The 276,681-nt window shown below is 45.4% G+C and overlaps 4 protein-coding genes across 4 annotated transcripts; all 4 read left to right on the forward strand.

Annotated features, from left to right (window-relative positions):
* The first annotated feature begins 59,421 nt into the window (after positions 1 to 59,421).
* LOC129330437 (hemicentin-1-like) lies at positions 59,422 to 157,724 on the forward strand. The gene is made up of 14 exons (XM_054980467.1): positions 59,422 to 59,742; positions 61,575 to 61,916; positions 63,768 to 64,103; positions 66,023 to 66,358; positions 68,564 to 68,881; positions 70,878 to 71,219; positions 92,626 to 92,988; positions 96,751 to 97,068; positions 98,890 to 99,225; positions 144,022 to 144,112; positions 144,436 to 144,725; positions 147,496 to 147,810; positions 151,787 to 152,125; positions 157,566 to 157,724. Exons 1-14 carry the CDS (start codon positions 59,445 to 59,447, stop codon positions 157,712 to 157,714), a joined length of 4,173 nt encoding a protein of 1,390 aa, XP_054836442.1. The 5' UTR covers positions 59,422 to 59,444; the 3' UTR covers positions 157,715 to 157,724.
* A 9,545-nt stretch (positions 157,725 to 167,269) lies between these two features.
* Positions 167,270 to 183,045, forward strand: LOC129330438 (tyrosine-protein phosphatase non-receptor type substrate 1-like). Its single transcript, XM_054980468.1, has 5 exons — positions 167,270 to 167,308; positions 169,558 to 169,669; positions 172,869 to 173,183; positions 178,853 to 179,197; positions 182,909 to 183,045. Exons 1-5 carry the CDS (start codon positions 167,270 to 167,272, stop codon positions 183,043 to 183,045), a joined length of 948 nt encoding a protein of 315 aa, XP_054836443.1.
* A 26,557-nt stretch (positions 183,046 to 209,602) lies between these two features.
* LOC129330157 (signal-regulatory protein beta-1-like) lies at positions 209,603 to 217,830 on the forward strand. Its single transcript, XM_054980111.1, has 4 exons — positions 209,603 to 209,686; positions 211,291 to 211,599; positions 213,309 to 213,647; positions 217,447 to 217,830. The coding sequence occupies exons 1-4, from the start codon at positions 209,629 to 209,631 to the stop codon at positions 217,620 to 217,622; spliced, it is 882 nt and encodes a 293-aa protein (XP_054836086.1). The 5' UTR covers positions 209,603 to 209,628; the 3' UTR covers positions 217,623 to 217,830.
* A 38,069-nt stretch (positions 217,831 to 255,899) lies between these two features.
* On the forward strand, positions 255,900 to 265,246 carry LOC129330158 (signal-regulatory protein beta-1-like). The gene is made up of 4 exons (XM_054980113.1): positions 255,900 to 255,981; positions 257,122 to 257,436; positions 260,987 to 261,331; positions 264,614 to 265,246. The coding sequence occupies exons 1-4, from the start codon at positions 255,909 to 255,911 to the stop codon at positions 264,757 to 264,759; spliced, it is 879 nt and encodes a 292-aa protein (XP_054836088.1). The 5' UTR covers positions 255,900 to 255,908; the 3' UTR covers positions 264,760 to 265,246.
* The last annotated feature ends 11,435 nt before the right edge of the window (positions 265,247 to 276,681 follow it).

Here is a 276,681-nt window from a genome sequence, read left to right on the forward strand (position 1 = left end):
AGTGCTTGCACAGGGGACTACCTTTAGTTTACCTTTATTTATTTGGTTTGATTTCTATTCCACTCTGCCTGCAAGTGGGCTCAGAGCGGATCACATTTTAAAATATACAATAAATAAAATAAAATTTTGCAGCAATATAAACATTAAGAACACATCGATTATAACACATCCATGCACATTTTGCTCTACTCCCTCAAACTAAATAACCTGTGGGGTGGGTGGTCAGTCATAGATGTTTACAGAACCTGAAGGGGGACATATACTTCCCTCCATGGCACGAGGCTGATACTATACTTTAGGTAGCCCACCCACCTCAACCACCAAGTGCCTGGTGGAACATTTCTGTCTTGTAGGCCCAATAGAAGGATAACAAGTCCAACTGGGCCCATATTGACACAGACAGAGAGTTCCACCAGGTTGGGGCCAGGGCTGAGAAAGCCCTGGCCCTGGTTGAGGCAAGGAGAAATGCGTTGGGGCTGGGGACCACCACTAAGTGTTTATTATATATTTATTGATTTGATTTGATTTATACCCCGCCCTCCTCACAAATGGGCTCAGGGCGGCTAACAACATTCATAAAACACAGTGAATTAATCACAAAACCATAAAATCAATAGCAATCTTTAAAAAGTCATTAAAATAGTTCAGGTGCAGGCTATTTAAATAAATATTTGGGAGTCCGTATATGGGCATAGTAGATGGCCGAGGGCAGCCCCAGAAAAAGTGGTGGTCTTAGGTGGAAGAAGGGGGACACCCGCTGGCACTCAGCCAAAGGCCCGAAGGAACATCTCCATTTTACAGGCCCTGCGGAACTGTAACAGGTCCTGCAGGGCCCGGATCTCCAACGGGAGAGCATTCCATCAGGCCAGGGCCAGGGTAGAAAAAGCCCTGGCCCTGGTTGAGGCCAGACGGATGTCCTTTGGGCCGGGGACCACCAGGAGTTGCTTGTCTGCAGAACGCAATGCCCTGCACGGGACGTAATGGAAGAGGCAGTCCCACAGGTATGCAGGTCCCAGTCCGTGAAGGGCTTTATCTGCAGAACGAAGCAGCCTCTGGGGAACATGTGGTTCCCTTTGTGGTCTTGTATGTTATATATGCTGGACTCTCTCTTCTCCTATTCCCCACCATGACAAATTTGCTCATCTGAGCATCGCCTTCTGCAGATGCCACCCAGCCAACAGGCAAAGTCAACACCTGACAATACATGTGCGTTCTTTGTTGTGCCCCACCCTCAAACTTGGGCAATAGCCTAAGGAGGTCAGGAATGCTCCCACATTTTTGTCGTTCTGCAAAGAATGTAAAACAAGATAGTTCAAGGGGAGGGGGTGTTATGGAGTGATAGAATCATAGGGTTGGAAGGGACCTTTTATGGTCATCTAGTCCAACCCTCTGCACAATGCAGGGAATTCACAACTACTTCCCCTCCCCCACACCTCCTGTGACCCCCTGCCCCATGCCCAGAAGATGGGGATCATCATTTTTATAAAGATTTATATTATAACCAAAAAGTCCAGGATGGTGCTTTTATAAAAGAAACAGGACTGTAAACTATATCACAGTGTCTGTTTGCTTTATCTGTTATTGTACTCTCACTATTCCATTTTTATACCGAAGTAACAACATTTTCCACAATAGCATATCATGTTTAAGCTTTGTTTCAGAATGCTTTAATCCTAGTCCTATTACGCTGCTTGTCTGGATTTAGATAGCTCAATTTTCATAGAATCATAGGGTTGGAAGGTGCCTCTAGGGTCATCTAGTCCAACCCCCTTCACAATGCAAAAAATTTTGTGAGAACTCAAAAGCTAAACAGGGTCGGCCTTGGTTAGTAATTAACGGGAGAACTTCAACAAAGACCAGTGTTGCAGAGACAGGCAAACTACCTCTGTTAGTCTCTTGCCTTGAAAACCCCACCAGGGGTTGCCATAAGTTGGCTATGACTTGAAGGCACTTTCCACCAACACCTTTGCACTGCTTATTAGATGTCTCACTGTATTGATTGTGGGTTTCTCTACATGAGACATCTGACACATGAAGAACATGTGTTGGGGGATGCAATGTTAGCTGGGAAGGGTAGTTTAAAAAGACAGAGCTGGCGGCAGGGCAAAGACTTTGTTATACACTGGAGCAGTGTGAAGGGGCTATGAAATACCAAAAGCAAAACGTCAGCCCATTATAACGTCTTCTGGTCCAAGCCCGGCTCTGGAAAGCAGCTCCAGCCCATTTCCATTCCTCACTGACCTTTGGTTGTGATCCCACACAGTTTTAGACTGGAGAAGTGAAATTGACAGAGTCTTTGGGGAGGTGAAGATGAAATTAACAAACCCTCTGAGGAGCGATCTCTGCTGGTTCTGTCTTTTTAAACTACCCTTCCCTGCTAACATGGCATCTCCTTACACTTGACGAACATGCCCCGAGGCGTCTCATGTATAGATACTGTGAAATCCACCTTCAGTCTCAGTAAGAAAGGTGGACTAAAATGTATTAAAATAAAATAAACAAATAAATAGGAGGTGGTGAAGTGGTTTCTGGGAGCACAACTGCAGCACTATGCAGGCATGCAGCTCTCGAGTGGATAGGGGAGCCCGGCACAAATATGGGATGAGGATGTCACCTGCTGGCACTGGGTTCCTCCAGTGGCTCAGCTGTGGTTCTGGCAGCACCATGCAATTACTCCCAGAAAGATTCTTTTCACTTCCTGGAACTCCTGTACATGTCTGCCTAAGGATGTAGAGAAGGATTTTACATGACATAATTGGACTTCATTTTATCCAGAGGTCATCTTGGAGCCTTTGTTTGGGCATTCCCCCCCCTTTATCATCACTAAATATGTAGGTTGAACAGATAACTTGAGGATTCTCTGATAGAAACTGAGCGGCCAGAATTGTGGGTAGCCGCTCGGCAGAGCCCAGGACAGGGTGAAAGGCTAATACGTCTGAAGCCAAAAGGATGCCATCATGAGCAAAAAGCCAGAGGTCAGACAGGAGGCATTGTCAAACTGTAAAGCAGGAGCCGACGGGAGATTCAAGGGGTCAAGAGATGCAAAGAGTCAGTGAACAGTAGCAGGAACTACAGAATAAGAGAAGGAGCCGTGAGGAGTATTGGCTAGGAAAAGCTCTCCCAATTTTCCCTGGGCCTTAGAGATAGCTCCTACTTCAGGAAGCCAGGAGGAAGGTGAAGAAGGAGCCTCCAGTAAAACTGCCAATTCTTGATACTGGGAGCCTCGCTACAAGTGACATCTTACACACAAATGGCACTTGATCATTTTCGCAAGTCTTTCTGGGAATTGAAGTCCCTCTCCCCCACCCCTTTTCCTTCTGTTCCTTCCCCTCTCTGTTAGAATGGCTGCCTGAAGAGATGGAGAAAGCCTGCTTTTGCAAATCGCTCCTCCAGTCACAAGCCTGCTCTCAATGATCTTTGGGGGTGGGCAGCTGCGACTTTCTCAGCTTTCTCCAGAGCATCTCCCCCCCCCCCCCCAGCAAGACGATTTGCAAAAGCTGCTCTCGTAGGCTTTCTCCGTCTCTTCAGGCAGCCGTTCTAACAGAGAGGGGAAGAAACAGAAGGAAAAGGGGTGAGGGAGAGGGACTTCAATTCCCAGAAAGACTTGCGAAGATAAGAACATAAGAACATAAGCAAAGCCATGTTGGATCAGGCCAGTGGCCCATCCAGTCCAACATTCTGTCACACACAGTGGCTAGAAATCCAGTGCCATCTAAAGGACTGTCAGTGAGGCCAGGACACCAGAAGCCCTCCCACTGCCTTCCTTCCAGCACCAAGACAACAGAGCACCACCTCCCCACAAAGAGAATACCATCTATCTCCTGTGGCTAATAGCCACTGATGGACCTCTGCTCCATATATTTGTCCAGTCCCCTCTTGAAGCTGGCAATGCTTGTAGCTGCCACCACCTCCTGTGGCAACGAATTCCATGTGTTTATCACCCTTTGTGTAAAGTAGTATTTTCTTCTATCTGTTCTAACCCGACTGCTCAATAATTTCATAGAGTGCCCACGAGTTCTTGTATTGTAAGAAAGGGAGAAAAACACATCTTTCTCTACCTTCTCTAACCCGTGCATTATCTTGTAAACCTCTATCATGTCTCCCCTCAGTCGTCTTTTCTCCAGGCTAAAGAGCCCCAAGCGCCTCAATCTTTCCTCATAGGGAAAGTGTTCCAACCCTTTAATCATTTTAGTTGCCCTTCTCTGTACTTTTTCCAGTGCTATGATATCTTTTTTAAGGTGTGGCGACCAGAACTGTACACTTTACTCCAAATGAGGCCTCACCATCGATTTATAGGCATTATGATACCGGCTGATTTGTTTTCAATCCCTTTCCTAATAACCCCTAGCATAGCATTAGCTTTTTTTATGGCAGTCGCACACTGTGCTGACGTTTTTAGTGAGTTATCTATCATGACTCCAAGATCTCTCTCTTGGTCAGTCTCCGCCAGTTCAGACCCCATCAACTTGTATTTATATTTTGGATTTTTGGTTCCAATGTGCATTACTTTGCACTTGGCTACATTGAACCTCATTTGCCACATGGATGCCCACTCTTCTAGCCTCGACAGATCCCTTTGGAGTGCCTCACAATCCTCTCTGGCTTTCACCACCCTGAACAATTTCGTGTCATCTGCAAATTTAGCCACTTCACTGCTTAATCCCAATTCCAAATCATTAATAAACAAGTTAAAAAGCATTGGACCCAATACCGACCCCTGTGGCACCCCACTGCTCACCACCCTCCACTGTGAGAAGTGCCCGTTTATACTCACTCTCTGTTTCCTATTAATTAGCCAGTTTTCGATCCACAAGAGGACTTGGCCCTTTATCCCATAGCTACTGAGCTTACTTAGGAGCCTTTGATGAGGAACTTTGTCAAAAGCTTTCTGGAAGTCAAGATAAACAATATCTATCGGGTCTCCCTTGTCCACTTGTTTGTTCACTCCCTCAAAGAACTCTAACAGATTGGTGAGACAAGATCTTCCCTTACAGAACCCATGCTGAGTTTTCCTCATCAGCTTTTGGTCATCAATGTGCCCACTAATTTTATTTTTGATAATAGTTTCCACCAACTTACCCGGTATTGACGTCAGGCTGACTGGCCTGTAATTTCCCGGATCTCCCCTGGAACCTTTTTTAAAGATGGGGACAACATTAGCTACCTTCCAGTCCTCAGGAACAGATGCAGAGTTTAATGACAGATTACATATTTTTGTGAGGAGATCTACAAGTTCACACTTGAGTTCTTTCAGAACTCTTGGATGTATGCCATCTGGGCCCGGTGATTTATCAGTTTTTAAATTATCTAGCAGTCGCATAACCTCCTCTCTCGTCACCTCAATGTGACTCAGGTCTTTCAAAACCCCTCCCAAAGTCAGTGCTTCCGGAGTGGGCATGCACTTCTTATCTTCCACAGTGAAGACAGAAGCAAAGAACGCATTCAGCTTCTCGGCCATTTCCCTATCACCCTTTAGTAATCCTTTTACGCCTTGGTCATCCAAGGGCCCCACGGCCTCCCTAGCTGGTTTCCTACTTCTAATATATTTAAAGAATTGTTTATTGTTTTTCTTTATGTTCTTTGCAATATGCTCCTCATATTCCCTTTTTGCCTGTCTGATCACAGACTTGCACTTTTTTTGCCACAGCTTATGCTCCTTTTTATCAACCTCACTCCGACTAGTTTTCCACTGCCTAAAAGAATCCTTTTTACCTTTTACAGCTTCTATTACATTGCTTGTTAACCATGCTGGCCTTTTCCTAAACCTATTTGTGCCTTTCCTAACCAGCGGTATATATTTAATTTGAGCTTCCAGGATTGTAGTTTTAAATAGTCTCCAAGATTCCCCAAGTGTTTTGACCTTTTTTACTTTCCCTTTCAGTTTCTTCTTCACGTACCCCCTCATCTCAGAAAAGTTACCCCTTTTGAAGTTAAACATGGCTGTGTTGGTCTTATTTGGCAATTTCCTATTTATACATATGTTGTACTCAATAACATTATGGTCACTGTTCCCAAGTGGTGCAATCACATTTACATCTCTCACCAGGTCTTCAGCATTACTGAGGACCAAATCCAGGATCACCTCTCCCCTAGTAGGTTCTGTAACCATCTGTTCCATAGCACAGTCATTGAGACAGTCTAGAAACTCACTTTCTCTCCCCCGATTCGAACACCCATTGGCCCAGTCAATGTGTGGGTAGTTAAAATCACCCATTACAACACAGTTTTTTTGTTTAGCAGTCATCTTTAATCCTGTCATCATTTTATAATCCTCCTCTATTTTCTGATCTGGAGGGCGATAACAAACTCCCACAGTTAAGTTTCCATTTGGGCCCGTAATTTCAACCCATAGCATTTCCAGAAGCGAATCTAATTCAGTTACCTTCTCAATCTTACTGGAATGTATACCTTCTCTGACATATAGAGCCACCCCACCACCAACCCTTCCCTCCCTATCCTTCCGATATAATTTATATCCAGGAATCACCGTGTCCCACTGATTTTCCTCATCCCACCAAGTTTCTGATATGCCCACAATGTCTATGGATTCGCCCAACACTAAACATTCCAGCTCCCCAATTTTACCTCGGACACTTCTAGCATTTGTATATAAACACCTGTAACTTCCCCGGCACACTTTGCCTCGAGACGTAGTTAGGTCATCTGCACTGTTTGTCTCCATCTCAGTTGACAACTCTAATCTATCTCCCTGTAGAAGTGTTATACCTAGCCCTTCATCTCTCTGAGATGAACCATCCTGAACCAGAGACACTTTATCTCTTGTCGGCTTTCCCCTAGCATTTAGTTTAAAAACTGCTCTGCCACCTTTTTGATTTTAAGTGCCAGCAGCCGGGTTCCTTCTCGGGACAAGTGGAGACCGTCTCTCTTGTACAGCTCCCGCTTGTCCCAAAAAGAATCCCAGTGCCTAACAAACTTGAACCCTTCCTCCCTACACCATCGTCTCATCCACGCATTGAGACTCCTGATCTGCGTTTGTCTCTCTGGCCCTGCGCGTGGAACAGGTAGCACTTCTGAGAATGCTACCTTGGAGGTCCTGGCCTTGAGTCTCCTGCCTAACAGCCTAAATTTTTGTTCCAAGACCTCACGACTGCATTTCCCAACATCGTTGGTTCCAACATGGACCACGACCGCTGACTCTTCCCCAGCACTATCTACCAGCCTATCTATAACACGCGTAATGTCCGCTACCTTCGCACCAGGCAGGCAAGTCACCATACGGTCAGAACGCGGTTGTGCCACCCAGCTATCTACTTGTCTAAGGATCGAATCACCAACTACCAAGAGCCTCCCTCCCGCCCCACCCAGGGATGGTTCCTTGATGCGAAAGGAAACCTGCTCACCAACTGAAGAAGAGGTCCCTTCTGAGGGCATGTTCCCCTTATCCACAGTACGGTGCCCTGATTCCACAAGATCCTCATTCTCCTTGACAACAAGAACGCTGCCATTTTTAGAGTGGGACACATCTATCCTGTCCCTGAGAATCTTGTCCTCGTGCCTATCTAACTGTCTCCGCTTCTCCAGGTCAGCCACCTTGGCCTCAAGGGTACATACTCGTTCCCTGAGAACCAGGAGCTCCTTGCAGCGAGCACACATCCAGGACTTCTGACCAGAAGGCAGATAGTCATACATGTGACACTCAGTGCAATACACTGGAAAGCCCCCAACCCCCTGCTGGCATTCTGACTTCATTATTCTGTTTTAGGAATAACACAGAAAGAGGAAAGAAAACGGCTATAATCCCCCGGCTAAGAGCCACAGGCCAAGAGCCCTTTAGCTCTCGCCCTTCGGCTCGCGCCAAAGGCTCGCGCCCCTGCCCAGCAGTTGCCTTTTCAATGCAAAAGGTCACTTCGTGCTAAGCACAGGAGGTGAGCACAAAGGGGGGTGTGTGTGTGGCTTGTACTCCAGCAACCCCCAGCAGCCTTACAAACACACTCACCCTCAAACACAATCAAGCCCAAACACACTCAGCCTCAAAACTACTCTCAAATCAAGTGCCGTTCGCGTGTAAGATGTCACTTGTAGCGAGGCTCTGGGTCTATCTCCATAGGCCTTTGACTGCCGTCTGTTTTATGGGAATAAAGCTTGCTCTGCTTATCTGGTGAATCAGAGACTGCAGGTGAAGAAGGACTCACCTGCCCAGAAAAAAAAAACTTTCTCTTGCCCCACCTTTCTATGCAGCCAAATGTTCTGGCTCTGCTTGTATGATGGGTATAGAAGAATGATTCATCCACTGTGCTCATAGATCCAGTAGCCGTGTTAGTCTGTAGTTGCAAAATAGTAAAGAGTCCAGTATCTGACAAAGAGAACTGTGGTTCTCAAAGGCTAATGCGACAATAAAGTTGGTTAGTCTTAAAGGTGCTACTGGACACTTTAGTATTCATCACCTGTGGGCTGCAGTGCAGTGGAACGGGACCGAAAACACAAAAGAGTGTGCCATTTTTATCTGTTTACAGGATGCAGGTTGGACTTAACGGCACATAACACACAGACAACACCCCCATTGAATACAGAGAAAAGTGAGGTGTCTAGAATGAAATTTTTACTTGCTGAGCATTCAAAATGAACAACATAAAAATAAAAAAAAAATAGTTCTTCATGTTCTATCATGGTAGGTCTAGAAGACCAGAGTCAACAGATGTGGAGATTCTAGTAACCGAAGTTGCTTTAGGCCAGCCCTGGCTCCCCGTAATAGCAATGTTTGAAGCAGCAGCATTTCCAGTCATAAAATCATAGAATCACTGGGTTGGAAGGTACCTCTAAGGTCATCTAGTCTAACCCTCTGCAAAATGCAGGAAATTCCAAAATACGCCCCCCCCCACACACACACAATGACCCTTACTCCATCCCCAGAAGATGGAAAAACTCATCAGGATCCCTAGCCAAACTGGCCTGGGGAAATTTGCTACCTGACCCCAAGATTGTGATAACGTGAATATATGCATACACTTCCTACATGTGTAGGCTCCATACTCCTAAGCTGACAATCGTACATCACTAGCGGGTGGTACCAGCATGCTTGAACCCACTCTTTTGATTTCAGTGCACGGAATGTTGCACATAAAAGCCATTTTTTTCCTAATTTGGGGAGGGGGGGAGGGAGGCTGAATTCTGACAAGATCCACTACGGACCACTCAAGTGGCTGAAGCAAAAGTCCAGAAATGAATTCCGTTCTTTGGCTGAAAGAAACTAGTTTGCAGTAACCTCTTGTGGGAAATAAGGAAACCAAGGTAAAATTGCTTTGTGAGGTCGCTGCGAGCACCAGCTGCAAACACTGAGTTGCGAGCGGTCGTTGAAATTCTATTCCACTTTCATGGCAAAGCCAGCTGAGTGGTGACCCAGAGGAAAAGTCACCACTCAGAAAGGACGGAGAAGGGAAGCGATCCCGTTAGGCTTCGTACATTCTTTTTTTTTTTTTTGAAAAATTTTTATTGGGTTAGAATCCATTATTTCCACATTTACATTCAATTTTCCCCAATTTTTTCATCTCTAACCCCCTCCCTTTCCCCCCCCCTTTTTGTTGACTTCCAACAGCTTTCCAACCCTTTGTCCCCTTTCCCTTACTTTTATTAGCTTCCTCTATCTAAAACAAATATATATTCTCCATTATTCTAAGCAGTACATCCTTAACTATTTTTAACATTATATGCCCAAACTGTAAGCCTTTGTTTCTATCTTAGATAAACAATTTATCCCAATTTTTCAATTTCAAGTATTTCTATATATCATAAACCATATAGATCATACATTCGTTTATATCAAACAATTTGACTTATTCTCTATATATATTACTCATTCTATCTTTTTATAATAGTTCTATATATCTCTCCTCACGTAGTCAATCAATTTGACCCATCTATATCTTCAGACATTCAGTTTGGTACAAAACTTGTCAGAAAAAAAAGAAAATATTGTTAGTTAATCGCTCCTTATATTTAGTCCTTATAATTAATTATTTTCTCTATGTTCTGTTTGTTAACCTATATATATCTATATATATGTCAATCTATTAATCTGACTGCTTATTAATTCACATTCGTACATTCTAGTGCAGATGTGACAATGAGACCAGTGGAACCTGTGAGCAGAGGCACTCGTGGCACTTGGATGGAGATGAAGAAGAGTGCAGCGTCCATTAGAAGTGGTTGAAAGGAAGGAAGGAACTCTGATTTCTTTCTTAAAATATTTGTACCTGGCCTCTCCAAGCATGCAAGGTGGATTCCAGCCAAATAGTAGCTTTAAGAGGGGGTTAGATGCAGGGCTTTTTTCCAGCTGGAACGCGGTGGAGCGGAGTTCCGGAACCTCTTGAAAATGGTCACATGACTGGTGGCCCCGCCCCTGACCTCCAGGCACTGGGGAGTTTAGATCAGAGCGGAACGGAACGCAATCTCAACTCCCCTCCGTCTGGAGATCAGGGGGCGGGGCCACCAGCTATGTGACCATTTTCTCCGCGGGCAACCCACTGAGTTCCACCACCTCTTTCCCCAGAAAAAAAGCCCTGGTTAGATGGATTCGTGCAGGAGAGGTTGATCCTTGGATACTAGCTATGGTGAATGATGGGAGTCTTCATCTACAGAGACAGCAAATCTCTGAATATGAGTGATAGGAGACAGCATTGGGGCTGGCCTCAGCTTCTATGCCCTGTTCGTTTGGCCTTCCAGGCAATGGGTGGGCCGCTGTGTGAGACAGGATGGTGGACTAAATGGATTACTCTGATCTAGCAGGGCTCTTCTTTGTGTTCTTAATATACAGTAAAAAAAAAAGCCAACCACATTTTAAACAACCCAAGCATCACAGTCTACCATTTCCTCCTAACGCACATCCCACCCCAAATGTATTGCCTGGCAACCAGCGGGAGGGCTCTGGGCGGGGATATGAGTGGGGCACAAAGCTGGCTGCAACATCAGTCCCAGTTTTAAAAAAAAACAGAAATGACATAGATAGCCCTAGGAACCATAGAGTTTCTGGCAATTCCTTGAACTATCTTATTCCACTGCTGAGGTTTTTTTACTGGAAGTGATGCAATATTGCATACAATGCTGTGGGGGTTAATTTTTTTTCTTCCATCGTCACTCAGAGTGGTCACAGGCAATGGGAACAGGGGCAGGGGACCTCTACCCAAATGTGAACAACGTGACCAAAAATCAACATTATCCATGTAGGTAAAAACTTTGAACACCCAAGGAAGAGGTTCAGTGTTTCTATTCTGAGCAAACTGGTGCACGAGTTCCAGCTCTATGTTTCTATGACTTCCTTCCATTAATTCTCTCTGTTGGGAAGGGCTGCTTATTCACAGTCCCAGAGGGATGGCACGTTTTGCCGTCATTCATTTATAGGGAGAAAAATAGCACAAGGTTGCACTAGGAATCACCCCTTGGGCAGGGACTAAATCTGTATCTGGACACCCTGGTGTCTGGTGTGAAGGTTTTGCCTCTCCCAGCAATGTCCCAAACTGCAGCTCCTTTACTGTGCAGAATAGAAGCCAGAGAAAACCTAGCCAAATCTTACCGGCATAGCCTCAGCCCTCCACCTGCGGCAGTTGTAAATATCATATATTGAAGTTGTAAATATCATATATTGCCGGAGGGAAAGGGCTGTGGCTTAGTCACAGAGCACTTGCTTTGCATACAGAAAGCCCCAAATCCAAACCCAAGCACGTCCCGTTAAAGATCCCACATAGAAGGCGCCTGAAATCATGGATTCGGAATAGGTGACATATTCTGCCCATATTGTAATTGCTAGCCAGCTTGGTGGCCCTGAATGGCAGAAAGGCAGAATATAAATTCTGTGCATAAAGCTAGCTGGACCCATGAACTGACTCCACAAGAGGCCGCTTCAAACAGGCTGGCTGCTTCTCCGAGTGCTGGGATGTTCCAGGCACGGGTGATGTGAGTTGCTTCCTTTTGGAGGAGAGCGCACTGATCTTGTGGCCGTTTGGCAATATTTGCTTTATTTACAAATGCACAACTAGGCACACAGGTGGAGAGAAGGAGGCATTCCCGCAAGGAAGCAGATTCTCTACTCCCACATCGGATCCCCAGAGATGGAGATCCTGCAGCCCCAGAGGGCTCCAGCCTACTCACAGCTGTCTGTCTCTGTCCAAATGCGACATTTTGCAGCCGCTAACTGATGTACACACAACGTTTCCTGCCCCTCCCTTCACCAGGGAATGGAGGATCTTCTTTTTGGAGCCCTGAAGCTGTGAGCCCCTGCCTTAACATAGGAGGAAGACTCCTCAGAAGAAGGCTTCTCAAAGGGGAAAGAAGCCCCTCATAGTTTCCACTAGGGCGCCATGTCCCTTAGGCTCTTCAGGGGAAGACTAGGGTGGCCAGTTCTGGGTTGGGAAATGCCTGGAGATTTTGGGGGTGGAGCTTGGGGAGGGCGGGGTTTGGGGAGGGGAGGAGCCTCAGCAGGATATAACGCCATATAGAGTCTACCCTCCAAGATAGCCATTTTCTCCAGGGGAATTCATCTCTGTGGCCTGGAGATCAGTTGTAACTCTGGGAGACTTCCAGCCACCTCCTAGAGGCTGGTAACCCTAGGGAAGACCCACAGCCTCCTCTACAACAGCCCCCCTCCCCATTTAAGATTCAGTGGAACAGGCAGATCAGGGACCACCTAAGAGGATCCCTCCATTTCTAGCCCGCTCACCATCTTCTCCAGATGCTGGGAACAAAGAAGCTGGAGGGTCTGGACCAGGCAGAGGACTGCATTCGGGGCAGCTCGGTGCCTCCCCCACTCCAGTCTTAGGGTCAGAACACACGAGACAAACTTCACGTGAAGAGCACTTGATTGGTCCTGCAATCTCTGCTGGGAATGGTGACCTAACACACACACACACCCAAACAAAGTAGATTTTCTTGCAAAGAACAGCCGCTCAACTGAAGAGATTGTCTTTCAAGGAGATTCTCTCAAAGGCAGACTGATTCTCTTTCATAAGTCCAATCAACTTGTTTTGCTTCAGCTCAGAGATGGGGGTGGGGTGGGGGGAATCCAAGCTGCAATTCCTTGCCAGGAAAAGAAGAATGGGAGGGACAAATTTCTTTCTCGCTCGCAAAACACCTCGGCTTTTTTCCTGTCTCTTGTTACGTCATTTTCTGCCCACCCCCATCCCAAGTTCTCAGAGGACTTTTGAAAGCTAGAAAGAGTGTGTGTGTGTGTGTGTGTGTGTATGAAACTCCCCCCTCCCTCCCCAGCTGAGAATCACGTTGAGTGGATGTTTTTTTAAACTACAATTCCCAGGGATCATTGCAGGATCAAACGCTTGCTCATGAGTATTGTGTGCTCTGACCCTTACTCACACTTCTGCACTTAGTAGGATCCATGACTCTGTTCTTACTACAGGGAAGTGTGATGCTATACATTCTCTATACATTTCCTCTGTAGGGCTCTAAGTTGTGTGTGGTTGCGTTGGTTCCACATTGGTTCCACGGGTTCTCCATGGATCCAACGTGAACTTGGGTAGACACACAGCAGCCTGGCTTGCATAATAAAGGAGAGCCCAAATGGGCTTGGAAAGTTCGTGCATCAGTGTTTGGTTTTCATGGCCCTTCTTACATGCCCAGGGCAGTGCTGATCACCCCCTTGGGGTTGGGTGGTGGTTTTCCACAGGCTGGTTTGGCTAGGGATCCTGGAGCTGTTTTTTCATCTTCTGGGCAAGGAGCAGAGGTCACTGGTGCAGATGGGGGGGTTAGTTGTGAATTCCCTGCATTGTGCAGGGGGTTGGACTAGATGACCCCGGAGGTCCCTTCCAACCCTATTATTATTATTGTTGTTGTTGTTGTTGTTGTTGTTGTTGTTGTTGTTGTTGGTGGTGGTGGTGGTGGTGGTGGTGGTGGTGTTGGTGTTGGTGTTATTGTTATTGTTATTGTTATTGTTATTGTTATTGTTATTGTTATTGTTATTGTTATTGTTATTGTTATTGTTATTGTTATTGTTATTGTTATTGTTATTGTTATTGTTATTGTTATTGTTATTGTTATTGTTATTGTTATTGTTATTGTTGATTTCAAAAAGAATACATACATATACACATAGACATCACATCACATCAGGGGATATCAAGCACAACTTCGTAAGAAATCAACGGCGATAATAACAACAGACTATGTATTATACTAATTTTCCATCTCTACAGTTCCTTCTTCTTTATATTTTGTTTTCCTTATCCAAAACCTAATTTTCCTGTAAGTCTACCCTGCTTATTTCCTGTAAGTATTCTCTCCTATCTTCATATCCTAAACTTAATTTCTTGTTCCATAATTTGATTTCACCCATCTATGAAAGGTTGACCATCTTTTCTGCAGATCGCCCCTACTTTGTTCTTTTATCAAGTCTGTTAAGACATCCATCTCTGCTGTTTCTAAGATTTTTCCTATCACTTCTCCTTTCAATGGTATCTCTAGCATCTTCCAATGCCTCGCATATATTACAGTGACCCTGATCTCTCTCTGTCTGGCCAGGCTTGGAACCAAAGATGAGGGTACTCGAACAGAGCCACCGGCTAACCGTTGCATCCACAGTTGTGAAGGAACATTTGTGACTGTCTTAGGACCTGGCTCTAGTCCCTTTCGAAAAAAGACGGGGGTATGCTCTTCCCACTAGACCAAGGTAAGAAAAGGGGGAGGGAAGGCAGCGAAAACCATACTAAACAATTATGGAAAACTTTTTAAATATGCTGGTAATAGTGTAATGAAAATACAAAATAAATTGCTTGTACAAAAATTAATTCCTCCAATTATTAGTCAAATGAACATATGTTGCAAGATAAATACAAGGTCAGAGACCAAAAGAATGCAATAAATACAATGAAAAGGATGCAATAAATACAACAAATGTCAATTAATAATAAGGATACAATAAATACAATGCATGTCAATTAGTAACGTGCAAGGTACCAGGACCAATAGCCAATAAACTCAAAAGTAAGTTGGTTTAGAACACAATGTATACAGAAGAACCATGATGATCAAAATAAATGTCCATATGTGGGTGGAACACTGGAAGGCTGAAGGTTCTGATGCAAACGCCAACGGGATTATGCCTGCATATTATTCCATTTCCCCCGTTTCACAATTCATTGCTTCCTCAGGGCGTTAATCAGGTTCCACGCACAAAATAAAAACTAGTCACACTCCAGTACCAAACCAACATGTCAAATCACAGCCACAATGGGAAGGGTCCGGCAGCACAATGACTCTAGTCCCTTTCGGCCAAAGCGTTTACAGTGATTAGAGCCCAAACCCACGACAATATGTTCCTTTGTCTTCCAAATCACAGCCTGTTTATCCCAGGGAAGAATGCACCAGAAAACGACTCAGAAAAAACGAGCCAGGCCTTATCTACAAGACACCAGCCTGGGTTCTGCTTCTTGGACCGGACTTATGTGCGATAACTTAAAGGGCTTTTCTGCTCTCCTTTCCCTGTTGCTATGCGGAAAACAGAAAGGTTGGTCTAAACGTGCTTGCACCAAGTTTCAGAACTTACCTGTGGCCATCCAGGGTGGAAGGGTGATTCACAAGCACATAACCAGTGCTTTACGATGCACATCCCATATCGGCCTTGGTCATGCCGCGGCAGGGCAGAGACCAAGAATAATTATCATGTACCTGGAAAGACAAGGCTACATTTTCAGTATTATTTGTAGCTCCTATGTGTATGAATCATTATATGGGAATAAGCTAGGCATTTCTTTAGGAGGTGTTTTCCTTTCAGACAATCTTTCACTGACTTTGGCTTTCGTAGGGCCAAACCTGGTTTAATATCCTCCCCCTCTTGTATTCTTCTTGGCAAACATGGTGGACAAGGATTGGTTTTCTGTAGGAAACTTAGAATCATAGAGTTGGAAGGGACCTCTAGGGTCATCTAGTCCACCCCCCGGCACAATGCAGGAAATTAACAACTACCTCCCCCCCCACACACACACCCAATGACCCCTGCTCCATGCCCAGAAGATGGCAAAACACCATCAGGATCCCTGGCCAAACTGATCCAGTGAAAATGGCTTCCTGACCCCAAACCGCCGATCAGCATTACCCTGGGCATGTAAGAAACCTAATTTGTGTCATGTTCATGTGGGAAAGAAAGTTGAGGTTTAGCTCTTCATCCTCCACTCGGTTTTGCAATTTGAAACAGAGCTCTCTGCTTTACTATTAGCATTCTAAAGTGGGGAAAGACATTTTTCTGAAGGATGAGTCTTTTCTCCTCCAAATTGCTAATAGCAGAGAAGAGGACCTGGTTTTAAATACTGAAACTCTGAGTCTCTCTACACAAGAAATCTTACACAGGGATGCTCAAGTGAAAGATCTTACACTTGTCTCCCATTGTGGGTACACATGCACTGCCAGGGAGACAGAGTACACTCGAATATAAGACCACACTCGAGCATCTGTGTAAGATGTCTTGTGTAGAGAGACTCCAAGTGGAAGGGTAAATCACCTCCTTTCCCTGCATGGCCCCAAGGCAAACCGAGGCTTGCACGAGGCTGCAATTTTCCATTTTACGGACAGAATAAGATCTGTGGTCTTTGTCTCATCTCTCTGAGCCCACACATTCCAAGTGAGCATCAAACTACAAGTGATATTGGAATTCCATGACTGAATATCCCAGTGTGAGGTTTTTGGCCCTAAAAGGCCTCCGTAGGATAACCATATATGGATTGGAGCTACAGCGCTGGGGAAGGGGAGGTTTAATTATTTCCTTTCAACTCACATGCTGGCTTACCAACTGAAATGCCTCCCCTGGGGAGCTTTTAGCTCAGGTACCAAAAAAAAGTACGCAGGTAGAATATAGACCCCTGTCTGTTTACTTTATCGGGGCTAAAAGCAGTCCAAGGGTGGTGGTTCAGCATGAAACAACATTATGTCCAAACCTTTTCCAGCACCATAGCTCTTCCTGCTTTGCTTGATGACGCCAAGTTGGCGCAAGGGCTGCCCTCAATGGAGCGCAGCAGTGAGGAACCAGGGTAGTGAAGCCATTAGAGGATTGGGGCCAGTCACTCTCTCAGATTCCCCTTCCTTGCTCGGTTACTTTGAGGTCAGAATGGGGCAGGCAGAAGCAGGCATGGAGCTGCCCTGAACACCTGTAGAAAAGGCAAGATTAAAATGCTCTGGAGAGGCAGGGAAGGGGCCTTTGTTTCAGAGCCCTGGTAAGGCCCGTAGCAACAGGCGAACTCTAGTCTTTCCGGTGCACATTTCCCCAATCTAAACCACTCTGTCAGCTGAGTTGCTGGTTATTCAATGGAAGCAAAATATACATGGTGTATCACACTTGAGGGTTGACAGGTCCAGGTTGCGAAATTCTTGGAGATTTTGGGGGTGTGGCCTGGAGAGGGCAGGGTTTGCGGAGGGGCCTCAGTGGGGTATAATGTCATAGAGTCCACCCTCCAAAGCAGCCATTGTATCCAGAGGAACAGATCTTTGTTGCCTGGAGATCAGCTGTAATTCCGGGAGATCTCCAGCTACCACCAGGAGGCTGGCAACTGAACTTGGAGGAGAGTTCTAGAGTCGTGAGGGGAAAGGTTAGAATCAACCCACTCTCTATACCGCTTGCCTCATCAACTGGCAGCGCCCCCCCCCCCGGCTGCTTCTAATAAACAAAACTAGGAGTACGCACTTTTTAAAAAATTCTCTTTTTAATTTCATGTTGAGGTTTCAAGAAAGGCATGATCTTCATTATCTGGAAATTTAGGAAGTGTTGATTTCGTTCCAGAAATCTGTTTCAGGGAAATCTTTGGCACCTGAAAATCATGCCCTTGGGGGAAAAAAATTAAAATGAAATTTTCAGTACATGCACTGCTCATTTGACTCATCACACCCTTCTCAAGGCAGCAAGATTGAATTTGGACACCATTGATTCCACTCCAGTCTAAAACTGTGTGAAATCACTCACAACCAGAGGACAGCAAGGAATGGAAATGGGCTGGAGCTGCCTTCCAGAGCCAGGCTTGGACCTGGAGAGGTTCTAATGGGTTGAAGTTTCCCTTCTGGCATTTCGCAGCCCCTTTCCACAGCCCCAGTGTATAGCAAAGCCTTTGCCCTGCTATCGGCTCTGTCTTTTTAAACTACCCTTCCCGGCTAATATTGCATCTCTCAACATGTGTTCTTCACGTGTCAGATGTCTCATATAGAGAGTCTCTCCATCACTTGAGCATTCCCATGTAAGATGCCTTGTGTAGAGAAGCTCAGAGCTTCAGGCTTGTCCCAGAGATTGTCGTTCTTTGAAGAGCCATAGGGGACTTTCGATTTCCCTACTCACTGTGAGCACCTCAAGTTAAGGCCTTGTACCTTTGTGGCTAATGTTAGTCTGTTAAGTTCCAAAATAAATGAAGCCTTAAAGGCAAACGCCATTTTGTTCTAGCATATACTTTTGTCAACTAGAGCAAGAAGTGGATCCTCATCCAGTTAGCTGGGTGACCTTGGGTCAGTCACAGCTCTCTCAGAGCTCTCTCAGCCCCACCCACTTCGCAGGGTGATTGTCGTGAGGATAATAATAACACACTTTGTAAACTGTTCTGAGTGGGCATTAAGTTGTCCTGAAGGGTGGTACATAAATCAAATGTTGTTATTACTATGCGGGCATTTTATGTAGGGAAATGTGTGTGTGTATCTATATTTAAAAAGCATAATGAATGGCTCATAAAATGCAGGAAATGCACAGTGAAATAGAAAATTACAGAATCTATTCACTAGTTAGTTCACACTTGTAATGGGGGGCGGGTCAGGTTTTTATGATAATGTTTATAATGAGAAGAAAACCCAAGTCCCAGTTCAAGCCTGCAGGAGGGGGGAGATAGTATGAAACCTTTTCTCTGTGTGTGTGTGTTGTTAAGTCACAGCTGACTTACAGCATCCCCACCAAGGGGCTTGCAAGGCAATCGGGTAGCAGAGGTGGTTTGCCATCACCTTCCTCTGCAGCGTCTTCCTTGGTGGTCTCCCATCCAAGTACTGACCCTGCTTAGCTTCTGAGATCTGATGCGATTCGGCTTTACCATGCTGCCTTCCCTCCTGTGAAACCTCTTAATGAATCCCCATTCAGCTGTTTTACCTGTCTTCTTCTGGAACTTTAATGTTGAAAAATGGTGACTTTTAGGTCAGTAACAGAGGGTCCTGGCAGAGGGAAAATTTCTCCTCCTGTTTTCTGAACTATTTATTTTTATTTTTAATTATTTATTTATTAGACTTATAGTCCACTCTCCCTGCAGTGCAGGCTCAAAGAGGAACACAACTAGAGATGGGCACAAACCGCATTACGAACCGTAAAAACCCACGAAAATGGCGATTGCGTGGTCGTGACCCGGCGGATCATGATCAGCCCCAGCCAACAATCCAGCAGTCGGGAGAGGCTTGGTTCGGGGCGTTCGGGTGCGGTTCGGGAAGCCAGACACTCAGGCGCCAGCAATCTATTCCCCTGGCAACGAAGCCAGGGGAAGGCCTGAGCTCTGTCTGCCCTCCTTCTGTCGCCCTGGAAACCCAAATGGAAGCCCAGCTTTCCTTGATCAGCAGGGCTTCCTTCCAACCACGGAGCTGCAAAGCTGGGAGAAGACACCCAGGGGAGGGAGGGGGAAGGGGGTGTTCTGTAGCCATGGGCACTCCAATCTCATCCCTGCAAACCCTGATAGGCAGCTCTGATGGCCAAACACAGACCTCCTGTGTTGCTGAATGGGACCCTTGCTTATAAATAGCCGTGATCTCCCAGGCTGTGTTTCACTTTCTGCGAGCAGTGGAGTGGGACAGAGCTCTTCCTTGCCACTTGCTAGCCTTTGGGGAGAGAGACTGAGAATACAATTGAGCTTGGCTTTGGGGGATAGGGATCTATCTCCTCTGCTTCCAGGGCTGCTGCCTGGCTCTGGGGCCAAGCTCAGTGGGTACCTTGGCTGAGGGCTCACATTGATTATTAATCAGTGCCTGATCTGTTCAGGTCTGTGGGAGTGGTGGGCTAGGGCTCCAGTCCCTCCCTCCCTCTTGTATCGCTGGGAACAGTGGCGGGCCCCGCTGTGGCCTCCACAATCCACGATCCGGTTCGGGAATGGGAGATATTCGTTGCCGTTCGGGAATTCAGGATCGTGCTCCGCACCGAACCACAATCCGCTGGTTCGATATTTTTTTTTGGTTCGTGCCCATGTCTAATCACAACCCAAGTAAAACACATTACAGTATACAATAAATAACAATACAACTAAACAATTAAAACTGGCACCGAGATTCAAAGACAGACAGCGGATTACACAGTCCCGCATGATCACTGGGTCCACGGAGGCTACATGGGGGATGATGCCTAGATTTTCCATCACCCAGCATCAGTCATTGCAGAGGATTTAAGCCACAGGCCCTGTTTATAATATACCTGCTACTTTATTCTGGTATTAGATCCAAAGGAATTAGCCGTGTTAGTCTGTAGTTGCAAAATAGTAAAGAGTCCAATAGCACCTTAAGACTAACCAACTTTCTTGTAGCATAAGCTTTCAAGAACCACAGCTCTCTTCATTAGATCTGACGAAGAGAACTGTTGTTCTCGAAAGCTTATGCTACAAGAAAGTTGGTTAGTCTTAAAGGTGCTACTGGACTCTTTAATATTGTGGTATGTCACATTGAGTCTAGCCTGCATAAATTGAGCTACATCTTTCTGTGAGACTATATACGAAACATGCTCTGCTTTCTGTGCCTTTTTGGCCGTGATGAGGGTTTGGAGGACTAGATGGCCTTTGGGGTTCCTTCCAAGCGTATGTCCACGAAAAGCACAGCATGCATGAGCAACAGCATTCCCTTCCCATCTGCTGCCGTGAACGTGAAATGGTTTGCAAGCGGATTGCTCCAGACGGCTTTGAGTGTGATTAAAGGCTCCGGGCGAGAATGGCAGCTTGAGAGGCCATGTTGTATGAGGACACTTTAAATGCAATTAAGAAGCCACAGGGTCCACCCGCCCTGCAGGACTGCCAAGATACCTCAAAAGGTATCCCTTTCGGGCATGGGAGGGCATGGTCAAGCTAAGGGTGTCTCCTACTGTAGCTCAATGTTTTGGTCTCACAATGAATTTGATTGAAAGGTTTTTGCCAGTCTGTGAAAGGTTATTAGCCATCTCGGAGCGACTGCAGCACAACTGCGCCTCCAGCTCAATCAGATAAACGCCGGCTGGCTCCATGCTTCACTCGCATCCAGCAAGCTTGTTAGCCAACCCGCCGGGGATGCTGTGCCGCTGATTCGTTTGAAAGAGAATCTAAGTAGAAATATCTGAAACATTTACGAGTATATTAAAAGGGAGGCGGAAGGGGGAGAGGAAGGGAAGGTCACAGAACAGCTGTGTGTTCCCCCACCTTACTACAAACAAGAAAAACTCAAAATCATCTTCATTTGATTCCGGCTGGATCGGAGTCATCTCCCCAACAATGTGTCATCTCTGTTCGCATTGGCGGCTTCTGAAAATATGTAACCTCATCAGCCTCCTAGAGAAACCTCCCGAGCGGGCTTTGCTTGCTTGGTAATCAAATTAATTAGCTCCGGAGGAAGTTGAGCTTGGCTTAGCCTGGCACATCTTCTCTGTGCTTGAGTATGCAAGGGCCAGACTGGTTGGGGATGGCTGCAGGGCTAAAAACACAAAGAGAGAGTCAGGATCCAGCCCTTTCCCCAGCAGTGGTTTGCCCCGCCACTTCCCCGTCTCAAACGTCTTGCAAAAATACCCACATCCAAGAGCAAGAGTCAGCCACGTCTGTAGCCAGAATCCTGTGTGTTTAAACACCGTTTTGAAATCCACATTGAATCTGTTTGCGGCTTGTAGCACTGCCTTCCCAGTGGGAGTAAAAGAAAGGATTGGTGCAGAAGTGAGTTAAAGCCCAGGGAGTTCCCTCTCTCTTTGCTGGGCAAGGAGGTATGTTGCAGGATGGGTAGGCATCTCTTCCTCTGCACTGTCTCCAAACAGTGCCATGCATTCGCTCCCGGGAGCAAAGCGGGTAAGTAACGCTACTCTCTTTATCCGTTGACAAGCTGCGTTACTTGGATGGTTGCATATTCAGAGTGCGGCTCTGGATTTCTTGGCTTGGGCCTCTGTTGACTTCTAGAATGCTCCACTTCAGCATAGACAATTTCTTGAGTGTTCCGATCCTAAAAGAGATGAAATGGTGAGACCTTCAGGCACCCTAGGGCCAGCGCAAAATGCATGCCGAAACCCAGAGAACCTCCAGAATGCGACACTGGGTGCAGAATACAGCTGCCAAGAGCCTCAGATTTCACTTTAAAACAGCAGGTTCCTAGACCTTATGGCCACTAAAATATGCTTGAATGTCGATAGATGCTGGCTACTGAAATCTCTGAAGCCAGACTAAGGTCTGTACAAGATATCTAGCCCCTGGACAGTGGGTTTTCAACAAAGGTCATTGCTAGGGTTGATAGACAGTGCCTAGCAACTGGTGGGAGCATTGTGTGTGTAGATATGAAGAAGGGGATGCTGACTGCTGGGTCATGTCATTTTTGGTTAAAAAAAGGAAGGGACAAAGGCAGCTCTAGGAATCACCAGAAACTCTATGGTAAAACCATAGAGTTTCCAGCTATTTATAGAGCTACTCTCATTCCTTCTGGTTTTTTACTGAGAGTGACATGACATCACTCATAATGCTGCTTTAAATAATTTTTTCTCCCATTGCCCAAGCGAGCAGTGGCAGGCAATGGGAGCAGTGAGTGTGGAATTCCCTGCCCCCAGCAGGGAAATGAGTCCCCTGCTCCTTGCACTTCCTTACTAGACTATATTTTCCAGAATTGTAAAAACAAACTGGAGACCAAAAGAAATCAGAAGAAGGGAACAATTTGGATTTTCCCTTGCCTCCCCCAAATCCTCTTTCTTCAGGATTCTTATAATCTCTCAGAGTTAATTTCCTCTTTTGTTCCCTCTCAAAATTTGATGCCTTTGGAACACTCCCAACACTCATTTTTGGACTTCCCTCCTTTTTGTTTAATCTATAAAGTCATATTCTTTGGCATACGTGGGGAGTTCTTCTAATATTTAGAAACCCCAATCTCAACTGGGGTTCACCTGGCTTTGCAGCTTTCACAAATGGCAGGAATCAACCACTTTACCATCAGATGTAATGACGGCAGAATAAGGTATGTAAAAGAAGGAAAAGATCGTATAATTTATAGAGGTTCCAAAACCCTTCTTGGTGCATTATGATTTTGTTTTTAATGCAAAGTTTACTCAGCAGTGTTTAGACTAAGAGGGAAAGTGCACGAGACTCCCGAGCGTGTGTTGGGTCACACAAGATTCCCTGGGTAGTGTAGTCTTAATAAGAACAGCCATTCAATGTGATTTTCCACCAAGGGAAGAACAATGGGAGGGATTCTCTCTCTTTCAAAATGCCCCAGCTCAGGTTTTCCTCCAGGAGCTCAGGGGCAGGGGGTGGGAGACAGCACATAACAGGAGGCAGAAAATCCAGGGCGGCTTTTTGCAAGAGAGAGAGAATCTGTGATGTGATTCTCTGCCATGGAGAAGAGCAGGAGGGGATTCTCTTGCTGATGCAAAAAGCTGCCCTGGATTTCCTGCCTCCTGTTACATCCCCTCCCTCCCCCCACCCCAAGCTCCCAGAGGGAAACCTGAGCCAAGGCTTTTTGCAAGAGAGAGAGACAGAATCCCTCCCATCGCTCATCCCCCGGTAGAGAATCAGATTGAACGGCTGTTCTTTGTAAGACTACACTACCCGGGGAACCTTGTGGAACCCAATACATGAAGAACATGTGTCTGGCATCTCATAGTTTGGCTCTAAGGTCCCCATTCAAGTGAACCCCAAACAGTTTCCCTGTGTTGAGCTTCCAGGTCTGAGTGCATGAAGCTTTTGTGAATGAAGTAGTAGTAAAGTTAGCCCTCACTGTCTATTACCCAGTTGAGAAGCAGCAGGAATTGCTAGTCTTTGAAATGGCAGCCAGCAGCACATCAGCGAAGCTTTTCAAGACTCCTTTGAAATACATGATTGGCCTTTGTGCAGGGACAGAGTGGTCAATAAACCTGCCAGAAAAAGCCCTGATGGGCCGATTATCTGGGGCCCGCAACCCTCACCTTGTCTCCCAGCCTTTTATACTTTGTCTTTACACTGTATTTATTGTTGTTGTCGTTTAATCATGTTGTTACCTGCCCTGAGCCCGTTTGCAGAGAGGACAGGTTAGAAATTAAATTAAATTAAGCAAGGGGCAGCCCCCACCTGTTCCAAGCAGGTGCAATCTACTGCCTCTGTGAGCCTACAGTGACACCGGGAAGGCAGTGCCCAGCCAAGCCCCATGTGCTACAGGCAGAAATGCATGATGTGCAGGAAGGAGGAGCGCAACCTGCCTGAGCCCCATGAGGGGAGAGGTACCCAGGCAAGTTGGCACCGAGGCAGGCAATCTGGCTTCCCCCCCTCCCTTCCTGCTTTGCAGGAGCAGGGCCCTTTCCCAGGTGGGGTTGTAGATTCCTGGTTGAACATTTGGGCCTGAGAGTGGGAAGGAACCTCAACAGGATATAATGCGAAAGAGTCCACCCGGTAAAGCAGTCATTTTCCTCCAGGGGAACAGATCCCAGCAGTCTGGAGATCAGTTGTACTTCCAGGAGATATCCAGGATTCACCTGGAGTTTGGCAACCCTATGCCCAGCCCCTCCTCTCCACCGCTGCCCTTGTGCAGCTTGATGGCTCATGAATTTTGATGGTTAGTGGCCACTTAAAGCCACCAGAATGTATGTCATCTGATCCTATTTGGAGAGAGTGGGGGTCGAAGAAAAGAATTGCAGTTCAAATTTAAACATAGAAAGAGAAACAAGTTTTAATGTTTGCTGCTGGTTGACACAAAATTGTGTGTGTGTGTGTGTGTGTGTGTGTGTGTGTGTGTGTGTGTGTGTGTGTGTGGCTACAATTCCATTCACAATAGGGAGGGGCTCCCCCTGAAGACAGAGGCACTTCCCTCCAAGTAAGCATGCAGTCTTTGAGCAAAAACAGACGAGACGCCTGATGCATGGAGGACACGTGTCTGTTTCCTGCAAGGTTCCACGGGAAATGCAGTGAGCAAGAGCCTCTGCCAGGGAGATGAGAGAGAGAATCCCTCTTCTCCCTGGCACAGGTTCTTTCTCTAGGCACCTTGTCTAGTCCGCTTGGCTCCCTCTCACCACCGCCAGCTCCCCTTGCTCCCCTAAATGCACTCCGCAACCGGAGCGAGCTGAGCACGCTGGCAGCAGTGAGAGGGAGATGGCAGCAGCTGTTTCTTGTCCCTCTCGCCGCTGCCAGCACGCTCAGCTCCCTCTGGTTGCAAAGTACTTTTAGGGGAGCAAGGGGGACCAGCGGCAGTGAGAGGGAGCTGAGCGGACTAGTTGAGATGCCTAGAGAAAGAACCTCTGCCAGGGAGAAGAGGGGTTCTCTCATCTCCCTGGCAGAGGTTCTTTCTCACTACACTTCCTGTGGAACCTTGCAGGAAACTGACATGTGCCCTCCACGCATCAGGCGTCTCATCTGCTTTGGCTCTTTGTCTTCATCATTACCTCTCCACAAGGAAACCCTGTGAAAAGAATCCTCCTGGCAATTCCTACCACTCAAGGAAATGGGAAATTGAAGCAAACTTGTGCCCAGCCAGGCCAGTGGTCTGTGTATTTCACTATTGTCTACACTGGCAATGGTTCCAGAGCAGGGGCACCGAAACTTTTTGATCCTGTGGGCACCTTTGGAATTGTGACAGAGGGTGGTGGGTGCAACCCCAAAATAACTGCTGCAGGAGGCAGAGCCAAACATAGAGGAAGCCCAAGTTCAGGGGAGAAGAGGGGTATTTTTAAAAAAAAAAAAAACCAATAAAGAGGGTGAGACAGAATAAGACAAACACCTTGGTGGCAGTGCCACTGAAACAATGTAATTTTAATCTGCATAGCCAACCAGCTCTTCAATGGCCAATCAGAAGCCCTGTTGGGTAAGACCCCACCCCCACCTGGCCCCACCCTCCTAAAAATACCTTGTAGATGCCAACAAAGGAGCTGGCAGGCACAGTGGCGCCCATGGGCACCGTGTTGGGGACCTTTGTTCTAGAGTAGAGTAAGGGGTCTAGCCCATGTTACATGAGCACATTTAATTGCAGATTTTCCACACGGACACAATGTGGTATAGTGGTTAGAGCCTCAGCCTAGGAGAGCAAGTTTCAAATCCTCACTCTGCCACAGAAGCTTGCTGGGTAACCTTGGGTCAGCCACATGCTCTCAGCCTAACCTACCTCGCAGGGTTGTTGTGAAGATAAATGGAGCAGAGGAGAATGATTTAGGATGTTTTCAGTCCCCGTTGAAGAGAAAGGCAGGATGTAAACGAAAAGAATGATTATGAAATAGTAATGTAGCCCAGCCCAATGGAGGCACCTGCATCATCTTTGGGCACATGCCATTGCCACATACACTTGGCTTAGGATGTCAGGCAGGGATCTCAGGCACCCGAGTCCCTTTAATTGGATATGTTGGGGACCAAATCTCTAATCGACTGTGTCCTGTCTGCAGCCCCTACATCCATGTCATTATTCTAGAGGATGCTAATTGCTAATACTGTGTTGCTTTGTTTTGATTTCATATTGCAAATGCTACGAGCATCGCTTTCGTTTCTCCCTCTCCCAGCCTGAGAACACAGCTGGGTAATCTATTGCTTTGAAGCTCACCGAAATGACCTTGGGGGGTCTGAAAATGTTACCGTTTCTCTCTGCCTTGTCTAGCTGATATATAAACTCCAGCAAAAGTTTCCCAGACTTCTTCCTGCTCAAAACTGGTGGGTTAGGGAGGGGGAAAATGTTTGAGTATTTAGACCTGTACTTTCCTCAAGCCTCTATTCCTCTCAAGGAAGCTGTACTGCCTAGAAGCTTTCTTGTTTCTATGTAAGCTGTGGACCTGTATACAGAAATGATCTGATTTCTGAATAAAAAGTCATTTAACCAGGAACCTGTGTCTTGATGTAATGGCCCAGTTAGCTGTCTGCTGTATCCTGTCATCCATAGCCTGACAGACTGCAGGCAAAGCAGGTGCTGTGCCCTCCAGCCACAGCCAAGGGGTATAATGCAAGCTTACCTTACTAGGCATCCTTTCATCTTCAGGCAAGGGGAATTCAGGGCTGTGGGAAAGAAAGACAGGAAATGCAAATTATACTCTTATGAAATTAAGGTTTTCACCTTTTAACCAGTCCTTTAACACTACCTTGATAAGCAGCAATTAGCATGTGACAGTGTTTAACTTTGTGTCATGAAAAGCTTTGCCTGATTTATGCACATCAAACCTCTATTAAAGGCTTTGGAGCAGAGGAGGGGAAGGGGTTTTTTTCCCCCTGGCTGGTTGGCAGTTCTACATGTGAGGTGCCTGTGTTTAAGATTCAGAAGTCATCGGCGCTCTTTGCAGTTATGCTGGAGAACATTTTATACTGTCTTTCCTCGGTATATATGGCTTCTGCTTCCGTATTTTATCCTCAAAGCAGGTAGGTGAGACATAGAGGGTAATAGGCCCTGGATCACCTATGGCAGGGGGTGGGTGGAATTTGAACCCAGGTCACCAGATTATTGTAGTATTATATACTGCCAGGGCTTTTTTTTCTGGGAAAAGAGATGGCAGAACTCTCAAGAGGGAGATGAGGTAGCAACACATGGGATTCTTTGAAAGAATATTATTTTCACGCACTATTGCCAAGTATTTTCAAGAGGTGACGGAACTCCATTCCACCGTGTTCCCGCTGAAAAAAGCCCTGTATGCTGCTCTTCTAGACAGATTAGTGTCCCACTTAGAGCGGTGAACAAAGTCCGTGTTGCTATTATCCGCATAATACAGCAGGGGAGCTGGGGCTGAGGGGGTGATTTACTCAAGGCCGCCTGCTGAGCTCAGGGCAGGAGTGAGATTCAAACTGGCGGAGTGCTGATTCGCATCCCAACCACTTCACTGCTATGATACAGCTGCACTTCTAGACAGATTAGTGCCCTAGCCAGAGCAGTGAACAAGGTCAATGTTATCATTATCCCAATGAGAGGCAGTTTTGTGTAGTGGTTAAGAGCGTGGGACTCTAATCTGGTGAGCCGGGTTTGATTCCCCGCTCCTCCACTTGAAGCCATCTGAGCGACCTTGGGCTTGCCACAGTTCTCTGGAGCTCTCTCAGCCCCACCCACCTCACAGGGTGTTTTGTTGTGTGGATAATAATGGCATATGGTTGTTGGGGGTTTTCCGGGCTGTATTGCCGTGGTCTTGGCATTGTAGTTCCTGACGTTTCGCCAGCAGCTGTGGCTGGCATCTTCAGAGGTGTAGCACCAAAAGACAGAGATCTCTCAGTCTTTTGGTGCTACACCTCTGAAGATGCCAGATCTCTGAGAGATCTCTGTCTTTTGGTGCTACACCTCTGAAGATGCCAGCCACAGCTGCTGGCGAAACGTCAGGAACTACAATGCCAAGACCACGGCAATACAGCCCGGAAAACCCCCAACAACCATCGTTCTCCGGCCGTGAAAGCCTTCGACAATACATCAATAATGGCATACTTTGTAAACCACTCTGAATGGGCATTAAGTTGTCCTGAAGGGCAGTATAGAAATTGAATGTTTTATGATTATGGATATGGATATGGATATGGATATGGAGCTGGGGAGCTGGACTGAGAGAAGTAGCTTACCCAAGGCCACCTACTGAGCTCACAGCAGGAGTGGGATTTGAACCAGCAGAGTGCTGATTTGCAGCCCGAATACTTAGCCACTATGCTACAGCAGCTCTGTGTTAAATATGTAACATGAGAATTACTCAATGCCTGTATAAAGTAAGGTCAAGTGTACACTACACTCCGATTGTACATGCATTCAATGTAATTTATAAACAGGGCTAGCCTGACCCCCGAAGAACCAAACCAATCTAGTTTTTCCCACCTCTCCCCTTGATTCTAGGGAAATTCGAGGTTCTGGTCTTAGACCAACCCCATTTGTGTTCAAGCATTATCAGTAAAACCTATTTAACTTCTTTGCATTCTTCACAGTGAATGGGAAATCTGAGGTTTCACTGGAGAGTTGTAGGGAGAATTCATGCAAAGAACATCAGGGTAATGCTATAAAATATGGGTAGGTGCACACAATAGGACAATATGAATCAATACTAGAAAAGTGAGAGGTAATGATGTATGCACCAGTGCTGCATCTTCTGAGTTAAGTCCTGTGATCTAAGGGCAGAAGATGCTGATGGTTGCAGATCTTTCGCAGTCCTTTACTATCCAAGGAAAATATACTCCTGGGGTCAGCTGTGTGAATGCACATGAAACTGTGCATATGCTGAACTGGACCACTGGTCCATCAAGGTCAGTACTGTCTAGGGGTGTGTGCTTCGGGTTTCCGATGTGGGCTTTTAACCCAAATCGGACCCGGTTTGGAATGATTTCGTGTTTCCAAATCAGCCCCAGAATTGCTGAGCTGATTTGGAAATACAAAAGCAAAGCTTTCCGAAAGCTTTGGAGGGCTTCAGAAAGCTTCGGGTAGAGCGGCAGCAGCCGCAGCACTTATCTTGCTGTTTGCAAACAGCAAAAAAAGTGCTGCTTTCAAGCTTCCCTCTGTCTTTTTTTATCTGATGGGAGGGGGAAGAAGGGGTTGTAGTGAGTGACTCAGATGTTTCACTAATAGGAACCATAGATTTCACCATTATGGTGCATTACATATTATCTGTTGCTTTACATATGTACTCCTATATATAGATGGGCACAAACCGAAATACGAACCAAAATTAAGCACGAACCAGGCTGGTTCGTGGTTCGTGAACTGCGGTTCATCAGATCCCATTTCTGATGAACCGCCACAAATATTAGGCTGGTTCATTTGGTTCGTTTTTTGGTTCGTGACTGCAGACAGCCTGTTGCCAATCAATCAGTTTCCTAGACAACAGGGGATGGACTTCCTGCAGACCTTCTGCTGACTTGGAAGTGACTTTCTGCTGGCCTGGAAGTGACCTTCTGCTGACCAGGACGTGATGATTTTCTGACCTGGATGTGACATTTTCACGAACCAAACGAACTGGTTCACGAACCAGGGGCAGGTTCGTGAAAGTTCGAGGTTCATGAAATTTGACGAACCACGAACTGCATGGTTCAGTTTTTTCCCAGTTCGTCCCCATCTCTACTCCTATATACTACCTGTGCTGCATTTTGTTTATTGTAAGTCCTAGAATTGATTATGTTCCGTTTCAGCAATTATTCAACTTCATATTGGATCTTGGCTCATACTATGTCTTTGTAAACTTGTATTAATTTACCCGATGGCATTGTTTATGGAAATGTTTTTGACACTGTATGGAAATGCCTGCCTTTATCCTTGACACAGATTGTACTAATCCCACACTATGTAATCTGCCTTGTGTCTCAGTGAGTAAGGTGGAATATAAATAAATAAATAAATAAAGCAAGCAAGCAGAGGCTTTAACACTAAGCCATAGCTCGTCCCCACTCTCCATGTGGGTGGAGAGGTCGCAGTGGGGAGAGAGAATGGGGCAACGTTCCCCTCTCTGTTTCTTCCATCATCGTAGCCCCATTGACAAAAAGAGCCACAAAAGACCATTTCGGTCCCTTTCCCCTCCTCATTGCAGCCACCTCATTTGCAAAGTTATCGATCTAAAAGGGTCCAATGAACCCTAGGATAAATATTCACTGCATCAGAAGGACTGCTGTGAGGAAGGGACCACAAAAAAGAGCTGGCATCCTTGAATCCAAGGACTTTTGCACCCACTGTTCTAAAGGCAGGAGAGTCTGCTAATGGCAGGGATGTAAAAGAAAGAAAGTCTCATGTCTGTTGATTTAACTTGCATTATCAGTATTTTGAATGGCCTCTTTTGTATCACAGTACAGAGAAAGCACAGCTGAATTGTCTGGCTGTCATTCAACTAGAAGTGTATTTTTACAATTTTCCTATCATTTGTATTTTCTATCATCTCCTTTTCTCTCTTTCATTGCTTTGTAACTTTCCATCACTGTTTTTCTTTTCTTTTGTGACTTGGAGTGTTATTACGACCCCCTGCTAGGCGCGTTCTTTGAAGAGAGGGGCTCAGACTAAGCGTCCCTCTGTGGTCTGCAATAGTACTGCTGCGAATATTGTCTGACCAGCTTTTTTGCTAGGTTAGTGGCTCAGACTGGTTGGCCAATGTTTTGTCAATAGGTGCTAATCAATTAAAGATGATTGCTAATGGATCTGTTAAGTATCCATGGGAGACAGGCAGTGCTGGCCCCTCCCATCTGAAGGTAAGTGTCTCTTTCTGTGAAGAATGACCATATTGATCAGTTTGGTGCCCAAGAGGATGATAATAACAATAACAACAACTACTACTACTACAGTAATAACATCTGATTTATATACTGCCCTTCAGGACAACTTAACACTCACTCAGAACGGTTTACAAAGTATGTTGTTATTATTCTCACAACAATCACCCTGTGAGGTGGGAAGGGCTGAGAGAGCTCTGGCAGAGCTGTGACTGACCCAAGGTCACCCAGCTGGCTTCAAGTGGAGGAGTGGGGAATCAAACCCGGCTCTCCAGATTAGAGTCCTGCTGCTCTTAACCACTACACAAAACTGGCTATACTGCCCTTCAGGACAACTTAACACCCACTCAGAATGGTTTACAAAATGTGTTATAATTATCCTCACAACTATCACCCTGTGAGGTGGGTGGGGCTGAGAGAGCTCTGGCAGAGCTGTGACTGACAAAGATCACCCAGATGGCTTCAAACGGAGGAGTGGAGAATCAAACCAGGTTCCCCAGGTTAGAGTCCGGCCGCTCTTAACCACTACACCAAACTGGCTATACTGCCCTTCAGGACAACTTAACACCCACTCAGAATGGTTTACAAAATGTGTTATAATTATCCTCACAACTATCACCCTGTGAGGTGGGTGGGGCTGAGAGAGCTCTGAGAGAGCTGTGACTGACCCAAAGTCACCCAGCTGGCTTCAAGTGGAGGAGTGGGGAATCAAACCAGGTTCCCCAGATTAGAGTCCGGACGCTCTTAACCACTACACCAAACTGGCTCAAATTGATTTCTGGGGGTGGAGTAGGGGGAGAGAGACAAAAGAAAAAAGGGAATGGTACAGAAATGTATATTTTGGGTGAGGAAGGGAGATTCAATTTACAGTAATTTTCACTAGCACACCCAGAGTACTAGAAAGAAAGTATCGTTTTAAACCTTGTTGATTTTCAAAGGACTTCTAATTTGGAGGGGATCAAAACAATAGAGGATAATTCCAGCCCAATTATACTGGCAGAAAGTAAAAAAAAGGATTTTCAAAAACACTTTTTAACACACTTTACACATTTTAATTAATTAAAAAGAACCAGACAAATCAGACAGCTAAAAAAAAAGTTGCTAAAAATGAGAATAAAGAAATTATCATAGTACCTTAAAAGAATCTCTCAAATTTGGATATTTGGAAAAAGGACTCTGGGAAAGGAAGCAGTGCTCCTTAAATTCCAGGGTTCCTTAGGGCTGCATGCCAATGCAAGAATGTATCGGCATTTATACTAAGATTTCTTTACATATGTCAAAGCCTTTTACATTTTTGGGGGTGGGCATGATCAATGTGTTTGTATGGTGTGTGGGGTGGGAGAGGCCTACACCTGGGTTCTAAGCACCAGTCAAGATCCAAAGCGCTCTCAGCAGAGAACAGACACCACAAAAAGACCCACGTCCAAGGAGCTAAGAAAAATAAAAAAGAGTCCAGTAGCACCTTTAAGACTAACCAATTTTATTGTAGCATAAGCTTTCGAGAATCACGTTCTCTATTCTCGAAAGCTTATGCTACAATAAAATTGGTTAGTCTTAAAGGTGCTACTGGACTCTTTTTGATTTTGCTACTACAGACTAACACGGCTAACTCCTCTGGATCAAGGAGCTAAGAGCGCAGCAACCGTACTGGAGACCATAGCAACATTACCCACACCCACCAATTACAGAGTGGCCCTGCGCCAACCATGTATGGAAGCAGCCAGCCAACACCCACCTATGCTGGCACACCTCTTGGAGGTTAGCATGTTCCAACTCCCACATATGAAATAATAAGAAAGAAAGAAAGAAAGAAAGAAAGAAAGAAAGAAAGAAAGAAAGAAAGAAAGAAAGAAAGAAAGCTCTGCACCTTCCACAAAAGTGGGTATGTAACACCTGGATGAATCACAGATTGGGGATGTTTCAGAGGGGGACAGTTCATTGGTCGGCATAGCCCCTTCCCCTTCCTCCAGGAACATACAAAACTGTCTGATACTGACCATTGGCCTACCTATCCTACTATATAATTCCCTTAGCGTCTTCCCGACGACGCACATTTATTCTGGTGTGCCTGTGCGGCGCACCAGGATAAAAGCGTGCCGGGGAACGCTGCCAATGGAGGGCGCGGGCTAGGTAGCCCAGCTGGAGGAAGAGGGCGGCGCAGGAAGAGTGACGCGCTCAAGACCCGGTGATGGGGTGGATGCGAAGCGCCCGTCACCCTTGGAGCCACGCTGTGCCGCTCCACACCGCTCTTGCTGGGGGCTGGGCGGAGGCAAAACGCCCTCCTCAGCCCCAGCTTTCTAGAGTCCATTGTATTTATTTGCACGGGCTCTGTTTCTAGTCACTTTATATTTTACGGTGACATAAAGCAGCTGTCCAGGATATCAGGCAGAGAAGGGGCCTTCCCAACATCTGCAACCCGAGGTCCTTCAGTTAGGAATGTCAGGGAATAGAACTGGGACTTCTGCACACAACATAAATGGTTTCCCGCTGGCCCGGAGCCCTTCCCCCTAATTAATACAACAAAAACCAATTTATGCAAAGAAGCAAATTAGTACAAACCTCCGTACACACCATTTTTGGCACAGCATTTGAATCCCCCCTGCCTACAGTTGCCAATTGCCTGGAGGGGAGGGGGAGGCCTGACCCTTTAATTGAGGTTTAATGGGATGTTGTTTCCCAGGGGATGGCATTTACAGCCCTGCCACGAAAAGCATCAGCTGCCCATTTCTACACAGTAAGTTTCTATTAAAGGGTCAGGACATTTTTCTTCAGGCGGTTGGCAACCCTTCCCCTGCCCAGAATGTTGACTTTCATTATGAGCACAATATTTGAGACACAAAGATCTACTTTAAGCACACCAGAGGGCTTGCACATATTCTCTGGGCTCCTTTGCTTTCCCCTCTTTGGAACTTCAGGCCCACGTGCTACATCACAACTGCTTTTAGAATTGCCAACTCCTGTGGCGGGGCGGGGGTGGAATGGACCTTTATGCAGAAATCTGTGTTTAAGTGAAGCTTTTTGTAGCACCTGCTCTTAAAGGGGAAGCTATCAGGGCTGCTTCAAAAGTTGGCAACTGTAAGTGCTGCGGACCCTCCCCTGTTTCAAAAGCAAGCTGGCATGTGCCAACAGGGGATGGCTGTTAGGTAAACGAGGTGGGCAGAGCTGCTGTAGCACGGTGGTTAAGTGGCTTGGCTGCAAATCAGCACTCCACTGGTTCAAATCCCTCTACTGCCATGAGCTCAGTAGGTGGCCTTGGGTAAGCAACTCTTCTCAGCCCCAGCTCCCCAGCTGTATTGTGGGGATAATAATAATACTAACTTCTTCACCGCTCTGAGGCACCAATCTGTATAGAAGAGTGGTATATAAGCACAGCTGTTGTTATTGTTATTATTATTATTACCACAGGTCTTTGGATTCAGACATACTTCTGTCTTTGTTGGCTTGTGAATTAAACATGCATGTACCTAAACCTCAGCAGTATGAAAGATCACTGAAGTGACAGCAACCGGATACAAACCTTGAGGCATGGTTGTTCCTTGAGCTGCCTAGAGAAACCAGAAAAGAAAGGACATAATTAAAAGAAAGGACATAATTAGTAAAAGTAGTAAACAAGATAATCTCACCCCATTGTAGGATTCCCTGTTGGAGACGGGGGAAGTGAGGACGTCCAGGGTTTTTTGGGTTGCAAACGGTGTCCACAGCACTTCCAGTACAACCCAGAAGTGATATCATCATAACAGGGGTGACATTCTAGCTTGATTAGCTCCTCAGTCAAGGACAGGAGATCTCACCACGGAAGGAGGGGAAGGAATGTGTTAAGTGGGGGACGACTCTGCGAGAACTTTGTTGCACTGGATTCCTTTGGGGCTGGAAGGATGGCAAATCCAATCGCCTCTCAATCACGCCGCATTCCTGTGCGGCATTCCATGCACGCCGGGTTCTCTGGTGGGGGGGGGGGAACTCAGCAACTGTTGAAGGTCCTCTGGTGGCAATACAGCAGCTATTTTAAATAAAGAGGCCTGGTGATATTTTTAATATCACAAACAACCATATTAAAATGGGTATTAAAATGGCGGAGGACGGGCCGACCACTTACAAATTACACTCTGTATTCGAAAGTAGCCATTTTCTTCAGGGGAACTGATCTCTATGCCCTGGAGATCAGTTGTAATTCCAGGAGATCTCCAGGCACTACCTGGAGACTGGCAACCTTACACTGGAGATGCCACATTAGAGATGCCAAGAGGCTCGGAGAATAATATCCTGTCCCTTCAATACAGGCTTAATGTGTGGAAAGGGGTGACCGAAGCTTTTAATGACATGGAGGCAAATAACATAATCTGGTAAATAATATCCCATTAATCCTCAATTAAAAGGGACAGGACACTTTTTTCCTCCAGGCAGTTGGCAACCCTACATTGCACAGCAGCACGACTGATAATGACACTGCACAGCAAGAGGAACTGCACCTCGCTGTGTTGTTGAATGTGCGCGGGCATGATCGTGTCATTTTGCAGGGATGGGCTGTATACTACACTTAAATGAATAACATGGGAATTAACTATGTACTAAACGTAAAATGCAACTGAGCAGTTAGTGCAGGATCACTGCTTCCCATCTGTTCCTGCTGGCACGTGAAATAGTGAATGCAAACAGGAATGCATTGAAGTTCTGGAAGAAGCCATTATACCCGCTGATGTGGCCGGCCCTGAGATTTCAACAGCTCTCTATGAGAAGGATCCCCCCAATATGTAATCTCAGAACGAGTGTGATGGATACCCGTTGCCTTTGGCTTTGATAGTCTCTTGCCGAGAAATGAGAAGAAGAAGAACATTTTATTGTTATTCAGAATTCCTGCCTCTTGTTTTGACATTCACACACACACACACACTTCCTTTCTCTGCAACAATTACTCCCACCCATCCTTTCCTGTGATTTTGGATATTAAATCTGTGTAAACTATCCATGTCACATGCATCAGATGAAGTGAAGTCTGACTCATAAAAGTTTATGCTGGAAGAAACTTGGCAAGACTTAAAAGTGTCATTTGATTTCTGCTTTCTTTTCGTACAACAGACTAACACAGCTACCCTTTCTAAAATTATTTTGCCTGGTGATTTTCTGCTGAGAAACAAGGCCAGAAATCCTTGGTTGTGATGGATGTCAAGGCAAGCCAACAGTTCTGGAGGAAAACCTGTTTGGGGAGGAAAAGATCTAAACGGAACAAGTGGCTCTGAGTTTGTTAACAGGGATTTTGCATAGCTCTTTAAGGTGTAGGTTTGCCAGTCTCTTGGTAGAGGTACTCCTGGAATTCCACCTGATCTCCAGTCTACATATATCAATTCCCTTGGAGGAAATGGGAGTTTCAGACCGTGGAATGCCATAAAGTTTAGGAGAAACAGAAGTCCTAGGGTGACACCATATCCCCTCTGCTATCTGCCCCCCCCCAATTCCACCCTTCCCAGGCACCACCTCTAAATCTCCAGGAATTCCTCAAGTCAGATTGGCAACCCTCTTATGGTTTGATGTAAGCATTTCTCTTGTCTATATGTACTCTGGATGTGAAAGTTGGATGGTGAAGAAAGCTGACAGGAAGAAAATGGATTCATTTGAAATGTGGTGCTGGAGGAGAGTTTTGCAGATACTGTGGACAGCCAGAAAGACAAATAGGAGTATACTAGATCAAATTAAGCCCAAATTTTCCCTACAAGTGAAAATGACAAAACTAAGGCCACATCATGAGACCAAAACTTTGGTCACATCATGAGAAGATAAAGTTCTCTGGAAAAGTTAATAATGTGAGGAAAAGTGGGAGGCAGTAGGAAAAGGGGAAGACCTAAAACGCGATGGCTGGACTCAATCAAAGAAGCCACGGCCTCCAGTTTGCAGGATCTGAGCAAGTCTGTTAATGAAAGGATGTTTTGGAGGTCTTTCATTTATAGGGTTGCCATAGATCAGAGGTGACTTGACGGCACATAACACACATATATGTACTCATATGATCTGCATAGTCCAGGAGAACCTGATCTCATCAAATCTCAGAAGTTTAGCAGGGTTGGTCTTGGTTAGTAATTGGATGGGAGACCTACACGGAAGACCAGGATTGCAGAGGCAGGCAATGGCACACCACCTCCGTTAGTCTCTTGCCATGAAAATCTCACCAGGTGTCGCCATAAACCAACCATATCTTGAGAGCAGGTTTTCATTTTTGTAATTAAATAATCTAAGCATACCCACCTACCACTTTTTATTTATTTCCAGACAATGTCCATAACTGAATGGTTCAACTGTTAGCTGTGCAGATTGGAAAATGTGCATAAAAGAAGTGGACCCCTTTGTCCTGGCCCCCACTTCAGGTGTTCTGTACCCCTCACGGACTTTGAACAGAGGACGAAATTTCTTCCAGAGATACAGTCCAAAACTCCAGTTCACTCACCTCTTCTTTTCTTTATACAGAAGTAAATAGCTCCAGAGACTAGAAGAACAAGGAGGATGCAGACTGTTGCAGCAGCCACCGGAATCTTGTAGTCCAACTCTGAAATATAAGATGGACATTTCTCTTAAAATTAGCAGTTGATTCCTTTGAAATGTGGTGCTGGAGGAGAGTTTTGTGGATACCATGGACAGCGAAAAAGACAAATAAGAGCCAAGCTACAAGTGACGCCCGACACAGGTTGGACACTTGTCAGCTTCCCTCAAGTTTTGATGGGAAATGTAGGCATCCTGGTCTTGCAGCTGTAATGGAGAGCCAAGCTGTAAAACCAGGACGCCTACATTTCCCATCAAAACTTGAGGGAAGCTGACAAGTGTCCAACCTGTGTAAGGTGTCACTTGTAGCTTGGCTCTAAGTGGGTATTAGATCAAATCAAACCTGAATTCTCCTTAGAAGCTAAAATGACAAGACTAAAGCTATCGTACTTTGGTCACATCACAAGAAGACAAGATTCTCTGGAAAAGTCAATAATGCTAGGAAAAGTGGAAGGCAGCAGGAAAAGAGGAAGACCTAAAAGGAGATGGCTGGACTCAATAAAAGAAGCCACGCCCTCCAGTTTGCAGGATCTGAGCAAGTCTGTTAATGATAGGACGTTTTGGAGGTCTTTCCTTCATAGGGTCACCATAGATTGGAGGGGATTTGACGGCACAACACACACACAAGGGGTATGATATCAGGCAAATTGTGTGAGGAGGGAAGGGGCAAAAAGCCCTCTCTTTCTCTCACAGGGTCTTGGTTCTAATTTGGGTTCCCTCGGTGGCTGCTTTTAAGAGAAATAAGCACCGTGATCAGGAATGGGAGGGGGAAAGGGCTCCTCCAGTATCTCAGCCATGCTTTCCCATAGAAGGGAGGGAGGGAGACAAACTCTGCCCCGCCAGCCCATACACATTTTTGCCAATTGCATCCTTTGCCATGTCGGGTGATGCTGGGGGCATCCGTTGTTGCAGGGGCCGTCAGCCCACCAGGACATTTCCCAGTGCTCCTACTGGCCAATCGGCCCTGGGCCCAATTTAGGGCCAAGCTACACATGACGAATGACACTTGAACGGCAAGTGGATTGAGTGGAGGGCAAGTGAACAGGGAGAAATACACTTGCCGTTCAAGTGTCATTCGTCACTTGTAGCTTGGCCCTTAGTCTAACGTGCAGCTCAACATACTTATTGATGAAAGAAGAGCATGTCCCAGGACCTAAGCTTGTGTGCAGCTAACTCAAGGTAAGTGCGGGGAGGGGAATAGTATTCACTGTCTATCCATCCAGCTCCTCCAAGGAGCTCAGACTACAACATGTTGTTCTCCTCTCCTTCATTTTACGCTCATCACAACAACCTGGTGGGGATGAAGGCAAGTGTGACTAGCCCAGTGTCACCCAGAGAGCTTCATGGTGGAGAATAGTTTAGGTGGGTAGCCACGTTGGTCTGTAGTAGAACAGCAGGATTTGAGTCCAGTGGCACCTTGGAGACCAACAAGATTTTCAGAGAGTAAGCTTTGAGAGTCAGAACTCCCAGCTTCAGATACTTTGATTCACCATAGCTTGTACTCTGAGAAGCTTGTTGGTTTCTAAGAGCCAAACTACAAGTGACGTCTTACACAGGTTGGACACTAGTCGGCTTCCCTCAAGTTTTGATGGGAAATGTAGGCATCCTGGTCTTGCAGCTGTAATGGAGAGCCAAGCTGTAAAACCAGGGCGCCTACATTTCCCATCAAAACTTGAGGGAAGCCAACTAGTGTCCAACCTGTGTAAGGCGTCACTTGTAGCTTGGCTCTAAGTTGCCACCAGACTCAAATTCTCTTGGCAGGGGCTGAAATCCAGAATGATCCAAATGGGATTTCTCAGTTGGTACTGACATGTCAAAAGGACTGATTCATTAAAGTGTTTTTCAACAAAAAGGGGGAGAGGGTGAACTCAACCAACCATGGTGTTTTTCAGCCAGACCAGAGCAGTTGAGAGACAGAGTGATTCTCCAGAGTTGAAAAAGTTGCCTCCGCTTCACCCTGCCTGACCAAACACCTCATAACGTCACAGCAGGTTGTCAGGGACCCAGCTAGTATACCAATAGGGACCTTTCCTGAATTATTTTGTAATGATGCAGCAGTTCTGGAAGCATGCAGTGTGATTTGGAGGAGGGGCAGGAGGTTGATATGTGACTGACACAGTGATCTGGGGAGTACCTGAGCCATGGGACCAAATAGCGGCGAGAATGAGATTAAATTCCACTCACTGTCCACGAATACCTCAGTTCCGTGTCCGCTTTGAAAGTCTTCTTCTTCTTCTCTAAACAATTTCTTCTGCTTTACACAATAATAAATCCCAGCATCCTCAGGAACAATGTTATGGAGGACGATGGTAAAATCTGTGTTGGAATAGCTGGCTCTTCTTTTTGCTTTGTGGGGTGATCTATCAACCGGAAAGATGAGCTTCCGACTTTCACCTTCCCCCTTGAACCACTTCACAGGTCCTGGTGGAGATTCTTCAGTCGCCGTACATTCCAGAGTCAGAACATCTCCAGTTCGCACGTAGATGGGGCCAGGCGGCTGCTGCACCAGGAATTCTGGAAGTAGAGACACCAAAGAGCTGTTTTAGCTCACTCAAGCATCTCTTTATCAAATACTCGTCTTAAACTGTGGCTGACAAACCGACATGGTTTATGGAGAATTTTCAGGAAAGTATTTGTTTAAGAAGACAAGGCAGGGCGGTTTACAGCATCAAAAATCAAAACCAATTTATTCAGCATATGAGTTAAACTGGTAGGGCAACATCAGAAAATCACAACTCGCTCGATTCCCCAATAAAAATCTCACTGGATCAATCTGCAATGGCTTTGCAAGATTTTATAAGCCTTCTAAAATACACCTTAAAAGGGAGCCCTTTCTTTTTCCTTCTAAAAATACACCTAAAAAGGGAGTCTATTTTTTTGCTTTGTTTGGTGTCCCCCCACTAACTGTTATTGGCCCCAACTCCCTGGTGGTAATGGTTGTTGTGGGTTTTCCGGGCTGTATTGCCGTGGTCTTGGCATTGTAGTTCCTGACGTTTCGCCAGCAGCTGTGGCTGGCATCTTCAGAGGTGTAGCACCAAAAGACAGAGATCTCTCAGTGTCACAGTGTGGAAAAGATGTAGGCAGGTCATTTGTATCTACTCAGGAGGGGTGGGGTTGAGCTGAGTCATCCTGTAAGAGTTTCCCAGGGTGTGGAATGCTAATGGCGGGATGCTTCACTGTATCCTGAGGGGGTTCTTTTGCATATGGATTGGTACTTGATGTGCTAATCTTCTCTGCAGGGCTATTGTCGGGTGTGGAGTGTTTTGTTAGCCTGGTGTTTTTTAGAACTGGCAACCATGCTCGGTTCATTCTTAAGGTTTCTTCTTTCCTGTTGAAGTTTTGCTTATGCTTGTGAATTTCAATGGCTTCCCTGTGCAATCTGACAAAGTAGTTGGAAGTGTTGTCCAGTATTTTGGTGTCCTGGAATAAGATACTGTGCCCTGTTTGAGTTAGGCTATGTTCAGCCACTGCTGATTTTTCCGGTTGTCCAAGTCTGCAGTGTCTTTCATGTTCTTTTATTCTTGTCTGGATGCTACACTTTGTGGTCCCGATGTAAACTTGTCCACAGCTGCAAGTATGTCTTGTGGATTGAGTTTCAGAGAACTGATTTTGTTGATGAAATCTGCTGAATCTTTGATGTAAGACGAGGTTTTCCCGATGTGGTCCTGCAGGAGATCTGCCAGATGTCTAGCTAATTCATATGTCGGTGAACCAATGGCACTCACAATGGGTCGGAGTGGGACTGAATCCTTATGTATTTTGGGGAGTCCATATAGTCTAGGTGGCTGTGCTTCAGTCTTGCATAGTTTTCTGTGCGTGTCGGGATGTAGTGAGGAATTCTTGATCAATCCACAAGACATACTTGTCAGTTTTGATGTTGTATCCCTGTTTACCAAGGTTCCAGTAAAAGACACTATTGCACTTATTAATCAGATTTTCCCAGAGGATGTAACAGCCTTATTCCACCATTGCCTGACAACCAGTTACTTCCAATGGGACAACGAATTCTATGAACAGATGGATGGGGTGGCCATGGGGAGCCCACTCAGCCCAGTTATAGCAAACTTCTACATGGAACATTTTGAAAAAACAGCTCTAGAATCAGCACCCCACAAACCTAGTGTATGGTTCCGGTTTGTGGATGATACATTTATCATTTGGAGCCATGGGGAGGAAGAATTGATGGGGTTTTTGAATCATCTCAACAACATCCACCTGAACATACAATTCACAATGGAGAAAGAAATAGAGGGAAAACTCCCATTCCTGGATACCTTGGTCATCCGCAAAGCAAACTTTCAGTTAGGTCACAGGGTCTACAGGAAACCAACTCACACTGATCGGTACTTACACAAAAACTCCAATCACCACCCCCGACAGAAAAGAGGCATAATGAAAACATTAGTGGATCGTGCAAGACGGATATGTGAGCCGCACTTTCTCAATGAGGAAATTAATCATCTAAACCACGCACTTCAGGCAAATGGCTACTCCAGAAATGAAATCCGAAGAGCAATCAAACCCAGGATGAATCAAACAACCAAGGAAAAACAGTCTCCCACAGGAAAAGTGTTTTTGCCATATATCAAAGGAATTACTGATCAGATGGGAAAGCTTATGAAAAAGCATAACCTTCAAGCAGTATTCAGACCCACCCGAAAAATACAACAGATGCTACGATCAGCAAAAGACAGTAGAGACCCCCTAACCTCTGCAGGAGTATACCGTATACCCTGCAGCTGTGGACAAGTTTACATCGGGACCACAAAGCGTAGCATCCAGACAAGAATAAAAGAACATGAAAGACACTGCAGACTTGGACAACCGGAAAAATCAGCAGTGGCTGAACATAGCCTAACTCAAACAGGGCACAGTATCTTATTCCAGGACACCAAAATACTGGACAACACTTCCAACTACTTTGTCAGATTGCACAGGGAAGCCATTGAAATTCACAAGCATAAGCAAAACTTCAACAGGAAAGAAGAAACCTTAAGAATGAACCGAGCATGGTTGCCAGTTCTAAAAAACACCAGGCTAACAAAACACTCCACACCTGACAATAGCCCTGCAGAGAAGATTAGCACATCAAGTACCAATCCATATGCAAAAGAACCCCCTCAGGACACAGTGAAGCCTCCCGCCATTAGCATTCCACACCCTGGGAAACTCTTACAGGATGACTCAGCTCAACCCCACCCCACCTGAGTAGTTACAAATGACTTACATCTTTTCCACACTGTGACACTGAGAGATCTCTGTCTTTTGGTGCTACACCTCTGAAGATGCCAGCCACAGCTGCTGGCGAAACGTCAGGAACTACAATGCCAAGACCACGGCAATACAGCCCGGAAAACCCACAACAACCATCGTTCTCCGGCCGTGAAAGCCTTCGACAATACATCCCTGGTGGTAAAGTTATGTGTATTTCTGTGCTGACATGTTTTATTGTATACTAATAATTACCAGCTCCAAGTGGGGACATTCCTGAAGATTTGGGGGGTGGAGCCTGGAGAGGGGGGTTGGAAAGGGAAGGGACCTCAAGTGGGTATAATGCCATTGAGCCCACCTTCCAAGGCAGCCATTTTCTCCAGGGGAACTGAGCTCTATCGCCTGGAGAGGTAATTGCAGGAGAGCTCCAGCCACCACTTGGAGACTGGCAACTCTAGGTTTTTTGGAGGGGCAAGGCAAATAAGTGAGGCTTGCCTGCTGCCATGCCCCCCCCCCCCCCGCCACCCATGACCATGGCTTTGGGGGGGAGGGCAGGTGAGCGAGGTTTGCCCACTGCTGTGTGCCCCCCCTGCTCCCCAGGATTGCAGCCTTGGAGGGGTGGAGCAAGTGGGCAAGGAACTTTGTACAAGCCCAGAGGGGCAGATTAGGAGCAATCAAGATGAATGCAGGAGAAAGTCCGCCAGCCTCAGAAGCAGAGATGGAGACCAGATTGTAGTACCGAAAGGAGAGGTCTTCTTGGGCAACATTTTGATTTCTTCTCCCCTCTTCATGAGCTTTGGCAGTTTTTACACTGGCAGCTGTCAAAAGTTGGAAAGGAGCCCTTGGGTAGCACCTCCTCCTCTTTCTGCTTCCCTGAAGAGACACTAAGCAGTAAACTCCATATAGGTTGAAAACGGTAGAACCTTCTCAGCCTGGCGCAGTGTACCTCTGATTGCCAGCAATAAAATTTTTATGCAAGGCAATCGACAACATCAGAAAGTGATAATTCCAGCATATACTACAGACATGTGTCACATATCTATGTGAATCTTAGCTGCTGTGGAAATCTTCCACCAATACTGCTGTATGGATACCCCTGGGGAAGCATACATGAAATGTGTATAGGCCGTCAAGTTTAATATGTGTTTTTCCCCACTGCAGGCGAGCGAGGCTTGCCTGCTGTCACTCACTCCCTTGCCCCCCCCCAGGATTGCGGCTTTGGTGGGGGGCAGGCAGGCGAGTGAGCCTTGCCTGCTGCCACTTGACCCCCCCCCTTGCACCCAGGATCATGGCTTGGGGGGCCGAGACAGGTGAGCAAGGATTTCTTGGCTTGCCTGTGCTGCCGGGGCTTCCTGGCCTCCGTGTTGCCAGTCGACTAAGAACTTATCCCGTGTACCGCACATGTGCGAGGATAAGTTGTGAATCATCTCGAACACGCTTTCTCTTTTATGTTTAAGGATGTTTTATTGTATTGCTTCAATATTTTATATACCCTTATATTTTAAAGGTTTTTTTTCATGTCTTGATATTTTAATGTTTTAATTGTTTTAATGTTTGCTGCATTGGAAACCCTATTTCAGTAGAAGACTGGCATAGAAACATTTTAATTAAGATAAAAATAAATTTATACTTTTTCAAGAAGACTAACATAACCAAGGAAAACACCGTTTCCAGATTAGCAATGAATGGCCATTAAATTACCTTTAAATGGCCCTGGAGACCCCTTCCAACTCTGTGATTTTGTGACCTCCTTCTGTAGTGTTGATTCACACACATCTCAGTGACTGTCTCTGGGAGAAGGCAGTTTTTTGCCTACCTTGCACTAGTTTGGTGTAGTGGTTAAGAGCGGCAGGACTCTAATCTGGAGAGGCAGGTTTGATTCCCCACTCCTCCGCTTGAAGCCAGCTGGGAGACCTTGGGCTAGTCATGGCTCTCTGGAGCTCTCTCAGCCCCACCCACCTCACAGGGTGTTTTGTTGTGGGGATAATAATGACATGCTTTGTAAACCGCTCTGAGTGGGCATTAAGTTGTCCTGAAGGGCGGTATATACATCCAATGTTGTTGTTGTTGTTATTTGCAGTGGTTTGAGTAATTGGCCATGGTGGTGCCTCTTAGTGTGTCTTTGGCAGGATAGAGTTTGGGGATAGGGAGCAGGCCGGTGAGCACCCTTGGCGCTTCTTCATTGGTGGGGAAATGGGGTCTGCCAGGAGCGGCTGGTACTGCTCGTGACGGCTGCCAGCTGCAAGGGCAGACTGCCTGGAGGAACCCCACGTGCAAGTTCTTCCCTCACTGCTGTACAGCTGAGGCTTTAGGAGCTTGAAAGGGGGGAACCAGATTGCCTGGCTGGCCGGGTCCCAACCATGTTCACAATGGCTCGCACCCGGGGCAGAGGGGCTTGCCTGGACAGGTCAAGGCGCAGGTCCAGGTGGGACCCCAGGCTTGATCTGTACCACTAGTCAGTGTTTGCTGCAGTTTGGTTGATGTTACATTCATAAAGTGGCCCTGGTGTTTGTCTCTTCATTCCAACAAGGGTGGCAAATGCCTTTTCCCTTATGTCTCTGCAATGAAATGTGTTAGAGACTGACCTCTTTAAAAAGGAAAGCTGGGAATTCAAAGAACCCATTACACATATTTTTATAGAGATACAACAATATTCAGTTGCTGATTTAAACAAAAACAGCTCTTCAGTGGAAGGGGAAGAAATGGCTGTTGTGTGGGGAAATCACTTCAGTGTGGGGAAATCAAAACTGCCCTGCCCACACAGCAGCCATCCAAGCTTTGTTGCGATCTTCCCCCAAACTTCAGCCCATAGCAGGTTTGAAAAAGATCAGGGAAAAGCCAAGGAATCGCTGGGAAGTGCACAAATACTCCATGATGCTATGGGGAAACGGGGGGAAACATACATCTTCCCTACAGCATCAAACCTGAGGCAAATAACCTGTGTGGAAATGGCCTCAGTCTTATCCAGTGTTTTTCTTAAATGTATTTTTAAAAGAATGTGTTACTTTCTAAGAGGGAGGGCATGGAACTCTCCCCCAAATGTGTGTGGCGCACAATGCCTTACATCTAATATTTCTGCTTGAAGAAAGTCGCTTCTGCAATTTGTGTGCGCATCTCTCTGTTTTTGCGGTGTGTGGGTGTTGGAACTTGTGGTGTGTGTGTGAAATGAGGAACTGCGCCTTTTTTCCCATGAAAGGGGCTTGTGATCTGCTGCCTGTCTTTCCTTTCCGAGGAAAGTGATTACCAGAACATGAGATGTGAAACGAAGAGCCAAGCTACAAGTGACGCCTGACACAGGTTGGACACTCGTCAGGTTCCCTCAAGTTTTGATGGGAAATGTAGGCGTCCTGGTTTTACAGCTTGGCTCTCCATTACAGCTGCAAGACCAGGATGCCTACATTTCCCATCAAAACTTGAGGGAAGCTGACAAGTTTCCAACCTGTGTCAGGCGTCACTTGTAGCTTGGCTCTAAGTAGGATGGGGAGAGAGCCAGGACAAAAATCAGGGTTTCAGAATCTCAAAGGCTGCTTCCGTGTGAGTATTTTCCCCCGTGAGGGCAGTGAGATGCTCCGCTTTTGGGGGAGTGTCCATTCAAGGTCATTTGGAGTCCAACTGATGGACCACTCGGGTTCCTTCAAAGTGCTTCTCTCGTGCTTTCTGTGCAGCTTCACGCCACACTCAGCTGAGAAGAGGAAGGGTAAAGTTGCCAGGCTGCGGGGGGACAGGGTGATCGTCTGTGCCCGAGACCCTGAAGAACTGCTGCCTACCAGAGGAGACAAAACTGTCTTGAGAGCCAATGGTTTGATGCAGGAGGAAGCAGCTTTATGGGCCACCTGATGAGTGCAGCTTCAAGAGATGACGTACTGAGAATGAGCCATCAAACCCACAAACAAATCCTCTGATTTCAGTGGTTTCTGACCAGCTGCCTGCCAGGAGGTGACGCAAATGTGTCTCAACCCACATTTTCAGGAGTGCCATGTCTTTTTATTGGTCCTGCACCCATGCCTTTAACAACCATCTGTAATTTAAAAAAAATGTAGCCCAGTTTCTTAATTTCATGCTTAGCTTCTGCCTGCCAGGGCTGATGTACGAGGCTCAGGATTGGAGCCAGCAAGAACCTGGCAATCATTGCCCTGGGCAAGACATTGATGGTAGGTGTCCTTTAGTCCAAACTCTCACAGACGTTTCTGAGAACCTTCTTGCTGGAGCTTCTTCCTTAAACTGCCGTTGAACCCACTCATTCACTCTTGCCCCAGACAAGGAAATGTGTGCCTAAGGAAGGGATTTTGTGATATCCCGATTGCTGGTGCGGCTGCAGATAAACCACAGCAGCAAAGAGGGCTTCCACATGGTATATTTCCTCAATTTCCCTGCCCCAGTCCCTTGCAAGTCGCCATGCCCTGTTCTTGGACCAACAGGGCTTTTGCAGCTTTTTAAATAACGGAATGAGAATATCATTATTTCGATATACCATTATTTCAGTATACTATTGTAGTGATAGAGTAAGCAGGCTCTTCAAATTCCCATCTTTCATTTTTCAAAAAGTACGTTTCTAGCCCCTTTCCTTGTGGAGATAAAAGGGGAAAGGTGTATCTCTGCAACGGAAAGGGCTAGAGTCTTTTAAAAAAATGAAAACTGGGGATTTAAAGAACTGGTTGTAACTGATTCTACGCAGGGCTTCCCTTGGGCTTAACCCAGAAATTATAGAGGGTCCAGAAAGCTGCTGCACTTGTCCTGATGGGCACACCATACAGGGCTCATATTACTCCCATCTTGCAGCAGCTGCATGGGCTCCCCATCAAATTCTGGATTAGGTTCAAGGTTTTGGTTTTAACCTTTAAAGCCCTAAACGGACTGGGACCAGCATACCCATGGGACCATCTCTCCCGATATGTACCCCGGAGAACATTAAGATCGGCAAATAAGAACTTGCTGGTGGACCCTGACCCCAGGGATGTCTGGCTGGCCTCGACCAGCAGAGATTGTTTTCAGTCCTGGCCCCAACCTGGTGGAACTCTCAGTTGGAGGACACCCGGGGCCACCAAGACCTTATGTCTTTTCAGCAGGCCTGTAAGACGGAGATGTTCCACTAAGCATATGGCTGAGGCCAGTCTTTGACTTTCTGATTGTTTAGGAGTCTTTGTACCAGTCTCCTGCCAGGGGGGCAACAAAGACATCTGTCCCCCTATAAACACAGTCACCAGAATATTATCAAACTATGGCCCCCACCCACTCCCCTTGGTTTGTTACGTTATGATTGGGAAAACTGGAGGGGGCCGCCATCTGATATGCTGTTTTAGGTATTTATGTTTTTATTGTACCTTGCCCTGAGCCTGTTCGCAGGGAGGACAGGCTAAAAATTGAATAAATAAATAAGTAAATTTCCAAAAAGCATCAAACTCAGGGAAAGATAACCCTTGTGGAAGACACTTCTGTATAATTCTACGTTGCGCTACTTTTTGCAGGCATTTTAGCAAGAGCCAGAGACATTTCCGAATTTTTCTTTGTGCAAACCCCAGCAAACTAGCCCAAATTATCTGTTCCTTGGATTATTTATTTATTTATTTTCACTTCAAGTCCACCTTTCTCACTGGGACTGAAGGTGGATTACAAGAGCAATAGAGCCATTCAGTCAGTTGGTAAACCGATTGCAAAATATGATAACATTTGAACGACGATAATATTTGCATCTAATGGCAAAGATCCCTGGTAAAACAAAGCTATTCAGTCAATCAGGAAGCGGATTACAAAATGTGAGCAACATTTGAGCCCAACAGTAGAAATTCTTGTTAAAATGGCATAATGCCGTGGGGCTGGAATTGAAGAAGCAAAAACACATTATCCCTAATGGGGGGTCACCTCCTGAACTGATCTATTACATCCCAGCTCACAGTTTCATTGTATGACAGCCCAATAGAGGCAGCCTAGAAATATCCTAAATAAATAAACAACCTAGAGAAAAAGTGTCCTGTCTTTTAAATTAAGGCTCAATGGCACATTATTTACCAGGCGATGCTATTTACCTCCAAGCCCTGAAAAGCTTCCATGGCCCATTTCAACCCATTAAGCCTCTGTTGAAAGGACAGGACACTTTGCCCCAGACTGGACAACACTACAGCTAAACTGGAGACAAAAATGCCCTGCCCCTTTAACAGAAGTTTAATGGGGTGCTATTTGCCAGCCGATGTGATTGACCTCCATGCCATGCAAAGCTTCAATGGCCCCTTTTTACGTCTTCGTTAAAGGGACAAGGGGAGAGAAGGCAATATGGTATAGCCTGATGTTGTCAGATCTTGGACGTTAAGGAGTTGGGTGTTGGTGCTTGGATGGGGGACACCAGCAGGGAAGACTTTGCAGAAGAAGGCAATGGCAAACCACCTCTGCATCTCCATACGTTGACTGTGACTTGAGGGCATGTACATTTGTAAAGAGGCAAGATACTTCTTTTTCTTTCGAGTTGTTGGGTATTCATGACCAAATGATAAAACCATCAGACAATGATGGTTGTTGTGGGTTTTCCGGGCTGTATTGCTGTGGCCTTGGCATTGTAGTTCCTGACGTTTCGCCAGCAGCTGTGGCTGGCATCTTCGGAGGTGTAGCACCAAAAGACAGAGATATCACAGGGCCAAGCTACACATGACGAATGACACTTGAACGGCAAGTGTATTTCTCCCTGTTCACTTGCCCTCCACTCAATCCACTGGCCGTTCAAGTGTCATTCGTCATGTGTAGCTTGGCCCCCAGTGTCACAGTACATCAGACAATGCATGGAGAACTCAGGGCATTTGGGGGGTAAGAATTGGCAGTCCCTGGGCCAAACCTTGTTAGTTTAAGCAACCTCCCCTTTAAGTGGAAACACACCTTACTGATACCTAGGAACACCCAAGTGCAGAGTTTTATGTGTAGTCTTCAATTCACATGCAAGCTGTTCTTGCTCAGCGCACGTGAATGACACTTTCCTGGGAGCTCCCTTTGTGCGATCGCATCGGCAATCGATTCCAGAGGGCCAAGTGCCAATTCAGCTCTGTTTTCATGCAGGAACAAGTATTGTTGGCTCCTTTGACTTGCCAGTTTGCATTTCTGTAAGGTGTGAGGAAGTGTCAAGATCTGCATTTCAATAAACGAATGTGGGGGGAACTGGGATACTTTTAGCAGTTGAGGAGGAATTGATATTGAACGGGTGAGTGTATTCAAGTGGAGCAAAATTGAAGTGCGACTGTGCGAGCGAGTGCATTGAAAGTCGGAGGGGGGGAAACGTGAAACGAGGTTCACTTGAGCATCTTTAGATACTTAGTAACATGTGTTTCCACCCTTAATCCAAGTACATGGTATTGCATTACCCGTAGGAGATATTTTGCTGTAGAATTATGGCTGATTCCACACGGCTTACCTGAAGCCGGGATGTTGCGCTACATTGCGGATCATGTCGGAAAAAACGTGAAATATCGCATTTTCTCGCGCGAGTTTTGCGTGACATTGCGCAAAACTTGCGCGAGAAAACATGATATTTCGCGTTTTTCCCGGCATGATCTGCAACGTAGTACAATGTCCCAGCTTCAGGTAAGCCGTGTGGAATCGGCCTATATCTTTGTGGGTTTTTAAGGTGTTATAGGTTTTGCCATAGGAGGTGGTTTGCTGTTTCCTGCTTCTCCATAGGGACCCTGGACTTCTTTGGTGCTCTCCCATCCTTGTGCTAACCAAAGCCCACCCTGCTTAGCTTCTAAGATATGGAGAGATCAGGCTAGCTTGGGCCTTCCAATTCATAGATTCACATAAGTTACCATTAACCACAGAGCAGTAGAATTCACAAGTTTTCTCCTTCCTGTGGGCTAGTATGGAGCTCTTTAGAAACTAGGGTCACCAGTCCCTGGTGGGGGAACAGGGGATCCCCTGCTTCCAGCCTCTGTTATTCCCAGTTCAACAAATAATGGAAGGCTCCGATAGGAGCTGATTTGATGAAAATCAGCCCCAGAGCTAAGTTCCCCCAGGCATGCCCCCTCCAACCCCCCCCCCCCTGTCCCCCGAGTTGGACTCCACAGGGCCTGATAACCCTATCAGAGAGTCAGTTTGGTGTAGTGGATAAGAGCAGCAGGTCTCTAATCTGGAGAGCTGAGTTTGATTCCCCACTCCTCTGCTTGAAGCCAGTTGGGTGACCTCGGGTCAGTCACAGCTCTCTCAGCCTCACCCACCTCACAAGGTGATTGTTGTGGAGATAATAATAACACAGTTTGTTAACCACTCTGAGTGGGCATTAAGTTGTCCTGAAGGGCGTAAATCAATCAAATGTTATTATTGTTGGGATTGCAGCAAGTGTTTCCGTTTCAGTCACAAAAGAGTTAAATTGTTTGTGTTACTTACTTAATTAGTAAACTTACTTTGCATGTAACCATTAGGGCTTCTAGGAAAGATTCCCACCGTAGAAAGGGGAGTCTCTCTGAATAATCAAGTAGAATTATTTCCTATTGGGCAACTTGTTAATTGGGGGGAGGCAATTAAGTGATGCTATATGCTGAAGTTTTATTGCTCTTTGTTCACTCTTTCTCTTTCACTCTCTCACTCTCTTGTGTACCATGTCTATCTAGTCTTATCTAGCAAGATGTAGTCCATTAGCAATTTATTATTTTCTTCCAAAGTAACCCTAATTTTTATCCTCTTAGTAAAGTATTTTTACAGAGCTACACTGGAGTCTGTGTCAACTCTCATTACTTCCAATGTGCAATTCTGCATAATCTCTGCTAATTTTCCTACACTTATAGCGGGTGTTGTTTCTTACAGGCTTAAGTACACAGAGCAGACCCAACATTGTTTGCTAATTCATCAATAGCTGAGCGTGGTGTATATCCCGCCCGAGTGGATTTTTTTTTTTTTATTGGACCTTGTTTCCACCTCGGCTCGGCAACATACTGTCACATACTTTGTGCTGGGAGGGAACTTCTGACCTCCCTCTATGGGTGTAAATCTCCCGGCCAACAAAATGTAACACTTTATGCATCTGACATAATGAGACTTGATTCATGAAAGCGCCTGCCAGAATATTGTTAGAATTTATAGTGCCGCAAGACACGTCCCTGGTTTGTCTTCAGCAGACGAACACGGCAACTCCTGTGGAGTTTGTCCACAATAAATAATAACCAACAATAAAATATACACAATTGTTCTGGTGCCGGGTGATCCAGTCGTCGTTATCCTAGGCAATCTCTGCTGTGCCAATAATCATGCACAGGCAGAAATACAGAATCCTGTTCATTTGTAACTGTTATTGCAAAATAAACTTTTAAAAAATGTTGTTTTTAAGGATGATTCTGTGATTCAATATGAATGTGCACAGATTGGGAGAGGGAGGGTAGGAAGCGATGAGCCGGTGCTGGGCTCTCGTGGCCCTTCCTTGGATGCCCAGGATAATGTCGATTGCCACTTTGGGGTCAGGAAAGAATTTTCCTCCAGGCCGAATTGGTCAGGGATCCTGGAGGTTTTCTGCCTTCCTCGGGGCATAGAGCAGGGGGTCATTGAAGGGGCTGCGGGTGGGAAGCAGCTGTGACTTTCTTGCATTGTGCAGGGGGTTGGATTAGACGATATTTGGGGAGCCTTCCCGTTCTATGTTTTTAATAATTTATGGGGCTCTAAAGAATGGGAGGTGGTCAGCACACCGAAATTTAGTTTCATTCATTTCTCCCCTCCCCCCCCCCCCCGCTGGCCAGGAGAGTGGTGGCAAGAGATGGAGGGAAGAGGTGGGGGATCACTCACCCCCACCAGGCAGGACTGCCAGGCCTGCTCAACCTCCCGGCAGGGGATTGGGGCCTGGCACTAAACAGCGAGGATGGGGGAGTGCACGTGTGCGAAGCACATGCATGCTCCCGCAAGTGCGATGGCGTCACTTGTGATGTCACCACGTGGCTGTTCCGCTCCATGGTGGCTCAAAACGGGCCCAATCCATGCCCAAATGAGCCTATTTGGGCGTGCATCAGGTCTGTTTTGAGGCGCTGCAGAGCGCAGGAGCGCGCCTGTGCTCCGCAGCTGCCCAAAACAGGTCTGATCCACAGCAGCAGCTGCTGCGCATGAGAGTATGCAGTGCCGCAGGGAAGCATGCACAGATGGTGCATGCCCCCCCCATTGGCCAGGTATGTGGGGGGTGGGGGGTGAGTGGCAGGGGTAGGGGATCCCCCACCCCCGCCAGGGGTCTTGCATCCATGCCTCCAGGGGAACAGCAACCCTAGCCCAGGGTAACTCAGTGAGCTTCCACGACAGAGTGGGGATTTGAAACCCATTTTCCAAAATCCCAGTCTGAAACTCTAACTACCACACCACACTGGCTTTTGTGGGGTGGCTGTGGTTGAACAGTGGCAAGCAGCCAGACCTGAGTGAGTCATGCAAGTCAGGTGGCAGGAAGTCCCTTGGTGGTTGCTGTGGAGTCTAGCTCTGAGCAGTCCTCCCTTAAGGGCCTAAACAGCCCTGGCTGGAAGGGGCCTTGTCCCTTGCCTTTCACTGATAGAAGCCAAGGCTTGAAGGCTGGCAATACTGTTCTGGTTGCCTACCAATGATTATGGAGGTATCCATTTCTTAAAGCTATGGGTGCTGTAGGGTTGCCAGCTCCAAGCTGGGAAATTCCTGGAGATTTGATGGGGTAGAGCCTGGAGAAGGGAATGGGTAGGGAGGAGAGGAACCGCAGCAGCTTATAATACCATAGAATCTACCTTTCAAAGCAGCCATTTTTGCCAGGTAGATCTGATCTCTACTGTCTAGACATAAGTAGTAATTCTAGGAGATCTCCTCCAGCCACCACCTGGAGGTTGGCACGACTAATTATTTGTGGAGTTAACCCCCCTTTTTTTAGATTTCAGATTTTTCTACAAATCTGGGGCATTTTTCAAGTTTATAGAAAGATCTGCCTTGTCTATAGTTGCCAGCCCTCCATTGGGGGTGAGAGATCCCCAAACACCCAGCTACTTCCTCCCCCCACCACTGCTCACCTGGCTGATGTGCCTGGGGGGGAAATAGAGGGGGAAATGGAGGGGAAATAGGTACAACTTACCTGCTTCGACAGGACCTTGCCTGAGATGTTGTCACTAGGGGTGTGCAGGGCCAGCCTGATTCGGTAAACCTGATTCGGGGTTACCTGAATCAGGAAACCGATTCGGTATAAAGGGAATACCAAATCGGCAAGCCAGGTCGTCACATCGTCAGTGGCATACTGGTGTAATTTCTTTTGCACCCAAAAGTGACAATATCATGACACAGTTCTAGCATGATAGCAATGTGATGTTATCACTTCTAAAAGTGACATTATGTCACTGGTAGTGTGGCAATGTTGCCAGTAAGGGCTAGTAGAAGCAAGTAAGTCCTGTCCCCTGTGCTCATCCCTCCCACCCACCCACCCCCCAGTTGCAGAGGTGACCTGGCAATATTGGATTTGTCTGTTCATGGAACAGTGGTTAAGTGGTTCGGCTGCAAATCAGCACTTTCCTGGTTTGAATCCCACTGAGCTCAGTAGGTGGCCTTGGGGAAGCCCCTGCTCTCAGCCCCAGCTGTATTGTGGGGATAATAATAACACTAACTTGTTCACTGCTCTAGGCACTAATCTGTCTAGAAGAGTGGTATATAAGCACAGTTATCATCATCATCATTGTTATTCTTAAATATCCCCAGATTCAATGACATTGAGAATTAGATATATTGATTAAACATGCCCCATTAAAAGAGAGAAGCAGAGCAGGTTTAGGGTTTTGGAACTATGGGAAGAAATTTGGTTTTAAAATAATTTGAAGGTGGATTTTAACAACTGAGCTACTAAAGAAGCGCAAAATGTTTAATTACAAGTAGATATAAACCAGCCAGGGAAAAAAAACCACTTTTGAATCTTGTTGATTTCATTGTGGATGAGTTAATTTTTAATATCTTTCCTCTGACGATCTCATGGTCTCCCCACCCCAACAACTTCTCACAACAACCCCCAAGGGAGGTTAGACAAAGAAACACAACCCACCCAAGGCCAACCAGTGAGTTCCTTGCTTGCCTTGAATGCCGGCCACGTTCAACAAATTATCAAGCACACCACACAGATCCTCATTTCCCATAAATGATTAGCACTAAATTATTCACTTGGGCTGGATCAGGCCCATAGATGTTTGTTTTGCTTTAAAGGCATTTTGTTTTTGTCATTGACAAGGTCGCAATTGCTTAAAGCCAAAAGCATACAATGCTATTAATAAGAAACACCGAAGGTAAAAATGACAGAGTCACATTTCTCTATTCCCCAGCCCATTTTTAAAAATGGAAACTGCAGCAACTTGGAGGGGAGGCAGGAGAGATACTTAACTCTTTTCTTGACACTTGTTCCCCCCCTAAATCCCCCCCTCCAGTTTCTTTTTCCCCTCCTTGGGAAAATACAATCAGAACCCTTAAGTAGATCTTTCCCCTGCTGCCCTTCCACACCACTTTCAGTCTCCCATGGCTGCTTTTCTCTTTAAAAACTGGGAAGACTTTTAATGGCAAAGGTGTGTAACAACTAGTTCTGCCCTAAGGTACCTGCTGAAGCTTGGACTCACCTGAGTTTTTTTCTGAAGAGCAACAGAGCAGCATGCCCCAAAGGAGACCACAAAAGGAGCAACCCAAAGCCATCTGCTATGCCAACCGGGGATTAACAACCAAGGCTGTTGGGCACCTTAAAGACCAACAAATATATTTTAGCAGAAGATGTCATAGGTTAAAGCTGATTTTATTTGGGCGTTCCGTTAAGCTCGTGGTCAGGAATCAGCTTCGAAAGGGGAAAAGAAGAAGTTGAGACAGGAAATTAAGTCAAGCATCCTAAAATCAACAAAGAGGGGAGGGGAGAACTTTCAAAACCTCTTGTTAGTATAGATTTAGCAGGAGCAAAACAAGAGGGGGAAAAACCCCCAACCTGATGAACAAATCGGGAATCAGAAAAGTTGTGTGACCAAGAAAAAATAAAATAAAGAAAAAATATAACTATGATTTATTATTTATTACACAGTGTAAAAGTGATTAAAACCTTGTGACAAAGCTAAAAACTAGAGACCTAGTAACAGCAGTTACACAGAGTCACACAGTTGTTTGCACATTAAAAAAGGAACCAAATCGCAGAATTGATTATACATACACTGAGACTAAACCCATTTCGGCCCGCTGAGCCTTCTTCAGCTGTCTAGTTTGTTAATACTCACGCATTAAAAAAAATGGCTCAGAACTCTCACAGCCCCAACCAGCTCACAGGGTGATTGTTGTGGGGATAATAATAGCACGACTTTTAAACCACTCTGAGTGGGTGTTAAATTGTCCTGAAGGGCGGTATATCAATCAAATGTTGTTGTTGTTGTTATTGGGCAAAATGCTTCCTGAGGCAAGCTATCTTCACCCCCCAAACAATGACTTAATGGGTTTTTCCGGAGGTGGACAAGAAGTTGGGAGAAGCTTAATGGGTTGTCCTGAGGTTCACTGTAGGTGTGAATGGTGCTTGATGACCCTTTTGAGTACTGGATGGGAAAAGCTGCCAGGTTTGCTGAATAGCTTGTTGTTGTGTGATTAGGGTAGATGGGTGAGGGGAACTAAGGATGGGTGAAGTCAAGGGCCACTCTGACTCCCTTTTCTTTTTGCCAGCTCCAAACTTGCAGCTGGGATCCAGTATAGACTGTTGTCCCAACTTTTGGAATATCAATGTGAATTCTAGGGTGGAGAGCATTTCTCTCCAATCTCCAAGACCTTTTCCTCCCAAAGTAACTGACCTCTTAAAGCTGTTTTGGAGCTTCCTCTTGCTAATGGCAGTGAAGGACTAGAGGAAATGTTAAAGCAAAGCACTTCTGTACAGATACAGGGGGGAGCTCTAATCTCACTTCCTCCTTTGTTAACCCAAAAAGACATGTTACAAGAAAGAGCACAGAAGGAACTCTTGCCAACCTCTCAGATGTCTGCTTCAAGCCTCTTCTCTGAGCTGCCTCATTCCTTCTTCCTCCTGCTCCTTCTCCTACCAATTTTCGGTGAGTGCTTATTTATTTGTTGACATTATTTATAGTCCTCCTTTCTCACTGAGACCCAAGACAGATTACACCACATGGGTCAGCACAGTCAATTTTCAAAGACATTTCAATACGCATGAAATAAGGCATATATCTTCGGCACTGCCTCCCTCCCTATGTTCCACCTCAGCAGCTCCTCTGCTAACATCCCCTTTTCCCAGTAGCTACCCTGAAAATTTGGTGTAATGGTTAAGAACAGCGGGACTCTAATCTAGAGAACCGGGTTTGATTCCCCACTCCTCCACTTGAAGCCAGCTGGGTGACATTAGGTCAGTCACAGCTCTCCAGAGCTCTCTCAGCCCCACCCACCTCACAGGGTGTTTTGTTGTGGGGGAAATAATAGCATACTTTGTAAACTGCTCTGAGTGCTAAGTCATCCTGAAGGGTGGTATATAAATAGAACGTTGTTTGTTGTTGTTGTTGTTGTTATCACCATTATCACCACTGGAACTATCCGTTTTCTCCTGTTGCTATGTCCCTTGGTTCTTGAAGGGGGTGAGTGCATCTTAGTTTGCTGTCTCAGCTTTGCTCCTTCCACCTTGAGTGGCTCTGCTTGGAGCGTAGACTCCTGATGGTATTGCTCTCGGCTTCTGTGACACACTCAACTCTGCTCACCGTGTTAAGGTGCGCATCCAAGAGAGAGGTTTAAAATGATCCCTTGGCAAATGCTCCGTTTTCCAAGCAGCTTTCATACAGAGGACTTTCCTCTTTCATCTACCCAACTCTTATTTGCTTTTTGTTTCTGTTTCTACATGACATCATCCTACATTGATGCCTCAACCATGGACAACCTGATTTTTTTTCTCTAAAAGAAACACTTCTTTAAAAATTTGAAGAATTCCCTGCATGGCATCTCTGGAATGTTCTTTTCACTGTGTCTAGAATAGAAGGTACGCCTTCAGTTTCAAAGAAAAGGAATGCCTCCACCTAGCTATTAGGGTTCTTTTACTTTTTTATCTCTCTGAGGGCCAAGCTACAAGTGACGAATGACACTTGAATGGCAAGTGGATCGAGTGGAGGGCAAATGAACAGAGAGAGATACACTTGCCATTCAAGTGTCATTCGTCACTTGTAGGTTGGCCCTCAGCTTCCCGGAGAAACCACAACTGGAGGGGGAAAGGGGAAGCCATATTTATGCTTTTCTAAATATATTATTTTCTTTTACCCTTTAAAAAAAGTAATGTGGAACATGCAATTGCCCTATGTCTGTTACATTGTGCAACTTCTGCATTAAGAATAAAAAAGGGTTGGGGACAGCAAAGGACAGAGTTTCAAACAGAAGGTATGCAAAAATAAATGAAGACATATTTTTAAATCTAGAATATGGTTGGCAGCATTTTTAGGCATATTGTCACACCTCGTTGCAGGCTGGCCCATCTTCTGTAGGTATTCCAGTGGAGAAAGACCGAAATGAGGCTCTTCTATCTAGCGTTATGTTAGGTGGCCAGTGGAACAGAGGAGCGGCCTATTCAGAAAATGGGGGCAAGGCATATGCAAATGTTCTCACAAGAGTCCCCAGATCAATGAAATGAGGTTCCCAGGATCAGAGGAGCACACATGTACTTGTGAAGCTGTCCTCTACTGAGTGAGGCCATCGGTCTATCGAGGTCACTCTTGTCCACACCAGCTGGCAGAGTCTCTCAGGCCAAGGTCCTTCACATCATCTGCTACCTGACCTTTTTCACTGGAGATGCTGAGGATTGGACCTGGGGCCTCTTGCATACGCAGCAGATGCTCTACCCAGTGAGCTACGGCTCTTGCAAAGCCAATGATGTTCAGTGGAGCCACAGGTGGATTTGGCACTCAGTTCTTGGGTGCAGAAGACAAAGGCAAATAATAACATACTTTGTAAACCACTCTGAGTGGCCATTAAGTTGCCATGAAGGGCGGTATACAAATCAAATATTATTATTATTATAACCATATCCAGGGAGGGATGTGTGCCCTGTTTGTCCCAGGACTGTGAGGGCAAATGATACATTCCATGCAAAGCCATGTAAGGAAGCCCACATTTTGCTACTGTAATTAACTCCAACCTTGGGAGGTGCTGGTTTTTGAGGGTAAACGCCAAAGAGGAATGATTTGGTGAATCTTTTGCTCTCTCAGAATTCTCCCAAGATATCATTAAGAGTTATCAGTCATTTCCAGTTCTTGAAAAGTTGCCAATCTTGGTTGGGAAATTCCTGGAGGTTTGGTGGTAGAGCTTGGGGAGGCATTAAGTTATGCCATACATCTTTATAAATTTTCTCCCAACTTTTCTTTGTGATGACTTTTGGGAGATCAAATGGCCATTTTGTGCTATAGGTGAGTTCTTTGTATTCTAACTCCATTAGAATCGCACTGAATTTAGCCCACAACCCTTTCTAGTGTTTTAGAATACAGTATTCCTTGTGTCGCAGGTGCCCAGGAGCTGGAGGTGATACAGTCCCAGGGACCCTTAATGCTGACCTCAGGAGAGACCCTCACTCTGAATTGCACATTGATTGGGTCCGGTCCACCAGGAGGTGTGAGATGGTACAAAGGCTCGGACAGAAACCAGCCTCCCGTTTACAACGATAAAGGATCATCTTTGCCCCAAGTAGCAAGGATAAATCCCGGATCAAGCACCGACTACAGCATTCGCATCAGCAGCATCCAGCCCAAGGATGCCGGGACCTACTACTGTGTGAAATACAAGGCAGCAGTATTCCAGGAAAGGGAATTTAAAGCGGGAAAGGGCACCGAGGTTTCTGTGATCGGTGAGTACCATCCATGTTCCATTTGTGACAAAATGGGGAGGAGAGGACAAGTGGGAAGCATGCAAGTTGGCTGTCTGAGACTGACACCGTCACCGGAAGAATCTTAACTCTTGATGAGCTGAAGGGTCTTTTCAAGGCAGCCATTAGAGCCATTGACTGGAGGAAAAAGAGACAGAGGGCTTATTCCCTTCTGAAGGGAGCCCCCCCCCCGGGGGATTTTTTCCTCACCTCTGCTGGGCAGCTGCTCCCTAACCCCACCCCATTCCTTCCCCTACTGATCAAAAGAGTGGCCAGCCATGTGGAAAGTTCACCACAGATGTCCCTTAGAGGCTCTGGCCCAGTTTTAAGAAACAGGTGGAGTTATAAAGATTCAGGAAAGGGGAGAAGGGACACGCAATGAAAAAATAAACAAACATACAGTTTTTAATCTAAAATAGTATTGGCAGCATTTTTAGGCATATTCTCGCACCCCATTGCAGGTAGATCCATCTTCTGCAGGGATTCCAATGGAGAAAGATTGAAATGAGGCTCTTCTATCCAGCTGTTGTTTTAGGTGGCTGGTGGAACAGAGGAGGGGCCTATTCAGAAAATGGAGGCAGGGCCTATGCAGATGTTCTCACCAGAGTCCCCAGGTCAATGGAATGAGAATTAGGGGAGCACAAACATACGTGTGAAGCTGCCCTCTAGTGAGTGAGGCCATTGGCCTATCGAGGCTGGCAGAGTCTCTCAGGCCACGGTCCTTCACATCACCTGCTACCTGACCCTTTTCACTGGAGATGCCGAGGATTGAACCTGGGACCTCTTGCATACGCAGCAGATGCTCTACCCAGTGAGCTACGGCTCTTGCAAAGCAAATGATGTTCAGTGGAGCCACAGGTGGATTTGGCACCCAGTTCTTGGGGGCAGAAGACAAAGGCTGACTTAATTGTAAGGTGCTGTGCAACAAAGGTGCGAGCAGGTGGCTTTTTTCTAGTGGTGGGCCATTAATTGTAGGTGTGTCTTTCTGGAGAGCCACCTCAAAAGTGCTGGAGAGTGGTCCTAAGTGTACCATCGTTGCTGCTTACATGACCTGCCTCAGTGATGGAAAGGGAGTCTTTGCCCAGTTGGCTCCCTGTAAAATGGTGCAACAGCCAGAAGCAACAAGAGCAACAAGACTCTAATCTGGAGAGCCAGGTTTGATTCCCCACTTCTCCGTTTGAAGCCAGCTCTCTCTCAGCTCTCTCAGAACTCTCTCAGCCCCACCCATCTCACAGGGTGATTGTTGTGGGGATAATAATAACATACTTTGTAAACCACTCTGAGTGGGCATTAAGTTGTCCTGAAGGGCGGTATACAAATCAAATATTATTATTATTATTATTACCATATCCAGGGACGGATGTGTGCCCTGTTTGTCCCAGGACTGTGAGGGCAAATGATACATTCCATGCAAAGCCATGTAAGGAAGCCCACATTTTGCTACCTTAATAAATTCCAGCCTTGGGTTTTTGAGGGTAAACGCCAAAGAGGAATGATTTAGTGAATCTTTTGCACTCTCAGAATTCTCCCAAGATATCATTAAAAGTTATCAGTCATTTCCAGTTCTTGAAAAGTTGCCAATCTTGGTTGGGAAATTCCTGGAGGTTTGGTGGTGGAGCTGGAAGAGGCATTAAGTTATGCCATACATCTTTATAAATTTTCTCCCAACTTTTCTTTGTGATGACTTTTGGGAGATCAAATGGCCATTTTGTGCTATAGGTGAGTTCTTTGTATTCTAACTCCATTACAATCTCACCAAATTTAGCCCACAACCCTTTCTAGTGTTTTAGAATACAGTATTCCTTCTGTCACAGGTGCCACAGCCCAGGAGCTGGAGGTGATGCAGTCCCAGGGACCCTTAATGCTGACCGCAGGAGAGACCCTCACTCTGAATTGCACATTGATTGGGCCCGGTCCACCAGGAGGTGTGAGATGGTACAAAGGCTCGGACAGAAACCAGCCTCCCGTTTACAATGATAAAGGAGCATCTTTGCCCCGAGTAGCAAGGATAAATCCAGGATCAGACACCGACTACAGCATTCGCATCAGCAGCATCCAGCCCAAGGATGCCGGGACCTACTACTGTGTGAAATACAAGGCAGCATTCCAGGAAACGGAATTTAAAGCGGGAAAGGGCACCGAGGTTTCTGTGATCGGTGAGTACCATCCATGTTCCATTTGTGACAAAACGGGGAGGAGAGGACAAGTGGGAAGCATGCAAGTTGGCTGTCTGAGACTGACACCGTGACCGGAAGAATCTTAACTCTTGATGAGCTGAAGGGTCTTTTCAAGGCAGCCCTTTGCTAGCAATTAGAGCCACTGACTGGAGGAAAAAGAGACAGAGGGCTTATTCCCTTCTGAAGGGAGCCCCCCTCCTGGGGGATTTTTTCCTCACCTCTGCTGGGCAGCTGCTCCCTAACCCCACCCCATTCCTCCATTCCTTCCCCTACTGATCAAAAGAGTGGCCAGCCATGTGGAAAGTTCACCACAGATGTCCCTTAGAGGCTCTGGCCCAGTTTTAAGAAACAGGTGGAGTTATAAAGATGCAAGAAAGGGGAGAAGGGACACGGAATGAAAAAATTAATGAACATACAGTTTTTAATCTAAAATAGTATTGGCAGCATTTTTAGGCATATTCTCGCACCCCATTGCAGGTAGATCCATCTTCTGCAGGGATTCCAATGGAGAAAGATTGAAATGAGGCTCTTCTATCCAGCTGTTATTTTAGGTGGCTGGTGGAACAGAGGAGGGGCCTATTCAGAAAATGGAGGCAGGGCCTATGCAGATGTTCTCACCAGAGTCCCCAGGTCAATGGAATGAGAATTAGGGGAGCACAAACACACATGTGAAGCTGCCCTCTAGTGAGTGAGGCCATTGGTCTATCGAGGCCGGCAGAGTCTCTCAGGCCAAGGTCCTTCACATCACCTGCTACCTGACCCTTTTCACTGGAGATGCCGAGGATTGAACATGGGACCTCTTGCATACGCAGCAGATGCTCTACCCAGTGAGCTACGGCTCTTGCAAAGCAAATGATGTTCAGTGGAGCCACAGGTGGATTTGGCACCCAGTTCTTGGGGGCAGAAGACAAAGGCTGACTTAATTGTAAGGTGCTGTGCAACAAAGGTGCGAGCAGGTGGCTTTTTTCTAGTGGTGGGCCATTAATTGTAGGTGTGTCTTTCTGGAGAGCCACCTCAAAAGTGCTGGAGAGTGGTCCTAAGTGTACCATCGTTGCTGCTTACATGACCTGCCTCAGTGACGGAAAGGGAGTCTTTGCCCAGTTGGCTCCCTGTAAAATGGTGCAACAGCCAGAAGCAACAAGAGCAACAAGACTCTAATCTGGAGAGCCAGGTTTGATTCCCCACTTCTCCGTTTGAAGCCAGCTCTCTCTCAGCTCTCTCAGAACTCTCTCAGCCCCACCCATCTCACAGGGTGATTGTTGTGGGGATAATAATAACATACTTTGTAAACCACTCTGAGTGGGCATTAAGTTGTCCTGAAGGGCGGTATACAAATCAAATATTATTATTATTATTATTACCATATCCAGGGAGGGATGTGTGCCCTGTTTGTCCCAGGACTGTGAGGGCAAATGATACATTCCATGCAAAGCCATGTAAGGAAGCCCACATTTTGCTACCTTAATAAATTCCAGCCTTGGGTTTTTGAGGGTAAACGCCAAAGAGGAATGATTTAGTGAATCTTTTGCACTCTCAGAATTCTCCCAAGATATCATTAAAAGTTATCAGTCATTTCCAGTTCTTGAAAAGTTGCCAATCTTGGTTGGGAAATTTCTGGAGGTTTGGTGGTGGAGCTGGAAGAGGCATTAAGTTATGCCATACATCTTTATAAATTTTCTCCCAACTTTTCTTTGAGATGACTTTTGGGAGATCAAATGGCCATTTTGTGCTATAGGTGAGTTCTTTGTATTCTAACGCCATTACAATCTCACCAAATTTAGCTCGCAACCCTTTCTAGTGTTTTAGAATACAGTATTCCTTGTGTCGCAGGTGCCAGAGCCCAGGAGGTGATACAGTCCCAGGGACCCTTGATGCTGACCGCAGGACAGACCCTCACTCTGAATTGCACATTGATTGGGCCCGGTCCACCAGGAGGTGTGAGATGGTACAAAGGCTCGGACAGAAACCAGCCTCCCGTTTACAACGATAAAGGATCATCTTTGCCCCAAGTAGCAAGGATAAATCCCGGATCAAGCACCGACTACAGCATTCGCATCAGCAGCATCCAGCCCAAGGATGCCGGGACCTACTACTGTGTGAAATACAAGGCAGCATTCCAGGAAACAGAATTTAAAGTGGGAAAGGGCACCGAGGTTTCTGTGATCGGTGAGTACCACCCATATTCCATTTGTGACAAAACAGGGAGGAGAGGACAAGTGGGAAGCATGCAAGTTGGCTGTCTGAGACTGACACCGTCACCGGAAGAATCTTAACTCTTGATGAGCTGAAGGGTCTTTTCAAGGCAGCCATTAGAGCCATTGACTGGAGGAAAAAGAGACAGAGGGCTTATTCCCTTCTGAAGGGAGCCCCCCCCCCCCTCCCGGGGGATTTTTTCCTCACCTCTGCTGGGCAGCTGCTCCCTAACCCCACCCCATTCCTCCATTCCTTCCCCTACTGATCAAAAGAGTGGCCAGCCATGTGGAAAGTTCACCACAGATGTCCCTTAGAGGCTCTGGCCCAGTTTTAAGAAACAGGTAGAGTTGTAAAGATGCAGGACAGGGGAGAAGGGACACGCAATGAAAAAATAAATGAACATACAGTTTTTAATCTAAAATAGTACTGGCAGCATTTTTAGGCATATTCTCGCACCCCATTGCAGGTAGATCCATCTTCTGCAGGCATTCCAATGGAGAAAGATTGAAATGAGGCTCTTCTATCCAGCTGTTATTTTAGGTGGCTGGTGGAACAGAGGAGGGGCCTATTCAGAAAATGGAGGCAGGGCCTATGCAGATGTTCTCACCAGAGTCCCCAGGTCAATGGAATGAGAATTAGGGGAGCACAAACATACGTGTGAAGCTGCCCTCTAGTGAGTGAGGCCATTGGTCTATCGAGGCTGGCAGAGTCTCTCAGGCCAAGGTCCTTCACATCACCTGCTACCTGACCTTTTTAACTGGAGATGCTGAAGATTGAACCTGGGACCTCTTGCATATGCAGCAGATGCTCTACCCAGTGAGCTACGGTTCTTGCAAAGCCAATGATGTTCAGTGGAGCCACAGGTGGATTTTGGACTCAGTTCTTGGGGCAGAAGACAAAGGTTGACTTAATTGTAAGGTGCTGTGCAACAAAGGTGCGAGCAGGTGGCTTTTTTCTAGTGGTGGGCCATTAATTGTAGGTGCGTCTTTCTGGAGAGCCACCTCAAAAGTGCTGGAGGGTGGTCCTAAGTGTACCATTGTTGCTGCTTACATGACCTGCCTCAGTGACGGAAAGGGAGTCTTTGCCCAGTTGGCTCCCTGTAAAATGGTGCAACAGCCAGAAGCAACAAGAGCAACAAGACTCTAATCTGGAGAGCCAGGTTTGATTCCCCACTTCTCCGTTTGAAGCCAGCTCTCTCTCAGCTCTCTGGAGCTCTCTCAGCCCCACCCATCTCACAGGGTGATTGTTGTGGGGATCATAATAACATACTTTGTAAACCACTCTGAGTGGGCATTAAGTTGTCCTGAAGGGCGGTATACAAATCAAATATTATTATTATTATTATTATTATTATTATTATTATTATTATTATTATTACTACTACTACTACTACTACTACTACTACTACTACTACTACTACTACCATATCCAGGGAGGGATGTGTGCTTTGTTTGTCCCAGGACTGTGAGGGCAAATGATACATTCCATGCAAAGCCATGTAAGGAAGCCCACATTTTGCTACCTTAATAAATTCCAGCCTTGGGTTTTTGAGGGTAAACGCCAAAGAGGAATGATTTAGTGAATCTTTTGCACTCTCAGAATTCTCCCAAGATATCATTAAAAGTTATCAGTCATTTCCAGTTCTTGAAAAGTTGCCAATCTTGGTTGGGAAATTTCTGGAGGTTTGGTGGTGGAGCTGGAAGAGGCATTAAGTTATGCCATACATCTTTATAAATTTTCTCCCAACTTTTCTTTGAGATGACTTTTGGGAGATCAAATGGCCATTTTGTGCTATAGGTGAGTTCTTTGTATTCTAACTCCATTACAATCTCACCAAATTTAGCTCGCAACCCTTTCTAGTGTTTTAGAATACAGTATTCCTTGTGTCGCAGGTGCCACAGCCCAGGAGGTGATACAGTCCCAGGGACCCTTGATGCTGACCGCAGGACAGACCCTCACTCTGAATTGCACATTGATTGGGCCCGGTCCACCAGGAGGTGTGAGATGGTACAAAGGCTCGGACAGAAACCAGCCTCCCGTTTACAACGATAAAGGATCATCTTTGCCCCAAGTAGCAAGGATAAATCCCGGATCAAGCACCGACTACAGCATTCGCATCAGCAGCATCCAGCCCAAGGATGCCGGGACCTACTACTGTGTGAAATACAAGGCAGCATTCCAGGAAACGGAATTTAAAGCGGGAAAGGGCACCGAGGTTTCTGTGATCGGTGAGTACCATCCATGTTCCATTTGTGACAAAATGGGGAGGAGAGGACAAGTGGGAAGCATGCAAGTTGGCTGTCTGAGACTGACACCCTCACCGGAAGAATCTTAACTCTTGATGAGCTGAAGGGTCTTTTCAAGGCAGCCATTAGAGCCATTGACTGGAGGAAAAAGAGACAGAGGGCTTATTCCCTTCTGAAGGGAGCCCCCCCCCCTCCCGGGGGATTTTTTCCTCACCTCTGCTGGGCAGCTGCTCCCTAACCCCACCCCATTCCTTCCCCTACTGATCAAAAGAGTGGCCAGCCATGTGGAAAGTTCACCACAGATGTCCCTTAGAGGCTCTGGCCCAGTTTTAAGAAACAGGTAGAGTTGTAAAGATGCAGGACAGGGGAGAAGGGACATGCAATGGAAAAAAAAATGAACATACAGTTTTTAATCTAAAATAGTACTGGCAGCATTTTTAGGCATTTTTAGGCATTCCAATGGAGAAAGATTGAAATGAGGCTCTTCTATCCAGCTGTTATTTTAGGTGGCTGGTGGAACAGAGGAGGGGCCTATTCAGAAAATGGAGGCAGTGCCTATGCAGATGTTCTCACCAGAGTCCCCAGGTCAATGGAATGAGGGGAGCACAAACATACGTGTGAAGCTGCCCTCTAGTGAGTGAGGCCATTGGTCTATCGAGGCTGGCAGAGTCTCTCAGGCCAAGGTCCTTCACATCACCTGCTACCTGACCCTTTTCACTGGAGATGCTGAGGATTGAACCTGGGGCCTCTTGCATATGCAGCAGATGCTCTACCCAGTGAGCTACGACTCTTGCAAAGCCAATGATGTTCAATGGAGCCACAGATGGATTTCGCACTCAGTTCTTGGGGGCAGAAGACAAAGGCTGACTTAATTGTAAGGTGCTGTGCAAAAAAGTGTACCATCTTTGCTGCTTTACATGACCTGCCTCAGTGAGGGAAAGGGAGTCTTTGCCCAGTTGGCTCCCTGTAAAATGGTGCAACAGCCAGAAGCAACAAGAGCAACAAGACTCTAATCTGGAGAGCCAGGTTTGATTCCCCACTTCTCCGTTTGAAGCCAGCTCTCTCTCAGCTCTCTCAGAACTCTCTCAGCCCCACCCATCTCACAGGGTGATTGTTGTGGGGATAATAATAACATACTTTGTAAACCACTCTGAGTGGGCATTAAGTTGTCCTGAAGGGCGGTATACAAATCAAATATTATTATTATTATAACCATATCCAGGGAGAGATGTGTGCCCTGTTCATCCCAGGACTGTGAGGGCAAATGATACATTCCATGCAAAGCCATGTAAGGAAGACCACATTTTGCTACTGTAATTAACTCCAACCTTGGGAGGTGCTGGTTTTTGAGGGTAAACACCAAAGAGGAATGATTTAGTGAGTCGTTCGTACTCTCAGAATTCTTCCTTGATGTTGTTAAAAGTTACCATTTCTTGAAAAGTTCGTTTTGTTGTTCTGTGGTGATTTAGCTAATTTGTTTTTGTAATGAGACTGGATATCCAACTTGTATCTCCCTTTAAATGCTTTAAAATTTCTTGACCAATTTGTGACCATAGTTGACCGGTCAATTGACCAAATCTCCACTGACCAATCGAATGGCTTAGCCAGCTTCCGGTTCCTTTTATCTCTGCATGTTGCAACGTAGAGATAAGTCTGCTTTGCCACTTGCTGCAAAGAAGGGCTCTGTGCTGCCTTTGCTAGCTTTGGGGCATGAAAATTGCCCTAACCATATCCACAAACCCTCTGCACTTTGTCTTGCCTTGCCATTGAATCTCTCTGTGTCTACAGCTGACCGGTGTTCATAATCAAGCATTTTGAGGTCAAGGATGCTACCAGATAACAAGTATTCTTTTATGCTGGATTATACTTGTAGCTGAGACATGTTCTCCACTCTCTCCCATCCCCTCTACGAAGCCCCTCCATTTTCTCCTGCATTCTCCTTGCCAGTCTCACCAAGGCCCGTTCTCCAACTAAGGAGGTCCTTCATGGTTTTCTTAAGGTTTTTAAAAAATCTTTGCCACATACCTAATCTTTTTCTGAAATCAAATCACAATGGTTACAGTACCCAACATCTGGATATACTTTGAATCCAGATGTTGGTTCCTCACTGAGGCTGTTTGATGATTTCCACTGTGATGCCCCTTGGTTGTGATCCAAGAAAACTCCTTCGTTCCTTTCTTCCTCCAGCCACACCTTCCCAGCCCTCCATCGCTGGCCCTCCAAGCAGGGTAGATTCAGGGACCTCGATGCCTTTCAACTGCTCCTCAGACGGATTCTTCCCCCGAGACATCGAACTCACCTGGCTTAAGGATGGGAGGCACATCCAGGCCTCCCAGACTGTTATCCTGCCACCGGGAGAGAGCATTTCCTACAACATCGTGAGCACTGTGCAGGTGTTCCTCACGGAGAAGGATGTGAAGTCGGAGCTCACCTGTCAAATCCAGCACAGCACCTTACGCAGCCGCTCCCTGAGGCAGAGCTTTAAACTTGGGGATGTCCTACGAGGTACGAGCATGGACAGGCTTCGGTGTTGATCACAGAGAAAGGGCAAAGTCATGTATCCCAGCGGGTCACAGAACAGAGGAGCGCTGTCTCCATTACACCTTCTGGGATCTTCCGGTCTTGATAGAGGGGGCTGGATCCAGCCAGACAATCATTACATTCTCAAGAGTTTTGCTTTTTTTGAGAGGCCTATTTTTTCCCCCTAACAGCAGGGTAATAAACTCATTACATGCCACCTTATAGTACGGGCATGTAAAAAACAAGCTAGACTTGAGTTTCTTCTATCCAATAGAGATGCTGAGATTACTTACCGAGTAGCCAGTTTCTGTATGGCAGTCCTCAGGCTCAAGAAATGTTATGGTATTTAGATTATAATTTAATTGCCAAACTGTTTTATATTCTTATTATCTTTTAAAAATGTTTTTATTTTTATTTATTTATTTATTTATATTAGATTTATATTCCACCCTCCCTACTCCAGCAGGCTCAGGGCGAATTACAACCAACAGACACATTAAAATACATTAAACAATGATTATAGTTTAAAAGCCATAAAAGGCCATAACACTTCCAAAAACTTCCAAAATTACGCAGTTAAAATACATATATATACATTTAATGTTTTAATTATGTTTTTAATTATGTGATTGTTAATTATGTATTTCTTATGTATGTCTGGTCTAAGGACTGTAATGATAAAATACATACATACGTTCTCAAGAGTAAGGCCTCACCTAGCATGACTTTTGGACAGGGTTGGTTTCAAAATGGTGTAGGGAGGAAGGGTAAGACTGAGATTCAACATCGCAGCTGGAATGCATGACTTGGTTTTCCTTCCTTCTCTGCTGGGCTGAGCAGTACGTTCAAGGGCAGCTCAGAGGATCTCTGTAGTAAACTGGATCACCTCGATTCCCAGAGTCTCTTTTTTAAGCTATTGCTTGTGGTGTAGAGATGGGCAAAGGGTTTGGTTGCCAAAGGACTTGCTCTGGGTTTACACTGTGCAGAAATTCTTCTGCTAAGGATCGATTGCTATTTATCGCCAAGCTACGTTGTGTAGCAAATGCATGTAATAAACTGATGAGTTCTTTCTTTTTCTGGAAAAACACTGCTTTGGGAAGGGATGATTGTGGACAAAGAAGTGGAGGGAGTATTGAGTGCCCCCTTCTTGCCCCTCCCAAAGCAAATTTTCTCACAAATAAATGGAGAACCTGTCATTTACATACATTTGCCTTTTAATGTTTGCAGGTAAATAAAATAGCCCATAACTAAGGGCCAAACTACAAGTGACGAATGACTCTTGAACGGCAAGCGTATTCTTCCCTGTTCACTTGCCCTCCACTTGCTCTCCACTCGATCCACTTGCCGTTCAAGTGTCATTTGTCACTTGTAGCTTGGCCCTAAGATGCTGAAGCACATATGCTCACGGGTTTTGGAGAAGGACAGATGTCCTTTCAGTGCAAATTCAGGGTCTTCCCCCTCCCCCAGCCTCCCCAATGTTTCTCTAAAGTATCAAATGAATGGGATTGGTATCTGCCAGCAGTTTGCCCACGACTTCTGCCTGAAGAGGCATCCCTCCTCGGCCTAACAGCTGTGGCACGAACCACCCCATGGGGCAGCTTGGCCAGGAAGGGTTCAGTCTCACAGGATGACATAATTGGCTGGTGTCCTTCACAGGCCAAAAAATGGATGGATGTTGTAGGGAGAGAGATGACCTCCAAACCCTGCCAGGTCCACTGCCAGGGCCTGCTTCTCAAAGCCGTGTTTCTCTCAGAAAGGGTTGAGTAGAACAAAAAACATACATGCGGAGCTTCTGAGGAAAGCGCCACAAGAGAAGGCCTAGAATTATCATGTGATGATTGGGGGGGGGGGGTGTTTGTTTGTTTCACAGACATTTTTATTCCATTCTTTCTCCAAGGAGCACAGTCCTCCCCTCCTGAATTTTGTCCTCGCAGTAATCCTAACTGTTGATGCTGTTTTTAACCCGTTTTCCTTTGTCCAGTTGCCCCCAAGGTGTCAGTGGAGTCTGGGCAGCAACTGGAAGTTACCGTGAACCAAGTGGTGACAATCTTGTGCAGCGCAAAAGGTTTTTATCCCAACGACACAAGGCTGGTCTGGAGGGAGAACGGCAGCGAGACGGATCTCGGAATGGCTGAGTCCGCGACCCAGGACTGGGATGGGACGTTCTCCGTGAAGAATTCCCTGAAAGTGAATGCAACGGAGGAGAGGAACCACTCTGTACTCACCTGCCATGCCATGCGCAATTCCCAGTCTTATGATCATGTCAATGTGACGCTGAGAATACTCCGAGAAGGAAAAAGCGAAACCCATGAAGCAAATCAAGGTGGGTTCACCCAATCGTTCTTCAGTCTTTGTGTCACTTTTCCTGTTTCTGATCAGAATCCTTAAACCCTATGGAGCAAGCCTCACGTGTCCGATAGGACTTCCTGAACTCTTGCATCTCGTGAGAATTTGGGAAGCCCTATTGGGCATCTGTGCCCTGACCTGGATAGCCCAGGTGAGCCTGATCTCATCAGATCTCAGAAGCTAAGCAGGGTCGACCTTGGTTAGTAATTGGATGGGAGACCTCCAATGAAGACCAGGGTTGCAGAGGCAGGCAATGGCAAACCATCTCTGTTAGTCTCTTGCCATGAAAACCCCAACAGGGGTTGCCATGAGTCAGTTATGACTTGATGGCACTCTCCACCGCCACATTGGGCATCTGCAGCTCGACACAGTTTCGAAAGAAAATGCAGTGATCACATATTAGCAGCTCCAGCGTAGGAGCTGGAGAAGAGGCGAGGCGAGGTGTCAGTAAGACCAGGGTGGAGGTGGAGGTGAGGGTTGTCTCCCCCACTCCTAAAATCTGCTTCCTTGCCTCACCCCATTATAGTGCTATCCCTGCTTCTACAATTCTTTAAAATGTGTATCATCCCATCATGCTGTTCTCCGCAGTGCAATGCAATGTTTTGTTTTTATTAAGAAAAAAATTTTATTGGATGGGTTCACATACATTTCAAAAACATTTTACAAAAAATATACCCCTTTTCTTAATATATGTTATCCCACCCACCCCCTCCCCTTTTCCCTTGTTGATTCCCAACAGCACTCTGACCCCTTATCCCCATAACTAACAAGTGCAATGCAATTTTTGAGTCTATGAATGTAATCCACCCTGAGCCTCCTGGTGCAGGGAGGGCGGACTAGAAATTGAAAATAAATAAATAAATAAATTCTCCTTGTGCGTTGCATCACAGTCATGGATTTCTAGCTCGGAGAATGATGCTGAGATAGGAAAAGAAAAGAAAAAGACCAGGGCAAAGTCTTCCATTCCCAATGCTTCCTGACAATACCTATGTCAACTGAAATTCCACATCGTTACAAGCAGTCGAAATATGCATGTTACAATTGTACATCACCAGATAACCTACATATATTAATTTAACTTATTCTTTTCAAAAAACTTGATAAACTCTTCACAAAACTCGTTAACATTACTCGATGACCCTGGGAGGTTTTATGGGTCCATCCTCAAACCCATTCGTTAGCATGTAGGATCCTATTTTAGGCCATTTGTTCCAAGTCATGCTATCAGTAGAGATGGGCACGAATCAAAATACGAACCAAAGTTTGTCACGAACCGGGCCAGTTCATGGTTCGCGAACTGGTGGTTCATCAGACCCCATTTCTGACGAACTGCCACAAACTTTAGGCCGGTTCGTTTGGTTCATTTTTCAGTTCATCACTGTAGACAGCCTGGCGCTGATCAATCAGTTTCCTAGGCAAAGGGGGTGGGATGGGCTTTCTGCAGACCTCCTGCTGCCCCAGAAGTGACATTTTCACAAATCAAATAAACCGGTTTGTGAACCGGAGCAAGTTATGGTTCGTGGTTCGTGAAATGCGACGAACCATGAACCAGATGGATCAGTATTTTCCCGGTTCATGCCCATCTCTAGCTATCAGTTTTAGAAATCAAATAGGAGAATTGGATGCAGGCAAAGATTCAGTGTTCTTAGATACTTTTAATGCCTGCTTCTTGGATGTTGTTATCTCAGAGAAAGGGATGTTGGAAATTATTTAGGGAACGTTAAATAAAAGACCTGATTATGTGCATTTCTTAATAGGGTTGGCTGATAGTGCTTGGTGCTGCAATAATTTTTCTTTTCATTACATGTTTTCTTGGCAAATTAGAGAGAGAACTATGGAATCATTCTCTCAGAGCGCTTGAAGTAGCAAATTTGTATGTAGGAGTCTTTGATGGGAATCCTTTTTCTTGCAAATAATCCTTATTCACAATGTACTGTCCGACTGTCATGAAATATTGATGGCATCTTTGTGACTTGGTATTCTTCTTTTTTTTTTACTCATGTACTGAAATCTTGCAATTAAATGAAACTTCCATGAATTATTTGGATAGATAAAGCTATTAAAAACAGAGTAGAGAGATTTCAAACCATACCCTATGGAAAGCCTACAGACTGTAACAGGTATTTGTATTTCCAAAGCTGATATCCCAGCCAGCTCCATGAAACAGAATATCCCTATGGGACATTTTTTGAGAACTTGTTGAGATCATACAGAAGTTGAAAGCTCACAAAAGAGAAGCCACAAAATTAGGACAAGATTTTTTTTACTCAGAAGATTTCTGATTGATGTTTTTTTCCTAAAGTGAATGTAAGAGTCCTAGCCGTTTTTTTTTTTAATAAAAATTTTTATTGGTGAGTACATAGTTATTACACACATTCCCCATCATACCTAATTTATTTCAACCCCCACCCTTTCCCTACCCCCTCCTTATAGACTTCCAACAGCTTTCCAACCCTTAACCTATCTTATTACTTAACTTACTTTCCACTAAATTCTTCTAAATCATATATGTATTATATCTCTTACTCTAAGCATATTCAAATTCTCTTATATATATTCTATCAAATCCACTAATATATCCATTCTCTACGTCAATATTTAAACTGTATATTTTTGGTAAAGTCTCTTAATAGTAATACTAGCTTAGGTTAATTAATAGCCATATTTTCCCATTAGTGGTAAAGTTACTTCTCTCTTCTATTTAAGAAATCACAAATTAATAGTTCTCAAACTGCCACATTCCTCCTTTCACATCCCATTTTTTTTCTAGATATTGTTTCAGTTTCCCCCAGTCTGCAATATATTCTCCTGGATCAAGGTCTTTGAGTTTTCTTGTCATTTTATCCATCTCAGCCATGTACAGCAATTTGTAAATCCAATCTTCTGTGGTTGGTATTTCTTGTACTTTCCATTTCTGCACATATAAAAGTCTTGCTGCTGTAGTCATGTAAAATAACAATGTTCTATACTGCATTGGAACATCTTCCATTCCCAAATTCAGTAGCAGCAATACTGGGTTCTTATTTATTTGGGTTTGCAAAACCTCATTAATTACTTCAATTATATCTCCCCAGTATTGCTTAGCTACCTCACAAGTCCACCACATATGGTATAATGATCCTTCATGCTTTTTACATTTCCAGCATCTGTCTGACATATTAGTCTTTCCTAGCGCAATTTTCTTTGGTGTTAAATACCACCTATACATCATTTTATATACATTCTCTTTAATATTTGTACAAGTTGAAATCTTCAGTGTATTTTTCCACAAATGCTCCCAAGCTTCCATTGTTATTTCTTTTTGAAAATGTATTGCCCATTTCACCATCTGGACTTGAACTGTTTCATCTTCCGTGTGCCATTTTAGAAGTATTTTATAAATTTTCGAGATTTCTTTTTTACCTTCTTGTAAAATCACTTCTTCTAATTCCGACTTTTCCAATCTTATTCCTCCTTTTGAACAGTCCGAGTTGTAAAGATCTCTGATTTGCCTATATTGAAACCATCCATAATGAGGAGATAACTCTTCTTGCGTTTTTATTTTTAACCTTTTATGTTCCATTATTGTTATCTCTTTATAGGTTAAACATTGTTGTTCATTATAGACAGCTCTTGGATCTATTACTTTGTATGGTACCACCCATAAGAGGATACCTTCTTCCATATAGTCCTTGTATTTCTTCCAGATTGTGAAAAGGCTTCTTCTAATATAATGATGCAAAAACATAGAGTCCGCTTTTACTTTGTCATACCACAGATATGCATGCCATCCAAAGAGTTTTTTATGTCCCTCCAAAGCCAGCAATTTACGGTCTTTTAGCATTATCCAATCTTTTAACCATACCAAACATATTGCTTCGTAATATAATCTTATATTTGGCAGTTGCAGTCCACCTCTTTCTTTCGAATCTTGTAACAGGTATTTGTATTTCCAAAGCTGATATCCCAGCTCCATGAAAGAGAATATCCCTATGGGACATTTTTTGAGAACTTGTTGAGATCATGCAGAAGTGAAAGCTCACAAAAGAGAAGCAACAAAATTAGGATGAGATTTTTTTTACTCTGAAGATTTCTGATTGATGTTTTTTTCCTAAAGCGAATGTAAGAGTCCTCCTAGCCGTTTCTTACAGTGAGATTCTGGCTGCTGGAGGTGGATCAGAGGTAGTAATAAGGAAAAATCTTGACAAGTTTGCCATCTCCAATAATAAAGTCCTATTTCTTTAATAAAAACACTGTGACCCATTTTTGGTAATTTAAACATACTGAGGAAAATACACCTGTTTTTCAGGAGAGACCTACATTTGCGTACACGAGGACAAATCCACATTTCTTTAGTATAGGGGTACACACACTATCCATGGTTGCATGTAGCCCACAAGGCATGCTGTGGAGTGCCACAGCCATAACCTGTATCCCCATTCCCCTCCCCAGCACCAATTGCAGCTCCTTGGCTGTACTGAGAAGCACTGGTTTCCCCCAAGGAGAAATCACCACCTCCCAGCTGAGGCCATAGCATGGTGGTAGAGTTGCCGGGTCCCCTTATCCTCCTGGTAGGAGAGGGGGAACCCAGCATTTACCTTCCTGCCACTTGAGGACTCTCCACACCAGTGTGATGACATCACTTCCAGGAAGTGATATCATCACACAAGGCCTGGGCAGTGCACGCATGCTTCATTGCGAGCCAGTTTGGGGCCCAAAAAAGGCCCAATTCAGACTGTTTTGGACTCAGATCGGCATGCTGCAAAGCCTGGAGCTCTCTGAGGGAGGTGCAATGACATCAGTGAGGTCATCGTGCCAGCCCCGGGAGTGAGTCTGAGAGGCCCGTTCCCCACCTTCCCCCCTGCCAGCCGGGTAAGCATTGGGTGGGGAGGCGAAAGATGGGAGCCACTGAGCCACCACCAACTGCTCTGCCACCACATGGCCACTCACAGTAGGAGGCTAGAGCAGGGGTCTCTCCAACCCCTGGGCTGCGGACCAGTACCGGTCCGTGGCCTTTTAGCAACCGGGCCACACCAGCGGCATAGTGTGGTTTACTCTATGGCAGTGCCGGTGAAGGGGCAGGAAGGCGAGCAGCAAAGCAGCCCGTTTCCCCACTTGCCTCCCCACTTTCCCACCTGCCACACTGTGGCATCATTATATAATGTAATAATAATAATAATGTAATAATAGAAATGCAAAATTGTATCATCCTGAAACCACACACACACCCCGACCGTGGAAAAATTGTCTTCCACAAAACTGGACCCTGGTACTAAAAAGGTTGGGGACCACTGGGCTAGAGGACTTGGAGGAGCCCTTAGAAGGAGTAGATCCAGATGAGTTAGCCGTGTTATTCTGTAGTAGCAAAATAGTAAAGAGTCCAGTAGCACCTTTAAGACTAACCAACTATACTGTAGCATAAGCTTTTGAGAACCACAGTGCATTGGGGGAAAGTGCATTGGCACTTCTAAAGCAGGGCACGGATGTAGCAACAGTACCCCCCCCCAATGAAACCTAGGCAGGGGCTACCCGGACATCAGATTGCTTAGACATGGGCTGTGCTTGTCCTGTCCTTAATTCCAAGGTGGGTCCACAGATGGTAGGCTGACCTGATGGACCTCCTAGTTAAATTCAAGAACAGCCCAGCACTGAGCCACTGAACTCTCTTCCTTACCATGCTAATGTGATTGTGTGAACTGGCTAGTACATCCTGTATATAAAGTCTCACAATGCTTCTTTCCGGAGAGCAAGTTTGGATCATGGTGTTGCGAACACATACGTGTAGAGAAGGGAATAGGCAGGAAATCCTATAGGATGAAGGAACAGGAGAGGGCTGTCTCCACCATGCTCTTCTTGTATGCTTCTGGATACATCTGGTTCACTTCAAGTCTTGATGGGGCTGGACAGATCCAGCTAAGGGCCAGACCCACAAGATTCCAGAAATCAAGTGCTAAAGAAATGCCATGTGTAAATGGAAGCAAAAAGTATACAGCTCAGCCCAGTTCCTAACTCTAAACTGGAGATGAGAAGCAATAATTGGCACAAAGAGTCAAAGCACACGAGCCAAAATACACTTGAATTACACGTGAATTACACTCAAAAACACTCCAATTACAAAATACACTCAAATTACCCGCGTAATTTGAGTGTATTTTGTATTGTGTACTTGTGTATTTTGTCTTGTGTACTCCTAAGTACTCCTCTCTAATTTACATTTAGTACCTAGTTAACTTTCATGTTATTTTGATTTTATTAGACTGGCAAGTAGTCCGTCTCTTTAAAGGCACAGGATTGTGATTATACACAGGTTTTGTGCAATGCACACTGGGTGATGTGGAAAGCGCTACTGTTAATGCAGCGATTTAATGTATTAACTGCCGCCTGCTTTGCCTTCTACCGCTCAGCAAAAAAAGCGACATTCCTTGCATTGCTACGTCACTTCTGGGGAAAACCTGGAATTGATGTAAGGTAGATCTAGGAATTGCCAGAAACTCTGTGGTTTTACAATAATGCTTCTGGCGATTCCTTGAGCTACTCCACATCTTTTCCAGGTTTTCCTTGGATGTGATGTAGTGACATAGTTGATGTCACATCCTCCCATTTCTCCACTCCCAACCCTCCTACTTGTTGCAGGTTCTACCAGGCAATCATAGACACAGGAAATTCAGTTCACCAAATAGATTCACGGGAAACCTGACCTGCTGCAGTTACTCAATTTAGCAGCATGCCAAATCTCTCTAACTATGGATCTTCCTACAGTTTCCAGTTTCATGGGGTTCTAGGAATATATATAGTTTTGAAAGAGTTCCATAAGTCTCCAAATCATTCATTTTTATGTCAATGAATGCTATATACATGATGTATTATTTCTTTAAAAATGTCATTATAATGATATCCTACTATCTAGCCAATGATTATCGCTGTGACTTACAAAAAAAATGAGAAGGTATTTCAAACAATAGAACCCTTGGTATGAGTGGCCTGGTGGGGTGGTCACCATGGGAGCTGAGCCATGGGGCGGCAGCAACGTGGGGGTTCTCAGCAGGCTGGGTCAGGGCCAAGTATCCATGCGTGGACCCACAAAGAACACTGGAGAACAGGCTTTCCACTCCACTCTGGAGTTTTATTGCATCACTCTCCCGCCACTGGTGATCCAATCCTCCTGCTCCTCTGACCCTAGCCTCCCCCAACTATGCTGGAACACATCTTTAAAGGGACTGCCCAACGAAGGGCCCTGCCCCCAAGTTTTACCCTTTCTCTGGCCCCACCAACCCAGAGGCACTTATCCGGTAAGTGCTGCCCTTGCAAATACCAACCAGCCCCAATGGGATGTTGGGGTATCCAGGAAGACCCATCCCACAGGATGCTCTTACGTAGGTGCTAGCTCTCACGTGTCCAGGTGTAGACGTCTTTCTTGCATTCACTCATTGATCCTTTGCCTTTTCCTTGCAGGTCACTGGCTATTGCCCAACACTGGCCTGTGGGTTGGGTTTGCCATGAACAAGATCATAGCTGCTCTGTTCCTGTCATTCCTTTTCCTGAGAAAAATGTTTGATAAGGTGAATCAGGGAAGCACAACAGTGAGATCCTAGGATATGGTCCTGTGGAAAAGCCCTGTCATCATGTTACCCAAATAAGCAGTCTTCGAATAAGTTGGGGGATTAGCTGAAAGGAGACAGAGTAAAAGAGGGTCACTGGGATTCTCTACCTATGTTTGCAGGGATTATTCCCCGAGAGAACTCTCAGAGTGAGCAGGCAGATGTTCAGGGAAGGCTATAGTTATCAGTCTCAATGAGTGGGAGGTCCACAGAGGCAGCAACAGAATGACCATCATTTCATGGAGAGAAGATTCAAGTCAATTTGGGGATGCATGGATGGGTCCCAGAACACACATACAGAAACTGTTGGTCAGGGACTCCAGACTCAGGGCAAAATGCACCTTGGGGCAAGCTGACATCTTTACCCTAAAATAATAATGGGTTGTCTGGAGGTAGAATAATATGTTGGGAGAGGCTTAATGTGTCTATCTGGGATAGACGATAGGTGGAAATTTTGCTTGATGACCCCTTTAAGTACTGGATGGGAAAAGCTACACGTTTGTTGAATAGCTTTGATTAGGAAAATGGGTGAGAGAAAGTACAGCAGGTGTTGATAAGTCATGAGTTTCTTGGGAGATCTTATTGTCTTAACTGATGCATTTCTCTGGGGTGTGCAGGGGCTGTCAGTCAGTCAGCTGCTCTGACTCACCTTCTGGTAATTTTCCAGGCTCCCATCTGGCTAGTATTCATTTTGCCTAGCCAGGAAGTGTCCTGGGCTTATGACACATGAGGAAGGGATTTATGATATTTCATCTATAAACTGCCTTCTAAGTAGGAGGGGTCTGGCGGCTAACAACTCACACACACACACACACACACACACACACAAAGGAAACAAGCTTTTGGCATGTAACTTCATTTCACTTACATGGAGAGGCAAATAGGATGGAGTTCTCAATAGAGGAGAGAAGGGGAGGAGGGTAAGGAGAAAGGAATAGGAATTAGAGTAATCAACTAGAAAAATGAGTTTTGGACAAAAACTAAAAGGAGCCAGATTAAAACAAAACTCTTTTTTTTCCCTTTTCTGAACCTAGGCTGCTTTTTCCACGGGCCGGAGTAAGGAGAGAAGAGGAATCTCTAGCTATGAAAATTAAATCAAAACAATCAAGTAATGAGGCAAACTACCAAATAATAAAGTAATTAAATAAAACTAAACTATCAAATAGCAAATAAGGTAAATGAAATGAACAACCAAGTAGAGCAAATAAAAAGAAAATAAAACATTGACTTAAGGCCAATGGAATCAGTGCAACCCAACCAAATATCAAAGGAAAAAAATAGGGCAAACAAATGGAACAAATTAATACACAAACAAAGCAAATGGAATCGATTTCCAAGGTAACAAACAAATGAAGATAACTATATACAGGAAAAGCTGATGTTGAAAGCAGGGTTTGAGTCCAAAAGCGACCAGCAGTACAAACAATTTGTGCTGGGATAAGCATCTTGACTTCACCTCCCCCGTGTGTCCAAGACAACAAGGATGCAAAACAAAAAACCTCCCCTTAAATTTCACAGAAGCACAGAATCACAGTACTCCAGGTGTGGCCGGACCTGGGCAGTATAGAAAAGGACTATGATCTCCAGCGAGCTGGGTCTGGCCAGGAGGGCTCGCTACAATAAGAAAAACTTCTACAGATATGTGAGAAGCAAATGCAAGGTAAAAGAGGCAATTGGACCGCTGTTGGGAGTAGATGGAGAAACTCTGATACAGGACAGAGAAAAAGCAGACAGGCTTAACGACTTTTTTGCCTCTGTTTTCTCTCCGAAGAACTCAGGCACATCTAGAGATAGTCGAAAATGTGGCAGGACACCTGAGTGGCTAATTGACATTGACAGAGAGGTAGTGGAGAGGCATCTGGCTGCACTGGATGAATACAAATCCCCTGGGCCGGATGGGGTGCACCCAAGAGTGCTGAAAGAACTTTCCAGAGAACTTGCAGAACCCCTGTCCATCATCTTCAAGGCCCTCCTGGAGGACTGGGGATGTGCCACAAGATTGGAGAAGAGCGAATGTTATCCCAATCTTTAAGAAAGGGAGGAAGGATGACCCGGGAAACTACAGGCCGGTCAGTCTGACTTCTGTTGCTGGGAAGATATTAGAACAGATTTTAAAGGGATCAATCTGTAAGCATCTGAAGGACCACTCAGTGATCCGGGGAAGTCAGCATGGTGTTGTTCCTAACAGATCTTGCCAGACCAACCTGGTTTCCTTCTTTGATTGAGTGACCAGCTTACTGGAACGGGGGAACTCTGTTGACGTGATTTATCTGGATTTCAGTAAAGCTTTTGATAAGGTCCCCCATGACATTCTGATGGGCAAACTGGAAGACTGTGGAGTAGACTATGGGACAGTTCGGTGGATAGGGAACTGGTTGGAGGACCGCACTCAAAGAGTGGTGGTCAACAGCGTTTCATCAGATTGGAGGGAGGTGTCCAGTGGGGTGCCACAGAGCTCAGTTTTGGGCCCGGTACTTTTCAATATTTTTATCAATGATCTGGATGAAGGAGTGGAAGGGCTGCTCATTAAATTTGCTGATGATACCAAATTGGGAGGGGTAGCAAACACCCAAGAAGATAGAATTAAAATTCAACAAGACCTGAATACTCTGGAGAAGTGGGCAGCTGTGAATAGGATGCAATTCAACAAAGACAAGTGCACAGTATTACATCTGGGCCACAAAAATGAGAAGCACAAATACTGGATGGGGGATACACTTCTGGGCAGTAGTATATGTGAAAGGGTTCTTGGGGTAAGAGTGGACTGTAAACTGAATATGAGCAGTCAGTGTGATGCGGTGGCAAAAAAGGCTAATTCAATCCTGGGTTGTATCAAAGGGGCCATAGCATTGAAATCGCAGGAGGTCATAGCCCCTCTCTATACTGCCTTGGTCAGGCCACACCTGGAGTATAGTGTGCAGTTCTGGAGGCCTCACTTCAAAAAGGATGTGGACAAAATCGAGAGGGTGCAGAGGAGAGCGACGAGGATGATCAGGGGTCTGGAGACTGAGCCCTATGAGGAAAGGCTGAGGGCCTTGGGAATGTTTAGTTTGGAGAAGAGGAGGTTGAGGGGGGACATGATTGCTCTCTTTAAGTATTTGAAAGGCTGTCATTTGGAGGAGGGCAAAGAGCTGTTCCAGTTGGCAGCAGAGGGTAGGACACGAAGCAATGGGCTTAAATTCCATGCAGAAAGGTACCGGCTGGATATTAGGAACAACTTTTTCACGGTCAGAGTAGTTCAAAAGTGGAATCAGCTGCCTAGGGAGGTGGTGAGCTCCCCTTCACTGGCAGTTTTCAAGAAGAGGCTGGATGAATACTTGTCAGAGATGCTTTAGGCTGATCCTGCACTGGGCAGGGGGTTGGACTAGATGGTCTGTAGGGCCCCTTCCAACTCTATGATTCTATGATTCTATGATTCTATGATTCTATGATGCAGTGGCCCTTTTGATACAACCCAAGACTGAGTTTGCCTTTTTTGCCACCGCATCACACTGACTGCTCATATTTAATTTACAGTCCACTCTTACCCCAAGATCGTTCGCATACACTACTGCCCAGAAGTGTATCCCCCATCCAGTATTTGCAGTTCAAATTTTTGTGGCCCAGATGTAATACTGTGCACTTGGCTATGTTGAATTGCATCCTATTCACAGCTGCCCACTTCTCCAGAGTATTCAGGTCTTGTTGAATTTTAATTCTATCTTCTTGGGTGTTTGGCACTCCTCCCAATTTGGTATCATCAGCAAATTTAATGAGAAGCCCATTTACCCTTTCATCCAGATCATTGATAAAAATATTGAAAAGTACCAGGCCCAAAACCGAGCCCGATGGCACCCCACTGGACACCTCCCTCCAATCTGATGAAACACCATTGACCACCACTCTTTGGGTGCAGGCCTCTAACCAGTTCCCTATCCACTGAACTGTCCTATAGTCCAGTCCACAGTCTTCCAGTCTCCCCATCAGAATGTAATGGGGGACCTTATCAAAAGCTTTACAGAAATCCAGATAAATCACGTCAACAGAGTTCCCCTGATCCAGAGTTCCCCTGATCCAAATCCCACCCTCCAGTTTCTTTTCCCCCTCCTTGGGAAAATACAATCAGAACCCTTAAGCATATCTTTCCCCAGCCATCCTTCCACCCCAATTTCAGTCTCCCGTGGCTACTTTTTATCTTTAAAAACTGGGAAGACTTTTAATGGCAAAGGTGTGTGACACCAGTTCTGCCCTAAGGTACGTGCTGTAGCTTGGACTCACCTGAGGTTTTTTCTGAAGAGCAACAGAGTAGCATGCCCCAAAGGAGACCACAAAAGGAGCAACCCAAAGCCATCTGCTATGCCAACCGGGTATTAACAACCAAGGCTGTTGGGCACCTTAAAGACCAACAAATATATTGTAGCAGAAGATGTCCTAGGTTAAAGCCCACTCCAGCAGCTGATTTCATTTGGGCGTTTCGTTAAGCTCGTGGTCAGGAATCAGCTTCGAAAGGGGGAAAGAAAAAGTTGGGACAGGAAATTAAGTCAAACATCCTGGAATCAACAAAGAGGGGAGGGGAGAACTTTCAAAACCTCTTGTTAGTATAGATTTAGCAGGAGCAAAACAAGAGGGGGGTGGGAACCCAACCTGATGAACAAGTTGGGAATCAGAAAAGTTGCGTGACCAAAAAAAAATAAAATAAAGAAAAAATTATAACTATGATTGATTATTTATTACACAGACTAAAAGTGATTAAAACCTTGTGAGAACGTTAAAAAGCTAGAGACCTAGTAACAGCAGTTACACACAGTTACACAGTTGTTTGCACATTAAAAAAGGAACCAAATTGCAGAATTGATTATACATACACTGAGACTAAACCCATTTTGGCCCACTGAGCCTTCTTCAGTGGTCTTGTTTGTTAATACTCATGCGTTAAAAAAATGGCTCATAAATATAAATATTAATACAAATGTTGCTGGTTCAGACCAGGTAGTAGAAGTGTGGAACATTTATAGCCCCCAATATGAGTGACTTGTTATTAATGATCTACTTGGGTGGCCGCACTCCACAGAAGTGATGCTGAACTAGGTTTTTATCACTTTTACGCTGGTTCCTGACTAGTATAGATTTAGCATTCGGCTGTTTGGTGGACTGTTTGTAATGGACAAAGGACAACCAAAAAGAGGAGGAGAGAAAGCGCAGCCCTGCAAAAGAAGGGTTGCATCTGACGAAGAGAGCTGTGGTTCTCGAAAGCTTATGCTACAGTAAAGTTGGTTAGTCTTAAATGTGCTACTGGACTCTTTTCTATTTTGCTACTACAGACTAACATGGCTAACTCCTCTGGATGCAAAAGAAGGGTAATCAAAGAGGTTGGAACAGAAAATGTGAAGTAAATATAACTACAAATGTAATACAAATGAATAAAAGACCAGGATATAATTTAATTCAACTAATGGAAGTGCAATAGTATGATTAAAAATAACGACAGTGCGCTTCAGCATATAAGTACCATACCCTTGTGTATACACATAGTAAACTTACACATTTACAGGTATATTAGTACATTTAATCTCTATATGTATAGAACCAGAACCACGTATTTCGGCTCAAGTGTTACCCAAAGAGGCGGTCTCCTAATTAGTTGGGGGAATTAGCTTGAAGGAGACGAGCGAGAGGGAGCAACTGAGATTCTCCACTTACGCTTACGGTGAATATTCCTTTAGAGAACTCTTGAAATAAGCCAGGCAGATGTTCAACTGGAAAGGTTTTTTTATTATTAAACAGAAATAATGGGCAAATGTACAAAAGTAATACAAAGCTAATTAAGAGGAAATCGGGGGGGGGGGGGAAGGGGAGAAAGTAGTTTCGAGGAAGGCTATAGTTATCAGTCTCAAGGATATTGGTCCGCGGAGGTAGCAGCAAAACAGCCAGAGTTTCATGGAGAAGAGAAGAGACCAAAATGGAGTTAGGGGTGCAGACAGATCCAAAACACACCCACACTCACTGATGGCTGTGGAGTCCAGCAGTAATAGCCAGTTTGGTGTAGGGGTTAAGAGTGATGGGACTCTAATCTGGAGAACCTGGTTTGATTCCCACTCTTCTACTTGAAGCCAGCTGGGTGACTCCCTTTCCTTTTTGCCAGCTCCAAACTTGCAGCTGGGATCCAGTATAGACTGTCGTCCCAACTTTTGGAATATCAATGTGAATTCTAGGGTGGAGAGCATTTCTCTCCAATCTCCAAGACTTTTCCCTCTCAGGGTAACTGACCTCTTAAAGCTGTTTTGGAGCTTCCTCTTTCTAATGGCAGTGAAGAACAAGAGGAAATGTTAAAGCAAATCACTTCTGTCCAGATACAGGGGGGAGATCTAACTTTCTCAGAAAAACCACTTCCTCCTTTGTTAACCCCAAAAGACATGTTACAAGAAAGAGCATAGAAGGAACTCTTGCCAACTTCTCAAATGTCTGCTTCAAGCCTCTTCTCTGAGCTGCCTCATTCATTCTTTCTCCTGCTCCTTCTCCTACAAATCTTCGGTGAGTGCTCATTTGTTTGTTGACATTATTTATAGTCCTCCTTTCTCACTGAGACCCAAGACAGATTACACCACATGGGTCAGCACAGTCAATTTCAAAGACATTTCAATATGCATGAAATAAGGCATATATCTTCGGCACTGCCTCCCTCCCTATGTTCCACCTCGGCAGCTCCTCTGTTAACATCCCCTTTGCCCAGTAGCTACCCTGAACATTTGGTGCAGTGGTTAAGAGCGTGGGACTCTAATCTGGAGAGCCAGATTTGATTCCTCACTCCTCCACTTGAAGCGAGCTGGGTGTCCTTGGGTCAGTCACAGCTTCTAGCTCTCTCAGCCCCACCCACCTCACAGGGTGTTTTGTTGTGGGGATAATAATAGCATATTTCGTAAACTTCTCTGAGTGGGTGTTAAGTCATCCTGAAGGGTGGTATATAAATCAAATGTTGTTGTTGTTGTTGTTGTTATCACTAGACATAGGCATGAATGAAAAAAACCCCACAAACATGCTGCTGTTGTTTGTTGCCACCGCCGAACACGAACAGATGAATGGAAGCGAACATGTCCCGTTAATGAACGTGTTTGTTGTTCGTTGTTCATCGGCGCAGGAGCAGCCCCCATTAGACTTAGAAAGCCCATATTCACAGGAAGTGTTCAGCAGGCTCCCCTCCAGCCATCATCCAAGTTTGGTCAAGATTGCAATGCGGATCTTGGAGTTATACATTCCCAAATCCTTGGTCAGGCCGCACCTGGAGTATTGTGTGCAGTTCTGGAGGCCTCACTTCAAAAAGGATGTGGACAAAATCGAGAGGGTACAGAGGAGAGTGACGAGGATGATCAGGGGTCTGGAGACTGAGTCCTACGAGGAAAGGCTGAGGGCCTTGGGAATGTTTAGTTTGGAGAAGAGGAGGTTGAGGGGGGACATGATTGCTCTCTTTAAATATTTGAAAGGCTGTCATTTGGAGGAGGGCAGGGAGCTGTTCCAGTTGGCAGCAGAGGGTAGGACCCGAAACAATGGGCTTAAATTACATGCTCAAAGGTACCAGCTGGATATTAGGAAGAACTTTTTCACGGTCAAAGTAGTTCAAAGGTGGAATCAGCTGCCTCGGGAGGTGGTGAGCTCCCCTTCACTGGCAGTTTTCAAGAAGAGGCTGGATGAATATTTGTCAGAGATGCTTTAGGCTGATCCTGCACTGGGCAGAGGGTTGGACTAAATGGTCTGTGTGGCCCCTTCCAACTCTATGATTCTATGATTCTATGAAATCCGACGGCCTGAGGAAACTCCTATTCGACACAATGGGAGCCACCAATTGTCTTTTGCCCTATGTACAAGTGGTGGACTCTAGGAGACGGGAGCTTTGGCTGCTGGCCGGCGGCACCCGGGAGTATGGCCGTTCAGCGGCACCCCCCATGGGCCTGCCCAGCAGGCCTAACTTCTTTTATTCCTGGTGGCTGCCGTGACTGGTGGGCTAGGGAAGGCGACATGGGGCTGCCTCCACCAGAGGGGGCAGGGGGTCTGGGTGCTCACCAGCAGCACCCCCCATGTGCCCGCCCACCAGGCCTAACTTCTTTTATTCCCGGTGGAGGCTGGAAGGTGGGTTATGTCGGTGGCTGCCAGTCCTGGCTGGCTAGGGGAGGCGGTGTGGGCCCGCCTCCCCTGGAGGGGAGAGGGGGTTTGGCTGCTCACCAGTGGCACCCCCATGTGCCCAGCTGCCAGGCCTAACTGTTGTTATTCCTGGCAGAGGCTGAAAGGTGGGTGATGAGTGCAGCCATCGGGCTTGGCAGGCTAGGAGAGGCAGTATGGGGCTGCCTCCCCCGGAGGGGGCAGGGGGTATGGCCACTCACCGGTGGCACCCCCCATGTGCCCACCCACCAGGCCTAACTTTTATTATTCCAGGTGGAAGCCAGAAAATGGGTGATGATGAGTGCAGCTGGCAGGCCTGGCAGGCTAGGGGAGGCAGCGTGGGGCCACCTCCCCCAGAGGAGGGGGTCTGGCCACTCACCAGCAGTGCCCCCTATGTGCCCACCCACCAGGCCTCACAGAGGGTACCTTCCAGATGGTATAAAAGGTGGGTGATATCGTTGGCCACCGCAGACCAAAATGACCCAGCCACAATCTGCTAAGAAATTCCTCCAGAAAGACAAGTTGGCATACGGAGGTGTTGAAACGTGGACAACTAACTATCCCAGGGGAAGGAGGACGAACAGTTACAGGCTGTGCTACGGAGCTGGCCACAGACCACGGAGTGAGGGGTGGGCTGCCGGCAGGGACACCACCGAGAGTTTGGCATGGGGATGGGAGGGATGTTTCATGAAACACAAACCATTCCTCCAGGGATCCCTCACCCACCTCCTCCTCAAAATGTTGAGAAAGATCCTCTCCCTGCAGCAGAAAGACCTCTTTGGCCTCCTCCACAGCCCCCACAGGTGAATCTGGGGGAGCAGGAGGACTCTCTGCGGCCCCCAAGGCACGCCCAGTACTGCTTGCCACGAGGAAACCAGGAGGACTACCTTTGCACTTTCCCCCATGACCACCCGTGGCGGCCACCACAACATGAAGACTCATTGTGCCACCAAACTAGAATAAAGGAGGACAGAAAAGGAGAGAACACTGCGAGCCCTCAGCAGAGGTGCCTACCTCAGAACTTGTCCCCAGGGCTGGGCAGCAGCCCTGGAACCGGAAGCTGAGGCTAGAGCCCTAGCCCAGCACACCCAGAAGCCTGACCACCAGATCAGGCACTGATATTGATGATAATAATAATGTTAGCCCTCAACCGAGTTGCCCACAGAGCTTGGCCCCAGAACCTGGCAGCAGCCCTGGAACCAGAGGCTGGAGCTAGAGCAGTAGCCCTGCCCAACCAGAAGCCTGACCAGATCAGGCACTGATACTAATAATAATAATAGTCAGGGTGAACCCTCAGCCGAGGTGCCCACTGAGATTGGCCCCAGGGCCTGTCAGAAGCCCTGGAACGAGAGGGAGTGGGTAGAGCCCTTGCCCAGTACTCCCAGAAACCTGACAAGATCAGGCACTGATAATAATCAGTGTAAGCCCTCAGCCGAGGTGCCCACTGAGCTTGGCCCCAGGGCCTGGCAGCAGCCCCGGAACGAGAGAAAGGGGGTAGAGCCCTAGCCCAGTACTCCTAGAAACCTGACCAGATCAGACACTGATGGTAATCAGAGTGAACCCTCAGCTGAGGTGCCCACAGAGCTTGGCCCCAGAGTCTGCAATACCAAAGGAGGGACCACCCTCAACCACGTCAGAAGTGTATCATAAATTTACTATAACCATTTAAAGTGGCAAGTGCCTAAATTCTCATAGACCTACAAAAATCAATATAACAAATACATATCAGGTAATGACTCCAGGGTACAAGGTAAGTATAGTCAGTTCAAAGGGTTATCTGCAATATCTAATATCTTATTTCTTTCTGTCTTTCAGCTTGCAGTTTTCGTCTTACAGATGGACAGATGGTAATCCAATCCAGATGCCCAAAGCTGGGGCCGGCTATCTTACACGCAGATTTTCGTCCCACGGACTTCCTCGGGGGGCATGCCTGTGGTCCTCTACAATAATCACATCAATTTTAAGACAGTACAAACTCATATTCACAATAAATATATCTACATTCACTCCACTTACTTGTGTCCTCAATAATTCAGTCCTAGCTCCCGGACAGTGACTCCGTTTTCAACTACCTGGCGTGTCTCCTTTCAAATTCTCTGTCTCTTTATACTAACACAATGATATCAGTTCCTTCAAGTTAAAGGAGTAGCACCCCTATTTAATATTTATTGTGAATATGAGTTTGTAATGTTTTAGAATTGATGTGATTATTGTAGTGGACCACAGGCACGCCCCTGAGGAAATCCGTGGGACAAAAATCCGCATGCAAAATAGCTGGCCCCAGCTTTGGGCATCTGGATTGGATTACTATCTGCCCATCTGTCGGATGGAAACTGCAACCTGAAAGACAGAAATAAGATATTAGACACTGCAGATAACCCTTTGAACTGTATCCTGAAGTCATTACCTGATATGTATTTATAGGATTTGCTATATTGATTTTTGTAGGTCTATGAGAATTGGGGCACTTGCCACTTTAAATAGTTGTAGTAAATTTATGATACACTTCTGACATGGTTGAGAGTGGGCCCTCCTTTGGTATTGCAGGCATGTGCCGGGTCTTGCCTTCTGTTTTCGTGGCCCCAGAGTCTGGCAGCAGTCCTGGAACCAGAGGCTGGGCCTGCCCTAGCCCAGCACACCCAGAAACCTGACCAGATCAGGCACTGATAGTAATCAGAATGAGCCCTCAGCCGAGGTGCCCACTGAGCTTGGCCCCAGGGCCTGGCAGCAGCCCTGGAACCAGAGGCTGGGGCTAGAGCCTTAGCCCAACACACCCAGAAGCCTGACCACCAGATCTGGCACTGATACTGATGATAATAATAATAATCAATGTGAGTCCTCAGCTGAGGTGCCCACAGAACTTGGCCCCAAGGCCTGGCAGCAGCCCTGGAACCAGAGGGCATAGATCCCTATCCCATCACACACAAAGAAAATCCCAGCTCCCATGCACTCTCCCTGTCGCTCTCCCAAAGCTCTGTCCCACTCCATTGCTTGCTGAAACTGAAAGCCAGCCTGGGAGCCCAGTGCTTTTTATAAGCAGGGGTCCCATAGAGCAACACAGGAGGTCTGTGGTTGGCAGTCAGAGCTGCCTAACAGGGTTTGCAGGGATGAGATTGGAGTTCCCATGGCCACAGAACACCCACTCCTCCCTCCCTCCCCCCTGGTGTCTGCCCATGTTACCAATTGTAACCAAATTTGCAGCGCCACACTTGGAAGGAAAACCTGCCCATCAAACTAAGTTCGGCTTTGATTGGGGTGTCCAGGGCAACAGAGGGAGTGCAGACAGAGTTCAGACAGTCCTTCCCTCCGTTGCCGAGGCAATTGATTGAAGGCGCCTGAGTGTCTGGCTTCCCAAACAGTGGACGAATGCAACAAACGAGGCTTAGTTGCGACGACCACCTGTTCATCTGGAATGGCGCCTCACGAACGGCCCGTTTGCGAACATACGAATGGCCTGTTTGTGTGTTTTTTCTGTTTGTAATACAGTTTGTGCCCATGTCTAGTTATCACCACTGGAACTGTCAGTTTTCTCCTGCTGCTATGTCCCTTGGTTCTTGAAGGGGGTGAGTGCATCTTAGTTTGCTGTCTCAGCTTTGCTCCTTCCCAGGGCCGGCGCCACCCTTGAGGCGGTGAGGTGGGGGCCGCGGGCGCCGCGGGGCTGGAGAGGGCACTGGAGGGGGTGCCGGGGGCGGGGGCGCATGCCCCGCAGCACTGCCGCCCACCCCTTGGCGAGCGCAGCAGCCGCGGGCCAGGGATGGCTGGTGGCCGGTGCTGCGTGCAGTGCACGGGCAGCCTCCTTGCGCCGTCCACTGGGGGCGCTGCATGATGACGTCATCACGTGATGACGTCATCATGCTTACTGGGGGGCGTGCACGCGCTGCGTGCGCTCGATTGGCCTCCAGTGCCAGGAACCCTGGCACCGGGGCTGCTCCGTCCACCTTCAGTGGTTCTGCTTGGAGCGTAGACTCCTGATGGTATCGCTCTCGGCTTCTGTGACACACTCAACTCTGCTCACCGTGTTAAGGTGCGCATCCAAGAGAGAGGTTTAAAATGAGCCCTTTGCAATTGCTCCATTTTCCAAGCAGCTTTCATACAGAGGATTTTCCTCTTTCATCCACCCAACTCTTGTTTGTTTTTTGTTTCTGTTTCTACATAACATCATCCTACATTGATGTCCCAACCATGAGCAGCCTGATTTTTTTTTCTCTAAAAGAAACACTTCTTTAAAAACCTGGAGAATTCACAGGCATGGCATCTCTAGAATGTTCTTTTCACTGTGTCTAGAATGGAAGGTACGCCTTCCGTTTCAAAGAAAAGGAATGCCTCCACCTAGCTATTAGGGTTCTTTTACTTTTTTATCTCTCTCAGCTTCCTCAAGGAACGACAACTGCAGGGGGAAATGGGAAGCCGTATTTATGCTTTTCTAAATATACAGTTTTCTTTTTTCCTTTTAAAATAGTAATGCAGAACAGTGCAATTGCCCTATGTCTGTTATTGTGTAACTTCTGTATTAAGAATAAAAAGGCGTTGGGGACAGCAAAGGACAGAGTCTCAAACGGAAGGTATGCAAAAATAAATGAAAATATATTTTCTAATCTAAAATACGATTGGCAGCATTTTTAGTCATGTTGTCACACCTCGTTGCAGGCTGGCCCATCTTCTGTAGGTATTCCAGTGGAGAAAGACCGAAATGAGGCTCTTCTATCTAGCGTTATGTTAGGTGGCCAGTGGAACAGAGGAGCGGCCTATTCAGAAAATGGGGGCAAGGCATATGCAAATGTTCTCACAAGAGTCCCCAGATCAATGAAACGAGGTTCCCAGGATCAGGGGAGCACAAATGTACTTGTGAAGCTGTCCTCTACTGAGTGAGGCCATCGGTCTATCAAGGTCACTCTTGTCCACACCAGCTGGCAGAGTCTCTCAGGCCAAGGTCCTTCACATCATCTGCTACCTGACCTTTTTCACTGGAGATGCTGAGGATTGGACCTGGGGCCTCTTGCATATGCAGCAGATGCTCTACCCAGTGAGCTACGGCTCTTGCAAAGCCAATGATGTTCAGTGGAGCCACAGATGGATTTGGCACTCAGTTCTTGGGTGCAGAAGACAAAGGCAAATAATAATAACATACTTTGTAAACCACTCTGAGTGGGCATTAAGTTGCCCTGAAGGGCGGTATACAAATCAAATATTATTATTATTATTATTACCATATCCAGGGACGGATGTGTGCCCTGTTTGTCCCAGGACTGTGAGGGCAAATGATACATTCCATGCAAAGCCATGTAAGGAAGCCCACATTTTGCTACCTTAATAAATTCCAGCCTTGGGTTTTTGAGGGTAAACGCCAAAGAGGAATGATTTAGTGAATCTTTTGCTCTCTCAGAATTCTCCCAAGATGTCATTAAAAGTTATCAGTCATTTCCAGTTCTTGAAAAGTTGCCAATCTTGGTTGGGAAATTCCTGGAGGTTTGGTGGTAGAGCTTGGGGAGGCATTAAGTTATGCCATACATCTTTATAATTTTTCTCCCAACTTTTCTTTGTGATGACTTTTGGGAGGTCAAATGGCCATTTTGTGCTATAGGTGACTTCTTTGTATTCTAACTCCATTACAATCTCACCAAATTTAGCCCACAACCCTTTCTGGTGTTTTAGAATACAGTATTCCTTGTGTCACAGGTGCCACAGCCCAGGAGCTGGAGGTGATACAGTCCCAGGGACCCTTGATGCTGACCGCAGGACAGACCCTCACTCTGAATTGCACATTGATTGGGCCCGGTCCACCAGGAGGTGTGAGATGGTACAAAGGCTCGAACAGAAACCAGCCTCCCGTTTACAATGATAAAGGAGCGTCTTTGCCCCAAGTAGCAAGGATAAATCCCGGATCAGACACCGACTACAGCATTCGTATCAGCAACATCCAGCCCAAGGATGCCGGGACCTACTACTGTGTGAAATACGAGGCAGAAGGATTGCATTTAAAGGGAGGGTTCCATGAAAAGGAATTGAAAGCAGGAAAGGGCACTGAGGTTTTTGTGATCGGTAAGTACCATCTGCAGTCTATTTGTGACAAAATGGGGAAGAGAGGACAAGTGGTACACAAGCCCCCTTGCCTCTCTGAGACTGGCACTATCACCAGAAGAATCTTCTTGATGTGCTGAAGGGTCTTTTCAAGGCAGCCCTTTGCTAGCAGTTAGAGCCATTGACTGGAGGAAAAAGAGACAGAGAGCTTTTTTCCTTATGCAGGGAGGATTTTATGCTCACCTCTGCTGGGCAGCTGCTCCCCCACTCCGTCCCACCCCTCCTTTCCTTCCCATACCAATCAGTAGAGTGGCCAACCATGGGGAATGTTCACCATAGGTGTCAATCGGAGGATCTGGTCCAATTTAAGAAGCAGGTAGAGTTATAAAGATGCAAGAGATGGGAGAAGGGACATGGAATGCAAAAATAAATGAAAATATAGATTCTAATTTAGAATACAATTGGTAGCATTCTTAGGCACATTCTTGCACCTCATTGCAGGCTGACCCGTCTCCTGCCCGTATTTCAATGGAGAAAGACTGACATGAGGCTCTTCTATCCAGCCATTACTTTTGGTGGCTGGTGGAACAGAGGAGGGGCCTGTTCAGGAAATGGGGGCGGAGCATATGCAAATATTCCCACCAGCACCCTCAGGTCAATGAAACGAGGTTCCTAGGATCAAGGGAGCACACATGTACTTGTGAAGCTGTCCTCTACTGAGAGAGGCCATCGGTCTATCAAGGTCACTCTTGTCCACACCAGCTGGCAGAGTCTCTCGGGCCAAGGTCTTTCACATCACCTGCTACCTGACCCTTTTCACTGGAGATGCTGAGGATTGAACCTGGGACCTCTTGCATACACAGCCGATGGTCTACCCAGTGAGCTACAGCTCTTAGAAAGCAAATGATGTTGATTGGATCCACAGGTGGATTTTGCACTCAGTACTCTTGTGCAGTAGACAACGGCTTACTTAATTGTAAAGTGCTGTGCAACAAAGGTGCGAGCAAGTGGCTTTTACTATTGATGGCCCATTAGTTTTTGGTGTGTTTCTTTTGCGGGGTTCCTCTCAGGAATGCTGGAGAGCTATCCTAAGCATCACATCATCGCAGCTTATGTGACCTGCCGCAATGGAGTCTTTGTCCAGTGGCTCCACAGAAACACAGAACATAGACCTGGAAGGGATCCCAAGGGTCATCTAGTCCAACCCCCTGCACAATGCAGGAAATTCACAGCTATCTTCCCCCCACACCTCCCCCAGTGACCCCTGCCCCATGCCCAGAGGGAAGCCAAAAAACTGCCGCATTCAATCTGGCCTGGAGGGAAATTCCTTCCTGACCCCAAGGTGGAGGCAATTGGCATTGCCCTGGGCATGTAAGAAAGGGCCACGAGAGCCCAGCACCAGCTCATTTCTTCATGCGCTCCCTCTCTCAATTTCCATACATTAAAACTGAATGGTTTCTTGCAGCCAAGAGCATGGAAGATGTGGGCATTGTTTCTCAATTACCATGACCAGGTTCATCCGAAGACTATGGGAGCAAATCACACATTCCATGCAAAGCCATGTACGGAAGCCCACATTTTGCTCCTGTAATAAACTTCAGCCTTGGGAGGTGCTGGATTTTGAGGGTAAAGAGCCAAAGAGGAATGATTTAGTGAGTCGTTCGTACTCTCAGAAATCTTCCACGAGGTTGTAAAAAGTTACAATTTCTTGAAAAGTTTGTTTTGTTGTTCTATGGTGATTTAGCTAATTCGTTTTTGTAATGAGACTGAATATCCAACTTGTAGCACCCTTTTTTGTTCAAATAATATGAATGCTTTAAAATTTCTCGAACAATTTGTGACCACAGTTGACCAGTCAATTGACCAAATCTCCACTGACCAATCGAATGGCTTAGCCAGCTTCCGGTTCCTTTTATCTCTGCATGTTGCAACGTAGAGATAAGTCTGCTTTGCCACTTGCTGCAAAGAAGGGCTCTGTGCTGCCTTTGCTAGCTTTGGGGCATGAAAATTGCCCTAACCATATCCACAAACCCTCTGCACTTTGTCTTGCCTTCCCATTGAATCTCTCTGTGTCTACAGCTGACCGGTGTTCATAATCAAGCATTTTGAGGTCAAGGATGCTACCAGATAACAAGTATTCTTTTATGCTGGATTATACTTGTAGCTGAGACATGTTCTCCACTCTCTCCCATCCCCTCTACGAAGCCCCTCCATTTTCTCCTGCATTCTCCTTGCCAGTCTCACCAAGGCCCGTTCTCCAACTAAGGAGGTCCTTCATGGTTTTCTTAAGATTAAAAAAAAAAAAATCTTTACCACATACCTAATCTTTTGCTGTGTCTGAATTGAGAAGATCACAATGGTTACAGTATCCAACATCTGGCTACACTTTAAATCCAGATGTTGATTCCTCACTATGGCTGTGTGATGATTTCCACTGTAATTCTCCTTGGTTGTGATTCCAGAAAACTCCTTCGTTCCTTTCTTCCTCCAGCCACTTCCTGACCCCAAGGTGGAGGCAGTCAGCATTGCCCTGGGCATGTAAGAAAGGGCCACGAGAGCCCAGCACCGGCTCACCCCTTCATACCCTCCTTCTCCCGATCTGTGTACGTTCATATTGCATGGTGTTTCTTGCCGCCTAGCTCATGGAAGATGTGGGGGTTGCTTCTCCATTACCATGACCAGAGAGGGAAATATGCCCTATTCGTCTCAGGACTGGGGGGGGGGGGCAAATCACACATTCCACGCAAAGCCATGTAAGGAAGCCCACATTTTGCTACCTTAATAAATTCCAGCCTTGGGAGGGGCTGGGTTTTGAGGGTAACTGCCTAAGAGGAATAATTCAGTGAATCGTTTGCACTCTCAGAATTCTTCCTTGATGTTGTTAAAAGTTACCATTTCTTGAAAAGTTCGTTTCGTTGTTCTGTGGTGATTTAGCTAATTTGTTTTTGTAATGAGACTGGATATCCAACTTGTATCTCCCTTTAAATGCTTTAAAATTTCTTGACCAATTTGTGACCACAGTTGACCGGTCAATTGACCAAATCTCCACTGACCAATCAAACGGCTTAGCCAGTTTCTGGTTCCTTTTATCTCTGCATGTTGCAACCTAGGGCCAAGCTACAAGTGACGAATGACACTTGAACGACAAGTGTATTTCTCTCTGTTCACTTGCCCTCCACTCAATCCACTTGCCGTTCAAGTGTCATTTGTCACTTGTAGCTTGGCCCGTAGAGATAAGGTTGCTTTGCCACTTGCTGCAAAGAAGGGCTCTGTGCTGCCTTTGCTAGCTTTGGGGCATGAAAATTGCCCTAACCATATCTACAAACCCTCTGCACTTTGTCTTGCCTTCCCATTGAATCTCTCTGTGTCTACAGCTGACCGGTGTTCATAATCAAGCATTTTGAGGTCAAGGATGCTACCAGATAACAAGTATTCTTTTATGCTGGATTATACTTGTAGCTGAGACATGTTCTCCACTCTCTCCCATCCCCTCTACAAAGCCCCTCCATTTTCTCCTGCATTCGCCTTGCCAGTCTCACCAAGGCCCATTCTCCAACTAAGGAGGTCCTTCATGGTTTTCTTAAGGTTTTTTAAAAAATCTTTGCCACATACCTAATCTTTTGCTGTGTCCAAAATCAGAAGATCATAATGGTTACAGTACCCAACATCTGGATACACTTTGAATCCAGATGTTGGTTCCTCACTGAGGCTGTTTGATGATTTACGCTGCAATACCCCTTGGTTGTGATCCAATAAAACTCCTTCGTTCCTTTCTTCCTCCAGCCACACCCTCCCAGCCCTCCATTGCTGGCCCTCCAAGCAGGGTGGATTCAGGGACCTCGGTGCCTTTCAACTGCTCCTCGGACGGATTCTTCCCCCGAGACATCGAACTCACCTGGCTTAAGGACGGGAGGCACATCCCGGCCTCCCAGACTGTTATCCTGCCACCGGGAGAGAGCATTTCCTACAACATCGTGAGCACTGTGCAGGTGTTGCTCACGGAGAAGGATGAGAAGTCAGAGCTCATCTGTCAAATACAGCACAGCACCTTACGCGGCCGCTCCCTGAAGCAGAGCTTTAAACTTGGGAATGTCCTTCGAGGTATGAGCACGGGCAGGATCTACATCTTGTAGGGTTGCCAGATGTCTGGTTTTGAACTGGACAGTTGGATATTTGTGCTTTCTGTCCAGTAGGGAAGTAATAAATTGAAAAAAGACTGGACATACAAATATTCATATGCTCCAATTAAGAATTTCAACAAACAAGCAATTCAAAAGAGACAGGGTCGAGGGAGGAGCTCAAGGGTTAAAATAGAAAGGTAGTGAGAAAATAAAGGCACAAAATAAAGAAATGGCTATGGGGCTGTGGAGGATGGGCTGGTGGAAGGCAAGCTGGAGCCGGTGCTACAGCTTTTCCATGGTTCCACATATGGGAGGAGAAGATGAAGTGCCCCCCCCCTCGAGCAACTGGGTGGTATCTCCCCTCTGTGTAAGGGGCAGGTACAGTTTTATTGTCCAGGTGTCCGGGCTCTCCCATGTGCTCCCAGATGGGCAGTTAACTTTTGCTCATTAGTGTTGTGTTTTTCCCCCTTCTCATTTAGGGAGCTGCTTTGCCTGCCCTGCCCAGCCAAGCCCCTACAACCTAGATGCCTCTTTTGGCTGCAATCTGGGAAAAAGCAGATAGCCCCTCACTCTCAAGGGGAAGCAGCTGCAAAAAGAGAATGGGGGGCACAGTCCAAACAAGTGCTGGGAGTGAGCATGATAAACTTAAATTCCCATTGTACCCTATATAATAACGGTAACGGTAACGGTAACGGTAACGGTAACGGTAACGGTAACGGTAACGGTAACGGTAACGGTAACGGTAATGGTAACAATAACAATAACAATAACGTTTGATTTATGTCCTTCAGGACAACTTAACTCCCACTCAGAGCGTTATTATCCTCACGACAATCACCCTGTGAGGGGGGTGGGCCTGAGAGAGCTCCAAGAATCTGTGACTGACCCAAGGTCTGCTAAGGATCAATTGCAATTTATGGCCAAAGTATGTTGTGGGGTAAATGCGTGTAGCAATATACTAATGGTCCTTTCCTAGGAAAAAAATTGCATTGGTGAACAAAGAAGTTGTGGTGAAAATATTGAGTGCTCCCTCTGCACCCTTTATATTCCTCCTCCCGGTTGTCCCTTCCCAAAGCAGCTTTTCCCCCAGTTCGGTTCCCCCCACCCAATAAATGGCTGTTCTGCCTGTCATTTATATGCATTTGCCCTTTCATTTGCCCATAGATATGAGGGACCAAGGCCATAAAGTATTTTGTATATTATAACTAAAAGCTTGAATTGAGCCCAGTAACTGATGAAAGCCAGTTTGGTGTAGTGATTAAAAGCAGCAGGACTCTAATCTGGAGAGCCAGGTTTGATTCCCCACTCCTCCGCTTGAAGCCAGCCAAGTGACCTTGGGTCAGTCACAGCTCTCTCAGAGCTCTCTCAGCCCCATCCACCTCACAGGGTGATTGTCGTGAGGATAATAACAACACACACTGAAAACCACTCTGAGTGGGCATTTTATTTATTTATTTATTTATTTATTTATATTCAATTTATAGTCCGCCCTCCCCACACCAGCAGACTCAGGGTAGATTACAACCTATATGCAGTTTAAAATTACATTACACAGTTAATACCAATTTAATCCATAAAAATATTTTTAAAATACATATTTAAAAATACATATACATGTACATAGTTGTCCTGAAGGGTGGTATAGAACTAGAATGTGATGATGATGATCATGATCATGATGATGATGATATGAGTAGCCAGTTCTCCCCACCTAAATTTATCCTCAGGACAAGCCTGTAGATTTTCCCAAATAGAAGTTAAGTTTCCTTGATGCTCGTTTTATCTGCTTCTCTTTGCCCAGTTGCCCCCAAGTTGTCGGTGGAGCCTGGGCAGCTACTTCAGGCTACCCTGAACCATATGGTGACAATCTTGTGCAGTGCAAAAGGTTTTTACCCTAATGACACAAGGCTTGTCTGGAAGGAGAATGGCAGAGAGACCGATCTCGGAATGGCTGAGCCTGTGATCCAGGATCAGGACGGCACATTCTCCGTAAAGAATTCCATGAAGGTGAACGCAACGGAGGAGAGAAACTACTCTGTATTTACGTGCCACGCCATGCGCAATTCCCAGTCTTCAGCTCGAGTTAATGTGATACTGACAATACACCAAGAAGGGGATACCAATACAGCAGGTGAAGGTGGGTTCGCCCATTCACTTTTTAGCTTTTATTCTTGATGCAGTTTCATTATGTATTAGTCATAGGAGATTTCAGAGACTGCTGGCTTAGATCACAAGTAACTTCACTGCGTGAGTACAAAGATACATGAGTGAAAGCTTCTAATAACCTAAGAGTTCAGTATTGAAAGACTTTCTTGATAGGAATGGCTGTCCCTTCTCCCTGTTAAGCATTAAATTGTTCAGGCACTACCCTCTCAACTCCCCTCAAAACTAAGTTCTAAGTTCAGAAAGTAAAATGAAAAAAGTAAAATAAAAAGTAAACAAAGTTATTGTTTTAATAGGTCCGCCGATCTTTTTTGTCTCCCTGGTAACATAGATAACTGCATTCTCAGAGCTTTTCTCACAGATAACATTTCCCAGGCATTGGAGGAAAGTGCATTGGCACTTCTAAAGCAGGGCACGGATGTAGAAACAGTAACCCCCCCCCCCATGAACCCCAATGAACCCCAGGAACCACTCAAAGTAAGGCAGGGGCCACCTGGACATCAGGTTGCTTAGACATGGGCTGTGCTTGTCCTGTCCTTATTTCCAAGGTGGTAGGCTGACCCAGTGGACCTCCTAGTTAAATTCAAGAACAGCACAGCACTGAGCCACTGAACTCTCTTCCTTACCATGCTAATGTGTTTGTGTGAACTGGCTAGTACATCCTGTATATAAAGTCTCACAATGCTTCTTTCCGGAGAGCAAGTTTGGATCATGGTGTTGCGAACACATATGTGTAGAGAAGGGAATAGGCAGGAAATCCTATAGGATGAAGGAACAGGAGAGGGCTGTCTCCACCATGCTCTTCTTGTATGCTTCTGGAGACATCTGGTTCACTTCAAGTCTTGATGGGGCTGGACAGGTCCAGCTAAGGGTCAGCCCCACAAGATTCCAGAAATCAAGTGCTAAAGAAAAGCCGTGTGTAAATGGAAGCAAAAAGTATGCAGCTCAGCCCAGTTCCTAACTCTAAACTGGAGACGAGAAGCAATAATTGGCACTAAGGGTCAAACCACACGAGCCAAAATACACTTGAATTACACGTGAATTACACTAAAAAACACTCCAATTACAAAATACACTCGAATTACCCGTGTAATTCGAGTGTATTTTGTCTTGTGTGGTGAGACCTTAAGTACTCCTCTCTAATTTACATTTAGTACCTAGTTAACTTTCATGTTGTTTTGATTTTTTTAGACTGGCAAGTGGTCCATCTCTTTAAAGCCACAGGATTGTGATTATACACAGATTTTTAAAAAGTGACATTCATTGCATTGCTACGTCACTTCTGGGGAAAACCTGGAATTGATGTAAGGTAGGTCTAGGAATTGCCAGAAACTCTGTGGTTTTACAATAATGCTTCTGGCGATTCCTTGAGCTACTCCACATCTCTTCCAAGTTTTCCTTGGATGTGATGTAGTGACATAGTTGATGTCACATCCTCCCATTTCTCCACTCCCAACCCTCCTACTTGTTGCAGGTTCTACCAGGCAATCATAGACACAGGAAATTCAGTTCACCAAATAGATTCACGGGAAACCTGACCTGCTGCAGTTACTCAATTTAGCAGCATGCCAAATCTCTCTAACTATGGCTCTTCCTACAATCTCCAGTTTCATGGGGGTCTATGGTATACATATAGTTTTGAAAGAGTTCCATAAGTCTCCAAATCATTCATTTTGATGTCAATGAATGCTATATTCATGATGTATTATTTCTTTAAAAATGTCATTATAATGATATCCTACTATCTAGCCAATGATTATTGCTGAGACTTACTAAAAAAATGAGAAGGTATTTCAAACAATAGAACCCTTGGTATGCGTGGCCTGGTGGGGTGGTCACCATGGGAGCTGAGCCACGGGGCGGCAGCAACATGGGAGTTCTCAGCAGGCTGGGTCAGGGCCAAGTGTCCATGCGTGGACCCACAAAGAACACTGGAGAACAGGCTTTCCACTCCACTCTGGAGTTTTATTGCATCACTCTCCCACCACTGGTGATCCAATCCTCTTTTTTCCTCTGACCTTAGTCACCCCCAACTGTGTTGGAGCACATCTTTTAAGGGACTGCCCAACGAAGGGCCCTGCCCCCAAGTTTTACCCTTTCTCTGGCCCCGCCAACCCAGAGGCACTTCTCCTGTAAGTGCTGTCCTCGCAAATACCAGCCAGCCCCAATGGGATGTTGGGGTATCTGGGAAGACCAATCCCACAGGATGCTCTTACGTAGGTGCTAGCTCTCATTTGTCCAGGTGTAGATGTCTTTCTTGCATTCACTCATTGATCTTTTGCCTTTTCCTTGCAGGTCACTGGCTGTTGCCCAACACTGGCCTGTGGGTTGGGTTTGCCATCAACAAGATTATAGCTGCTCTCTTCCTGTCATTCCTTTTCCTGAGAAAAATGTTTGATAAGGTGAATCAGGGAAGCACAACAGTGAGATCCTAGGATATGGTCCTGTGGAAAAGCCCTGTCATGTTGTTACCCAAATAATCAGTCTTCGAATAAGTTGGGGGAATTAGCTGAAAGGAGACAGAGTGAAAGAGGGTAACTGGGATTCTCTACCTATGTTTGCAGGGATTATTCTTCGAGAGAACTCTCAGAGTGAGCAGGCAGATGTTCAACCAGAAAGATTTTTTTATTAAAAAGAGAAAGTGAGAGAACAATAGTACAAACACAGACATAACACATACATGGCTAACTAAGAGGGAATTATTGAGGAAAGGGGAGAAAACAGTTTCAGGAAAGACTATAGTTACCAGTCTTGAAGAGGGGGAGGTCCACAGAGGCAGCAACAGAATGACGATCATTTCATGGAGAGAAGATTCAAGTCAATTTGGGGATGCATGGATGGGTCCCAGAACACACATACAGAAACTGTTGGTCAGGGACTCCAGACTCAGGGCAAAATGCACCTTGGGGCAAGCTGACATCTTTACCCTAAAATAATAATGGGTTGTCTGGAGGTAGAATAATATGTTGGGAGAGGCTTAATGTGTCTATCTGGGATGGACAATAGGTGGAAATTTTGCTTGATGACCCTTTAAGTACTGGATGGGAAAAGCTACACGTTTGTTGAATAGCTTTGATTAGGAAAATGGGTGAGAGAAAGTACAGCAGGTGTTGATGAGATAAGTCATGAGTTTTTTGGGAGATCTTATTGTCTTAACTGATGCATTTCTCTGGGGTGTGCAGGGGCTGTCAGTCAGTCAGCTGCTCTGACTCACCTTCTGGTAATTTTCCAGGCTCCCATCTGGCTAGTATTCATTTTGCCTAGCCAGGAAGTGTCCTGGGCTTATGACACATGAGGAAGGGATTTATGATATTTCATCTATAAACTGCCTTCTCAGTAGGAGGGGTCTGACTGCTAACAACTCACTCACACACACACACACACACACACACACACACACACACACACACACACACACACAAAGGAAACACGGTTTTGGCATGTAACTTCATTTCACTTACATGAAGAGGCAAATAGGATGGAAGTCTCAACAGAGGAGAGAAGGGGAGGAGGGTAAGGAGAAAGGAATAGGAATTAGAGTCATCAACTAGAAAAATGGGTTTTGGACAAAAACTAAAAGGAGCCAGATTAAAACAAAACTCTTTTTTTTCCCTTTTCTGAACCTAGGCTGCTTTTTCCACGGGCCGGAGTAAGAAGAGAAGAGGAATCTCTAGCTATGAAAATTAAATCAAAACAATCAAGTAATGAGGCAAACTACCAAATAATAAAGTAATTAAATAAAACTACCAAATAATGAAACTATCAAATAGCAAATAAGGTAAATGAAATGAACAATCAAGTAGAGCAAATAAAAAGAAAATAAAACATTGACTTAAGGCCAATGGAATCAACGTAACACAACCAAATATCAAAGCAAAAAAATATGGCAAACAAATGGAACAAATTAACACACAAACAAAGCAAATGGATTTCCAAGGTAACACACAAATGAAGATAACTATATACAGGAAAAGCTGATGTTAAAAGAAAGGTTTAAGTCCAAAAGTGACCAGCATGTGTCCAAGACAACAAAGATGCAAAACAAAAATCCTCCCCTTAAATTTCACAGAATCACAGTACTCCAGGTGTGGCCTGACCAGGGCAGCATAGAAAGGGACTATGATCTCCTGTGATTTTGATGCAATGGCCATTTTGATACAACCCAAGACTGAATTTGCCTTTTTTGCCACCACGTCACACTGACTGCTCATATGTAGTTTACAGTCCACTCTTACCCCAAGATCTCTTTCGCATACACTACTGCCCAGAAGTGTATCCCCCATCCAGTATTTGCAGTTCACATTTTTGTGGCCCAGATGTAATACTGTGCACTTATCTATGTTGAATTGCATCCTGTTCACAACTGCCCACTTCTCCAGTGTATTCAGGGCTTGTTGAATTTTAATTCTATCTTCTTGGGTGTTTGGCACTCCTCCCAATTTGCTATCATCAGCAAATTTAACGAGAAGCCCGTTTACCCCTTCATCCAGATCATTGATAAAAATATTGAAAAGTACCGGGCCCAAAACCGAGTCCTGTGGCACCCCACTGGACACCTCCCTCCAATCTGATGAAATGCCACTGACCACCACTCTTTGGGTGCGGTCCTCTAACCAGTTCCCTAGCCACCAAATTGTCCTATAGTCCAGTCTGCAGTCTTCCAGTTTACCCATTAGAATGTCACAGGGAACCTTATCAAAAGCTTTCCTGAAATCCAGGTAAATCACATCGACAGAGTTCCCACCATCCAGTAAGCTCGTCACTTGATCAAAGAAGGAAACCAGGTTGGTCTGACAAGATCTGTTGGTGACAAAACCATGTTGACTTCCCTGGATCACTAAGCAGTCCTTCAGATGCTTACAGATCGATCCCTTTAAAATCTGCTCTAATGTCTTCCCAGCAGCAGAAGTCAGACTGACCGGCCTGTAGTTTCCCAGGTCATCTTTCTTCCCTTTCTTAAAGATTGGGATATCCTCTATGGAGTCCCCAACAATGCATGTTAAAGATTTCAAGACTGCGTCTGGAGAACTCAGAGAGGTGTTTGGTGGCTGGCCATGAGTGGCTGGGGCAATGGCTTTGAATGGAGAAATGATCAGAGGAAAGGATGGGTGCACAACGGTGTGATTGCCCCCAAAGAGATGGCATTGGCAGGAGATAGACGGGATCTGCAGACTGGTGGATCCTGGCTCGGGTGCCTGCAAGTTGAGAAGGAACTAGGCAAGGTTAGTGATGGGGGTACATAGCTGCAGCTATGGGGCTTGACGGAGGATCCTTTGGAAGAAGTAGAAGCAGAAATGTGGCTAAAAAGAAAAGTGTTTCCAAAAGAAAGGAAGTAGCCTAGGAGATTCCATTCTTAGCATCATCCAAAAGGCCAGTTCTTGGCACTGATCGATACGACTGTTTGAATAATTGAAAAAGCAAGGGACCCTGAGAAAAAGCTGGATTCCCTCATATGGGGGAAATGTCCTTCAGAACCAAGCATGGCAGTATGGTTAGCCTTAGCGAGAACTCCGGATCTGCGTGGATACTGAACTGTCACCAGAAGAATTTAGTCCTTCCTTCCCCCTAGAAACAAGGGGGGGATGTATATTCAAAGATTATTAGCCCTCTGTACTTCCTGGTTCTGTTTCTCCTCCACGGGGGCTTCTCTATGGAGTCCCCAGCAACGAAAGTTAAAGAACATAAAAAAGGAAATCAAACAAAACTGGGAAGCACCAGAGGTGGGCGGCCTAGGCTGATCCAGGCTTGCTGTACCATGCCAGGTCACTCCGGTGATTTGGTGTCTCGCCCAGCAGGTGAAAATGAGCAAAAATAAAACTAAAAGATCCTGGAAAGCGACTCAAACAGACAACTTCTGATCTTCTGAAACAGCCTGTTTCAGAAGGGGCATGCCACTTAAACACTCTACTTCAGAATGGGTATGACACTTTCCCCCCATCTCTTTTTTTCAGAAGGCAGGTGGGATTCACGCAAAGGCTGGGCTTTTTTTTAGCTGGAATGCGGTGGAACAGAGTTCCGGCACCTCTTGAAAATGATCACATGGCTGGTGGCCCCGCCCCCTGATCTCCAGACAGAGGGGAGTTGAGATTGCCCTCCGCACCACTTGGCACAGAGGGCAATCTAAACTCCCCTCTGTCTAGAGATCAGGGGGCGGGGCCACCAGCCATGTGATTATTTTTACTGAGGGTGATTTAAACTTTTAAAAATTCCCCCCAGTTCCAGCTGACTCAAAGTGACGTCATTGTGCGGTCCTGAGTAGAGATGGGCACGAACAACATTACGAATGCAAAAAAACCCACAAACAGCCTGTTTGGCTGTTTGTGTTTGTGAACAAGCTGTTTATGAGGCCTCATTCTAAATGAACAGGTGGTCGTTGCAAGCCTTGTTTGTTGCTGTTCGTTGCTGTTCGTCAAGCCAGACAGTCTGGCACCTGCAATCAGTTCCCACGGCAACTCAGGCAGGGATTGTCTGAACTCTGTCTGCTGTTGCCCTGGAAACCCCAATCTAAGCCCAATTTAGCTTGATTGGCAGGTCTTCCTTCCAAGTGCGGACTGGAGCTCCAAATTTGTTACAAGAGGAAAAGACCTGGGGGGAGGGGGGCTCCCAGCTCTGGCTTTCAGGGAGAGACAGCTGCTGTTAGAGAGACAGGGTGAGTGCATTGGAGCTTGAATTTTCTTTGTGTGTGGTGGGATAGGGATCTACCCCTTCAAGTTCCAGGGCTGCTGCCAGGTTCTGGAGCCAAGCTATTATTTATTATTGGTACCTTTCCTGGTGCCTGCTCAGGTCAGATTTCTGGGAGTGGTGCAGTAGGGATCTTGACTTGGATGATGGCTGGGGGAGAGCCTGATGGCCCCCACGAACAACGAACATGTTCGTGACAGGATCATATTCGTCAGTGTTCATTGTTCGTTGTTCGTGGATGGCAACGAACAATGAACACCATGTTTCTGCTAAATTAACTGGCAGTTGGGCAGGCACGTGACTGACAGACATCTGCTGAAGTATAATTGAAGACACCTTGAGTGGCTGACCTGGTGCCTCGTGGGTGGGAAGAGCAGAAGCTATTGAGTCTGGTGGTCGCCCATTCCATTTTTTTAAAAAAAAATAGGGTAGGGGGAATGAAAACAAACCATGGAGAAAATGATGTAATACAAGAGGGAATGGGGGAGGGGAAAAAACCCTCATTAGAAGCCGGGGTGCCTCCTGTGGGGTAACCTTATGGTTCCTCATGAGATAACATAAAACAAAGACATAATAAACACACAAAACATGTTCTTGAATGATGTGGTGTGGCCTCCATTTGCTGGAGAGCTAAATCTGGTGCTTGGTCCATCAAGTTATAGCTATCTGGGTCAGTTTCTAAGACAAATTGCATTTAATTAATAGGACAGGGGCTACAATGTGCTTCCAAGCTCTAACTTTCTATTCCTCTATCACAGTCCATCTTTACACATACCTCTAATTCATCTTTACACATACAAAAACCAGCTTAATTTTGACTTCCTATGGCTAGCACATCTTGCTTCTTTACCTTTCACCCTCTAGAATACTGCCTTTAATATACAACATCTTCTATAGTTCTTTTTGCTCAATTCGTTGCTCTCACATTCACTGCCTCGTTCCTTCCTAAGGATCCTTTACTGAGAGCCAAGCTACAAGTGACGCCTTACACAGGTTGGACACTTGTCAGCTTCCCTCAAGTTTTGATGGGAAATGTAGGCGTCCTGGTTTTACACCTTGGCTCTCCATTACAGCTGCAAGACCAGGATGCCTACATTTCCCATCAAAACTTGAGGGAAGCTGACAAGTGTCCATCCTGTGTAAGGCATCACTTGTAGCTTGGCTCTGACTTCTCCACATTTCAAACCAGTCCATTGTTGTCCTACCGGTCCAGGATTTATTACGGGTGTCATATATAACAAAAAGGACTGAAATGCGGTATAGGTGTGCACATTTCATCCGGAGCTAAAGAGAAACTTCTCTTTAAAGAGGTGGTTTATGATATTTCATCTATTCTTAGAGTGAGGAGGGATCCGGCTGCTAACCATGTAGGAATCTACACTCCAAAAATATTACCCCAAATCAATGCTGTCCAACATTTATGTTCGCATCATCTCATGCTCACTAAAATCTGAGTGCGAAAAGCTCCTTCCTCCTTGATAGATGTTGTTATATGTGCTTGACTTCTCAGAGTTTGAGATGTTCCAGGAAACAGCTCTTATCTCCTTGGGAGGGGAGTGTTGGCAGAGTGCCAAATAAACAGCGGTTGTTACGCAGTACTGATTAAAGGTGTAAAAAGAGTTTATTTAGGAACTGCATATCAGATAGTAAAGAGGAGAGATAGAGATAGACGCTTTCTATCTAACTACGTAGTAGAGAGTGTGCTTTGCGAGGAGAGAGAGAAGGATATTGCCCTGTTTAGTCCAATAGGATACAGGACAAGGGAATGGCACTTAACAAAGAGAGGGGCTGTCCTCACTTTCCTATCTAACTGTAGGGAAAGGTCTTCTTCTCTTCTTCCTTCTTGTACACCAGACATTGCTACTTCCAACAGGGAGACTATGAGATAACGTTTGCTCTGTTTTCAAGTATACAAGTAGAGGCAAACAGGTACTCCCTTGGGCAGCAAATCCCCTGTCCAACATAAGATGCTACAGAGAGAGAGAGAAAGCGAGAGATCCTATACTGTACCTGACTCAAATGGTGTATACAGGGCTTTTTTTCAGCTGGAACGCCGCGGAACGGCGTTCCGGCACCTCTTGAAAATGGTCACATGGCCGGTGGCCCCGCCTCCTGATCTCCAGACAGGGGGGAGTTTAGATTGCCCTCCGTGCCACTGGAGTGGCACGGAGGGCAATCTAAACTCCCCCCTGTCTGGAGATCAGGGGGCAGGGCCATCGGTCATGTGACCATTTTCACCAAGGGTGATATAAACTTTCAACCCCCCCCCCCTTGTTCCAGCTGACCCAAAGTGACATCATCGTGTGGTCCTGGGAGCGTGCATGCACTTTGCATGTGCGCATGTGGTACCAGGGGCACCACCTTCCGCCAAGAGTTGCCCCCTGTGCTGGCAACCCACTGAGTTCCACCACCTCTTTTCCCAGAAACAAAGCCCTGGGAGTATCGATAGATTACCTCCGGTGCTTCAGCCAACCCACAGCAGCGGCTCTCTGTTTCTCTCTCTGACTTTCCATGCATCAGAACTGTGTTGCCTTTTCTCAGTGCTCTTCCCCATCCGGGAGTGTTTCACCCAAACACTAATGGGCATTTGGCCAGAATCATTTCCGGACCAAAAGGTGTATTGAGGAGACATCTACTGTTGTTAAGGAGTGCTACCTCCCCTCTTTCTATACAGGATAGACAGATCCACAGTGATAAGAGGCTAAGTTCACAACAATATTGTTAAAAAGAGTCCAGTAGCACCTTTAAGACTAACCAATTTTATTTTATTGTAGCATAAGCTTTCGAGAATCAAGTTCTCTTCATCAGATGCCTGATCCGAACTGGTCAAATACAGAAGAGGAGGGGAGGGGAAAGAAGGGGACATATATCACAAGAGGACAGGATGCAATTAGTGTGAAGGCAATCAAAACATTCCTTTGCTTGTAAATGTAAACAATATTGTTGGCATCCTGCCAGTATGGGATATATCTTGATACTGATGTTCTCTTGGGAAAAACAGTTTCTCGACTTCATGGGAAAGGCTTACGCCCGTAAGGAATACCCCAGCATGAAGCCATTGTTCAATCGTATCTCAGTTGAGATTTATCTTTTAAAGTTCGAATCTGAAATCCAAGTTCTACCTTCTGAAGCTGAAATCAAAGTCCAGCTTGGCTGTGTTATCTTCCAAACTGTTGTAGTTTGTGTATCATTTGCTATTTCTCTGAACTGGGTTTGATCTGTAAACTTACACATGGGATACAAGTGGTCACACTTTCATATTACATTGGTTATTTTTAAAGGTATCCTTTCTTTACATGGTTTATTGTTTTCCTGCCAATGTTTTTTTGATATCTGGAATGGTGAGATTGAGAAATGTGCTAAGCGCCTTATGAATTTGCAGAGGCAGGGGGGCATGGGTGCCAGGAAAGTAAATACCGTTACTTGCCTATACAGTCTCTCTGTTCTGTTTTTTTTTTATAGTCAGACACACCTGTGCTGTTCAAATGCAGCCAAACATGTACCTGGGCTGATGATCAGGTAACCAATCATATTATTACATGGAGGTCAATATCCATAGATGGAAAAGCTGGTGGTAATTTTGAGAAAATAATGAAAGATTGATGGTTGTTGTGGGTTTTCCGGGCTGTATTGCCATGGTCTTGGCATTGTAGTTCCTGACGTTTCGCCAGCAGCTGTGGCTGGCATCTTCAGAGGTGTAGCACCAAAAGACAGAGATCTCTCAGTGTCACAGTGTGGAAAGATGTGGCAGGTCATTTGTATCTACTCAGGAGGGTTGGGGGTTGAGCTGAGTCATCCTGTAAGAGTTTCCCAGGGTGTGGAATGCTAATGGCGGGAGGCTTCACTGTATCCTGAGGAGGTTCTTTTGCATATGGATTGGGGCATGATGTGCTAATCTTCTCTGCAGGGCTATTGTCGGGCGTAGAGTGTTTTGTTAGCCTGGTGTTTTTCAGAACTGGAAACCATGCTCTGTTCATTCTTAAGGTTTCTTCTTTCCTGTTGAAGTTTTGCTTATGCTTGTGAATTTCAATGAGAGATTATAGCTCTTTAATCTATATTTAGATGAAGGCTGCAAGAAGACTTCCCTGGTCTTCACCAAACAGTAGCGAGAGAAATGTATTACATTTTTACTTCTTACCTCCTCTAAGAAGTTTGGAGCAATGTGCATTTTATCCTCACAACAGCCCTGTGAGGCAGGCTAGCGTGATAGCCCCAAAGTTATCCAGTGACCCTCCTGAGTGCAAATGTGTTTAGATCTCACAGGTCCCATTCTAGCAATCTGATCTCTGTGCCAGGGGTAGAGAAACTCCTGCATGCATTACAAACAACAGGCCCTCGGGCCTTTTTTGCTTGGCACAGCAGCGCCCTGGCTGCATCGGCAGAGCAAGGTTGTTTTGGAACTGGGATGAGATCAAGTCTGGGTTGGGTGGGGCGAAGGGTAAGATTCTAGCTAGCAAGATGCTGAGGAGAGGTCTCAATAGGAAAAAAATAAAATCCAGCCCTCAAATCATAGTTGATTTATGACAACCCCTGGTAGAGTTTTCATGGGAAGAGACTAACAGAAGTGTTTTGCCATTGCCTGGCTCTGCAACCTTGGTCTTTGTTGGAGGTCTCCCATCCAATTACTAACCAAGGCTGACCCTGCTTAGCTTCTGAGATCTGACAAGATCAGGCTCTCCTGGGCTATCCAGCCATTGCTTACAAGCAAGGATTAGAGTCCAGTAGGTGTAAAGGCGAAAGTTCAAGTATGAACTCCCTCACTTGCCCGCAGAGCGTATTTTAGAAACAGACATTATGCAGGCATTCTTTCCCCCAACAATCACTTTCTGAAGCCTGTGCATCAAAAAGAAAATCACTGACGTTGAATGCCGACTTGACTGAAGCAGGCTTATTTTAGTGCTTGACATCCAAGCTAAAGAAGAAGACAAGATCAGAATTCGACATACGTCACACGTCGGGCCAAGTGCAGCCCTCGTTTCTCTCCCTCTGTTTTGTTTGCCAAAATCTCAACACGGTCACAAGCAGTCGCTGATTCCCGGCCATCTCCTGTTCTATATCAGCCTCTGCAATCTCTAATAACTCGGCAGGGCACACTCTGGGGACATTTTAATTGGCTGTTCTTAACATGGCTTATCAGACTGTAACCTTGGACTAATAGCAGCTAATTTTCACTTAAACCATTTGCTTACCAGTTCAAACCTCACCATCCAATAGGTGAAACTGCTCGTTCTGTTGATTTATAATTAGACTCGCACTTAATTTTTCTACATCAATTCCTTCCTTTTCTTGTTACATTGAGAATTTACACTGGAACGATTCATAGTATAATTCATACCAAACCTTGATTCTACCTCTCCCCCCCGCCCCGCCCATCACAACCTTGCTCATAACATTTCCCAGAACCCTTTCCACATATCTATCTGACAAATTGGGCTGTGACTCATGAACGCTCGTATTTAAAATAAATATTGTTAGCATTTAAGGTGCCCACTGGACTTCTGTTTTATTTTACTATATTACGCTGGCTGCGCATGATAGCGGCTGCCAAAGAAACCCGTTGGAATCGTTCTGATCTAATGGAAAATGTTTTCCGTGGTGTGCAAGAGCATGGGGGGGGGGGACTGGGACCATAGCTGCCCCAGAGAAGATAAAAAGACCTACACAGTGCAATCCTTTGGAGAGTTACTCCAGTCAAAGTCCATTGGTTTCAATGGGCTTAGACTGGAGTAACTCTCCATAGAATTGCACTGACAATCTATTATGACTCTCAAGTTTATTATTCTTCGACGAGCCAGAAGATGGCAGCAGAGAACAGCATCCTTAACTTGCCTGTATTCACAACATCCTAGGAGTAGAAAAGATCTTCAGCTGACAAAGGGATCGCTGACTCTCGAAGGCTTATTCCCGGGAAATCTCGTTGGTCACTAAGCGAAATCTTGCTCTTCTACTACCGACAACATGGCCACTCACCCGAAACTATCAATAAAGGACTAGATCACCTGCTTTTTGATCTTTCCTTTGCCCCCACTCCTGCAAGAGTCCCTTTGTTAGCCAGAATGCTCACTTAGGTTTTCCTTTCTTCCAGCCACTTCCCTTCTCGGCCTCCCTCTTTTCCTCTGTCCACTATGCGGACTCGATATGCTTTCTACAACCTTACTCCATCCTAGCTTCGAAAGCCTTTACTCACTCTTATTGGGAATATATATTTAGTTTGGTTTTGTTTAGTAACTTAGCAGAGTAACATAGCAGTTATTTAGTCAGAAGCGTTGAAACCCTTAAAAATGTGCATTGATTAATTAATCTTCAGACAAATTCATAGAAAGATAGAACTTGCAGTTTATTGTAGCAGATTTCTTCCATAGCAATATCTTCTGGTAATAAGAAGGGAAAGATCCTAACTAAAGAGTTACATTCCCTAGTCTAATGCCACGGCCTGAAACTAGGCAGCGAGGTTGTAGGTGTGGGTTTGTGGACAAAAAGAAGGGCTCCATAAGGAGCATGGAGGATTTACATCTTTCCTCTTTGGGTGACCATGTGGGGGAGGAAAATTTCCCAAGAGGCACAGAGGCAAGAGAGGAGGAGTCAGGAGGCGTTCCCACCTTAGACAAGAGAGTGGTAGATTGCTAGACTTATACATTACATTCAAAGAGAGATGCAGCGCCCCCCCAGTGTCCAAAGGCAGGCTGAGTTGCCTATTCCAACACTCTAGACCTGAGCAGGACAGTGAAAAGAGACCTGGTTTACTCCCCACACCACCACCACCATGTGAATGCAAAGCAGCTCACCCCTTCTAGCTGTGGGAGGTCTGAACGAGGTCAATTTCCCCTTCTTCTGCTCTTTTCCTCTCTTCTTCTCCAAGTGATGCTCAACTGGTATCAGCACTTCGTACTTCCTGGAGGGATATAATAATAGCATTCAATTTATATATCACCCTGCAGGACAACTTAACGCCCACTCAGAGTGGTGTACAAAGTATGCTATTATTATCCCCACAATGACAAACACCCTGTGAGGTGGGTGAGGCTGAGAGCGCTCTGGAGAGCTGCGACTGACCCAAGGTCACCCAGCCAGCTTCTAGCGGAGGAGTGGGGAATCAAACTCAGTCTCCAGTTTGGAGTCTCAACACTCTTAACCACTACACCAAAGTGACTCTAGGATGTGCATAAAGCAGTGAGGTTTTTCTTTCTGTTTTTCAGAAAGGTGTCAGGATTCATCTATGTGGTTGATTTCCATCAATCCCCCTCTTAGGACTTGGTAGATCCTTTAAAAGGGTACTTGTACTCAATACTGCAGACTATTGATTTCCCCCACTCCCAGGCCCACTCGTAAGGCTGGAGGAAGGCTTAAGTAGTGAGGAGACCCAGCACTTACCATATTCTTGTTCCTAGCATGTTCCATATGCGTGGCCCTGCACCCATCCAATGACGTCACTTCTGGGAAGTGACATCATCGCACAGGCCGGAGAGCGCATGCATGCTTTGGTGCAAGCCAATTTGGGCCCCCAAACACCCATTTGGGGACCAAATTTGCCTGCTGTGAAGCACGGGCGCGCTCTTGGGGCGACACAATGATGTCAGTGTTGTCATCGCGCCGGCCCCAGGACCACGCCTGGGAGGCCCATTCCCCACCTTTCTCTCTGCCAGCCAGGTAAGCAGTGGCAGGGGACAAAAGGTGGGGGTAGGGAATCCCCCGCTCCCATCAGGGGAATAGGATCCCTAAGCCCAAGTAAGCAGAACTTCCTAAATTGTGTGTGGGTGTCCCATTTCATTACCCTTTTGATAGGCATTTAATCAACACCCTGTCTATTAGAATGATCCCCGTGCTAATCTTGGTGGTGGTGGTGGTGGTGGTCGTCGTCGTCGTCATCATCATCATCGTCATCATCGTCATCATCGTCATCATCATCATCATCATCATCATCATCATCATCATCATCATCATGGATAGGCTCCATACATCATTGCAATACCATGATCATTCACCTACTGGATTTTTTTGCATAGAAATGTCACAGACTAGACTTCTTGCATCTTATAGCCTTTCAACCCCCACTGTTCACAATCTCACCCCCCACTCTGCTGAGATTTCATTTCATGCGTCTGATAAAGTGGGGGCTGCAGCTTCGACTTCAATAAATCTCTTGGCACTTGATGCGCCACCAGACTCCTTTTTTGTTTTGCCTGTTGGGCGCCGTGATGGTAATCTTATCTTGGTTACATTTTTTGCAGCCAGCCACCCCAGTTAAAATGCAGACGTCAAAATTTGCTTGTGGAAGTGTGTAATATCTGAACTCATCTGCAATAAAATGCAGCCAGATGCCAGGAGCACAGAGGATCGTCGCATGCATCACGCAGGGAACGTTTGAGAACTGCAAGCATGAAATTGTATTATCATGTAAATTGTGTATAGCGTTTAACAGCATGGCTTTATGAAAGCAGGCAAATAGAAAAATCTACCAGTTTGATTATGAAATAATTTAGCATAACAAAAAAAGTCCCCTTAGTTGCTTGAGTATCATCTGTGAGTATCATCTAACAAGAAGCCTCAGGAGGATTGGAAAAATTATAAAAAGTTTTAAAAGCTCCTGTCTCTTCAATAATGTGCAAAATTGCGCTCCTGAAGGAGACCTTTGATTATATCATTCCTGTTGTTGCAACTTTAAAAGCCTGACTTTGCGCTCTCTTCTCTCTTGCGCATGATTTTGTATCTTCACGCCACCTTCTACTTCTTTCCTATGAATTTTTACCTCTATGAGGAATGGATTTGCATAATTATTTGCACATCAATAAATCAGAAGTATACATTATATATATATATTCGACATAAAAATAATATGCAAGTTACATATTCCTTCTGAATAAATTTTATATGAAAACTGGGCACGTGTACACGTGAAAAATGAATCTCCAAGTGAAGAACGAAATCCAAAGTATTACAACTGGGGATAAAAAATATAAAAAGAAATGGAAAGTGGAATATTTGTTCATCTCTAGAGAGAACTGTGCTTTTTTCAGATTAGGGCAGAAATTTAATTTGTATACATGCTTGGCGTTTTCTTTCAAGATAATGACTTCTCTGATTAAAATGCAGCAAGGGGAAAAAAATACCAGACTTTGCCTTGGTTGGAATCCCAGCAAATAAGATTCTATATTCATACCTTTAAAAAAAATTAGAACTTTCAACTACAGGAGTTAAAGATTTTATGAAGCTGTGGGAAATGATGTAAGGCCTTTAGTCCTAGCCGAATAAACCCTTAACAGGTTTAGAACTATATGATAAAATGGGCACAAAATGTTCTTTTCAGGCAGGGGAATAAATGCGGAAATATAATAGCAAATTTCCTCCTAATTTCAGAGAAAACTGTTTAAAATTAATGAACTCAGTGATACGGCAACCTAAACAATCTGTTAAAAATCAAAGGCCTCTGGAGATTACTGCATTTGTAGAAAACAAAGTGATCTCTCCCCCCCCCCCTTTCATTGCATATTTGTTTGTTTACCTCTCGGATATTTGTTTTACTCTGAGACCTTTTCAATGCTGTTTTTATACAGTTGGCTTATAAAGTATAACATTAACATTGTTAATCTGAACAACTAGAAGATAAACTATATGCAGGGTTTTACAAAAATCAAGTGCGGAGTATATTCAGATTTCATCCCAGCACCCGACCACAGAAGTCAGCCAATGTGAAAGTCTTGCGGCCGCTAAATGCAAGCTTCATTTTCCCTACCTGAAAGTGTTTTTTGCGGTAGAATATGCAATGTATGTCACTCCAAGGCCTGCAGTCAATCAATCAAGGGGTAAACGGTCTTGATTCTCCCAGATCAGTATACATGGTCACATGTAACTTTTCCCCATCCAATTTTTTTAAAAAAATAGAAACTGCAAAAGAATAACTGAGAGGGGATGCGGGTAGGGAGTTGATACATTTAACTTTTTCCCTGGTACATATTTTTCCGTTCAAACCCCCCACCCCAGTACAGTATCAACAACCAAGATTCTTGGGGCACCTTCAAGACCAACAAATAGGTTGTAGCACAGGGGTGGCCTAACTGCGGCTCGGGAACCACATGTGGCTCTTCTAGATATATTGAACAGCTCCTGATGGTCTCTGAGTAACGCCGTGGCCATACGTTTTATTTTAGTCTAGTTTATTTCCCTCCCTCCCTTTCCTTCTTTTTTTCCATGTCTTCCCCTCCCTTTTCTTTTTTTCATTCCTTCCTTCTTTCTTTCCATGTCTTTCATATTTTCAATAAAAATGTCGGGGTTGCCAGATCTTACTCGGGGGACTTTGGGGGTGAAACCTAGCAAGGATGTGACATGACTTTTGCGATGTCACTTCCAAATCAAAGGTCAGGTGAGGGCTCTTCCCAAGCTCCACCCCTTCTGATGATGTCACTTCCAGCATACAGCATCAAAACCACACCCCTTTCTATGACATCACTTTCAGGACACTCCCCCAGACCCACCTCCTCACCTGAAGTCGCTTCAATGCATCATGTCTTGTGGCTCTCAAACATCCGACCTTTAAGCAAGTTTGGCCACCCCTGTGGCAGCAGAAACTTTCTTAGGCTAAAGCGGACTCCAGAAGTTGATTTCATTTAGGCACTCTAGCAGACTTGTGGTCAGGGATTGGCTTAGAAAGGGGAAACAAACAATTCTGACGGGGGAATTGAGGTGTCTTGCAGACAGCCTTAATGGTCCAGTTCCAGTTCCCTTTCTTGCTGGCTTCTTCCCCTTCCCTTCCCCCGTCATTTTCTCGCCGCTTCACTGCGCATCCCTTGCTGCCTCAGCTTTTCTCCATTTCCTCCCTGCTCTTTCTGAAACCAGTTTTCTTTCCGTCTTTATTTCTGTAATGCCCTGATTTCATTTTTTTGTAACCGTCTGTAATGTCTGTATTGTTTTGCATTGCTCCACCCAACTCACAATCTTGTTTCGGTGCATGGTGAGTGGTGACCTTTAAAAAAAAAATGCATGTGATTGATATACCAAGCATGCGCCAAGGAACTGGCAATGGCCAGTCCGAACATCAGAAACAAGCAGGCAATCTTCTCTTTGCTCCGTAGGGCTCCCAGTTGCTTGCTGGTGGCTGGCAATCTCCGGGGGGTTTGCCCCATCGCCTGCCCATCACTAGAGATCAGTGGGAGGTGGCACACTGCCTGCCACTGACAGCCAACCTAGAAGGTATGATGATGTCACTTCCTCAAGTGACAATGTGCCATGGCAGGCAGGTTCCCGAGCTTTGCAGGGGCTAATTTTGGCCCCAGATGGGTGTCAGGCTGTGGATGACAGGATACAACAGATAGATCTCTGGAGCACCACATCAAGACGCAGGTTTTTGGGTAAATGGCTTTTATTCAGAAATCAAATCTTTTCTATGTACAGGTCCATAGGACTACTTAGGAGCAAGGCTCCTAAGCAGCAAGAGCAGAAGTTGACATGTGGGAAATCTTTCCCTTTTACATTCTAGCTTTCTCCTTTCTCCCCCCTCCCATTGTAAACAATACTTTGGCGCTTTTTCTGTGTGAGAACATTTCACATGTTTGAGATATCACATTAAGTAGGGAGGAAGCAAGACACAGCACTGTCAGGAAAGGAATACAAGGTCATAGCCACTGGAAACATTGGAAGCAGTTCCAGAAACCACCTGTGAAAGTCTGAGAGAATAACAGTTATGTCCAGGGCTTTTTTTCTGGGAAAAGAGGTGGTGGAACTCAGTGGGTTGCCCTCAGAGAAAATGGTCACATGGCTGGTGGCCCCGCCCCCTGATCTCCAGACAGAGGGGCGTTCAGATTGCTCTCCGCACCACATCTCAACGCCCCTCTGTCTGGAGATCAGGGGGCGGGGCCACCAGCCATGTGACCATTTTCAAGAAGTTCCGGAACGCCATTCCCCGCGTTCCCCCTGAAAAAAAGCCCTGGTTATGACACTAGCAATAGGGTATTATCTATACATTGGGATACACTGTGTTCACCACAAAGAGAACCAATATTGGCATGGATGGGGCTCAGACATGATGTGCAATGTGGGAGCATGCGTGCTGTCAGCACGATGACTTTACTCCCCAGAAATGACATCATTGTGTGTGCAAAAAGAGTGTGTGCAAAAAGCAAAGACCTACCGGTAAATGCCGTCCCTGCCCCCAGTCTGGTTCCCTCTTCTCACCCAAAGCATTTAGGGATCTGGCCAGCCTACTTTGCTGCCACCTGGAACATTTCTTGTTAAACTTAGAAGACACCCAAGCACTGTGCCTGGGCACCATTTTCCAGCTCTGTGTGCGAAGCATGCTAGGCTCCTTTTCAACATGCAATCTAAGGGAAAGGCAAGCCTGTGAGATTGTGTGGGGTCTCCTGGAGAGAAAGGGAAACCATTGATGTGCTTTTGATCTGCCATAAGGGGAAATTTCAGAGTGCTTCTTGTTGCTCATGTTTCCTGTCCTGCCCAGCACGTCTTCCGCAAAAAACACAGAAGCCAGAAAAAGGGATACCTGCCAGGAGTCGCCCAGCATATCTATTCAAAAGTTCACAATAATTCAATTAAAATGCAGCTACAAAAAGCATTTCTTGGCATTAATGGCCATTTACTGGTGGCTGGGTGATTCTGAAGCAGAATTTGTCTCTAGATTAAGTATTATTCTACCCTACACACACTTGCACACTTTTTTTGAACAAAATTTGCACACAGTAAAAATTTGATCTTGTCATAAGGAATATAAACACAGCGAAATTATTTATTGATGGACAGAACAGGACAACAAAGCAGTGCTTGGAAGAACTTCAACAATAACTTTTGCAATTATATTATTTTTATTTTGTTACAACAAACAACTAACAAAGATTCACATAGAGAAACAAGAACATAAAGAAAAGAACGAACAAATGAATAAGAGCATGGAGACATACGATTTTGGACATTTTACAGAATTTCTTTAAACTCGTTACTTAATAACTCTTCCATAATACCCATTTCTTTACTGAATATATATCTTGGACTTAACTGCAAAGATATCTGCATTTTTTCCATATTTCAGCCTATTATTTGTTGCCTGCCTTACAATTCTAATTATCAGATCCACAAATCATTAGCTCTGACTTCTCTTTAATATACAGAGAGTCCATGAAAGTTTTCCAGATCTTCACAAAGTTGGCTGTTGTTTTATCTCTCAGCAACTCCCTTAGTTTTGCCATTTCTGCAATCTCCAACATCTTCACTAACCAGTCATCTCCTGTTGGAAGTTTATTCGATTTCTAGTATTGTGCATAGACAATTCTTGCAGCCGTCGTCATGCCTCAGCAATAACTTTCCAAAGCAACATCCCTTTCGCCTTGCAGTTGGCTATGATCAGAGCCAGGGCTCATTTTGAGGGGGGACGCACAGGAACGCAGTTCCAGTAGTTCCCCAAAGAGGTCACATGTCAGGTGGCCCCGCCCACCTGACTCTCAGCCATTTCGGGCCTGTTTCAGCCTGGATTGGGGCCAAAATAGCCAGAATTGGGCCTAAAATGGCGAGGATTGGGCCTCTGATGGGTGGTGGATCAGGCTCCCGCTCAGCAGTTGCCCAATTCTGACCATTTTGGGCCCCTTTTCAACCCCTTTTTGCCATTTTGGTCCCCATTTCGGCCCTGAATGGCCAGGATTGGGTCCAAAACAGCCAGGATAGGTGAGGTCAGGGGTTGTGGCATATGCAAATCAGTTATGCTAATGACACACTTCCAATGATGGCAATGGACATGGCATATGGTAATGAGTTATGCTAATGAGTTATGCTAATGAGTTCCTCCAGCTCTTTTTCTACTAAATGACCCCTGATCACAGCTATTCTGAATTCTTTAGCTACTCTTCACCATTCAAAAGAGGAAGGAAGGATAACAAAATCAGTCCGCACAACCAGTCAAACCCAGGAAAGCAGCTAATCAATCAAAGCTCGGGCAAGGTATGATTTGCTGGTAGGCTTTGGGGCTGTAACTACCTGTACAAATGGAGGTGGTAAAGTCATACGCTCTGTTGCTCTATCACAGGAAAGCAGCTAACCAATCAAAGGCCAGACGTGCAAGGTACCATTCGCCAGTTGGCTTTGGGAGCAGTAACTGATTAAGCGACACAGGGATACAGCACATGCACAAACAGATTGCGATCAATAGATCACAACATTGCAAGCACAAAAAAATGTGGGAGGTGGAATGAGGCAAACTGAACAATCTGTAAAGGAAGGTATTTTCTTTTCCCTTTGGAAATACAGGCCTTTCGTGGGGAAGGCTGTATCTTGAGTTTTGAAGAAATCGGATAATTCCTGAGGCCTAATTTATAGCAAGACATCTTAGTCCATATCAAATTACAGCAAGATATCGCAGACATCAAGAAATATGATATCAGGAGATCTAGTAGGAGGTTTTTTTTCCTGTAGTATGGGAGGATGAGGGCAGGATTTGAACCCATACCAGTCCAGGAGAAGAAATTACAAAACCAAGGCAAAACTGAAATGTCAGGAACTACAATGCCAAGTCCACGGCAATACAGCCCGGAAAACCCACAACAACCAAGGCAAAATGGTTGCCCATTGTGTTCTTCTGATTTATTATTCCTTGTCAAGACAGTAGATGGCAGCAGAGGACCTCAAACAAACCAACATCCTTCTTTGCCAGGCTGACAGAATGGCAGCATCTTCTGGCTTATTTTGAACGTTTCAGCACAAGGAAACTACCTAAGGCCTTCCCTTTTCTCCCCTGCCCCAATAGGTGAGCCCGTAAACCAGAACTTTTTCTAACCAAAAGAAGCCTTCATTTTCAATGCTTTAAATTTTTTCAGTTAGCTACGTTAGTCTGTAGTTGCAAAATAGTAAAGACTCAGTCTAGTAGCACTAACCAACTTTATTGTGGCATAAGCTTTCGAGAACCACAGCTCTCTTCGTCAGATGTATCTGTTGCATAAGTTTTCGAGAACCACAGCTCTCTTCGTCAGATGCATCTGTAGCATAAGCTTTCAAGAACCACAGCTCTCTTTGTCAGATGCATCTGTAGCATAAGCTTTTGAGAACCACAGTTCACTTCATCAGATGCATCTTTAGCATAAGCTTTCAAGAACCACAGCTCTCTTCATCAGATGCATCTGTAGCATAAGCTTTCGAGAACCACAGCTCTCTTCATCAGATGCATCTGTAGCATAAACTTTTGAGAACCACAGTTCTCTTCGTCAGATGCATCTGTAGCATAAGCTTTCAAGAACCACAGCTCTCTTCATCAGATGCATCTGTAGCATAAGCTTTCGAGAACCACAGCTCTCTTCATTAGATGCATCATCAGATGCATCTGACGAAGAGAGCTGTGGTTCTCAAAAGCTTATGCTACAATAAAGTTGGTTAGTCTTAAAGGTGCTACTGGACTCTTTACTATTTTAAATTTTTCTTTCCCCATGTATTTATTTTTAGCAAACAACCCAAATTTGTATTAAACCAGGGATCCCAGGGGCCCAAGAAAAAGTGTAGGGGTCGGGGGGGGGCGAGGGCAGTGATTTTAGATAGCATGCACATGCTTCTACACCCCCCCTTGGCAGAGGAATCCTGGTGCACACAGAAACGGAGCTGAGGGAAACCATCCCTTTAGATGTATTGTCAAAGGCTTTCACGGCCGGAGAACGATGGTTGTTGTGGGTTTTCCGGGCTGTATCGCCGTGGTCTTGGCATTGTAGTTCCTGACGTTTCGCCAGCAGCTGTGGCTGGCATCTTCAGAGGTGTAGCACCAAAAGACAGAGATCTCTCAGTGTCACAGTGACATCTCTGTCTTTTGGTGCAATGCCAAGACCACGGCGATACAGCCCGGAAAACCCCCAACAACAATCCCTTTAGACTTGGCAGTTTTCACTCCGGCCGTCTTCCGTGTGCATGCACCATGACTCCTTCTTTAATCACCTTGGGGAAAGAACACAATGGAGGAGGGAGGAGTTGCTGTGCACTTCTCCATCACATTCATGTCCCAACGGGACAAAGGAAGCAGTTGCGGCACATGTGCACTGAAGGCGAGCCAAGTGAAACTTGTCTCCGAAGGGGCAGTTTTTCCTCAGCTCCATTTCCGCATGCACTGGGATCCCTCTGCATGGGAGCATGCACTTCTTCTCACTCCTGTGCCCCCCCTCACACACCAGTCAAGTGAGGAGGGCAAGTGGGGTGGGGGGGTCCCCCATCCTAGGTGGGGGGATGGCAAGCATAATTAAACTGCACATTCCCAGATGCATAAAAACTTTGCACAATCCATGCCCTATACACACATGACACAAAATACATCCTCCCCCCCGTTTCATTTTTTTAAAAAAAATCAACGTTTATATCGCTAGATCAATATTCCATTGTAATGATAGGTGCAGCAGGTTCTCTGAATTTCCAGCTCTAATTAAAGAAAAAAAAAGTTTCTAGCTTATTCCATTATGGATGTGGTTGCAGAGATTGCTGTTAAGTTACAGCAGTCTTATGGCGACCCCTGGTGGGCGTTTCAAGGCAAGAGATTAACAGAGGTGGTTTCTCTTTGCCTGTCAATGTAACCCTCGCTTTCTTTGGAAGTCTCCCATCCAATTATTAACCAAGGCTGACCCTGCTTAGCAGCCGACATCTAATGAGATCAGGCTTGCATGGCTATCCCGGTCAGGAGGACCCAAGGTGGATTTATATCTTTACGTTTACACAAGAGAGGGGGCTAGATACTTTATTATTATTATTCAAATTACATGCAACACAATCAATAATAAATAAAGATCACATGTTATCATTGATTGGCCTTGCTGAGCTGATACAAGTTTCCACCAGAGGCCTAAGTATCAGCCAGGTATCGGCGTAAAATGTACGCTGTTCCAAGTAACACTGTCTTTTGCAATTCTGTAGGTGTTATGTCAGAAAGCTGCAGTTTTTCCATGTAAGTTGCAAAATTTTTTGAAATAGTTGTTATTCAAATGATCTGAAACACAATCAACAATTAGCAGAGGTCATATGTTGTTATTGATTGGCTTTGCTAAGCTGATACAAGTTTCCGCTGGAGAACTAAGTATCAATCAGATATCAGTGTAATATGTATCCCATCTCACAGGGTGATTATTGTTGTGGGGATAATAATGACATACTTTGTAAACCGCTCTGAGTGGGCATTAAGATGTCCTGAAGGGCAGTATATAAATTGAATGTTATTATTATTATATTGTTGTCATTGTTGTTGTTGTTGTTGTTATGGGCTGTCCCTTTAAGAGCATGTGGAAACAGCCTAATTCATTCCAAATTGCCATTGGTCAATACTGTAATCTCAGTTTATTTGCACCAAACAATGCCAATTAAAATAGAGACATCCGAAATGATGTGTGACATCTGTCTAAATTCACTTGGAACAAAAAGAAGCAAAGAATCTTCAAATGGAATGTCTGAATGAAAACGGCAGGGAGCGTTTAGGGGTTCAAAGCGTGAAATGGCATTATCATGCAAATCATATACAGCAGTTTGCAAAATGGTTTTATGAGAAATCAAGTAAACAGAAAAACTGCCATCTTTGTTATGGAATAATTTAGTGCAATATACAAAACAGAGCTGAGAGATAATCGTCTCACAGGAAATCTTTTGAGGATATTAGATGAGTTGCTTTCTTATACTAATTGGCTCGAAGAGAGAGCAGAGCTCAGGTTTCTGCAACTGTCTTCATCCGAAGCAGTGCCACGCCCCCCGACAATTTCCTTTTAACGGAACAAATGTATTCCCCATGATGCCTACATGCAAGATCCAGTTGGTGGATGGAGATGGTGGGTTCCCTTTAGGAGGTCCAGGGACCCTGGCCCAGGCTGAAAGCCCATTACCTTGATATGGTTGATTGATGTAATTTCTGAAATAAAATAGATATTTTTCTTTCATGACACCTCTGATTTTATGTCAGGGGAGGGAAACAAATTGGTCAGAGGTCTGGAAGACAACTCGTGTTAGAAAAAGTTGAAGGAACTAGATATCTTTAGCCTGGAGAAAACAAAACCGAGTGGATAAGCAAGAACGCTCAAATAATGGGCAAGCACAATGCAGAAAAGAAAAATGCAAATGGCAAGTCAGCTAAAAAGCTCCAGGATTACTTTCCCGTGCCGTTGCAGCCTTAGACTCAAAACAAGGCTAGAGAAAAAGCACTCAAAATGGCATCTGAGGCAAATGCAACAGGTAAACCTTTGTCTGAAACTACTGCCCTTGTTGCTGCAAAAAATGGAGGAAAGAATCTTGTATAAAATTACAAATTTAACTGACTAGATCTCAGATATAAAATTGGACATTACTAGAGCCATTCATAAAGCCGATTGTGCAATGGATCTGAGTTCTTCATTGCAAAACGAAATCCAAGCCTTGCAAAAGGACAATGACTTAATGAAAAGCAAAATTCAATCCCTAGAACTTTCAAATCACAAGCTTCATCTTAAATTTAGAGGGATTGAAGAAAATGAAGCAATAAATGAGGATCCTGCAGCTTTCTTGAATAAATGGCTAACAAAAATTCTAAGCCTCAGAGATCATATTGCCCCTCTAATTACCACAGCACATCGGCTTGGTTTGTCAAATAATCCACGAAGGAAAAACCCCAGGGACATTTTAGCAACTTTTTCAGACGGGAGTTCAAGAAGAAAGAACTTAGAAATGGCCAGGCAACAGAACTCACTTACTTATAATGGGTCTTATATTGCTGTCTTTATTGATCTGCCGAAAGAAATCCTCAACAAAAGAAGAGAACTTAAACTGATCACAGGAACTCTTAGAGAAGCAGGAATTGAATACAGATGGTCAAGCTTTACAAAGCTCCGAGTCACACACAAAGGGAACACTTATCTGGCAGAAGACCAAGAATCAGATTTGACCCTGCTGAAGAATATGGATCTGGAGATACCCAGAGACTATATCTCTTAAAAGGAAAAGATCTCAGCCTCCTACCCCCCAAAAGGGTAGTAAAATTCCAATCAGACATACTTAATAGTCATTTTCCTCATTGTATCCTGTTTATAATTTTAACTTTTCTGCATATAAGCCTCTGTATATATTCTAACAAATACAGTGTTCTAGTTTACTAATTAAGGTTTGGGGGTGCGAAAAGTTAAAGCATTATGTTATTTCAGGTTCAGCTCCAGGAAGTATTACAGCTCTTCTACCTTGGTAAGTGATACCAAGTACCTGAGTGGGGTATATACCCACAAAGTATAGAGAGCTGTTTAAATAACACAATCAAGTGATTTAAGCTTAACTGTAATTCTTTTTTTGTTTAGTGCATAACACTTGATTAGTGACTCTAGCAATTTGTATTTCTCTTTGTAGAGGTAGGGGGAGGTTAGGGACGGAAAGTTTGTTAAGGATGGAGGGAGGGGTGGGCAATTTCAGCAGGAGGGAGGGTAGATGACTGTTTACGTAAATGTTAAGCCATGTTGGTAACATTTTCCAAATTATTATTTTTCATAGCTCTAACTATAATTGCCTTTAGATGTAGAATCCTTGTGATAATGTAACGCTAAAAATCTTTGTACAATATTTTATTTTGCTATTGAATATCTTCCCTTTTGTTGTTATTGAAAAAGTTATTTTTTTAAAAGGAAATTGTCAAAAAGGATGAAACTGTCTATAAAAGAACACTGTATAACAGGCACCAAAAGGAAGCACCTGGTTTCTTGATCTTAAAAGTAGATAATCATATTAGCAGCCTCTGCAATTCATAGGATGCTTATTCCTATTGGGGGAGGGACAATGGACGTTTCCACACTGCTTACCTGCCCTTGGAACGACCCGAAACATCACGCAAATCTCACGTGAGAAAACGCGATCTTCTGCATTTTTTGTGCGATGTTCCGGGTCGTTCCGAGGGAAGGTAAGCAGAGTGGAAATGGCCAACATGTATTCATCAAGACATTGAAGAAGGAACTTTTCTTTTTATGAAAAACGAGCTTGTGAACTTTGGTCGCATCTTTTAGTTCTCACTCTCTGAAGTGCAAAATGAGTAAGATTACCCTGTGAGGGGGAAAGTGAACTGGAAGATGTGGTGGCTAATGACGGCGAGGGGGGAAGGAAGCCACTCCTACACTCTCTTTTTTTGTTTGAAAATTTTATTTTTCAATACCTAACATACAATAACAATAACTACAAAAGATTACAATAACACAAGGGAAGGAAAAGAGGGGAGAAGAAAGAAAAAGGAAAGGTGGGAAAAAAAGGGGAGGGTAACCTACAAACACTAAACACTAAACACTAAACACTACACTTCAATGCTTTCCCTTCATACTGCCATAGTAAAGAAATAGCTTAATAGAATAATGATGGAGTGGTTGATCATACAGGATACAAATTACAATTGAATTCAAATTAAATTTTCCTCCCCCTCCTGGGTCCCGGACGCAATTCTCTCTGAGCAACTGCCGCCGCAGTGCTCGTTTCCTCCCCCCCCCTCCTCAGACTTCTCCCTTTCTTCTTGCTTGGTACACAGAAATTCCGAATTTTTATCCTCAAAATCCCTTAGTTGATCTTCTGATAGTATCTTATAGGTTTGATCTTTGTAACTAAACCAGATTCCTTCCGGAAATAACCATTTGTACTTTATTCCACGTTCCCTCAGAAGAGCTGCGAGTTTTTTATACTTAAAACGTCTTTTCCAAACTAAAAATGGAACGTCCTTCAGTATCTTAACTTTGTTACCCAAAAAGTCCAAATCCGCATTGTATGAATTGTATAGGATGGTGTCTCGGATCCTTTTAGATGAAAAATCGATGATGATCTTGCGAGGCAGCTGACGCTTCGTTGCATATTTTGAAGAAGCCCGGCGGACTTCCAAAATGGCGCTTTTAACCTCTTCTTTAGTTGTCCTCGTGGGTGTCGCCAGTAGTTCCGAGACCAGACCCCATAAATCCTCATTTTCCTCCACGTTCCACGTTCTGGAGGCGCAAAATTGTCTGCGTTCGTTCCACTTGTAGCCCGATCAGCTGGTTCTCCACCAGCTTTAACTCTTTTTTCGTAGCCTTCACGAGTGACGCACTTTCCCGGGCAGCCTTCTCTGCCCCCCCCCCACTGCTTCCTTAATGGTTTTCACTTCGCCTTCAATTAAGCCCACCCTTTGATCTGTTTCGTTCAGCTTGTCAACAAAGGGTTTTATGGCTTCAACAACCACCCTGCACACCAGTTCCTCGAGCGATTCTCCCTTCAGGGTAGCCGAGATTGACTTACCCAGAGCGGGACTTTGTTTTTTTGCTGCCATTTTAGGGGGGGGGGGGCGCCAGCCCAAATTCTGAAACTCAGCGAAGGGGAAGAACGAGCCTTCTTAGCTTCAGATCCCACCACTCCTTCGCGTACGCTTGTAATAACAGAAGGGATTCGCTTACTTGCAGGCTTCCGCCTAGTTCTGTTCTTTGCCGTTTTCCATAGCCCGGCAGCACTCGAGGCGCCGCGCACGTCCGCCGGCCTCCATAGGGACAAACGGGCAATTTACCCCCCGCATTGATTCCGGGAGGTTCTTCCCGCAGCGTCCCGGACCCTGCCTCCCCGCCTGGGAGTCTTGGGGGCTAATCTTCGCAGATCAGCCGCCCGGACAGGGTGCTCGGGCGCTTCCTCTCAGACCCGCCGAGAGGAGCGTCCGACATGGCTGAGAAAACGAAACCGAATCCGCCACTCCTACACTCTCTGGTCCCTCCTTTTATTTGTTTAAACCCCAGCCAGCAAAAATGGGTTGGGGAACAAACTTCGATTAACTGCTTGGTAGCATGTAAGCTTTGCACTCCCTAAAAGGTTCTCATTTGGGACCCTGCTAGAATAATGCCCTTAATTATGAGGTAAGTATAAACCCCTTTTCACAGCCATTTTGACTGGACAGACAAGACACAGATGGTGATAAGCAATAAAGATTTATTTACAGAAAATAAGGGCCGATGTCGCGCAAAACTCGAATGAGAAAATGCGATCTTCCGCATTTTTTCCGGCATGTCCCGCAATGTTCCGGCATCAGGTAAGCCTTGTGGAATCAGCCAAGGTGTGTAACAAGGTAAAAGATTTGTGTGGGATAATTCATTGTAGAATGTAAGGCTCAATCTCAACTTCAATCCCCAGAGATCAGAAATTTTCCCAACGGGAGTTAATATGATGAAAATGAGCCTTGCTTAACATACACAAACACTGAGGGGGATTTAATTCCTTTTTCTCCAGACATGTTTCCTCTGCATTCAAGGTTCAACTGGAACCTATTTACACAGCTGGCAGGATTACTGTTCAGTTTATAGAGTTCTCCTTTAATTTAGAGCCCCTGCTAGTAGAACCTGTACATGCAAGTTAGATTTGACGGTAGGGATGCCAGCTCCAGGTTGGGAAATTCCTGGAGATTTGAGTGGGTGGCCATTTTTCTCTGAGGGAACTGATCTCTGTCACCTGGAGATCAGTGGTAATTCCAGGAGATCTCCCGCCACTATCTGGAGGTTGAACCAGACATAAAAGTAAGCCCCCATATAAGGGAGACACAGGCAGCAATAGTCAGTTAGTACAGCTTAGTAAGGTGCAAAGTAAGTGCAGTAAGGATCTTAAAACATCTTGTTTGAAGACAAAGCCTTTAATTCTTAATGTTGCTTGACTTGTGTGTTTTCTCTGCAGGTGTCCACGATCAAACACGGGGCACAAAGACCCCAACGACTCTACAAGGAGCCAGCAAAGAACTTGTTTCAATTCCTCTTCCTCAAGAGTTGAAAAAACAAAGAACCACCTCGAACACAATGAAGCACCTAGAATCTCTATTGTGGCAACATGATGCCTACAGAGCCAAACTGAGGCTGGCTGTTCCCCCCACCCATCCAGTTGAGCTCCATGGGCTGTGAGTGGCTGACAATTGCTTAGGTCTGCATAAGGCCAAAAATCACAAGGTTTGGTTCAGAGCCCCAGAAGATCATGACAGAGGGGAAAAAACAATTTCAGTGGAGAACTGTTTCAGATCTAGGCCTGAGATCCTGAACATACTTCGTTGGAAATATGCTCCATTGGGTTCAGCTAGATTTTCTTTTCAGAAAATATCTCTGCCGGTCTCCTTTTTGAGTCCCCACTGAATGAAATCTGTGGAAGACAGAAGACATCTCTGTTTTCTCATTAATCCATGACATTTCCAGCTTCTGGTCTAATCCTCAGGGGCTTATAGGCTGCTTCCGCACCCGTTGGATAATCCACTTTCAATACTCTTTAGTGAACATTTGGAACTGCTTTTCCAGGTGTGGCACAAAAAATCCACTTCCAAAGGATTGCTAAAATACATTGAAAGTGCACTATTCAATGTGTGTGGAAATGGCCTATAAAAGAGCTTTTCTCTCTATGTACTGATGGTGATACATTTTTCCAATAGGGCAAATATTTATTTATTTATTTAAACAATTTTTGTTCTGTCTTTTCAACTAACTTAGGATCCCCAAGAGGGCAAACTATCAAAACCATTAAAACAACCCTTTTAAAAAATTCTAAAAACAATTAAAAACAAACATAAACATAATGAAATATAAAACATAAACATAAAAACAACAATTAAACAATTAATTATTAAAAAGCCATGGTTACTCAGGGACATTTCAAGTTTCCAAAGAATGAATGGGACAGTTTTAAATTAAGTTCCAAGTCTTTGCATACTGTTACAAGATTTGTTTTTAGATCTCTTTTCAAAATCCCATTATGAGCCTACATGCAAGCTAAAAGCACACAGACATGTAAGATAGCCTTGCTCTAGTGTCAAATTCTGCCTGTCAAGATCAACTACAGGTCAGCCTGGTCTCAGGATAGGTGAAAAGGGTCACTGAGCAAAGTGTAAACATCCTCTTGTTTTGGTTCTTATGATTAAGATTTAACCTTGGACGAGATTCTTCCCAGAAGTATAATAAAAATATGGCTTCAGCTTTTGAAATGTTTGTATGATTCACCTGTCAGTCAAGCTTGTCGAGTGCCATGCATTCTGGGAAATATGTCATTCTGAAAGGATGCTTTATTAACCTTTTTGGTCTTTTATTCTATAAACAATTAGTGCTAAGGTATATAAGGTTCTCTGTTGTACTTGTGCTTTGCATAAATTACCTCCTTCACTTAGGAAGCATCCCCTTAGAGCATGGACTAAGATCCCTGCCATTTTTAACCCAATAGGAACAGGGTGGAGTTAGAGCCAGAAGTTTGTTTTGTTTTTTCATTTTCTCTACATTAGTAAACGGGATTTTTTTTCTTTTAATGGCCTTAGATTTGGAAGGAATGAAATTGTGTACATGGGCTTCAATGGGCTTACAAGGTGTTAACTTTTCTTAGGTTAGCATTTTTAATGTGTTTGTTTCCTGCATCAATGGACTACATAGATTTCAGATTTTAATGCAAAAAATTAAAAAAGAGAAGTTATCTTTAAAGTTTAAAGAACAAAAATATACAGGAGCTATAGTAGATTATAATACTACTAATGCCAATATATAGAAAACCTATACGCTTCCCCACTGTAACACCTGACACATCTGACGAAGAGAACTGTGATTCTCGAAAGCTTATGCTGCTGTAAAGTTGGTTAGTCTTAAAGGTTCTACTGGACTCTTTTCGATTATGGCACTTTGTAGTTCTGACTTTCTTCACCTCCTGTTAATGGCAGCCAACAATGTGGAAAACGATTTAGGTGAGAAAGCAGTTTTTGGGTCTGATGTCAGACCCAGAAGAATTTCTAAAAAGAGCAGAAGAAATTGTTTACGCTTGACTCATCACCGCAATTCAACATTTTATAAAGCTAGGTTAGAAACAAAAGAGGAAGTTTCGGCCACAGGCAGGCTGCAGACAAGAACACCTGAGCTTGGGCTTCATGTAATGAAATTTTTAATGACAGTGGCGTTGAATATGCATCGTCTCTTAATGTTTTGTAATCTATTTTGAGTTCTCAAAAGGTGAGAGAGAGGTTGAATACAAATGCAATTAATATAAAAAATAAAACTGTAACCTTTTTTGTTCTATACTACCTTTAAACAGTAAAAATACAGAGTGAATGGGGCAGTGCCCCCCACCTGCTCTTTCCTGCCTCTGTACTTAGACTGGTCCATGGACTGGCATGCAACCTGCCTGCTTCTTCCTTAGACAGTCTGGTATTTGTAGAGATCAGCAGCCAAGACCCTGCCTGCAAAGACACATCTGCAGTGTTTCCCCTGAAATATACAGGAAGGGAGAAGGGCCATTTCCACACATGTTGAATAATGCACTTTCAATGCACTTTAGCAATCCTTTGGAAGTGGATTTTTTGTTCCACACATGCAAAAGCAGTTCCAAATGTTCACTAAAGAGTATTGAAAGTGGATTATCCAACGTGTGTGGAAGCAGCCAAGGAGAGGCTCTTGTGGGGGAAGCACTCTTTACCCATGAAGAAACTCTGGAAGAGGAGATGCCCTGAGGGGCAGAGGAGAACCAGTTGATGTGCCAGGTTCAGAGGAACTGTCCTGTCTAGTCCAGAGTGGAGATCAGTTGTAATTCTAGCAAACCTCCAGGCCATACTTGGAGATTGTCAGTTAGGATTACCAGGTCCTCTTGCCCTACCAGTGTGGGGGGCGGCACTTACCTTCTGCTGTGCCCATGCTCCATTTGCTCCCAGCACATGCATAATGACATCTCTTTGGGAGCATGGCTGCAGCCAGTGCGACAACGTCAGTTCAGGAAGTGATGTCATCATGCCCACCAGGAGCGCATACACCCCATAGGTTTTTCTGGGGTGCCTGCTGGTGGCAGGCGATCTCCATGGGGCTTGCCAGCTCTTGCTGATCATTTGATGGGCAACCAGCCAAATCCCTGGAAGTTTTCCTGCAACTGGTGGGCACCTGGGAACCTTATTGGCAACCTTAGCTATTTCTGAATGGGTACCCCCTGCAGATCCAAAGGAGATGCCTCCTTTGGCCTTCTGACATACCTCCTGCTACAACGAGGTGGAAGAAAGTCTGGAATGGCCTTTTGTTTTGGAGAAGAGGTGATCTTGGAAAGAAACAAGGGGTCACCTCCAGGAAACAAATGGCAACAGGAGTTGAGGAGGGGAGGAGATTTACCCAACTAACATCCTGCAGGCTGCTAGGTCACTGCATAACAGGAAGTGATGGCATCACATTGCAGGACACTGTAGGATTTCCCCAAAACTGCATGAGAAAAACCATAGAATGTCAGGAAGATTATAGACTGTCCATGATACAGTGACGTCACTTCTGGTGACTCACAGCATCCTGCCTATCAGGGTTTATATGGAAAGGCCCTCCTTCTCTTTTCCTGGGTTTATTTCAGACACTTTCTTTGTCCACATGCAGAAAGCTCATTTTCTATTCTAGAGGGTAATCATAACTTAACTTGCACATTCAGTACAGAATCAGGGAACTAGGGGAATTTGTATCCTGCCTTATTTAATACTCAGGGCGCCTCCCAAAATAATACACAATCCACCCAAAGTAACCAGTACAAAACCATTAAAATCTATTTAAAATCATGTCAAATCTTTAATAAAGTGGTATAATTTTTGTAGATCTTTGAAGATTCTATTTTATTATGAATATTGTAATAAGATTGGAATCTGAATGCTTCTATGCTATAGACTTACCCTAAAGGAGCATACCTTGAGGAAACTGGAGGCTGTCGCAAAGGAAATGGAAATGCATCTTAAGGACTGCAAATGGGCCCTGAGTGTCAGGAACCATTTTTGTTTAAGTGTCCATCACAGCTGGAAGAGGTGAGCTTGTTGCCTGGCTGGAGGAAGAGAGCAGGGGGCGGCAAGAGTTTAGATTCTGCAAGAGGAAGAGAGAAGTAGAGTGCCTTTGCTAGGAGTTAGCTGAAGCCATGGATTTGGAGGAAGGTGTCTGCAGAACTGAGTCAAACTGAAGTGACAAGAGATGAACTTCTATGAATACTGGATGTGTGTGTTATGTGCTGTCAGGTCACCCTCAACTTATGCCAACTCTATGAATCAAAGACCTCTAAAACGTCCTATCATAACAGCCTTGCTCAGATACTGCAGTTTGAATTCCTTTATTTAATCAAGCCAACTCATTCTGTATCTTCCTCTCTTCTTACTGCCTTCAGTGATTCCTAGAATTATTTTCTGTTCAGAGATTCTTGTCTTCTCATGATGTGACCAAAGTATGATCATCATTTTAGCTTCTAGGAGAATTCAGGGTTGATTTGATCTAGAACCCACTCAGGTGTCTTTTTGACTATCCGTGATAAAGTCTTCTCCAACACCACATTTCAAAGGAATCCATTTTCCTCCTGCCAGCTTTCTTCATTTCCCCCACTTACACATCCATATATAGTAAAAGGGAATATCACAGTGTGGAATATCTTGATTTTGGTCCCCAGGGAGACGTCTTTATTTTTAAGGCTCTTTTCTAATTCCCTCAAGGCTGCCCTTCCAAGTCTCAATCTCCTTCTGATTTCTTGGTTGCAGTTTCCCTTTTGGTTGATGATTGAGACATGGAATAGAAAATCTTTTAATGACGTCATCTTTAAAGCTGCGTAATTCCTTAGCAGTCATTGCTTTTGTCTGATGTTCAAGTGTAATCCTGCGTTGGCACTTCCTCCCTTAACCTTCATCAGTAGCCGTTTCAAGTCTTCACTATTTTCTGCCAGTAATGTCGTGTCTCATCATAGACCACACCCATGAAATCAGAAGAAGATTAAGTCTTGTAAAGGCAGCTGTGTGGGAACTAGAAAAGAGCCTGAAAGAACAGGATGTCTTTCTGGGGACCAAGATCAAGATAACCCACACTACGGTGTTCTCCATTACTCTATATGGTCATGTAAGTTAGACAATAAATAAAGCTGGCAGGAAGAAAATTGATTCATTTGAAATATGGTGGTGGAGAATAGTTTAATGGATACCATGGCTGGACAAAAAGACAACTGAGTGGGTTCTAGATCAAATCAAGCCTGAATTCAGCATTCAGAATTAGGAGGAAGGGAGGTGCCATCCTGACAATGGGATACTAATGGAATTTCCCATGCAGAAAAGGAGAAGTGGCATTTTCAAGAATTCATCTTCTTCTGTAAACAGAAAGTGTTCTTGCAAATGTACAAAGCTCTGTCTGCCTTCCCAATGGCTGCGTTATAACCTCGGTTCTCTCCTATGTTCCTGCTGCTGCTCACCCTTCCATTGGGCATTCCTGGTAAGTGCTGAATGCAGAAATAGACCCTCCTGGATTTCTCTGGCTCTGATCACTAGAAGTGATGCACTCCAACCTCAGAGGTCTTTTAGGCTGGGAAAGGGTTTGTAATCCCAAGCCAGAACCCAGGCAGCAGCAGCACGAGGACTGGCTTGAATGGCTCAAGATTTGAGGCTAGGCAGGGGAAGTCTTGGTGATTCCGGGGACCATGAGCAAAATTGTGGGGGGGAGGTCTCCATCACTTGTTGCCTCACCTCTGGACAATGAGGGGGGCACTCTGGAGAAACGCTGCTGGTGTAACCCCAATGTAGACCAAAGTGGGATGGGGCCCCCTCCTCCCACCCTACAGCTGATTTTGCCAAGCCTTCTCAAGCTGCTGATGGCAGCATCACCCAACAGTAAACCCTCTAGCGAGGACTTGCTCTAGGGTAAGGAAAGACGCTCTGAGTGTCTTTGGAGTTGGAGAGGGAAGAAAAAACTTAGGACTTTACTGTTAAACCACGGCTGGGAGAACTCTCTCTGGCATCTCTGATTTATGACCATTATTCTGTACTGTTTTGGTGGCTGTGATTGTATTTGTGTTTATTGTGTATATAGGAATGACTCGTTATTTATTAGGAATATTTACTATGTGTATAGGAATGATCTGATATTTATAGGATATTTATAGGATATTTATTTGTAGCACCTGCCATTTTAAGCGGTTATTTTGCACATAAAATTCCATTTTGATATTTCCTGTTTGTAGTTTTTGGTTTCGGGGTTGTTTAACCCTGCTGTCCTCCAATTATGGTCTGTCTGCTTCTGCGCAGAGCTCTCAAGCTCCCAAGCAAGACATTGTTAGCTAGATACCAGAACCCTGGTTTAGGTTTCTTGGCCTGGTTAAGCTGCAAAGGTTTTTCTCTGTAAAAGTACTGCCAGCATAACTTTGCAGTTTTCAGAGTGAAAATGAAGCAATCTAGCACAAAATGACCTCAGAGTTTCACAGTCGGAGACCAGAGGGAGGTTTGCATCTCCATTGCATTATACAGAGCAAGAAACCTTGGGCTGGAGAACATGCAAGATTCCTTTTTTAAATAGGAGTTTTATACAGAAAAATTAGCAGCATAACAGAAATCCAGTTGCACACAAAAAATAGTTGCATAAAGTAGCAAATAACAAACAAAAATACAACAAAACAGACAAATATAACAAGCAAAAGAAAAAGCTACGCAAACTAAAAGAAGGCTTCCAACTTTCTCTGTGACAAATACAAGTATAATTTTCAAAATTTCTCTTACTTAATATTAAAAAGGCCCTTTCCCCCCAAATCCACAAATCGTTAAATTATCATTACCTAATTAATACTAAAATCTATAAGGGGTTTCAATTCAGCCTCCAGACCTGAAGAGCCCAGATCTATCTGCCATACTGTTGCAGGGCTGGTAGACCTGGCCTCCTCCTCCTCTGAGGCCAGGTAGATGGAGGGGGGAGGGGGGAAACACACCTCCCAGGGCACACTCCCTGATGGCACAGCACACTCCTACATGCCATAGTAGGGCAATTTCGGGCCAAAGTGGGCCCAATTCCACCCACCATGGACCACAGGAGCACTCCCGGGCCCTTTCCATCCCCCCCCCAGCAGCGCTCCCAGGCTCCGCAGCTGCCCAAATTGGCCCAGATTCAGCCCAAAGTACAGTGCAGGAGAGCTCAAGGGCACTTCCTTCCCTCTCAGCCAGCGATCCTGGGCTCCGCAGCCACCTGATTCAGCCCAAATGGGGGCCACATCAGGCAGCTGTGGGACGCAGGAGTGCTCCAGGGCCTTTCTGCCTCCTTGGCAATGCTCCTGAGCTCCGTAGCTGCTCAATTTGGCCCAAGGAGGCAGCAGGACAAATGGGCCCACCTTCCAGCCCTTCCCCACTGCAATCCGCTGGCACTGTTGTCCTTCCCCAGCCCAGATGGGGGCACTGGGGAGGGGGCAATGCCAGGCCCGGCTGCTTTGCCCTCCCCTTGCCCAGATTGGGATGCAGGGGAGGGGGCAATGCCTGGCCCACCTTCCCTGCCCTTTCTAGAGCCTGTTGTATTTTTTCCCAATAACGGGCTTTGTTGCTAGTTATATATAAAAACAAAGTTCCATGACTTCTTTCCAGCTAAGTATCCATTGGTCCCCCCCCCAGAGGCTCAGGCTTCAGTTGCATATTTATCTTTAGAATCTTCTGAATTATTAGTTGTATTTTTGCCCCCTATTTTTTTTTTGCTTTTTTACATGACCACCGGATATGATAAAATGTTCACGGTTTCAGCAGAGGTTCAAAACACTCTTGTACATTCTCACCAGTTTCTCAGGAATCATATACTGATGAAACAACATTGTTTTACAATTATCTTTAAGACTAGAGTTTAATGTAAATTTCAGCCTTTTTCACCACGTTTTCCCATTGTTCCATTAATATATCATAACCAATGTTTTTACCCCATTAAAATTATACATTCTTTCACTTGCTCTTCCTCTATCTCATATTTTAACAAGAGTTTATATATTTTGTCAATAACATGTTCATCATTTGTACATAGTTCCATCTGAAATTCAGTCTTGGATTGCTCAAAATCATAATGTCTCTTGCCTAATTTAAACCTTTCTGAAATTTGGAAATAAGACAACCATTGGCAACTCTATCTCTTGATTAGCAGATCTTCTCTTGATTTTGTTTTATATTCACCTTGCAAAAATTCTAGCATTTTAACCATTTATATGGACTTGATATTTCCCTTCAGAAGTGAGTGTCTTGCGGAGATAGCCATAAAGGTATTTTCAGGAAGAACCAAACACCATGTTCTAAAATGGCACATCTAACATAATGATTATTAAATTCTCCCTTACTGTTAAGTTTATCATACCACAAATAACCATGCCAACCAAATCTAAAATCATGACATACTAAATCCAATAATCTTCTATTTCTTAACAACAGCCATTTGTCGAAGGCTTTCACGGCCAGAGAACGATGGTTGTTGTGGGTTTTCCGGGCTGTATTGCCGTGGTCTTGACATTGTAGTTCCTGACGTTTCGCCAGCAGCTGTGGCTGGCATCTTCAGAGGTGTAGCACCTCTGAAGATGCCAGCCACAGCTGCTGGCGAAACGTCAGGAACTACAATGCCAAGACCACGGCAATACAGCCCGGAAAACCCACAACAACCAACAGCCATTTCTTTATCCACAGCAAGCAACTGATGGTAAAGTGCTATTTCTGTTTAAAGTGTTTTAAAGGGTTGTTAACTGTGTGTGATCTAGAACTGTTATGAGCCTGCTTGCAGAGAGGGAGGGATATAAACATAACTAATTAAATAACTAACTAACTAAATAAATTTCAAATCGGGTAACTCCAACCCTTCCCTTGCCTTTGTACCTTGCAATATCTTATATTCAACCTGATTATTTTTAATATAAAAACCACAACTTCTGGGTTATTCCATTGGAAAGCAATCTTTTTCTGTCTTAATTTTTCAACCAAAAGTGTATGGTCCCCTCTTATGCAGGATTCTGATAGGAATTTCCTTTAAAACAATTATATCTGTATTATCGATTTTTAATTTTGTATTAAAATGGTGTTGAAGAACCTGCTCGCTCATATTTCTTCTTACAAAGTGAACCCATGTATCTCTTGCAAGATTTCTTGTTTCAACAAAACTGGAATGTATTTTGTATACTTTATCAATTTCTGATCTCATATTTTCCTGATCAGTCTAAAAGCTTGGCCAAAGCTGTAACTATCTTCTTTCTGATGTCTTCATTGGCCTCCTCTGGAATAGCTCTAAATTCTCTCTGTTCCAATAAAACTAGATTATCTAGCTGTCTTTCCATCTCTGTATCAAATGTCTGGTACGGGGTTCAAACGAGATTCCCAACTGGTTAATTAGGACGAAGCCAGATGCAAAAAGCATGGAATAAACCTAGGGTCTTCATTCTAGCTCAGCCCATTTTGTCCTGTGTGACTGCTGGTGGATACCTTTTGCACTATTTTGTGTCCTGAATCTGACTGCCAAGATCGGTGTCAGCTCAGAACTGTGCTCTTTGGATTTTGAATCTCACCTAGATTTTGTGCTCTAGTTTGACAAGGTAACATCAAAGCTAGGGGTGTGCAAGCCAAAAATTTTTGGCTATAGCCGAAAGTAGAAAGCCGAAAGAAGATTCTCTATCGTTAAAGCCGAAAGCCGAAACAAGAATCTTTTTCGGCTTTCGGCTTTCGGGATTCTTTCGGCATTATTTCGGCATTCTTTCGGCTTTTTTCTATGGGAAAATGCCTCCGTCTTCCAGGACGCCTGGAGGAGGTATTTTCCCACCGAATAAGCCCAAAATTGGTGGGGACCTTCCTCTAACCCTTCTCTAACAACCACCCAAGTTTCAGACAGATTGGACTTTGGGGGGCCATGTTATGGCCCCCCAAAGCAGGTCCCCCCATCCTCCCATAAGAAAGCGAAGGAGCAGCATATTGTTAGCATGCTGCTGCTCATCTTTCTTCATTATTTCCTATGGGGAAAAATGAAGAGGCAGGCTTCCTTTGCCAGGGGTGGCATTTTGCATACAAAATGCCCCCCAGCCCTCAGGGGCCCTTCTCCCACCCCTCCTCCCACCCCCCACCAAGGCTCAGCCTGCTCCCACTTGGGGGGGGCCATTTCATGGCCTCCCCAAGTAGGTGCTCTAATCTCTACCACTGACAGCTGGGGGAGGCTTGTGTTGCCAGGGGTGGCATTTTGCATGCAAAATGCCCCCCAACCCTCTGGGGCCCTTCTCCCACCCCTCCTCCCACCCCCCACCAAGGCTCAGCCTGCTCCCACTTGGGGGGGGGGCATTTCATGGCCTCCCCAAGTAGGTCCTCTCAGCCCCTAAAGTCCACCCCTTACAGCCCCACACAAACCCAATTCCCCCCCAGCTGCCACACACAGACCCAAATCCCCACATTAGCCCCTCACAGACCCAAATCCACCCCCACCTGCCCCACACCCATAACCCCAGGAACAGGATGGCAAAGGCCAGCCCTCTCCCTTTGTTCCCTATGCTGGGAACTTCTAAACTCTCTTTCCCTGGGCAATTCTGCACAGCCCAGGGGTGCCACAATGGTGGGCACACTTCTGAGTGCCAGCTGGTCCCTGTGAAAGAGCACCTGAACCACAGACACCCTCCCTCAAATTCCCCCACCACCTACAGAGATGGCTGGCCAGCCAGCCCCATTGTTCCCTATGATGGGAACCAACTGCACAACAAAGAATAAAACAAGAACAACACAAAATAAAGTTTAAAAAAAATTATTTTCTCCCTTCCAAAGTACAAGTAGGCAAAGCATTATGACACATTACACCAGCAGTCCCCCACACAGAAAAATTAAAACAAAACTCACTTAACATCAGAGAATCACAAAACACGATTCCTGTCAAAAACACTTTATTTCTTGAACAGCTTTAGGTTACACAGCAGGGGGGAACACCAAAGGGCATGGCAGCACTATCTTACACAAAAATAACACAACTCACTTAACATCAGAGAATCACAAAAGCACAATTCCTGTCAAAAACACTTTATTTCTTGAACAGCTTTAGGCTACACAGCAGGGGGGGAACACCAAAGGGCATGGAAGCAGTATCTTACACAAAAATAACACAACTCACTTCACATTAAAGAATCACCCCAAAAAATTGCTGTCAAAAGCACTTTATTTCTGTAACTGCTTTAGGTTACACAGTAGGAAGGCACCACAGAGCAGGAAAGCAGTGTACTACACAAAAATAACACAACTCACTTCACATCAGAGAATCACACAAACACAATTGCTGTCAAAAACGGTGAAGTGGGTTGTATTATTTTTTGTAGTACATTGCTATCATGCCCTGTTGTGCCCTCCTACTGTGTAACCTAAAGCTGTTCAAGAAATAAAGTGTTTTTGCCAGGAATTGTGTTTTTGTGATTCTCTGATGTTAAGTGAGTTGTGTTATTTTTGTGTAAGATACTGCTTCCATGCCCTTTGGTGTTCCCCCCTGCTGTGTAAGCTAAAGCTGTTCAAGAAATAAAGTGTTTTTGACAGGAATTGTGCTTTGTGATTCTCTGATGTTAAGTGAGTTGTGTTATTTTTGTGTAAGATAGTGCTGCCATGCCCTTTGGTGTTCCCCCCTGCTGTGTAACCTAAAGCTGTTCAAGAAATAAAGTGTTTTTGACAGGAATCATGCTTTGTGATTCTCTGATGTTAAGTGAGTTGTGTTATTTTTCTGTGTGGGGGACTGCTGGTGTAATGTGTCATAATGCTTTGCCTACTTGTACTTTGGAAGGGATAAAAAAAAATTAAAACTTTATTTTGTGTTGTTCTTGTTTTATTCTTTGTTGTGCAGTTGGTTCCCATCATAGGGAGCAATGGGGCTGGCTGGCCAGCCATCTCTGTAGGTGGTGGGGGAATTTGAGGGAGGGTGTCTGTGGTTCAGGTGCTCTTTCACAGGGACCAGCTGGCACTCAGTAGTGTGCCCACCATTGTGGCACCCCTGGGCTGTGCAGAATTGCCCAGGGAAAGAGAGTTTAGAAGTTCCCAGCATAGGGAACAAAGGGAGAGGGCTGGCCTTTGCCAGCCTGTTCCTGGGGTTATGGGTGTGGGGCAGGTGGGGGTGGATTTGGGTCTGTGAGGGGCTAATGTGGGGATTTGGGTCTGTGTGTGGCAGCTGGGGGGGAATTGGGTTTGTGTGGGGCTGTAAGGGGTGGACTTTAGGGGCTGAGAGGACCTACTTGGGGAGGCCATGAAATGCCCCCCCCCCAAGTGGGAGCAGTCTGAGCCTTGGTGGGGGGTGGGAGGAAGGGTGGGAGAAGGGCCCCAGAGGGCTGGGGGGCATTTTGCATGCAAAATGCCACCCCTGGCAAGACAAGCCTTCCCCAGCTGTCAGTGGTAGAGAAAAGAGCACCTACTTGGGGAGGCCATGAAATGGCCCCCCCAAGTGGGAGCAGTCTGAGCCTGGGTGGGGGGTGGGGGGAAGGGTGGGAGAAGGGCCCCTGAGGGCTTGGGGGCATTTTGCATGCAAAATGCCACCCCTGGCAACACAAGCCTCCCCCAGCTGTCAGTGGTAGAGATTAGAGCACCTACTTGGGGAGGCCATGAAATGGCCCCCCCAAGTGGGGGCAGGCTGAGCCTTGGTGGGGGGTGGGAGGAGGGGTGGGAGAAGGGCCCCTGAGGGTGAGGGGGCATTTTGCATGCAAAATGCCACCCCTGGCAAAGGAAGCCTGCCTCTTCATTTTTTCCCCATAGGAAATAATGAAGAAAGATGAGCAGCAGCATGCTAACAATATGCTGCTCCTTCGCTTTCTTATGGGAGGATGGGGGGACCTGCTTTGGGGGGCCATAACATGGCCCCCCAAAGTCCAATCTGTCTGAAACTTGGGTGGTTGTTAGAGAAGGGTTAGAGGAAGGTCCCCACCAATTTTGGGCTTATTCGGTGGGAAAATGCCTCCTCCAGACGTCCGGGAAGACGGAGGCATTTTCCCATTGAAAAGCCGAAAGAAAGCCGAAAGAATCCCGAAACGTTTCGGCTTTTTTCTTTCGGCTACCCGAAACGTTTCGGCATTCCCCGAAACGTTTCGGCATTCCCCGAAAGAAGCCGAAACACTTTTGTTTCGGCATTCTTTCGGCATTCTGAATGCCGAAACGCACATCCCTAAGCCTCTATAGTATTTTAGGGTAGCTGTTTAATTAGCACTGTTTTGGGGGGAGAAGAAACTGGTTGCTCCTATTCCTTCATATCTCGCTGATAATAAACAGATGTTCTTTTCAGTGCACCAGTCTCTGCTGTAGGAACCTGAGAGCAAGAGCCTGCATGAATATCCTAGTTCTGATCTACAAGTGAAAAGGGAGCTTATTAAAAGGTCAGGCTGTGGGTCCAGAACCACAATATGACTTCATGAGAAAATTTGCATCTGTAATGTGAAGATAATTCAATATTGTGATAAACTATTTAAATTCACCTGCAGAAAAGCAGAAGTGGCATTTTCAAAAGGTCGCCATCGTCTGCAAACGGAAAGGGTCGTTGCAAATGAACAAAGATCTGTCTGCCTCTCCGATGGCTGCATTAAAACCAAGGTGGTCTCACATGTTCCTTCTGTTCCTCACCCTTCCATTGGGAATTCCTGGTAAGTGCTGAATGCAGACATGAAGCCTCTTGGATTTCTCTGGCTCAGATCACAAGAAGTGATGGACCCCATCCTAAAAGGACTTTGAGACTGGGAAAGGGTTGTAATTCCAATAACATTCGATTTATATACTGCCCTTCAGGGCAACTTAATACCCACTCAGAGCGGTTTACAAAGTTTGTCATTATTATCCCCACAACAATCACCCTGTGAGGTGGGTGGGGCTGAGAGAGCTCCAGAGAGCCGTGACTAGTGGAGGAGTGGGGAATCAAACCCGGCTCTCCAGATTAGAGTCCTGCGCTCTTAACCACTACACCAAACTGGCTCTCCAAGCCAGAACCCAGGCGGCAGCAGCACTAGGACTGGCTTGCATGGCTCAAGATCTGAGGCTAAGCAGTCATGTTGATTCTGGAGCCATGAGCAAAATTTACGGGTGGTGGTCTCCATCTCTTGTTGCCTCATCTCTGGACAATGTGGAAGAGGTGGGCTCTCAGGGTAGAAGCTGCCCCCGTGGCTCTAGTGTAGACCAAGGAGGGAGGCGGATCCCTCCCACTGTCTTACAGCTGATTTTGCCAAGCCCTCTCAAGCTGCTGATGGCAGCCTTATCCAGTAGCAAGGCTTCCAGAGAGGAAAGGCGCTCTGATTGTTCTCAAAGTTGAAAGGGGAGAATTCACCCAGAGCTGAAGGCAAGGCATTGCCTTGCTTGGACCCAGCTGCAGCCTCGGAGCCAGCCTGCCCAATCATGGGACAGCTGGTTCTCTTCCTTTTTATCCTCACAACAGCCCTGTGAAGTAGGACAGCTGAGAGCGGACAGCTGGCCCAAGGTGGCCTGTGAGCATCATAGCAAAGTGGGAATTTGAACCTGGCACTCCTGGGTCCCGGTGCGATGTTCTAGCTGCTGTACTCCATGAGCTCTCCCAAGCAGACAAGTATCTCTGCCACCCTTCGTTGGGTGGAGTCCAGCTCTTACCCTCTCATGACGCTGGTGCCACTTGCATGCCCAGTACGGCTCCCTGCATTGCAACCGGGCTCTGCCCCCCCTCCCACCACCTGGAACATGGCCCTCAAGCCACGATGGTCCTTTAGAATATTTTGAAAAAGATACTGACAGAATAACCCGTCTTTGAGTGGCCAAAAATAACAAACTTGTAGGACTGTCAGGTCAGGCGTGATTAAACGAAAGTTGCAGAAGAGGGCATTTTTCAGAAATATTCACAAGTGGGGGCCGGCCACCTAATGTTGTGGATTGTGGAGTTGCTTTTCTCCATATTTGTCCCAGCAAACTTCTCTGTTACTGACCCTCCAAACCTGCTGTTTTTGCTTTTCTCTGCCAAAGACCTTTCCCCTCCCTGTGAAAGACCCCCACCTTTTGTTGCTTCCCTCAAACACCCTTCACTTCCTCCTCTCTTGCAAGCCCCCTTAGCCTCCCCCCTTCCAAAGGCCATCAGCTTCCCCCTCTTGCCTTCCCTTACCGTCTCCCCCTCCCTGTCTCCCCCACAAACACTCTTCACCTTCCCAGGAATTTCCCCACCCAGAGTTGGTCAACCCTCACCGTTTGCTTATTGCGGTGGGTACTTGCTGGAAGTCTCACTCCGCAGGTCTGGAGTTTGCAAACTGTGGCAAGAAAGGGAAGCAGAGGCAGGCAAGGGGTTGTGTGCAAGATCCGCTGGCCAACTGGAGAAGGAAGTGCAGAGAGCAGCCTTGACATACACCAAGATTGTTCCTCAAACAGGTCTAGAATAGATCACAAAATGGAACGGCATTGAGGCAGAGAACAGGAGGAGGGAGAAATGGCTCTCACGTCCCCCAAAGCGTCCTCTGCCCACAGGAGGAACGAGACGGAGCAATTTTGCCAACCACTCCCTCACTACGTTACCCGCTGCCTGCTCCTCCTCCCCCGTGGCAGGGGGGGATCCTTGGTAGGTGATGCGCAGGCAAGCCAGGCCTGCCCCAACCGTGCCTGGGGAGGCCAGAGCTGACTGGGGAGGCCAAGCCACAGTGAGTAGACCTGGCCTTTGGACTTGCAGAGGCCAGGTCTACTTGCCTGGGCCCTTCCAAGGCCCAGCGGTTTGCCGGGACTGCGCCTGCGCCAGTGAGTCGTTGGATAGACGCTAAGGGAATTATGTTAGAGGACTAGCAACAATGCCCATTGTGTTTAATAATACAACAGGCTCTAGCAGGGCCTTGTGAGGGCATGCACTGCCCCAGAAGCATTCCTACGCCCCGCACCTGCCTGATTCAGCTTCAAACGGGTGGAAATTCGGCTGGTGTGGAGCACAGGAGCACTCCAGGACCCGTCACACCACCCCAGCGGCATTCCTGTGTCCCGCACTGGCCTGGTTCAGCATCTAACATCTTGCTCGGGGTATGCTGAGGGCCGGGCCAATGCAGCAGACCTCTCCAGTGCTGCTGCAGTGCATCCCTCTGGAGGCCCCAAGAAGGCTGCAGCAGCTACCGAGAAGGCGGTCAAGAGAGCCCAGCCCTCCCCTCCAGAACACCGGACGGTAGTGCTGGGCACTGCCAGGCCTTCCCGTGACTGCTGCAAGGCCTTGGGAGAGGCATGCCAGCTCTCCTTGCCCCCTCCTAAGCAAGCTATATTGGGGAAGGGCTGCACAGGCAGGCCAGGCCTTCCTGCCACTGGCTTGGCCCAGTTGGGGCTGGGAAGGGCAATGCAGGTGTGCTGAGCCTTCCCGCCGCCAGTTTGGCCATGCTGGGTCTGTGGAGGGTGGAGCTGAGCTGCTGTGGGGCCTTCTGAGGCTGCAGAGGCTTTGGAGGATACAGCTAACCTTTTATGTAGTGGGATTTGGTCACCCACTCTGATTTCAGTAGAGAACATAAGGACTGCCCGGCGGGCACTTTAAATGTGAGAAATGCAAAGACAAAGCCAATACATTTTACCTTTGAGTCCTTCTTTTATGCCATGTTTCTCTGTGCCTTGTAGTTTTGTTTCCATGATGAGGGGCCATTCAGGCAAACCCTCATCCCTTACCTACTGCAGGAGCCTGGGCTGAGACGCCCTCTTTAATCCCGCCAGCCTGTCCTTGCACTGTGCGTAAAATCTTACAGAAAGGGAGGGCTAGGGTTTTTCCTTAATGCAAAGGTGAGTGAAGGGAAGATGGCCCTCTTCCTCCCCTAATTATTACAAGGTAAGAGACTGGGCGGCTGCCTGTCTCCCTTTCTGACTAAAGCCATAAACGCAAAGTTAATTGAAGAAAAAGAAGCGGACGAGACTGCAGTCCCCCCCGATTGGTCCTTCCTCATGGAATACTGATATGGAAAGACTTGGAGCGGGCATGTGCGAGCGTGTATACAACGCATGTTGCTACAACTCCGTCATTTAATGCTAGGTTAACTGTTATAATCAGAGAAGCTCCCAAACCCCGAAGGCTTTCTGTGCCAGATGTAATTCTTCCAGCTGTTCCTCAACCCCTTATCTTGGAAGGATTTCTTTGCTCACAGTGTGTGGTCCTGCCACCACAACACCTAAACTAAGGACAGCAGCGGCAGAAGGCCACTGAATGGGTAGGGCATGGACCAGTTCCACATTCCGGGGGAGGTCGACCTCCTTAGTGGGGCTCTCCCCAGAATTTCTCTCTCTCCAATTTTTACCCTAGTCTACATAACATGTTGTTGTTGTTATTTAGATTTATATTCCGCCCTCCCCGCAAGCCGGATCAGGGCGGGTCACAATAATAAATAAAATCACCGTATAAAAACCATATAACCTCTGACAGAGGTAGAGGTGTGGCTTAACGACACATGGTCACTCATATATGGTAGATGGTCAATACAGACATAGGGGAGACTGGGAGAGAGGCTCATTTGATGGAATCCCTGATGGCCTCAACCATACGCCTGGCGGAACATCTCCATCTTACAGGCCCACCTGAAGGAGATAAGATCTTGGAGGGCCCGGGTGTCCTCAGTCAAAGAGTTCCACCAGGTTGGGGCCAGGACTGAAAAGGCCCTGGCCTAGGTTGAGGCCAATCGAGCCTCCCTGGGGCCAGGGACCACAAGTAGGTGCTTACCAGCTGATCTCAGCACCCTCCGTTGCTTTATAGCAGCCACATGCTTAGAGGATGAAGGAGATCCCTCCACCCTAAAACCCACATGTACATTCCAAAGTGGATGCTGGCCTTCCCTTGCATTGTACGAAAAATGCACAGAAAGAGCAATGTGATGCTGGTGTTGACAGCACCATGCTGTCTGCTCTTCCCTGGGGCAATTAAGCAGAACAAGGGGGGAAAAAACCGGATAGTAAAGAGGTGCAAACAGCAAGTCCGGGAATATACAATTAATGCTAGCTTTTTATGTAAACTTTTCAATAGTGCAAACATGCAAAGTGCAAAGTGCAGATAAATAATGTCAATGGTTACAATAAATATAATTGATATAATTCAGTTGTCCGAGTCATTGTAAAAATGTCCGAAACAAGCCCACAGTGGGGACATATTAAGGAGGGAGTCACAATGCAGTCTTATGGTGGTGGCTCAAGTCCAATGAGATGTAAAATCCACGGGTGCCGACGGGATTATGCAGGCATCTTATACAATTCCCGTTTCGTATGAGACATACTTCTTCTTGGGCACAAATACAACTGGACTGTCTCCTGCAGTTGCCCAGATGGCTCCACTTCATCCAGGCTCACAGGAGGTTGCCATCAGCACAAGCCAGGCAGGCACAGGCCCCAAGATGCCAAGGGAGCCACTGGGGAGGGTTCAGAAGCAGCAGGGGCGAGCTTCCCTGGGGCAAAGCAACCTTTTTGCAATTTGATCCCTAAGAGCAATTCAATGCCATTGTCCAGGAAGTGCTAAGGACAAAATGCACTTGAGTGGCGCACACATCCCCTTTCTACCAATGGAGTGAAAGCTAAGGGCTCAGTCTCTCCCCTTTGAATCCAATTGGTTGCAGGATGAGTGCAGACAGACTTGCCATTATGGAAAACAAGATGGCCACTGCACTGCCTGACCTGCCTGCACAACCTCTGTGTAGTAAGAACCAAAATGAGACACGCAAACTTTTTGGCACAAGGTGGGAAGTCCTAACAGTCTCATTTCCCAAACTTGTGTGCAATTTTGACTTGTTTTTCTCGTTATGTACACCCTTATGGATTAGCTTGAAATGCATTCCTCAATATGTTGGCTTCCACTTAAAGCTTCCAAACGTTCCACTCCTGGAGCAAACCAGGCTTCCAAATTCAGCTTTATGCAATATCACCCTAATTCTTGCAGATTTGTTAGAGTGATGCTCCCACAGCAGTGGGAGGTAGTTCTCTTTGACATGTTCATATTTCCTCCTACAGCCCAGCCATCCAAGCCAATAATCAGCGGCCCTTCGAACAGAGTGAATTCAGGGGACTTGGCAACTTTCAGCTGTGAGTCATATGGATTCCCCACCTCAGAAATCACAATCACCTGGACCAAAGATGGGAACCAGCTCCAACCCGTGTTACCCATCGTTCTGATAGTAGCAAGTAACACTTCCTATGGAATTAACAGCACTGTGCGAGTGTCACTCACAGAGAAAGATATCAACTCGACACTCATTTGTCATATCGACTACAGCTCCTCAGAAAAGGCCCTGCAGCAGAGTTATGATCTCAGAAAAGTCCTACGAGGTAGGCAGAGTGATGAGCTATAAATACTGGTAAGGGGGTTGTAATGGGGAAGAGAAGAAGATGTATGTGTGGGATGGTGGAGGCTGGGAGAGGCTCCTGTGTGTTTTGGGAAAATCTGATTAGCTGCCAGATTGGCGGAACTGACCATATCTAATCAGGTCATTCTTTTGCTCTTAGGAATGAGCAATAGACCTGTTTAACTTTGGGCACAGTTGGTATTAAGAGGGTGGGAAGTGACAGGACCGGTTCCATTTCATGGCAGGACTCTGTGGCTCAGTTTTATTTTTCTCAGTAGAATGCGAGTGGCAGTACAGAACCTGAAAATGTAAATTTTGGATGGGTCACATATCCAAGTCCAAGTGAAGGAACTTAAGCATTTGGATCACTGAAACATCTTTTACTTCAGAAGAGTGCCTACCAATTTCGTCAGCTGATGGGGGCTTAATTCGTTTTAGGGCTGGGGAACATTCCATCGCCACACAGGGGAAGGTTTCTGTTCCTTGAACAGCTTTTCAAAGGAGGATGTAGCTCCGGAGTCATTCCCCCACGCTAACCAGGAAGCATATTAATTCAGAAAATGGTCGACCCAGGCTCTGCTCTCGCATTTAAAGGGTGACCAAAAAGATGCAAATTGCTGATATAGTGACATTTATTAAAAGATGAGTTTGATACCCGTGCTTCGCTACGGTATTTAACTACTTTCCATTACCTGATTTTTACCTCAGAACATGGAGTTCCACAGCTGACCAATCAGAGAGAGTGGGGTGCAAGCAGGTAGGAGCCTGATAGCCACACAAGAAGGCCAGCCTCACAGGGAGATTGGGAATCCCAATGAACTTTTAGGGGAAGACTGGGAAGTGCATTTTACCTCAGGACACATTCAATGTCTCCCAATAGCAACTGTATACTGTTTAGAATGGGGGGGGGACCAATCAACCCACATATGCAAATGACCTTGAAAGGCTGGCCCAATCACGGAAGAGTAGCCGATCTTGCAGTAGCGGGGGGGGGGGAGCGCAAGCAGGCAACAGCCTACTAACCACACAGGGAAATTGTATACCTTTCGGAAAACACATTTGACCCCCTTAGGGGGAAAATTTCTTAAAATCCCTTCTTAGTGGGTGTTTACATCATGAAAGGAATGTTTTCTCCAAATTTTATGTTTCTAGGTCCAGGGTTCTGGGCTGGGCATTGATGAGTCAGTCAGGACACTTGTCTTTATATGTATAGATTAATAATTAAATCTGTTACAAGCAAGCTGGGGATACACAACAGCAAATAAAGCTTACAACGTTCCTTTGATTTCTGGGCTCCCTACCACAGCAAGAGAGGAACTCCCAAGGCCCTGGTTCTGGGGCACGTCTGCATCATTTCACATCTTCTCATGGAGCCCAAAGAACCAGAGGCTATTACAGATTTTATACAAGCTAAACTCTGCCCTCTATCTGTGAAACAAGCAAAAAAAGTAATCACAGTACGCTGAAAAGTTCTCTCAGGCAGGAGCTGTTTACAGCAGTTCTTAGGTAAGGTATATCCCCTAGTTATCTTCTACCAAGCACAGCTGTCTCTTACTAAGCAAGAATCTCAACTGGAAGCAACCTGCATGCTGTTGCAAGGCCAAGTTACACGCCATCATGGCCGCCTGTGAATAATTCCCTCTATGACTCCATGCTCTGACAATAATCTTCTGTTTCTGTCCCAATATACCGAGTTCTGCCCCCATGAGCTGAAGAAATCAGCAGGCACCTTCCCTAACATGAAAGGGGCAAGAATGTTTCAGAGGGTGTGGGAAGCTCTGAAGTAGTGGTTTGTGCGGTGATGAATCTTGGGTAGCAATGCTTCTTGAATATTTTCCCTCCCATGCACCTCTCTCTGCACTGGCGGATATCTTGTCCAGCAATCAAAGCTGCCCTTGCTCCCGAGGAGTTTACAGTCTCAGCAGTGACTGAGGACCATAAGAAAGGGAGGGGAGGCTGGGAGAAGAATAATTGCAAATAATGGATCCAAAAATTATCAGCAAAAAGCTCCGATGGTCCGGGATCTTTCTCGATTTCCCTTCCCCTCTCCCAGAATTTCAGATTCTGGGAAGTTACTGGAACTGGTCTCCTTGCAATAAAATAGTTTGTGGGGGAATTAGCAAGCCAGAAAGACAGCTATGCAAGAGGCTGGTAACCGCAGAAATCTAGCACCAATTTTTATGGGGTCCTTTCCGATATAACAAACGAGGCTGATGCTTAACATCAAACAACAATTTTTTATTAAAGAACAGAATTGCATGCACGTACAATCAGAATTATGGGGTAAAAATAATTTCACTCACACGCACACAGAGTCCTAGGATGCTTAGCCAGAAGTTGGGAATAGAGAGCAGGAATAAGTATATCTACCTATCCTGAAGAACAGTCCAGTCCATGGGAGAAGAGAGCCACTTTGAACATCAATGTCCTTGGTTAGGAGAGTAAGAGGCTTTTGGACAAAACTCAAGGGAACAGCTCTTTGGATCTGATAAGAGTGAACAGTTAGAATGAGGCCATGGCTCTACCTTTATAGGTAAAATGCACCCTGAGGTGGGAGCTCACCTAGCCATTAGAACAAAAGCTCCAATGGTCAGTTCCTGGGTTTGACAAAAGGTTTTATTGCCTTGATTGGTAGCTGCTGGGGTGTGTGAAAGCAAATGCAAAACTTTTTTTAGCGCTGCACAAAAGGAATAGTTTGTTAGTGAAGTAACCCCAGAGCTAAGTTGATGAATTTAGGTGGGGACTGTACTTTCCCAGGAACAACTGTATATATTTATGAATATCATTTGATTAGCTCTTCAGTCAAGGACTGGAGATCTCATCATGGGAGGAGGGAAAGGAATTAGCGAGACCTTTGTTGCACTGGATTCCTTTGGGGCTGGAAGGACTGCAAATCCAATCGCCTCTTAATCACTCTGCATTCCTGTGCGGCATTCCATTCATGCTCTCCCAGGCAGGACTCAGCAACTGTTGGAGGCTCTTTGGTGGCAATACAATGGCCATTTTAAATCCAGAGGCCTGGATACTTTAAATATCACAAGCAGCCCTATTAAAGCAGATATTAAAATGGCGGAGGCCAGGCCGACAGCTTACAGGGAAACGTAAGCGTAAAGGGATCTGTATTTGCCCAGAAACTGCAGTAACTGGGAATGATATTTCCCTTGTTGGCTCTCGCATTAATGGATCTCCATTCAAGGAAGAGAAATGAGCAATTTTGCCTCCTTCCTTCTTCCCAATGCAGCTGACCCACCCTCAGTGCAATTAGTACACACAACTCCTTTTATCCCTGGAATAAATGTCACCAGGACAGGAAATGTATTCAGTGGGAAGGGGAAAGTGATTCCATGACCCTTATGCATGCAAGATTCATTCTCATGAGCTGCATCCCTTCCTTAATAATAATTATAATAACAACAACAACAACATTCAATTTATATACCGCCCTTCAGGACAAACATCCACTCAGAGTAGTTTACAAAGTATGTTATTATTTTCCCTTCAACAACAATCACCCTGTGAGGTGGGTGTGGCTGAGAGGGCTCTGAGAGAGCTGTGACTGACCCAAGGTCACCCAGCTGGCTTCAAGTGGAGGAGTGGGGAATTGAACTGGGTTCTTCAAATTAGAGTCCCACCACTCTTAACCACTACACCAAACTGGCTCTCCTTCTCCTTCCCTGAGGAGCCCCACAAGACATTGACAAGTCCTTGCTCTCAATTCAGGACTGTGAGCAGGATGAAAAGCATGGGTTTTATTTGCAGTCACCTTCAATTTCCTCTGATGGAGCAAATTAGCAGAAACAACTCCGTCAACAGAAAGGGGAAGGTGGGGAAAGACCTGCCATATCTGGGTGGATACGAGCCAGTGATGCAAGATGCTGTGCCCATCTGTTCCCTTTAACTAGTTTCACATTGAAAGGTGACCAAGACGGATAATGAATGGTTTTGCTTTCTTTGCTCAGTTGCACCGCACGTGTCAGTGGAAACCAACGAATGTTCTCCCATCCCATTGAATCGTTTTGTGAAACTCACCTGCATAGTGAATAATTTTTATCCCAATGATATCAGCGTGGCCTGGTGGAGAAGTGACGACGTTATAAAAAGGGCTGATAATGGAAATCCAAACCCAGATGGGACGTTCTCCCTCAGCTTCCTGCTAACTACACGACCAATGAGACAGATCACAAGCAATTACACCTGTGAAGTGATTCATGATTCTCAAAGTCCAGTTTATGTCAACCGAGTATTGAGTTTTGGAATACAGCCTAACGGAAATGCACATGCCAATTTCATTGAGTTAGGTAAGTACCAATCTCTTCTCATGTGCATAGGGAGAGGACTAGAAGGATACCTAGCCCAGCTTCTGAAGCAGGATCTCATAAAGTATTTGTCCAAACAAAAATAAATGAATCTTGGCAGTAAAGGATGTTCAAAGAAGCTGCTCTGCAGCACTTTGAATTAATAATAGTAACAGTAACAACAACATTTGATTTATATATCACCTTTCAGGATAACTTAATGCTGAACAATTTGCAAAGTATGCTATTATTATCCCCACAACAACAACACCCTGTGAGGTGGGTGGGGCTGAGAGAGCTCTGAGAGAGCTGTGACTGACCCAAGGTCACCCAGCTGGCTTCAAGCAGGGGAGTGGGGAATCAAACCCGGTTCTCCAGATTAGAGTCCTACTGCTTTTAACCACTACACCAAACTACACCAAACCATTTCCACCACCAGGGGTTCTCCTGTCTCTTGTGCTTTGTGGATGTTTGATGTAGAAGAGCGTGCCAAGACAAACTGCATGGAAGTCTGAAGTCTGAATGGAAAAGTCTGAAGTTAAGCTATGCTCAGGCAGCCAGAGGGTCTGAGAGAGGGGACATGTTCTCAGGGCACAACAGAAACAGTGTCAGGAGGATCGGGCTAGAGGTCAGAAATCTACAAAGCAGGACTCAGAGGCAAGGTGGAAGATCCAATGGGCAGAAAATAAGAACCAGGGTTAACAGAACTCCCATGGTCTTCACAAAGTGGACAAGTTGCTCAGAGAAAAGGGCCCAGCCTGGAGACAGCAGCTTTCTATCTCCATGCTACATTTCCTGGAACCCTTCACTCAGCTGCTCCCAGGCACTCTCACTGGGTTCCCCCTACCAGAAGGGGCCAGCATCTCTCTTTTCTGAAGGCAGGCAGTTCAGGTGCCGTGAAGAAAAAGAGTCTAGAGGTGTTGAGAAGTTTTTTTTTAAAAAAATAAGGAGGCATAGGCTGCAATAAAAAGAGTTGTAGTCTTGGAGATTTAAAGAAACGAACTATGAGTTTTGAGAAATGATGACAGAATTACTGATTTAGAAAACAAGCCAGAGGTGTTAGATAATAAAAATAATAAATTACTTTTGTTTTAATGTGATCTTTAATTCTTAGATTTAATTTATAGTGCATGGCCTACGGGCTGTTAAACTTGAATCAACTGAAAAACTGAAAGTAGTAAATTTAATTTGAAAAGACCTGGACTAAAGGAAATGATAGAAGGAAAAGTGAGAGAAATGCTTTTAGGGGGACACTAGGTTCAGAATTCTATTAGGCGATCACTCTTGCATGGCAAGAAACTGTTGCTGCTTTCAAATGCCAGCAGCTTCTTTCAGCTGATGGGGGATCCCCCTCCCATTAGCTGAAAAGTGGCAGGTGTTTGAAAGCAACACTTTTCTTGCTGTTTGCAAATGGCAAGAAAAGTGCTGCTTTGAGCTTTGGTGTGTTTCGTAAAGAATCTCGAATCTTTACGGAGCATACCGAAGCATTTAAACACCCGAACTGTTTTCCCGCTTCAAGTAAACCTGAAGAGGGAAACTTGAATATTTTTCGAGTGCACACCTCTACTTCCACACTCGGTGTGAGTGCACACTTGCAGCTGCAAGTGATGAAGTCACTCCCAGAAGTGACATCATGGTGCAAGCCACAGGAGCACCCTGTGCTTCACTCAGGGCTGAAATCAGTCCTGACTTCCTGAGCAAAGCACAGGTGCATTCCTGCGGCCAGTGCAATGACATCACTTCCGGAAGGAGGGCATGTGCTGCCCATTTGCCAGGGTTAGCTGCTGGTGGTGGGTGATTGCCGGGTGGCTTGCTTCCTCCCTCTGGTCACGAGCAATTGGTGGGTATATGGGCAAACTGTTGGGCATTTGCCCACCACCAGCAGGCATCTGGTGAGCCAACCAGTAAGGGCCGCCAAGGCAGCTAACAATTAAAACAACAACAGTAATAAAGTCTTCATCAGCTGGTGGAAGGCTGTGATAGAAGGGGACAAATTAATATCCTGGGGAGTTGCATAATTTTGGTGCCATGTCTGAGAAGGCCCCCTTCCAGGTTCCACCTCATTTAACCTCAGGAAGCAGGGACACCCCAAGCAGGGCCTCCAAAGATGACCACAGCAGTTGGGAAGGTCCGTAGAAAAATAGGAGTCCTTAAAGTATGCTACTCCCAAACTGTATATGGTTTTAAAGCTCAACACCCGAACCCAGCTTCTGCCAGGATTGAACTCAGGTCGTGAGCAGAGCTGGGCTGCAGTACTGCCTCTTTCCACTCTGCGCCAGGGGGCTCCCATACAAGAATAGGAGTCCTTAAAGTATGCTACTCCCAAACTGTATATGGCTTTGAAGCTCAACGCCTCGAATTGTGCCCGAAATCAGATTGGGAGCCAGCGTAGATGGGCCAAGATCAGATTGATATTGTCCTTACAACACACTCCAGTCACTATCCTTGCAGCGGCATTCTGCACCCATTGAAGTTCCCAAACATTTCTCAAGGACAGCCCCACATAGACCACATCAAAGTAGTAGACTCTAGATGTTACCAGCCCTGCAACACAGAGCCAAAACACACGTTAAGAAATACCTAGGTTCAGCACGTGTTCTCTTACCTCAAGGTTTGCCGGGATCTGTAGGCGTCCTGGAAGCTTAAAGTTTAGCATTTACAGAGCAGCAGGAAGGGGAAGGGAAATACAGGCGCCTGTATTTCCCTTCCCCTTCCTGCTGCTCTGTAAATGCTAAACTTTAAGCTTCCAGGATGCCTACAGATCCAAGCAAACTTTGAGGTAAGAGAACAAGTTTAGCATTTACAGAGCAGCAGGAAGGGGAAGGGAAATACAGGCGCCTGTATTTCCCTCCCTGCTGCTCTGTAAATGCTAAACTTTAAGCTTCCAGGACGCCTACAGATCCCGGCAAACCTTGAGGTAAGAGAACACGTGCTGAACCTAGGTATTTCTTAACGTGTGTTTTGGCTCACAGAGGCCAGATTTTTCCTGCCCAGGGAAAGGTCACAGTTGGCTCGCTAACGAATGCCAATAAAAGGCACTTCTGGACACAGCTGCCAACTGACTTCAGTGGACTCGGAAGTGTGCTTAAGACTGCACTGTAGAAAACTTTTCCCTTTCAAATAACTGTAGACAAGCGGTTGGATCCCATGGAATATTTCTGCATCTAGAAACCATCCTTGTGCAAATGAAAGCTCTAAAAGTCAGAGTTATTGTAGCCCCACTATCTTTTCTGCACGCGCAAGACATAACACAAGGTATTTCTTCTGATACAATTATGAAACCTAATTGAATGAAATCATATGAACCACCTGTTGTGCACTCCATTGCTCCACGCGAGCATCATTTTAATAAGAAAATTTCGTTCAAGTGCTTTGAGCGGCCACGGCCACTGTACAAGTGGAACTGCTAAGTATGTTTTCCTTTCTATCATATATCACTAGAGGCCACCCAGTAATCCTAATGCTACTTGTGGTACTCATTTAATCCTAAGAAATTACCTCATAATTGCTGATCAAATCTATATGTCGTGCAAGTCCTGCTTCTTATCTCTAATGGCTGATGCAGCCAGAGAGGAAGCCGGTTCAATTTGACCACTGAATTTAGACCACATCCTTAACTTGGCATTAATTATGCAGTTATCACCATCATAATTTTTTATCTGAGCTTTTAAAAATTCAAATCCAAGCATCTGAAGGCATTTTCACACGTTCTTACTTTCTGTCTATGAATGACTTACTCTCCTATTGTCTCCTCCAGTCAGAGGTCCAAACAGGTCCAGCACCTGTAAGACAGCCTCAGATTCTTTCCCCACTTATGCTGTAGTGAACATGGGTTTGTTCTAGATTTTCTCAAATAAAACTTTTCATCAGCTTCTTCCATTCTCTCTGGACTACATTGGGTAACAGAGAGGATACTGGAGAACGGATGAATTTCGGCAATACCGTCGTTTTGGCTGGGCCAAGGGCTTGGATCCTATGAATGAATTCCAGGCATAGTTGATAGCCTCTGTTGTGGAGCCCACCTCCTCTTTCTTTAAAACCTCCATTTGTGTATATTCAGTGAATTTCAAAGGGCCCCTGTGCAAATGCAAATAAGAGAAAGAGGACATATGCTTCACAGTAGAGACACAGAACTCATATATAGGATCCAAGCCAAGACCTAACACATGAATGCAGTGAAATCTCTTTTAAAATGTAACACTCCACCCTCCCACACAAGGCCTTCACTAATATAAAAAGTTAGGATCTCGAGAAGACGCCATACTCTGCTTAGATTGCTGATATCAGATCAAGCTCTTAATTTAACAGTAGATAAATTGTGTTTTGTTAATTTTAGGCTTGCTCTCAAATTTATCTGTTGGCACCCTTGAGAATATTATTTAGTAGAAGTTACTGTGAAATTTGTGGATTTTCTGCGTTTGTGATGATGGCCTCTGTTGTTTCTAGACAAACATTAACGTATCATTCGGACATATTAATTTGTGCTTCACAAACTCAGTTTTCAATTATATAATTTTCCTGTAGTCATTTTTTAAAAAATCAAAGCAAGGGAAACTTCTCTATATTCATCTCTATCCTAAGTGAATTATGAAAACAAATAAATTATGATTCAAAAGCCCCCCCCCCAAAGAATCTTCAGCAATTACTAGATTAAAGAAAGCTGCAGAGCCTCTTTCTTTAAAACTTCCATTTGTGTATGATCAGTAATTTTCAGTGGACCCTTGGCAAATAGAAGTAAGAAGAGGAAGTATGCTCCACAGTAGAGACTATTTAGGGTGCACAGAACTCACAATATAGTGTCCAAGCCAAGATCTTTCAAAAAACATGATTAGCAATTCTTGGATTAAAATTAATTCTTACAAGGTATTTACACTCAGATATTAATATTTAAGGTTGCCAGCTCTGGTTTGGGGAAATCCTGGAGATTTTGAGGTGGAGCCTAGGGAGGCCTGGGTATGAAGCCACTGAGTCCACCCTCCAAAGCAGCCATTTTCTCCAGGGGGGATAATCTCTGTAGCCTGGAGATCAGCTGTCATTCCATGAGATCTGATACCACCTGGAGACTGGCAACCATAGCCATCTCTACCAAAGTGCTGGATTCTTCCCACACAGTCTTCTTGCAAAAGGGAACCTATTGAACTCTACAGCAACCAGACTACAATCTTCAACTGGGCTAAAGCAGATAACGCATGGGGGTTACACCAGCACTTTCAGGTTCAATGGTTTTCAATGAACCTTGTACAAATGGAAGTGCTAGCATGAGACGAATCATGCTCTGTGACAGGGACTACCTAGATGCACACAAAACTCGTTCGTAGGATCCAATCCTGTGAGTCTAGCATGTTCTTACCTTTTCTGGGTGATCAAGATGGCAGTAGGCTCCATAGCAAATAAGTCAAAATGCACCCATAAGATTTGCTGATCTGCTCTCTTGTTGTTACAGGTCTATTTGTGCTCTCCAACCCTGGTCTCTGGATAGGATTGCTTCTGGGCAAGGTTGTGACTGCTTTCCTCCTCTTGTGCCTTTTCTTGAGAACATCAGCTAGCACGATTGCTTCATTAGCACGAGAGCAAAACGACTCGGCCAAGTGATCTGCTGATGAGTTCTTTGTGCCTAACGTTGGCGTATAAACAATAATAATGAATAATAATAGACTGCACTTGTATACCGCTATGCTAGACAGATAAGTCCCTCAATTAAAGCAGTGAACAAGTTAGTGTTATTATTACCCTCATAGTACAGCTGGGGAGCTGGGCTGAGAGGAGTGGCTGACCCAAGGCCACCTGCAGAGCTCATGGCAGGAATGGGATTCGAACCAGCAGAGTGCTGATTTCACAGCCGAACCACTTAACCACTGTGCTACAGCAACTCTAGGGGAAATTATCAATTTTTAAAAGTTAATTTTAAATAATAAATTGAAAAGGCCCATGGAATGCTTTACATTTTGCAGTTTTTGGTGACTGTAACCCAAGAATTGCACTTCTGTGAATCGTTCTTCTGATCACACTGCTAGATTTGAAATTTTGCTGAAAAGCTCTGCAGAAGTGTCACCACCACCTTGCTTTCAGCAAAGCTGAGTTTTATTTCCATTCACTATTTTCTCCTAAGGAAAAGGAGATGCTGTAGCATCTGTGTTAGAGGGACTTGTAAGTATTTAGGATGCATCTACGATGAATGCGTCTGCAGAGAGAGCATGCTTGAGCTTGAGGATGTTCTGGCATGGTCCATGAATTCTTGGGTTAGGGTAGAAATACATGTTACCAAGTACTTAGGGGCCCTCAAGTGAACCTCATTGCACATGTCCCCCCTCCACCTTCCCATACACTTGCGCGCACAGTCACACTTCAGTTTGCTCCACATGAGTACATTCATGTGTTCGATATCTAATCCTGAACTACTAAAACTATCCCAGTTTCCCCCACATGCAAAATTGACAATTTCTCACACCAAGAAAAATTGGCAAATTGGCAAGTCAAAGGATCCTACAGTACTTCTTCTCACAGTGCGTGACTCATTTGCAGTCAGATGCAATCACCGAAAGGGAGCTTCCACGAAAGCGGCATGTGCATGCACAGAGCAAGAACAGCATGTGTGTGGATTGAGGACCACACCTAAAATCCTGCACTTGAGCGCCTCCAGGAAATTCACAACATATATTTTCACTCTTCGTCTTCTTAGCACATCACTTATAATTTCCTTCCATGTATGTGGAGTTACTGGATGCATAATGTAAAAGGTTTGTAAAGTGAAGTTGAAGTAATTATGTAGCTACTAAATGCTCAAGCTGAGGTTTATAAATTAGAATTTTTAGCTGGTCTTTGTTGAATGAAATGTATTGCTTTTGTGTTAACCCAGGCTCATTTCCTGAGGTGTGTCTACATTATTGCTACACATTGCAGGGTATTTTTATTATTTTGATATTGAAAGCCAGCTTGTGAGGACTGATAGCAAGTGGAAAGGATGTATTTTATACGTATACCCTTAAATTCCAGGCCTCTTGAATTATACATTACAAGTGGCATTGTATTAGGTATGGATTTCATACACTTCTCTCCCTTTTACGTTTTCTCTTTCTATTGCCTTATGCTTTGTTAAGAGACGTATTCAGCCTCAGACCTTGCAATGCAATCTTGCATTTTAGACGAACATGTGTGTGTGTTATGTGCTGTCCAGTCACCTCCGACCTATGCAAACCTTGAGAAATGTTGGAATAGGCGACTCAGCCTGCCTTTGGACACTGGGGGGCGCTGCATGTCTCTTTGAATGTAATGTATAAGTCTAGCAATCTGCCACTCTCTTGTCTAAGGTGGGAACGCCTACTGACTCCTCCTCTCTTGCCTCTGTGCTTCTTGGGAGATTTCACACCTTCCCTCATGCTCTTCTAAGAGAAAGATGTAAAGCCACCATGCTCCTCATGGAGCCCTTCTCTTTGTCCACAAACCCTCTTCCAGCCTCGCTGCCTATATTTTCAGGCCGTGGTATTAGCTTAGTGAATGTAACTCTATAGATAGGTTCTTTCCCTTGATATTACCAGAAGATATTGCTATGGAGAAATCTGCTACAATAAACTGTAAGTTCTATCTTTCTATGAATTTTGTCTGAGGATTAATTAATGCACGTTTGTGAGGGTTTAAACGCTTCTGACTAAATTACTCTGCTATATGTTACTCTGCTAAGTTACTAAACTAAATATATTAAATACCATAAATCTCTAACAGGGTTAATGGTAGCCCAGTCTTGAATAAGTTCCTCAGGGCCAAAGAAAAGCCCATAGCTGAATCTAGAAGTAAAGAGTTTCAAACTGCAAAGTTTTTTCCTTGACTGCTGGTCTAACAGCCAGGCAGAACAAAAGGACTCAATTAGCAAGTGAATGCCCTCACAGGCAACCTCATGAGGAACAAAGAAAGAAATTAGGTGAAAAGTCTAACAGCTTTTTCCCTACCCTCAAGCGTGCACAGAAAAGCAGAGAAACCTCCTTTTAAAACGTTTTGGCTAACTTGAGCCAGGAAACTAAAAGTTAAAGAGGGAAAAGTAAAGTTTTCTAGAGAAGTACTTTGAAATTTCTTGAAAATGTCAGACCAGTTACTACAAATTGATTTATTCAGACAGCTATTTTCGACTAAAATGGAAGATAATGGAGATGTGAATGCTCATATTGAATCTTTGTTGAATCAAATAGATAAACTAGCTACTGTTGGTCAGATTCTAGATGAAGATTTGAAAATTGCTCTGGTTTTAAGCTCACTACCAAAGAGTTATTCCAGTTTAGCAAAGTCTCTTACTGAAAAAGGGGCTACATTGGAGGAAGTGCTAGATCAGATAAGATCACAGTACAATGAACAGAGATCTTATCCTCAAGAAAAGAAATGCAAGACTGACTCATGTTACATGGTCAGAGAGGTCAGACCCAGAGGGGCAGGACCTAGGCAAATTGATTACTGGCAAAGAGCCAATCCTAGAGAAAGGCAGACTCCTCCCTTCTGCCACAAATGCAATAAGCCCGGTCACCTCCAGAGGGAGTGTTTTAGCAACAGAAGCTACAGCCACAAGGGCAGAAACAATTATGCTGCTGCAAGCAGGAACCAACAGGCAGAGAGAAACAGAGAAGATTTTTCAAAAGCAAGAGCTAGTAATTTTAGAGGTTTTCCTCAAACAAGGGCTGATAGTAATTATCATGTGTCTCATATTGCTCGAATAAATGATAGCCCACAATGCTGGGTTTTAGATAGTGGCGCGAGCTGCCATATGGTTTCAGATATTAATCTGTTTTATGAATTAGATACCAGTGCATCTAAGAACGTTATGATGGCTAACGGGACAAATGTGAAAATTAGTGGGAAAGGCTCCATTATGCTTCATAGCAATAATGATTTCTCTAAAAAGATAATTAAAGTAGAAGAAGTTTTATACATTCCTGATTTAAAGGCAAACCTACTAAGCGTACCTGTACTATCACAAAAAGGATTTTCTATACACTTTGAGAATAACAAATGTACAGTTTCTCGCGAAGGAGAGATATATTCCACAGGTAGTCTCAGAAATGGAGTCTTTGAACTGGACTGCCAAGGAGAAAAGGCCTACAAGGCAACAACAGCTACCACAAAAGGAGAACCAATCGAACTATGGCATAGAAGATTTGCACATCGCGAAATGCAAGCCATAAAGGATCTGCAATCTAAGGACTTGGTAACAGGTATTAATATAAGTGCATGTGGCAATGATGATGAATTATGTGTTTGTTGTATAAAGGGAAAGGCAACTCGACCTTCAGTTCCCAAACAAAGCCAGAGATGCTCAAGGCAACCACTTGAACTAATCCATACTGATTTATGTGGTCCTATTAAACCAGCATCAACAGGAAATAACCTTTATATATTGTCTTTCATTGATGACTTCTCGAGATATACAGTGTGCTATTTGCTGAAAGAAAAATCGCAGACTGAGCAGAAACTGCGTGATTATGTTTCCATGGTGTCTAACAAGTTCAACAGGAAACCTCAAGCCTTTCAAAGCGACAATGGCGGTGAGTACGTTTCCCATGCCACACAGAGATTTCTCAGGGAAAATGGAATCCAACATAGATTCACTGTTCCCTATAACCCCGAACAGAATGGGGTCGCCGAGCGCAAAAATCGTTCTATCATGAATATGGTCAGATGTATGTTAATAGATTCAGGACTTCCCTACAGACACTGGGGAGAAGCGGCCATGACTGCAATCTACTTACAAAACAGATTGCCCACTAAAGCTACAAACAAAACTCCTTATGAGTTATGGCATAATAGGAAGCCAAGCATAGAACATCTTAGAGTATTTGGATGCAAAGCATATGCGCATATACCAGAGGAAAAGAGATCCAAACTAGAACCCAGAGCCTTAGAAGGCATCTTTGTAGGATATGCTCCAGGATGTAAGGGATATAGGATTTTTAACCCAGAAACTAACAGTGTTACTACAAGCAGAGTTGTGCAATTTGATGAGCGACATAGGAGCAACCAGAATGCTGCTACACGTGACCCTTCAGAGGGAGAGAATGATGACAGCCAGCTGCTGCTGTATCGGCCAGATGACATCGCTACGCAAATGCGACCAGATATCCAACCCGGTGATGAGGCAATGGGTGCAGCCACTGAGCAGATGCAACCAGAAGCCCGACCAGGTGAGAGAATAAAGGCGGAAATTCCCAGGCCAGTAGATGTGCCTGAGGAGCCAGAGCCCGCTGTGGAGGCAGAGGTGACTCAGGATCTTAGGCGCTCTCAGCGCGTCAACAGAGGAGTTCCAGCCGAGAGACTGACCTACCTTGCAAGGTCATCGCCACCACAAGAACCAACTTCATGGGCCGAAGTTCAACAAATGCCTGAACCAGAAGCAAAGAAATGGAAGGAAGCAGCACAAGAAGAAATAGATGCTCTGCACAAGAATAAAACATGGACTCTCACAAAACTACCTAAGGGTAAGAATGTTATTGGATGTAAATGGGTTTTTAAAGCTAAGAAAAATGAGAATGGTGCAGTTGAGAGATACAAAGCTAGATTAGTAGCCAAAGGATATTCTCAGATTTATGGAACTGATTATGATCAAACTTTTGCGCCAGTTGTAAAATATTCCACAACCAGGATGCTTTTAAGCATAGCAGCTTCTAGAAACATGCAAACAGAACACCTGGATATAAAGACTGCATTTTTACATGGTGAAATTGAGGAAGAATTATATATGAGTCAACCTCCAGGGTTCATAGATGAACAGAATAAACACTTAGTATGCAAACTTCAGAAAGGACTTTATGGTCTTAAGCAAGCTGCCAAATCTTGGAATGATAAACTGACCAAAATGTTACTTGATCTAGATTTTAAACGAGGCAAAGCTGACCTCTGTCTTTACAGTAGATACAAGAATGAGAGATGGACTTTTATTTTGTCTTATGTTGATGATCTTATCCTTTGTTATGAAAATTCAAGTGATTGTGCTGGAATTATATCTCATCTAAACAAGGAAGTTGAAGTGAAACGCTTGGGCAATGCTAATTTTTATTTGGGGATCCAGATCGAGAGAGAACCAGATGGCAGTTACCTTCTCAGCCAAAGACAAAAGATATTAGAACTATTGGAAAATTTTGGACTAGAAAATGCCAATCCAATGCCTACACCAATGGAACTAGGTTTTCTGAAAGAAAAGGAACCAAATGAGCCTCTACCAGAGAACAACGGGTACAGAACTGCCATAGGCAAACTTCTTTACCTAGCAATGACAACAAGACCTGACATTGCAACAGCTGTAGGTATTCTATCCAGGAGGGTAAGTAAACCCACTGTGAATGATTGGACCGGAGTAAAAAGAGTAATGAGATACTTAAAGGGTACTGCAGATTCTAAACTAAGGCTGCCAGCTAGTAAAAATCCCACACTATTGGGATATGCTGATGCAGATTGGGCTAAAGATAATTCAGACTGGAAATCCACTACTGGTTATGTGTTTTTCTATGGGAATGGACCTATAACTTGGGCCAGTCGTAAACAAGAAATTGTGGCCCTTTTGTCCACTGAAGCAGAACTTGTGTCAGCTTCAGAAGCATGCAAAGATTTACAAATGCTTTTGATGTTACTTAAAGATTTTGGCATTATAGAACCTTTACCAGTTAACATGCTAGAAGATAACCAGAGTTGTATAGCCCTTTCTCTTTTAGAAGGAAATACTCTGCGCACAAGACATATTGGGACACGACAGCAGTTCGTGAAGGAACTTCAAGCACAAGGAATTGTGAAGCTGCACTACTGTCCCACTGAAGAAATGACAGCGGACATCTTTACCAAGCCGCTGCCCAGAGACAAGTACCAAGGTCTACGAAGTGACCTGAACGTTGTGAATGCTGACGACACTCTGAGTCGAGAGGGAGTGTTGGAATAGGCGACTCAGCCTGCCTTTGGACACTGGGGGGCGCTGCATGTCTCTTTGAATGTAATGTATAAGTCTAGCAATCTGCCACTCTCTTGTCTAAGGTGGGAACGCCTACTGACTCCTCCTCTCTTGCCTCTGTGCTTCTTGGGAGATTTCACACCTTCCCTCATGCTCTTCCAAGAGAAAGAGGTAAAGCCACCATGCTCCTCATGGAGCCCTTCTCTTTGTCCACAAACCCTCTTCCAGCCTCGCTGCCTATATTTTCAGGCCGTGGTATTAGCTTAGTGAATGTAACTCTATAGATAGGTTCTTTCCCTTGATATTACCAGAAGATATTGCTATGGAGAAATCTGCTACAATAAACTGTAAGTTCTATCTTTCTATGAATTTTGTCTGAGGATTAATTAATGCACGTTTGTGAGGGTTTAAACGCTTCTGACTAAATTACTCTGCTATATGTTACTCTGCTAAGTTACTAAACTAAATATATAAAATACCATAAATCTCTAACAAGAAAGACTTCTAAAAGACCTCCATTAACAGACTTGCTCAGATCCTGCAAACGGAAGGATGTGGCTTCTTTTATTGAGTCTAGCCAGGAATGCTCCTAGAGCCATCACGATGACATCACTTCTGGATGTGTTCCTGGGGTGCCTCCTAGTGTGTGATGTGCTATCAAAGTCACCTCCGACCTATGGTGACCCTATGAATGAAAGACCTCCAAAATGTCCTCCAAAATTAACAGACTTGCTCAGATCCTGCAAACTGGAGGATGTGTCTTCTTTTATCGAGTCCAGCCATCTCATTTTAGGTCTTCCTCTTTTCTGTCTGCCTTCCACTTTTTCTAGCATTATTGACTTTTCCAGAAAATCGTGTCTTCTCATGATGTGACCAAAGTACGATAGCTTCAGTGTGAGCGCCCCCCTCGACGGGCACTCCCTCTTGTCGCTGCTCTGTGGCGCCCTTGCAGGTTGGGCGGGTCCGCAGCCTCCGAGCCGCCGCACTTGGGCGGGTGAGGGCCACTGGCTGGCTGGGTCTGGGGGATTGCCTCTCTCTTGGCTGCACAGGGGGGTGGCGGGCAGAGGACAAGCACCTGACATTTCCAGCCCCTTGGGAGCACCGGACCTTTCTGCAGGACTGGCCTGTCCCTTTGTCCTCCCTGGCCAGAGGTCTTCCACCCCCTTTTATACCCACAGCCTCCCTTCTGCTGCCTTCCCTCTGCCCTAAGTCCCTTCCTCCCAAGTCAATCCCATCACCCAGGCCACGGCAGGCCACACCAGCCCTCCCCCGCCCCTCGTCCCTGTTGGCTCCGGCCCGGGCGGGGCGGGACTCTGGCCCCTCATGGTCCGGCCGGCACCAGGTGCATTGGGGGCAGTGCCTCTCGCTGCACTTCCCTGGCTGTTGGTGGGAGCAGGGTCTGCGCTTGGCCACGCCTTGGCCAACTCCTGGCCACTCCCTGTGGCCCGCTGCTCTCCTGGGCCGTGGTGGCATTGTGTGGCTGTGCAGGCTTTGCACTGATGATGGGGTGGGCCTCCTGACACCCGGCCCCACCAGAGTTTCCCCTCAGCCAGCAGGCATGCCCTCGCCCTCCTCCGGCCCCGGCGTCGCTGGGCGTCAAGCCGTCTCTCTGCCGGCCAGCCGGCTTCTGGCCACCCGGCGCCCTGGCCCTGGGCTTTGCACTGTTGTGCTCGGCGCCGGCGACAGCTGCCCTGGACCCAGCTGCGGCGTCCTTGGCCGTGTCGGCTCCGACTCTGCTGGGCTGGGGGTAAGTCCGGCCCAGGGGTGGGTATTCCGGGGCGGGTGGCTGAGCCATCCCCGGACACTCAGTTTTGTTATTTTAGCTTCTAGGAAGAATTCGGGCTTGATTTGATCTAGTTCCCACTTATTTGTCTTTTTTGGCTGTCCACGGTGTTGGCAAACCTCTCCTCCAGCACCACATTTCAAATGAATCAATTTTCTTCCCGTCAGCTCTCTTCACTGTTCAACTTTCACATCCATACATAGTAATGGGGAGTACCATAGTTTGGATTATCTTGATCTTGGATCTCTACGCAAACGTATTTTATGCTAACGATCTTTGTCTCATCTTCCTTTCATAAGGGAAGTAGTTTTTGGATTCTCATTTTGGCTTAGAGCAAACGCTGCCTTTTTAGGTGATTTGTCTCTGGATATTTGAAATATTGGAACAGCAGGATTTGAGTTCAGTGGCACCTTAAAAAGCAAGAAGACTTTCAGTATGTCAACTTTCGAGAGTCAGAACTCTCTTCTTCAGACTATCCACCAGTGGAGCAGATCTGAATTCAAAACATCCCTTCATACTAAAAAGATTGTGGCTGAATGATAAACATTGAAAGCTGGAATTGTTATTAAGTGAACGTTGAATGTTTATTTCAATTCTTGAGTTTATTAAATTTAAAAATAAAGTTTTTTTTAAAAAAACTTGTTATATCTTGGATTGACAACTTTCCACATTTTGGGGTGGCAACATTCAAGAAGTTATAGAGTTTTCTTTTGTTTTTTTGAAAAGTGAACTACAAATTCATAGTATCAGGACAAAAAGAATCCAGTTAGTATCTTCAACGAATAAGGTACCATCAAATCACAACCAGATCAGGAGCAAAGCAGGTGACAATAACCACCCCCTTCATCAAGCCGAGATCAAGCTTGGAGCAGGCGGCAATGCCTGCCCCCTTCACCCAGCTGTGATTAGGAGAGGAACAGATGGCAATCCCCCCCCCCACTTTTGCTCAGCTGGGATCAGGTATGGAGCAGGTGGCAATGCCCGCCTTCCACCTTCATGCAGCAGGTATTAGGAGTGAGGCACGTAGCAATGCCTGCCCCCCGCCTTCACCCAGCTGGAATCAATGTGAAGCAGGTGGCAATATCCGCCCTCACCTTTACCCAGCCGGGATTAAATGCAGAGCAGGTGGCAATGCCTGCTCCCCTCACCCAGCTGGGATCAGGAGTGGAGCAGATGGCAATGCCCACTGCCCCTTCAACCTGCCAAAATCAGTTGATGAACATGCAGCCTGCCCCCCTTCTCCCAGCTGGAATCAGATGCAGAGCAGGCAGCAATGCCTACCCACCCCCCTCACCCAGCTGGCATCAGGGTTGAAGCACCCAGCCAGGATCAGGAGCAGAGCATGTGATAATGCTCACCCCCTTCACCCGGCCAGAATCAGGTACAGAGCAGGAGGCAATGCCCACCCACCCTCTTCAACCACCTGGGATCAGAAGTGAAGCAGCCGGCAATGCCTGCCAGCCCCCTCGAATCAATCATGGAGGAGAAGGTAATGCTGCCTGCCCACCCTCCCCTTGCTAGAGCCCATTATGTTTTTCCCCACAATGGGCTTTTTTAGTAGTATTTTAATATATTATTGTTTGCTGTCCTGGGTGGAAACGCATCTTTAAAATGTTTTAAATAGATAAATGAATATTCAGTGATGTGTGGATTCAGTGACAGTCTCTCTTCCTCTTTCTTCCCCTCTCCCTCCCCCTTCCCCAGATGACTAGATGCTCTTTCGGCGATGCCGGGAAAATGATTAGATCCTCTCCTAGCAGATCCAAAGGAGTTAGCCCTGTTAGTCAGTAGTAGCAAAATAGTAAAGAGTCCAGTAGCACTTTTGAGACTAACCAACTTTCCCGTAGCATAAGCTTTCGAGAACCGCAGCTCTCTTCATCAGATGCATCTGACGAAGAGAGCTGTGGTTCTCGAAAGCTCATTCTACAGTAAAGTTGATTAGTCTTAAAGGTGCTACTGGACTCTATCCTAGCAGTGGCAGGGAAGTCTCGGCTCCTTCCACATCTTGAGCTGTGCCTTCAAAGGAACCCCTAGCCCCTTCGCAGGTAGTGGAGAATAAAGTTGCTGCCGTTTGCACCTTGGTTGCAAATACTGTCCCTTCAACTATTTGGCCAGCACCAGCTTGAGACGTGCCTAATGCTGGTAATTTTAATGGTTTGATATTGATTTTATGAACTTTGGCATAAGCTCCCTTGGGAGCCTCTTCGATCAGATTGTGGTTAAATTTTTTTAATGAATTTAATAATTCTGAGACTGAATCTGCTGTCTTGCTAATTTTTTTCTTGAATATTGTAATAAGATTGGAATCTGTGTATGGTTCTATCCTATAAGCTTAGCCGAAAGTGGCACACCTTGGGGGACCTGGGGGCTGTGACAAAGGAAATGGTAATGCATCCTAAGGATTTCAGATGGGCCCTGAAGCATCCATCACAGCTGGAAGAGGTGAGCTTGTTGCCTGGCTGGAGGAAGAGAGCAAGGGGCGGCAAGAGTTTAGATTCTGCAAGAGAAAGAGAGGAGTTAGCTGAAGCCATGGATTTGGGGAAAGGTGTCTGCAGAACTGAGTCAAACTGAAGTGACAAGAGATGAATTTCTATGAATACTGTGTGTGTGTGTTGTGCCATCAGGTCAGTTCGAACTTATGCCAACCCTATGAATCAAAAAACTCTAAAACATCCTATCATAACAGCCTTGCTCAGATTTTGCAATTTGGCTTCCTTTATTTAGCCCAGCCAACTCATTCTGTGCCTTCCTCTTTTCTTAGTGCCTTCAGCGATTTCTAGAATTATTGTTTTTTCCAGAGAGTCTTGTCTTCTCATGATGTGACCAAAGTATGTTAGCCTCGGTATGATCAGTTTAGTGTCTAGGAGAATTCAAGCTTGATTTGACCTAGAACCCACTCAAGTATCTTTTTGGCAGTCAAAGTCTTCTCCAACACCACATTTCAAAGGAATCCATTTTCCTCCTGCCAGCTTTCTTCATTCCCCCACTTACACATCCATACATAGTAAAAGGGAACATCACAGTGTGGATTATCTTGATTTTGGTCCCCAGAGAGACGTCTTTATTTTTAAGGCTCTTTTCTAATTCCCTCATGGCTGCCCTTCCAAGTCTCAATCTGCTTCTGTTTTCTTGGTTGCAGTTTCCCTTTTGGTTGATGATTGAGACATGGAATAGAAAATCTTTTAATGACGTCATCTTTAAAGCTGTGTAATTCCTTAGCAGTCATTGCTTTTGTCTGATGTTCAGGTGTAATCCTGCATTGGCACTTCCTCCCTTAACCTTCGTCAGTAGCCGTTTCAAGTCTTCACTATTTTCTGCCAGTAACGTGGTGTCTCATCATAGACCACACCCATGAAATCAGAAGAAGATTAAGTCTTGTAAAGGCAGCTGTGTGGGAACTAGAAAAAAGCCTGAAAGAACAGGATGTCTTTCTGGGGACCAAGATCAAGATAACCCACACTACGGTGTTCTCCATGACTATATATAGATATGCAAGTTGTACAGTGAAGAAAGCTGGCAGGGAGAAAATTGATTCATTTGAAATGTGGTGGTGGAGAATAGTTTAATGGATACCATGGCTGGACAAAAAGACAACTGAGTGGGTTCTAGATCAAATCAAGCCTGAATTCAGCATTCAGAATTAGGAGGGTGCCATCCTGACAATGGGATACTAATGGAATTTCCCGCGCAGAAAAGGAGAAGTGGCATTTTCAAAACTTAATCTTCTTTGGTAAACAGAAAGGGCTGTTGCAAATGCAGAAGGACCTGCCTGCCTCTCCGATGGCTGCATTAGAACCGAGGTTCTCTGCTATGTTCCTGCTGCTGCTCACCCTTCCATTAAGAATTCCTGGTAAGTGCTGAATGCAGAAATAGACCCTCCTGGATTGCTCTGGCTCTGATCACGAGAAGTGATGCACTCCATCCTAAGAGGTCTTTGAGGCTGGGAAAGGGTTTGTAATTCCAAGCCAGAACCCAGGCAGCAGCAGCATGAGGATTGGTTTTTCTGGCACAAGATTTGAGGCTAGGCAGAGAAAGTCTTGGTGATTCCAGGGACTATGAGCTAAATTGGAGCAGGGGGGGGTCTCCATCCCTTGTCCCCTCACCTCTGAACAATGGGGGGCACTCTGGATAAATGCTGCTGTGACCCCAATGTAGACCAAAGAGGGATGGGGTCCCCTCCTCCCATCCTACAGCTGATTTTGCCAAGCCTTCCCAAGCTGCTGATGGCAGCATCACCCACCAGCAAAGCCTCTAGAAAGGGCTTGTTCTGGGGAGAGGAAAGGCACTCTGAGCGTCTTTGGAGCTGGGAGAGGGAGGATTCACCCAGAGCTGAAGGCAAGGAGAGTGGCATTGTCTTGCTCGGACCCAGCTGCAGCCTCGGAGCTTTCCTACCCAACTATGGCACAGCTGGTTCTCTGCTTTTTTATCTTCACAACAGCCCTGTGAAGTAGGACAGCTGAGAGAGGATAGCTGGCCCAAGACGGCCTTAAAGCATCATAGCAGATGGAGAATTTGAACCTGGCACTCCTTGGTCCTGTTGTGGGGCTCTAGCTGCTGTACCCCCTGAGCTCTCCCAAGCAGACAGGCATCACAAGTGGGGCAGAGCACAAAATGTTGCGGATTGTGGAGATGGTTCTCCCCACAGTTGTCCCAGCAAACCTTCCCGGTTACTGACCCTCCAAACCTGCTGTTTTTGCCTTTCCCTGACAAAGACCTTTCCCCTCCCTGTGAAAGACCCTCACCTTTTATTGCTTCCCTCAAACACCCTTCACTTCCTGCTCTCTTGCAAGCCCCCTTAGCCTCCCCCCTTCCAAAGGCCATCAGCTTCCCCCTCTTGCCTTGCGTGCCAAATTCCCTTACCGTCTCCCCCTCCCTGTCTCCCCCACAAACACCCTTCACTTTTCCAGGAATTTCCCCACCCAGAGTTGGTCAACCCTCACCGTTTGCTTATTGCGGTGGGTACTTGCTGGAAGTCTCACTCCGCAGGTCTGGAGTTTGCAAACTGTGGCGAGAAAGGGTAGCAGAGGCAGGCAAGGGGCTGTGTGCAAGATCTGCTGGCCAACTGGAGAAGGAAGTGCAGAGGGCAGCCTTGTCATACACCAAGATTGTTCCTCAAACAGGTCTAGAATAGATCACAAAATGGAACGGCATTGAGGCAGAGAACAGGAGGAGGGGGAAATGGCTCTCACGTCCCCCAAAGCGTCCTCTGCCCACAGGAGGAACGAGATGGAGCAATTTTGCCAACCCCTCCCCTCACTACAGGCCTCCGACCCCACTTGGTTTTTGGTCCACACGAATCTCATGCCTTCCAATATTACTTTTCCAGAGGCCGAACAAAGCTGTTAGGGACAATATCGGGAGTCGGACATTTTTCATTCCTGATATTTATGATGCTTTGATCTTCGTTATCATCGTTTTTTATGGGGGAGAGGGAGAGAGTTTCTTAGACACCTTTGGTGCCCCAATTGAAGGCAGAAAGCCATCATATAACCAAACTAAAGAAGCTATAATGCAAAGAATTGGTACCAATGTGTCCATTTTATAATATGATTTTTTTAATGACATGCTTTTATTACTGTTGCTATTTTTTAATTTTATTATTTATACTAGTTAATATCCATAAATTGTATTCTGCTTGGATCTTGATCTATGCTTATATGTAATTTCGGTATTTTTGACGATGAGCACAGGTTATAAATCACCTAAGAGCTAACGAATAAATAGATTTTTGAGAATTCTAGGAGAACAGGCGAGGTGCCAGAAAATTGGTATCAGTTCTTGGCAGGTAGATCTCCAGTTTGTCCACAGCAAACACTTAAAAGTATTGGTTGAAGTAACTTTATTAGAGCTCAATCGAGTTCAAGGTGCTCCGACAACTGTATTGGCAGAAGTGACATAAATGGGGTCGACAGTGTTAGTTATAGGGAAGATTCCCACCCTTAGGACAAGGACCATTAGCTTTCTGGCACGAAAGAGCAATGTGACGCTGGTGTTGAAAGCACCATGCCGTCTTTTCTCCCCTGGTGCAAAGCAACCTTTTTGCAGTTTGATCCCTAAGAGCAATTCAATGCCATTGTCCAGGAAGCGCTTAGGACAAAATACACTTGAGAAGTGCACACATCCCCTTTCTACCAATGGAGTGAATGCGAAGGGCTCAGTCCCTCCCCTTTGAATCCAATTGGTTGCAAGATGAGCACACACAGACTTGCCATTATGGAAAACAAGATGGCCACCCCACTGCCTGGCCTGCCTGTGCGACCTCTGTGCAGTAAGAACCAGAACGAGACACGCAAACTTTTCGGCACAAGGTGGGAAGTCCTTACGGTCTCATCTCCCAAACTTGTGTGCAATTTTGACTTGTTTCTCTCGTCATGTACACCTCTATGGATTAGCTTGCAATGCATTCCTCAATATGTCGGCTTCCACTTAAAGCTTCCAAAGATTCCACTCCTAGAGCAAACCAGGCTTCCCAATTCATTTTTTTTTAAATATTTTATTACAGCAAACAACAAGCAAAGGTTCACATAAAGAAACAAAAACATAAAAACAAACAAATAAACAAGAACATAGAAGGAGACATACCATTTAAACATTTTACAGATTTTTTTTCTTATTACTTAATAACTCTTCCGTAATACCCATATCTTAACTAAACATATAACTTGGACATTACTGCAAAGATATCTGCATTTTTTCCGCTTACTTCAGCCTGTCATTTGTTGCCAACCTTATAACTCTAATTTTCAAGTCCACAGATCATTAGCTCGCTTTACATATACAGAAAGTCCATGAAAGATTTCCAGATCTTCACAAAATTTGCTGTCGTTTTGTCCCTCAGCAGAGCCGTTAATTTTGCCATTTCCGCAATCTCCAACATCTTTATTAGCCCATCATCTACTGTTGGCAATTTAATCAATTTCCAATATTGTGCATAAATTCCAAATCCCACTTTATGCCATATCACCCTAATTCTTGCTGATCTGGTAGAGAGATGTCGCTACAGCAGTGGGAGGGAGTTCTCATTGACATGTTCATACTTCCTCCTACAGCCAAGCCTTCCCAGCCAGAGATCAGCGGCCCTTCGGCCAGAGTGCAGTCAGGAGCCACAGAAACTTTTAACTGCGAGGCACATGGATTCCCCAAATCAGAAATCGCAATCACCTGGAGCAAAGACGGGAAACAGCTCCAACCTGAGTTACCCATCGTGCTGATAGTAGAAGGCAACTCTTCCTATGGAATTAAGAGCACCGTGCGAGTGTCACTCACAGAGAAAGATATCAACTCAAGACTCACTTGTCATATCGACTACGGCTCTACAGAAAAGCCCCTGCAGCAGAGTTATGATCTCAGAGATGTCCTACGAGGTAGGGAGAGTGATGGGCTATGAGTACTGGTAAGGGGGTCGTAATGGGGAAGGGAAGAAGATGTATGTATGGGATGCTGGAGGCTGGGAGAGGCTCCTGGGTGTTTTGGGAGAATCTGATTGGCTGCCAGATTGGCAGGACAGGCCATATCTAATCAGGTAATTCTTTTAGGAATGAGCAATAGCCCTGTATAGCTTTGGGCACAGTTGGTATTAAGAGGGCAGAAGGTGACAGGACTGGTTCCATTTCATGGCAGGACTCTGCGGCTTGGTTTTAATTTTTCTCAGTAGAACTCAAGTGGAAGTACAGAACCTTTTTTTTTTTTTTGAAAAATTTTTATTGGGTTAGAATCCATTATTTCCACATTTACATTCAATTTTCCCCAATTTTTTCATCTCTAACCCCCTCCCTTTCCCCCCCCTTTTTGTTGACTTCCAACAGCTTTCCAACCCTTTGTCCCCTTTCCCTTACTTTTATTAGCTTCCTCTATCTAAAACAAATATATATTCTCCATTATTCTAAGCAGTACATCCTTAACTATTTTTAACATTATATGCCCAAACTGTAAGTCTTTGTTTCCATCTTAGATAAACAATTTATCCCAATTTTTCAATTTCAGATATTTCTATATATCATAAACCATATAGATCATACATTCGTTTATATCAAACAATTTGACTTATTCTCTATATATATTACTCATTCTATCTTTTTATAATAGTTCTATATATCTCTCCTCACGTAGTCAATCAATTTGACCCATCTATATCTTCAGACATTCAGTTTGGTACAAAACTTATCAGAAAAAAAGAAAATATTGTTAGTTAATCGCTCCTTATATTTAGTCCTTATAATTAATTATTTTCTCTATGTTCTGTTTGTTAACCTATATATATCTATATATATGTCAATCTATTAATCTGACTGCTTATTAATTCACATTTATCTCTTCTCCCCCCGGTAAAGTCTCCCCCCTCTACTTCAATACTTCAGTAGTTCTCAAACTGCCACAGTTTTCCTCCCACCTCCCATTTCTTCTCCAGGTATTGTTTCAGCTTCTCCCAGTCTGTGTTGAACTGCCCTGAGTCCAGATCTCTCAGTTTTCTTGTCATCTTGTCCATTTCAGCCATATACAGCAATTTGTAAGTCCAATCTTCAATAGTTGGCACTTCTTGTACTTTCCATTTTTGCGCATACAAAAGTCTAGCTGCTGCTGTCATATAAAATATCAACGTCCTGTGTTGGGCTGGAATTCCCTCCATTCCCAAGTTCAGTAGCAGGAGTTCTGGGTTCTTATTAATTTGAAATTGTAAAATTTCACTCATTTCTCTTATTATTTCCCCCCAGTACTGCCTGGCTACCTCACACGACCACCACATATGATAGAGGGAGCCCTCATGCTTCTTACATTTCCAGCATTTATTAGAAGTATTCAAATTCCCTAGCGCAATCTTCTTTGGTGATTAATACATGTCGTTGTCTTCATTGTAGTTTTCCACAAGTATTCCCATGCCTCCATTGTTATTTCTTTATTAAAGTTTATAGCCCATTTCACCATTTGTGTTTTAACTATCTCATCCTCGGTATACCACTCCAACAGTACTTGGTATACCTTGGATATTCTTTTCTTATCTTCTTTAAGAAGGGTCTGCTCTAGTTCCGAATTCTCTATTCGTATACCTCCCTTTACAGAGTCCGAATTATATAAGTCTCTGATCTGTCTATACTGGAACCAATCGTAGTTAGGTGATAGTTCCTCTTGTGTCTTTATTCTAAGTTTGGATGCTTCAGTTTTAGTTATTTCTTTATACGTTAAACATTGTTGTTCATTATCAACAGCTCTCGGGTCTATCACCTCATATGGAACCACCCACAAAGGGGTTCCTTCTTGTAGATAAATTCTGTACTTCTTCCAGATTATGTATAGACTTCTCCGAACAAAGTGATGCAGGAACATCGAGTTGACCTTTACTTTGTCATGCCATAAATATGCGTGCCATCCAAATATTTTTTTATATCCCTCTAGGGCTAATAGTTTCTTGTTCTTTAATGTCATCCATTCTTTCAACCAAACTAGGCAGATTGCATCATGATAAAGTCTCAGATTGGGCAGTTGCATTCCGCCTCTTTCCTTTGCTAGTGGAAGTACAGAACCTGAAGATGTGAATATGGGATGGGTCACACCAGTATCCAAGTCCAAGCGAAGGAACTTACGCATTTGGATCACTGCGTAGAGTGCCTACCAATTCCATCCGCTGATGGGGGCTTAATTCGTTTTAGGGCTGGGGGACATTCCATCGCCACACGGGGGAAGGTTTCTGTTCCGTGACCAGCTTTTCAAAGGAGGACGTAGCTCCGGAGTCGTCATTCCCCCACCCTAATGAGGAAGTGTATTAATTCAGAAAATGGTCCACCCAGGCTCTGCTCTCGCATTTAAAGGGTGCAACTTGCTTATAATTATAGTAACATTTAGCTTGATACCCGTGCTTTGGTACGGAATTTAACTACTTTCCTTTACCTGATTTTTACCTCAGAACATGGAGTTCCACATCTGTCCAATCAGAGATAAGGGGTTGCAAGCAGGCAGGAGCCTGCCAGCCACAAACGAAAGCCAGGCCCCACAGGGAGATTGGCAACCCCAATGAACTTTCAGGGGAAGACTGGGAAGTGCATTTTACCTCAGGACACATTCAATGTTTCCCACTAGCAACTCTATGCTGTTTAGATGTGCTGGGTGAGGACCAATCAGCCCACATATGCAGATTACTTTGAAAGGCTGGCCCAATCAGGGAAGAGTAGCCAAGCTGGCAGTGGCTGGGGGGCGGGGGGCAAGCAGGCAGCAGCCTACCAGCCACAGAAGGAATTGTATCCCTTTGGGAAAACACATCTGACCACTTTTGACCCCCTTAGGGGATGAATTTGTTAAAATCCCTTCTTAGTGAGTGTTTACATCATGAAAGGAATGTTCTCCTCAAACTTTGTTTCTGGGGCCAGGAGTTTGGGCTGGGTATTGATGAGTCAGTCAGGACACTTGTCTTTATATGTATAGATTAATAATTAAATCTGTTAGAAGCATGTTGAGGATACACAACAGCAAAGAAAGCTTACAATATCCCTTTGACTGCTGGGCTCCCTGGCACAGCAAGAGAGGAACTCACAAGGCCCTGGTTCTGGGGCACTTCTGCATCATTTCACATCTTCTCGTGGAGCCCAAAGAACCAGAGGCAATTACAGATTTCATACAAGCTAAACTCTGCCCTCTATCTGTGAAACAAGCAAAAAAAGTGTTTACAGTATACTGAAAAGTTCTCTCAGGCAGGTGCTGTTTACAGCAGTTCTTATGTAAGACTGGCAACAAAGCCCATTGTCTGGGGGCAATACAACGGGCTCTAGAATGGGCAGGGCAGGTGGGCCAGGCATTGCTGCCTCCTCCACAACATGATCTGGTCAAGGGGCGGGCAGGGCAGCCGAGCATGGCATTGCCCCGTCTGCAGCACCCCAATCTGGGCAGGGGGAGGACAGGGTGGCTGGGCCTGGCATTACTCCCTCCCCAGTGCCGGCCAATCATGTTGGGAAGGGCTGGGAGGTGGGCCCATCCATCCTGCCACCTCCTCACCCCAATCGGGCTGCAGAGGGTTTGGCAGGTGGCCCCTTCCCTCCGCCAGCCAATCCCAGGCCTGATTTGGCCACTGCAGAGCCAGGAGTCCTGCTGAGGGCGGGGGGGAGGACCGTGGAGTGCTCCTGCGCCCTGCAGCCACCCGATTCAGCTCCGAACGGGGCCACTGTGGAGACTAGGAGTGCTGCCGGGGGAGGGGGCAGAAAGGGCCCAGGAGCACTCCTGTACCCTGCAGCCGGCTTATTCAGCCCCGATTCGAGCTGAATCAGGCGGCTGTAGAACCTGGGAGTTCTACCTGGGCGGGGGGCAGAAATGGCCCTAGAGTGCTCCTGTGCTCCACAGTGTGTTGAATTGGGACTGCTTTGGGCTGAAATTGTCCTACTGTGGTGCATAGGAGCATGCTGCACCATCAGAGAGTGGGCCCAGGGAGTGGCATTCCTCTGCTTCCCCCGCCCCAATTGGCCTGGCCCTGCAAGTCTATGGCAGATAGGCTTGAGCAATATGGGTCTGGAGGCCAGGTCAACTCACCTTGCAAAGCCATGGCAAGTAGACGTGGCCTTCAGCCATGCAGAGGCCAAGCAGCTGTAGCTTTGGCAAATAGATTTGGCCTTCGGATATGCGGAGATCGGGTCTACCTGCTTTGCACTGCTATGGAGAATAGACCTGGCTTTCAGACATGCAGAAACCAGGTCTACTACTGGCTTGCAATGCAAGAACAAATAAACCTGGCCTTCAGATGAGTGGAGGTCAGGTATACCCAGATTGCAAAGCTGTGACAAGGCGATATGGATTCTGGAGGCCAGGTCTACTCACTGTTCAATATCATGATGAGTAGACCTGGGTTGTGCGGGTCCTACATGCAAGCCGCGTTACCCCCCGCCCGCACCCCCTCTCCACGCAGCAGATCGAGGCTTGGGGTTGGAAATCGGGGAGTGGGGCTGGGTGATAGCAGGAAAGTAACCCTCCCCCCAGACGTGCTCCCTTCCCCGCGGCAGACTGAGGCTTGGGGGGAAGCCTAGGGAGGCAGAGGGCAGGCAATCCACGCATGCCACATGCTGGCCTTAACCAATCGATGCTGGGGAGGGTGGAGCCGACCGCTTTGTAAAACTATGGTGAGTAGACCTGTCCTTTGGACATTCGGAGGCTAGATCTCTTAGCCCTTGCGATGCCATGGCAAGGAGACCTGGTCTTCAGATGAGTGGAGATCAGGTCTACCCACCATTTGGAGGCCAGGTCTCCTCACCTTGCAAAGCGACAGCAGTTAGATCTGGCCTCTATGGTCTAGAGTCCAGGTCTATTTGCTGTGCAATGCCGTTGTGAGTAGACCTGGGCTCCGCGGGTCCGGCATGCAAGCCACATTACCAGCTGTCTGCACACCTTACCCTGTGGCAGAACTAGGCTTGGGGCGATCCTTGGGAGGTGGAGCACAGGCAAGGCAGACCTGTCCCATGTCGGCCTGCCCCGATCGGACCTGGGGAGGGGGGAGCCGACCGCTTTGCAAAGCCAGGGCGAGTAGACCTGGCCTTTGTACGTGTGGAGGTCAAGTGACAGGTCTACTCTCCCTGGGCCCTTCTGAGGCCCAGCGACTTTCCAAGATTCTGAGCCAGTGAGTCATCAGATAGACGCTAAGAGAATTATGTTATAGGATTATCCCCACAACAAAACACCCTGTGAGGTGGGTGGGGCTGAGAGAGCTCCGAGAGAGCTGTGACTGACCCAAGGTCACCCAGCTGGCTTCCAGTGGAGGAACAGGGAATCTAACTGGGTTCTTCAAATTAGAGTCCCACCACTCTTAGCCACTACACCAAACTGGCTCTTTAAGCAGGATGGAAAGCACAGGATCTATTTGCAGTCACCTTCAATTTCCTCTGATGGAGCAAATTAGCAGAAACAACTCCGTCAGCAGAAAGGGGAAGGTGGGGAAAGACCTGCCATATCTGGGTGGATACAAGCCAGTGAGTGCAGGATGCTGTGCCCATTTGTTCCCTTTAACTAGTTTCACATTGAAAAGTGACCAAGATGGATAATGAATGGTTTTGCTTTCTTTGCTCAGTTGCACCGCACGTGTCAGTGGAAACCAACGAATGTTCTCCCATCCCATTGAACCGTTCTGTGACTCTCACCTGCATAGTGAGTAATTTTTATCCCAAGGACATCAGCGTGGCCTGGTGGAGAAGCGACGACAATATAAAAAGGGCTAATACTGGAAATCCAAACCCAGATGGGACGTTCTCCCTCAGCCTCCCCCTAACTACACGGCCGACGAGACAGACCACGAGCAATTACACCTGCGAAGTGATTCAAGCGTCTCAAAGTCCAGTTTATGTCAACCGAGTATTGACTTTTGGAATACAGCCTAAAGGAAATACAAATACAAATGCCAATTTCATTGAGTTAGGTAAGTACCAATCTCTTCTCATGTGCATAGGGAGAGGACTAGAAGGATATCTAGCCCAGCTTCTGAAGCAGGATCTCGTAAAATATTTGTCCAAAGAAAAATAAATGAATCTTGTGAGTAAATTGTGTATGCTATTATTATCCCCACAACAACAAACACCCTGTGAGGTAAGTGGGGCTGAGAGGGTTCCAAGAAGCTGTGACTGACCCAAGATCACCCCGCTGGCTTCAAGCAGAGGAGAGGGGAATCAAACCCAGTTCTCCAGATGACAGTCCTACTGCTTTTAATCACTACACCAAACTGGCTCTCTTAACCATTCCCACTACCTGTGGTTCTCCTGTCTCCTGTGCTTTTTGGATGTTTGATGTAGAAGAGCATGCCAAGACAAACAGCATGGAAAAGTCTGAAGTTAAGCTATGTCAGAGGGTCTGAGAAAGGTGATAAATTCTCAAGGCACAACAGAAACAGGGTCAGGCTAGAAGTCAGAAATCTACAAAGTAGGACTCGGAGGCAAGGTGGAAGATCCAATGGGCAGGAAACAAGAACCAGGGTGAACAGAACTCCCATGGTCTTCACAAAGTGGACAAGTTGCTCATAGAGAAGGGCCCAGTCTAAAGACAGCAGCTTTCTGTTTCCATGCTACATCCCCTAGACTCTTTACTTACCTGCTCCCAGGCACTCTCATTGGGTTCCCCCTGCCAGAAGGGGCCAGCATCTCTCTTTTCGGAAGGTAGACAGTTCAGGTGCTGTGAAGAACAAAAGTCTAGAGGCGTTGAAATGTTTTTTTTAAAAAAATAAGGAGGCATAGGCTGCAATAAAAAAAAATGAGTTGTAGTTAAAAAAAATGAGTTGTAGTATTGGAGATTAAAAGTAAGAAATGAAGTATGAGTTTTGACCGAATTACTGATTTTGAAATCAAGCCAAATAATAAAAGAAGTAAATTACTTTTGTTTTAATGTAATTTTTAATTCTTAGATTTCATTTATTGTGCATGGCCTTTGGGCTGTTAAACTTGAATAAATGGAAAAACTGAAAGTAGTAAATTTAATTTGAAAAGACCTGGACTAAAGGAAATGATAGAAGGAAAAGTGAGAGAATACTTAGAAAATGCTTTTCAGGGGACACTAGGTTCAGATTTCCATGAGGCGATCACTTGCACAGCAAGAAAAGTATTGCTGCTTCCAAACACCGGCAGCTTTTTTCAGCTGATGGGGGATCCCCCGTCCATCAGCTGAAAAGTGGCAGGCGTTTGAAAGCAACACTTTTCTTGCCATTTGCAAACAGCAAGAAAAGTGCTGCTTTGAGCTTCAGTGTGCTCCGTAAAGAATCCCAAATCTTTACGCCGCATATGGAAGTGGTTAAATACTCGAATTGTTTTCCCGCTTTGAGTAAACCCAAAGCGGGAAACCCAAATATTTTTCGAGTGCACACCTCTACTTCCACACTCTGTGTGAGTGCACACTTGCAGCTGCAAGCGATGAAGTCACTCCCAGAAGTGACATCATGGTGCAAGCTGCAGGAGCACCCTGTGCTTCACTCAGGGCTGAAATCAGTCCTGACTTCCTGAGCAAAGCACAGGTGCATTCCTGCGGCCAGTGCAATGACATCACTTCCGGAAGGAGGGCATGTGCTGCCCATTTGCCAGGGTTAGCTGCTGGTGGTGGGTGATTGCCGGGTGGCTTGCTTCCTCCCTCTGGTCACGAGCAATTGGTGGGTATATGGGCAAACTGTTGGGCGTTTGCCCACCACCGGCAGGCATCTGGCAAGCCAACCAGTAAGGGCTGCCCAGGAGGCTAACAATTAAAACAACAACAGTAATAAAATCTTCATCAGCTGGTGGAAGGCTGTGCTGGAAGGGGACAAATTAATATCCTGGGAAGGGAGTTTAATCATTTTGGTGCCATGTCTGAGAAGGCCCCCTTCCAGGTTCCACCTCCTTTAACCTCAGGAAGCAGGAAAAATTCAAGCAGGGCCTCCAAAGATCACCACTTAAGGTTGCCAGTTCTGGTTTGGGAAATTCCTAGAGATTTTGAGGTTGGAGCCTGGGGAGGCCAGGGTATAAAGACATCCTCCAAAGTGGCCATTTTCTCCAGGGGGGTGAATCTCTGTAGCCTGGAGATCAGCTGTCATTCCGTGAGAGCTCCAGACACCACCTGGAGACTGGCAACCATAGCCATCTCTACCAAAGTGCTGGATTCTTCCCACACAGTCTTGTTGGGGGTATGCCAGCCATGAGGTACGTATAAGATAGCAGAGTATGGTAGCAGAGTACATTAGCGCAGTGGAATTAAGTAGACAGACTTCTGTGGTTCTAGCTCTATAAAAATACTTTACTACATCACAGGATAAAAAGGGTACATTTGGTAGGAAAAATAGTAAACACTTTATGACTACATCTTGATAGCTAGACTAAGATACTTATAGAGAGAGAGACTCTGACTGAATATACTGATGAAAAGTCTCACACTCTGAACAAAGAGCTATAAAACCTTAGTCTATGTTGCTAGCTAATTGCCCCCCAATAAACTGGCCCATCCAATAAGTCCTGGATTCCCTCATTAAGACTAAAGACTCCCACTTTCTCTGGTGGGAACTGACTCCACCAGCTGCTTGGGTTTGCCTCTTACCATAGGCATGTAAAGAGTGCAACCTCACTTGATCTTTCCCTAGTACTAAACTGATGTCTCTGCTGAGAATAATGTGTCAGCAGTGAGAAGGTCTTATGCGAGACTGGAAGTTCTTTATTTGTAAAGACATAATAATAATAATAATAAAAAAACAGTTGGGCAACGCACCAGATTTGGGCCCAGCCTACTGACTACTAAAGCACTATGAAGATAGATACAGAATACAAGTTAGCATGCACAATACAACAACATTATAAGATAACTACAGAAAAGAAAACTTACCCTCCCCCCATTCCAGAGCTCTGGGACCCCCCCCCCCCATTGCACAGCCGCAAAGGCTAGCACTAGCCTTTGCGTGTTGGCAAGTGAAGGGTCCTGAGTATCTGGTTCGTCCCTCTTTTACAGGGAGGTATCAAAGGCTCGTTAACATCCTAATCAATTACATTGTCTTTGTTCTTGAAAGACAGTTCCGTTGAGGGTCTTCCGTGTAAACACAAGTCTATACATCCTTTACCTCTGCGATAGACTGCATCTTTGATATGCATTTGTAATTTGCAAAGGAATGTTCACACTACACTAGTCATAGGATATCCTGTTCTCCCCAGAGATAAGCTGTTTGCTGTTTACCTTTGCTCTTTTGGTGATTTATATGAAAAAGGCCAGAGGACTCAAAAAGGTCCGATGCCTAAGTGGCCCTGTGCTAACTAGCTATCTGACAATTTAACTCTTTCATGACTGAGCGTAGGACACTTGCGAGAAGTCTAACAAGTCTTCTTGAAGAAGGGAACATCCCGGACACCACAGAAACCAGACTACAATCTTCAACTAAGCTAAAGCAGCTAATTCCTGGAGGTTACACCAGCACTTCCAAATAGTTTTCAATTAACCTTGTGCAAATAGAAGTACTAGCATGAGACGAATCATGCTCCGTGGAAGGCGCACACGGAACTCGTTCGTAGGATCCAATCCTGTGAGTCTAGCATGTTCTTACCGATTCTGGGTGATCAAGATGGCAGCAGGCTCCATAGCAAATAAGTCAAAATGCGCCCATAGGATTTGCTAATCTGCTCTCTTTTTGTTACAGATCTGTTTCTGCTCTCCAACCCTGGTCTCTGGATAGGATTACTTGTGGGCAAGGTTGTGACTGCTCTCCTCCTCTTGTGCCTTTTCTTGAGAAAGATTGCAGCATTAGCACGAGAGCAAAAGGACTCGGCCAAGTGATCTGCTGATGAGTTCTTTGTGCCTAACATTGGCAGTATCTCACCATAAATAATAATAAAAACTGCACTTGTATACCACTCTTCTAGACAGATTAGTCTCTCTCCCAGAGCAGTGAACAAGTTAGTGTTGTTATTATCCCCACAGTACAGCTGGGGAGCTGGACTGAGAGGAGTGTCTTACCCAAGGCCACCTGCAGAGCTCATGGCAGGAATGGAATTCGAACCAGCAGAGTGCTGATTTTGCAACCGAACCACTTAAACACTGTGCTACAGCAACTCTAGGGGAAATGACTAATTTTTAAAAGTTAATTTTAAATAGTAAATTGAAAAGGCCCTGTAGAATGGTTTACACCTTGCAGTTTTCGCTGACTGTAACCCAAGAATTGCACTTCTGTGAATCATTCTTCTGATCACACTACTGGATTCGAAATATTGCTGAAAAGCTCTGCGGAACTGTCAATCCTTGCTTTCACTGTAGCTGAGCTTATTTTCATTCACTATTTTTTCCTAAGGAGATGCTGTAGCATCCAGGTTAGAGGGACTTGTAAGTATTTCGGATGCATCCACAATTAATGTATCCACAAAAGTCGCATGCTTGAGCTTGAGAATGGTCTGGTATGGTCCATGAATTCTTGGGTTAGGGTGGAAATACATGTTACCAAGTACTTAGGGAAGATCAAGTGAACCTCATTTCACATGTCCCCCCTCCACCTTCCCATACACTTGCTCGCACAGTCACACTTCAGTTTGCTCCACATGAATACATTCATGTCTTTGATATCTATTCCTCAACTACTAAAACTATCCCAATTTCCCCCACATGCAAATCTTGACAATTTCTCACACCAAGAAAAATTGGCAAATTGCCAAGTCAAAGGACCCTACAGTACTTCTTCTCACAGTGTGTGACTCATTTGCAGATGCAATCACCGAAAGAGCTTCCACGAAAGCGGCATGTGCGTGCACGGGGCAAGAACAGCATGCATGTGAATTGAGGACCACACATAAAATCCTGCACTTCAGCGCCTCCAGGAAATTCACAACATATATTTCCACTCTTAGTCTTCTTAGCACATCACTTATAATTTCCTTCCATGTATGTGGAGTTCCTGGATGCATAATGTAAAAGAGTGCAATGATAGGGTTTGTATGCTTAAGCTGAAATAATTGTATAGCTAGTAAATGCTCAAGCAGATATATTGTCGAAGGCTTTCGTGGCCGGGCTGTATGGCCGTGGTCTTGGCATTGTAGTTCCTGATGTTTTGCCAGCAGCAGCAACAACCAAAGCTCAAGTAAATGTTTATAAATTAGAATTTTTAGCTGACCTTTGTTGAATGAAAAGTATTGCTTTTGTGTTAACCCAGGCTCATTTCCTGAGGTTTGTCTACATTATTCCTAAATGTTGCATGTTATTTTACTGTTTTGATATTGGAAGCCAGCTTGTGAGGACTGGTGGCAAGTGGAAAAGATCTATTTTATACGTATACCCTTAAATTCCAGGCCTCTTGAATTATACATTGCAAGTGGCATTGTATTTGGTATGGATTTCTTACACTTCTCCCCTTTTACATTTTCTCTTTCTATTGCCTTGTGCTTTGTTAAGAAATGCATTCAGCCTTGGACTTTGCAATGCAATCTTGCACTTTCGACAACCATTGTGCTGTCCAGTCACCTCCGACCTATGGAAACCCTGAGAAAGACTTCTAAAACAGACTTGCTCAGATCCTGCAAACAGAAGGACCTGTCTTCTTTTATTGAGTCTAGCCAGGAATGCTCCCACAGCCATTGCGATGACATCACTTCTGGATGTGTTCCTGGGGTGCCTCCTAGTGTGTGATGTGCTGTCGAATCGCCTCCAACCTATGGCGAACTGATGAATGAAAGACCTCCCAAACATCCTATCATTAACAGACTTTTGTCGAAGGCTTTCACGGCCGGAGAACGATGGTTGTTGTGGGTTTTCCGGGCTGTATTGCCGTGGTCTTGGCATTGTAGTTCCTGACGTTTCGCCAGCAGCTGTGGCTGGCATCTTCAGAGGTGTAGCACCATGGGTGGGTGCTACACCTCTGAAGATGCCAGCCACAGCTGCTGGCGAAACGTCAGGAACTACAATGCCAAGACCACGGCAATACAGCCCGGAAAACCCACAACAACCATTAACAGACTTGCTCAGATCCTGCAAACTGGAGGATGTGGCATCTTTTATTGAGTCCAGCCATCTCGTTTTAGGTCTTCCTCTTTTCCTGCTGCCTTCCACTTTTCCTAGCATTATTGACTTTTCCAGAGAATTTCATCTTCTCATGATGTGATCAAAGTACATTAGCCTTGGTTTTGTTATTTTAGTTTCTAGGAAGAATTCAGGCTTGATTTGATCTAGTACCCACTTACCTGTCTTTTTGGCTGTCCGTGGTATCCACAAAACTCTCCTCCAGCACCACATTTCAAATGAATCAATTTTCTTCCTGTCAACTTTCTTCACCGCCCAACTTCCACATCCATACATGGTAATTGGGAGGGAATATCCTAGTCTGGATTATCTTAATCTTGGATCTCTACTCAACCATATTTATGCTAATAATCTTTGTCCCACCTTCCTTTCATAAGGGAGGTAGTTTGTGGACTCTCATTTTGGCTTAGAGCAAACGATGCCTTTTTAGGTGATTTGTCTCTGGATATTAGAAATATTCCACTGGTAGAAAAGCAGGATTTGAGTTCAGTGTTATCTTAAAAAGCAAGAAGATTTTCAGAGTGTCAATTTTCGAGAGTCAGAACTAGAGATGGGCATGATCCGCATTACGAATGAAAAAAACCCACGATAATGGCGATCGCGTGATTGGCCACGGCCAACGATCCAGCAATCGGGAGTGGCCTGGATTGGGGCGTCCGGGCTCAGATCGGGGATTCAGACACTCAGGTGCCAGCAATCTATTCCCCTGGCAATGGAGCCAGGGGAATGCCTGAGCTCTGTTTGCCCTCTTTCTGTCACCCTGGAAACCCGAATGGAAGCCCAGCTTTCCTTGATGAGCAGGGCTTCCTTCCAACCACAGAGAAGCAAGGCAGTCACAAGCTGGGAGAAGACACCCAGGGGAGGGAGGGGAGAGGGGGTGTTCTGTAGCCATGGGCACTCCAATCTCATCCCTGCAGACCCTGATAGGCAGCTCTGATGGCCAAACACAGATGGACAAACACAAACACAGATGCCATCGGCATCACCCACCGTTCCTGTATCACTGGGAACAGTGGGGCGCCCCTCCGCTTTTGCCTCCACGATCTACGGATCGTGAACGGAAGATACTTGGTGCGGCTCGTTAATTCAGGATCATCGCCGGCGCCAATCCATGATCTGCTTGATCGTTAATTTTTTTGGGATCGTGCCCATGTCTGGCCAGAACTCCTTTCTTCAGACTATCCACCAGTGGAGCAGATCTGAATTCAAAACATCCCTTCATACAAAAAAGATTGTGGCTGAATGTTAAACATCGAATGTTGGGATTGTTATTAAGTTAATGTTGAATGTTAATTTCTTTCTTGAGTTTATTAAACTTAAAAATAAAAAGTATTTTTTTTAAAAAATAAAACTTGTTCTATCTTGGGTTGACAACTTTCCACATTTGGGAGTGGCAACATTCAAGAAGTTATATAGTTTTGGGTTTTTTTGAAAAGTGTCAGGAGAAAAAGAATACAGTTAGTATCTTCAATGAATAAGGTGCCATCAAGTCACAACCAGTTCAGGAGCAAAGCAGGCAGCAATATCCACCCCCATCACCAAGCCAGGTTCAACCACGGAGCAAGTGGCAATGCCCTCCCCCTTCATCCAGCTGTGATCAGAAGGGGAGCAGATGGCAATTCGCACCCCCCACACACCTTTGCTCAGCTGGGATCAGGTATGCAGCAGGTGGCAATTAGAGATGGGCATGAACCACAAAAAAAACAAACCATGAGCTTTGTGGTTTGTGAGTTTTCACGAACCACGAACTGGCATGAACTGGGGCAAGTTTACAAACTGTGGTTTGTGGTTTGTGGGGTTTAAATGCCCCTTTCCGGTCGCCTAGCAGCAGCAGGGAAAGGAGCATTTGACAGTTTAAAGGGCCCTTTCCTGCCTTGCAAGGGGCAGGTCCCTTTAAACTATCAGCTGGCAGGTGGCAGGGGGGATAATTTAAAGGGACCTTCCGCTTGCAAGCAGCAGGAAAAGTTTATATGGCCATTTGAGGGGCATGAAGTTGGGCACATGCAGCAGTGGAAGAGGCCAAAAACAGCCTCTTGTCCCTCATGGGAGGAGGGGAGAATGCCACAGGCCCGCAGGGCAAGGTAAGTGTGGGGCTGGGGCTGGGGCTGGGGTTTGGGCAGTTTAAAGGGCCCTGCCTCTTGCAAGGGGCAGGCCCCTTTAAACTATCTGCTGGCAGGCGGCGAGGGGGGACCTGCCACTTGCAATCTTATATGGCCCTAGGGAAATGGCCATTTAAACAGCCCCTTTAATACGCCCCAAACGAACCAGTTGACCAGTTCATGGAAGTTTGTGGAAATGAACCACTGGTTTGCGAACAACAAACTGACTTGATTCGTGTGGTTTTTTGGGTCGTAATTCGATTTGTGCCCATCTCTAGTGGCAATGTCTGCCCTCACCTTCACCCAGCCGGGATCAGACGCATAGCAGGTGGCAATGCCCGAAACCCTTCACCCAGCCATGATAAGGTCCAGCACAGGTGACAATGCCTGACCCCCCTCGCCCAGCTGGGATCAGGAGCGGAGTAGGTGGCAATGCCCACTGCCCCTTCAACCTGCCAGAATTAGTTGAGGAAGAGGCAGTAACGCCTGCCCCTTTTCTCCCAGCTGGGATCAGACACAGAGCAGGAGGCAAGGCCCACCCACCCCTTCACCCACCCGGGATCAGAAGCAGAGCAGGTGGCAATGCCAGCACTTCCTTCCCCCAGCTGGGATCAGGTGTGAAGGAGCAGAATAATGCTCATCTTCTTCACCCAGCTGGGATCAGCAGCAGAGCAGGTGGCAATGTCCTCTCCCCTTCACCCAGCCAGAATCAGGCACAGAGCAGGAGGCAAGGCCCACCCACCCCTTCACTCTCCTGGGATCAGAAGTGGAGCAGGTGGAAATGCCAGCCCCCCCCTTCACCCACCTGGGATCAATCACGGAGGAGGAGGCAATATCCACCTGCCCACCCTCCCCTTGCTAGAGCCCATTGTATTCTTTCCCACAATGGGCTTTGTTAGTAGTATTTTAATATATTATTGTTTGCTGCCCTGGGTGGAAACACATCTTTCAAATGTTTTAAATAGATAAATGAATATTCAGTGAAGTGTGGATTCAGTGACAATCGCTCTTCCTCCTTCTTCCCCTCTCCCTCCCCCTTCCCCAGATGACTGGATGTTCTTTTGGTGATGCCTGGAAAAATGATTAGATCCCCACCTACCAGATCCAAAGGAGTTAGCCCTGTTATTCAGTAGTAGCAAAATAGCAAAGAGTCCAGTAGCACCTTTAAGACTAACCAACTTTCCTGTAGCATAAGCTTTCAAGAACCACAGCTCTCTTCATCAGATGCATCTGACAAAGAGAACTGTGGTTCTCTAAAGCTTATTTTACAGTAAAGTTGTTTAGTCTTAAAGGTGCTAATAGACTCTATCCTAGCAGTAGCAGGGAAGTCTCGGCTCCTTCCACATCTTGAGCTGTGCCTTCAAAGGAACCCCTAGCCCCTTCGCAGGTAGTGGAGAATAAAGGTGCTGCCGTTTGGTATAAAAAAAGGAGCTCAACCAACTGCTATAGGAGGCAAAAAGGAAATACAATTCCTCTAGCATAGTCAATAATTTAGTTATATAAAGTGCAAACAGTGCTCAAGTGTATCACACACATATATAAAAGTTATACAGTTGTGATTATAAACCAATATCAATACTATCCAATATCACAAATTCATAATACATAACCATAATAGGTAGGTAGTTCAACTGGTGTAGTAATCGTATCATTTCTTTTCAGGGTGTGGACCAATTCTTCAAATAGAAGTAGAGCTGCAAGTCATCTTCCCCACAGCCTACGGGTCTTGCCAGCCACTTACCAATTCCCGTTTCACCGGATTGGCTTCTTCATGGGCAAAATATCAAAATTATAATAAAGGCATGAATAAATAAATCTGCTGTAAACCACAATAATTATATAATATTGCAAAAAGCTGCATGCCAATACTCACTGGTCTCACCACACTCAATTGTTACAAAAATCCAGTCAAAAGACACCCACGGAACATTGCCGTGCAGTACATCAATTGGCCTTGGTTTATAGCCAGTCGCATTTAAAGGTACATTGACCTACTATTCAAAGTATCACAAAGTATTGCAAAATTAAAGTGCAAGTGCATTAATTCATATTGATTTACCAAGACATCCACCTAAGGAGCACATTATGTACAATTGTGCATTATACAAAAATATATAATACATACAGAAAGTTATAATATATACAAAAAGTTAACTCTGATCATAGAAAACAGGAAAGATTCACATCATAGGTTGTTGTGGGTTTTCCGGGCTGTATTGTTGTGGTCTTGGCATTGTAGTTCCTGACATTTTGCCAGCAGCTGTGACTGGCATCTTCAGAGGTGTAGCACCGAAAGACAGGGATCTCTCAGTGTCACAGATCTCTCAGTGTCAAAGAGATCCCTGTCTTTCGGTGCTACACTTCTGAAGATGCCAGTCACAGCTGCTGGCAAAACGTCAGGAACTACAATGCCAAGACCACGGCAATACAGCCCGGAAAACCCACAACAATCATCGTTCTCCAGCCGTGAAAGCCTTCGACAATTCACATCATAGTTTAAACCGTATGAAGTACGGCTGTTAAATTCATGAATGTATTCCATTTCGAGTTGCAACAACTGTTACCAGAACTGCTATTTTATGGGGAAATTAGCAAGCAGTTTGGCTTGAGCTAGCGTGGATCTTTAACCATCTATACCAGAGTCAGTCTATCAGATTACTCAGACAAGAAAGAGGAGGCTAATATTCAAATAAATAATGCTTACTAAAAGTGTGGCATATGCCTGACATAGCACTTACATACAGCAGACATACAAGGACCCAGAAATAAAGGTTGGAAAGTGTTACAGAGACATTTGCATGAGCAGGAACCCACTTGAGATCGATGGAATGGAGGCAATACATTACCAGATCGCGGTGAGAAGGAGAGATTCCAGCAGCGAGGTTGGGGGGCGATGTACGGTTCCCTCTGGGTTGCGGATGGGGCACAGTGCCAGGCTGAGCATGGCACCAGGCACTGGGCACGGCGCCCAGCACCGAGCACCTAGTGTCAGGTAGAGCCAGCTTAAATAGCCAAAAATATACCCTGGAGCGGGGGCCTTCCCTGTGCTTCTCAGGAGGGGAGACAAAAGCTTGATGGTCCTATAACTATCGCTAATGGGCCACTTTAGAGTCTAATTGTGTGATAGTGACACCTGGGGAAGAGGGGACAAAGGAGGGGAGGGAGTGCCGGGCGAGTTGATTGGATCTGTCAGGAAGCTGGAGTTGTCTTGATGGCATCAGCTCTGGAATGTCGGTGCTTGATGGGCACATCGATATGAATCCATTGTCTGTTTTGTTCAGCCAGCACATCTCTTCCGTCCCAGGGCTGTGGCCAGCGGTCTACAGATCAGGGTGAGGCTGGGCTCCGTGGATGTGACAGGAGCCTGGTCTTGAAATGGCAGCTTCAGAGTAAACTGTCCTTGGTGGTTCTTTGCTGCCTGAGAACATGGCTTCTCTCTTGGCACGCTTTGTGGGCGTGCTAGCAGGCTACCCAAAGGTGTGGGCAGACCCAGTGATCGTCCTGCAAGGGGCTCCCTCCGGGAACTGACCAAGGGGTGCCTGGCCAGGCTCGTGGAGAGTCCCTCTGGCTGGCACTGTGCTGCTAGTGGCATGGCTCTGGGCCCAGGTGAGGTAGGTGCCCAAGGGGGCAGGAAACAGGCACGGGTGACACAGTCCATAACAGCAGAGAGGCAGGAAGCAGGCATGGGCAATGCTGCCCCTAACAGAGTCTTTGGCAGAGCTTCAAAACAGCAAGGCAGGAAACTGGCACAGTTCATAGCAGGCTCCATAACAGGAGGGGGGGGCTCTGGCAACACAACTCCTATAGCAGGTGGTTGAGCATGTGTTTCAGTGGAGGGACCCCGGTTGTATCTATCGTTAAAAAAGGAGCAGCACCTTGGTTGCAAATGCTTTCCCTACAACTATTTGGCCAACACCGAGCCTATGTTTTTGGCACCAGCTGGAGAGTGGCTGAACGCTGGTAATTTTAATGATTTGATATTGAGTCTATGAACTTTGGCATAAGCTCCCTCGGGAGCTTCTTAGATCAGATTCTGGTTAAAAAACATTTAATAAATGTAATACTTCTGAGACTGAATCTGCTAGCTTGCTATTTTTTTTCTTGAATACTGTAATAAGATTGGAATCTGTGTATGTTTCTATCCTATAAGCTTAGCCCAAAGTGGCACACCTTGGGGGACCTGGAGGCTGTGACAAAGGAAATGGTAATGCATCCTAAGGATTTCAGATGGGCAGTGACTGTCAGGAACAGCAACAGTTTAAATTCTGCAAAAGAAAGAGAGAAGTTCCATTGCTAGGAGTTAGCTGAAGCCATGGATTTGGGGGAGGGTGTCTGCAGAACTGAGTCAAACTGAAGTGACAAGAGAGAAATTTCTATGAATACTGGGTGTGTGTTATGTGCCATCAGGTCACTTCCAAGTTCTGCCAGCCCTACGGTTCTGCCAGGGTATACGGTATACTCCTTGGAAAAACAGTCTCCTACAGGAAAAGTGTTTTTGCCATATATCAAAGGAATTACTGATCAGATGGGAAAGCTTATGAAAAAGCATAACCTTCAAGCAGTATTCAGACCCACCCGAAAAATACAACAGATGCTACGATCAGCAAAAGACAGCAGAGACCCCCTCACCTCTGCAGGAGTATACCGTATTCCCTGCAGCTGTGGACAAGTTTACATCGGGACCACAAAGCGTAGCATCCAGACAAGAATAAAAGAACATGAAAGACACTGCAGACTTGGCCAACCTGAAAAATCAGCAGTGGCTGAACATAGCCTAACTCAAACAGGGCACAGTATCTTATTCCAGGACACCAAAATACTGGACAACACTTCCCACTACTTTGTCAGACTGCACAGGGAAGCCATTGAAATTCACAAGCATAAGGAAAACTTCAACAGGAAAGAAGAAACCTTAAGAATGAACCGAGCATGGTTTCCAGTTCTGAAAAACACCAGGCTAACAAAACACTCCACACCCGACAATAGCCCTGCAGAGAAGATTAGCACATCAAGCACCAATCCATATGCAAAAGAACCTCCTCAGGATACAGTGAAGCCTCCCGCCATTAGCATTCCACACCCTGGGAAACTCTTACAGGATGACTCAGCTCAACCCCACCCCTCCTGAGTAGATACAAATGACCTGCTAACATCTTTTCCACACTGTGACACTGAGAGATCTCTGTCTTTTGGTGCTACACCTCTGAAGATGCCAGCCACAGCTGCTGGCGAAACGTCAGGAACTACAATGCCAAGACCACGGCAATACAGCCCGGAAAACCCACAACAACCATCGTTCTCCGGCCGTGAAAGCCTTCGACAGTATATCACAACAGCCTTGCTCAGATTTTGCAATTTGGCTTCCTTTACTTAGCCCAGCCAACTCATTCTGTGTCTTCCCCTTTTCTTACTGCCTTCAGTGATTTCTAGAATTATTGTTTTTTCCAGAGAGTCTTGTCTTCTCATGATATGTTAGCCTTGGTATGATCAGTTTAGTGTCTAGGAGAATTCAAGCTTGATTTGATCTAGAACCCACTCAAGTATCTTTTTGATTATCTGTGCAATCCAGTCAAAGTCTTCTCCAACACCACATTTCAAAGGAATCCATTTCGTCCTGGGAGCTTTCCTCATTCCCCCACTTACACATCCATACATAGTAGTAGGGAATATCACAGGGTGGATTATCTTGATTTTGGTCCCCAGAGAGACGTCTTTATTTTTAAAGCTCTTTTCTAATTCCCTCTTGGCTGCCCTTCCAAGTCTCAATCTCTTTCTGATTTCTTGGTTGCAGTTTCCCTTTTGGTTGATGATTGAGACATGGAATAGAAAATCTTTTAACGATAATCACCTTTAAAGCTGTGTAATTCCTTAGCAGTCATTGTTTTTGTCTGATGTTCAACTGTAATCCTGCATTGGCATTTTCTCCCTTACCCTTCATCAGTAGCCGTTTCGAGTCTTTATTGTTTTCTGCCAGTAATGTCGTGTCTCATCATAGACGGCACCCAAGAAATTGGAAGAAGATGGGCAGCTTGTGAGGGAACTGTGGGGGAACTAGAAAAGGGCCTAAAAGAACAGGATCTCTCTCGGGGGACCAAGACAACCCACTCTACCGTATTCCGCATTACTATAGATGGTTGTGAAAGTTGGACAACAAAGAAAGCTGGCAGGAAGAAAATGGATGCTTTTGAAATGTGGTGGTGGAGAATAGTTTAATGGATATCATCGCTGGACAAAAAGACAACTGAACGGGTTCTAAATCAAATCAAGCTTCCGTGCAGAAAAAGAGAAGTGGCATTTTCAAATCTTAATCTTCTTCAAATGGAAAGGGTTTCTCCAAACAGAGAAAGACTTGCCTGCCTCTCCGATGGCTGCATCAGAACTGAGGTTCTCTCCGATGTTCCTGCTGCTGCTCACCCTTCCATTGGGAATTCCTGGTAAGTGCTGAATGCAGAAATCGACCCTCCTGGATTTCTCTGGCTCTGATCACTAGAAGTGATGCACTCCGACCTCAGAGGTCTTTTAGGCCGGGAAAGGGTTTGTAATTCCAAGCCAGAACCCAGGCAGCAGCAGCGCAAGGCTAGGCAGAGAAAGTCTTGGTGATTCCAGGGAATATGAGCAAAATTAGGGCAGGGGATCTCCATCCCTTGTCCCCTCACCTCTGAACAATGGGGGGCACTCTGGATAAATGCTGCTGCTGTGACCCCAATGTAGACCAAAGAGGGATGGGGTCCCCTCCTCCCATCAGCTGATTTTGCCAAGCCTTCTCAAGCTGATGATGGCAGCATCACCCACCAGCAAAGCCTCTAGAAAGGGCTTGTTCTGGGGAGAGGAAAGGCACTCTGAGCGTCTTTGGAGTTGGGAGAGGGAGGATTCACCCAGAGCTGAAGGCAAGGAGAGTGGCATTGTCTTGCTCGGACCCAGCTGCAGCCTCGGAGCTTTCCTACCCAACTATGGCACAGCTGGTTCTCTCCTTTTTTATCCTCACAACAGCCTTATAAAGTAGGAGAGTGGAGAGAGGATAGCTGGCCCAAGACGGCCTTAAAGCATCATAGCAGATGGAGAATTTGAACCTGGCACTCCTTGGTCCTGTTGTGAGGCTCTAGCTGCTGTACCCCCTGTGCTTTCCCAAGCAGACAGGCATCACAAGTGGGGCAGAGCACAACATGTTGCGGATTGTGGAGACGGTTCTCCCCACAGTTGTCCCAGCAAACCTTCCCGGTTACTGACCCTCCAAACCTGCTGTTTTTGCTTTTCCCTGCCAAAGACCTTTCCCCTCCCTGTGAAAGACCCTCACCTTTTATTGCTTCCCTCAAACACCCTTCACTTCCTGCTCTCTTGCAAGCCCCCTTAGCCTCCCCCCTTCCAAAGGCCATCAGCTTCCCCCTCTTGCCTTGCGTGCCAAATTCCCTTACCGTCTCCCCCTCCCTGTCTCCCCCACAAACACCCTTCACCTTCCCGGGAATTTCCCCACCCAGAGTTGGTCAACCCTCACCGTTTGCTTATTGCGGTGGGTACTTGCTGGAAGTCTCACTTCACAGGTCTGGAGTTTGCAAACTGTGGCGAGAAAGGGAAGCAGAGGCAGGCAAGGGGCTGTGTGCAAGATCTGCTGGCCAACTGGAGAAGGAAGTGCAGAGGGCAGCCTTGTCATACACCAAGATTGTTCCTCAAACAGGTCTAGAATAGATCACAAAATGGAACGGCGTTGAGGCAGAGAACAGGAGGAGGGGGAAATGGCTCTCACGTCCCCCAAAGCGTCCTCTGCCCACAGGAGGAACGAGATGGAGCAATTTTGCCAACCCCTCCCCTCACTACAGGCCTCCGACCCCACTTGGTTTTTGGTCCACACGAATCTCATGCCTTCCAATATTACTTTTCCAGAGGCCGAACAAAGCTGTTAGGGACAATATCGGGAGTTGGACATATTTCATTCCTGATATTTTTTATGATTGTTTGATCTTAGGAATTTTATTATTGTTTTTTATGGGGGAGAGGGAGATAGATTCTTAGACACCTTTAGTGCCCCAATTGAAGGCAGAAAGCCATCATATAACCAAACTAAAGAAGCTATAATGCAAAAAATTGGCACCAATGTGTCCATTTTATAATATGATTTTTTTAATGACATGCTTTTATTACTGTTGCTATTATTTAATTTTATTATTTATACTAGTTAATATCCATAAATTGTATTCTGCTTGGATCTTATTCTATGTTTATAAGTAATTTCGGTATTTTTGACAATGAATACAGGTTATAAATCACCTAAGAGCTAACTAATAAATAGATTTTTGAGAATTCTAGGAGAACAGGCGAGGTGCCAGAAAACTGGTGTCAGTTGTTGACAGGTAGATCCCCAGTTTGTCCACAGCAAACACTTAGGTGTATTGGTTGACTTTATTAGGTGTATTGGTCTAACTTTATTAGAGCTCAATCGGGTTCAAGGTGCTCAGACAACTTTATTGGCAGAAGTGACATAAATGGGGTCGACTGTTAGAATGGGGAAGTTTCCCACCCTTAGGACAAGGACCGTTAGCTTTCTGGCACGAAAGAGCAATGTGACGCTGGTGTTGAAGGCACCATGCCATCTGCTCTTCCCTGGTGCAAAGCAACCTTTTTGCAATTTGATCCCTAAGAGCAACTCAATGCCATTGTCCCTAAGGACAAAATGCACTTGAGCGGCGCACCCATCCCCTTCCTACCAATGGAGTGAAAGCGAAGGGCTCAGTCTCTCCCCTTTGAGTCCAATTGGTTGCAGGATGAGTGCACACAGAGTTGCCATTATGGAAAACAAGATGGCCACCGCACTGCCTGGCCTGCCTGCGCGACCTCTGTTAAGTTAGAACCAGAACAAGACACACAAACTTTTCATCACAAGGTGAGAAGTCCTTACGGTCTCATTTCTCAAACTTGTGTGCAAGTTTGGGAAACCTTGTGTGGTTTTCTCGTTAGGTACAACTCTATGGATTAGCTTGAAATGCCTTCGATCAATAGATGGGCTTCCACTTAAAGCTTCCAAAGATTCCACTCCTGGAGCAAACCAGGCTTGCCAATTCAATTTTTTTTAAAAAAAAATTATTTTTTTACAGCAAACGACAAGCAAAGGTTCACATAAAGAAACAAAAACATAAAAACAAACAAATAAAAAAGAACATAGAAGGAGACATACCATTTAAACATTTTACAGATTTTCTTTCTTATTACTTAACTAGCAACAAAGTCTGTTGTTGGGAAAAAACACAACAGGATCTAGAAAGGGCAGGGCAGGCAGGGCAGGCATTGCCGCCTCCACTGCAACATGATCTGGTCCAGAGGAGGGCAGGGCAGCCAGGTCTGGCATTGCCCCCTCTGGCGCACCACAATCTGGGCGGGGGGAGGACAGGGTGGCTGGACCTGGCATTGCTCCCTCCCCAGTGCCGGCCGATCATGTTGGGAAAGGGCTGAGAGGCGGGCCCATCCATCCTGCCACCTCCTCACCCCAATCAGGCTGCAGAGGGTTTGGTAGGTGGACCCTTCCCTCCGCCAGCCAATCCCAGGCCTGATTTGGGCACTGCAGAGCCAGGAGCGCTGCTAGGGGGGGAAGGGCCCCGGAGTGCTCCTGCGTCCTGCAGCCACCTGATTTGGCCCTGAATTAGGTCGCTGCAGAGACCAGGCCGTCTTATGAGTGGAGGTCAGGTCTACCCACGAAACAAAGACCTGGCGTGGCGACTAGACCTGGCATCCATACATGTGCAAAGGCCAAATCTACCCGCCTCGCCTTACAAAACAATGGCAGGTAGATCTGGCCCCTACCCATCCGGATGCCAGGTCTACTTACTGAGTGATGCCACGGCGAGTAGACCTGGGCTTTGAGGGTCCAGTATGCAAGCCTCATTACACGCCACCCGCGCCTCCACCCTCGCAGCAGGCCGAGGCTTGGTAGGGCTCCTTGGGACGCAGAGCACAGGCAAGCCATGCCTGCCCCATGACAGCCTGCCCAGATTGAGGCTGGGAAAGGCGGAGCTGACCGCTTGGCCAAGGCAGGGAGAGTAGACGTAGCCTTCGGACTCATGGAGGCCAGGTCTACTTACCCTGGGCCTTCCGTGGCCCAGTGGCTCACCGGGACTGTGCTTGTGCCAATGAGTCATCGGATAGATGCTAAGGGAATTATGTTATAGGATAACTCTTCCATAATATCCATATCGTAACTAAATATATAACTTGGACTTTACTACAAAGATACCTGCATTTTTTCCGCTTATTTCAGCCTATTTGTTGCCTACCTTATAACTCTAATTTTCAAGTCCACAGATCATTAGTTCACTTTACATATACAGAAAGTCCATGAAAGATTTCCAGATCTTCACAAAATTTGCTGTCGTTTTGTCCCTCAGCAGAGCCGTTAATTTTGCCATTTCCGCAATCTCCAACATCTTTATTAGCCCATCATCCACTGTTGGCAATTTAATCAATTTCCAATATTGTGCATAAATTCCAAATCCCGCTTTATGCCATATCACCCTAATTCTTGCAGATCTGGTAGAGAGATGTCGCTACAGCAGTGGGAGGGAGTTCTCATTGACATGTTCATACTTCCTCCTACAGCCAAGCCTTCCCAGCCAGAGATCAGCGGCCCTTCGGCCAGAGTGCAGTCAGGAGCCACAGAAACTTTCAACTGCGAGGCACATGGATTCCCCAAATCAGAAATCTCAATCACCTGGCACAAAGACGGGAAACAGCTCCAACATGAGTTACCCATCGTGCTGATAGTAGAAGGCAACTCTTCCTATGGAATTAAGAGCACCGTGCGTGTGTCACTCACAGAGAAAGATATCAACTCGACACTCATTTGTCATATCAACTACAGGTCCTCAGAAAAGGCCCTGCGGCAGAATTATGACCTCAAAGATGTCCTACGAGGTAGGGAGAGTGATGGGCTATGAGTACTGGTAAGGGGGTCGTAATGGGGAAGGGAAGAGGTTGTATGTATGGGATGCTGGAGGCTGGAGGTGGCACCTGGGTGTTTTGGGAGAATCTGATTGGCTGCCAGATTGGTGGGACTGGCCATATCTAATCAGGTCATTCTTTTGCTCTTAGGAATGAGCAATAGCCCTGTATAGCTTTGGGCACAGTTGGTATTAAGAGGGCAGAAGGTGACAGGACTGGTTCCATTTCATGGCTGGACTCTGCGGCTTGGTTTTAATTTTTCTCAGTAGAACTCAAGTGGAAGTACAGAACCTGAAGATGTGAATTTGGGATGGGTCACCAGTATCCAAGTCCAAATTAAGGAACTTACGCATTTGGATCACTGCGTAGAGTGCCTACCAATTCCATCCGCTGATGGGGGCTTAATTCGTTTTAGGGCTGGGGGACATTCCATCGCCACACGGGGGAAGGTTTCTGTTCCGTGACCAGCTTTTCAAAGGAGGATGTAGCTCCGGAGTCGTCATTCCCCCACCCTAACGAGGAAGTGTATTAATTCAGAAAATGGTCCACCCAGGCTCTGCTCTCGCATTTAAAGGGTGCAACTTGCTTATAATTATAGTAACATTTAGCTTGATACCCGTGCTTTGGTACGGAATTTAACTACTTTCCTTTACCTGATTTTTACCTCAGAACATGGAGTTCCACATCTGTCCAATCAGAGATAGGGGGTTGCAAGCAGGCAGGAGCCAGCCAGCCCCAAACGAAAGCCAGGCCCCACACGGAGATTGGCAACCCCAATGAACTTTCAGGGGAAGACTGGGAAGTGCATTTTACCTGAGGACACATTCAATGTTTCCCCATAGGAACTGTATACAGTTTAGAATGTGCGGGGTGAGGACCAATCAGCCCACATATGCAGATTACTTTGAAAGGCAGGCCCAATCAGGGAAGAGTAGCCAAGCTGGCAGTGGCTGGGGGGCGGGGCAAGCAGGCAGCAGCCTACCAGCCACAGAGGGAATTGTATCCCTTTGGGAAAACACATCTGACCACTTTTGACCCCCTTAGGGGATGAATTTCTTAAAATCCCTTCTTAGTGAGTGTTGACATCATGAAAGGAATGTTCTCCTCAAACTTTGTTTCTAGGGCCAGGAGTTTGGGCTGGGTATTGATGAGTCAGTCAGGACACTTGTCTTTCTATGTATAGATTAATAATTAAATCTGTTACAAGCAAGTTGAGGATACACAACAGCAAAGAAAGCTTACAACTTTGATTTCTGGGCTCCCTACCACAGCAAGAGATGCTTCAGAACCAAGTCCCTGGTTCTGGCCATGTCTGCATCATTTCACATCTTCTATTGGAGCCCAAAGAACCAGAGGCTATTACAGATTTTATACAAACTAAACTCTGCCCTTGCAGGTATATCCCCTAGCTATCTTCTACCAAGCACAACTGTCTCTTGCTAAGCAAGAATCTCAACTGGAAGCAACCTGTATGCAGTAGTGAGGCCAAGTAACAGGCAACCAGAGGTTGTGGGAAGCTCTGAAGTAGTGGTTTGTGTGCTGATGAATCTTGGGTAGCAATGCTTCTTAATTATTCCCCCCCACGCACATCTTTCAGAAATGGCACACATCTTAAACAACAAGCCAAGCTGCCCTTGCTCCCAAGGAGTTTACGGTCTCAGCAGTGACTGAGGACCATAACAAAGGGAGAGGAGGCTGGGAGAAGAATAATCGCAAATAATGGCTCGGATCCAAAAATTGTCAGCAAAAAGCACCAATGGTCTGAGATCTTTCTCGATTTCCCTTCCCCTCTCCCTTGGATTTATTTCAGATCCTGGGATATTACCGGACATAGCCTCCTTGCAATAAAATAGTTTGTGGGGGAATTAGCAAGCAAGGAAGACAGCTATGCAAGAGGCCGGTAACTGCAGAGATCTATCACCAATTTTTATGGGGTCCCTTCCTATATAACAAACGAGGCTGGTGCTTAACATCAAACAACGATTTTTATTAAAGAACAGAATTGCATACACATACACTCAGAATTATGGGTGAAAATAATTGCACAAACACACATGCACAAAGAGTCCTAGGAAGCTTAGCCAGAAGTAGGGAATAGAGAGAGGGAATAAGTATATCTACCTATCCTGAAGAGTAGTCCAGTCTGTGGGAGAAGAGAGTCGATTCGAACATCAGCGTCCTTGGCTAGGAGAGCAAGAGGCTTTTGGGCAAACCTCAAGGGAACAGCGCATTGGATCTGATAAGAGTGAACAGTTTGAATGAGGTCAGGGCTCTACTTTTATAGGTAAAATGTGCCCTGAGGTGGGAGAGCCCACCTAGCCGTCAGAACAAAGACTCCAATGGTCAGTTCCTGGGTTTGGCAAAAGGTTTTATTGCCTTGATTGGTAGCTGCTGGGGCGTGTGAAAGCAAATGCAAAACTTGTTTTAGCACTGCACAAAAGGAATAATTTGTTAGTGAATTCCACCGGAGCTGAGTTGATGGATTTTATGTGGGGACTGTACTTTCCCAGGAACAATTGTATATACTTATGAATGTCATTTGATTAGCTCTTCAATCAAGGACAGGAGATCTCAGGAGGAGGGAAAGGAATGTGCGAAGTGGGGATGACTCTGTGAAACCTTTGTTGCACTGGATTCCTTTGGGGTTGGAAGGACTGCAAATCCAATCACCTCTTAATCACTCCACGGCATTCCATTCATGCTCTCCCAGGCAGGACTCAGCAACTGTTGGAGGCTCTCCGGTGGCAATACAGCAGCCATTTTAACTCCAGAGGCCTGGTGTTATTTTTAATATCACAATCAGCCATATTAAAATGGCTATTAAAATGGCGGAGGCCGGGCCGACCGCTTACAGGGAAACCTTCTTTCAAGGGTAAAGGGATCTGCATTTGCCCAGAAACTGCAGTAACTGGGAATGATATTTCCCTTTTAGTCTCTCACATTAATGGATCTCCACTCAAGGAAGAGAAATGATCAATTTTGCCCCCTCCCCTCTTCCCAAAGCAGCTGACCCACCCTCAGTGCCATTAGTACACACAACTCCTTTGATCCCTGGAATGAATGTCACCAGGAGAGGAAATACATTCAGTGGGAAGGGGAGAGTGATTCCATGACCCTTACACATGCAAGATGCAAGATCCATTCCCATGAGCTGCATCCCTTCCTTAATAATAATTATAACAACAACAACAACAACAACAACAACAACAACATTTGATTTATATTAAATCATCCTTCAGGATGATTTAACACCACTCAGAGCAGTTTACAACAAAATACCCTGTGAGGTGGCTGGGGATGAGAGAGCTCTGAGAGAGCTGTGACTGATTCAAGGTCACCCAGCTGGCTTCAAGTGGAGAGTGGGGAATAGAACTGGGTTCTTCACTGCTCTTAACCACTACACCAAACTGGCTCTCCTTCTCCTTCCATGAGGAGCCCCACAAGACATTGACAAGTCCTTGCTCTCAGTTCAGGACTGTGAGCAGGATGGAACCAGGGGAATTATTTACAACCGCCTCCATCTTCCTCTGATGGCGCAAGTTAGGAGAAACAACTGTCCGTCAGCAGAAAGGGGAAGGTGGAGAAAGTTCTGTCGGGGTGGATATGAGCCAGTGAGTGCAGGATGCTCTGCCTATTTGTTCCCTTTAACTAGTTTCACATTGAAAAGTGACCAAGATGGATAATGAATGGTTTTGCTTTCTTTGCTCAGTTGCACCGCACGTGTCAGTGGAAACCAACGAATGTCCTCCCATTTCGTTGAATTGTTCTGTGACACTCACCTGCATAGTGAATAATTTTTATCCCAAGGACATCAGCGTGGCCTGGTGGAGAAACGACAACATTATAAAAAGGGCTAATACTGGAAATCCAAACCCAGATGGGACATTCTCCCTCAGCCTCCCCCTATCTACACGGCCGACGAGACAGACCACAAGCAATTACACCTGTGAAGTGATTCAAGATTCTCAAAGTCCAGTTTATGTCAACCGAGTACTGAATTTTGGAATACAGCCTAAAGGAAATACAAATGCTCATTTCATTGTGTTAGGTAAGTACCAACATCCTCTATAACATAATTCTCTAAGCATGTTTCAGATGACTCACTGGTGCAGGTGCAGTGGAGGCAAGCCCCTGGGCCTCAGGAGGACCCATGGGTCGGCTCCTCCCTCCTCAGCCCCAATTAGTTCAAGCTGGCATGGGGCATGCCTGGTTTGCTTGCACTCTGCCTCCCAAGGCTCCCCCCTCCAAGCCTTGCTCTGCTGTGGGGGGAGGGGCCACGAGGGGAGGCAGTGCAGCTTGACTGCTCTTCCCCTGGTTTAAACACCCAAGCCTCAATCTGCCGCGGGGAGAGGGGTGCATGTAGGGGGTAATGTGGCATGCCTGCCGGAACTGCACAGCCAAGGTCTACTTGCCATGGCTTTGCAAGGTAGGTAGACCTGGCCTTTGCAAGTCTGAAGGCCGCATCTACTCACCATGGTTTTGCTTAGTGGATAGACCAGCCTTCTCCACATTTGAAGGCCAGGTCTACTTGCCATGGCTTTTCAAGGTGGGTAGACGGCTTCACATGTCTGAAGGCCTGGTCTATTTGTCATGGGTTTGCAAAGTGAGTTGACCTGGCCTCTGGACCCATAGTGCCCAAGTCTATCAACCATAGATTTGCAGGGCAGGTAGACCTGGCCTCTATCCTCTCAGAGGCCAGGCCAACTGGGGAGGGGGGGAGGGGAATGCCAGCCACTGGGCACGCTCCTGTGCACCACCCAATTCAAAATGCTGTGGAGCACAGGAGCGCTCCAGGGTCCTTTCCGCCCCCCAACAAAGCTTCAGGGCTCCACAGCCACGCAATTTGGAGCTGAATCAGGCAGCTGCAGGGTGCAGGACGACTCCAGGGCCCTTCTCCCCCCCCTCCCCCAGCAGAACTCATGGGCTTTGCAGAGCCCAAATCACACCTGGGATTAGCTGGTGGAGGGAAGGGTCCACGTACCAAACCCTCTGCAGCCTGATTGGGGTGCGGAGGTGGCAGGATGGATGGGCCCACCTCCCAGCCCTTTCCCAACATGATCAGCCAACTCTGGGGAGGGAGCAATGCCAGGCCCAGCCACCCTGCCCTCCCCCTGCCCAGATTGGGGTGCAGCAGAGGGGGCAATGCCACGCTTGGCTGCCCTGCCCTCCCCTGGACCAGATCATGTTGCAGTGGAAGGGGCAATGCCTGCCCCGCCTGCCCTGCCCTTTCTAGAGCCCGTTGTCCCCCACCCCCCAACTGGCTTTGTTGTTAGTCACTTATGATTTCCTTCCATGTATGTGCAAATTCTGGATGCATAATGTAAAATTGTGCACTGATAGGGTTTGTATAGTGAAGTTGAAGTAATTATGTAGCTACTAAATGCTCAAGCTGATGTTTATAAATTAGAATTTTTAGCTGATCTTTGTCGAATGAACTGTATTGATTTTGTGTTAACCAAGGCTCATTTCCTGAGGTTTGTCTACATTATTGCTAAACATTGCAGGTTATTTTACTGTTTTGCTATTGGAAGCCAGCTTGTGAGGACTGACAGCGAATGGAAGGATGTATTCTATGTATATTCCAGGCCTCTTGAAATATACATTGTAAGTGGCATTGTATTTGGTATGGATTTCTTACACTTCACTCCCTTTTACATTTTCTCTTTCTATCGCCTTGTGCTTTGTTAAGAAATGTATTCCGCCTTGTACCTTGCAATGCAATCTTGCACTTGCGACAACCATGTGTGTGTGTGTTATGTGCTGTCAAGTCACTGCCAACCTAGGGCAACCCTGAGAAAGACTTCTAAACGATCTCCTTTAACAGACTTGCTAAGATCCTGCAAACGGGAGGATGTGGCTTCTTTTTTTAAGTCTAGCCAGGAATGCTCCCACAGCCATTGCGATGACATCACTTCTGGATGTGTTCCTGGGGTGCCTCCTGGTGTGTGATGTGCTGTCAAGTCACCTCCGACCTATGGTGACCCTATGAAGAAAAGACTTCCCAAATGTCCTCTCATTAAAAGACTAGCTCAGATCGTGCAAACTGGAGGGCGTGGCTTCTTTCATTGAGTCCAGCCATCTCGTTTTAGGTCTTCCTCTTTTCCTGCTGCCTTCCACTTTTCCTAGCATTATTGACTTTTTCAGAGAATTTCGTCTTCTCATGATGTGACCAAAGTATGATAGCCTCAGTTTTGTCATTTTAGCTTCTAGGAAGAATTCCGGCTTGATTTGATCTAGTTCCCACTTATTTGTCTTTTTTGGCTGTCCACGGTGTTGGCAAACCTCTCCTCCAGCACCACATTCAAATGAATCCATTTACTTCCTGTCAGCTTTCTTCACTGTCCAACTTTCACATCCATACATAGTAATGGGGAATATCCTAGTCTGGATTATCTTGATCTTGGATCTCTACTCAACCATATTTTATGCTAATGATCTTTGTCTCATCTTCCTTTCATAAGGGAAGTAGTTTTTGGACTGTCATTTTGGTTTAGCGCAAACGATGCCTTTTTGGTGATTTGTCTCTGGAACTTAGAAATATTCCACTGTTGGAACAGCAGGATGTGAGTTCAGTGGCACCTTAAAAAGCAAGAAGATTATCAGAGTGTCAACTTTCGAGTGTCAGAGCTCTCTTCTTCAGACTATCCACCCATGGAGCAGATCTGAATTCAAAACATCCCTTCATATTAAAAATGTTATGACTAAATGTTAAACTTTGAATGTTAGAATTGTTATTAAGTTAATGTTGAATGTTAATGTCTTTTCCTGATTTTATTAAATTTAAAAATAAAAAGTTTTTTTTTAAAAAAAAACTTGTTCTATCTTGGGTTGACAACTTTCCACATTTTAGGGTGGCAACATTCAAGAAGTTACAGAGGTTTTTTTTGTTTTTTTAAAGTGAACTATAAATTCATAGTATCAGGACAAAAAGAATCCAGTTAGTATCTTCAACGAATAAGGTACCATCAAATCACAACCAGATCAGGAGCAAAGCAGGTGACAATAACCACCCCCTTCACCAAGCCGAGATCAAGCTTGGAGCAGGCGGCAATGCCTGCTCCCTTCACCCAGCTACGATCAGGAGGGGAGCAGATGGCAATTCCTGCCCCCCCCCATCTTCACTCAGCTGGGATCAGAAGTGAAGCAGGTGGCAGTGTTCGCTCTCACCTTCACCTGGCTGGGATCAGACACAGAGCACGTGGCAATGCCCGCCCCCTTCATCCAACCATGATAAGGTCCAGCACAGATGGCAATGCCTGCCCCCCTCACCTAGCTGGGATCAGGAGTGGAGTAGGTGGCAGTGCCCACTGCCCCTTCAGCCCACTGGAATCAGTTGACGAACAAGCAGTAATGCCTGCCCCTCTTCTCCCAGCCAGGATCAGACACAGAGCAGGCAGCAATGCCCACCGACCCCTTCACCCACCCGGGATCAGAAGCAGAGCAGGTGGCAATGCCAGCCCTTCCTTCCCCCAGCTGGGATCAGGTGTGAAGCACCCGGCCAGGATCAGGAGCAGAGTACATGATAATGCTCACCCGCTTTACCCAGCCGGGATCAGTAGCAGAGCAGGTGGCAATGTCCTCCCCACTTCTCACCTGGCCAGGATCAGGCGCAGAGCAGGAGGCAATGCCCACCCACCCCCTCCACCCACCTGGAATCAGATGTGAAGCAGCCGGCAATGCCTGCCCTCCCTCACCCAGCTGGGATCAATCACAGAGGAGGAGATGATGCCTACCTGCCCACCCTCCCCTTGCTAGAGCCCGTTGTATTTTTTCCCCATAATGGGCTTTGTTAGTAGTATCTTACTATATAATTGAGTAAGCATGTTTCAGACAACTCACTTTATGCCTTGGTGCACCACCAGAGGGTGTTGCCACAGAGGAAAGCCCAGATAACTCGCCATATCATTCCACAAACATGCTGTGGTAGGAAGCCAAGACAGGGAACAGGAGAAGAGCAAGTGGCAATGCCCTCCCCACGCCTTAACCCGGCTGGTATTAGTAATGGGGCAGGTGTCAATGCTCGCCCCCTTCAGCCATCTGGTATTAGGAGTGGAGCAGGTGGCAATGCCCACCACACCTTAACCCAGCTGGTATTAGGAGCGGAGCAACTGACAATGCCCACTTTCTGCATTAACACAGCTGATATTAGGAGCGGAGCAGGTGGCAATACCCACCCCCCTTCAGCCAGCTGGGATCAGGAGTAGCGCAGGTGGCAATGCCCACTCTGTCTTAACCCAGCAGTTATTAGGAGCAGAGCAGGTGGCAATACTGGCCCGCTACCAGAACCCAGCTGATATTAGGAGCAGAGAAGGTGGCAATGCCATCCCCTCTTCAACCAGCTGGGATCAGAAGCAGAGCAGGTAGATATGCCCATTATCCACCATAACCCAGTTGATATTAGGAGCGGAGCAGGGGCCAATGCCCACCCCCACCGTAACCCAGCTAGCATTAGGAGCAGAGTAAGGAGCAATGCCATCCCCCTTCAGCCAGCTGATATTACCAGCAGAGCAGGTGGTAATTCCTGCCCCCACCTTAACCCAGCAGGAATTAGGAATGGAGCAAGTGGCAATGCCATCCCCCCTTCAACCAGCTGGGATCAGAAGCAGAGCAGGTAGATATGCCTATTATCCACCATAACCCAGCTGGTATTAGGAGTGGAGCAGGGGCCAATGCCCACCCCCACCGTAACCCAGCTGGTATTAGGAGCAGAGTAGGTGGTAATTCCTGCCCCCGCCTTAACCCAGCTGGTATTGGGAGTGGAGCAGGTGGCTATGCCCATCCCCCACCTTAACCCAGGTGGTATTAGGAGCGGAGCAGATAGCAACCTGCCCCCACTTCAGCCAGCTGGGATCAAGAGCAGAGCAGGTGGTAATGCCCACCCCTGCCTTAAACCAGCTGGTATTAGGAGTGGAGGAGGTGGCAATGCCCACTCACACCTTAACCCAAGCGGTATTAGGAGCAGAACAGGCGGCAATGCAACCCCTTCACCCAGCTGGGATCAGGTGTGGAGAAGGTGGCAAGGCCTGCCCCTGCCTTAACCCAGCTGGTATTAGAAGTGGAGCAGGTAGCAATGCCTGCACCCCTCTACCTGGCCTGTATCAGACATGCAGCAGGTAGCAAAGCCCACCACCCCTTCATGTTGCTGAGATCAGGTGTGAAGCAGGTGGCAATGCACACACCCCTCCTTCACTGGCTGGGATCAGTGATGGAGGAGGAGGAGATGTCTGCTTGCCCACTCTCCCCTTTCTAGAGCCCGTTGTATTTTTTCCCACAATGGGCTTTGTTTCTAGTTTTAATATATTATTGTTTGCTGCCCTGGGTGGAAACTCATCTTTCAAATGTTTTAAATAGATAAATGGATATTCAATGATGTGTGGATTCAGTGACAGTCTCTCTTCCTCTTTCTTCCCCTCTCCCTCCCCCTTCCCCAGATGACTGGATGCTCTTTCGGCAATGCCTGGAAAAATGATTATGTCCTCTCCTAGCAGATCCCGAGGAGTTAGCCCTGTTAGTCTGTAGTAGCAAAATAGTAAAGAGTCCAGTAGCACCTTTAAGACTTACCAACTTTCCTGTAGCATAAGCTTTCGAGAACCACAGCTCTCTTCGTCAGATGCATCTGATGAAGAGAACTGTTGCATCTGACAAAGAGAACTGTGGTTCTCAAAAGCTTATTCTACAGTAAAGTTGATTCGTCTTGAAGGTGCTACTGGACTCTATCCTAGCAGTGGCAGGGAAGTCTCGGCTCCTTCCACATCTTGAGCTGTGCCTTCAAAGGAACCCCTAGCCCCTTGGCAGGTAGTGAAGAATAAGGGTGCTGCCGTTTGGTATAAAAGTAAGGAGCGGCACCTTTGTTGCAAATACGGTCCCTACAACTATTTGATCAACACCAAGCCTATGTTTTTGGCACTAGCTTGAAAGAGACTGAATGCTGGTAATTTTAATGGTTTGAAATTGATTTTATGAACTTTGGCATAAGCTCTCTCAGGAGCCTCTTAGATCAGATTGTCGTTAAAAAACATTTAATAAATTTAATAATTCTGAGACTGAATCTGCTGGCTTGCTAGAAATTAGCTGAAGTCACTGTTTTGGAGGAGGGTGTCTGCAAAACTAAGTCAAATTGAGGTGACAAGAGAGAAATTTCTATGAATACTGGGTGTGTGTGATGTGCCATTGGGTCACTTCCAACTTCTGCCAACCCTATGAATCAAAGACCTCTAAAATGTCCTATCATAACAGCCTTGCTCAGATGTTGCAATTTGGCTTCCTTTATTTAGCCCAGCCAACTCGTTCTGTGTCTTCCCCTTTTCTTACTGCCTTCAGTGATTTCTAGAATTATTGTTTTTTCCAGAGAGTCTTGTCTTCTCATGATGTGACCAAAGTATGTTAGCCTCGGTATGATCAGTTTAGTGTCTAGGAGAATTCAGGCTTGATTTAATCTAGAACCCTCTCAGGTATCTTTTTGGCAGTCAAAGTCTTCTCCAACACCACCTTTCAAAGGAATCCATTTTCATCCTGGGAGCTTTCCTCATTCTCCCACTTACACATCCATACATAGTAATAGGGAATATCACAGTGCGGATTATCTTGATTTTGGTCCCCAGAGAGATATCTTTCTCTTTAAGGATCTTTTCTAATTTCGTCATGGCTGCCCTTACAAGTCTGAATCTCCTTCTGAGTTCTTGGTTGCAGTTTCCTTTTTGGTTGGAGATTGACCTATGGAACAGAAAATCTTTTAACGATTTCAGTTTCTTCATTGTCAACTTTAAAGCTGTGTAATTCCTTGGCGGTCACTACTTTTGTCTTCTTGATGTTCAGCTGTAATCCTGCTTTGGCGCTTTCTCCTTCAATCTTCATCAGTAGTTGTTTCAGGTCTTCACTTTTTTCTGATGGTGTCTCATCATAGACCACTTTCTAAGAAATCAGAAGAAGATTTAGACTCGCAAAGGCAGCTGTGAGGGAGCTAGGAAAGAGGCTTAAAGATCAGGTTGTCTCTCTGGGGACCAAGATCAAGATAACCCACACTATGGTATTCTCCATTACTATGTATAGATCTGTAAGTTGGACAATGAAGAAAGCTGGCAGGGAGAAAATGGATTCATTTGAAATGTGGTGTTAGAGTTTAATGGATTCCATGGCTGGACAAACAGACAACTGAATGGGTTCTAGATCAAATCAAGCCTGAATTCAGCATTCAGAATTTGGAGGGAGGGAGGTGCCATCCTGACAATGGGATACTATTTGAATTTCTCATGAAGAAAAGGAGAAGTGGCATTTTCAAGTCTTCTTCAGACGGAAAGGGTAGTTGCAAATGCAGAAGGACCTGCCTGCCTCTCCGATGGCTGCATTAGAACCGAGGTTGTCTCCTACGTTCCTGCTGCTGCTCACCTTTCTTGGTAAGTGCTGAAGGCAGAAATGGACTCTTCTTGATTTCTCTGGCTCTGATCACAAGAAGTGATGCACTCCATTCTAAGGGGACTTTTAGGCTGGAAAATAGTTCATAATTCCAAGCCAGAGCCCAGGGAGCAGCAACACAAGGACCGGCTTGTAGGACTCAAGATTTGAGGCTAGGCAGAGAAAGTCTTGTTAATTCTGGGGCTCTGAGCAAAAGTGGGCAGGTCTCCATCCCTTGTTGCTTCACTTGTGGCCAATGGGGGGGGGTCCTCAGGGTAGAAGCTGCTGCTGTTACCCCAATGTAGACCAAAGAGGGATGGGACCCCCTCCTACCATCCTGAAGTGGATTTTTTCAAACCTTCTCAAGCTGCTGATGGCAGCATCACCCACCAACAGAGCCTCCAGAGAGGAAAGGCACCTGAAGGCAAGGAGAGCAACATTGGCTTGCTTGGACCCAGCTGCAGCCTTGGAGCCTGCCTGCCCAACTATGGCTCAGCAGGTTCTCTTCCCTTTTTATCCTCACAACAGCCCTGTGAAGTAGGAGAGCTGAGCTGAGAGAGGGTGGCTGGCCCAAGGTGGCCTATGAGTATCATAGCAGAGTGAGAATTTGACCCTGGCACCCCTTGGTCCTGGTGTGATGTTCCAGTTGTTGTAACTCATGAGCTCTTCCAGTAGCCAGGCACCTATCTGGATCTTACCCTCTCATTAAGCTGGTGCCACTGGGATGCCCAGCAAGGCTCTGGCCCCCCACCTGGAGCATTGCTCTCAAGCCATACTTGTCCTTTAGAATATTTTGAACAAGATACTGATAGACTAACCCCTTTTTGAGTGACCAAAATAGCTGATAAATAAATCGTATGTTGGCCCAAGAAACCTAATTAAAGGATTCCATGTCTGGGCCAATAGCAGGGTCTGTCATTTAGCAGAGTAAGCCTGATTACAAGTGGCTGTGAACTGGTTCCGCTGGCTGGTGTGTGTGCAGGAGAGAAAACAACAAAGTAGATGCTTGTACTGAGAAGGGAAATAAGAGTTCTTTATTATAGGAACTCCATTACTCTGATAGGAAAGGAGGAGAGACAGATCCTAAATACTTATCTAGTCCATGCATCCACCCTTCTAAGATGGAGGGAGGAGAAGGAGAGAGCCTGAAACAAAGCTAGGAAGAGAAGAGTGAGAAGGAGGATGTCACGAGGAGGAAGTCCTGAGAATAGCAATCTACATATCAAAGAGAAAGAGTACCCTAACCTCGCTATCATTCTAAGTCTTTGTTTTGTCCCCCTCTGAGGAAAGGGATAGCGCTGAATCCTCCTTTTCCAAGCAAACTTGTAGGATTCTCAGGCCATATGTCATTAACCAAAAGTTGCTGAAGAGGGAATTTTTCAGAAATATTCACAAGTGGGGGCCAGCCACATAAAGTTGTGGATTGTGGAGTCAGTTTTCGCCGCAGTTGTCCCAGCAAACCTTCCCTGTTACTGACTGACCCCCCCAAACCCAACCTTGCCTGCTACTTTTGCTTCTCCCTGCCAAACACTCCCCCCTCCCTCTCCCTGTGAAACGCTCTCACGCTTTATCGCTCTCTCTGACGTGTTTGTACTTTATTCTGCAGCTCTGCCTTCCCAGCCAATGATCAGCGGCCCTGTTGACAGAGTGGATGCAGGAGCCTTGGCAACTTTCAACTGCCTCGCATGTAAATTCCCTTCTCGAGACATCACAGTCACTTGGACCAAAAATCGGAACCGGATTGAAGCTCTCCCAACCACCATTGCGAAGTATGACACCACCTACTGCGTCACGAGCACTGCCCAATTGCCACTCACAGAGAAAGATATCAACTCAAGACTCACTTGTCATATCAACGACAGCTCCTCAGAAAAGCCCCTGCAGCAGAGTTATGATCTCAGAGATGTCCTACGAGGTAGGGAGAGTGATGGGCTATGAGTACTGGTAAGGGGGTCATAATGGGGAAGGGAAGAAGATGTATGTATGGGATGCTGGAGGCTGGGGGTGGCTCCTGGGTATTTTGGGAGAATCTGATTGGCTGCCAGATTGGCAGAACTGGCCATATCTAAGCAGGTAACTCTTCTGCTCTTAGGAATGAGTAATGGGGCAGCTCGAGTTTGGGGACAGTCAGTATTAAGAGAGCGCAAGGTGACAGGATAGATTCCATTTCATGGCAGGACTCTGTGGATTGACTTTGGTTTGCTCAGTAGGGCTAAAGAGGCAGTGCAGAGTCTGAAAATATGAATTTTGGATGGGACACCAGTATTCAAATCCAAGTTAAAGAACTTTAGCATTTGGGCTCCTAAAACATCTTTTAATGAACAGTTCTACTGAGAAGGGTGCCTACTGATTTCATCAGCTGATAGGAGTCAAGTGGTTTTAGGCCTGGGGAAAAGGCCATCAACACAGAGGGGGAAGGTTTCTGTTCCTTGAACAGCTTTGCAAAGGAGGATGTAGCTCCGGAGTCATTATTCCCCCACCCTAACCAACAAAAGAGAACGTTCCCTCGGGCTTTGCTCTCTAGTTCAAAGGGTGACTGAAAAGATGCAAATCGCTTGTAATTATAATGATGTTTATTAAAAGATTAATAAGCAAATCTGTTACAAGCAAGTTGAGGATTCACAACAGCAAAGAAAACTTACAATCTTTCTTTGACTGCTGGGCTCCTTAGCCCAGCAACAGACGAACCCCCAAGGCCTAGTTCTGGAGCACATCTGCATAGTATCATAGTTTCACATCTACCAGTGAAGTCCAAAGAACCACAGGCTGTTTGGCTAGTTCATGCTTTGGACAGTGAAGGAAGGTATTGGGCAGCCAGTCAACTTCAGCCAAGACCTTCAGACCTCAACAACAACAGGAAGCAATTTGCATGCAGTTTTGAGTCCAACATACATGCCATTATGGCAGCCTGTGAGATTTATGACTCTCTGCCTGGACAGTCATATTCTGGTTCTGCCCCAATACTGAGTAGTCTGTCCCAATGAGCCAAAGAAATCGGCAGGCACTTTTCCTAGCATGAATGGGCGAGTATGTTTCAGTGGGTGTGGGAAGCTCTGAAGAATTGCCTACTGCAACAAAAGGGTTTCCTCTTGCATGAACGGTTCTCCACTCACGAAAGAGAAATGAGCGATTTTGCTTCCTCCCCTCTACCCAATGCAGCTGACCCACCCTCCTGTGATATTAGTACACACAACAATTTTGATCCCAAGAATGAGTGTTCTCGGGACACGAAATGGATTTAGTGGGAAGGGGAGCATGATCCCATGACCTTTGCATCTGCAGGATGCAAAATCCATCACCATGTTTTGCATCTTTCCCTGCCTTCCCTCAGCAGCCCCACAAGACATTGACAAGTCCTTGCTCTCAATACAGGGCTATGGGCAGGATGGAACCAAGGGAATTGCTTGCAATCGCCTCCATCTTCCTCTGATGGCACAAGTTAGCAGAAACACCTCTCCATCAGTAGAACGAGGAAAGTGGGGAAAGTCCTGCCGTATCTGGGTGGATACGAGCCAGTGAGTGCAGGATGCTGTGTTAATCATTGCTTATCTGTTCACTTTTAACTGGTTTCACATTGAAAAATGGACCCAATGGATAATGAATGGTTTTGCTTTCTTTGCTCAGTTGCACCGCATGTGACAGTGGAAACCAGCCTGTCTTCTCTCATCCCATTGAATCGTTCTGTGAGACTCACCTGCGTAGTGAATAACTTTTATCCCAATGACATTGTTGTGATGTGGATGACAAGGGACAAGGTGATAAAAAGTGCTAATTATGGAACTCCAAATCAAGATGGATCGTTCTCCCTCAACCTTACTTTCAATAGAACAAAATCAGAACCAAGCAAGTATACATACACCTGCGGAGTGCGTCATAATTCTCAAAGTACAGTTTATGTAGAAAGACTATTGAACTTTGGGATGCAACCTAAAGAAAATGGAAACATCTGTTTCATTGAGTCAGGTAAGTATCAGTATCTTCTCATAAGCATAGGATGAGAACTAGGAGGATACCACGTCCAGCTTCTTCTTTTTTAAATTTTTATTGGGTAGATTAATACACACATATATCTAATACATACATCAGTTCCCTATAACACTCTACAACATTTATACCATATATTAATTAATTAAAACATATATTCCCCACCCTCCCTCCCCCTTTCTCTCTTGACCTCCAACAGCACTAAAACCTTTTTAATTCTCTTCATATTTTATCTATTTCTAATATTTCTAATATTCCCGTTTCTTAAAGGTAAAGTTCCTACCTAAACTTTAATTCCACTATCATATTGACATCAGTAATTATCCATAGACCATAATTGTCCCTTCACATCCCACTTATTTTCCAGATATTCTTTAAATTTCTCCCAGTCTTTTAAAAATTCATTTGAATTTTGGTCTTTCAATTTTCTAGTCAACTTGTCCATCTCCACCATGTACAACAGTTTTTGTATCCAATCTTCAATCTCTCAGATCTCCTCTTGCTTCCAATACTGCGCATATCATAGTCTTGCTGCCACCATCATATAATATAATAATGTCCTGTCCATTACATTAATTTTTTCCATGCTAAGTCCTAACAAAAACAGCTCAGGGTTTTTCGGCAAATTACCGTTTATAATTATCAACATTTCTGCATATATCTTAGACCAGAATTGTTTAGCCTTATCACAAGTCCACCACATATGATAAAAAGAGCCTTCATGTTGTTTACATTTCCAACACTTGTTTGACATAGCATTACTCATATTTGCTAATTTTTTCGGTGTTAAATACCATCTATACATCATCTTATATCCATTCTCTTTTAAATTTACGCATGTAGATATTTTCATAGTATTTTTCCACAAGTGCTCCCATGCCTCTATTGTAATCTCTTTATTAAAATTTAATGCCCATTTCACCATTTGTATCTTTACCACTTCATCTTCTGTATACCATTTTAATAACAACTTATAAAACTTAGAAATTATTTTTGTTCCCTCTCCAAGTAAAAGTTCTTCTAACTCTGAGTTTCTACTTCTGAAACCTACTTTTCTTTTATTTACTTCAAATAAGTCTTTAATTTGTCAGTATTGTAACCATCCATATTTAAAAGGTAAGTCGTCTTCTTTCTTCATTTTTACGTCTCTTTCTATCAACAATAATTCCATATATTTTATCCAGTCTTCTCCTTGATAGTCTGTATGTGGTTTTATCACTTCTGTCGGCACGATCCACATAGGCCTTTTCTCCTCTATATATTTTTTGTATTTTTGCCAAACCAAAAAAATATTTCTCCTTACAAAGTGGTGTTGAAACATTCCACCCATTTTATATTTCTCATAGCATAAGTATGCATGCCAACCAAACAAATTATGACCCTCCAAGGTTAGTAACTTTAAATTAGATAATTTTACCCAGTCTCTTAACCATGTTAAACATATCACTTCATGATATAATCTCAAATTTCGTAATTGTAATCCACCTCTTTCTTTTGCATCACATAACACTTTCATCTTAACTCTTAGCTTCTTCCCAGCCCACACAAAGTCTGATATTTTCCTTTGCCATTTATCGAATTGCTTGTTGTCTCTCACAATTGGGATAGTTTGAAGCAAAAACATCACTCTTGGTAACACATTCATTTTCACAACTGATATACATCCCAGCAACGACAAATTCAATTTATTCCACTTTATCAAATCCTTTTCTAATTGCGACCATAGTTTTTCATAATTATTCTTAAATAGGTCTATATTTTTCACTGTTAATTCTACTCCCAAATATTTTGTTTTTTGGACCACTTCACACTTCACAATACTCATTACGCTCAGTGACACTGAGAGATCTCTGTCTTTTGGTGCTACACCTCTGAAGATGCCAGCCACAGCTGCTGGCGAAACGTCAGGAACTACAATGCCAAGACCACGGCAATACAGCCCGGAAAACCCACAACAACCATCAATACTCATTAGCTCGGCCTGTTTCTTTTTCGTCATATTTTTACAAAGCAATTTAGATTTAGCTTTGTTAACATAAAAACCTGCCAGCTCTCCAAATTCTTGATACCTGGTCCAGCTTCTGAAGCAGGATCTCATAAAATATTTGTGGCAGCAGGGGGCCTTTTCCCAGTCCAAAGAAATGAAGGTGAATCTTGGCTGTAAAGGGATGTTTGGAACATCTGGTCTGCCTCACTTTGCATTAACCACTTGCACAGCCAGTGGTTCTCCTGTCTCTGGTGTTTTGTGGATGTTAGATCCCAGAAAAAAAGCCCTTGTTCTGAGTGTGCACTCATCTGTCCAGAAGGGCAGCTTATAAGCATACTGTTATTATTATTGTTGTTGTTTTGAATTTATCATGCAATCATTAATGTTTGTTTCTGTTACGAGCACCAAAAGAGAAGGAAGCTCTTTTTTAAATTACAGGAGGGAAACACAAATATAGCAATCCAGAAGAAACATATATTAAGGATTCACAGCAGCATTTGACCAAAGATTTGTGCCAATTTTAACGAAAAATATGCAAAATAATATCATTGAGGGAGGTTCCTCTTTTTGAAAGGAGTCATTGCCCAGGTGGGTTCTGTGCATGCTAGATGGCCTCGGTTGCACATAGCTCCCAGAGTGATTTTCCCATAGAAAACAATGGCTGATTTTTTTGCAAATAGCCAAACTGAATTAGAGAATCAATTCGGAATTTGAGAGATTCTGAAATTTTTTCTCAGAGCCTTCTAAAAAACTTAGATTTGATGATTTGTTGAGAGGAAGGGAAATTCTTAAAGCGTCTTTCTGTTCAATTTCTGCAGTCCTCCCTCAGTGCTTGGGACGGGCACTGTCCGTAATGCCTGGAACATTCAGGGAATTATCGTTCCCCGAAGCCACACATTGAATGTTGGGGTCTCTGGGGACCACAGGAGACTTTTCTTCTTTTGTCCCCCTCTGCCGTTCCAGCCTCACCACCTCACAGACCGCATGGAGCCAGTTCGGAGGAAGCCACAACCTCAGCTGCCAATTTGTTAGTGCTAGGCCAGAAGTACCTGCAGCATCTCCTTTCAAATTTGGAATGTGGGTTTGAGAAGGTGGTCAGTGCTCCACCACCACCATTTTAGCCCTGATGGCATCACCGGGCTCGTCTTTGGCTTAAAGACTGAAATCAGAAAAGACGGGATTATCCCTGAAATCAGGTGCCCTAGCATGATGCGTAATGGTGTGATGGAGGCTAAAAGGGAAGGGAGAAAACTTGTCCCCCTCCCAGGCAAGGATTTGGCTCAGAGTCCATGTCCTTGAAATGATCTTCCCCCGTCAATGTCCTTTAAAATGACCTCTTGCCATTCAAAGGATCAATGGGGGCTGTAAATTGAGCACCCAACCTTGTTCGCTCTCTCTTTTCCCTTTAGCCAAGTTCCCCTTCATTCACCATCTGCCTCCTCCTTCATGTCCTTCCTTGCCCAACCTTTTCCCTACTTCCTTGCTGTTCCTTTCTTACCCTCTTCTGGGATCCCTGGAGATCACATTGCAGCTTAAGGGGATCTAGTAGGGGGAAGGTTTGGAATCAGGGTGCTGCTGAGGGTGTTCTTCTCCCAGTTTCAACCCTCTCCCTCTGGCCTCAGATTTCAGCCTCACAGCCATCCAAGCATATAGACCTCGTTTGTAGGTTCCAATCCTGTGAGTCTAGCACATTGCGGTCTATACTGGGTGATCAAGATGGCAGTAGGCTCCATAGGAAATAAATCAAAATACATCCAAAAGGTTTGCTGATCTGCTCTCTTGTTGTTACAGGTCTGTTTCTGCTCTCCAACCCTGGTCTCTGGATAGGGTTTCTTCTCGGCAAGATTGTGACTGCTCTCCTCCTCTTCTACCTTTTCTTGAGAAAATCAGCTAGCAGGATTGCAGGATTGAGAAAACCAGCTAGCAGGAATGCATCAACAGAGGAGCAAAGGGGCTTGGCGGAGTGATCTGCTGATGATTTCTTTGTGCCTCATATCGGTGCTACCTCACCATAACAAGAAATCATTACTAATCGTTAATTTTAAATAATAAATTGGCAAGGCCCCATGGAATGGTTTGTTAGCTGTAACCCAGCTATTGCACTTCTGCTAACTTTTGTTCTTCTGTTCACACTGCTAGATTAAAATTTTGCTGAAAAGCTCTGCGAAACTGTCACCACCTTGCTTTCAATGTAGCTGACTTTGTTTCCATTCACTATTTTTTCCTAAGGAAAAAGAGATGCTTTAGCACCCAAGTTAGAGGGGCCTGGAAGTATTTAGGATGAATCCACGATTAATGCTTCTGCAGAGAGAGCATGCTTGAGCTTGAGGATGTTCTGGGATGGTCCATGAATTCTTGGGTTAGGGTGGAAATGCATGTTACCAAGTACTTGCAGTTCCTCGAGCCTCATTTCACATGTTTCCCCCTCCAACTTTCCATACACTTGCTCGCACAGTCACACTTGAATTTGATCCACATGACTACATTAACAAGTTCGATATCAGTTCCTCCTCAACTGCTAAAAGTATCCGTTTCTTCCACTTCCTCCATCTGTTCATTGAAATGCAGATCTTGATCATTTATCACACCTTGGCAAGTCAAAGGAGCCTACGGTACTTGATCTCGGAGCAAGGGACTCACTTGCAGGTGCAATCACTCATTCTTTGGGATTTCAGCCCAAAGAAGTCCCAATTCAACCCACTGTGGAGCACAGGAGCAGGCCAGGGCCCTTTCTGCCCCCTGCCCAGGTAGAACTCCCAGGTTCCACAACTACCCTATTCAGCTCGAATCGGAGCTGAATAAGCTGGCTGCAGGGCGCAGGAGTGCTCCTGGGCCCTTTCTGCCCCCCCCCCCCCAGCGGCATTCCTAGTCTCTGCAGTGGCCCAATTCAGGGCCAAATTGGGTGGCTGCAGGGTGCAGGAGTACTCCAGGGCCAATTCCCCCTCCCAGCAGCACTCCTGGCTCTGCAGTTCCCAAATCAGGCCTGGGATTGGCTGGCGGAGGGAAGGGTCCACCTGCCAAACCCTCTGCAGCCCGATTGGGGTGAGGTGGTGGCAGGATGGATGGGCCTGCCTCCCAGCCCTTTTCCAACATGATTGGCCAGCACTAGCGAGGGGGCAATGCCAGGCCCAGCCACCCTGTCCTCCCCCCACCCAGACTGGGATGTGGCAGAGGGGGCAATGCCACACCTGGCTGCGCTGCCCTCCCCTTGACTAGATCATGTTGCAGTGGAGGCAGCAATGCCTGGCCCACCTGCCCTGCCCCTTTCTAGAGCCCACAGCGGGCTTTGTTGCTAGTAGAACATAATAGTAAAGAATCCGGTAGCACCTTTAAGACTAACCAATTTTACTGTAGCATAAGTTTTTGAGATCCACAGCTCTCTTCGTCAGATGCATGGAGTGTATGAAGAAACTGGCTAGAGATATATAGGTGGTGAGGGGAGGGAGAAGTAGATGGAAATCAGTTGCAAAAGTCATGAAAGAGCTGGAGTGCACAATCCAGGCTGGGTGTGACCCGTTCCCTCCATAGCTGAAGCTGAATAGAATGACTGAGGGCCAAACTACACATGACGAATGACACTTGAACGGCAAGTGGATTGAGTGGAGGGCAAGTGAACAGGGAGAAATACACTTGCCATTCAAGTGTCATTCGTCATGTGTAGCTTGGCCCTGAAAGGCAGTTCCTTCTGATAATTAGATAACCATTCACAGTCTCTATTCAATCCAAGTCTGACTGAGTCAAATTTACATATGGCCGAAAGTGGCCTCCCCTCCCCTCCCAGGAGGAGTGGAAGGACACTGCGCCGCAGGGGAATGTAAGTGTGGGGCTGGGGCTTGGGCTGGGGTGGGAGCTGGGGGGGTCGGTGGTAGGGGGCTGGGGTTTGGACAGTTTAAAGGGCCCTGCCACCAGCAGGTCCCTTTAAACTAACAGCTTACAGATGGTGAGGGAGGATCCCCCCCGCTGCCTGCCAGCTGATAGTTTAAAGGGACCTGCTGCTTGCAAGGTAGGAAAGGGCCCTTTAAACTGTTAAAGGCACCTTACCCTGCCACTGTTAAGGCCGGAAGGGGGCATTTAAACCCCACAAACTGGTTCGTAACTGGTCCAGTTCCGTGGTCGTGGTTCATGAAACCCACGAACCATGAACCTCCTGGTTCGTTTTTGTTTTGTTTTGTTTTGTTCCGTGCCCATCTCTAGTCAGGATGCTGAAGCAATCATAGGAGATGCAATCCCCTGTATCCATCAAATGCATCCACAGGAAGAGGAAAAAGAGGCAGGCAATTCCTGCTCCCGGTGCCTGCCTGGATCAGAAGATGAAAAAGTTACTGGGGATCAAGCAGGCTGCAGATTCATGGTTGGGAGGCTTCTCTCAGCTCGGTGGTTAAAAATGTGATCTAGTAAAAAAACAAAAAAAAAACCCTGAGATCTTGGAATGAGAATAAATAGCAGAACTTCAACACCCTCTGCTGATCACTTCAGCTCATGTCAAGGTAGCTAAGCGAACCAACAATGGCTGTTTTCACAAACACTGGCACAAAAGTAGGGGAACCCCACAGGAAACAGAAAAATAACACACTCTTTCTCAATTTTGATATTAAAGTGCAAATGCTAATTGCTTTATCAATACATAAATGATCCAAAGTTCATAATACTTATTTCCTAGTACCACAATGCAACAATTCCTATACAACCATAGTGCAATAAATACAGTAAGATACAAGTGTATCTTGTAAGATAAGTGTATTTCTTGCACTATGGTTGTATAGGAATTGTTGCATTGTGGTACTAGGAAATAAGTATTATGTATTGATAAAACAATTAGCATTTGCACTTTAATATCAAAATTGAGAAAGAGTGTGTTATTTTTCTGTTTCCTGTGGGGTTCCCCTACTTTCATGTCAAGGTAGCAGCTGCATTTTATACAATGGTATCCACTCCGTGATCAGGGCAAAAACAGCCAACTAAGGGCCAAGCTACACATGACGAACGACACTTGAACGGCAAGTGGATTGAGTGGAGGGCAAGTGAACAGGGAGAAACACACTTGCTGTTCAAGTGTCATTCGTCATGTGTAGCTTGGCCCTGAGCTCTAGCCTGGACCTCGTGTTCATGCTTCATCATGTTTGATCACAGGAAAAAGGTAAGGAGTCTCTCAAAGACCCCACTAGAACATACATGTGGAAAAATTAGTTTATTTATAACCCTGCCTTTCCTTTGTAGCTGAGAGCAGGGTCGTTTCCACGCGTCCTGGCATAGCGCTAAACTCACGGAATGAGGGCATCTTCCTGGCATGATTTCTGATGTCATCGTGCCACAATTCCGTTCTTGTGGAGCGATGACGTCAGAAATCGTGTCAGGAAGAAGCCCTCATTCTGTGAGTTTAGCGCTATGCCGGGCCATGTGGAAACGACGCAACTTACCAAGCCAAATTGAAACCATTCAAAGTACAATTTAAATAAATAAATAAATAAATAAATAATATGAAGAGAGATGGTCCTTCAGATATGTGGGTCTTAGGCCATGGAATGCTTTAAATGTCACAACAACCAGCTGCTTGGGTGGAACTGGGAAACAAACTGCTAACCGACATAGCTGTTTTAAAGTAGTCAAGATGAGTTCTAGATGGCTGCCCTGGATAAAAACTGAGCCATCACATCCTGAACTAATGGAAGCTTCCAGTTTGTTTTCAAGGCTAGCCCAACCTAGACTGTGCTACAGAAATTCAGCCACGACACTATAAGAGCACGTCCAGGTTGGCTGAGTTTAGGAAAGGAGAGAGTTGGCGAGCCAATGCCACCTGTAGAAGGCACTCTTGCTCCCTGTACAAATTTGCTTTTCCCATGCTGGGTCCGCGAGCACTGCAGCACACGGTCCTTAAAACCATCCATCAGCCGCAGTACTCACTTCTTCAGCCACACAGTGGCTGTGGGAACAGCTGCACAGTTAATACTAGTACACTGTTCTAAATCTACCCAGGACTTCTCTGCTGGAATTTTTAACATAAACTTGACTTTCTCACCTCTCCCCCTTTCCTTGCTGCTGCAGATCCTTGAACCGGGCAAACATCCTCCCTCGTCCACCAACAGAAGTGACGCTCTGCCAGGAGACCACCGCATGCTCAACAAAAGCCCCCATTCAAAAGGTCAGCTGGTAATCAAAAGGGTATTTCTTGGGAAGATATGGAGCTCAGCAGCCAAGACCCTCCTGCAAATTAAGAAACTCTGGAAGAGAGGAGGTCATGAGGAGACGGGAGGACATATTGATGTGCCCAGTCCATGGATTCATTGTCCAATCCATTAACCAGTAAGGGACATGGAAGGAAACCTTAGCCCTGGCTAAAGAGCTAGCCTGCTGTTAACTCAAGTCGGTGGGTCCTCTGGTCTAGGCAACTGGGCTGCTGCTTCCTTTGAAATCTCCCTGAAAGCTAAAATTGCAAAAGTAAGGCTATCGTCCTTTAGTCACATCATGAGAAGACAAGATTCTTTGGAGAAGCCAATAATGCTAGGAAAAGCGGAAGGCAGTAGGAAAAGAGGAAGACCTAAAATGAGAATCAATAAAAGAAGTCATGTCCTCTAGTTTGCAGGATCTGAGCAAGAATGTGTTAATGATAGGATGTTTTGAAGGTCTTTCATTCATAGGATCGCCATAAGTCAGAGGTGACTTGATGGCACATAACACACACATGCCTTGGTTCAATCATCAACCAAAATGGAGACTGCAACAAAAAAATCGGAAAGAGAATGAGACTCAAAAGGGGAACCATAAAGAACCTCGAAAAATATCCTTATGAACAAAGATGTATTGCTGGTAACCAAGATCAAGATGCAGAGGAGTTAGCCATGTTAGTTTGTAGTAGCAAAATCAAAAAGAGTCCAGTAGCATCTTTAAGACTAACCAACTTTATTGTAGCATAAGCTTTTGAGATTCACAGCTCTCTTCGTCAGATGCAAGATCAAGATAATCCACACCATACGGTATTCCCATTACTATGTGTGGATATGAAAGTTGAACAATGAAGAAAGCAGATAGGAAGTAAGTTGAGGAGAGCTTTGTGGACAGCCAAAAAGACAAATAAGTGGGTACTAGATCAAATCAAGCTTGAATTCTCCCTAGAAGCTAAAATGATGAAACTGAGGCTATTGTACTTCGGTCACATCATGCGAAGACAAGACTCTCTGGAAAAGTCAATAATGAAAGAGGAACAACTAGAACGAGATGGCTGGGCTCAATAAAAGAAGCCACATCCTCCAGTTTGCAGGATCTGGGCAAGCACGTTAATGACAGAGTGTTTGGGAGGCCTTTCATTCAAAGGATCGCCATTGGTCTGAGGCGACTTGAAAGGTACATAACACACACAAGACTGGACATCGTCTCTGTTTCATGGCTGAGGGTTAGTTAGAGAAATTGGTGGCAGTCCAGTACTCTGGGAGATGAGGACTCACTCTCCAGTTTTTAGTGTTTTGGTCTTGCTCTCCCACTCAAGTCCTTTTATGGATTCAGGGGGCCCTGATAATTACAAGGCAATCTTCTTTTTTTAAAATATATAAATAGGTTTTATTGAAACTTGAATACAGAAAATAAGTTTATAATGTGGCAAATACAAAAAATTCTGAGATAAAATACAGTACAATAAATTGCAATCACTTACCGCTTTTTGGAAGTCAAACTCCAGCCCTTTAATAGGCAATTGGTTTGTAAAAATTTGGGATCATTTCATCTCAGAGAAACTACAGGATAAAGTCTTTCAAATTGAGCACGTCCCAAGAGTTACAAACTTTTTAGAAAAATGGCTCCCATTCCTAAACTACCTTGAAATTAACAGATCCCATCCAGGCTTAAAACAGTTTTATATGTATGAATATGGGTAAGTCTTCTTCACGCTCTTCTTCTGTGGCTTCTTATGTTGTGTAACACATAGCTCACTCTCTTTAAGATATTTACAAGGCAATCTTAACCTACAAAAGATAGGATATTTCTTGTGGGAAAGAAGAAGACCCACAGGAATGACAAAATCACTTCCATCTTTCTTCAAGGCCGAGGATCTGGGTCCAAACTGCCCATCACCTCGCCGGCATCAGCCCCTCTTCTCACAAAAATACACAAGTAACACTGGGACCAGCAAGTGGGTGGGATCTTGTGAACCAAATCTTCCTCCAACAGAGACTTTAATTATTTAGAATATTTCTATCCCGTCTCTTGAGTTCTTCTCAAAGCGGCTGACAATTAAAGCACCGTCACAAAGTAAAAAACGAGCCATTAAAAGACATGCCGTTGGCCATAACCTGCATCAAAACTATTCCTAAAACCGTAGACTATTAAAAAGCTGGTGAGATAAACCTCCTAGTTTAGCTTCCTTCAACAAACAGACTCTACAATCAGAGGGAATCTTTATCCCTTGAAGGAATGCTTCACAGAAGATAGCCCTAAATTCCAGTTTAGGGACAAACATAACTTTTCTCTCATTGACATCAGATAGCAGCCACTGGAAATTCATTTCTCAACCAGCACAGCAGCCCTGTTTGGATTGGGACCACAGCACAGAGAAGAAAGGGCTCTCCCCACCCCCAGCCCTCCTACCCCAAGGAGCATTATTTGCTCTATAACAACAACAACATTCAGTTTATATACCACCCTTCAGGACAACTTAACACCCACTCAGAGCGGTTCACAAAGTGTGTTATTATTATCCCCACAACAAACAAACACCCTGTGAGGTGGGTGGGGCTGAGAGAGCTCCGAGAGAGCTGTGACTGACCCAAGGTCACCCAGCTGGCTTCAAACAGAGGAGTGGGGAATCAAACCTGGTTCTCCAGATTAGAGTCCTGCGCTCTTAACCACTACACCAAACACTTATGAGCTGCTTTGGAAGATGGGCTGTATGGCATTATGCCCCACTGAAGTCCCTCCCCTTCCCAAACTCTGCCCTCCCCAGCCGCAAACCCCAAATCTCAAGGAATCTCCCATCCTGTTGGTAATCTTACTGAAAACACACATGGATGAAATATGACTAATTTCACTGTACTGTATGAATATGCAACGTGTAACCCAACGGACAGGCTCAAGTGGCTTGAGGACAAACACCTCTCAGCACAAAAACCATCTCTTTCCCTTAGGACCGGTGAACAGAAGCTGAGCTGAACTGGTGCATATTATCATTACGCTGGAGATAAATTATCGTTATACTGGAGATAAATTATCTGCAAGTACCACTAGTGCATCCATCGCTTGATGTCTGAAGGAGAAAGGTATGGGATATTTAGCATACATGTTCCAATGGAACTCTCAGCTTTCCCCCAGATATCTGTGTGGTTTAGTCCCAAGTGGCGGAATCCCTGTTTAGTTAGTACTGTTTGCTAGGTAGAAGAATGGGCTGTTTGTTGTGAAACCAGTTGCTCCCATCCCTGTATCTCCTTGTCAATAAACTGATGTTGTTTTCAATGCCTCAGTCTCTGCTGTAGGAACCTAAGAGCAGGAGCCTTCGTGAGCATCCTAATTCTGACCTACAAGTGAAAGGGAAGCTTACTAAAGCGTCGGACTGTAGGTCCTGAACCACAGTATGTCTTCAAAGGAAAATTCAGCATGTCAGTGCATCTGTAATGTGAAGATAATTCAATATCATGGGATGTTATCTGAATTTCCTCTGCAGAAAAGCAGAAGTGGCATTGTTAAAAATGCATATTCTGCAAACAAAGGGTCATTACAAATGCACAAAGCTCTGTCTGCCTCTCCGATGGCTGCATTCAAAGCTCAGTTGTCTCCGATGTTCCTGCTGCTGTTCACCCTTCCGTTGGGAATTCCTGGTAAGAGCTGAATGCAGAAATTCACCCTTCTGGATTTCTTTGGCTCAGATCTCAAGAAATGCACTCCATTTTAAGAGGAGTTTTAAGTTGGGAAAGGGTTTGTAATTCCAAGCCAGAGCCCAGAAGCACAGCGGCACTAGGACAGGTTTGCATGGCTGAAGATTTGAGGCTAGGCAGAGGAAGGCTTAGTGGAGCCATGAGCAAAAGTTAGCGGGGTGGGGGGCTTTCCATCCCTTGTTGCTTCACCTCTGGACACTGGAGGGGCACTCTGGATAGATGCTGCTGTCCTGACTCCAGTGTAGATGGAGGAGGAATGGGCCCCCCTCCCACCATCCTACAGCTGACTTTGCCAAGCCTTCTCAAGCTGCTGATGGCAGCATCACCCGCCAGCAACTCCTCCAGAGAGGAGTTGCCTTGGGGTGAGGGAAGGTCCTCGGAGTTGCAGGGGGAAGATTCACCCAGAGCTGAAGGCAAGGAGAGCTGCATTGGCTTGTTTGGACCCAGCTGCAGCCTTGGAGCCTGCCTGTCCAAGTATCGCACAGCTGGTTCTCTTCCTATTTATCCTCACAACAGCCCTGTAAAGAAGGAGAGCTGAGAGAGGATGGCCAGCCCAAGATGGCCTTAAAACATCATAGCAGATGGAGAATTTGGGCCTGGCACTCCTTGGTCCAGGTGTGGCGTTCTAGCTGGTAGCTGCTGTACCCCCTGAGCTCTCCCAAGCAGACAGGCATCCCCTCCACCCTTCATTCAGTACAATTTGGATCTTTCCCTCTCTTTAAGCTCCAGAGGAGTTAGCCGTGTTAGTCTGTAGTCGCAAAATAGTAAAGAGTCTAGTAGCACCTTTAAGACTAACCAACTTTTTTGTAGCATAAGCTTTCGAGAGCCACAGCTCTCTTCGTCAGGTGCATTAAGCTGGTGCCACTGGCATGCCCAGCCATGCTCCCTGGACTGCAATTGGGCTCCACTCCCCTCCCACCTGGCGCATGGCCCTCAAGCCACACTGGTCCCTGAGAAGATTTTGAAAAAGACATTGACCCTTTTTGAGTGGCCAAAAATAGGAAACTTGTAGGACTCTCAGGACAGGTGTTTTTGAGAAAACAGTTGCAAAAGTGGGCATTTTTCAGAAATATTCACAAGTGGGGGCCCACCACAAAATGTTTCGGATTGTGGAGACAGTTCTCTCCACATTTGTCCCAGCAATCCTTCTGTTACTGACCCCCTCCCAAATCCAACCTTGCCTTCTGTTTTTGCCTTTCCCTGACAAACACCTTTCCCCTCCCCTTCCTTGTGAAAGACCCTCACCCTTTACTCCTTTTGTCAAACACCCTTTGCTTTCCCCTCCACAGCAAATACCCTTAGCCACCTCCTCTTCCAAAGACCATTGGCCTTCCTCCTGTTCCCCTGGAGAAAATGGCAGCTTTAGAGGCATCAAATCTCTGCTGAGCTCCCTCTCCGGGCATCACCTTCAAATCTCCAGGAATTTCCCAACCCCGAGTTGGCAACCCTAACAGTCTGCTCATTGCTCTGGGTACTTGCTGGAAGTCTCCTCTTCTGAGGTGCATGTCTGAAGTTTGTCTGACAGTGTCAAGAAAGGGCAGCAGAAGCAGGCAAGATCTTCTGGCTAACTGGAGAAAGGACAGGGAGTAGCCCCCCCTTCTTATGCCCCAAGAGAGCATCTCAACTAAATCTACATCGGGGGGGGGGGCTCACAAAATGCAACAAGGCACTGCGGCCGAAAAGAGGAGGAAGAAACGGTTGTTACTTCATTTTTGCACCAACAGAGCTCTGATTTCACAAGGCTTCCTCTGCCCACCGAAGGAACGAGTTGAGGCAATTTGGCCAGCCCTTCCCTCACTACAAGCCCTGGATCCCGCTCGGCTTTCTGTCCAAACAGATCTCATGCCTTCCAATATTACTTTTCCAGAGGTTGAAAGAAGCTGCTAGGGAAAATATAGGGATATTTTTCATTCTTGCTCTTTTTTATGATTGTTTGATCTTATGGATTTTATCGTTCTACTAGCAACAAAGCCCATTGTGTTCTGTGGGCTCTAGCGGGGCGTTGTGAGGCCCTGTGCTGCCTTGGCAGTACTCCGGCACTCTGCACAGACCTGATTCGGCTTCAAGCAGATGGAAATCAGATTGTTAGACACCTCTCCTGCCCCAATTGAAGGCAGAAAGGCATCATATAACCCAACTAAAGAAGCGATAATTCAGTGATTGCTACTAGTTTGTCCTTCTTACATTATTTTACTTCTTTTAATGAACTGATTTTATTATTGGTGCTAGTCTGTTTTATATTATTTTACACATTCTAGTTTTTAACATCCATAAATTGTATTCTGCTTGGGTTTTGTTCTATGCTTATATGTAATTTCAGTACACATGTGCACACCCAACCCCAGTGGGTGCCTGCCGACCTTTCCGTACATTGTGCTTAAAATGTACAGAAAGGGCAATGCAAAGGGCATCGATGGCACCGTGCCGTCCACTGCTCCCTGGCTATTTGATCCCTAGGATCCACTCAATTGCAATGCTGTTGCCCAGGACGTGCTAAAGAAAAAATGCATGTGAGCGGTGCACACATCCCCTTCCCACCAACAGAGTGAACACTAAAGCCTCAGAGCCAAGCTACAAGTGATGCCCGACACAGGTTGGACACTTGTCAGCTTCCCTCAAGTTTTGATGGGAAATGTAGGCATCCTGGTCTTGCAGCTGTAATGGAGAGCCAAGCTGTAAAACCAGAATGCCTACATTTCCCATCAAAACTTAAGGGAAGCTGACAAGTGTCCAACCTGTGTCAGGCGTCACTTGTAGCTTGGCTCTCAGTCTCTTCCCTTTGGATCTAATTAGTTGCATGGTGAATGCAGACAGACTTGCCATTACAGGGAAAAAAGATGCCCACCTCGCTGCATGGCCTACGTGCATGGCCTCTGCACAGTAAAAACCAAAATGAAGCATACAAACTTTTCGGCTTGGAGGGGAGGAGTCGTTACTGCCTCGTTTCCTGAATTTGTTCTGCCACTCCAGAAGTTGCTTTAACTAAGTGACACAGTGAGTTCTGTGTGTAATTTCGTCTTGAAATTAGCTTGAAATGCCTTCATCAATATATGTTTCCACTAAAAGCTTCCAAATATTCCAGTCCTGGAGCAAACTAGGCTTCTAAATTCAAGTTTATACAAGCATCACCCTAATTCTTGGAGATCTGTTAGAATGACGCCCCCACAGCAGTCGGAGAAAGTTCTCTTTGACATGTCCATTCTTCCTCCTACAGCCCAGCCTTCCCAGCCAAAGATCTGCACTGCTTCGGACAGGGTGGATTCAGGAGACGTAGCAACTTTTAACTGCTGGTCACATGGATTCCCGTCCCGAGACATCACAGTCACCTGGACCAAAAATCAGAACCGGATTGAAGCCCTCCCACCCACCATTACGCCAGAAAAAAACACCTACCTTATTGTGAGCACCGCGCAAGTGCCACTCACAGAGAAAGATATCAATTCAACGCTTACCTGTCAGATCGACTACAGCTCCTCAGAAAGGCCCCTGCAGCAAAGATTTGATCTTGGAAATGTCCTACGAGGTAGGGAGACGGATGGGCTACAAATCAAGATGGGTAGCCGTGTTAGTCTGTTTGTAGCAGTGGGAAAGAGCAAGAGACCAGTAGCACCTGTAAGACTAACAAAATTGGTGGTAGGGGATGAGCAGGGCCGGCGCGCCTATTGAGGCCAGGTAGGCGGTGGCCGCAGGCGCGGGGTGCCGGAGGGAGCGCCAAAGGAGGCGCGGCGGGCGGGAGCGTGTACCACAAAGCACCAGCCTCCTATCCCTCCCACCCTGCGCCGCTGCCGCCGCCAGCACAAGCCCCCGACCAGGCGCAGCCACCACGGGCAGGCATCTGCGGTGGCGCAGGCAACTGAGCGGGAGAGCTCGGAGGCTGTCCGCTGCAGCAATTGGGCCGGCGGCGGTGCGTGCGCATGATGACGTCACGCGTGATGTCATCACGCAGGCCGGTGTGTGCACGCACTTGTGCGCGCGTGGGGGCGCCCGGCCGGCCGGCCGCGAGCGTGGTAAACCCTTGCGCCGCCCCTGGGTATGAGCTTTTGTGAGCCACAGCTCACTTCTTCAGATACAATTGAAGAAGTGAGCTGTGGCTCATGAAAGCTCATACCCTATCACTAATTTTGTTAGTCTTATAGGTGCTACTGGACTCTTGTTCTTTTCCACTGATGGGCTATAAGTATAGGTAAGCATTCGTAATGGAAAAGGGAAGAAGTAATATGTATCGGATGCTAGAGGCTGGAGATGGCTCCTGTAGGTTTTGGGAGAATATGATTGGCTGTCAGATTGGTGGAATTGGCTGTATCTAAGCAGGAAACTCTTCTACTCTTAGGAATGAGTAATAGGGCAGCTTGAGTTTGGGCAGAGTTGGTATTAAGAGGGCACAAGGTGGCAGAACTGGTTCTGTTTAAGGCCGGAATCTGTGGCTCAGTTTTTCTTAGCTCAGTAGAGCTGGAGTGGCAGTGCAGAGTATGAAAATGTGAATTTTGATTGGGACACCAGTATTCGAGAACAAGTTAAGGAACTTTACGTTTGGACCCCTAAAAACACCTTTTAATGAACTGTTCTATTGAGAAGGGTGCCTACTGATTTTTCAGGTTCAAGTTGTTTTAGGGCTGGGGAAATGCCATCACCACACAGGGGAAAGTTTTTTGTTCCTTGAACAGCTTTGTGAATAAGGATATAGCTCTGGAGTCATTGTTCCCCCACCCTAACCAACAACTTAGCAGGAAGTGACTTAATTCAGAGAATGGTCCAACCAGGCTCTGCTCTCACATTTAGAGGTTGACCAAAAGGGATACAAATCATTTGTAGTTATGTTTATTAAAAGATTAATAAGTAAAGGTGTTACAAGTGAGTTGAGGATATACAACAGCAAAGAAAGCTTACAATATCCCTTTGACTGCTGGGCTCCTTAACACAGCAATAGAGGAACTCAGAAGGCCCCGGTTCTGGGGCACGTCTACATAGTTTCACATCTGCCAGGGAAGTCCAAAGAACCAGAGGCTGTTGCAAATTTTATACAAGCAAAACTCTCCCCCTACTTATGAAATAAGGAAAAAAGGAATAACAGTTTCGGGAGAAGTTCTCATAGGCAGGAGCTATTTACAATGGTTATCATCTACATCTTAGGTACCTTCTGCCAAGCTCAGCTGTCTCTCACTAAGCCAGGACCTCAACAACACCAGGAAACAACCTGCGGAGAGTTGTGAGGCCAACATACTTACAATCATGGCAGCCCCTGCAAAAAGCAGGGATGGCCAGGATCTTTCTCGACCTCCCTTCTCCTCTCCCTTGGAGCTATTTCAGATCCTGGGAAAGCTTATTCCCAGGGTCAAGGGATCTGCATGTACTAATAGATGCATCTGTCAGGCAGCTGTGGTGCCAGGGAATATTTCCCTTTTTGCCTCTTCCATGAATGGGAGGAAAAGAAATAACCAATTTTGTCTTCCTCCCCTCTTCCCAATGCAGCTGACCCACCCTCGGTACTATTAGTAGCTGCAACTCCTTTGATCCCACAAATGAATTTTGCCAGGACTGGAAATGGATCCAGAGGGAAGGAGAGAATGATCCCAAGTAGAGATGGGCCCAAACCAAAATACAAACCAAAATTCATGATGAACCGGGCCAGTTCGTGGTCCGCGAACCAGCGGTTCATCAGATCCCATTTCTGATGAACCACCACGAACTTTAGACTGGTTTGTTTGGTTCGGTTTTTTTGGTTCGTCACTGCAGACAGCCTGGAGCCGATCAATCAGTTTCCTAGGCAATAGGGGATGGACTTCCTGCAAACCTTCTGCTGGTCCGGAAGTGACCTTCTGCTGACCAAGAAGTGATTTTCTGACCTGGATCTGACATTTTCACGAACCAAACAAACTGGTTCACAAACTGGAGGCAGGTTTGTGAAAGTTCGTGGTTCGTGAAATTTGACGAACCACGAACCATGTGGTTTGGTTTTTTTCTGGTTCGTGCCCATCTCTAATCCCAAGATGCAGGATCCATCACCATGAGTTGTATCTTTCCGTGCCTTCTCCTTCCCTTAGCAGCCCCACAAGACGTTGAAAAGTCCTCACTCTCAATACAGGGCTAGAGGCAGGATGGAACCAGGGGGGTTACTTGCAATCGCCTCCATCTTCTTGTAATGGAGCAAGTGAGCTGAAACAACTCTCTGTCAGCAGAAAGGGGAAAGTGGGGAAAGACCACATCTGGGTGGATACAAGCCAGTGGCTGTGCCTATCTGTTCTCCTTTCACTGATTTCACTTAAAAAGTAGGCCTAATAGATCATTGTTTTCCTTTCTTTGCTCAGTTGCACCACACGTGAGAGTGAAAACCAGCCTGTCTCCTCCCATCCCACTGAATCGTTCTGTGACCCTCACCTGCATAGTGAATAACTTTTATCCCAATGACATCAACGTGACCATGTGGAGAAAAAACAGCAATTTTAAAAGAATGGCTCATAAAGGAACTCCAAATCAAGATGGGACATTCTTCCTCAACCTTACTTACTCTTCCAAGAAAACTAAACCAAGCAACTATACATACACCTGCAAAGTGATTCATAAGTCTCAAAGTTCACTTTATATAAACACAGTATTGTATTTTGGGATGCAACCTAAAGAAAATGGAAACGTCTGTTTCATTGGGTCAGGTGAGTACCAGGATCTTCTCATAAGCATAGGGTGAGAACTAGGAGGATACCACGTCCAGCTTCTATGATCTCTTAAAATATTAGAGACACCAGAAGGTCTTTTCCCAGTCCAATACAAAAACAAAAACAGGTGAATCTTGGCACTAAAGGGACGTTCAAAGCATCAGCTCTGCAGCAATTTGCATTAACCGTATCCACAACCTGTGCTTCTCTTGACTCGGGTGCTTAGTGGATATTAGATGTGGAGGAAAGCGCCAGGTCAAACAGGAGGAAGAGTCAAAAGTCAAGCCATGGCCAGATAGCGAGAGGGCTAGAGACAGGGGACAAGATCTCAGGGCATGGCAGGAACGTGGTCAGGGTCAGACAGGAAGTCAGAAATCTACAAAGCAGGACACACAAGCAAGACAGAAAGTCCAATGAGCAGGAAACAGTAACCTGGGACAACAGAACTACCATGGACTTCAGAAAGTGGACCAGTTGCTCAGACAGAAGAGCCCAGCCTGGAGACAGCAGCTTTATATCTCCATGCTACGTTCCCTGGGACCCTTCACTCAGAGCAGAACCACAAGTGACAAAAGGCACAGATTGGACACTTGTCAGCTTCCCTCAAGTTTTGATGGGAAATGTAGGCATCCTGGTCTCGCAGCTTCGCTCTCTGACTGCTGCCCAAGGGACTTTTCAACTGTCACTTGTCCAACATTCCGCCAAGCTGCCTACATTTCCCATCAAAACTTGAGGGAAGCTGACAAGTGTCCAATCTGTGCCTTTCGTCACTTGTGGTTCTGCTCTTAGTTGCTCTCAGGCACTGTCATTGGGTTCCTCCAAGCAGAGTGGGTCAGCAGCTCTTTTCTGAAGGCAGGCAGCTCTGGTGCCACGAAGAAAAAGACTCTAGAGGTGTTGTACTATTTTCAAAAATCAAGGAGGGATAGGCTACAACTTGAAAAAGAGCTGAAGTACTGGAGACTAAAATGAAGACATGAAACATGAGCTATGAGCTATGATAGCAGAATTACTGATCTAGAAGACAAGACAGAGGATTTAGATAATAAAATAGTAAACTTAATTGGAAAATATGTGGAGTAAAGAGAAAGATAGGAGCCCCGAGGCGCAGAGTGGGAAGCTGCAGTACTGCAGCCCAAGCTCTGCTCACGACCTGAGTTCGATCCTGGCGGAAGCCGAGTTCAGGTCAACAGCTCAAGGTTGACTCAGCCTTCCATCTTTCCGAGGTCAGTAAAATGAGTATCTGGTTTCTTGGGGGTAATGTGTAGATGACAGGGGAAGGCAATGGCAAATCACCCCGTAAAAAGTCTGCCAAGAAAACATCGTGATGCGACATCCCCCTCATGGGTCAGTAATGACTCGGTGCTTGCACAGGGAAAGATAGGGAAAGATAGACAATAATCTGAGAGGACACGAAGAAAATGTGTTTAGAGGGACACTAGATTCAAATCTCGATGAGGCAGGGCCAAGCTACAAGTGACGAATGACACTTGAACGGCAAGTGTATTTCTCCATGTTCACTTGCCCTCCACTCAATCCACTTGCCGTTCAAGTGTCATTCGTCATGTGTAGCTTGGCCCACAGTCACTCCAGACAGGGCATTTAGAGACATTGCAGAGACAGTAAAGGAAATGTAAACATGGATGTAATTGCTTCATTTGAAAATGTTTGCTCACATGATATGGTGGTTTTATGTTACTGAGGGCCAAGCTACAAGTGACAAATGACACTTGAACGGCAAGTGGATTGAGTGGAGGGCAAGTGAACAGGGAGAAACACACTTGCTGTTCAAGTGCCATTCGTCACTTGTAGCTTCGCCCTTAGAATGTGCTGCTGAACAGTGAGGGTTAGGGAATCCAGAATTATGGACATTTTTAATACTTTGCAGAACAGACGAAACTTAATATTTATCACAGGAAGATTATGAAATGAAGTTATGCCATAAGTTGGCAGCCCCCTGTTGAGTCATATTTAAATCTGAGGGGAAATAGTATAATAATAAAATTGTAGAAGGTGTCAAGGAGCTCACTAAAATACAGATAATATAGGAGAAACTTTTAGCTTTCAAATAGTGTAAAATTGCTACCTGCAGTTTTGTCTTTCCTCTCAGTCCCAGCTCTCCAGCTGTATTGTTCAGATAATAACAATATTGACAGTTTACTGTTCTGTAGGAACAACTCTGTCCAGAAAGGCAGTCGTACTCAGGGCCAAGCTACACATGACGAATGACACGTGAATGGCAAGTGTATTTCTCCCTGTTCACTTGCCCTCCACTCAATCCACTTGCCGTTCAAGTGTCATTCGTCATGTGTAGCTTGGCCCTCAGACGGTCTTCATTCAGGCTGGAGAGAGAGGAGGGCACGCTGAGTTGGGCAAGCAGGAACATGCCATCACGTCAGTCCTGGTAGGCAACGGCTTTTCCTTTCTGAAGAGTTCCCCATTCTTAGAGATTGGCTGCTGGGCTTTGAAGGCAGCTGTGGACGTGTTGTGTATTTCCGGTTCTGCGGAGACCACATTCTGTTCAAAGAATCTACAGAATTCTCAGACAACTGCTGGGATTTTCAGCCTGCATGACGGCCTTTGAGCTCCACATCTTAACATGGATTTTCCTTGGGTGAATTTCTATGATGTCTTCATGAGCATTTTCCTCTTAAGTGCTCTTAGATCCAAACTGTGCCATTCTAACTTGGGGAGAGGCGATGCAAGGACTGGAGACTAGAAGCATCTTCAAAATGAAGGGACTTTTTATTTTGGGATTTTCTAACAAAGCATGACTCTTTTTTCTGTCTCCTGGTAACAGGAGGAGCAGGGATTGATAGAAGAGGGAGAGGAACAGCAGCCATAGGTGATGGAGGTAAGCTATTGCTTGGTTTATCTTTATGATGCTTGTCAGCTTCATATTCCAAGGTGCGTTTGGGTACAGGATCCAGAGGAGTTAGCCATGATGGTCTGTAGTAGCAAAGTAGTAAGAGTCCAGTAGCACCTTTAAGACTTACCAACTTTACTGTAGCATAAGCTTTCAAGAATCACAGCTCTCTTCGTCAGATGCATCTGATGCAGAGAATTGTGGTTCTTGAAAGCTTATGCTACAGTAAAGTTGGTTAGTCTTGAAGGTGCTACTGGACTCTGCTATTTTGGGTACAGGGTTTACCACTGTGTCAACGAGGCTCTCAGCAAGCAGCAGCAGTCAATATTTGTGCTTTACTTCTTTTCTCAGCCTCAGTGCCTGTGCCTGGATTAGTCCCACATATAATATTCCCTACTTTAGTATCACTTGCATTTCCTATCAAGTCTTCAGCAATACCCAGTCACAGATTTTTTCCTCCCTCAATCAATACTACAGCACCTACTCTGCAACTGAGGAAGATCTAGGGTTGCTAGTCCCCTGGCCAGTGAGGGGAAAGGCCAGGGAACTCATCTCCTGGGGCACACCCCCGGTAGCATAGAGCACTGCTGCACACTGCAGTAGGCTGATTTTGGCCCCAAACAGGACTGTTTTGGCCCACTGAGCTCTCCAGGGCCCACTGCACTGCCCTGGCAGCACTCCTGTGCTCCCCAGTGGCATGATTCAGGAGTGTTCCAAGGGGCAGCACATGGCCTGAGCAATGACATTACTTCACTAAGGTGAGTGCGAGGTCTCCAACCTCCTGCTTCGAGGGTAAGGGGACCGGCAACCCCAGGAAGACCTCTGCCAAGTTGTTCTTTTAATGCCTCTTCAATTTTTTGTATTCTGTTCAACAAAGCAGAAGTTTCTTTTCCGGTGTGCCCCTTTAGGAAAGCATTTGAAAACGTGCTTCTGCTTGGCCTCTTTTCAAACCTGTGCCAGGAATCTCTTTCTAGGAACTCTTGCTCTTGGTAAATTCCACAGTGAAATGTCCAACATTAGAGAATGGAGTATTAGGAGTACCAACAGTAGCCATGGCTACATGCCTACTGTTAACACCAGTGCTTGCTTGGACAGTTGGTACTCCTAATACTCCGTTCTCTAATGCTGGACATTTCACTGTGGAATTTACCAAGTAACAAATGACTGCACACATGGACTGTCGGATTTTGTAACTATTTATTGTATATTTATTGCATTATTTATTGTATGTATAACATTGATTCATGCTCTTTTGCACTTTGCACATTGATAAATTTATGAAATAAGTATACAATTGCCTTTTGATTGTATTACTCCCGGAATTGTTTCTTTCCTAAAGCTGGTAGCAAGCAAGGATACAGCAGAACGAACAAGTTTAGGCAGTAATATCTTTTAGGTTGGGCCAGAGCAAGGGCTCGGATCCTGTGAACGAGTTTCAGGTATGCTAAATTCTCTCTGCTGAGGAGCCGCTTTCTTTAAAACTTCCATTTGTGTATGACCCGTGGTTTTCAGTGGACCCTTGGCAAATGGAAGTATGAAGAGGAAGCATGCTCCACTGTAGAGACTATCTAGGGTGCACAGAACTCAATATATAGGGTCCAAGCCAAGATCTTTTAAAAAACATGATTAGCAATTCTTGGATTAAAATTAATTCTTACAAGGTATTTACACTCAGATATTAATATTTAAGGTTGCCAGCTCTGGTTTGGGGAAATCCAGGAGATTTTGAGGTGGAGCCTAGGGAGGCCTGGGTATGAAGCCACTGAGTCCACCCTCCAAAGCAGCCATTTTCTCCAGGGGGGTAATCTCTGTAGCCTGGAGATCAGCTGTCATTCTGGGAGATCTCCAGGCACCACCTGGAGACTGGCAACCACAGCCATATCTCCCAAATTGCTGGATCCTTCCCACGCAGTCTTCTTGCAAAAGGGAACATGATGGACTGACTCCTCAGAAACCAGAGTACAATCTTCAACTGGACTAAAGTGGATAATTCTTGAGGAGTATAGCAGCACTACCCATTTCAATGGTTTTTCAATTATCCTGGGGCAAGTGGAAGTGTTTGCTTGAGAGGAGTCATGCTCCATGGAAGAGGCTACCTAAGGGCATGTGGAAATCATTTGTAGGATCCAAGCCAGTGAGTCTAGCATATTTCACTAATGCATTAGGAACCGTAGATTTCACCACTATCTTGCCTTACATCTGTTGCTTTAAATATGTATTCCTATATACTACCTGAGCTTCATGTTGTTTAATGTCAGTCCTAGAATTGATTATGTTCTGTTTCAGCAATTCTTCAATTCCATATTGGATCCTTGCTAATGTTATGTCTCTGTAAACTTGTATTCATTTACCCTATGACATAGTTAATGGAAATGTTCTTGACACTGTATGGAAATGCCTGCCCTTGTCCTTAGTACTAATCTCACACTATGTAATCCGCCTTGAGTCTCAGTGAGAAAGACAGAATATAAATGACATAAATACCTACCTACCTACCTACTCCAGGTGATCAAGATGGAGTAGGCTCCATAGCAAATAAGTCAAAATGCTTCCGTAAGATTTTCTGATCTACTTTCTTGTTGTCACAGGTCTATTTCTCCTCTCCAGCCCTGTTCTCTGGATTGGATTAGTCCTGGGCAAGATTGTGACCACTCTCCTAGTATACCTTTTCTTGAGAAAAAAAGCTAGCAAGATTGCATCATTAACACCGAAGCAAAAGAGCTTGGCTAAGTGATCTGCTGACCATTTCTTCGTGCCTAATGTTGGAGTTACCTTGCCATGTTACCAGCCCTCTCCATTATTGCCCGTACCCCTACACACATACAACCTAAATATGCTTTTGAAGAAAAAGACTTTTTGCTGAAAAAAACTGCAAAGCAGAACTAATGAAATCAAGTCCTACGGATTTAGAAAACAAAGGCACTTCTCCCTGTATTTTGCAGCACAGTTTGGTGTAGAGGTTAAGAGCGGCTGGACTCTAATCTGAAGAGCCGGGTTTGATTCCCTGCTCCTCTGCTTGAAGTCAGCTGGGTGACCTTGGATCAGTCTCAGCTCTCTCAGAGCTCTCTCAGCCCCACCCAACTCACAGGGTGTTTTGTTGTGGGGATAATGATAACATACTTCATAAACTACTCTGAGTGGTAGTTAAGTTGTCCCGAAGGGTGGTATATAAATCAAATGTTATTAATATTATACTGTATGCAATCACTGGCCATTAATGTGTCTGGATGCTGTACCCTGTGACAGCTTGTGATCCCAAATTCACATCTTCCCATTGTTTCCAAAATTAGTGCCATAGGAATGACTTGGTGTCATACTTTCAGTTAACGCCTGGCATTCTGAAAAGACTTTCTATTCTGAATTCTGGCTAGTTTTACTGAATTCCTCACCAGATATTTTGCTAAAAGACTTTTCTCTGATTTTCTAGTGTGTGTTTGATCAGAATGACTTGTACTTTATGCTTGGTCGTGCAGGCACACCAGATGATTCTTTAATAATCTAATAAGAGTTTAATGGCAAGTTTGATAGTTTTAGTTTTACAAATGGTATTAGAATGATTGCTTTGGGGACTAACTAGCTTTGGAGAGGGACCCTCTGCTCTTATTCCTTACTCCTTCACAGGGCTTTTTTTCTGGGAAAAGAGGTGGTGGAACTCAGTGGTGGAAGTCAGGACTGCACAATGATGTCACTTTGGGTCAGCTGAAACAAGGGGGGGAGTTTTTAAAAGTTTAAATCACCCTCGGTAAAAATGGTCACATGGCTGATAGCCCCTCCCCCTCATCTCCAGACAGAGGGGAGTTTAGATTGCCTTCCGCACCCAACTGGGCATGGAGGGCAATCTAAACTCCCCTCTGTCTGGAGATCAGGGGGCGGGGCCACCAGCCATGTGACCATTTTCAAGAGGTGCCAGAACTCCGTTCCACTGCGTTCCAGCTGAAAAAAAACCCTGCTCCGTCCTATTTCTCTCTAACTCTCTGCTGTTTCTAACAAGGGTGAAGACCATCTCTCCCCCACCCCAGTAAGCAGCCCGTCCCTCTGATTATTTCCCTGCAAACCAGGTTCTCCCAAATTGTACTTAGAATTTAGCCCTTTTGGCTAACTATGATCTCTCAGAACAAAGAGATCCTGACTAGCCTAAATACAGCAGCTCCTGCCTTCAACAAGTTTATCTGTACTCAGCTATGACCCTGAAAGCAACCCTTGGCACTGTTGGAAGGGGAGGGTTCAGTGCTGTCCCTTTCCTTCAAAATATCTCAGCAACCAAACTTGCATCCCACAATTAGACATGGGCACGGACAACAATACGAACCCCCAAAAAGCCACGAACAGCCCGATCAGCTGTTCACGAACAAGCTGTTCATGAGGCCCCATTCTAAACAAATGGGTGGTCGCTGCAAGCCTCATTCGTTGCATTCATCAGCCGTTCGTCAAGCCAGACAGTCTGGCACCTGCAATCAGTTCCCCTGGCAACATAGGCATGGACTGTCTGAACTCTGTCTGAACTCCTTCTGGCTTTCCTTCTGGCTTGTATGTTACCCCTCAAAGTAGGTTCCAGGCAGCTGACAGTCCAGTTTTTGCCACTGTAAACAGAAAATGACAGCAAAGGGGGAGACCCATGGATCAAGCCTTTCCCGAGATGCAATCTCTCTGAAACTTGGGGAGTTTTCAGAAGACAGTGAGGACTATGTCCCCTGCAAATTCAGTGGGTATTGGACATTGGGAAGGTCAGTTGGTAACCCCTCAAATTAACTGCCACTGTTTTTGCCACTGTGAAGAGAAAATGACAGGGAAGGGGGAGACCCATGGATCATGCCTTTCCCAAGGTGCAATCTCTCTGGAACTTGGGGGCGGGGGGTCTTCAGAAGACAGTGACAACTATGTCCCCTGCAAATTTGGTGTTTAAAGGGCCCTGCTGCTTGCAAGTGGCAGGACAGGGCCCTTTAAACTACCAGGGATTTCCCCCCCCCCTGCCACCTGCCAGCTGATAGTTTAAAGAGATCTTTAAAGGGCCAGATAAGTGGGTTTGAGGGGAGGGGGGCTAAGTGGAAGTTTTGGGATGGGGTGGTTCTGGCCCCCACGAACAATGAACATGTTCGTGAAGAGGTCATGTTTGTCAATGTTTGTTGTTCGTTGTTCGTGGATGGATACGAACGACGAACAGCATGTTTGGTTTTTTCCCCCATTCGTACCCATGTCTACCCACAACCTGTAATTCTGTGTGCCTAGAAATGGTTCGTGTCCATCTCAAAGCTGTTGGAAGAGGAAGATGCAATGCTGTCCCTTTCTTCAGGTTTCAATGGGGGACAAACCAAAAAGTTAGAAAGATAGAGAGGTCAGGGCACACTTTTTACTGCTCTGACTGTCCTTTGATACGTAGATTGCTTTTCTCAGGATTTCCTCTTCCTGACTTCCTCCCTCTCACTTCTTCTCTTCCTGCCATTGTTCGAGGAAACACCTCTCCTCCCTCCATCTTGGCAACATGGATGTAGGCCTTGTTCTGCCATCCATGCCCATCTTTAGACTAGATAGATAGTTAGGATCTGTCTCTCCTCCTTTCCTATCAAAGTATGGAGTTCCTACAATAAAGAACTCTCATTTATTTTCTAAATATAAAGTGTATGTTTTTATTATTTTCTCTCTTGCACATACACCAGCCAGCTCACAACCACCCATAACCACTTTTCCTTTGCTAAACGATAGACTCTGCTAATGGCCCAAACATGGAACCCTTTAACTAGGTTTCTGGGGCCTATATAACAATTTATTTATCAGGCAGGAGTTGTGTTTTCTGATACCTCCATGACTTCTCAGGCCGTATGTTATCTGAGACTGCAAGAGAAAGAGACTTCCGGTTTGGGATTTATGGAGGTCTGACGCAGCTCCAACTGCGGAGCTGACCGGACTGCCGTTTTAACCGGCCGGCGGGGGCAAAATAGCCCGCGGCCGACTGCTCTCAGGCGGAGAGCAGGCAAAGAACGCTCAAGACCTCAGGGCGCGTTGATCTCGGGCGAGGGGGGGCTCTACGCGACGGGCCCCCTCATGACCCTTGAGGTCCCACCCTGTGACAGGTCGGCAAAGATCTCTGCGGCAGTTTCGGGGCCAATGCGGTTGGCATAAGACCTACGTACCCAAGCTTCAACAGGGGAAAGAGGAGTGGAGGAGAAACGAAGATTGAAACAGTGATTACAACCCACGGAAAGTGAATGGGAAGGTAAAGATCACTATCTCCTGATACGGGACAGATTGTTAAAAGTAAAGAAGATTAAAAGTTGATTTTAAAACTGCAACAGGCTAATTATAATGGGGAGAAGACTCGGCAAGAGTCGAAATAGGAAAAAGACTAAGTTTAAAGAAGTTATTAAAGAATTAGGACTATTGTTTTGAATACTTGCGGTTATGGAGCTGTGAGAAAATTCTGCCATCGCGAGAGCTACTGCGGGAAGTCGGGAAACAGGAAGTACGTAATAACAATAGAGTTGCTGGAGAGAAGCGGCCCCTGCCGGAGGGCAGGAAGAAGGGAATCGCCATCTTTGAAAGGGGAAAAGCCGCGGCTTCAGCGGAAGAGGAAGTAAGCCATTTTGAATTACAAAAACCATAGAAGAACCATAGAGAAAAGACGCCCGACATTTTGGATTCCTTAAAAGTTTTTTCTTTGCAAAAAGACTGGGACATTTAAATTAAAAAATAAAAAGACGCTTAATTTCACACCACGGAGTTAAGGAAGAGGGCGGACTTGTGGGAGCGAGCCAAGGCAAGCCCCACGATGTCGAAAAAAGAGTGGCAATCAGCAATAGAGAATCTAGATAAAAAACTCTTAGAAGTGATCAAAGAACTTAAGGACATTAAACCGGAGCTGATCAAAGAGGTTAAACAGACAGTGAAAAGTGAGCTGTCAGAAGTAAAGAAAGGTATGGAAATAATGCAAAATGAACTGCAAGGAACACAGCAGAGAGTTAAAGCAGTAGAAGGCGCGGTGGAGAATTTAACTGACACGCAACAAACAGAGATGAGGCTGATGAAGGGGAGAATGGCGGTTGCGGAAAGCAAACACATGGAGAAGCAGCTAAGATTTCGCGGTTTGCCAGAAGTGGAAGGAAAAACAGCGCAAGAACAGATGACGGAGGTGTTAGCTGAATACCTGGGGAAGGAGGAGGAGGAAGTTGTGGCTATCCTGGACGTGGTATATCGTGTAAATTCAACAATTGCGACCCAGAGGAAACTACCAAGAGATGTGATTGTGCAATTTACGACCCGAAATATGAAAGAGAAGATTGTGACTAAACAGTTTCAAGATCCATTGGAGATTGACGGCAAGACGATTATCATTATGAAGGAAATACCCAGATCGGTGTTATTGGACCGGAAAAAATATAAGGCGCTGATTCAGATTTTGAAGGACATGAAAATCAGGTACAGATGGGAACTACCAGAGGGAGTGTCCTTTGAATTTGGAGGGGCCAAAAGACGCATCAGATCGGAACGAGAGATGGAGCGATTTATAAGAGACAATGAAAAGGACTTACCAGCAACAAGATTATGATTATGGAGTGTAAAGTTATATCTTGGAATGTAAATGGACTTAATTCACCGAACAAGAGAAAAAGCATTTTTCACTGGCTATTAAAACAAAAATGTGATATTGTTTGTTTGCAAGAGACCCATATTCGAAAACAAGATGTAAAGTATTTAAAATTTAAAAAATTGGGCAATGATTTTGCAGCGGCCTCTAATAAGAAAAAAAGAGGAGTAGTGCTTTACATTAAAGAGGAACTGCAGCCAAAGTTTGTAATGAAAGATGTGGAAGCCAGATTTATAGCAGTGGAATGCGTATGGAATTTAAAGAAAGTGCTGGTAGTTGGAATTTATGCACCTAATGGAGCAAAAGAAAGCTTCTTTGAGGACTTAAGGAAGCAACTAGATGAACTTTCATATGATCAGATAATACTTGCTGGAGACTTCAATGGAGTGACGAATCTGGAGTTAGACAAAAAATCATCAACTGCACAAAAGAAAAGAGGATTGCTACCAAAGTTGTTTTTTGAACTGATACAACAGGAAACTTTAGAAGATGTATGGAGAAGACAAAATCCGAAAAGTAGACAATTTACATTTTACTCCGCAAGACACTTTACATTATCGAGAATTGATATGATCTGGGCCTCAAAAGACTTAGCGTTATGGACTAAGGAAGTGGAAATAATGCCGATGGTAGGCTCGGATCATAATCCAATTATGTGGAAATTGGGGAGAAGGAGCAAAAGGAAAGGATGGAGAATAAATGAGGACTTACTTCAAGAGGGAGAGAATATGGAGATGCTTAGAAGAGAAACAAAGTTCTTCATACAATACAACATGAATAAAGAAGTACCAACCAACAAGGTTTGGGATACTTACAAGGCGGTAATTAGGGGCATACTAATGGATTTAAATGGAAGAGCCAGAAAAAAGAAAGAGGAGAAGAGACAGGAGATTATGGAAAAAATAAAAGCCAAAGAAATACAGTTAAAGAAGAGACCGGGGAAAAAGAAAATTTATCAGGACATTAAAATACTACAAGAACAGCTAACAGCAATGAACAATAAAGAACTGGAGTGGAATCTTAAAAGACTAAAGCAAAAAGGGTTTGAAGGTGCAAACAAACCCGGGAAATATTTGGCATGGCAATTGAAAAAGAGAAAGGAAAAGAAAATAATAAACAAAATATGTGAAGATGATAAAACGTATTTGGAACAGACATCCATTAGCAGAGCCTTCTATAAATTTTATGCTAAATTGTATAATAAGAAAGAGGTCAATAAAGAATCAATAGCGACATACTTGGAGAAAATGAAGCTCCCAGTAATTTCGGAAGCGTGGAGAGACAGACTGAACAATGAAGTAACGGATGAGGAAATAAAAATGGCAATACAATCAACAAATTTGGGAAAGGCACCAGGGCCAGATGGACTTACAGCTAAATTTTATAAGACAATGGCCAATGAACTGGTACCATTCCTAAAAGAAGTGATCAATGGAGTATTAAAGGATCAACAGATTCCAGATACCTGGAAGGAAGCCAACATTTCATTGATCCCTAAAGAGGGCCAAGATCCGACTAATGTGAAAAATTACAGGCCTATATCCTTACTTAATAATGACTACAAAATCTTTGCGAAGATACTGGCAGAGAGAGTGAAGGGGTGGCTTTCGGAAATTATTGAGGAGGAAAAAGCAGGTTTTTTACCTGGTAGGCAAATCAGAGACAATTTAAGGACAGTGATTAATGCTATTGAGTATTATGATAAGCGTTGTGACAAAGAGGTTGGTTTCTTCTTTGTTGATGCAGAGAAAGCGTTTGACAACTTGAACTGGGACTTTATGTTTGCCACTATGGAAAAGCTACAAATGGGAGAAAAATTCATAAGAGCAGTTAAAGAAATTTATAGAGACCAGAATGCAGCAATTGTGGTCAATGACGAGATCACCAAGAAATTGACTATAAGTAAAGGAACAAGACAAGGTTGCCCGTTGTCTCCGCTGCTATTCATTTTGGTATTGGAGATTTTGATGATACAAATACGCCAAGATGAAGAAATCCGCGGAATAAAAATAAAGGACTTTTCTTATAAAATTAGAGCATTTGCGGACGACATAATGTTAATTGTGGAAGATCCAATGGAGAATATGCCAAAAGTGATAGAGAAGATTAAAGAGTTTGGAGATCTGGCAGGGTTTTATATCAACAAAAAGAAGTCAAAGATATTATGTAAAAATATGACTAAGCAAAAACAACAACTGTTAATGGAAATAACGGATTGTGAAGTAACAACTAAGGTGAAATATCTGGGAATTGAACTGACTGCAAAGAATATAGATCTATTCAAAAACAATTATGAAAAATTATGGACTCAGATTGAGCAAGATTTGATCAAATGGAATAGATTGAATTTGTCATGGCTGGGAAGGATTGCAGCAGTTAAAATGAATGTGTTACCAAGAGTAATGTTTTTGTTACAGACAATACCAATTATCCGAGACTCTAAGCAGTTTGAAAAATGGCAGAGGAAAATATCAGATTTTGTTTGGGCAGGCAAGAAGCCTCGAGTGAAAATGAAAGTTTTACAAGATGCAAAGCAAAGAGGCGGAATGCAACTACCCAATTTAAGACTTTACTATGACGCAATTTGCCTAGTGTGGCTGAAAGATTGGATGACGTTGAAGAATAAGAAATTATTGGCCCTAGAGGGATACAAAAAAATATTTGGATGGCATGCATACCTATGGTATGACAAAGTAAAAGTGAACTCTATGTTCCTACACCATTATATACGGAAAAGCCTATATGCAACCTGGAAGAAGTATAGAGACTTCCTACAAGAAGGAACCCCCATGTGGGTAGTTCCGTATGAAGTAATAGATCCGAGAGCTGTCTATACTGAGCAACAGTGTTTAACATATAGGGAGATAACCGGAATAGAATCTTCTAAACTTAAAATAAAGACGCAGGACGAGTTATCTCCCAATTACGATTGGTTCCAGTACAGGCAGATCAGAGATCTCTACAATTCGGATTGTGCAAAGGGAGGCATAAGAACAGAGAATTCGGAACTAGAGCAGACACTTTTGAAAGAGGATAAGAAGGAAATTTCCAAGGTATATCAAGTACTGTTGAAATGGTATACTGAAGATGAAATAGTCAAAGTACAAATGGTGAAGTGGGCCATAAATTTTAATAAAGAGATAACAATGGAGGCATGGGAATACTTGTGGAAAAACACAATGAAGATTACAACGTGTACTAATATCAAAGAGAACATTTACAAAATGATCTATCTTTGGTACATGACACCAAAGAAGATTGCGCTAGGGAATTTGAACACTTCTAATAAATGCTGGAAATGTAAAAAACATGAGGGCTCTCTGTATCATATGTGGTGGACGTGTGAGGTAGCCAGGCAGTACTGGGGAGAAATAATAAAAGTAATAAGTGAGATTCTACAATTTCAAATTAATAAGAACCCAGAACTCCTGCTACTGAACTTGGGAATGGAGAACATTCCAGCCCAACATAGAACATTGTTATTTTACATGACAGCAGCGGCCAGACTTTTGTATGCGCAAAAATGGAAAGTACAAGAAGTGCCAACTATTGAGGATTGGACTTACAAATTGCTGTATATGGCCGAAATGGACAAAATGACAAGAAAATTGAGAAATCTGGACCCAGGACAGTTCAACACAGATTGGGGGAAGCTGAAGCAATATGTGCTGAAGAAATGGGAGGTGGGAAGAGAACTGTGGCAGTTCGAGAATTACTGAAATATGACGAAATGTAGAGGGGGGTGACTTTACCGGAGGGTAGAGAGAGAAATGAAAATGTCTAAGCAGCTATTTTGTTAGATAGTTATATATAGAAAAACATATAGAATATGGATAGAAAATAATTAGCTATAAGGACCAACTAATTAATATGGTTTCTGGTATAAACGTGTAACATGTTAAACTGAATAAGTCTACCTGAAGAAATATATGGATTAAATTGATTGATAACTTTTGACGATAGTTATATAAAGTAATATACGGAATATAAGTCAAATTGGTTGACTTATATAAATGTATGGGTTATATGGTATAAGGCTTATAGAAATATCTGAAACCAGGAAACTACGAAATTATGTTAAAAAAGGACAAATTGTTTGTCTAATGTGGAAGAAGGGACTTAAAGATAAGATAAGGTATAGAGTATTAAAATAGTTAAAGAATTATTGCTTAGATTAAAGGGAAAATACAGGTTTGTTAGATAGATGAATTTAAAATGAGTAAGAGAAAAGGGACAAAGGGTTGGAAAACTGTTGGAAGTCAAAAGAAAAGGGGGGAAAGGGAGGGGGTTAGAAATTGGGAAATGGGAATTGATTGTAATATGTAATTATATGATTCTAATTCCAATAAAAATTTTATTAAAAAAAAAAGAGACTGCAAGAGAAAGAGAAACCATGTTTGATATCAAACCGAGACATTCATGTAAGTCTTCAGGGACAAAAAAGCTGACTCCCTAAGAGGAAGATAGCTAGGCTCCTATGGAGGCCTGGACACTCTATTCTTTGGTTTCCCGAGGATCATCACAATTCAGGTCATGATTAAAGATAATTTTCCACAATCATCAAGGAATCTGCTTTATGATGCAGAGATGATCTGGCTTTTCTTAAGTCAAGCAAGCTAATCAAGTCTTTGTCCAACAGCCTTGAGCTGGCACCTTAAAAGCCAAGAAGATTTTCAGAGTTTCAACTTTCGAGAGTCAGAGCTCCTTTCTTTAGACTATCCACTGGCAGAGCAAATTTGAACTCAAAACCTTCTGATTTCTCGTTGGGATGATAACTTTCCACATTTTGGGGTGGCAACATTCAAGAAGTTAAAGTTAAAGGGAATCACCCTATAACATAATTCAGTGTCTATCCGACGACTCACTGGCGCAGGCGCAGTGCCGTCAAACCGCTGGCCCTCGGAAGGGCCCGGCCGACTAGACCTGGCCTCCACCCGTCCGAAGGCCAGGTCTACTTGCCTCAGCTGGGCAAAGCGGTCGGCCCCGCCTTCCCCAGCCCCGATCGGTGCAGGACGTCGTGGGGCAGGCTTGGCTGGCCTGCACAATGCCTCCCAAGGGGCCCTCCCAAGTCTTGGCCTGCTGTGTGTGAGGGGGCGTGGGCACCGCGGAAGGAGGCTTGCACATAGAGCCCAGGTCTACTTGCCGTGGCTTTGCACAGGGAAGGAGTAGACCTGGCATCCAAACTGACAGGCCAGATGGACCTGCTTTCGCTTTGCAAGGCGGGGAGATCTGGCCTTTGCACACATCTGAAGACCAGGTCTACTCGCTGTGGGATTCTTTGGTGGCTAGGCCAGACCCCTATTCATGTGAAGTCCAGGTCTACTGGCCATGGCATTGCAAAGGAAGTAGACCTGGACCCCGCAGGTCCGAAGGCCAGGTCTACTCACCATGGCTTTGCAGAGCGGTCGGCTCCATCTTCCATAGGTCCGGTCAGGGCAGACCATCATGGGCATGCCTGGTTTGCCAGTGCTCCACCTCCCAAGCCTCGACATGCCACGAAGAGGGGTGCAGGCGGAGGTAATATGGCTTGCATGCCGTACCCGTAGAGCCCAGGTCTACTTGCCGTGGCAGTGCACAGTGAGTAAACCTGGCATCCGGACCGGCAGAGGCAAGATCGACTTGCCATCGTTTTGCAAGGCAGGTAGACCTAGCCTTCGAACACACCTGAACGCCAGGTCTACTTGACAAGGCTTTGTTTCGTTGGTTGACCAGACCTCTACTCATCTGAAGGCCAGGTCTACTTGCTATGGCATTGAACAGGGGGGGAACAGACCTGGCTTCTGCATGTCTGAAGGCCAGGTCTATTCGCCATGGCAGGTAGACCTGATCTCCAGACATCCGAAGGCCAGTTCTATTTGTCGTGGCTACTTGGCCTCTACATGTCTGAAGGCCACGTCTACTTGCCATAGCTTTGCAAGGTGAGTTGACCTGGCCTACATACCCAGAGTTCAGGTCTATCTGCCATAGACTTGCAGGGCCAGGCTAATTGGGGCTTGGGAAGGAGGGGGATTCCGCTCCCTGAGCACACTCTCTGATGCTCCTATGCATCACAGTAGGGTGATTTCAGACCAATGCAGTCCCAATTCGACCCACTGTGGAGCGCAGGAGCACTCCAGGGCCCTTTCTGCCCCCTCCCCCCCCCAGCAGCACTCCTGGTCTCCGCAGTGGTTGAATTCGGGGCCGAATCAGGTGTCTTCGTGGTGCAGGCACACTCCGGGGCCCTTCCCCCCCTCAGCAGGACTCCTGGCTCTGCAGTGCCCAAATCAGGCCTGGGATTGGCTGGCGGAGGGAAGGGTCCACCTACCAAACCCTCTGCAGCCTGATTGGAGTGAGGAGGTGGCAGGATGGACGGGCCCGCCTCCCAGCCCTTTCCCAACATGATCGGCCGGCACTGGGGAGGGAGCAATGCCAGGCCCAGCCACCCTGTCCTCCCCCCCGCCCAGATTGGGGTGCAGCAGAGGGGGCAATGCCAGGCTTGGCTGCCCTGCCCTCCCCTGGACCAGATCATGTTGCAGTGGAAGGGGCAATGCCTGGCCCGCCTGCCCTGCCCCTTTCTAGAGCCCGTTGTATTTTTCCCCCACAATGGGCTTTGTTGCTAGTAATCTATAATTAATAATTAAACTTACTAATAACTAGCAACAAAGCTCATTGTGGCAAAAAATACAATGGGCTGCTGAAAGGGCAGGGTGGCTGGGCTCGGCATTGCCCCCTCCCCAATGCCTTGATCTAGGGAAGAGGGAGGAGGGCAGAGTGGCCTGGACGGGCATTATCTCCTCTTCCGTGCCCTGATCTGGAGCAGGGGAGGAGGGCAGGGCATCTAGACTGGGCATTGCTCCCACCCCAGTAACCCGATCTGGGGAAGGGGAGAAGGGTAGGGTGGTGGGTTCGGACATTGCCTCCTCTCCAGTGCCCTGATCTGGGGTGGTGGGTCTGGGCATTGCCCCTTCCCCAGTGCCCCAATCTAGAGGAGGACATGGCAGCCCAGCCAAGCATTCCTCCCTCTCCAGCACCCCGATTGGGGCGAGGGAGGGCTGGAAGGCGGGGCCGCCCGTTCTGCCATCTCCTCGTCTGAGCAGAGCGCTCTGCAAGTGGGCAGGCCCTTCTCTCCACCACCAATCACAGTGGGGAAGGTCTAGGAGACCAGGTCGCCCGTCCTTCCACTGCCTCACCCTTGTGAAGGGCTGGGCAGGCAGACGGGCCCTTCCCTCCACTGCCAATCACGATGCGGGAGGGCTGGGAGGCAGGTTCGTCCTTCCCACTGGCATGTAGACTGCGCCTACACCCCACAAAAGGTGAGTCATCACCAATATGGATCCTCTTTTATGTTAAGGATAAACTGACAAGGCTCCATGGAGCAGTTCACACTTTTCAAGTTTGTCGCCCAAGAATTCGTTTTTACAAATCTTTGTTCTTCGGATCACATTGCTAGATGAGAAATTCTGCTGAAAAGCTCTGTGGAAGTGTCACCTCCTTGCTTTCACCAAAGGTGAGTTTGTTTCTTTTTTTAAAAAAATATTTTTATTCAATTTTAGAACTGTAACAACAATCAAACAACAAACCAATATAATGCATTGCATTTATAAATATTAACACAGTGCTTCAACTTTAATACATTAACAATGAGTGGTGTGAAGAGGGAGGTTGCAGATCTCTTGCTTCTATGAATTCGTAAAATGGGATCCATTTTTGCACTCCTAGCTGCCACCAGGAGAGAGTTGATAAGGTCTCTTCTAACATTTGGGATTGATGTCTGATCCCACAGTCCCAAGAAGATTACTTTTGGTGACATAGGGACACTGTACCCTGTTATTTCCTTAATAATATTTAGTATTTCTGACCAAAATCGAGATATCAAGGGACATTCCCACCAACAGTGAGCAAAATTACCCTCATTATTGCATTTCTTCCAACAAGAGGGCGATGCTGAAGAATAAATTAAGGAGATTTTTTGGGGTGTTAGGTACCACCTATGTATAATTTTATAGCTTTGTATTTTAGTTAATATAGTTGAGGATTTATTTAATTTTGATGCCCATACTTTTTCCCAGTTGTCTAATGTCAGTACTTCATTAAGATCTTTATGCCATTTAGTTTGATAATTAAAATTGTTAGGGATGTTAGAGGACAATAGCAGGCCATATATTTTTGAAATCATGCCCTTTTTTGATATTTTTTAGCATCCATGAATTGCTCAAATCTTGTCTGAGTTGCATTCATAACCTTTCTTATGTTTATTTGTTGGGTGACAGCTTGTAATTGCAGATATAAGAACCATGGAATTGAGCTTTGAAATTTTTGTTCTATCTCAGTTTTGCTTATGAGACCGTCCTTCGTTGCTATATCTTTTAATGTGATAATATCGGTAGTTTTCAGTGTTTTTGCTATTTGAGTTTTAGTGTCTATTGATATGTTTTGTACAGAAATAGGACAGTGCCTCAACATGTCTGGTATTAATTTAGTTCTGGTGCTATCCCAAATATGTAGGATCGCATCAAGGAAGGTATTATTCTTTATTCCTTTAGGTCGTTTAGTAGGTGGGTTCCAAATTATTTCTTGTACTTTCCATTGGGGTGGTAACTTATTGCAAGTCGAAGTCCACTCTGTTGTTTCGTTTGAGTGCCAAAGCGAGAGGAGATTGGAAAGTCTGATTGCCTTGTTGTATAATGACAGATCAGGGAAATTAAGTCCTCCGTGATGATTTTTTAATCTCAGAATTTTAAAGGAAATCCGGGGTTTCTTGTGATCCCACAAAAAAGAATTTAGTATGGACTGCCATTGCTTAATTATGTTTTCATGAATTTTAATAGGTATAGCTCTCATGACAAATATTATTCTAGGTAGAATAAATGTTTTTATCAAATGAAGTCTGTCGTACCATGAGATTTTTATCTTTTTCCATTTATTCATGTCATTTTTAATTTGTGTAATTATTTTAAAGTGGTTTGATTGTATCAAATTTTTGTTATTAGTAGAAATTGCAATTCCTAAGTAAAGCAGTTCCTTTTCTAACCAATGAAACTTGTGTTGTTTTTTTTATTTTGTCTGCATCTTCTTTCCTTATATTAATTGGTAATATTTGTGATTTTGTTTGATTTATCAGTAAACCTGAAATCATACCAAATTCTGTGAGTAGTTGTTCTAAATAGTTTAAGGTGCAAAGGGGATCAGTCACATAAATAATCATATCGTCCACAAATAGGCTCATCTTATAATGTTCTTTTCCAATTTGGATTCCTTTAATGTTATTATTTTCTCTGATTGTAATAGCCAGTGGTTCTATTGCAATGGCAAATAGAGTTGGTGATAGAGGGCATCCCTGAGCTGAGTTTGTTTCCATTAACTATTTTCTCCTAAGGAAAAAGAGATGCTTGTAGCATCCACGTTAGAGGGGCCTGGAAGTACTGAAGACACATCCATGTTTAAAGCATCCATAGAGATAGCATGCTTAAGTTTGAGGATGTTTTAGTGTGATCCAACCCTTGAATTCTCAGGTTAGTCTTCTGAGCACATCACTTGCAATTTCGTTCTGTGTATGCGGAGATACTGGATACATAAATGTAAAAGGGTGCCCCAATAGGCTTTGTATGCCGAAGATGAAGAAATTAGGTGGCAATTAAATGCACAAGCTGTTGTTAATAAATTAGAATTTTTAACTGATCTTTGTCAAAGGACATATATTGGGTTTGTTTTATTGCAGGTTCGTTTTCCAATGTTTGTCTACAATATTGCAGGCTATTTTTACTATTTTGATATCGGATGCCCGTTTGTGAACAATGATAGCAAGTAGCTGGCTGTATGTTATCTCTATACCCTTAAATTTCACGCTCCGTACCATTGGCAGCATATCCAGAATGGATTTCTGCTATTTGGCCTCTCTTCCTTCTACATTTTCTCTTTCTGCCGTATTGTGCTTTGTTAAGAAATTTATTCAGTCTTGTACCTCACTGTGTAATCTTGCATCTTACACAATCATATTTTATGTGAATGATCTTTGTCCCATGTTCCTTTTGTCTGGGAGTTATCTTGTGGCCTCTCTTATTTTGGCTCAGAGCATATGATGCCTGTTTGAGCGACTTGTCTTTCAAAATCAGAAATATTTCTCTGGTGCAGCAAGTCTGAATTCAAAAACTTGGTATCATTTGAGCTGATAACTTTCTACACTTTTGAAGGCAACATACAAGAAGTTTTAGATTTGTTTTCTAAAGTGAGCCACAAATTCATTGTGACAGGACAAAAAGCAGCCGGTTAGTAGCTTGAACGAATAACATGCTTGTCAAGTCACACTCACAACCAGTTCATGGTGACCCATCCACAGCGTGCTCAAGGCAAGAGATGATGTAGTTTTGTTATTTCCTTCTTCAGTTTAGCTACACCTTGGAACCCCTTCTACAAATGGATAAAGAACTAATACAGATTAAAATCTAATAATAAGGCAATACTGGATGAAATATTAGAATTCACAGTTAAAGTTATATTACGATAAAATATATAACCTGTAGAACAAGAATGTGGATAAAAGCAAGCTTAATGAACTTCGCAAAAATGCTTTGTTTCTTTTTCTATTCTTTTACCTACCTCTTTTCTCTTCCTTACTTACTAAAAATAATATATATATATATATATATATATATATATATATATTTAAAAAGTCAGTCTAAAATGAAAAACAAGACACCCAGGGCTCATTTCGAGGGGGAATTCCCAGGAATGCAGTTCCGGCAGTTCCCCAAAGAGGTCACATGACAGGTGGCCCCGCCCATCTGACCCTTGGCCATTTGGGGCCCGTTTCAGCCAGGATTGGGGCTGAAATGGCCTGGATTGGGCCTCTGACAGGTGGTGGATCACTCTCCTGTTCAGCAGCAGCCCGATCCTGACCATTTTGGGCCCCTTTTTGGCCACTTTCAGCCCCCTTTTGCCATTTTGGGCCAATTTCGGTCCTGAATGGCCAGGATAGGGTCCAAAACAGCCAGGATAGGTGATGTCAAATACTTGTCAGAGATGCTTTAGGCTGATCCTGCACTGGGCAGGGGGTTGGACTAGATGGTCTGTATGGCCCCTTCCAACTCTATGATTCTATATGAGCAGAACCACAAGTGACAAAAGGCACAGATTGGACACTTGTCTGCTTCCCTCAAGTTTTGATGGGAAATGTAGGCATCCTGGTCTTGCAGCTTGGCTCTCCGACTGCTGTCCAACGGGCTTTTCAACTGTCACTTGTCCAACATTCCACCAAGCTGCCTACATTTCCCATCAAAACTTGAGGGAAGCTGACAAGTGTCCAATCTGTGCCTTTTGTCACTTGTGGTTCTGCTCATATGATTCTATGATTCTATGTCAGGGAGTGTGGCATATGCAAATCAGTTATGCTAATGACACATTTCAGGTGCTGGCAAGGTGTGTGGCATATGCTAATGAGTTATGCTAATGAGTTCCTCCAGCTCTTTTTCTACGAAATGACCCCTGAAGACATCAAAGTGAAACTGCCACAGACAGTGTGAAAAGAGCGGGTGCCAAGCCAAAGCAATTGCGATTGTGGAGACTGCTCGGAAATGGCACTTTAAACCGCAAGCGCAAAAGGGACCACTGTCAGTGCGCTGTTATGCTGGTCCTGGGGTCATGTGAGTAAGGATAGCTGAAGCCTAAGAAAGGGACAAATAGCCCACTTGCCATGGCTTTTTCAGCTGGGAAAAATGCTCGTAAGTTTCCACTTGCAAAAGGCCCTTTGACAGGTCCGTCTCCTACTGCTACTTGTACCCTCCCAACCCCACTGACATCGCATGTATCCTATAGCTATACCCTAAAAGGGAACGACAGCGCAGCCGCTTTTTGAAATTAAGGCCTTACTAAAATGTCCCGTTCCCTTTCCACTTCCCTCTGGTTACACCCAACACACCTACCCATGACACTTTGCTGTTCCAAGTTTCTCACCTGTTACCCAAAGAGCTGGTCTCCTTGTGAATTGGGGGGATTAGCAACAAGGAGAAGCTTGCAAGAGAGGGGTAACTGGGATCTTTTGCACCAATGTACATGAGGATCCCTTCCTCCAGAGAACCCTTTCAATAAGCAGGCAGATGTTCAATCAAAAAGGGGTTTTTATTTGAAATACCACAGATCAATTGCACACAAAACACACAGCATGTACACAGAGCTAACTAGAAAAAGAAACAGGGAGGAAAGCTGGAGAGAGTTGCCGAGCTGGGTTTATAGTTACCAGGTCCAGAGGATTGGGGGTGTTCAAAGGAAAGCAGCTTCGGTGAGCAGTATTTCATGGCAAGAGGGAGAGGGGCTCAGACATGCCATCTGAAGATGTGTGGAAGGTCCAGAGCGCACACACACACACACTGAGCACATGGCAGGACAGTCAGATATACTATGAACATGCCCTAAGGCAGGCTCTGCCCTAAAACAATGCCTTAATGGTTCTTCCCAGGGTAGGACAAAGGATTAGGAAACTGACTCTGGGGTGAGACAATAAGGCTGCCGAACTGTCTCCAAGGTGAGACAATGAACTAGGAAGTAGATGCAGAGGAGTTAGCCGTGTTAGTCTGTAGTAGCAAAATAGTAGAGTCCAGTAGCACCTTTAAGACTAACCAACTTTACTGTAGCATAAGCTTTCAAGAAACACTGTTCTCTTTGTCAGATACATCTGATGAAGAGAACTGTGTTTCTCAAAAGCTTATGCTACAGTAAAGTTGGTTAGTCTTAAAGGTGCTACTGGACTCTTTACTGTTTTGAACTAGGAAGGTTTGATTAGGTCTTCCTAAGAGGAACTATAAGTGTAAAAGGATTGATGACCCATGAAGGCTGGATGGGTGAGGCTATAATAGGGGAGGGGGTAAAGGGTAGAATTGGCAGGGTGTGTGAATGGATTCATTCAAGTACTTCTGGAGACCTCCATTGTTCTATAGCTATACACGAACTCCGGGGTGTGGGGCTAAGTTAGTCTTACTTCTCTTCTCCTATTCCAGTATTTCCATCTCCTGCCTAGCCAAACAGCTTGTCTGTGTTTTAAACACATGAGCAGAGGGGCTCATGATATTGCCATATTCATAAGCCTTAATATCGTGCGGGCAAGTGTGACCGCTCACACACCTTCCTATTAACAACAGCCGACAATGTGGCATGAGAGATTCTTGGGTCAGATTTCAGACCCAGAGGAATTCCTGGAAAAGCAGAAGAAATAATTCACACTTGATTTGTCATGCTTTGGAAATTTATGTTAGAAACAAAAGAGGAAGTTTTGGGCTGCAAACAGGAAGAGCTGGTACCAGCAAAAAAAAGACAAAACTCTTCTCTCTTCTACCCTGATGGCTGCATCAAGCTCATTCTCTTGGTTGCCTTGTGTATTCCTGCTGTTCTCCCTTCTCCTGGAAGTCTTCGGTAAGTGTTGAATGTAGTCATTTGCCCTGGTCCAGATCTCAGGAAGTGACGAACTCCTAACAAAGAGTCTTCTGGAGATATCCCTTCCCCATTATATCTCTGCAACCAAAAAGGGCTAAAGGCTTATTGATGCACAGATAATTATAACTATAACTTAATATTAATATAACGATATTCAATTGCAAACTTGAAACAACAACAACAACAACACCACCACGCACTGGTGGGAGGAAACAGCCACAGGGACAAAGGTGTTTTTTGTCTGTTTTCTTACAACAGGTTTTCTAGACATTCGGTCCACAAGGATCGTATCCACTTTGGGCCTCCGTGATTCTGCACACTTGACGGGGGTCAAATCAAAGTGGTTTCTCTGTGTTTTTTCTGCACTAGAAAAATGCCCCATTCCTGCTGTGGGGTTTCTGGGGGAATCAAAAGAATGGACTAAAAAGTTCAGGAAGCGCAGAGGAAAACTTCAAAACATCAAATGAGATTCAGGGCTCCCTGCAGAGTTTTTGTCTTAGCCATATTGCAGTCTACTCCCCCCTCCCGGGGTGCAAGGTTTATTTTCCCATTTAAGGCATCCATGTTGCAATGTTGCTATTTAAATTTCTTTTTTAAAAATTCAGGTTAAAAAAATGAATTGGTTGCTTTTCAATTAATAATGACGTGGGGGAATAAAGGGAAGGGCGAAAGGCAGGGCCAGGAACAGGCCCCACACTGAAGATATCATTCTGCGCTCTAAAAAACCCTATTGCTCCCTGCCATGCACGTGCAGCCGGCCACAGCCAGCCATCTACTTTAAAGTGGATTTTCCAGCCAGCTCCGGCTGCTGCAGCTCCAGGCTAGGGTGTCATGGCGACAAACAATGAATGGAGACAAGGAGATCCATCCAGAAAGGGATAGGGAGGGGACATAGACTTTACTACTACTGGTTTAAGTAGGATAGGCTCTACTACTATTGATATAAGTATGACCCAACTGGGTATTCCGCTCCTTGAGCAAACCAGGCTTCTAAATTCAACTTTATACAAATATTACCCCAATTCTTGAAGATCTGTTAGAATGACGTTCCCACAGCAGTGGGGCAGAGTTCTCTCCAGAATGCAATGCCTGCTGATGCTTCCATACTTCTTCCTACAGCCAGGCCATCCCAGCCAATAATCACCCCCCCTTCAGGCCGAGTGGATTCAGGAGCCATGGCAACTTTCACCTGCCAGGCAAGTAAATTCCATTCCGAAGACATCACAGTCACCTGGACCAAAAATCAGAACCAGATTGAAGCCCTCCCGCCCACCATTACGCCAGGAAAAAAAAACACCTACCACATGGAGAGCACCGTGCAAGTGCTACTCACCGAGAAAGATATCGACTCAACACTCGCTTGTCAAATCGAACACAGCATCTTATCAGAAAGCCCCATTCAGCAGAGTTTTGATCTCGGAGATGTCCTACGAGGTAGGGAGAGTGAGGTGCTATAAGTACTGGTAAAGGGAGTCGTAATGGGGAAGGCAAGAGGTTGTATGTGTGGGATGCTGGAGGCTGGGGGTGGCTCCTGTGTGTTTTGGGAGAATCTGATTGGCTGCCAGATCAGCGGAACTGGCTGTATCGAAGCAGGCAATTATTCTGCTCTTAGGAATAAGCAATAGGGCAGCTAGAATTTGGAGACAGTCCTAAATGGGTGCAAGCTGACAGGACTGGTTCTGTTTCATGGCAGGACTCAGCAGCTCAGTTTTTGTTTGCTTAGTCGAGCTGGAGTGGCAGTACAGAGCCTGTAGAAAAGCACAAGAGTCCAGTAGCACCTGTAAGACTACATTTGTGGTAGGGTATGAGCTTGAAATTGTTCAAGATTTTCTATTCCTTGGCTCAATCACCCACCCAAAGGGCGACTGCAATGAAGAAATCAGAAGGAGATGGAGACTTGGAAGAGCAGCTGTGAGGGAGCAAGAGAAGGTCCTTAAAGATAAAGATGTCTCTCTGGGAACCAAGATCAAGATAATCCAAACTATGGTATTCCCCATTACTATGTATGGATGTGAAAGTTGGACAGTGAAGAGAGCTGACAGGAAGAAAATGGACTCATTTGAAATGTTGTGCTGGAGGAGAGTTTTGTGGATACCATGGACAGCCAAAAAGACACATAAGTGGGTACCAGATCAAATCAAGCCTGAATTCTCCCTAGAAGCTAAAATGACAAAACTGAGGCTATCGTACTTTGGCCACATCATGAGAAGACAAGACTCACTGGAAAAGTCAATAATGCTAGGAAAAGTGGAAGGCAGTAGGAAAAGAGGAAGACCTAAAACGAGATGGCTGGACTCAATAAAAGACACCACATCCTCCAGTTTGCAGGATCTAAGCAGGTCTCTTAATGATAGGACATTTTGGAGGTCTTTCATTCATAGGGTCATTATAGGTCCAAAGCGACTTGATGGCACATAACACAAACATGAGCTTTCGTGCTCACGTCTTCAGCTACTATTTGAGAGAGCTGTGACTCACTAAAACTCATACCTACCAGAAATTGTGTTAGTCTTAGAGATGCTACTAGACTCTTTTCTACTGCTATGGACAGACTAACATCCTGATCTAGGACAGATGCTGCTAGACTCTTTTCTACTGCTATGGACAGACTAACATCTTGATCTAGGACAGAGTCTGAAAATGTGAGTTTTGGATGGGACACCAGTATTCGAGTACAAGTTAAGGGACTGACATATTTTGGACCACTGAAACATCTTTTACTGAACTGTTCTGTTGAGAAGGGCGCCTACCGATTTCTTCAGCTTATGGGGCTCAGGTTGTTTTAGGACTGAAGAAAATGGCATCACTGCACGGAGGGGGGGGGTGGTTCTGGGCCTTGAGCAGCTTTACAAATCAAGATGTAGGCCTGCAGTTATTATTCCCCCACCCTAACTTGGCAGGGAGTGTTTTAATTTGCAGAGTGGTCCACCCAAGCCTTGCACTCAGGTTCAAAGGGCGACCAGAGAGATGCAAATTATTTGTGATTATAGGGATAATTATTTAAAAAGTAATCAGTGCTGCAAGCAAGACACATAATTAACGCAAAGAAAGCTTACAACATCCATCAACACAATTGCTGGACCTAACAGCACCAGCTATACCATCTCAGGCTTAGGAGCTTGTTCACCTTCCAAAGTTGTATATTCCATCAAGCGTCAGCAATGTCGTTCACCTCGGCAGCCCCACAAGACATTGACAAGTCATTGCTCTCTATATAGGGCTGTGGGCAGAAGGGGAGTCTGTGAGACTTACTTGCATGGGCCTCCCTCTTCCTCTGATGGTGCAAGAAAGGGGAAGGTGGAGAAAGACCTCCCACATCTGCATAGATACAAGCCAGTGACTGTAGGATGCTGTGCCGATCTATTCCTCTATCTAGAGCTCTATCAAGCTAATTACACAACATATAACTAGCTTTGTCACCCTCTTGCTTACAATACCCCTCCCAGTCTCTGTCTGGATTATAAGGACTCCTTCCTTTTTCTACTTTTCATATCTGACAAAGGGAGCTCTGACTCACTAAAGTTCATACCCTGGAAATCTAGTTCGTCTTTCAGGAGCTACTAGACCCAAATCTTGCCCAACATCTCTTCAGTTGCCAAGGACCCCAATACAGCAACAAAGGACTTCTTAGGGCACAGGTTCCATGTTTGCCAATGCAATCCAAAGAACCAGAGGTAGTTACAGATTTTACATACAGAAAACTCCAACTTCTAACTATAAAACAAGAAAAAGGCCCCTTTCCTCCACCCCCACCTTCTGAGAAGTTCTCACAGGCAGGAGCTGTTTACAGTAGTTCATATCTAAGGTATGTCCTAACTTCCTTCTACTAAGCACAGCTGTGTCTCACTAAGCTGGGACCTCATCAATAACAGGTGACAACCTGTGCATAGCTGTGAGGTCAGAAAAAGGTAAGCGTACATACAATTACAGCAGCCTGTGAACAATTCACTTTATTCATCCTGATAATTATCTTCTGGTTCTGTCGCAATACAGGGAGGTCTGGCCCCATAAGCTGAAGAAATTTCTTGCGTGAAAGGGGGAATATATTTCAGAGGGCATGGGAAGCTCTGAAGCAGTGGTTGGTGCACTGATGGATAATGGGTAGCACTGCTTCTTCAGTAGCTTCCTAAAGTGCCCCTCTCTCACCAACGGCACGCTGTTCTTGCTCCCAAGGAGTATACAATCGCAGCAGTGAGGACCATAACAGAAGGAGAGGTCAGGAGAAGAATAGCAAGGGGTGACTATTGCAACTAATAGCTTGGATCCTGCAAACTGCTGGCAGAAAATCTGATAGTTCATGATCTTTTTTGACCTCCCCTCCTCCTATCCTGGAGCCATTTCTGATCCTGAGAAAACTTATTCCCACCGTCACAGGATTTGGGTATAAGAGCTACCTCTGTGGGGCAGCTGCAGTGGCAGGGAATGCTATTTCCCTTTTCTGCCTCTTGGGTGAGTGGATCACCATTCAAGGAAGAGAAGGAAGAAACTTTGGCCCCTTCCTTCTTCTTGCTGTGCATCCCACAGGGGTATTAGTGCACCCAAGTCCCTCCACCCCTGCAATAAATGTTGCCAGGACTGGAAATGGATTCAGTGGGAAAGGGTGTGTGTGTGATCTCATGAGCCTTGCTCTTGCAGGATGCAGAATCCACCTCCATGAGTTGTCTTTCCCTGCCTTCTCCTTCCCTCAGCAACCACACAAGACATTGATATGTCATTGCTCTCAATATAGGGCTAGAGGAAGGAGGGGAGTCTGTGGGACTTAGTTGCATGAGCCTCCATCTTCCTCTTATGGAGCAAGTAAGTAGAAACAATTCTCCATTAGCAGGAAGGAGAAGGTGGGGGAAAACCCACCATATCTGGGTGGATACAAGCCAGTGAGTGTAGGATGCTGTGTTAATCATTACTTATCTGTTCCCCATTAACTGATTTCACATTAAAATAGCGGGCCAAATGGATAATGAATTGTTTTGCTTTCCTTGCTCAGTTGCACCACAGGTGACAGTGGAAACCAGCCTGTCTTCTCCCATCCCATTGGATCATTCTGTGAAACTCACCTGCATAGTGAATAACTTTTATCCCAATGACATCAAGGTGGCCTGGTGGAGAAGTGACTACCGCAACTTTACACAAAGGGCTGGTCATGGGGATCTAAATGTAGATGGGACATTCTCCCTCAGACTTCTCTTATCTACACGGAAAAGTAGACGGAGCATGACCAATTACACCTGCCAAGTGATTCATGATTCTCAAAGTCCAGTTTACGTATCTAGAGTATTGAAATTTGAGATGCAGCCTGAAGAAAATGGAAACGTTTGTTTCATTGAGTCAGGTAAGTACCAATATCTTCTCAGAAGCATAGGGTGAGGACTAGAAGGATATCAAGTCCAGCTTCTGAAGCCGGATCTCATAAAATATTTGTGACAACAGGTGGTCTTTTTCCAGTTGAGAGAAAAGCAAGTGAATCTAGGCAGTAAATGGATGTTCATATCATCTGCTCTCCAGCAGTTTTCATTAACCTGTGGTTAACCTGTGGTTAAGTGGTTCATCTGTCTCTGGTACTTTGTGGATGTTAGATGTAGAGGAGAGTGCCAGGTCAAGCAGGAGGAAGAGTCAAAAGTTAAGCCATGGCTAGGTAGTGAGAGTCAGAGACAGGGGCCAAGTTCTCAGGGCACAGCCAAAACGTGGTCAGGGTCAGGCTAGAAGTCAGAAATCTACAGAGCTGGACATAAAGGCAAAGCAGAATGGGCAGGATACAAGAACCAGGGACAACCAAACTACCATGGTCTTCACAAAGTGGCCAAGTTGCTCAGAGAGAAGAGCCCAACTGGAGACAGCAGCTTTTTATCTCCATGCTATGTCCCCCTGGACCCTTCACTCATCTGCTCTCATTGGATTCCTCCTGCCAGAATGGGCCAGCAGCTCTCTTTCTGAAAGCAGGGAGTTCTCTGGTGCCATGAAGAAAAAGAGTCTAGATTTGTTGAAGAACAATTTTGCTTTGTTTTTAAAGGAGGCATAGGCTACAGTAAAAAAACAACAACAACTGAAGTACTGGAGATTAAAATTAAGAAATGAAACTTGAGTTGTAATGATAACAGAATTACTGATCTAGAAGACAAGACAGAAGATTTAAATAATAAAATAGTAAATGTAATTGGAAAATATGTGGATTAAAGGAAAAGATACACAGTAATCTGAGAGAACACTAAGGGTCTCACCACACAAGATAAGATTCACGCGAATTACTCGGGTAATTCAAGTGTATTTTGTAATTCAAGTGTAGTTGAGTGTAATTTGAGTGTAATTCAAGTGTATTTTGTCTCGTGTGGTTTGACCCTTAGAAAATGGGTTTAGAGGGAGGCAAGGTTCAGATGTCCATGAAACAGTAACTCCAGACAAAGCATTTAGAGCCATTTCAGTGATGGAAATGTAAATATGGATGTAATTGCTTCGATTGAAAATGGTGGTTTTATATTACTTGGAATGAGCTACTGAAGACTGTGGGTTCGGTAATCCATAATTATGGACATATTTTACACTTTGCAGAAAATCACATTTATCACATATAGGTAATCTGAAGATTTCAGTAAAGACAAAAACAGATATGTGCCAATTTTAATTAAAAATATTCAGAACAATATCATTAAGGAAAGGCTCCTCTTTTTGAACGCTGTCATCGCCCTATGGGTGTCTGACTATAGGAATAATATGTTCCTAAAAAAGATCAAATCCTATTTTCTGATTTATCCTGACTCCCAATACCTTTCTCTGATGAAAAGTTTATTATTGGAGGAGATATAAATGCAGGAGTGGATAATCAGGAGGATAAATGAGGAAACTGGAAAAATGAGCAGAGAAATGTAAGATAATTGTTTAAACAATCGGTTTATCATTTATCCAGCAATGTAGTTGGATAAATGTTTTCACACTGAGTTTCTTATTTTGCTAGTGTTATACCGTGTATCCTGTTGGTTATTATCACCACCTACAGACAGGCAACCGTAGCCATGTCTATCAAAGAGCTGGATTCTTCCCACACAGAGCGGAACTACAAGTGACAAAAGGCACAGATTGGACACTTGTCAGCTTCCCTCAAGTTTTGATGGGAAATGTAGGCATCCTAGTCTTGTAGCTTGGCTCTCCGACTGCTGTCCAATGGACTTTTCAACTGTCACTTGTCCAACATTCCGCCAAGCTGCCTACATTTCCCATCAAAACTTGAGGGAAGCTGACAAGTGTCCAACCTGTGCCTTTCGTCACTTGTAGCTCCACTCACAGTCTTCTTGCAGAAGGGAACATACTTATTTACTATTTATTTATGTGATTTATAGTCTGACTTTCTCATTGAGACTCAAGGCAGATTACACAGTGTGAGATTAGTACAGTCAGTATCAAGGACATTTCCACAAACAATGGTCGAATCCACATCCACCCATTACCCGCGTGTTTATCGGATATCTTCCGTTTGCCTCCAATCCGTGATTTTTTCCTCTTCATTCACATTCCTGCTTCCAATCCGTCTTTCTTGCGCGTCCCTCCAGTCACACGGCCGCTCGAAAACTGCTTTTTGGGGCAGGACCTTTTTTTCCCGCCCATTTTTAAAAAAATTTTTTAGCGCACTTTTCCATTATTTCGATCTTGCCTTATAAAGAAACATCATTGAAGATAATGATGCCTCTCTTTCCCCCACTGACAGCACTGATGGCTCTCTCCCATTTCTTTTTTGGAAATTTGGAAGCATGTGGGAAGCTTTTGTGGGCATTTCCTATGCAGGACAGTTCAGTGCCTGAATTTTACTGAAGTTTCACTTCCTTGGAGTGTCATTGTTTCGATATTTCGTAATTTTGATATTACAGTAATATAAAATAAACAAAATAAAAAACAGTTAAAAAGGAAGTTTCGCGAGTCCGTTCTGAGGATGGATTCACCCCAAAATGATTTTTCAAACTACCAGATTTGATTCAGAAACAGCATAATCAATAAATCCAATGCTATGAAGTCAAAAACAGTCTTTTGCAGACTACGGAGCACTTGCAAGTTGAATCAGCCAATAGGAACTCTCGGAACGGCCGGAGAGACAGGAAGGGGGGTGTTTTTTTAAAAAACCGTGCAAATTGCGCATTGGCCCGTTCACGGCCGCCGTGAAACTACCGTTGAAAACCTGTGACCACATATTCGGGAGAAATGCGAATGAAATGCGTCTGTTTAATGAGGTAATGTGACCGGCACTCGGGATTGCGTGGGGAATGCGGGGAACATGCGACTTAGAATGAGTAATGTGGATTTGACCAATGTCTTAGGGTAAATAAACACCACAGAAACCAGACTACAATCGTCAACTGGGCTAAACGAATAATTTCCTGGGAGTTACACCAGCGCTTTCAGTTTCAATGGTTTTCAATGACCCTTGTGTAAATGGAAGTACTAGCACTAGAGGAATCCTGCTCCATGGCAGGGACTACCTAGATGCACACTGAACTCGTTCGTAGGATCCAAATCTGTGAGTCTAGAATGTTCTTACCTTTTCTGGGTGATCAAGATGGCAGCAGGCTCCATAGCAAATAAGTCAAAATGCTTCCAAAAGGTTTGCTGATCTGCTCTCTTGTTGTCACAGGTCTGTTTCTGCTCTCCAACCATGGTCTCTGGATAGGGTTTCTTCTCGGCAAGATTGTGACTGCTCTCCTCCTCTTGTGCCTTTTCCTGAGCAAATCAGCTAGCAGGAATGCATCAACACAGAAGCCAAAGGGCTTGGCCAAGTGATCTGCTGATGGTTTCTTTGTGCCTAATGCTGGCATTACACCTTGCCATAACAAGAAACTGTTAATAACTAATAGTTAATTTTAAACAATAAATTGACAAGGCCTTATGGAATGGTTTGTACCTTGTGGTTTTTGCTAACCGTAACCCAAGAATTGCACTTCTGCTAATCTTTGTTCTTCTGGTCACCACTTTGCTTTCAATGTTGCCGAGTTTGTTCCCATTCACTATTTTCTCCTAAGGTAAAGGAGATGTTGTAGCATCCAGGTTAGAGGGGCCAGGAAGTATTGAGGAAGCATCCACGATTAAAGCTCCTACAAAAATAGCGTGCTTGAGCTTGAGGATATTCTTGTATGGTCCATGAATACTTGGGTTAGGGTAGAAATATATGTTACCAAGTACTTAGGGGCCCTCAAGTGAACCTCATTTCATGTGCCTCCCCCTCCAACTTTCCATGCACTTGCTCGCACAGTCACACTTCTATTCTATATTTGTCCAGTTTCTGTAACATGCATCTGATGAAGAGAACTTGATTCTCGAAAGCTTATGCTACAATAAAATTGTTTAGTCTTAAAGGTGCTACTGGACTCTTTTTGATTTTGCTTCTACAGACTAACATGGCTAACTCCTCTGGATCTACAGTCACACTTGTATCTGCTCCATGTGACTACATTAACACGTTCGATATCTGTTCCTCCTCAACTGCTAAAAGTATCCCACTTCCCCCATCCATTCATTGAAATGCAGATCTTGATAATTCCTCACACCTTAGAGAAATGCAAATTGGTAAGTCAAAGGAGCCAATGGTACTTGATCTCAGAGCGAGGGACTCACTTGTAGATGTAACCACTAGGGGTGTGCAAGCCAAAAATTTTCGGCTATAGCCGAAAGTAGAAAGCCGAAAGAAGATTCTCTATCGTTAAAGCCGAAAGCCGAAACAAGAATCTCTTTCGGCTTTCGACTTTCGGGATTCTTTCGGCATTATTTCGGCATTCTTTCGGCTTTTTTCTATGGGAAAATGCCTCCGTCTTCCAGGACACCTGGAGGAGGCATTTTCCCACCGAATAAGCCCAAAATTGGTGGGGACCTTCCTCTAACCCTTCTCTAACAACCACCCAAGTTTCAGACAGATTGGACTTTGGGGGGCCATGTTATGGCCCCCCAAAGCAGGTCCCCCCATCCTCCCATAAGAAAGCGAAGGAGCAGCATATTGTTAGCATGCTGCTGCTGATCTTTCTTCATTATTTCCTATGGGGAAAAAATGAAGAGGCAGGCTTCCTTTGCCAGGGGTGGCATTTTGCATGCAAAATGCCCCCCAGCCCTCAGGGGCCCTTCTCCCACCCCTCCTCCCACCCCCCACCAAGGCTCAGCCTGCTCCCACTTGGGGGGGCCATTTCATGGCCTCCCCAAGTAGGTGCTCTAATCTCTACCACTGACAGCTGGGGGAGGCTTGTGTTGCCAGGGGTGGCATTTTGCATGCAAAATGCCCCCCAGCCCTCAGGGGCCCTTCTCCCACCCCTCCTCCCACCCCCCACCAAGGCTCAGCCTGCTCCCACTTGGGGGGGCATTTCATGGCCTCCCCAAGTAGGTGCTCTAATCTCTACCACTGACAGCTGGGGGAGGCTTGTGTTGCCAGGGGTGGCATTTTGCATGCAAAATGCCCCCCAACCCTCTGGGGCCCTTCTCCCACCCCTCCTCCCACCCCCCACCAAGGCTCAGCCTGCTCCCACTTGGGGGGGCATTTCATGGCCTCCCCAAGTAGGTGCTCTGCTCTCATCTCTACCACTGACAGCTGGGGGAGGCTTGTGTTGCCAGGGGTGGCATTTTGCATGCAAAATGCCCCCCAGCCCTCTGGGGCCCTTCTCCCACCCTTCCTCCCACCCCCCACCAAGGCTCAGACTGCTCCCACTTGGGGGGGCCATTTCATGGCATCCCCAAGTAGGTCCTCTCAGCCCCTAAAGTCCACCCCTTACAGCCCCACACAAACCCAATTCCCCCCCAGCTGCCACACACAGACCCAAATCCCCACATTAGCCCCTCACAGACCCAAATCCACCCCCACCTGCCCTACACCCATAACCCCAGGAACAGGCTGGCAAAGGCCAGCCCTCTCCCTTTGTTCCCTATGCTGGGAACTTCTAAACTCTCTTTCCCTGGGCAATTCTGCACAGCCCAGGGGTGCCACAATGGTGGGCACACTTCTGAGTGCCAGCTGGTCCCTGTGAAAGAGCACCTGAACCACAGACACCCTCCCTCAAATTCCCCCACCACCTACAGAGATGGCTGGCCAGCCAGCCCCATTGTTCCCTATGATGGGAACCAACTGCACAACAAAGAATAAAACAAGAACAACACAAAATAAAGTTTTAAAAAAATTATTTTCTCCCTTCCAAAGTACAAGTAGGCAAAGCATTATGACACATTACACCAGCAGTCCCCCACACAGAAAAATTAAAACAAAACTCACTTAACATCAGAGAATCACAAAGCATGATTCCTGTCAAAAACACTTTATTTCTTGAACAGCTTTAGGTTACACAGCAGGGGGGAACACCAAAGGGCATGGCAGCACTATCTTACACAAAAATAACACAACTCACTTAACATCAGAGAATCACAAAGCATGATTCCTGTCAAAAACACTTTATTTCTTGAACAGCTTTAGGTTACACAGCAGGGGGGAACACCAAAGGGCATGGCAGCACTATCTTACACAAAAATAACACAACTCACTTAACATCAGAGAATCACAAAACACAATTCCTGTCAAAAACACTTTATTTCTTGAACAGCTTTAGGTTACACAGCAGGGGGGAACACCAAAGGGCATGGCAGCACTATCTTACACAAAAATAACACAACTCACTTAACATCAGAGAATCACAAAAACACAATTCCTGGCAAAAACACTTTATTTCTTGAACAGCTTTAGGTTACACAGTAGGAGGGCACAACAGGGCATGATAGCAATGTACTACAAAAAATAATACAACCCACTTCACCGTTTTTGACAGCAATTGTGTTTGTGTGATTCTCTGATGTGAAGTGAGTTGTGTTATTTTTGCGTAGTACACTGCTTTCCTGCTCTGCGGTGCCTTCCTACTGTGTAACCTAAAGCAGTTACAGAAATAAAGTGCTTTTGACAGCTATTTTTTGGGGTGATTCTTTAATGTGAAGTGAGTTGTGTTATTTTTGTGTAAGATACTGCTTCCATGCCCTTTGGTGTCCCCCCCCTGCTGTGTAGCCTAAAGCTGTTCAAGAAATAAAGTGTTTTTGACAGGAATTGTGCTTTTGTGATTCTCTGATGTTAAGTGAGTTGTGTTATTTTTGTGTAAGATAGTGCTGCCATGCCCTTTGGTGTTCCCCCCTGCTGTGTAACCTAAAGCTGTTCAAGAAATAAAGTGTTTTTGACAGGAATTGTGTTTTTGTGATTCTCTGATGTTAAGTGAGTTGTGTTATTTTTGTGTAAGATAGTGCTGCCATGCCCTTTGGTGTTCCCCCCTGCTGTGTAACCTAAAGCTGTTCAAGAAATAAAGTGTTTTTGACAGGAATCATGCTTTGTGATTCTCTGATGTTAAGTGAGTTGTGTTATTTTTGTGTAAGAGTGCTGCCATGCCCTTTGGTGTCCCCCCCTGCTGTGTAACCTAAAGCTGTTCAAGAAATAAAGTGTTTTTGACAGGTATCATGCTTTGTGATTCTCTGATGTTAAGTGAGTTGTGTTATTTTTCTGTGTGGGGGACTGCTGGTGTAATGTGTCATAATGCTTTGCCTACTTGTACTTTGGAAGGGAGAAAATAATTTTTTTAAAACTTTATTTTGTGTTGTTCTTGTTTTATTCTTTGTTGTGCAGTTGGTTCCCATCATAGGGAACAATGGGGCTGGCTGGCCAGCCATCTCTGTAGGTGGTGGGGGAATTTGAGGGAGGGTGTCTGTGGTTCAGGTGCTCTTTCACAGGGACCAGCTGGCACTCAGAAGTGTGCCCACCATTGTGGCACCCCTGGGCTGTGCAGAATTGCCTAGGGAAAGAGAGTTTAGAAGTTCCCAGCATAGGGAACAAAGGGAGAGGGCTGGCCTTTGCCAGCCTGTTCCTGGGGTTATGGGTGTAGGGCAGGTGGGGGTGGATTTGGGTCTGTGAGGGGCTAATGTGGGGATTTGGGTCTGTGTGTGGCAGCTGGGGGGGAATTGGGTTTGTGTGGGGCTGTAAGGGGTGGACTTTAGGGGCTGAGAGGACCTACTTGGGGATGCCATGAAATGGCCCCCCCAAGTGGGAGCAGTCTGAGCCTTGGTGGGGGGTGGGAGGAAGGGTGGGAGAAGGGCCCCAGAGGGCTGGGGGGCATTTTGCATGCAAAATGCCACCCCTGGCAACACAAGCCTCCCCCAGCTGTCAGTGGTAGAGATGAGAGCAGAGCACCTACTTGGGGAGGCCATGAAATGCCCCCCCAAGTGGGAGCAGGCTGAGCCTTGGTGGGGGGTGGGAGGAGGGGTGGGAGAAGGGCCCCAGAGGGTTGGGGGGCATTTTGCATGCAAAATGCCACCCCTGGCAACACAAGCCTCCCCCAGCTGTCAGTGGTAGAGATTAGAGCACCTACTTGGGGAGGCCATGAAATGGCCCCCCCAAGTGGGAGCAGGCTGAGCCTTGGTGGGGGGTGGGAGGAGGGGTGGGAGAAGGGCCCCTGAGGGCTGGGGGGCATTTTGCATGCAAAATGCCACCCCTGGCAAAGGAAGCCTGCCTCTTCATTTTTTCCCCATAGGAAATAATGAAGAAAGATCAGCAGCAGCATGCTAACAATATGCTGCTCCTTCGCTTTCTTATGGGAGGATGGGGGACCTGCTTTGGGGGGCCATAACATGGCCCCCCAAAGTCCAATCTGTCTGAAACTTGGGTGGTTGTTAGAGAAGGGTTAGAGGAAGGTCCCCACCAATTTTGGGCTTATTCGGTGGGAAAATGCCTCCTCCAGGCGTCCTGGAAGACGGAGGCATTTTCCCATAGGAAAGCCGAAAGAATCCCGAAACGTTTCGGCTTTTTTCTTTCGGCTACCCGAAACGTTTCGGCATTCCCCGAAACGTTTCGGCATTCCCCGAAAGAAGCCGAAACACTTTTGTTTCGGCATTCTTTCGGCATTCTGAATGCCGAAACGCACATCCCTAGTAACCACCCAAAGGGAATCTCCCATGAAAGCCGCAGGCATGTGCACTGAGCAAGAATAGCATGCATATGAGTCGAGGACCGCACATAAAATCTTGCGCTTGAGTGTCCCCAGGAAATTTGCAGCATGTTTTTTCACTCCTAGTCTTCTTAGCGCCTCACTTGTAATTTCTTTCCATATGTGTGGAGACACTCTAAAAGGATGCACTGATAGGGTTTGTATGCCGAAGTTGAAATAATTATATAGGGACTAAATAATCAAGCAGATGTTTATAAATTAGAATTTTTAGCTGATTTCTGTCGAAGGAGACATATCGGTTTTGTGTTAATCTGGGCTCCTTTCCTGATGTTTGTCAACATTACTGCTAAACATTGCAGGTTATTTTACTGTTTTGATATTGGAAGGCAGCTTGTGATATCCCCACACAGAACATGTAATAATAAAGTCTTGAGTTTAAAGTAGCATGAACAGATCAGCTGAGTAAAAGAAGATAATTTTCATGCTAGATGTAACCAGGGACAGGAGGAGGTTTATCCTCTGTTAACTGCCTCTGCAGTTTAACAAACACACACACCCCAAAAAACCTGGCTTGGTAAACTCTTCCAAGCTTTTAACAGAATCTTCAAAGAAAAAAAATCACTTCAACCGGTGGGACAATTCTACCTAGGATATCATTTTCCCCACTCAGCATCACTTTTGAGTAGTCTGGATTCTACCGTTATGTGCATTCTGCAGAGATGTTTAACGATTGCTTGAATAATATTGCAATCTTCCATCAGTCTTTGAATATAGAGTTGCCAGCTCCAGGCTGTGAAATTCCTGGAGACTTGGAGGTGAAGCTGTGGGCAGGGTGGGTTTTGGAGAGAGGAGGGACCTCACTATTCAACTCTATGAATGAAAGACCTCCAGAATGTCCTATCATTAACAGTCTTGCTTGCAAACTGGAAGATGTGGCTTCCTTTATTGAGTCAAGTGTAAGGAGCAGGCCCTGTTCCACCGTATTCAGAGTAAAACTTTGGTTCAGGCTTCATGCCTGTAAGAGATTGTACTAGGCCTATTTGCTGAGAGAGGCACAGCCCCTGTGAATTAGCTGCACCTGCATTCCTGTCGTTTCCTGAGAAAGTGGCCTTGAAAAGCTCAGTGCTTAGCGCTGCTCTCAGTTCTAGCCAGACTCCCTAAACTTTCACACTGAGGTAATGTCCAATTAAGTAATGAGCCCTGATTGGTTCCTTTAGTGGGCTGACGGCCCCCACCGCTTTGAAGAAGCTTCTTTGTTTCTGGGCACTTTCCCATTCTACCATTCCAGACCATTCCAATCTCGACCAGCTATGCTACCTTGTAATCACTGCCAGCAACCAGCTATAGAAGAGGAGAGCTTCTAGCTCCATGCCAACTCCAGGATGCCTAGATTGAGCTGGCATGAATGGACTTCGGTAAGAACGACCAGCCTTGGAACCAACTCAGAGAATGTTTAGACAGCTAGCCAGCAAAGTAGTATTTCAGCTAGATGGAACATAACTAGATTAGCAAGTTGTTATTTGTTTTTGCCTTTGCCTAAATGCTTTTATGAGCAGTTTCTGCTGAGCACACGCTCCTTTTTTCTGGGAAAAGAGGTGGTGGTGGAACTCAGTGGGTTGCCCTTGGAAAAAATGGTCACATGGCTGGTGGCCCCACCCCCTGATCTCCAGACAGAGGGGAGTTTAGGCGGAGGGCAATCTCAACTCCCCTCTGTCTGGAGATCAGGGGGCAGGGCCACCAGCCATGTGACCATTTTCAAGAGGTTCCGGAACTCTGTTCCACTGCATTCAAGCAGAAAAAAAGCCCTGCTCCTATGTTCTCTTTCTAATAAATCCTTCTATATTTTACCAGTCTGTGTCCACTGTCACTTGCTAAGGAGGTAAACACACTCAAAAAAGAACCCAGACGCAAGTGTGCTTCAAACTAACAACCAGAGCTCTTAGAGGCTCCTAGGGGTCCTGTGCGGTCTCGAGAACCGGCAGGGATGGGGGATGAGAGGCTCTGGGTCAATACATCAAGCCATCTCATTTGGAGTCTTCCTCTTCTTCTTGTCAGGCTATGAATGACAGGATATGGCAGACAGATCCCTGGACCATTGCAGCAAGACACAGGTTCTTGGTTAAATGGTTTTTATTCAGCAATCAGATCATTTCCATATATATGTCCACAGGACTACTCAGAAGCAAGGTAAGCATCTAAGCAGCAAGAGTAAAAGTTGATAGGAATGACATCATGTGAGAGAGACTTCTCTTTTAGCATTCAAGTCTGCTCCTTTCCCAAGACGGTTTCTATGCCCACTGATGGTGGGAGTGCGATTGTATCTCTAATTTTTGGGAAGTACTAGGCGAGATCAAAATAATTACGGGCTACAAAGTCCCTCTAGACCCCAAAATCATCTTCCTAGACCAATGGGGAGATTTAGCAATCCCAAGAATCAGAAGAGAGCTTATTGCAACGTTTTTTGTCGTGGCCAAAAGTGCCATAGCTACTCTGTGGAAAGTGAACCAAGCACTGATGATTGAGAATTGGTTTGATAAACTTTGGAACAACTTTATTCTTGAAAAGATAAATGATTATTTATATAGAGCTGAACATTTCCCTAAGGAAACAAACTTCACTGACAAATGGTTTCCCTTTTTTACCTATATAGAAGAAAACAAGCTACAACCAAAATCAAAGATTTTGCAAACAGTAACTAACTCTGGTTACTTCACAATATAGACACCTACATATCAGGTCCAACTATTAAAAGATTGTGGTGTATTGTTGTGTTCTTGCTAGGGATGTGCGTTTCGGCATTCAGAATGCCGAAAGAATGCCGAAACAAAAGTGTTTTGGCTTCTTTCGGGGAATGCCGAAACGTTTCGGGGAATGCCGAAACGTTTCGGGTAGCCGAAAGAAAAAAGCCGAAACGTTTCGGGATTCTTTCGGCTTTCTTTCGGCTTTTCTATGGGAAAATGCCTCCGTCTTCCAGGACGTCTGGAGGAGGCATTTTCCCACCGAATAAGCCCAAAATTGGTGGGGACCTTCCTCTAACCCTTCTCTAACAACCACCCAAGTTTCAGACAGATTGGACTTTGGGGGGCCATGTTATGGCCCCCCAAAGCAGGTCCCCCCATCCTCCCATAAGAAAGCGAAGGAGCAGCATATTGTTAGCATGCTGCTGCTGATCTTTCTTCATTATTTCCTATGGGGAAAAAATGAAGAGGCAGGCTTCCTTTGCCAGGGGTGGCATTTTGCATGCAAAATGCCCCCCAGCCCTCAGGGGCCCTTCTCCCACCCCTCCTCCCACCCCCCACCAAGGCTCAGCCTGCTCCCACTTGGGGGGGGCCATTTCATGGCCTCCCCAAGTAGGTGCTCTAATCTCTACCACTGACAGCTGGGGGAGGCTTGTGTTGCCAGGGGTGGCATTTTGCATGCAAAATGCCCCCCAACCCTCTGGGGCCCTTCTCCCACCCCTCCTCCCACCCCCCACCAAGGCTCAGCCTGCTCCCACTTGGGGGGGCATTTCATGGCCTCCCCAAGTAGGTGCTCTGCTCTCATCTCTACCACTGACAGCTGGGGGAGGCTTGTGTTGCCAGGGGTGGCATTTTGCATGCAAAATGCCCCCCAGCCCTCTGGGGCCCTTCTCCCACCCTTCCTCCCACCCCCCACCAAGGCTCAGACTGCTCCCACTTGGGGGGGCCATTTCATGGCCTCCCCAAGTAGGTCCTCTCAGCCCCTAAAGTCCACCCCTTACAGCCCCACACAAACCCAATTCCCCCCCAGCTGCCACACACAGACCCAAATCCCCACATTAGCCCCTCACAGACCCAAATCCACCCCCACCTGTCCCACACCCATAACCCCAGGAACAGGCTGGCAAAGGCCAGCCCTCTCCCTTTGTTCCCTATGCTGGGAACTTCTAAACTCTCTTTCCCTAGGCAATTCTGCACAGCCCAGGGGTGCCACAATGGTGGGCACACTTCTGAGTGCCAGCTGGTCCCTGTGAAAGAGCACCTGAACCACAGACACCCTCCCTCAAATTCCCCCACCACCTACAGAGATGGCTGGCCAGCCAGCCCCATTGTTCCCTATGATGGGAACCAACTGCACAACAAAGAATAAAACAAGAACAACACAAAATAAAGTTTTAAAAAAATTATATTCTCCCTTCCAAAGTACAAGTAGGCAAAGCATTATGACACATTACACCAGCAGTCCCCCACACAGAAAAATTAAAACAAAACTCACTTAACATCAGAGAATCACAAAGCATGATTCCTGTCAAAAACACTTTATTTCTTGAACAGCTTTAGGTTACACAGCAGGGGGGAACACCAAAGGGCATGGCAGCACTATCTTACACAAAAATAACACAACTCACTTAACATCAGAGAATCACAAAAACACAATTCCTGGCAAAAACACTTTATTTCTTGAACAGCTTTAGGTTACACAGTAGGAGGGCACAACAGGGCATGATAGCAATGTACTGCAAAAAATAATACAACCCACTTCACCGTTTTTGACAGCAATTGTGTTTGTGTGATTCTCTGATGTGAAGTGAGTTGTGTTATTTTTGTGTAGTACGCTGCTTTCCTGCTCTGTGGTGCCTTCCTAAAGCAGTTACAGAAATAAAGTGCTTTTGACAGCAATTTTTTGGGGTGATTCTTTAATGTGAAGCGAGTTGTGTTATTTTTGTGTAAGATAGTGCTGCCATGCCCTTTGGTGTTCCCCCCTGCTGTGTAACCTAAAGCTGTTCAAGAAATAAAGTGTTTTTGACAGGAATCATGCTTTGTGATTCTCTGATGTTAAGTGAGTTTTGTTTTAATTTTTCTGTGTGGGGGACTGCTGGTGTAATGTGTCATAATGCTTTGCCTACTTGTACTTTGGAAGGGAGAATATAATTTTTTAAAAACTTTATTTTGTGTTGTTCTTGTTTTATTCTTTGTTGTGCAGTTGGTTCCCATCATAGGGAACAATGGGGCTGGCTGGCCAGCCATCTCTGTAGGTGGTGGGGGAATTTGAGGGAGGGTGTCTGTGGTTCAGGTGCTCTTTCACAGGGACCAGCTGGCACTCAGAAGTGTGCCCACCATTGTGGCACCCCTGGGCTGTGCAGAATTGCCCAGGGAAAGAGAGTTTAGAAGTTCCCAGCATAGGGAACAAAGGGAGAGGGCTGGCCTTTGCCAGCCTGTTCCTGGGGTTATGGGTGTAGGGCAGGTGGGGGTGGATTTGGGTCTGTGAGGGGCTAATGTGGGGATTTGGGTCTGTGTGTGGCAGCTGGGGGGGAATTGGGTTTGTGTGGGGCTGTAAGGGGTGGACTTTAGGGGCTGAGAGGACCTACTTGGGGATGCCATGAAATGGCCCCCCCAAGTGGGAGCAGTCTGAGCCTTGGTGGGGGGTGGGAGGAAGGGTGGGAGAAGGGCCCCAGAGGGCTGGGGGGCATTTTGCATGCAAAATGCCACCCCTGGCAACACAAGCCTCCCCCAGCTGTCAGTGGTAGAGATGAGAGCAGAGCACCTACTTGGGGAGGCCATGAAATGCCCCCCCAAGTGGGAGCAGGCTGAGCCTTGGTGGGGGGTGGGAGGAGGGGTGGGAGAAGGGCCCCAGAGGGTTGGGGGGCATTTTGCATGCAAAATGCCACCCCTGGCAACACAAGCCTCCCCCAGCTGTCAGTGGTAGAGATTAGAGCACCTACTTGGGGAGGCCATGAAATGGCCCCCCCAAGTGGGAGCAGGCTGAGCCTTGGTGGGGGGTGGGAGGAGGGGTGGGAGAAGGGCCCCTGAGGGCTGGGGGGCATTTTGCATGCAAAATGCCACCCCTGGCAAAGGAAGCCTGCCTCTTCATTTTTTCCCCATAGGAAATAATGAAGAAAGATCAGCAGCAGCATGCTAACAATATGCTGCTCCTTCGCTTTCTTATGGGAGGATGGGGGGACCTGCTTTGGGGGGCCATAACATGGCCCCCCAAAGTCCAATCTGTCTGAAACTTGGGTGGTTGTTAGAGAAGGGTTAGAGGAAGGTCCCCACCAATTTTGGGCTTATTAGGTGGGAAAATGCCTCCTCCAGGCGTCCTGAAAGACGGAGGCATTTTCCCAAAAAAAAAAACCCGAAAGAATGCCGAAAGAATCCCGAATCCCGAATCCCGAAAGAGATTCTTGTTTCGGCTTTCGGCTTTAACGGTAGAGAATCTTGTTTCGGGTAATCCCGAAACAAGAAAGCCGAAAGTTTTTTCCTTGCACACCCTTAGTTCTTGCCACTATAATGGATAGTTTCAACTACGTTTGAAGAAGCACATATTTGTTGAATGGTTATTCGGTAAAAAATGAATAGGTGGTTCCACAAACAAACCAAATTTAAAGGCAATGTATATTTTACTTCAAGTTGTAAGGTTAAACAACGACCGTATTTTGGAGTTAAAACATTTGTAAACAACTTTCTTGTTTCTATACGACATTACCTTCTGTATTCACTGTATACCTTTTAATGTCCAGTGCTGTTTATTATTGTTTAAAATAAATAATTTTTTTAAAAAAGTCTGCTCCTTTCCCCCCTCCCAATCATAAACAAGATTTTGGCGCTCTTCTTGTGTGAGAACATTTCACATATTTGCAATATCAAGTAGTGTCACTAGGAAGCAAGACATAGCAAAGTCTGAGAGGGAGTACAAGGTCAAAAGCACTGGAAGCTGTTACAGTCTATTAGATAAACACCTGTGAAAGCCTGTGAAAGAAATAGTTATGACACTGGTAAAATGACATCGAGTTACAGCAGGATAC

Source organism: Eublepharis macularius, chromosome 5 (genome assembly GCF_028583425.1).
Source record: "Eublepharis macularius isolate TG4126 chromosome 5, MPM_Emac_v1.0, whole genome shotgun sequence".
In the NCBI taxonomy this organism is placed as follows: Eukaryota; Metazoa; Chordata; class Lepidosauria; order Squamata; family Eublepharidae; genus Eublepharis; species Eublepharis macularius.

What these genes read in the sequence shown, in the direction of transcription:
- LOC129330158 (XM_054980113.1), top strand. Translation starts at nt 255,909, where the DNA reads ATGGCTGCATCAAGCTCATTCTCTTGGTTGCCTTGTGTATTCCTGCTG. An exon ending in CCTTCTCCTGGAAGTCTTCG is followed by an intron (nt 255,982 to 257,121) that starts GTAAGTGTTGAA and finishes TTCTTCCTACAG; the next exon opens with CCAGGCCATCCCAGCCAATA. An exon ending in TCTCGGAGATGTCCTACGAG is followed by an intron (nt 257,437 to 260,986) that starts GTAGGGAGAGTG and finishes TTCCTTGCTCAG; the next exon opens with TTGCACCACAGGTGACAGTG.
- LOC129330438 (XM_054980468.1), top strand. Translation starts at nt 167,270, where the DNA reads ATGCCTGCCAGCCCCCTCGAATCAATCATGGAGGAGAAG. An exon ending in CCTTCCATTAAGAATTCCTG is followed by an intron (nt 169,670 to 172,868) that starts GTAAGTGCTGAA and finishes TTCCTCCTACAG; the next exon opens with CCAAGCCTTCCCAGCCAGAG. An exon ending in TGCCAATTTCATTGAGTTAG is followed by an intron (nt 179,198 to 182,908) that starts GTAAGTACCAAT and finishes TTTTTGTTACAG; the next exon opens with ATCTGTTTCTGCTCTCCAAC.
- LOC129330157 (XM_054980111.1), top strand. Translation starts at nt 209,629, where the DNA reads ATGGCTGCATTAGAACCGAGGTTGTCTCCTACGTTCCTGCTGCTGCTC. An exon ending in TCTCAGAGATGTCCTACGAG is followed by an intron (nt 211,600 to 213,308) that starts GTAGGGAGAGTG and finishes TTCTTTGCTCAG; the next exon opens with TTGCACCGCATGTGACAGTG. An exon ending in CATCTGTTTCATTGAGTCAG is followed by an intron (nt 213,648 to 217,446) that starts GTAAGTATCAGT and finishes TTGTTGTTACAG; the next exon opens with GTCTGTTTCTGCTCTCCAAC.
- LOC129330437 (XM_054980467.1), top strand. Translation starts at nt 59,445, where the DNA reads ATGCTGACCTCAGGAGAGACCCTCACTCTGAATTGCACATTGATTGGG. An exon ending in AACCCATGAAGCAAATCAAG is followed by an intron (nt 71,220 to 92,625) that starts GTGGGTTCACCC and finishes CTTGTGTCACAG; the next exon opens with GTGCCACAGCCCAGGAGCTG. An exon ending in TACCAATACAGCAGGTGAAG is followed by an intron (nt 99,226 to 144,021) that starts GTGGGTTCGCCC and finishes CTCTGCCCACAG; the next exon opens with GAGGAACGAGACGGAGCAAT.